Genomic DNA, 288,358 nt, shown 5'->3' on the forward strand with positions numbered 1-288,358 from the left:
ATAAATCTGGGTCTAATATTACTGCAATAGACGCACACTATTAACTGGGTGTCATTACTCAAGAAGTATTATTAATGTTTCCTATTAGATGTATGTGGAATTTGTGAAGAATGTATTCGTCTGTCGGTAGCAAACTGGAAGCTAATAATATTTGGACAATGACTTTAACGGTTTGGCACAGTATTGCTTTGTGAATAGTGGCATGTAGTTGAAACAACTGAGCATGTCCCCTGCTGTGGGTATGTGAAGGAAGTAGTCCTGAACAAAATGGTAAAAAAAAAAAAAAATCGTTTTAGGCAGCTAAATACCATTGTCTAAACCCCAGTAGAATTATTATTTGTTATAGATGCCTTCCCCCTTTTTTTAGGAATAAGCTAAATATGGTGCATACAGTAATTATCTTTTTTTGTGTGGCCCCACAGCAGAAACACTATACAACCATGTGTAAAGGATGCCCATTAAAAAAAACAACATGGTGGGCGCATCAGGTAATAATAAACAGTTACAGTTATAGGGCAACTGAAAAAAAAATGGAAATCAAAGTACACCGACCGCTGAAAGGATAGTCTTTTTTTTCTCCCCATTTGAATATTGTTGTGTGAAAGTACAGCCAAAATAAAGTGTTCCTGAGTAAGTGAGCAAGCGAAATTTGTTTCCTTTCATTTTTAAGTAATGTGAAAGCAGGGAACATCAGTGGCTTGCACCAATGGCCTGAAAAGTATTAGTCCAGTCAGTACATGCAGGACAATATGTTATGTCTCTCTCTCTCTCTCACACACACACACACACACACACACACAAAATAATTCAAGAAACTGTTCTTAGCTTCATACTTTTCCTTATATATAAAAAAAATCGACCATATCAAAAAGTAAGGCATATTAAAACAGTAAAGCAGAGTAAACTGTGGTAAATGCATAGTATAACCATAGCAAAAATGTTCAATGGGATGAATTGCCAGTCTGAAGTTTCAGTTTAACCTTTGCACTTTTGAAGGTCTTTGGATTTAGAAGCGCCTGACTGGTATCGTATGAAAAGCTGTGTCAGCACAGCATCATAGGAAACCCGAAGTAAGCAATACTAAAGTAGAAAGAAACACACCAGGCTATAATAAACACAACATCTATTTTTAATGCTGTGTAATCCAGTGCAGCCTTTACAAACTCACAGCCAAGAAAAGCACCCAAGGATTCTGCTGCTGTGAAGTTGAGGCATTGTTGTCCTTGAAGAAATAACTACCTCAAAACTGTGCTGCCTTTTTGCATTATTGCCATTATTCTAACATTTTCAGACCATAAAAGTTGTGACCATGCAGTGAAAAACACAGCTGAAAACCCCATTCTGATCGGAGACAGGCACTACAGGTGTAGTCAAGGACAATGCAGTTCTTGTTTGTTCTAACCTTACCCCAAAGCATTGCACTGAGGTGTGCTGCCTACTTCAGTGAGGGCTCAACCAGCACTGACTGCAAGTGTGACGTTCCTGAGACAGCCCTGGTACGTTATACACCTCCAGTCTCAATTGGCTGAGCAACACAAGGCTGCAGTTTTGAATGACAAATGATTGCTGTAGAAAACAACTGAAATATCCTATATTCAGTTCATACTGAAAGCAAGTACTACAAGTCTCTAGATCGTGTTTCAATTGTCAAATTCTTTCAATATCTGAATTCAAAAAGTAAACTTTTACAGTGGTTACAATAGTAAACACAAAATAAATAAAATACTGCGTAACAATAAGGCTGTTATTTGGATTTGAACTATACAGCATGTGCATCTCTCTCTCTCTCTAATATATATATGAACAAGTAGCTTTTGTGTTAAGGGCAATGAAAGCAATGAAGAGAACACAACTTGTAAGCATAATACAAAACAGTGTAAACTGTAACAGCTGGCAAATATGTAGAAATGGTGCTGAGGAATTTAATATCAAAATGGAGGAATAGCATTGTAACAGAAATAAACCAGTTTTCAGAAATGCCAAGTCAATCTCATCATAGACAATTGCAGCACTTCTTTTGTTGACTACAGCTGCTACTGTGCAATTTGATAGTAGGCTGTCTATACTGATTTTTCTAGGTAAAGCTGGTTGCTATTCAGAACCTTTCAAACCCTCATGCAATGGCAAAAAAAATAACTAAATGATACACTGTAAAACACAGGCTGTTCGTCCAACCTTTTAATTGTGTCTGTGAAACTGTCTGACATAAACCGAAACCTGAAGTAGAAATATTTCTTGAATTTGGTCAGTGACAGACTAGAGTTATTTGGTTTCTTATCCATAACTTCTAAACAATCATAAAATTAAAATGACAAACTGATTAGAAAAGTGGTTTTGCAAAAGCTTTATCTGAAAGGAAACTGTTTACTCGTGTTGTTCTGATCTTCCTGGGCTGCACTTCACTTAGACAGGATGTTTTTCTGCTTGACTCCAACCCAAAATAGACATTCAGAGACACATTATCAATGGAATGTTGCCGTGAGATATTCAAGCAGCATTTCGATACTGACTTGTTGGGTCACACACACACAACCTGCCTTTTCTCATTTCTAACACAAACTCATCCCTGCTGTTTATAAAGGCCTACTTCACCAGTGATTGTTTCAGAAGAATATACAAAAACAGCACAGCAGGACAAGAGCAATGGGTTTTCTGTTTTTTTTCTTCTAAAATTTCCCCATTTAAATTAGCATGCTTCTGGAATAACAGGCATACATGGACACCCCCAATTACGTATAGTAATTTTCATAATCTTGCATCCCGGTAATTTGCAAATGAAATATTATACAATACACATTATACTTCAAAACATACAAAAGTCACACACACAACACCACAAATTGTAAAAAAAGTTTATTGGTTTTTAAAACCATTTAAAAAACTTCAACATCTGCAAGCACTTTCAATTAAAAAAAAGAAAAAAAATGCTGAAATGCTATTGCAACATTATCAAACTACTGTACATCCAGCAGTACAACAAACAACAACAACACTAAGAAAAGTTTATTGTGCTACACTAAATGAAAGTCATTACAGGGAGATCATACTAGTGCAGTGAAGATATACAGCGAGGGGTACATGTGTCTACAGGATTAGCTTCTTGTGCATTCCAAGAAGAGAAACTAGTTCCTTCTTTATAAAAAGTCCAAAATTCAGTGCTTACTTGAATGGTTTTGAAAAAAAAAACAAAAACAAACAAAAAAAACCCATGAACAAAACTTGTTGCACAAAAAGATTATTATACTTCAAATAAAAATTAAAATAAAAACAGAACAAACACTTAAAAAACTGAACACTCAACAAGTACTAATTAGAATTAGTAAACATCAAACAATGTAAATAACTTGTTATGTGAATAACTAAGCCTGTCTGGTTAACGGAGAACCAGTCTTCTTTAGAGCAAAGAAAGTGGTTACAAAGAATACTGTACAATAGCGTTCAATACCCATGCACACTTGTGATCATGTATCAACACGGTGAAGCAAAACTTTTTTGTTTTGAAATCCTGCTGTATATTCTCGTGTAAGAGAATGAGTAAAAGAATGATCTCACTGAGATCAATGCACATTGCTACATAAGACAAATCTGTCATTTTTTTGGATGACATTTTACCTTTATTTTTCTTTTTTACTTCTCATATTGAAGTTCTTTATAATTGTTTTTTTTTGCAGGCTTTAACTGTTGCATTTGTCCCAAAAGAGGTGCCAAACCTTAGGTTCTTTAGAAGTTTAGTGCAATAGTATGAACCTCAGAAGCCTGCTGAACTTTGAACTAAACAATTTTCTTTCCAGTGTCTGCTGCAAACGTCTGGGGACACAAAACGTCTTATAATACCTCAGAATACTACACTTTTTTTTTATTTTTTTTATTTATTAAGCATGCTATTGTTCCAACTGCGAATTAAGAATACATCTTTAAACAACAAAGACATTTATAACGGTGAAAAAGTGAACACATTATTGTCTGTACAATATTAAGGGTTAAAAATAAACTAATTTGTTAGAATATTCAACTGGCTACAGATCCAAATGATCAGTATAATGTAGATGTTGCATATTAGCTAGTATGGCCAGTGTGTCTCAGTTTAGTAGAGATATTTCCTACATAGTTTATGAAAATCGATAATGAAATGAATGATAAAAATAGTCCCAAATCAGCACTCGCATCTAGCAATATCGATTTTCTCAACAGACCTTTTTATTCATCTTTCTATGTTTTTTAGTGAAAGATATGCGCTCCAGCTTTAAAAATGATTGCTTCCTTAACAGTTTTGCTATTTTAATACCATTTTATAGATATTTACTTTCATATTTCACATCAAAATCTCTCTTTAAAATCGGTCTCGTTGAATGGGCAAGCACTAGATAAGTCTGGATTCAAACAAGTTAGATATCAAGTCCAAATAGGATGGCTTCTCTTTGGTATGGGAGCAAAACAGACTCACTAAAAGAAAATATGTATTGCAATACAGAATTGTGTAATAAATATACAATATATTTAAATGGATCTGTTAAAGCAGTCAAGCTTTGCAACAATGCAGTAGTTGATACAGACACCTTCAGACAGAGGTAATGAGTTAAAATCCCCTGAATAATCAGCACCAGCCTCCAGTGAAATGCAGAGCTGGCTTGTTACCTGCCTGAAGGATAGGCTAAAAAATGTAACTGAGATCCAATTAGCTGTCCAGACCTATACACTCTGCTACACATTAGCATGCATCGCTAGCTCCTAAAATGCCATGAAGCACAGTCTATGAACAGATAGCAATGCCTACTGTTCCATACAAAGCCATGTCATTGTTTGGGGTGTTCTACTCTGTTTAATATTCACCCTCCCCTTATCTCAATCACTTAATTTCTTTAATATTTTTAACAAACAGAAAATAAGAGTCCTAAGTTTCAACTGAGCCTTTGGGTAGTACTTATGCAAAGACCTGAAATTCAGCTGCTTAATTTGGTCAAATGTATTGTTATGTTTACTTTTAATTTCTGACTAAAAATGGACAATAAATAACTTTCTTTGTTTTTAAACAAGGTATAGTTTGATCCTATCTAGCTTTTCCCAGCCAGCATTATAATAAAATGAAAATGTTTCAATTTCCCTTGCATTAAAATGTATGGTACATTAATTAATACATTTAGTCTTGTGTTAAATATGTCAAAATAGAGACCTATTTATCTTTAGAAAATCAAAGTCTTAGACCTATATTGGCATATATTTTTCGCCAGGATGTTTCTGTTGCACATAGAGAACTCTACTACACAAATCTGCTGTACAGGACAGCAACCACTTTAGGAGGAGATAGAAGACTTAGAAAAATGTTACAATAAATAAAAACACACCTCTTACTGTTCAAAGGCTGTGTTACCTTCCCCTACTTAAAATGTGATCTTAACAATTCAGGATTCTAGGATTCAAAAGCTGCCCTATAACTTTGTAATTCATAAAAGGCTGTATTGTATGTTACAATTAGAATGCTGGTCTTACAATTTCAAAATCATAATCATAAGGCTCAGAGAGATACCAACATTCTCTCCAATACATATAGTCTATTACTTGTCCCTCATTTCAAATGTTCCCAAAAATAAAGAATACAGATATTACTATTCCTCTTATTTCCCAGATAAATGCAAAAACCAGTACTTGTTTATAATCAAATTAATTATCACACTGCCATTATTTGTCTTTTATTTGTTTTTTGGTTTTGTTTTATCACTTGAAAGCAGTTTGAAAACAACTTAAGCCTACACACATGATACTACAGCTCATCCTGTATCTTACTTCAACTAAACAGCTTATTTGCTAAAGGGGTGTATGTATTTATCAGATCTGTTTAAATAGCAGGAGTTTATCACTACATTGAAATAGGTAACAACAATCATTTACACCTTGTTTTTTGTAACTGTTTTGCAGTTCAACATATTGTGGCGCAGCAAACCTTTTGATAAATAACGTATTTTAGGAGCAATTGTTTCTGTTTAGGCTGGCACTTCTCACTGGACAAATGTGATGTGTCCACATTCTGATACAGTGTGCTATACAACTTTCACATGAATAATTACCAAAAAAAAAAAAAACCCAAGAAAGAAAAACATTAACCCAACATTTCAACTGTAGGCTGGTCCTTGCTTTCCAACCAGTCAAAACCGGTCGAGTTCACTGACTCGCTGCAAATCTGTTGGAAAAGCGGATCATTTTTCAGTTCCTCCAGTGTAGAATCTTCATATTGTCCCTGCTGCTGATTCGGGTCAAACAGTAGATTTGTGTCCAAAGTGTTCAGATCGTTGATGCTGCTTGAAAGTTCAGAGTTCAATCTGATATCGCTGGGAAAATCTGATACCACGGCGTTGAGTTCTGACGCCACCTGGCCCACGAGCTGTGAGCTTGGGTTCAGGCCGTCATCTCCTAACAGGTCCTTAACGGTGCTGTTGAAATGTAGTTGCTGTTGATTCTGCTGCTGCTGCAGTTGCTGCTGCTGCTGCTGCTGCTGCTGCTGCAGTTGCTGCTGCTGCTGCTGCAGTTGCTGCTGCTGCTGCAGTTGCTGCTGCTGCTGCTGCAGCTGCTGCTGCTGCTGCTGCTGCTGCTGCTGTTGTTCTATAATATCTGACTGTGCTTGGGTTTCCCCAGAAGAAAAGCTGACCTGGTCAGTTCTGCTGTTTTTCAGGAGGTAACTTGGCTTCTGGAATTCATATACTGAAGGACTGGAATTGACCTGGATCTGGTGGTTGGCACTAGGGAAGCTGGGAGTGGTTTCCAGGATCTGTGTGAGATTCATCCTGGCCGTGTAATTGGAGGGCATGTTATTGATGCCCAGGCCCCTTACTGCGTCATCACTGTCCGAGTCCATCTTGCTCAGCAGCACGTTGGTGATCTTCTTGTTGTTGCTCTGTTTCTGCATGGGTGGGACCGCCGTCAGCATCATCACATTTAATGGAACCGATTGACTCCTCTGAGCCATGTTGTTGGCACTGCCATCCGAATGGCTGTTTGTGAGTATGCTGAGAACCTCTGGAGTCACAGGGCTGCTGAAAGGGTTGACGCTGGATCTGGGGAGATTGGAGACAGGGTAGGCGGTGCTGCCACTTAGGTTTCGCTGGCGATGGACAGCAGGGCTAACGCTGCGGCAGCGGAAGTTGTTGCTTGTAGAGGAGTTTGTCCCTTTGTTGTCCAGGGGAGCGGGAACTGCAAAACCTTCCTGTTTGCTGAGGTTAGACATGGAAGCCACCTGGGGCTGGACTGGAGAGATGGGCGTCAAGCGGCCAAAGTGTGCGTCATGATGCCTTGCCTGTGCCTGATATGATTGCCCAGGTATGGCGAAGGCGTGCGGCTTTCTGAATTGGTCATCCAGTAGATCCTGATAGCTAGGTAGAATTCCGATGCCATTGTTCGAAATGGCAGCGTTTCCCACCACACTGTTGTACCCGTTGCTCATCCATTCCAGCTTGGCCTTGTCTGGGTGGGTGGCCATGGGCCTCTGCATGGGCTTGACAGGGCTACTCGAAACGATGCTGGCATCCTGGTAGGCTATGCTGGAGTTTATGGGTGTGAAAGCAAAAGGGTTCCTGCATTCCACTGGGCTGGGGGGCACGCTGCTGCTGCAGCTGGAGTGTGGTGTGCCAATGGGGGTGTGCCGGCTGCTCCCCAAAGCGCTGTCCACAGGAGTCGTCTGGGCCATTCGCGAGCAGGGGCTTTCCCGGGATAACCCCTGACCTCCCATCATTTCTGAAGTGGGGGTCGGGTTCGGGGTAGGTGTGGGGGTGGGGGTAGGAGTAGGAGTGTGAACCGGAGTGCTGCTGCTGTGAGCTGAGTGGTAGAAGGGGTTGCCTGTTAGATGAGATGACATGACTGCCCCCTGGGGAACTGTCGACTGACTCTGCAGCGATATCCCCAAACAATTGTTGTAAGAATTATTGTTCAGATTCATTTGCTCTTCCATTAACACTAGCTCTTCAACAATACTGTCCTGTGTGATATCATCATCAAAAGCAAAATAGTTGTCATTCGGCTGTGATGCTACAAAATCAACCATATCTGGATGCAGGGATAACTGATTGGAAGGCTGTCCCTGGATCAGTGCTTGTTGTTGGTCTACCACTGAAACCTGAATGGGCTTGTGGCTCTGTAGCTGAGCAGTGTAATCCTGTTGTGGGACTCCAAGCTGCACCGACTCCCACATGGATTTCTGCAAGTCGTTAGCCCCCGAGTTTTTCAGCATGCCCGTGTTAACAGGGCCAACAGGAGGATTACCTGTGATATGCTGCAATAACGTCTGATCAGAACCAATCCCTGGGCCTGCACCTGTATCCATGCTGGATGGAGTTCCATCACATTTAACTTTGATGTCTTGTGAAGACTGAGATTTGACTACAGTCAGAAAGCTGCTGGAATATGCAGCTTGAGTGTCAGACGGCGTCTGAGCTAAGATTCGTGTTGGGACTGTTGAATTGAGTTTCACAGTAACTTTTCCAGGAGTAGGTGCTGGTGTGCAGTCAGGTTTGGCCGGCAGGGTTGCTTTTGTAACCTTCTTTACTGCAGCACTGAGGCCCACTTTTTGACTTTCCAAACTGATGGTAGATTGCTGGGACGTAAAGACTTTCTTGATAGGTGGGGCCTGGGATTCAGACGCCAAACTTGTGGAGCGCTTCCGTGGGCTCTTGGAACCGGCCAAGCTTTCCTTGGGAGAACTTGCAGCATTGCCATTGGATGATAAAGTCATGCTGGTGTTTGGATTGGAGATTGCAATAAAGAAAGTGTTTGGATTATTATTGCTTACAGTGGAGGCTACCACAGTGTTGTCCAAATGGGACTTTGCATCGCCTTTTGTCCTTGTCTCTTCAGGTCTAGCCTCACCACCTCCTCCTGGGGATCCCTTGGCCTGAGTGGCGGGGTCGCTGATGGCCCTCAGCTTCACGCAACCCCCTCCCTGACCACCAGAGGCCTCCTGAGTCCCAGCCAGCCTTTCTGTGCTGAGAGTTTGGCTTTCATCAGTTATGGCTTCAGGCTCCATTTTGATCTCAACGGTAGGTGTGGTCGTCACACTGTTGGACCTTGCTACAGGAGACTGGAGAGAGACCACAGAACCATGTCTGATCTGCAGGCCTGCCCTTGGCTCCTCAGCTGCCCCTGTCCCACTGTTGCCGGCAGAAGCAGGCCTGAGGGCCGTGCCGCTGTTGCTGGGTGTCAAGGATATTGCTGTCATTTTCACCACGTTCACCGAGCTCACATGAGGTGTAGGCACAACAGTCTTGATGGGGCTGTTGGTGATGAGGACAGTGGTGGGCGAACGCAAGGTGAGGGCGCTGGTGGCACAAGGTTTGGGCAGTATTTGCGGATAGCGATGCCGCGCTGATCGATCTATCGGGCTGGCGGGGATGTTTTGAGGGGTCTTGGGAGACTGCTTCATAGAATGCATGTGCTGAGCAACCACTTGAAAGTTTACAGGAAGGACTTTGCCTTCAGGTGTGCCAACGGGGCTGGGCGAGGTCACCAGCTGTCTGTTTCTTTGTACCTAAACACATAAATAAAGAAGGTGTTTAGAAACTAAAAGTCAGCACTGGCTATTCAAATTGTTATGCACAGTTTATAATGTTTACTAGATTGGATTTATTTTTACTGTTACTGGGAGGAAAAGGGCAGATTCATTTGAATCTTTAAATCCTCAAAAAGTATACACAACACTTTAAAAATATTTGAGCAAATTCAAAAAGTTTACAAAAAGGCCAACAACAATTTACTCACACTCATTCACAAAATACACAGCAGAACATGTTTATACAAAGAAAAGAATAGGGCCATTCCATTTCATTTTTCTTATACTACAGCCGAAGAATTCAAATGGTTTGTCAATTTTTTTCTTTCCTTCTTGTGTACAAAAATGCTATTTCAGAGTCACTGGCATGGATGAAATCAGAGGTTAGATAAAATAGAAAAACCACTATTCTGAATTCATTCAGATTTATGTTTGGTATGATCTGGCACAAATAGCAAGTCGCTCTAAAGCCAAATCCCATACATTTAACCAAATGCAGTAAGTGAATACAGTGCATGTCTACAGTACCGTAACAGGGCTGGAGACTGCTGCCACGACAATCCCGATGGTGGGCTGAGGGGACAGCAGTGCTGGGCTCCCCCGATGAATGCAGGGGACCGGCCCTGGCGTCCCTCCATCTACTCTCCTCCCATGGGCCTCTCCTGGAAGGGGGGAGTGCAGCTTCTGCTCCTGCTGCTTCTTCTGAATCTTGCGCTGCAGCTGCTGTTTGGCATCCACAGAGGGCGAGGGCAGAGTCTTTACTTGGGGCTGGAACGAATTGGTTTCAGTTGTTGGCACGAACGCTGATGTCTGCGTTGGTGTCTTCATACCTAAATGAATTGAATGTTACTGGTTAACAAAATGGAAAGTCCCCGGCTGGTGCAATGTTGTACTCAGAGGCACTAAAGCTGACCTGTAGTTTGGTGCACTGAAGCCGCACACTTCTGATGTAATACAATTTCCTGCAAGGAAATACTTGCAGTCAAGTATGTATGGTTGAAATGAAAACTAACCAGAACGGCAAACGAGTACAATAAAACACCACTAGATGGCAAGCTTTCCTTTTACTCATTACCATTCCCAGCTTTCCTTTTACTCACTGCCATTCCCAGTTTTATCAAGCAAACTGGTTTATTCCCTGCTGGACATAAAAGTACAGACATCCTTGTAAGTTTGCACCTTAATGGGAATGTTTACTTCAACATTTGCATCTTTGTTTATTTGAACTACCAACAATTCAAGCTGCCTCAATTTGCTTTTTAAAAGCCAAAGATTGACAAAGATAAGAACATGTCCCCTTGTTGTTGCTCAGTTGTCGAGAGCACTGCTTGTGATCTGAACACACTTCTTATGTAACCATAGAATGGATAGGCTGGGAACAGATTCACAAATTCCTTTTGCAGCCACTATCTTACCTTGCCAATTTAAAAGGGCAAGCTGGTTTCATTTGAGTCATTGCATGATGAGAGCAAGAATCATGTAAATAATAAATTATATTTTTAAGATTCACTTTTCATATTAGATTTTGTTAGTTAACTGCAGTCAATCCCGCAGAACTCTGGGGCCATTCCATTCCATGAAATCTTAATTTTTTAAAACACTAACAAAACCCATTGGGATGTAAGGGCTACAAGGTAATGCATTGGAAGAAAAGACTTCAAAAATATCACCAAAGACAATATCCTTTAATTGTTTGGAACACTGCACATTCAGGAATACCCACCCTGCTTGCAGATTGCTTCCATACATTAATAAAACAAAAGCATACCATCACCATCTCTTTAAAATCAGAAAACAAGATTGTACACATTAGACAACCATAAGGAGAGTAGTATTATAATGTGACTTACTAAACAAACCAAACAGAAGCTTGTTCATAGCCCAGGTATACAAAATTACCTTAATCCCTGTGGTACTGCATATTCACCCCAAATCAAGGACATCTATTGATATAAACATGCAACAGCTGTTGGCATTCAAGATCTATAATGACTTCAGGCTTAACAGGCTAATTTTCTAACATGTTTAGAGAGTGAAGCAAAACTTGTCCTATGGTACACAGATACAATGCAAATAGATTGAGATACGTACAGAAATGTGTGTGTGTACTCTGCAGGGTTGGGGTCCATTCCAATTTGGAATTGGAATTGATAAAGGGAATGGGGATTGGAAATTGATTTTAAAAAGGAATTTGAAATGGAATGGACTGAACCTTGGTGCTCTCTCATATACACTGCGCACATCTGTATAATCTGTCCAGTCTACGTCTTACCTGTAGGTGCGCCAGTCATTACAGTGAGTGCTGCCATCGATTTGGTACCAATGTAATGGCTGTTGAGAAGGAAGCGTGCCAGGTCCTCAACCGCATCGAACTGACGACTCAACACTTTCTGTGCCCACTCACAGACCAAGTCGCAGGCAGCTGACCGGACATCCTCCTCTGCATTCTGCAGCTGCCCCGAGGACTCCATCCCTTCAGGCTGCAAAACACAGCTCTTTACTCAACACCCACATGGACACAGCAACCACATCTTATCAGTAACCTCCTACCTGCAGGACACTACCATTTGATGTACATGCAGACTGAAATTCAGAGGGCAAGGTTTCTGTAATGGGATTGTTACCCAAACTTGCATATAAGACACTTTTGAAACAGACCTTAACTAGTCCTGATGGTTCTGAAGAACTGAATTAAACATAACATCCGTAGAGCTTTATTTTAACAGTATTATCAAAAAGGTAGTCGTATAAAGAAACATTTTTATTAAGATGATGACACTTGTTTTTCTCCTTACCATATATTTCAGGCTTTGGTCATTACAGGAGCGCTGGCAAAGGTATTACATTTCCATCGTATTAGTACAAGCAATATTATCACTAGTTTCCCTTTTTCTTCTGTGGAATATCTTTTGGTTCTTTTACAGAATTTTACAGCAATGGGTTGTAGTTAAAAAAAACCTGTACATTGTCCAACTGCAATGAGACCCATAGCAATGGTACCAGGAGGCAGCAGTTTATCTACTGTGTGTTCAAGATTCTTGAAAAGGGGGAGCAGTAATCATGTTATAAAAGCTAATACTGCATCAGTACATTATCTTTATATCAAACCTACTGCACTTCACTTACCCCATCTCCAGTTTTATGAAAGTCCAGATTGGGCAAAGAAGGCATGTGAACAAACGCCTTCTTCCTCAGTCCACTGTAGCAGTACGTGATAAATGAGTTAAGGTTCAGTACAATAAACAATTACATGAATTCATTTACCACCATAATTTTTAAACAAAGAAAAAAACATAACAGGTATAAAGCTGCCAGATTAAGCTGCAAGTATCTGACAGTCTGTCTCAAAAGTACTAGTGTCGTTGAAAATGAACAGCCCATGAAACACAGAGCCAAGGTTCAGTGACTGGGCATCGCTGGGATACCCCAGTGCCATGGACATCTGTGCTGGGCCAGGCTTCTAAAATAGGCTAAGGTCTTCAGTGCTGATTAGTATTCATTGATAATGTCTGAGAATGATAATGACTTGTGAATACTGCAACCTCTCGGAACCAATATTTATGCCAGTTTTATAAAACAGTGTAGTGATCATTAGTTAAGAATGTACTCAATGTGCAATATTGGATGTGAAGGCATCATCATCAGACACTAGTTCCAGCTACACTTTGATTTTTTGGTATGGTATCATGCCAAGTGAAATCCAACTTACTCATTCTTGATCCTGTGTTCAAGTCTCTTAACTCAGTAAATTAATGACTTAGTAAAATGTGTCCCTGTAATTCATGGTTGAAAACTCAAATCTAGCACCAGATATCTCAGTCCTCAATTCCACTACACTTCAGCACCTGCGACTCTAAAATTAATGGTTTTATCCAATTTCAGTTCACCACACTTTTTAGTCAAAATGCCACCTGTGTAATAAAGGAGAGGAGGTGTGACTTACTTGGTGTCATGAAGGGTCAGTCCTGACAAATAAGAGGCCCCTAAACGAATCCCGTCCTTGTACTTCATGATGACATGATCATACTCATTAACAGTTAATGTTGTATGTGTCTTCTCAAAAATAGACAGCAAGCTGAACATTAAAAGTGGGTTTGATTTACACTAGAAGTCATATTGGATTTCGGTTGCTATTGCAACCAGTTAAACAAACATGACCTATTTTAGTATGTTATGTATGTGAGCGTACGTGTGTGTCTATATATATATATATCAATCAATTTACATAGTATATCTTTCTCTATCTGTTTCTGGGAAAAAAAACGATTCATTTTCTCAGTTTTTGACAACAGAACCAACCTTTTACGTTTCAACTCATCCTACTCTATTCTGGTCATCTCAAGCTGTGTATATTAGCTTTTTTGTTTTTTAAAAAGGGGTCGGTGTGACTGAGCTAATGACAGGGTAAAGAGTTCAGGAGACCCCTACATCAAACTTGTGGCGTTCTCAACCATTTTAGTGGATACACAATGGCTAGATTTCCTAAATGCCACAATATTCCTCAGAGTTGTATCTTGGCTTTGGTACATTTCATTTCAGTTCTATATTTAGTGGCTGCTTGAACTACAACAACAGATGTTCTGCAACCAAGTACAGAAGGGAATTCTGAATCCCTTCCAGGGAAGGATATTTGGATTTGCCTCTCATGCCCAGACGACGTGCCTTCATGTTCGGAAAAACATTTTTCATGATCTTTCCAAAGTCAGCTGCACTCAATGGATGGTAGCCGAGATTGTCACAATAGCTCCTAAAAATGAAAAACAAAACACGCTGTTATTTTCCATAGAACCTCATAGCACAAGATTTCTTTAAAACTAAAATATAACCACAAACAGCCTAAAGGTAATCTTGGCACAGCTTGTGCAGAAGAAATGTACATAAAAGGATGACTGATGTTTTTAGTAGACACCAACGTCCAAGACTACAATTATAAAACAGTTTGTCATCACATTAAACTGTATTACAACTCTTTAACTAAAATGTGTCCTACAATAGTGAAACATACTATGTTACAAATGGTGCCATTACCAACTGCTTTTAAAGACTTTACTCATAAACAATTATACCTGCAAAGTAATGCAAGTTGTAGAAATTTAAACTGAATTATTCAGCAAACAAAGTCATATTCTCTATGTATCAAGATCGACCGACAGCGCTAAACTGGCAGAGTGTAAAGTAGCGCTCTGCTGCGGCACATATTTTATCCCATCCCGAATGTATTAAATGGCCTAAAATTAACGAGGCACGGCGTAAAAGGCTGCTCAAAATTGGTCTACTGGTAGCACAGATTAACAGACTAATCTGAAAAACAGTGCCTCCACTCCAAATAGCTCATCTGTAGAGGCAGCAATTAGCTGTGTTGACCAAGTGACTTTATATTATATTATTATTATTATACGACGGTCAAAACCAAATATACATAATGAAAAGGATAACTTAATGAATCAAGTTTATTATACGACGAATACAAACAATTGTACATAATGAAATAACCGGTATCGAGCTAGAATTTCATCCTCAGGCAGATCAAAAAGGGTAATGCAGACCCTAAATACTCTCCCTGTGTTCCTGGGTTGTTCAGGAAGGTTAGGAGCCTGCATTCTCCGTCGTAAGAAACACGTTATGGCATGCCATAACGCTCTTTACACCCAAATAAGACCAATTTGAAATCTGACTTATTTGTGCACCCTTTTACAGCCGGAGCAGCTGTTCTGCCACTTCATAAATCTCATTTTAACAGACTCACAGCCTTCATTTACAAATGAGCCCCACCTACAATTTGCCCAGGTATATAAATTAAGGCTTGAGACGCCTTAAAGCGCATGGCTAATGAGCGGTGGAGCATGTTGCACGTCTGGGTGCATTTTGACGGTACTAACACAGCCTTAACTTGCCAAGTGTCAATTTTAAGGCTGGCGTAAACTTGGCGCTATGGCCTTTATGCCATCGCAAACGGTTTATACACGACCCACTGTGTCTCCTAAATGTTTTCTCGGACACAGAAAACAATTTGAATTTAAAGAATCGGACACTGATGCTCCCAACGTAAGCCTGGGGTCTAAGGTTGATATCTCAGTGACGCCTTAATTAAAGAGTGGATTCCATTAGCAAATGAAACTGTTTGGACGCGGTTCTGAGTGGCTCATCCAGTTAAATCTGCCACTGGGAGCACAAGATGAGTCACACAGCTTGGATGGCGCCAGTTCACATCCAGGCTGTGCAAAAAGGCTGAACCGGCTGAACTGGTCTCTCTTCTCCGGGATCGGTAGCCCGCCCACCTCTGCTCTGGATTGCTCAGCGCAAAAGCGATTCTGGCTTTAGGTTTGTGAGATTGGAGGACGCTCACACGCCCTCTGAACGTCTGTGCTGTGTTGGGACTCGCTGCGGTGAGGAGAAAAAACATAACTGGGGGAAAATAAGAATTGGTCACTCAAAATTATTAATAAAATAAAAAAATTACGGTAAACTCTGTCCTGGGGGAGAGGGTCTGGTTTTTCTATGGCTGGTTATGACAGAACTAGAAGAACTGTAGTTATCTAGCTGCTACAGTGAATTAGTACAATAGATATAAAATCTATTAAGTGGTCCAAAAGTCCACTTGGACACACAACCAAGAGACACAAAAGTGAAACATGAAGCTATCTTTAAAAGGTAGAGACCATGTCGTCGTGTATTTGGTTATTGTATGTAGCAGCACTTACTTGTATTCATCATAGACTTCTTGCTTGGGGAGAGAAGTTTCTGGGTGTTCCTCTAGATGATTTCGGATCCAGTTAAACGCATGCATTTGCTGAGTGCGGCTGGATGACATGGAGCTCTGATCACTGGAGCCGGAAGAGAATTGGAAAGCATTAGCAAAGAATATATTTGAGACAGCCAGCAAAGGTGCCCTCAAAACAGGAGTCAAAATATTACCTTTTGTCATTGCCACTGTTGGGACCAGAAGGCAACTTAAGGTAGAGGTAGAGTTTTTCGATGTCTGTAAACTTCTCGACATCTTGCTGTAAAAAAGACAAGAGCAGTAATGAGCGTGAACAAAGTGAACAATGCAATTTCTAATCCAAGATTAACAGCCAACACTCATTAACAGGAAGGTTTGGTGTACAAGAAATGTGCCTCCTGTTTTCAGATATTAACTTTGCAGCCAGCTTGTCTACACTGGTTTATCACTGCTGCCCATATTCCATATACCACTGGCAAGCCTGCACATCTCTCCAAGAGAGTTGCAAAGCAGCAACAGAGATCCACACCATGGAAGCATGATTGCCATAAAAATCTGTTTCAACAAGTAAATGACTATTTGCTGATGCAATCACTCTGTCAAATAATTAAAACATGGCCATCAATTTCTACTCCAGACAAATCAAAACTAATTGAGAATGAGTGCGAGCGAGTGTGTGCGCGCCTGAAAAGGGGAGATTAAAAAATAGTGCTTTGTCATCTGCCCAACTTTGCAAGAAGTTTTTGGGATACCACTATGAGAAAATAACCAGCACACAGCAATTAGATCAATTCCTGGTTTTATTATGAGTTTAGTAAGACACATCTGAGCTTGTTACTTATACATGGTGGCTAATAAAGCTCATAATAAAATCAGGAATGGGTGAAACTGCTATGCAATAGGAGTCTTATTTCCATTCCTGATATGAAGCAGTGACTAAAAAAAACTCGGTATGGAAAATAACTTAATATTAAGAGTGAACAGCGAGAGCATCTAATGTAGCCCCACGACGCCAAAACTGATGCCAGCATACAAGCCACGCCAGTTCCAGATTGCAACACTCTATTTCTAAGGCACAGCAAGACAGGAAAGTCTCGCTGGCAAGACTTGCTGAAACAAACCACTATTCACAAGGACTGCAGAGAATAAATCAGCAGGAACGTTTGACAAATTAAAAACGCATTTTAGCAATTAGCACTTTGTGAGCCTTAATAAAAAAATGGATAAATAAATAAAATATCCTAGCACCTGACAAATTGAAAGGCCTGCAAGAGGCTGCAAGTCTACTAAAAGTCAGAGCAGTTACGGTGTTTGCAATGCACTGTACAGAGTGTAACAAACAGACAAGAACGGTTGGTGCATAAAGGCACAACAGACACAACATTCAAGCTGAACGAGGACTAAACACTAATATAGCACTGTGAGCTACACTGAATTTGTCACAAACAAATGTTTACGCAACACTGTCACCTACATGACATATTTAAAATATACCCTTTTTAAAGTAACAACTTATATATACACAGACACATGCTAGAAACACAGGTTACAGTACATCCAACACAATGTACCCTGAACTAATTGTCTTGTCTATGATGTACAATCTAAATGCATACTTTTTGCCTTATTTCTGTCTGTTAGATGAGAAATCTTTGCAACAGGATTTATAAAGAACAGCACAGAAATTATTTATGTAAAGTGTTACAACTTTTCTGTTACAAGCAAGGTCTGGCTTAGTAAAACTGATCTGACCAGACAAGTGCCCATTCTCCTCATGAATGCCTGTCTCGAGGGAGAGCAAAAGGAAGAGGAACCCAAGTTGCTTGCCAAGATGCTTGGCTCAATGCTGGACCAAAAAAAAACCCTGGCACAAACACACCCTGGGCAGCATAGATCCCTGAAGTCATTGTTGCAAAACAGGGATCATCTTGAAAATGGGATTAGGGATGTAAAACGGGAGATTATAAAGAACAAATAACAGCATGAGAGAAGAAACACCACTGGTAACACTGTTGCCATCTTGAGATTCACTTCCCATCTGTTCCGCACAAGTCCCTAACCGTGTCCAGATGCACAACGTTTTGGCAAGGAATGTCATTCACACACACACATAAGAGAGCTCAGCATGATGGCTCAACGCACCAATGCATTTCACTTCTTGCCTGGACTTCATCCCATAGTCACCAGTCAGACTGGGGATCCGAATTCACCTAAACAATGCAATGCATTGTGCTGATGCTTCCCTTAACAGCCAACTACCCTGCGCCAGTGTATCAGCTGTGGGGGTGGGGGTAGCTCTCCCCTGTAAAAAGTGGAAAGAAATACATACACAAGGGTGCATACCATACTAGTAAAGAAAAGACTTGATCATAAGCAATACCTTTATTAATTTAGTACAATCTCTTTGATAGCTTTGTGCACAAGTCTGGTGGACAGCCTTATCTTTTCTTCAACAGATCTGTTTCAGTTGCTCAATAGGACTGTCACCTTTTTACCAATGTAGCTTCAAATTGATTCACAATTTGCATGGATTCAGGGCTGGGCTATACACTAAGAAACACCAGTATTGGAATATTTACCAGTTATCAAAAACAACCTTTACAGCATATCCTGCTAAAACACGCAGTGTTTCACAGTACACAGTTACAAACTTGAAGTTCCTCCTGCCTGCACTAGTGGAAATGCTCTGTTGACCCACAAGGTCAACTCCCAGCTCCTTCGTGTTAGGGGACTGTTGTGGTGAAAGTCTGTATTTATGATAGTGTATTATACTGCTGCACCACTGACAGAGCTAACCAATGTCACTCAGGGTTCCACATAGATGCCTGTAGATCAGAGACTCATGTTCCAAGAAACAACCAAGACAAAGAAACTCTGAGGAAAGATGGCTGGTTAAACCTCAACATGCAGTTGGGCCCTGAGCTAGAATCACTAAAGAGCTTTCCAACACTGGGCATCAAACAGAATAAAGAAGATGATGGGGCGGAGCAGGAATAATTTACATTCTGCACGAGTAGAAGGGAATAGGAGACAGATTTTAGCTCCAGGCAGAACTCTGCTACACAGACTTGAGGAAAAAAAAATCTATCTGTGCAGTACCACCATTTCATGCACTGCTGCAGCTGTAAACACACCAAATACTGAATAACTTTTTAATTATATCAAGCACTTTATCTACAAACATAAATGACATTAAATAATAAAACCCCCAACATTAAGACAAATAATGGTTAGAAATTAAGTCAGATTTTAAAAAGGGTTAAAAAGGGCTGCTGTTTGCATCGTTAAAGCTCTTAAAGATGAACTGATCTATTGGCTCAGTCTTCAAATCTCCGAAGAAAAACAATCTCTCCATAACAAAGACTGACCCAAGGAGGGGTTAGCAAGAACAGACATATCATCTGAACCGAACGGAAAGCAAGTGATCTGTCAGTAAGCCAATTTTTAACAATAGAATAAATTAAAATAATAAAAACAGCCCTTCATCATCATACTAATAATAATAATAATAATAATATGTTCCAATACAAGATTTAGCATTTCACTGAAAGCCCTATTAATCCCAGCAATACTTAATCCGTAGGCAAACAGAATTAATGGTTAAGCCAACATAAACAAGCTTTGTTTTCATAGTACTTGCCCAAGGCAATAACTGCGGAGAGAGAGAGTGTACTATGGACAACAATGTGCTTGTGTGCCACAATTTAGAAGGACAAACAAAAGCTAGGATACCTCTTCACTGACCAAATATTTTGAATCACTATGGCAACAAAGACTTGACATACAGATTTCTGAAATAATGAATGCAATTGTGCACATGATAAAACCGTGTTTACTAGACTAAATACTTATTCCCAGCAAGCAAATCAGTCCGCACTACAGTTAACTGATGTCAAGCACTTCCAAAATCTTTATTACAATCCACCAATTAGCAGGCCTTGATGGTTTTAAATGTCTGTTGCTACATTAACAGTACACTTGCCTTAAAAAAACAACCAGGACAATAATCTAGACCAAAAAGTTTAACATTATCCAGGTTGCCAGTGCACAAACAGGTGTACCATTTAAGCAGGTTAGTTGGTGATATTTATTGGTAGAAGAAAACATCTATTAAAAACAGCGGTTTAGTTTCTACTGCAAAGGAGGTAATAATGCCCCCCACCTACCATTAATTATTCAGAAATCCAAGGCTAATTATATTTTTCAATCTTACTCTCATTAATTGCACAATAAAATGAAACTGCTTAACGCCAACTATTAAAAAATCTTGGGCTGAGCTAAAAAGTAGTAGGATCTCAAAATAAACGGATTGTGTCTTTCAAGGGCAAACAAAAAAAAAACTTTTGTTTTTATTTTAATCTGATACCTCTGTATGACAGCGATTTGACTGCACTGCATTTTGGCGGCGCAGTCACCACTGGTCTGGGAAGGGAATGCCCAAATTTAGCAAGGCGACTACAAGCCAGACGTACTAAAAACCAGAGGATCTGTTTTTGCACTTTGTGTGTCTCTCATCTGGAAATCCCCCATCGTTAACCCTTGGAGAGCTAGGCGTGGAGTAACACATCACCCACTGAGTGAAACTGACAAACTGCCAGCGTGCATTTTTGCCCTGGATATGGCACCAATTACAAGCGGTTTCTAAGAATACATGCGTCTTCCCCATCTTTTCTATTCGCTTGTTTGTTGCTAGGGGAACCGAAGCTCATGAATGGCTAAAGTTATCAGCCACTAAGCAGCAGTAGTGAGGCAAAAAAGGTAAATAAAAGTGATGTAATCCTCTCGTGCAGCCCACTGGCTGTCACCCGGGATTCAACGTCTGAGACAAACAAAGTGAGGACAGGGCTGGGAGAAGTTTAAAAAAAAAAAAAAAAAAAAGTAAACAAACACACAAAGGCATGCTACACAAGGACAGTGCTTTAGAAGAGAGGCTATAGAATGTTCAACCCCAACCACACAGGATCTTTATTTAAAAAACGGCTGAGGGTTATTTGCCAATTTCAAATGAGGAATTTATATATATATATATATATATATATATATATATATATTTTTAAAAAAAGAAATAAAATAATTAATTTCTCTCTCTCGCTGTCTTTATATTCATTAATTACACAAAAAGAATACTGACTTGTAAACATTTTTATACTTATATATATACATTTATAATATAAAAAGTTTATATTTTAATATATAATTAGATATTAATCTACACATTATATGTGTATTATAATAATTTTAAATACTGCCTTTCATGATTATTATTATTATTATTGATTGTGCCAAAATACCCCAGAATATTTGATTTAAAGGAACATTACAGCTACTATTTAAATGGCATTCTTCACAGCTTGTAGACATTCACAGAAAATGATTCTTCTATCTGCCTTTCCCCAGGGACATGGTAAAGCAGCTGCATTCATTCAGACAGATGGACAGAGATATTCCCTTGCCTTGCCCGGTACAGGTGCTCTTCAATACTCCCTTGCTACAAGTACAATGATGCATTGAAATCAGTTTGTGCACCTTGGTTTTGTTTCAGATTTTCTGGTCTTGTTTTACAATGTCATTGCATCTTTAGATTCCAGTAATGTCACTACATGAAAAAAGAAATCCAGCCATTTCCAAAAATGTCTTTAGGTGTGGAAATAAAATAAAACAAAATTGTATTTATTTTTTGATAAAATAATAGAAATTGATTTGGCTTTCAGAAAAGCAAAGTAAACACTCACAAAAACAGTAGTACCTGCTCTTTGTGTGGCCTCCAGAATTCTTTATGAAAAAAAGAACCCTGATGGAATACAGCTCTGAAATAAAACCTGAATGACTGATGGAAGAATTCCTGGAAGGCTACAACATCAAATGAGGTGATAAAGGCACTCAGGGCTAGTTGGAGCTGTCCACATTTCAAAACTTGCACTCATGAGATTTTCTTTTCTTTGGGGCTTTTAAACTGTACTGCAAAAAAAATGTGTGATTTTTTTTTTTTTTACCTTTTCAGTTTATTTTGTTTTTCTTTTCTTATGGTGGCCTGTATACAGGAAATGTTGCAACACATGAGTTCTGGATGGGGGGTATATTTACTGGTAAAGCTCAAGAATAACTAAGTGCTTTTACCACTAAGCTTTCAGTAAATGTCCGAAAAACAACATATTTCTCTATAATTCCGGACATTTACCACCTTACTTAGTAAATGTTGACAGTTGACGGTAAAACATAAGATTTACCAGATTCTGACTTACCTTAACATACATACATTGTTAATACAGTGTGTGCTTGTGTTTGACAGGGCCAGGGTTAACTTGGAGGAATGATAGTACAGCTCTGAGAATTACAAAGGGAATCTGAAGGAGGTATCTGCACAGCCATCCTGCATTAATGTTTCTTGCAGATTGGTGCATGAACACTGTGAGGTTCTGAAGCAGAATACACTGGATTTACATTTACATAAGTCAATACTGGTGTGCTGCAACACACTGTTTTACTTATGCTTTTTCTTCAGTCACTGTGTGCATAATTACACCAGGTTTCCTATCTATGTATCTATTTTATAACGCAAATACATTTTTTAGCAGGGCAACATCTCGAACTCCATAGAGAATACACAAGCGGTTTTAAAATGTCTAAAAATGTAAATAAAAAATTGTGACCGAAGGGGATATTGTTCTTCACTGAACTCTTCCCAGTGTGATTGACAAAAATAATATGCAGTAGAAGATGGTTATTACTAAATTACTCACCAATATGCTCTCCACTTTTGATTGTACTGATTTGCTGTAAGAAAAAAAAGAAAAAAAGATCAAAACATTAAGACATAAATTATAATGCTCTTGTACTGTTTACAATATTACAAAGACACGCACTGTACAGATAGGCACTTCTTTTTATTATCTTCATTAAGAATGAAGCAACTGGGACCAGTCCACTCGTATGTTAAAAGTATCACAGGTCGTTTTATGTGCAAATTCAAATAATTAAATAAAATGTGTGAAAGACAGATCATGACTGCAGATAGACAGAAAAATAGAAATGCATTCAAATACTGTAAAATGAAGGTAATGTCTTTAAAAAAAAAAAAAAAGTCCTTTGAACTTGAAAATTTGAACTTGATTCCAGACTACAACTCTTCAGGGCTGGGTTATTTCAGTGCTTTGCAACTTGAATCGGGAACGTTGCTAATCAGGAATTGTGATCAGGACGTATATTTACGTAATTCACATAATTACATCTAAAAGCCTGGAGCATGGCAGCCGACTCATTTCAGCAGACTTTCTACACAGCATGGGGTAATGGGGCAGATCTGTTACGAGAGGCCTCCGGGTGGACTTGATCAATTCTTAAGGCATGTGCCCAACACACCACCCATACAAGTACATTTCAGGCTGCAGGTGAAGTTCACTGCTGCGACAGTCCCTTTGCTAAATCAGTTCTTATATGTAATTTACTTTGGCTGTGTTTGTCCTCTATCTGACTCGCAGACTGATAGCTAATACACTAGCTAGAAAATGGGATGCTGTCCCTTTAAAAACTCGGAGCGCTTCTGTCAAGGGTGTATAGACTTACAGGGGTTAGAGCTTGGTGTACGTGATTAAAGGCTTAGCTGGCTAAGTAATTCCCAGTCAGGTGTCGTCTGTATGTGACCAGAAAGAGAATTCAACTGCAGGGGAGTGTTAATAAAACTGAAAGTAGGTGCATGCTGAGACCTGAGAGCCTCCAATGGAAGACAATCCAGTGGGCAGAATCCCATTACCTTCACATTTGTTTATGGGAACAACTAGAAATGTTGAGTTTGTCTGAACAAAAATAAAATAAAAAAAATAAAATGCATAAGTATATTGTTTTGTTCCCTTGACGTTTTGCAATTGCAAACTGAAGTTGCTTCCTATTATCAGACTGTACGCCGATGTTTGGGTTTAGGTGACAATCCGTAGTTTAAACCCAAATTGGGTCCTTCATTTGGGGTTGAAACAAGATTGATGTAAGCCAGGTAGAACTGAAGTATTACCATGTTCATTAAAACCGTTGGATATCAGGGGTCATTTTAAATAAAAAGGGCAAAAGGCTTTTTTTTTTTTTTTTTTAAATCAATTGTACACCCAGTGGCACAAGGTGTGCTCCTAACTTACATCAAGATACTGTACAGTGTGCAGGAAATAACCAGCCAAAAAGGGGCCTGTCATTATCCACTACCTCTTTCCATTAGTGGCAGGACAAACCCCCTAATACTGTGCAATTGGTACATTGTAAGACAGGACACTGTTTTTTTATGGCTTACAAACACTATACCACCATATAATTATACTGACAGTAAGGTTTCCGAATATTAAATAAGTGATGTAAAAAAAAAACAAAAAAACTCTGTTCCTATTTATATTCTGAGATTATATGTATTTATCTCTCTCCTAATAACCCTCTGGCTCTATTCTAATGATTTAAACAGTGGCAGATCCAGATAACACTGATCTTTAATTCCAACCCCAGGGGTGATTTACTGACCCACATATCAACATTACTACATACAATAAAAACACAGAGAAACGAGGAACTGTTGGCTTTATGAAAATGTGGGTGATGTTGTGTTTAGATGCCACAGCTATCCAGGGTGCAGCAGTAGGGTTTCAAGCAATTTAAGTCAATCTGAAGTGCTAATCTTGAGTGTTCAAGGCAGCTGCTGGGGTGTAGAATTAGGTTGATAAATGAACTTTTCTTTGTATTTCAATTATGTTTTTTTGGTTTAGTCCCTAATGAAAGACTTGGTTAGGATTGGTCATGGCTCTTGCTTATTAAGCTGCTAAGCGCAACATATCTCTCGGTCTCTGGATTGTTTGATAGCTGAGAACTTCACGCATTTTTCTAGCTAATCTCATCTGCAGTCCCAAAGGGTACCTGATGCTTAGAAAAAGATAGCTTTCAGCCACATAGATTCTCATAATTTATGCTGGCAGATAAGCGTGGACAACAAGAGGTCATACTCTACTTGACACGGACACAGCCTCTGTGTGCTGAGATAAGGTTTACGTGAGGGTATGATCATCCATTAAAGCTGATGGCTTCTAATTAACAACAAACATGAAGCACAAAGGACAAACTGACCTGCCCTGCGCTGTCGTGTCTTACGATCCGTGCTACACTGCAATGCAAACTTCTACAAAATGTTTCTGCTTGTTGATCTTTACATTTTTCTTGGTCAATGAGACTCAGAAAATTGTAAAATTCTTATTTCAACCTTTTTCGACTACAATTTTTTTTTTAATCCTAAACTGTGTAAAGTTTTTAAGCATATCCAAACCCACAGATTTAAAAAAAATATACAGCACTACTGGCTACATTAAGCATGCAGATGCATCCTAATTTGTACCTACTAAAAAAAAGCATCATTATCAATCCCAACAAAAACCTAAAAGAGAAGTCATATTTAATTCCATTCCTGCCAAAAAGTGAAGTTTTGAAATGTGTACACACAGATTTCTGTCTAGGGATTACAGAATAATAAAAACACTTTAAACAAAGCTGATAAATTCAAAACTTTTTTATTGTGACATTTTTATGATTTACACCAGTTTAAGAAGTTTTGGCTGAAATTTAAAATATGCATAAAAAATTAAAGATCACCAATTGAAAACTCGATTCCTCTTTCCCAAGATGTACACAGTGTGTATTGTCGTTGTGTGCAAGCCCCGACTGTTAATGCTATTGCTCACTGTTCATGAAGCCTATTTACAAAGTATGTAAACAACAAGAGAGCAGGATGGGACAGCCCAGGCTGCTCAGTATCTGTTTCCTCAGTATGGTTGCCTCGGGGAGAAAGAGGATTGCCTTTTCTGTCTCTCTAAACCCTAGCAACTGAGAACAGCAGCGCAGGCTCAGCAAACACGAGGATGGCTGGAACATCAAAGCCTGTTCTCAACGGACCACGTGAACGAGCCGCCAGCCCTATTTTTCCTGCTTTAAGAAATTTTACAGCATTTGGCTCAGAAAGGCTCTACCTCCCAAATCCATGTGCTACTGATGTGTTGCACCCTTCCGGCACACACTAAAGCCAGAGTTAGGTTAGTGAGTGGAAAGGATCCAGAGGCAACAGCCACAGAGTTCCACTTTATCCAGCAGGTGCTATTCATTCTCAATGGAGGGGAGAGAATGACAGATGGCTATTGATCATTTTTCATTATTATTATTTTAAGTCTCATGTGCTCCATTATGTATAAAATAAATGAATAATATCAGTTTCTCTTTGCTTTAGATTGAATTTAAAAGGCTAAACATGCAAACAATGAGAAATACATGTTGTATACATACAGAATATTGTACAAGGTGCTGTACAACACAAGTTAATATCCACTACATAAGAGGTCAAAGTAGGTACCCGTTGTGACCTTGTGTGGGTGAGAATAAGCTTGTGTCGTGCACAACACCAATCATTTTTATATTAAACAGTTAAATAAGATAAATTACAGAACATCTAATTTTAATAGGACACCATTTCCATCTGATACAAACTATGACAATCAATCTGGTACAAACACAAATTCAGAAGTCTATCATGGGCTACTGATAAAAAAGACCAAGGCTAATTCTTTTTTTTTGAAGCATGTACAATAAGGCAGATTTGGAATAAAACGACTATCACACAAGCAAGAAAATACTCAGAGCTCAAGTAGATTAGCACCATCCACCCTCCAGCACAAACTCTGGTATTGCAAAACCGTATGTGACAGACTGGAAATGATAAATAAAGGCTGTGTTGTTTACAAATCTTGTCCTTGACCAGCAACAGGTCATCTATTGCTAGAACAGTTCCCTTTCCTGAAATGAACTTTTTCTGTCTGGTGAATAAAACTGTACAGAACATCTTAATATACACCGACAAACTCAGCAAAGGCAGCACTGCCATCGTCTAGGACATTTCCATTGCTTTCATTATGATCAACTGGACTGAAGTTTAATGGCATCATTTGTTTAACCTGGCTTTAAAAATCACAGGCTGAAGTGGTGGAATATCATTGAAACTGACAATTAACATTACAGAACAGTACAAATGATTCATTAGACGCAAGCATGTAATCACGGAACATGTAATACTATTAAACCTAAATCTGGCATCCAGTCTACTGAAATCAAGTCATCATGCTGCTGGTTGTTTCCAAGCACTAATGATTGCAGAACTCAGGGTTAAAAAAAGGCTTAATTAAAACAGCAGTCACGTGTGTTTTGCAGTAAAAGGCCATACATCTGTTTTAGTGAATGCCATGTGTTCATATTTACAAATGTCATGCAGAAACCTAAAAAGTCACATTACTTCAATACGGTAGCCATACTGGTCAAGGTCACTGTGAAAAAAATACAGCTCTATTCACTGTAGAGAGGACATAAATAATAATTAAAGAAAATATACAATATGAATGGTTGCACCCACACTCACTGTGCTTGTGCTTGTATTTGTACTTATTGATACAGCATTTCTTTATGGAGACATCTAATATTACATCATTGTGTGTGTTACACAATGTACTGAAGGGTAAATAGATTTGCATGAATTCACTTCAAAGTTGCATGGTGCAGGACTGGTTCAACACTTCACACCTTGATCCATATTTACAATGTTGTCAAGTGATAATGAGCAGCTTTCTCACCTCACTCGTGACTGCTTTGAAGTCTCCAGTGTTGAAAAACAAAAGGTAAGAAAGTTTAACTGCAGCAATACAAAAGCAAAGCACATTTTGAAATGGATGGAGCTATTCAACATGATTTAGGGGGAAATTAGTTATTCAGGAAATTTCTAAAGTCGGCACACAACTTTGAAAAGCAATGGAATTTGGCTGGTAGAGCCACAACAGGATGGGCAACCAGGCAACTAGCCCTGCAGCTGATGCCCATTACGTGTATCGAATGAGCCTCTTAAAATGAGTGCACCTGGTCTGAGAGAAGGAAGACTGGGCACTTCTGCAGGGACTCACACACATCTTCAGATTGTTTAGGGTTTATGCTCTTCAATTTCTAACTACCAATTTTAACCAAGCCGTTATAGGAAAAGATTGTATAAAGTTATGCATGACCTAGGCTTTAACTGCATGGTGCTTATGCCAGAACATCCTGTTTGTTACAAACCTGACACAGTGTTTAAAAACAAAAAACACAACGACACTATAATAAAAAGGTTTAATACAATTTAAATACAGTGAAAATATGAGACCAATAGCTCTTCAGGCGATGCTGCCAAAATGAATAGGAAGCAGATGCTTTCTACCAGCTAGAGCAGAGATTAAGAAGCATTCCCCACGAGGAACTGCACAGTCCTAGTGACATCAGCAGCTGCAGCATACTGTACTAGTATATGGGGGGGGGGGGGGGGGGGGGGGAAAAAACACACTGTAGGAGTAGACAGGTCTGGGGGTAATGCATTATGTCTGGCTTAAATATTGAATGATTGTAACATGCATTTGGTCACATAACTTTAAAAGCCACCACAAGGGTTTTAAGGACAGCAGCAGTAATGGTAAAGGGCTGTTGAGTGCGGTGAAGTATAAAGTCAACTGGAAAACTAAATGCGCCTTTAAATAAACAGGCTACAAAAAAGTGTCCAATAAAGTAACTGCTCAAATTGTTTTTTTAAAACAAGCAGGAATAAAATCAGTGAAATCCACTGGCTTACGAATGGCAGTCATGCATTTTGTTATGCTCAACCCAGGTCTAGGTGGGTCGCTGGGACCCGGGTCATCGTGGGATTGTGACCCGGGTAACAAGAACCCAGGTAGGAGCGCCAGTGTGAAAGGGGCTCAAGTTCTATCCTAAGTAAAAACATTTCCGTTTCAATGCAGTAAATGTAGTATGATGGAGAGAAGCCCGAATTCTAATGTACTGTCGGACGTAAATGTTTTACTAATGATAGACCTTATTTGGAATTCTCTTTGAAGATATAATATCTATCTACTCTGTTCAGTGCACATGAATTTTAATGTTTTTTTAATATCCGATTTTCAAACTGGCAGTGTTAATACAGACATTCACAGCAGACTTTACTACAAGACAAAAAAACACAAGGATTTGTGGTTATAAATTAATCTTATTTTGTTCCTGGTTGAATCAAGTACAAACATCCAATTCCATACATATAGGAACAGAACCCTGTGTACTACTGTTAATGTATTTTATGCATCTATGCAAATAAATGGAGCTATATAAAGCCAATCATCACCAATTAAACCCGATTAACACTGCATAATAATGCAGCTTGGGTTTCTATGCGCAAGTAGAAAAAGTGTGCAGTTCAGCCTATACATTGGTGTGTTTACAGTTAAAGTACATAAGCTGCCATAGTTTCAGCCTAAAGGGAACAATTAGTGTTTTTGATCATATTTAGTTAACAGAACATCTTAACCGAAACGACAAGATACTTGAAATTACTGAAGGGCAATCTGCACAGCAACGAAACAAAGATCGAGGACGCTGAAGACCCACAAAGTCTCTCTGAAACTTCAACTACCAAGTAACTTCCTGAAATAAAAACAAAAAAAAAGGACAGGCCACCTGGAACACAGGCTAATTTCATTTTCAATGTCATGGGTTATAAAAAGCCGAGTGTGGAGCTAAAGGCTTCTACTTGTAATTCCGGTTTATGTTTCAAGTCTTCTTTTTTTAAATGTATGACTAAATGCTCTTATATCTCACTTGTACCACAATTTATTTCAAAGTACCTCTAGGGAGTACTGAATGGATTAGATTTATTGCTGTGGTATTAAGCCCCTGGGGTAAAACGGTACTTACAGTGCAACGGGGAGAGAGGGTTTTAGAGACTTTTTTAGACTGTGTTATTATTTTGGACGTAAGGTCTTGTAGAACTTGCTTAAAATAGAAAAGCTCACTGTTAATGTCACAGAATAACTCAGAAGAGTACAAGTTATCTTGCTTTCCCAGCTAAATACCGCACCCTTGATCTAGCCAATTATACATCGCAAAGGTGTTTCTACAAGACATTCAGGATTACACTGGCTATGCCAATGTAGCATCCAGGACATTTATCATGTGATGGTGTAAGAGATTATGCTTTTCACGCTTCATTTTCTTGTGGGAAGTTTACTATACTTTCATCAAAGCTCACTGTGATGATTTATTGATTCGGTATTCAAATTAGGGAAATGAGTGAACCTGATTGGCCTCTCCTGGACAGCATTCACTTAAACAAGAGGGGGAAAATCTGGACCAGAATAACTGTTCGAATTAATGGCATGAAGTATCACTTACATAATACACACAACGTCACACAGTAAAGTCAGCGCTAACAATAGCCATATTTGCTGCTCAGCCTCTGGAGACCTAGCTCATTTTCTAATTCTGATGCAAATCTCTAGCTAGCACAAACAGTCTGGGAGATAACCTGACTGGAACCTGCTTACCTCAATGTCCAGCTCTCATTCCTCACTGAGGTGTAGGGGTACAACGCTTTCAGAATGCACAGCGACTTAACAGCTCAGTCCCCATCTCAAAACTCCAAAGACACGGACTTACCAGACTGAGAACCATAAATTCTGAAAAGTACTATTAGGTTTCAAGTGGTTGAAATTCAGTTTGGAGAACAACTCAACACATCACCACTTAAACCAACTGCAGAATGACTGATTAACTGTCCTTTATGACAAGACGAAAAAAAAAAAAAGCAGACTGCTCAAAAGCATTTATGCAGGCAGGTGCACAGCAGATTCAAACAAATTGTAAACCCTGGACAGTACTGGTCACCGAAAGGTCACAGAAGTATGCAACTCTACTTGAAGTCACAGACGACAGTAAGGGTTTTAGCTACTGGTCAAACACCCTTCAAACTGAGAAAGAAAATAATATTGAACAGGTTCAAAACTGACAGAATGGCCTGGTACCAACAAGATTTTATAAGTACGCCTGCATCGCTCTATCAGATGAGAGTTTAAGAAACCAGTCGAAAAAACTGGCACAAGTGCTGTAGCATTATATGTTGCAGTTGTGATGACAATTTAAATTAGCATCTAGCTGCCACTGTACATTACTGATGTGGGCCATGAAAACCTTTATCAACAGTCCTCAATGCAAACCTGCTTAATTCTAAAAGGAAAAACTTGGGGATTATCTGGAGCATTTTATATGCTGACATTAAACGATCAACATGAAAACAGAGCCCTTTTTCTGTTTCCATGTGGTTTTATTTATCGAAATGCCATCTATTGATGTAGAAATCCATATTTACAGACGAGGTTCATAAGCTGCTTACTATACAGAGAATTGTGAAATTTGTATGAGAAGGAACTGTATAGGCCTACTTAATGAATCTCTGATACACTGCTATGTGTCTTATCTCCTTTAGCTGGACTAAGCAATAAAATGATTAAAGCTGTAAATCCCTGTTAATAGATTAAACATTTATGACTAAGGTTACAATTGTGTCACAGAGGCCACAGAAACCGTGAAAATCATGAATTTGAGCAAGTCTGTGAAATCCTGGAAATTAATGTAAAAACACATTTGATTAGGCACTGCCTTTATTTCCTTTAAAAATACAGTACATCATGCACTGAAATACAAATCTGCAAGTATTTGTAAATTGTTTGGTTGTGTAGCACACAGCATTTACATGCAGCTATGTAGGTCAGCGAATGAGATATGTATTTTGTAAACTGCAGATAAAACGAGAGGTTTATCTGTTGTGTAGTCTTTTTTTCTGATCTTTGTGATGCCCGCTTCTTGAACACGGCGCCTGCCTGTGTGATCTGACTAACTCGTTTTTTTGTTTGTTTTTATTTTTAAAAGGGGCGGGGCTCTGTAGGCTACTCAGAAACAACCAATTTACAGTCTGTTTTGCTACGCGGCTGATGTAGCTAAAACTACATTAAATGGTAGCTTTTGTTTTTTTTTTTTTTTCCCGAAACTCGCCTGTGAAATGTACTTAAAAATCAAGGTGCCAAAATTGTATCCTTATTTATGACCTTTTGTTTATACATTTTTAATTAAAAAAAACAAAAACTAAATACAGATGCAAAAACATCGCAACTACAAAATAAAAAATGGTAGTTACAATGTTCTTGACCTCGCTCATTAAGTTAGTCATATTTATATGTTCATTTTGTATTTCAAATATTTTCCCCATACACAGTATTCAGTTACAGCCATTCACAATGAATGGATACATTTTAAAAAAAAATGTAAAATATCAATACAAGTATAAATGTTTACACTTTTATAGCCTTAAAAGCTGCTCAGTCAAATCAGTCAATTTCTCACCTGAATGTGTACTTTCAGTCTATTGGCAAGCCAAGCTCAAAGTTTACAGCCATGGACAGGTTATTCTTAGCTCCCGGTAGAGAGACCAAGAGAATGTGGTGTCCAGTTTATCAGCGCTCTTGCCAAAAACAGATCACTTTCAAAGCTACGATTCGTGGTTATCCGCAACGCAAAGTACAGTAAGATGATGAACGGTATAAATTAAAAAAAGAAAACATACCATCAGGACTAACATTATACATAGCTAATGAGATCTTATCAGATCTACTGACCTAATAAACAGAATAAGGTATGACAATCAAAAATCAAACTTGAGGGTGATAAAAGGAATGATGTGATATAATTGTTTGCAGGCTACTGCATCCCATCTAACGTATACCTACATCTACCAGATTAATTTGTTTTGATGCAGTTAAAAACAATACACAGCATTTCAATGGTTCTGTCTTAGATGTAATTGTTCATTTATTGGTATACCTGATTCAATGTCTTCCGTGTGCCCAGACAGATCTACTGTATGTAAATTCATGGCACTACTAGTTACATTATTGTATAATCTACCAAAAATTGCAATTAGCTGCCGTACAGTTTATCATGTTTCATGCCTTTAACAATGTAGGCTGCACAAGAGCCGCTAATCTGTGCTGACTGGAACAACATCAAGGCTCGTTTTCCAGTTTCTACTCGTGTCCATTAGGCTCTTCCCAACCCTGCTCCCAGATCATCATCATAGGCATGGCAGGAGAAGTCTCAGGGGCCTAGAACATCCCAGTTCAAGTAAATCTGTCTGGATTAGGCTTTTAAATATTGATTTCTATCCCAGAACAAACCCTTAACTCCATTTTACTTGTCTGTAATTAAGTATTTTTCTGTTAACATAAAATGACGGTTCCCATCTAATTGCAGCTCCCAAGTAAGGAGATATTTTCCTAGATACTGCATATTTTCATGGAACATCTTAAGAGGCTGTGCCAGAGGATTCTCAGCTATTGCCAATATCTTGCATTCTTTGCCTATGCTTATTGTAACAAGTGCATTAGTAATATACTGTATATGCTCCACCACGACTGAAAGATCTACCATATTTAAAGCTTTAAAGTGTGACAAACAGACATGGCCACTGTATCACCAATACCAGGCTAACTGTTTAAAAACAGCATACTCCTGAAGTCTGAGATCATGGTTTCACACAGATCTGGTATGAAATACATAAACAGTACCTTAGAACACTGAAGACATGCTCGCATGGCACAGCATTAGTTTCTGTTTGATGCCGTGTGAAAGGTATCTGTCTCATTGGTATTACCAGTGGTTACAATGTGGCAGGGAAACGGTTAACTTTAAGAATACAGTACCTGTGCAAATTAATCCATTTACACATGTGGTGATCTTCCTGGGGATCCAGTAGAACATTTTAAAATAATAGGAGTGTGACTTTTCTTCTTGGACGCACTGCCCCAAAAGAACTCTATATTGTTAAAAAAATACACAGTACTGTAGCATACATAAAAAAATGTACTGTCCAGCACTTGACTGTTAGGAATAGGGTATGATTTAGATTAAATACACTTTAGCATATTTGCAAATGTGTACTGATATAATGAAGAACTAAAGTGAATTAGTACTTACTGGCACTTGGTGGGAGATTTGCTGCAGGGTCCACAGAATGATAAATAAATGAAAAGTACATATAGCCTACACATAGCAGATCCATGAAGTGTGTGTGTAAACAATAATGTTTTTAAAAAAAATAGGTCTAGAAAGGCAGGTCATGTGTGTGAGTTTCTTTTCCTGGTTAAACAATAGTGTTCCACTGGAAACTTGTCCTGCTTCTAACTGAAAAGCGTTGTCTGATTGAACGCAAGGGCTTACAGAATTCACTGGTATTCTGTCCCTAAAGGAATGACTACAAACTAAAAGACCTTTTAATAGTCCAACTGCCACTGCCCAAACACAAGCTGCCTAACTTGTGTCCAATATTTAGAAAAATATTACAAATCTGTAATAATCTCCAATAGTCTGCAATAGATTAATGTGCAGCAAGCCTTAAGGCAAGTGTTGTAATAGTATTTTAGACATATCATTTAGAACAGAAAAATGTTACAGGGTGCATTCCTAAAGCAAATATTTTCCTTTTTCAAACAGATTTACTGTAAAGTTTGAATTATGCACTGCAAAAGACTCATTCCGTTGAAATTGCTCAAGTCCAAACACAAATCACATTCTATTTTAGTAACATTTTGTAATACCCATTTGTTTATTATTACACACAAAAAGCTACTTTAAAATGATATGCTGCACTTTTACACCATGATGTATGTTTCACAGATGGCGAGAAGTATTACCATAGCTCTACCTAAAGTTACCTTAAAGTAAGGTAGTCCCTGAAATATATCCCATTTACAATTCATTGTCAAAAAGTCATCTTTAGCAAAATGAACCCATTCCATAATCACTTCGTGATTGGATTAATCATTGCTAGGCATCTCAGCCCTGGGGCAAATCACTGTTTTATGTTTCACCAGGAAGTACATAACAGAACCAATGGAGTAACGGGTTCATTGTAGACCTTGACATTTTGAAAATGTTCCTTAACTGCTAGTCTACCAGCAGATGCCACAATGCATAAATGCACTTGGTTTAAAAAACAGCAGTAGGTGGTCAACAGCACTATACATCAAGGGCTTAAGCAATCTCATTTGATGTATAGAGTCAAATTAAAATGATGAGTATATTAATCCCATTTCAACAATGTATTTTGTAATTGTATTTTTTAACTTCATCCGATATAGCATGAACAACACAGTGTCCACACTAAGGCATGCATCACACACACTATATTTATACCTGCCTGTACAGGGTGCGGACAAGCACAGGCATGTTCCTCATCCACAAGCCTTACATGACACTGCTGACTGATATTAGAAGTCCAAAATTATTGTACCATTTTTAACTTTACATTAAGTGACACAATGTACAGGTGTAAAAAATTCTACTGCATGTATTTAAAACAAATAGGTGCCTATAAAAGAAAATGTTTTAATTAATTAATTTATTTTTTTATATTATTGGAAATTTCTGAATTAGTTTTAAGTTGAACGCCTTTGCAACACAATTAAGCCACAGTAGGAAATACACTAACACAAATATTGGCTTACAATGTGATAATGATTACGTATGTATAAAGTGTAACAGATACAGTACTGCAAATGGCACCGGATTAATTAAATGTAAATTAGTTTCAGTGACTGTACTTATAGTTGTTAATTAATGGAATTCTGTCATTTCATTACGTCGTTTTTGAAGTGATCGCTGGTGACTCTTGCAAACTCCAGGCATACAGTAGTTCAAAAGCATACAACCGGTCACTACTTTCGTTCACACACACAAATCGTCTGTATTTTGTTCCCAAAACTCGCTTGCCTTGCAGACTAGAAGGTTGCTGTAAATTAGTGTGTTTTAGAATTCTGTTTGATGGCTCAGGAAAATTAAAAAAGCATATAGCAAACCGTAATTTACCAAAGTAAACCGTTACCTTTTTATTATGTATAGTTAGAAGTGCAGTATTACTAATATTGTAACAAAATGCAACGCATATTATTGATCTGTATTACTAATACAGATGTGTACCGTATTTAAACATAAGTGCATAAGATATAACAAAGAGCATTGAATAAAAAGCTACCAAACTGCAAAAACACATCAATTCAATAAATTCTTATTGACTGTCCTGCTGAACAGACTTAACGATCCCGAAGATTGCGTTCACAAAGACTTGTTTATGGAATACGGTGCTCATTCAGCCAGCGTACTATCCTCTCGGTATAGCAGTGTACTCATATTAATCCTTCCTGTTTGGAATAAGGATTTTTCTGCTTTAGTGCCAATACAGAATTATTCTTTTGTTGCAATGTTTTGATGATGTACTTCCTTGAGTAAATTGTTTTTACGACGTGATAATGACTATTAGTGAGGGCATTACTTGTCAAAACGTCCTATTTTTCACGGTGTTAAATTAACTCTTTTGAAAGATTGCATTACTGATTTATTAAATAGAAATATGAGAAGCTTTTTTTTCACTTTTTTTTATTTTTTTTTTTTATTTGCCGTGCGGAATGTACAAACGCCAGTGTGTGTGGCTTTCTGTCCTCTAATCTACACTCCGTGTCACGAATAAAATTGAGTCTCACACTCCCACCCCTTTAATGTTTTGCCATTTAACTTACCTTAAACAGGATCACACCATTGTTATCACCGGTTTTGAACTGCCAATCACAATTCTGACAGCAAGCTCAAAATCTTTTGTAAAATATACTTTTCATATATTTAAAAAAAAAGTACATTTACAAAGCAGAACTCCGTAAGTAAAGTCGATAATATATATATATATATATATATATATATATATATATATATATATATATATATTATTACACACATTATTATATATAATTTCTTACCAGTCGAGTTTTTTATTTTGTGCTGCAGAGCACTGGCCTCGGCCCCTTGCAGCCCCGGAACAAGGGCTGGCAAAGTCCCTGTCCCCGGGCTCGGCTTCTGATGTTGTTGATCCTCAGCCATCATGATGATAAGACTCAAGTGATGAGGAGGAGGAGGAGGGGGGGGATCTTTAACAAGTAGGCCTCAACCTGGACCTCGAGTAAACAACACTTCCCCGGCTATGGCACATCACGGACCGACCTGTTTACTATCGTTTTGGATCAGCCTCGAAACAAAATGCTGAAACGTTTGTAACCATGTCTATTGGGATGTTTTAAAAAAGGATAAAAACAGCGCTCGCTCCGGATTCCGCTGCAGCCGACAGCAAGTCGCACCACGGCTGCTACCGCTGTTGCTGCTGGCAGGCAGTACGCCGATAGCGCAGGCGCACTGCGTAACTGGAAACTGAGCAACAACATTACAAAGGGAAACAGAGTGGAGTGGGGAGCAGCGGTGGACACCTTCATTACCGTGCAGTCGCAGAGTCATTCGTGTTTACAGACAAAATGATGCACGATTCATCGATCACTACTGCCACATCTCCACCTCAAAAATGTAACGTTTATGTTGATTGCAGGTGTCAGTGTGATGGTGTCTATTATTAAAACCGCTACAGTATAAAAACAAAAATATAAATGACCACTTATAATAACAAAGGCATGCTTTTTATCAATATATCATGCATATACTGAATTTTGCTCGATGCATTTCGTTTGAGGACCTTTAAAATAAAAAGGTGGAGCAGGGTTGCTGTTTTTGAGGATGGAATGTTTGTCTCATGAATCCACGATGCACCTAAACTGTCCTGCAGGGACCTCTATTCACTATTCAGTCGAATTATAGGAAAACTTCCCTTTTATTAAATAGCCTTAACGATATCTGTAGTGGATTTAGAATTATGCTAAATGTTAATTATAATAAATCATAGACATTTGCCAAACAAGACTACAAGAACCATACAACTAGAGGTTGCATTTATATAATGTTCATGTAAATAATGCACCGTGGTATCTCACCCCAACCATATTCAGCACATATTCCGGGCATTTATTATTTAATTAAGTGATCAAACATGTAATAACATGTAACGCACAAGTAGCCACAGTATTGAACCAGTGCATGACTAATAAATTGATCAATTAAAATTCAATACCATTTGAAAATAGACATTAACCTCGGGTAGCACTTCTTTAATGAACCCTTGTGTGAGAACCTTTATAGCAAGTTGTTTTTGCGTAAAGCATTTCATGTTTTTGGAAGAAATGCAGGCCAGTTGCCATTTGCTTTGTCGCGAGAGTTTCTTGCAAAAAGAACGTGGGATTGGTGACGTCTACAGGCTGCGAGGCTACAGTTTTTGCGGTTTCCAAGCAACGCTGACGCTTTTTTTAATGCACTGAATAATGGCGGAAACAAACAGGAGATCGACCTTGCAAAAGGTAAACATTTTAAAAAAGCAATATTTAAATATATGCCGCTAAACTTCACCAGTAAGCTTGATTTACGTTAACGCCGCTATGTCTGTTAAATAGTCTTTTAGATAATGTTCAAACAAATCAATAATACGTTACTACATATTCTGCTTTATGTGGAAGCGTTGCTATTTAAAAAAAAAATAAAAAATCGGGTCTATTATTCTGCTTTATTTATGTTTAATCGGTTTTTAATATGTTGAAAACATAACTTGGAATAATTATTTTCATTTATGGATTAAATTAAGATTTAGATAGATAGAATAATATTAATATTCTGCATAATTGTTTATGTTCCTATTTCTCTTGAACACTAAACAAGACCAATGTATTTATTAATTTATACATGAATATACTGTATGTGTTACCTAGTAGTACATAAATGTACACATGCTTTGTACATGTTTATGTAGGCTGTATGCCATCAACTATCAGCTATAAAGGGGAAGGTATACTATTTTTATATTTAGGGAACATTACATTACATTACATTTGTTAATTTTTTTTTTCACCCTTTTCTGTGCCCTTGGATAAAGAAACCTTTGTCTGCCAGGACTGAAAACTCTGTGTCTACCAGACCTCTTAGTCGACCTACATCAGCGCCGGTAAAGAAACCACCACAAGCAGATTTGCTGGCCAAGGAAGAAGAATACAAGTAGGAAAATAGCATTTTGAACCAGTTTCAGTTGTGAAACATGTAATGTCGTTATAGTTTATTTTATCTCCATTGTATTAAGGTAATAACTATGTTCATTTTCCAGGCGTCTAAATGCAGAGCTGGAAGCGAGGACAGCTGAACTGGTTCGTCAGGCTGAAGAAGTCATGGTAAGAAGCGAAGGCGTGAATGAGATGGGTTTGTTACTTCTTCAAATTTAAAGGACGTTTACAGTGAAGATTATAATAATATGCTAATATCGGTTTCTTTGTCCTCCAGAGGGAACAAGAGGAAGTACTGTCAAGACCAATTTCTTCCCATCTTGATGTTGGCTTTGAAGATGACGATGAGGATTTCAGGTAATGATTCTGATATAATTTTCCAAAGCATAATGATTATGATAAGACATCTTAAGTATGTTGGATTAAACCAAGGTCACAAATCCTGTTGAAATTAGAAAAATAACATTAGTCACAACTAAAAAAAAAAAACTTTTTTTAGTGTGTGTGTGTATGTGTGTTTCTTCAGTTTTGAGGACCGACCACTCATTCTTGGGCGGACACTCAATCAGTATAGGAAACAGATGTGTGTCAACTACCTGCCTTTGAGGCTGTTTATCTGGCTGATTTTGAAGGGTCAGGCCTTCACATGCCAGGAAGGCCTGCATCATAGAGTTTAGAAAGGGTGTGGGATAAAGTGGAAAATCTAGTTCTCTCTCTCTCTCTCTCTCTCTCTCTCTCTCTCTCTCTCTCTCTCTCTCTCTCTCTCTCTCTCTCTCTCTCTCTCTCTCTATATATATATATATATATATATATATATATATATATATATATATATATATATATATAGAGCAAACATTTCAAAATGTTTCCTTTGATTTTTTTATAAATCTTGCCAGTGATTTTTTTCTAGTGAAACTATTTTTTCATAATTGTTTTATATCTCCATTTATGTTGTATTTGTGTTTACAGAACCCAAATTGAACGAGAATTATTTTAAGAGATGAAAATAAAATATGGTTTACGCAACCGATATCTATACAATTTGGATAATGTGTTTATCTAAGGCCATGTTTTTTTTTTAAGGCGGTATAGGATAATTTACACACATAATATTTCTGTAGTATTTTCATCTAAGCTTTGTGAAAGCTCTGTGTCCTGAAATTTTAAATGTGTTTTTTTTTTTTATCTAGAAATCTATTTCATTCTGATGGACCAAGCATAAAGTCTACAAAACAACCCAGTGCAAAGGTATAGGATATTTACTGTTTTTAATATACTTCTTAAGATACAGTAGTCTGCATGTGTAAGGAGAGATAAAAAACTATAAAGAATTGGTTGTCGTTCGCCAAGAGGGTAAAACATACCTGCTAGTGTGAAATCCCAGACAGACACGTGAGCCCATAACACACACAGCACTTATTAATAACAGTATTAACAGTGACTGGCATAGTTGCAAATGGCTGAAGAGTAAGTCTATGAAAGCAGGCCTTTGTTTTTAAAATAGAGCTCATTTAATTGCATTATTGTGAATTTAACATAAACCAAATTAAGAGTATTGAAAAAAGTCTTTGAATACATTAATATGCACAAATTAATTTTTAATATGTTTCTAATTCAGTATTTAAAATTGTACTACATTTCTATTTTTCACAGGTTATGGGTAAACAAGTTATGATATTTATCAGTGTTTTAGTTATAAGTGATTTATAAAAATATAAAATTTTATAAAGCTATCTTAGTAAAAATCTTAGTCATCCCGATTGCATGAAGGGCACTTGATGTTTGGAGAATCCTTGTTCCTTGTCCCTAGCAATAATAGTACAGTATGACAAATCTTTTTCCCATGGTCAGGCATTGAATAAGACCAGCTCAAAATCTACAGGTCAGAACAGACCACCATCAGGAAACAGAATCAAGAAAGTATCAAAGTGAGTTTTTTGTTGTTGTTTTTTTCCCCAGTATCTAATAAAGCAGGTGTTAAATGTATAGCTTATTGTTTTACCCAATCCAGGTAGTACAATGAGCTCGACTTGCTTTCCTTTTACATTTTTTTTTCATTCTACCTATTATTATTAAGAAGCACGAACTGTAAGTGAGATACAGTATTTCTCTACTGTAACGTAGTGCTATTCAACTATCTTTAAAAATGAACTAAACTACGTTTTGTGGAAATCTGATCATAGTATAATATATAATATTACAAATATGTTGTTAAAACAAAACAAAACTTACACTACAAAAAAAAAAACACAGAGCAATACATATGAATACAAATGTGACCCTTTAAAAATCAGAGGGCCATAACTGTTTCACCAAACTCCGAGACAAGGGGTCCTTATTAATGAAACCGCAGAGCAGTCTGAATATGGTCCTATTTGATAGGGGTATTTCCTGCTCTTATACTTAATTACGTGTCTCCTAAAGTTATCTTTTGTTGAAAATGTTAATATTTAAGATGTTGGCATTTCAGTATAACTGTACAATTCAAGTGATTGGCCTTTCTAGAGCAGACCTGGTGCATTTCTCGAGTTTGGTAAGATCGTAATTTGATTTTGAGCAAAAATATGTTATAAACTGAATTTACTGTATAAATGATAGACTGAGAGGAAATACTGAACTCAATAAGATGTAAAGTGTAGTTCTGACTGTGTTGTTGGTAATTGATTTATGCAAATAACAAACTATTTTTATGTGGTTCTTTTTGTCTTAACATTTTAGGATTTCCCTCTGCATCTAATAATAAATTTGAAAAAAAACATTTCTGAATTTTTAAAAAATCCCCAGATTTCTTACAGCTTCATACCAGTTGAGACAAGAGTCTACTTTAATTTTGTATGGCTTACGTTTAAATTTATTAGTTTTGATGCTAATAAACAATTTTTGAAATTATCAATGTGTTAAAAAAAGGCACAGCTAGATTAGCCAGTGTTACTAGATGGTGAATTTCATTTAAGGAACAGTTAACTTTCTTGGGCGCAAGAATGAATAAATAATACAAAAAATGATTTAGAAAAAAAGAGGTACTGTATGTATTGTGATTCACCACTACACTGCTTTGCCTAACTCCGTCCCACATAAAGTGAAGTATTTATTTGTACAAAATCCAGAACAGCAGAAATACATAATGCTGATGATGTAGCAGTCCTTGAGGACTTTGCTGATTTCTCCCTGGCAAAGACTATTAACAAAATTGAAGGACAACTAGAGGAAGATGCCATAGCTGACGATGCAGAGGATGATGTCATACCCAGTGTTGGCATTGAAATGGGCTCGGGTATGTATTCCTTGGCATGATTGCAGTATTCCCTTCATTTCATCCATTCACAATGCGGAAAGCTTTATGATTTATGAGAGTTTGCTTTAAGTAATTCCTTAGGACATAGAGTATATTCTTTATCAGAAAATTGCTCATCTAGTTTGAAAAAGTATACCATTTTTTTTGCATAAATTCCATTTAAATTTACAGAGGCTCAGATTCGATTTCTTAAAGCAAAGCTGCGAGTCATGCAAGAAGAACTCAACAGGCTTGCTAACGAGATTAACAAGAAGGTAAGACTGAACTTCCAATTTAAAGCCGTCTTCACATTTATTGCTTCCCTTTCATTTGTCCTATTTTTTATTCATTGGTTAGATCTAATTTTAAAACCAAAAACCTAATAATACCTAGAAGACATCTTCTTAAAGACATAATAACCAAAGTTTGAAGTCACAATTGGCAGGACAGTTTGGCTTTACCCTCCAAAGGGAAAATCCAAATGAATTTTAAAGAACTCTAACTGAAAAAAACTCTACTCAGTTCAGTGAACATACACAATGGGAGAGGACTTTGGTGCATAGCTTTAAAAAAAGTAAAAAAACGTGATATATATATTTTTTAGCTCAAAGAGCCAGCTGCCCAATGTTTCGATATGTTATACATATCTTTCTCAATGGAACATGTGTGAATAAAAGCATTTGAGGTATTTATAAGTTTTTTTTGACGGCATGACAACTACTTGTTATGGTTTATAGTCAAAGATTTATTCTTACTTGATGTAATAGTGTTTTATATATAGTAACATCATTTTTACTTCTATCTTTGAATCTGTATTAATTCTAATTAACATTATTTTATATAAACTTATATTTATATTATAATGGAGTGCTGGCTTGAGGATCAGCCAAGATTTGCCCTCCCCAGCGCATCAGCATGCACATCTTTTGAATGAGTTTTGTTTGTTTATTTATTTATTTAAATGTTATATATTTATTGGTGTTAATTAGTTAATTCTTTTCTGTTGATTCCCACTGGCATAATCGTGTTCAGTCTATTTATCCAATTGCTTTCTTTTATTCTTCTATATGTCGCATTGTCTAATTTTAGCTGTTATAATGCTACAAACTTTATATCGTTTATGTCATGTCCTTGACTGGTGAAGTGCTGTACTATTGGTTCATTCATTTTTTTTATTTTTAATTAATGAAAGGTGGTTCTGAATTATTTTATATAAAGTTGTTCCAGTATCTCCAACATATTTTATTTCATCACATTTTTCACAGGCTAGTCCATAAACAGCATTGCTATTTTTCTAGTAGGTATTAGTTTTTTGGTTGATATATGTTGGTCTTATGTACTAGTGCAATTATATATATATATATATATATAGAGAGAGAGAGAGAGAGAGAGAGAGAGAGAGAGAGAGAGAGAGAGAGAGAGAGAGAGAGAGACACACACACACACACACACACAGAAAAAGTATTTGCCCACTGTCTGATTGTCTGCATTTTTGCACATTTTTCACACTGAATTTGGTCAGATCTTTTTGTGGATTGTAGTAGTATATAGAGGGAGTCTGAGAGAAAAAATGACACCAAACTTTGGTGCTTCTTTCATTTGTTTGGTGTGCAAGGTAATCAAATATGCAATCTTTGGGTGTAAAAAAGTTATTGCCCTCCTGGTTAACTCAACCCAAATTAAAGGGCTAGTTAGGGTCAGCTGTTTGAATACTTTGGTTAACAATCAGGCCTGATTTGGGCCAGCCCTGCCCAATATAAATCTGACTAACTTTGGATATTACCATCAGAGTCAATTTGTCAGCACACAGATTCTAGAAGGACATCATGCCACGATCGAAAGAAATTCCTGAGACCTCCAGAAAAAAGTTGTTGATGCCTATCAGTCTGGAAAGGGTTACAAAGCCATTTCTAAGGCTCTGGGGCTCCACCAAACCACAGTCAGAGCCATATTTTCCAAATGGAGAAGGTTTGGGACAGTAGTGAATCTTCCCAGGAGTGGCCGTCCTGCCAAAATCTCTCCAAGAGCAAGGCGTAAAATCGTCCAGGAAGTCACAAAGAACCCTAGAACAACATCCAGAGATCTGCAGGCCTCTCTCACCTCAGCGAAGGCCAGTGTTCATGACTCCACCATCAGAAAGACTCTGGGCAAAAATGGGATTCATTGCAGAATAGCAAGGCAGAAACCACTGCTCACTAAGAACATCGTGAATTCTCGTCCCAAGTTTGCCAAAGCACCTGGATGATCCTCAAGAGTTCTGGAACAATGTCCTATGGACAGATGAGTCAAAAGTGGAACTTTTTGGCCAACATGGGCCCTGTTATGTGTGGCAAAAACCAAACACTGCATTCCACAGTAAGAACCTCATACCAACGGTCAAGCTTGGTGGTGGTAGTGTCATGATTTGGGTATGCTTTGCTGCATTAGGACGACATTCCCATCATTGAAGGAACCATGAATTCTGCTCTGTATCAGAGAATTCTACAGGAGAATGTCAGGCCACCCGTCCGTGAGCTGAAGCTGAAGAGAAGCTGGGTCATGCAGCAAGACAATGATCTGAAACACACAAGCAAGTCTACATCAGAATCAAATTTAAAGTTTTGCAACGGCCTAGTCAAAGTCCAGACCTAAACCCCATTGAGATGTTGTGGCAGGACCTGAAACAAGCAGTTTATGCTTGAAAACCTACAAATGTCACTGAGTTGAAGCAGTTCTGTATGAAGGAGTAGACCAAAGTTCCTCCACAGCGCTGTGAGAGACTGATCAATAAGGAAGCATTTGGTTGCAGTTATTGCTGCTAAAGGAGGCGTAACCAGTTATTGAGTCTAGGGGGCAATTTTTCACACGGTGGCCATAACTTTCTTTAATAAATAAATTAATTAAGTATCAAACACAAACTTGTGTGTGTGTGTGTGTAAAATTTATTTATTTGAAAGGTTGTAATTGTATCTTTTTTAGGATGACGAGAACAACAGTTTAAGCAGCAAAGTCAAAGAGCTGGAGGAAGACCGGTCCAGGTTGCAACGAACAACAAATATTCAGCAAACCCAGATTGACAAATACAAAACTTTAGCAGAGGACAGCAACAGAAAATGTGATGGATTACAGCAACAGCTCACTGCTTTGCAGAAGGTATACCATTTTAGAAAAGAGGTGTTCGTATGACAATATAAATATTTTAGATGAAAATTGTTGAATCACTGTGCAAGTTTGCTGTAGTTGCACATTGAGAATACACAAGAGAACCTCTTTTACTCAATGCCCTCTCTTACTTGGATTGTAAGTATAGCCCTCCCAAAAATCCCATTAGCTTAGGGCAGTTTGGATGAAAATGGTTGTACAGAGAGCACTTGTCAAGGTCCCCACTCTGTTTTTCTCATTCCCTGTGACTATCTGTGTTGCACACACCTCTGTCACTGACTTGGGTGCTTTTTACTAGGTCCCATCCCTGGTATTTGTTTTTATGTTCAGAGTGGTCATGTATCTTCTCATATGCCCTGTGTTTTAGAAGCTCTTCATTCTAGAAAGTATAGACAACTGTTGATGAGAGCTGAAATAAAACCCTTGAGAGAAGGGATGCCTGGCATGGCCTCGTTAATATGATTAGCTTGGCTCTGTAAACTGAACCCCGGCTGCAGCTGGTGATAACGCAGCACTTCTGCTTGTGACGGATATCTTTGGAATTCAGAGAAATCCCTGTCTGATGTTGCCCTGGCCTTGACATAGGGTGGGGCAATGGATCTAACAGCAGGTTCCGCTTGAAGGATTACCCTTGGAGTGAGGGGGTTGGGGGTGCATACTGTTTTTGCAGATTTGCATTGCACATGTCGCTGGTTATTTAATTATAAAGCTATTAATCTTTCTTCACAGTGGCATTATATAGTACCTTTACTTGCAGCGTCTTTGGGATGGGCATGGACAATGTTAAATCAATGTCATGTTTTACACCTTGCAATTTAAATTAAGTATGTGCCTTTGATTTAATAACTGTGTGCTACTTCCTATTATCTGTGCAGTTTAAGCAACACTGAATTAATACATGTTTTTTTGATATTGCACAATAGAAGATAATTAATTAAAAGCAGAAATAAATAAATAAAGCTTGAGCTACTATTTCAAGTACTAGTAAGAAAATATACATGTGTATTACTGAAGAATTAAAACTGTGCAATATTGTGGTATCAAACATATGCCAGCTTATTTTAGTTGTGTTCATCAGTCAGATTCATATTGTTTCAGCTTCACATCTTTTCCATGCAGGAATATTAACTTTAAAAGGCGTGGAAGAGTTGCTTTTATAAAATTGTTACCACATTTTTAATCTTGATGCACTTTGTTTACAGGCCCTTTTAAAAACGTACAGTGGGGTTTTAGATATGATATGCTTTTTACAATTGTGTTTTTTGATATTCTTATCAATGCAGACTTTACCAAACAAAAACATTTTATAATTGTGCAGTACTCTTTCTTTGATATGCATTTATCTTTAAGGAAGCAGACTAATGTATATATGCTAATCTATTAGTATCCGGATTAGAGGAAGGTTTTTAAAATTACTTGTTTTGGAGAGGGTAAAAAGAGATTCACTTCATGAAGTACAGTACACAACAGTGGGTGGAATTTGCACAAGTACAACATCCCCTTACAAAAACAAAACAAAAAAAAAGGTTTTAAACCACAAAACAACCAATATTTCAGAATGTAGGTGTTCTCCTTAAAAAAAAATAAAATAAAAACACAGTGAGCCTTGGCAGGTGGCAAGGTGACATCATTTTTTTCCTCTATCACGGCAAGGGGTAAGAGTACTTCAGGAAGTCGCTCCACTTAAAAGTGCAATGGAAACTAAGGTCGCCAATACCTAGATTATGAACAATAGATACTGAATTTGGTTTTTACTATGTAGCCATCAATTAATATTTTATTCAAGGTGCTACACAATTCAGCTGCTTACTTGTGTACTGTGAACTACTTCAAGGACAGGAGTGTGGCAAATGAATTTTCCTTATCTCTGAAAAACAGATTTTCAGATCTTTTACTTCAATTGGTAAATTATTCCTGTTTTTTTTTTTTTTTTTTTTTAATTCAGTTTCAGTATAATTTCTTAAATGCTTTTGGTAGGTCCTCTTTTTGTTTTTAGAAATAATTCAGTGAAAGTACCAATGGTCTTTTCCTCAATGTTCATACTTTTCTAACACTGCTGATGTAACCACTTTTACAATTGTTTTTGTGTTCTGTTTTTTGCATCAATAGGAACTGGAAGGACTGAAGAGAGTACAAAAGCAGACTGTGACCAATCACAGCGCCACTGAGGTCCGTCTGAACCGAGCAGCAGAGGAGGCAGAAAGATACAAAATGGAGCTGAACAGAATGAAGCAAAGCAGCAAGGTATTTCAGATGTAAATGTCACCTATACATCTTTTTTTTCCTAGTCTCACTTATCCTAAACTAGTTTCATTTCATACATTACTGAAATCAGAAATGTATCGTAATATACTGCAAGTTATCTGATTGGTAAGAAAGGTTGTGATGGTATATTGAGGCAAGCAAATATGCTATTGTGAAAAGGCTGCTTTGACACATTTAGACATGGGTACAGACAAGTAACCAACCACTACTAGTATAATCTTGATATTGTTTTTTATTAACACACACAAATGGTAGGGTTATGTTGGCTTCATATTGTATATCCGCAACAAAAGCCACTTTCTGAGGAGACACCCAGGCTTCAGTTGCTGGAGTGGTCCTTTAGGTCGAAGTTGAGGTACATTAGCAGAGATTTGTGGGTTTATCTTGCATAGCACGACACCTAGACAAAGAAGACTTATGTGTAACATGTATTACTAGATAAGTTACATATTTTAGTTAAATGTGGGAACACTGTTGATCTTGCATATGCCCAGTGCTGAAGGCCTTTTTGTATTAAAGTTCTATAATTGCAGGTTTTAAGCAGTTTCACTTTTTGTCACTGTCTGTATACACAGCATAGGACCGTTTCATGAAAATTAGTTGTTACACTGGTATGTCTGTATTAGACCAATGGCAAGACCTGAATTGTTTGGTGATGGGGTTATCTGAATACACACGTTTGATCATCAAAAAGTCCTGGACTGTCAGTAATTTGATGTTGGTGATTTAGTTAGGAGTCAACTGGATTGTATTGCAGTTTTTTTCATTAGAGTTACCTTTTAAACATAGATGCTTGATGAAATCAGGGGGATTCCTTAGCTCTGTAAATTACTCTTATAAAATCCAGGGGTAGCATTTCTTGAAGGGATAAACCCCTTATCCAATGTTACAAATGTTACATTTTCAGTTTATGAACCTCTGTTAGTCACTCGCACAACATTGTATACTCTTATCAAGACAATAATAATAATTTATTCAATTTTGTTTAAAGGATTCTGCCAGTCTGGAGCATCAGAAAATTGAACAGCTAAAGGCAGAAAATAAGAAGCTGGAGAAACAGAAAACAGAATTGATGACAGGATTTAAGAAACAACTTAAACTCATAGACATTTTAAAAAGACAAAAGGTAAGGCAGGCTAATGAGGAGTTTCACAGTCAGTGAAATCCTGAAAGATTTGTTAGGTGGGCCGAGTGCTAGTGCGTCAGCATACATTACTGACAGGCACGTCTGTTGTCCTCTCGAGGGCAATACAACAGTGGCAGAGTATAAATGAAGAGAGTTCATTTTGTAGTGCTAAATAAGGTTGACTTGCCCACTCTTTTCTCAAGTAAACCCAGTTTTCAAATATGGGTTATCATGAAAATAATGCTTTCAGTACAATCTTACTGCAATAGCATTACAGACTACAGGGACAACATTCCCAACCTTAATGTTTACACTTGAGCACTGGGTAAATGTAATACTTCAGATAACTTTTTTTAGTGAAATTTTAATACAGGATTTACTATATTGGGCACTATCCAGCTGCCCCAAGGGTGGAAGTACAGAAAAGGTCGAAGAATGTGATGTAAAATACATTTCACCTGTTTTTTGTTTTGTTTTTTGCAGATGCACATTGAAGCTGCCAAGATGCTCTCTTTTACTGAAGAGGAATTTATGAAAGCCCTGGAATGGGGAAAATCATAGTGTACAACATGACTACAGCTGGTTAAACATGATCTGACCAAAAATAAATAAACCTTGACTTTTAAATGGTGTATACTAGAATGCAGTCTGTACTGAAATAAACCACACATTTCAGACGTGTATTTCAGAAATGACACTGTGATGCGATTCCTGAAATTTTCAGTTGTCATTTTAAAACTAGAATGCAGCTTCTAAACTTTATATTTTGTATAGTAGAATATGTTGTCTGATAAGTGCTCTTTACATTCCATTACTAATTGTTTGTGCTCCTTTTTATTTTGTGCTTTGAATTATTAAAACATTTTAGAAACCTCACAATTTTTTTTTTCTTCTTTATAGTAATTAAAACAATCTCAATCAAAAATGTTAATTAAATATTCCTAGGTGAAGAAAAAAAAAAGAGCAACCAGGCAGGATAGCAACAGCGTGGGTATGGGCAGCTGTTTCAGCCATGCTGATTAACCTGGCTGCTATGAAACAGCTGATCACGGAGCCTGCAAATCATTCACCATCAAGTGCTTGCAACTGCATTATGTGGGTGTTGTGATCCTACTTTCAAATGCAGATTGACCTGATTTAAGCTCAGATACTGGCATTTCATGTGCTTTCGTGTTAAGCCTAAAGTTCCACTATATTGTTTTTGCACCAGGCCTCATCCTGAGACAAGCACTAGGTATAGGATAATAGGGAAATTCAACCCAATGGACAATATATTCATTTCAACTCCTCTGGATCCACTTGTGGGGTGTTAATATGGTGTGTTCAAAGTAATGTGCAGAGATGTTTGAACTCAGTTGGTCAATTGCAACAAACTAAAAGTAGCATACTAACTGGGGATGATCCTGTGGTTAGTATGGATGCAAGTACTAATGATTGTCTGCAGGATAAATTTCAATTGTAACAAATCAAACGTTTCAACATTGTCTGCAGATAGGTTTGAAGAGGTTCTCAATTTGTAAATTGTCTGCCCCCTAGAGGATTATAAAATTATTTAACTAAGCTGTAGTAATATGTTACTCTTATGAAAAGAATGCCTCTATTTTTAAAACATTAAAACAAAGCAAATATCCATTTTGTTTACCATAATTCTGAAAGGGATAGTCAAATAAAGTAATTTGATGTTAATTTACATTAATTTAAATTCCACCTGTTATCTACTGATACTTAGGCTTATCTGCCTATCTACTTAGCCTGTCCGCTGTAGTTCATTGACTAGTACTAAAAAGAAAGTTTTGCAACTGCAACTGCTCTCTCGAACTACTCCATTTCCCTAATTTCTAGCAAATTCTTTTCAACAGTCAAGTACTGAATGTCTTCACATTGAGTGTTATAAAAATTGGATCGACACATCTCTCACTGTCTTCAGTGCTGAAAGGGTAACTTAATATTATTTAAAATGTTTTATTTGAAAACATACTGTAAATGCAGCTATAAATTTTCACATGGAACTGTAAAATATTTAAAATCTCCAGTGCTCGAAGGCAGCACTCCTCTTTCTCCCCTGTCCCAACACTATTTGCAGGTACTTGCTGCCACCCCAAACCCCCCCTCCAACCACACACACACACAAACAAATTTAAATTATGAAATGATTACGTTAACCCTGAGGTCTGTACTTATATTTATGTTCCCTATATTTTTTCGTTGTAATTTGTACTAAGATAGTACAGAGCTGAAGATGATCTGCAGATTGCACCATACCAGCTAGCACTCAACAGTACAGACTACATTGTCAAGTTCACTGCAACTGACCAAATGGTAGGAAAGTCAAAATATCCCACATCATCATTTATCACTAGTAACAACAAACAAAATGTATATTACTTAAATGTTTTATTAATAACCTCACATAAAAAGGACACACAGTAAAGCGTTTTAAAATTACTACTATATGAAAACAGATTTAATAAGGAGAGTCAAGGTACACATTCAATATAATTAATATTTAGCTAATTATATAAACAAAAGAAAAACATAAGCTTTGTGAAATAACATTTTAATGTAAATCATCAAACTGTAAGAGAGATTATTGCACAAGACTGACATCTAGTGGCAAACCTAAAACAACGCTTGTTACAGGCATTATTTGTAATCCCAACCATCATCTGAAAAATCTACTTTGCTCTTTTGGAAATTTGTTCGAAAGTCTTCATCAAAAAGGTTAAGGTCTTCATCACCTTTGAATATACCCTGAAACAAGAACATTTGAAAGTGTAAATGCATCACTAGTCAGAAAATCTTAGTATTTCATTAGCTAACCTGTATCTAGATATAATGTACACAAACAATCACAATGCTTCACTGTACTTTGTGTTGCTGCAGCATGTCACAATAGCTGTGAACCTTTACTTTAGTCTTCATTTACAAGATTAAAGAAATGTTACTGTGGTCCAATATGCAAGCATTCAATTGGTAGGTACCTACTATATGTATGCATCAACAAAATCAATTAAGCACCTGGAGGTGCTGTCGATAATTCTCTATAAAATAAAAATTCTCACAGACTCATTATATACATCTAGATACTCATACTCTCCATAACCGAACAGAGGAATGTTCTTGGTAAATTTCTTCACATTTGAAATTGGAGCCGTCTCTGATCACAGGGGCCAGTCTGTGACATAGACAACATGGGCACCCACTTTGTCACAAATCATCCCCACTAATCATAGCCTGACCCATAAGTGGTCGTCTAGATATGTATAAAACTAGTGCATCATACATGCAGACAGATGTCCGTCTCCAATATATCCCCCATGGTCTCCCTAGCTAAGCACAATTCTGCTTTGCTGAGGGTGCTTATCTTCTCACCTTAGGTAGATAACCAAGCAATTTAGTAGCATGCTGTTTCAGGAGTTTCTGCCTTTCTTCCTCAATGATTTGATGGCGGATGGCATCCCTTCTTTGTTCCATTTCTCTTTCTTCGAGTTCACGCTCCTGTAGAGCAAGAAGAACCACTTATTAAAAACAAAAACATTAAATTTTTTAAAAAGTTAAATGCATCTGCTATAGTTGTCAAACAACACTATTGCACTTTATGCTGTAGACACACATTTCAATTATATGAAATGTTTTCAGCCTTAAAGTAATATAATTATTCTAAAATACCAGGTCCAGTTAAAAGATTCCCTACAGAAGACGATTATTCCTACTTTAAAACACAAGGACCCTTTCTTACCTTGTCTGCCAGGAATTGCTGGCGTCGATCTTCAAGGAGTTTCTCCACAGATCTGCGGTGTTCTAGTTGTTTCATTCGACGTTTTTGGGCATTCATCTGCTCAATGCGGTCATCCTCTGCAAACTTGGCCATCATCATCTGTCTAAATGCCTCCTCCTCTTCCTGCTCAACCTTCTGCCGCAATTGTTTGAAGGCTATTTGCTCATGGTAGGTCTGTTGCATCTCCAGGCGCTGACGGATTGTTTTCTCCATTTGTTGCTTAAAAAAAAAAAAAAAAAAAAAAAAAAGTTTACTCAGATTACATCAATCTGTTTAAAATACAGACCGCTAAATGTGTGTTGCATTAAAATATACAGAGGTTCACTTATAAAATAACACTCACACCCTAGCAAAAAGAATCTTCACTACCATTAGCCTTTTTGACTATTAAATATGTAATTTGTACAGTTTTTTATTCTTCTAACTAAACATCTGACAGGTCTATAGGACTAATAAACCTTAATCACAAACAATTATGGTTGAAGATGCAGAAAGAAACAGCAATTCACCCTCAGACAGTGAGGTTTTCTTGTGGGGTACTTACCATTTCCTTCTGTCTTTCAGCTTCTTCTTGTTCTTCCAGGTAAAGCTCTTCTCTGATCCGATCCATTTCATCACGCTGCTGCTGCTCTTTTGCCATGTTCTCTGCAAGCTGAGATTCAAGATATTTATCATCAGTTACGACTGCACGGAGTAGACACAGTTTTAGCAGGAGCATGGTATTTTTTATGAGCACATAAAACCACTTTGAACTCACTCCCAGTAGCAATATTAAAAAGGATTAAGGTAATAAAGTATTCAATATAAGTATAAGCGCTATTAACTTCATTTTGGACAATTCCATAATTATAAAACTCTCAACAGTGCTAGTTTATTTTAGTATTTCTTTAAGTTTAGAAAAGAGGGTTAGGAAAACAAAACGAAAAAAACTAAAACAGTCTTCTACAATAGTCGAAGTAGTAATTAAAACGGGTACCTTGCTTTGCAGGAATTGTTTTGTTTCTTCTCTCTCTCTGACTTTGGCCATTCTATCTTCTTCCCTGCGTTGCTGAAAAATGGCAAACTCCCTGATCCGTCTATTCTCCTCTTCCATTCTTTCACGCTCCAGACGCCTCCATTCAGCCTCCTGTTTCTTGAATTCATCTATATACCTCTGAGTGGCTGTCATCTTCTCTAGCTTTAATTGTCTTTCCCTGCAGAGTAAAGAGAGTTAGGAGATTAAATTACTAATTCTACATTTACAGTACATAATATAAGTGTACCTTCGTTATTATTTGTATTGGGATCATATTTGGGAATTAAAAACTTTTTTGTTGAACAAATATATGGCTATTAACATACTTTATATTAACTTATTGTTATACCCTCTTCTTAAACCAAAAAAAACATGTTTAACTTACATTTGATCTTCATCATAAATTTTCCTAACAATTTCATCAATCATCAGCTTCTCTTTCAAAAACTCTTCGTAAGCTTCTTGTTTCTTTCTCTCCTTCTCCTCAAGCTGCTGCTCCAGCTCCTGCTGATAGCGGACAGTCTCCTCATAGTGTCTCATCTCTTGCTTCGCCACCTCTTCTGAGGCTCTTTCATGCTCAAGCTTCATCTTGTGGGCAATTTCCGACTCTGATTTCTGAAAAATAAACAGGGTTTTCATTTAAACACCTTTAAGAGCTTTAATCACAATTGTTATTTTTTGGAAGCGGTCTTCAAGCAGAACTAAATGTGGAACAAACCACCAATGAGTAGTTTACTGTAGTGATTAGATCATTTCTTAACTGAATATTGCTGTAAAAATACTGATACAACTCTGTTTTGAATCTGATTATTTGCACATGTCCCAAATAGCCACTTACCAAATTCATTTGTAAACTAAACAGCTACAGTAAACATTTACACAAAAGCTTTTTAGTTGTTTTGTCCCAACATCTATTCTGAGGCACTGTTTAAGATACTTTGTAAGCTGCTTGTAATATACCAGGATATGTGCATGCAGAAATGTGTATAAACTTACCATTTTCTCATATCTCAAAACCTCTTTCTCAGCAATCTGTGCTGCTCGCTCTCTGTTCAGATAAGCAGATTTCAGCTTGCCTTCCAATTCACGCAGTTCTATGCTGTAAAAAAACATTTACAAAACTGCATTTGTGTAAAAAATAATAATACAAATAAAAAAATCCTAAAATAAATCAGTACACTAACATTATTATTAAAACCATAAAACTTATCAAGCACTGAATTACAATTAACAAAAAATCCCTCCCACTACCTTCTTAAATACTGTACTTACTCTTTATTCCTGTGTATATATCATATTTTGTATTTCTCTTATTTAAAAAACACATTTATTGAACTACACATGGTAATATATGGACATATAAAATGTAAAGTCAAGCCAAATTGCTCCACTACCACTTTTATTAGAATATGTTGGATTCCTGTACTGAGTAGTACATAGCAATATCGATTTGTAAATTAAATTAAATTAAATTAAACAATGTACTCTTATTTACCCCTTCTTAAGCATTTCTTTAAATACCTGTTCTCCCGCACTTGTTGTCTAATTTTTTCATCCTTCAGTTTTTCATAGCTTATCCTTGCCAATTCTTTGGCCATCCTCTCTTCTTGCTCAAGCTGCTTTTCTTTTAATATTCGGTCTTGCTCTGCCTAATTAAAACAGTAATAGTACATTGACACTGTTTAGGTAATAACTTTGCTCAATTGAGACAATCCAGCTATACTTACCTAACTCATTAAAACTGTGATGACCTATTTATAATAAAAAAAAGTACAGCAAGTATTATTATTATTATTATTATTATTATTATTATTATTATTATTATTAATAATAATAATACCTTATGAAGTGCTTCCTCTATTAGTGCCTCTCGCTGTTCCTCTTGGACCCTTCTAACGTATCGTTTCTTTTCAAGACGATCCTCACTCATCAGGTTGGCCTCGAACAATCTCTCCTTGGCAACGCGTTGAATCTGGTCTTCACGGAGGATCTCCTTTCGCCTTTCCTCGGCAATCAACTTCTTTTGCTGGTTAAGGGTCAAGTTACGTCGTAGACTCATTGAAGCCTGAAAATATTAATATATTTGGGTTGGGATAGTCTGTGTCACTGACAGGCTGCCATGATCGAAACACAAAGTAAAAAAAAAAAAAAAAAAAAAACATTCAGACTATTTTTTTTAGCGCATTGGAACTGTAGTCTTGAAAAAAAAAAAAAAAAAAAAAAAACTCCACTACAACCTGTCAATACGATTAAGTTATTTAACATAATGCAACTACAATGCTGTAACGCGTACACTTTCAATTACAAAAACAAGTCACGACAGCCGATCTTCATTATAACACTAAGTTAAATTATTGTGTGTATTTTTTTTAACTTACCATCACTGGTGCACAGTAAAATAACCAATGTATCCAAACCCGTTACAAGAAAAACTATTTGTCTCTGGTTTTTCTACGATCGTTTGTCAGTGTTGTCCGGGTAACCTGGCGCCATTACACATCCTAATAAGCTCTCTTCTGGTTGGTTACGTACCCTGAACCCTCCCGGTCACTTAGCAACAGTGTAAATAATCCTTGGCGCCGGGTTTTGGATGTCATTGCAAATAGAAACCTTGAGCAGTATTTTTTCCATTAAAAGTTGTTTTTAGTTCACTAATTATTTGTCCTTGTCTAAATATTGTCTACACTGTTTGTTTTGACAAGGTAATTCGAACAATCACTTGTGTACCAGTGTTATATTGAATGCATATTGTCCATTATACAAAATACAATGTACATGCTATTACAACACTACTTGTCTTAGCATTGAACCATTGTGCTGATACTAATAAGTTACTCGTGTTTACATTGGAAGTGACAAAGTGTCCATTCCCCTGCATATAAACACTCTGGAATCACCATGGACAAGCCATGCAGAATAACGTCACCTTCGGGTATATTGGATTTGACAGCGTGCCTACTGCACTGTGGGGGAAAAAACAGCGCTGTGTCACTCACATTTACATATGATGAGACAAGAGCCCATTGCACTGTGACACAGACTGGCCATGCACCAGGATCTAACTGTACAAGACTGGGCCATCTTCAGTGATGTTAGTTTAACGCCTTACTGATTTCATTTTTAAACTTTTAAACCAATCTAAGTTTTTTTTTTTTTTTTTTTTTATTCAATTAGACAAAGAAAGTTTTGGCAGTCTTGTGGGTTTAAAAGAGAAAACCTGTAGCTCTAGCTTTATTCTATCACTGTAAGTTGCTGCAGAACGTAGGGAATCTTATTTGAAGTGAATAGATCAGAAATAAAATAAGAAGACTATGACATAAGCCTAAGAAAGCAAACATCAAGTGCAAGTCATTTTGAATAGCTGTCCCTGGAGGGTAAATCATATAACATTTATGCATGGTTTAACTGCTTCCCCTTGCTCCCCCCTCCACTCCACTCCCCTCGCTTCCCCTCCCCTGTCTTCTCTTCCCCTCGCTTCCACTTGCTCCCCCTCCCCTCTCTGAGGTCAGCAGGTGCTTCTATTGCTTATCTAGACAGGGGATCTTAGTGCATTGCTCTGAGCTGCTGCTTGAAATCCGATTAGGTGACAATGATAATGGCAAAATATTAACTGCTCTGTTTCCACAACTTTAATGGCCGATATAAAATAACCTATTACATTAAAGACGAGTTAACTTTACCAATTAGTCAAATGTGCCTAATTTGCTGCAGCTGGACAGCACCTGCAGAACACTGTAAAATGAGGCTGGAAGATTTATTCTGTCTTTTAAATATTGATAATGCCATTTTTCATTTCGGTGACATGCAGCCCCATTGGGAATAATTATGGTAATAAGCCTTAATGATTTTTGCAAATAAATGATCAAACAAAGTTGCTGCTTTTGATTTATATTAATGAAGGCCTTAAGGAGAGAATTCATCAGGACCCACAACTGCCAGTGTCTCAATTTATCTTGTTTATACTAGTGTACATGCATATATATATATATATATATATATATATATATATATATATATATATATATATATATATATATATATATATATATATATGATATGAAAGATTAAGTATTCTTCATGCAATTTGCTCATGGCATTCTCCCATGTGCTTTTTTGTCATGTTATCATTGTAATGCGTCAAAATCTACATATCAGAGCTTTACTCATACAGATCTGTTGTTACTAATTATTGTAACATCTCTTGTTGGCTGTGCATTATAGTGTGTTTTGCAACACAACCATTAAAATTAATTACAATTATTCCCAGACATTAAATAAGCCAACTGTTTGTGATTAAAATCTTATACATCTATTTTTTAAACTTCAGAGGAATTGATAGCCGCGTGCAATGGACAATGCTCTGATCTTATGGATTGTGGAAGTCCAAAGCTAAGTGACCACACATGATATGGAGTAGTCCTATTACAAAGGGTTAGCTCACTGTATGGAGCATTATGAGTGAGCAGTTTTTCCTCTGGAGTCACACACCAAGGTGTTTATAACATATTTCAAGTTTTCTTTCCAAGCATTAACTGCAGAAGGAAGTTTGGATAAACACCCCAGTTCCAAGGGTGTGAAATCAGGTATATCAGCATTGACAACAGGAAGAGACACGTTACTAGCAGTGAAAGGTCCCATATGCAATCATTAGCGACAGGATGGTCAAAATGACCAGCCAACCCCTTTCATTCTCCCCTTGTTCAGAGAAAAAATGTATTTGGTATTTAATGGGTTAAAAACACTTTTTTCCTTCTAAAATAAAGTCCCAGCATAGTAGTCACAGCACTGCAATGAAGTCAGGGGAGTTAGGTGTCAATTGGTTCTCAATGTTTCTTTAATCACTGCAGTGTTCATTTTATAAAATCAAGATGGACTGTAGTGAACGTGTATGCAAGGTGGGTAGTTTTTCTCATTACAGTACAGAATACAGAAGCAAACACTAATCTAATTGTGTCAACATGGGTAAATAATTAATTATGAAAAGCATAATGTCCTGACATAAAGCATGAAGTCTTAACTGTGGAGGCAGAGGGTGACTCTCAGACCTTTCAAGTCTCCTACAATGTGCTTGTCTCACCTAGCGGTGCCACTGAACACACAGTCATCCACTATCAACCAGAAAAATATAGGGTATTTAAAACTTTACAGGATCTATTGAACAACTGAACTTTCTCCAATTACAGCCTGATCATTTGTATTGGCAGATTTACATATTATATGTGTTCCATGAATCTCTAATTAGTTATAATTATTTTTAATTTAATGTTATTGTTTGTTTTTCAGAAAAAAATACCTTTAATGTGTAACATTCCTTAAAACTTCACATCAATTTTCTTGACTTATAGGATTACCTCCTTAACTGGGATATTAGGGAGCATTATGACTGGAAAAAAAAGGTGGATGAATAAAAAAAAGTGTTATTGAGTGTTTCAGCTTCCTCTGCCTGTCGCAGTGGATCAAAAGCCTGTTGTTTCAGAAAGAGTTTATTTATCTGGGTGTCAGCAAGCTGTTTATTAGTACAGCTACACAATTGGTCAGCTGTGAAAATGTAAACAAATTTGCCTAGACTGGAGGCCTGTCCATGTCAACAAGCAGTCAGTTGGTTGTTATCTAAATGATAACGCAACCTCCCACTGTATCTTGGTATTTTTTTGTTTTTTTATTATACCTGTTCACAGATTATAATGAACCCTCTTTAATTAATTCTACTGAGACTTCTTTGAGGGAAACTGTCCACTTTTTTTCTATTTAGTTGTTAGAGCCCTCTTTCCAAGTTTGAACTCTGCTAACAGACTATTTATCAGGATGGCAGATGTTCTCAGGAGAGTGTCGACAGCCGGCCAGGCCCAAGCTGATTGACAGCCTGCCCAGTGGAGATTGATTTTAATGAAGCCCAGAATAAACAGGAAGATTAAGAAGTAGTGTAGAGCAGTGACACATTTTCCCTTCACCTTTCTCTAGAAAATTCGAGGCTGGCTGTGCAGCTGATGCCTGGCTTTCGGATATAAATGCATCTGGTTTCTCATCTGTTTTGTATCTGGAGGGTCTTCAGAACAATAAAATAACCAGGATATGTTTTTATATCTGCCATACCTGTGGTATCGCTAGGTTATCTTTTTTAAAGTACATGTATGGATGTGTTGTGAAACTAGTCAGCAATACTTTATTTCTTACGATTAGTGGGAAAAAAACTGATGCCCTTAATGACTGAAATTCAGAAATATTTGCTGAGTTCTGATAAAGTGGCTCTATATTTCCTGTATTTTTCATTCACCTTATCAAGTGACAGCAATCAAGGGTCACACCAGTAGCAGAGTGGCCTCTCAAGGATCTATTTTTAGTGTAAATGATGGATGAAAAACTCTTCCAATGTTCAGAAAAAAAGGAACCAATTTAGTCTCCTCAGGGTATCTCTGCAAGGATTTGACTGTTGCTCATGTGACGTGATTACAATCAGTGAGGAAGCATGTCCCACAGAGCATCATTAGACGCTGGCTTCATTTTCAAAGCTTGAGCAAACTTATTTCAGGAAAAGTCAGCCTGTCACGTACCTGTCCTGCAGTGATCATCAGGTGCTCTCCTATCAGCAATATTAGTCTGGGAGAGATTATTTTGCAGTTTCTTCAGTGATGTATACATGCAAGGATGCTAAGAGTTAGCCTAAGGGCTCAGTCGCTCCAAGACAGCATTTGCAATGACCTCTGCTGTCTTGGTTACTCAGGTGTAAACCTTAATGTTACTAGCAAGTACCGTCCATGTCTTCCCACAACATTCAGCATGTGCACCTTAATCCTGACCTGCACTTCTGGGGTTCAGTCTTGGACATTTACAAAGCAAACCTGGCCTCCTTTGCTTAACTGTGCTGTATTAAACTATGTGGTGGTGTCAAAATGCATTATGTGCTGGAAGCAACATTTTTACACTACTAGACCACTAAGACTTGAACCTTCACCTCCAGGTGTGAAAAGCATATTATCACCCCAATATTGCACAAGAGTAGTTTTGTGTACCATATGTACCTACAAGACTCTAATTGTTTGCAATATTCATTATTCACATCATGTGTGGTTTTCTTAACACACGATGCACTAATTTAGTTAATTACTGCTTCACAGCTCACAGCAGAGATGAATTACATTAAAGCTCAATGCCATTAAATTGGATGGACTGTGAAACACATGATCAGGTTTTCCCTGGGCCTATACAAAGCTTGGATATTTCCATGAAAAAAAAAAACATTTGGAAATGGCAGAAAGATGCTGTTGGTTACTTTTTTTTATGACGCGAACACTGGCAATGCTGGCAATAAAAAATGAAAAGTGAGAAATACAAATTACATTTAAATGAGCTCTGGGAGCGGTACAGAAAGCAGATGAATCACATTACAGGTGTCTCAGATGAAGACAATGTGGAACTGAAGCTCCACTTTGAGAATTTCCCCAGCTGTTAACTTTCAAACACCCAACTGGGAGCGAGTGAGACACGATCCTTTGACAAATCTCAGAGGTTACCAGTCTGAGGCCTGCGATTCCACTTGGAATTGAAATTAATGGAGCGTGGCTTAAATTTGTCTAATATTGTTTCAAAGCTAATTTTTCTGTCTGATGATTGCTTGTCTGAATGCATTTGTTTGTGCTTCCTTTCATACGTTAATACAGTCTAAGGAAATCTATTTAGAGATAAAACACAAGGCCCTGCCTTTTATCTTGTTAAGCAGCTGCTGCAGATAAAACGTTTAGTCTGATTAGCTTCTGTCCCCAGAAAAAGACTTAACTGTGACGATGGAAACGGGACACCATGATGTTATAATAGCTTTATGTAATTGATGCTTTTCATGATATGTAATTAATTAATGGGAACAGCCATTCTTTTTTAATCCTTTTCATGTCTTTGATTCATAAGCAGCATTATATACCTCAACACAAAGGCTTTACTGTGGTCCCCTATGCTTTTGAAAGGATTATTATTTTTTAATTCTAGGTGAGATATTTTTAAATTCTATAATAAATTGTAGTTTTATAGAACTCCATCTTATACTGAATGATGTACTGCTCTTATGATTGAAATACTGGCAGTGTCGATATCTTTATAAATGTCAGATGTGTCCTAGGTGTTTCTGAAGTCGTGACTGTCTGAAAGCGTTTCGCTCCCAAGACGAGGGATTGATTTCTCATTAAATAGGTTGGCATTGGGGGTGCTTGAGTAATCACAGGACATTCTTGATGTGTATTGTTGAGGGAGGGTTAGGTGAGTGGTGATCTGTTGCCAGGCAAGTGAAAACAAGTTTCACTGGTGGACTTTGTTTTAGATGCTTCAATAGTAAGAGTAAATAGGGACTTAGATAGAGCAGGGACTACGTTATTTAAAATACATTTAAAAAATGAATACAAATCTGAGACGACGGAAACCCATAACCGCAAAACACCCAGTACTGCAAAATTTAGAAATCCATCAAAGAACGAAATTCAAATGACAAACGTTTCCTTTGACGTCACAAAAAAAAACAACAGATTATTTAGTTTCCTTTGTATTTCTTAGACGAATGAGAGGAATGATAAAATTCTGTTTAATTAAAAACCTCGAGCATGTTTTCCCTGATATGTTTGGCTATTTTTAGAGGTGCCGGATATTCTCAAGCTCCTCTGTTATCCCTTCACTCAAGATGATTGCATGCACTGTGTCCAAGTGAGACGCCACCACTGGCACAGAATGAAATCCCTTTCAAGCTTGTTTACAGCTCAACTCTTGTCATACTCCTCCCCTGAGCTAGGTGGATTTTTTCCTCCTTCCTGCTTTGCATAAGAGGAGACATAACACACACACACTGTGGCCAGCTGTTTAGAGGTTGAACTGAAGCTACCAGGAGTACACTGAAGCCTCTAACCTCTCTACAAGCAAAACATTTTGGGACTTTACACACAAGGTATTCAGACTATTCCATTGAATGCTACATTGCTATTATGCTTATACACACACACACACATATACATATATATATATATATATATATATACATACACACACACACACGTATCTTTAGCTGACTTTGAGAATTATAACTGCCTTGCTCTCTCCATTCACCTTTGCACTCTGCCAGCATCATCTACTTTACATACCCAGAAACAGTGAGCAGGTGGTATCGCTGGTGCTGAAAAGTCCTTTGTCACATGAGTTGAATTAAAGGAGGGAGTCAGTATATCAGGTAGCTGGACTTTTCAGGCAAGCTGCCAGAAAGTTAAACAAAGAAAACATACTTGATCAACAGAATCCATAATCACACTGCAAACATTATAAAAAGACAAGGGAAGTTAAACTTTTCTTTTTAAGCTGCCTCATCATTAAAATCATGTTTGGATTCCCGCAGTCAGAGACTTTCCTCAGTCTACTGCAAGCCTTCTACATATTATTTTCCATTGCCCAGTTCCTTCGTCTCTTTTGGCTTCTTGACAAATGTGATTGGTAAAAGAGTATTTCTTTTTTTTAATGATCACATACATTGTTTCACAGTGACAAAACTGTCCAAAACCTCTAAAAAAACAAAAAGATTAAAGAAGACCAGGAGAATGTACGCAGCGTATAAGAGGATTTCAATGTCTAAATCACCCAATATTTGTCTACTGGCAGATTAGATCCAGATTTGGTGAATCAACTTTACTGAAGCTCTCTGGTGAGGCTGAGTCAGCAGTGCTAACAATCCTTGTCAAAAACATCGTCTCCCGTGAAGAAAGAACTAAACAAACAAGATTGGTGTGGACTTTTTCAACCAATTAAATATACGTGTGGCCGTAACCAGAATATATGTAAAATGCAAAAAGATTATATTATATTATTACCCACGTACTGTGGCAATTTTGCTAGTGTGTGTTGCTGGTATATTTTATGGAGCACATCAAACCACCTGAAATTCTACAATTACAGAAACGTTCTACTTAATTTAGCTAGATACTTTTAAAATGTAACTGTGGCCCCAAAATTATACACTCAGGTTTGAAGTCTCATCATATACCTCTATCCAAACGTACACCTGGCTAGCCCCTAATCCACAGTACTGGAAAGGGCTGTGTTAATGTATTATTATCAGTTTTATTACTACTAGGTTCACATTGCAAATGGAACTAATCACATGGAAAATTAAATTTGGAATGCTCTGCCCTGGAGTGTTTTACCCTCGAAATGAATTTCAATGAACTGGCCAGGAGACATCAAAATTCTTTCTCCTACAAGGTGTATTGCTCTGTGGACTCTTGAGATGCAAGGTTTAGGTCAGGTAGGACAGCAATTTTAAAGAAGTGAAAAGAATGAAGTCTTTTGCTGTAGGGGGCTCCCCAACACATGATGGCATTCTTTTCCACTTTATTTATCACTACTGAGAATTGCTGCTGGTCTGTTTCAGTGGACCCAGGGCTTATTGGCATGCATGATGTGTGCTCTGCATCTGCGGCTTAATTATTTACTCCTCATAGTATAAATAGAATGGAATAATAGAATAACATTGTGTTGGTGTTCTGAATTCTGAACTCCAAAAATGAATTCAGCCATGATTTTAAACAATGAAACAAGCAAAACAAAAACAGTGTTTCTAGCAGTATGGATTATTTATTATTTTAGTATTTTATTAAGTATAGCCTCCCCTTATTCACCAGACCAGTTTTAAATAACCTGCTTATTTTGTTCACCTGAAAGCATTATTTCAATGCGTAATATTACACATCAGTTTAACTTTTACATAATAAAACATGGGTGTTTTTTGGTCAGTAAGCTACTGTAGCTTGAAATAACACAGTAAGACCAGACAATTAGTGGTGCGTACATTTTGGCATGGAGTACTGTGCTAATGCTATTACTAGGGCAGCAGCATATGTTTACGTGTAGATAGTTTTGTGCAAGCTGTTTGTATTCTTTTGAATAATGAAATACATGTCCATTTTCTACAGTGCTTGTTGGAGTATTGTGTATACAAAACAAAAATGTCAGTTAAAGTAATGCCTTAATTTTGCATTCTGTCCTTCGCTCCCTCAACCGCTAAACCCTAATCGTCTCTCTGAAACACAATTATCAAGAGGGTTATTGTAAGTAGAAATCTTATTTGCTGATTCTGAATAGTGAATAGCATGGCATTATGCTTGGTAACCCACATCACTGATTACAAAGCTCCAGAATGCTTTACCTTTAAAATGAGTTCAGACCCCCTGGGTCAGCTGTTTTATTTTCTTCTATTCCCTTTGTGGATTGTGCTTAGTTTGAGCCTCAGACTTCTAGATTCAGTCACTTAATGACTTTCCTTAAGCTGCAGGTTACAGAAATGCCCGGCACAGATAAACATCTCCCCAGACAGGCTGCACCTCTCATAAATCTGCATGCATGTGTCAAATCAAGAAACACAACAGGTAGCGCTGTACTAAAAGCAATTATGTTCCAAAGCAAGCAAGAATTATCTGATGCAATATGTCGGCATTCATGCTTCATTCACGTATCAGTAATAACAGATACATGGAGGATTCCAGCAGTTGGGTTGTTTAAAATTGCATTTGATATTAATGATTATACAGTCTACACTGGAAGCAACACATGTATTACATTAATAACCATTCTGTACTGGATACCCCTTTGCACCTGACTGCAACATACATGATCAGCTTTCCAAAAACTAGAACGCAATTTCCTTTAGTATAAAGCTGTTCTATGGTTTGCCCTTCAAATTGCTAGAATTCATGGCATCTAAAGACTGAGGCTAGAAAAACAGTTGAGTACTTCAAAGATTACTATTACTGTCAGATAATCACTACCAGTTAATGTAGGTTTGCCATGATAACTATCTCTTAGATCATTTCAAAGCTCCAGTACTTCTTTATAAAAGCTGGACATCCAAAAACAATTACATTTAAGAAAAAAAAACAATAAAAAACCTTTAATTTATATGCGTTCCCCTTTCTAACACCTGATGGAGCTCTTTCATGAAAATCACCCCCAAGTTTGTGCTGCGATATACTGTACCCAAGTCTCTAACGATAAAGTGCAGTTACTCTCATCTTAAAACTGGCATCGATAGCAAAGTAAACAATATTGGCTATAACAAATCTTTGAGCTTGTTTGTAATGTAAATGCATTACAAAACCTACTCATTTCGCCCAAGCTTTATATTTGACTGTCATAGTTGTGTGGTAACAACAGCAAACGAACAGCTAATTCTTTAATTGAGAATGGAATTAAAAGCAGGCTACAGTGAAAAGTAAATGCATTTGTGCAATTATCCATCTTGTAGTTATTTAATTACTGAGCTTCTACAAAAATACCTATCTGAATAGCAAATAAACCGTGACAAAAAACAAAACAGAGGGTATGGATGCATTAGCTTTCTTGTAGCTTGCTGATTCTGAAATTAGATGGCTCTGCTCAAAGATGAAACATTTCAAAGTTGTTTGGTTGTTTGTTTGTTTTTTTTTAGACCTTTGACTCTGGCAAAGTATCTGTGCATTAATCAGTTCGGCATGAGAACACAGATAAGCATTTATTAAATGATGTGTCTGAAGATGTTTAATGTGTCATAACCTTGTTCTGTTAGTGCTGTTCATCAGTACTTAAAGCTGCTTCCTTTCAAGGCATTCTTTTAGCGTGAAGAGTATTTAGAAGGATGATGGTAGGCAATATCCCAGGCCAATAATAGAAAACATTACAGGTGTTAAGACTATGAAATAAATTTACCATCCATGCATAGGTGTTCTAAACATGGTGTCAAAAATCCACTTTCTTAGATCTTGTTAGCACAAAGAATATGATCATTTTTGTTCTTTGCTGGTATTTTATGTTTTAACCTGGAATAAGCAATACAACATAATTGATAAAGTTGCTACTACTTCCTGGAAACTAATCAAAGTATTGGGAAGCAGAAGTTTAATCAATAGCATTGTGTTTGCATATCCTGAGTTAATTAAAAAAATAAACCGGTGAAGAAGTAAAAGACCTTGCCACAACCGGAGAAGGACCTGTAAAAACATTAACACAGCTAAAAAAGGTATGATATTAAAGCATGTGCTTCATCTAAATAACTATGTCCATACTGTACTAACATAATAGTGTTAATCAGGTATTTATGTTAAATAGGATACAAAAAAGAAACTGCCAAGGTAACACCATTGAATATTTTGACAAAATCTAATTTGCCACAATCAACCAGGTTCTGTTTCACTTTAGGGTAAGTCAACTCATGTCATTGTCCCTCTGGCATGAAACAATTGCTTCCAAGAGAAACAAGACAAAAAAAAAGTGCCCACCTGTCCACATACTGGTTTGTTTTAGTAGCATTTCCAATTCCCATTGTATTGTGTAAGGGGCAGGGGGATGCAACTCTGGCTCTCAAGATCCAGCCCAGCAGGATTTTACTCCAAGCAGGTTCTGAGGTAGTTAACCGATGCTGCAAAGAGGCAATTAACTAAATGTAGGACCTGCTTGGAATAAAGACCGGGACTGGAATGGATATCCTAGGCCATTGTTGAGTACCAATGGTCTAGGGTAAAAAAAGACTCTTTTGTAATAAATCAACTTAACTAATTAAAAGGACTTCTAAAAATAAGGATCAGCAAGAAGGAACTCTGCTGTGTTCTCATTTGTTTTATCTAAAAGTTTTTTTTATTTACAGCACAATAAAAGGAACCATGCCTTGATTTCCTCATTGACTGAACATTCTTAAAAGAGCAAAACATATCAGACAAATACCAAGCACATAAAAAACGGGTTACTTTTAATTGGAACAGTTCAACAAATTTAAATGAGAACGAGCTACTGACTGTAAATCATCATCTACATTCCTAAAATCTACAGGCAGCTGTGTAGCAAAAATACCATGGATATGAATAGTCTTCCTCCTCACTTCCAGTGCATGACAGAACTCTACTAGTTTACACTTTGCTGCATGCCTAATAAGCCATTTACAGTAACATAATTTGCTAAAAGTAGCTGCCATATGGAAAAACATGCAGCGTGTTATAAGTTATGCAGAACTGTACTTTGGTTTTACCTTACAGCCCATTCTAACAGGTCCAGCGCAATTTGATTTCTAAAACCCTACAGACTTATTTAGCAAAGATTCTGAATGTGTAACTAGCTCTTGAGTTTTTTCATGACGGCATTATGGTCCAACTTTCATTGAAAGTTCACTTAGTAAAGCTTAAGAGCCTGGCAGCAGTACACCCACATACAGGTGCATGTTAAAAATGTAAATATGAATGTCATAGAACTTAAAATTCTGTGTTCACATGCTTTTTTATATTATATAAAGTGTGGAATAATTTAATAGCTTTTCCGACATTTACAAAATATAAAAAAAAAATGTAAAAGGTGTAATGCAAATAATGAAAAAAAAAAAAACCAAAACAACACATTTTAACTTTCTGATTTTTCTTCCGCTACATAGTTTTGTTTGTCCTTTGATTTGTCAAGATGCTTACAAGTCTTGCTGACATCGTCCCCGTTTTCACAAACAGGTGCCGCTTTCTTTTTTGAGGACGCACCTCCCTTCTGGAGGATCTCGGTGGCCTCGTGCTCAAGTACCTCGGAGGGAGTCAGAGGCTCCAGCTGAATGCTGCCTTGCTCACTTACATCAGAACTAACGGATTCCAGTTCATCCAGCTTCCTAAAAAACTGTTCAACAGAAACATTGTCTTCACGTTCCTCTTTCAGGTCCACCATCTCAGCATCGTTGGCTGAAGAGCTTTTAGGGGGCTCTTTTGTCTCCTTGGTTTTCTCAGTGTTTATAGGGCTTTTGCAATGGGTCGGTTTCTCACACGGCTGACTTTTGTCATTTTCCTCTATTTGCGCATGGTTGTCATCGGAAACCGTTTTTTCTGTTTTGCTGTCCATGGGGGTTTCAGACTTTATATCGCTTCCTTGTGGCGCTTCACGGAGGTCACTCTCCTTTTCCAAAGTCACTTCTGAATAGCTGCTATCAGGCCCTTCCGTCACAGCTTCTTGGCTTTCTGCAGCTTTCTCTCTTTTAGCTTCCTCCAAAGAATGATTACTGATAAGAAAAAAAATAGGGTAAATGGTATAAAAGATGACAATGATGCAAATGTAATTCCAAACAGCTAATTCTGACACTAATTCCAAAATTACCTTTCCATAAATGGGGAGCTTTCTTCATCAGGTATGTTTGGTGCTGCATCCTTCTGCAAGGTAGATGTATGCATTATTTATAATTATTAAAAAACAAAAACAATATCCAATCATATTCTTCTCTTTTCCAAACCTGGTGTATAGCTGTGGAACTGCATTGTCGCTCTAGGGGGAGGAGTCTTAAATGCACACTTTCATAAGATCACTTTAAAAAAGTAATTGTGAGCAAAAAGTGAAGAGTCTATATATATAAAAAAAAAAAAAAAAGAAATTACCTGAGAATTGCCTTTTTGTGATGTTTCATAAGCATTATCCTCTGGCCTAAAAAAAAAAAAAAAAAAACACCCCCCCCCCCCCCCCCACACATATTATTTCATAAATACTTCTTCAAAAGTTACCTTGGAAAAATATTTTAAAAAATTCCTTCCAAATCACCTCAATTAGTTAAAAAATAAACATGTTAAGATGCTTATCAAGGCATCCTCCTGATTAATGTACTGGGTTTACAGAAAAACATCCTACTGCTAAGACAGCACAGTCCATGCCTTCCATTAAACCTGCTAAAGTCATCAGTTTTAATACAAACATAACCTTTTGTTTATAAGTTGCAGGTAACTATCTTTGTTGATGCTGCACTAAAGCCAATTTTTATCTGCTGAAGTACCGCACAGGATCCTTCCACATCTGACTTGAAGTGTTATTAATCATGGAGTAAATGATTCATGACCTCAATGAGCCTTAATCCCTGCTACTACAAGGAACATTTAGCACAAGAAACAGATGCATCGATTCTTGCTTTGCTGGAATCTAGGGAGGCCAATGGCGTTAAAGAGATGCAAACGTTCTCAAAACAAAGGTTTTACATTTTTTCTTCAGATATGGGCTACAGCACTATGAAGATATGGTGAGATTGCCATTTAATTCAAAAAGATGATCCTGCTGATAAAGCTGCATAATCACTTCCCATTATCTCTTCCCCACAGCCTGATTAATTGTAATAATTTATTTGAATATAAGAAAACAGATGCCAGCAACTACTTATATAGTACTGTTCACTGGCAACTTGTAACAAATAACTAACATTAATATTTGCAAAAACTAAAAAAATTGTTCACAACAAATGATACTTTCAAACAATGTTTAGGTCAGGGGAATTGGATGTCTCCAAAGTATTTAATCATATGCAGTAATGCCACAAAGATGAAGTAGCACAATTCTGTTGATTCTGTTTCATTGATCTTTTGATCTTTACATATTAAGAAATGATATATCATTTATCAGAAAAGAGAAACAAAAAACAGGGCATCTGCACTTTAACATGCACAATGAAATTGTGCAAGGCAGCAACTAAATTACCAGCTCAGTCCTCCATATACATTGAAAATTATTATTATAACTACCAAGTCTATGGTCATTGTAGTACTTGTTATACTACACAAGGTTAAACATGTGTTATCCATCCAAATATCATATTATAAGCTAACAATACAATACAAGATTCAAGTTGTTTTTCATTGCAGTATTTAGTTAATTCACATTAGCAACTTCTCCTACTTTGCATAACATTTTACATATTGACCAGCCCCAGACAGCCACTATCTGAAACATGTCAGCATAATATCTACTTTGACTTTAGTTTATACAAACGTCAATAAATGCGGATATGAATTGCTTCAGAAAGCAAATACTTACTCAGTTTTTCTTGATTCAGCATTGCACACTTTAGGAGTATCTGAAAATGTTTTTTTAAAAACAAAAACAAATCAGATACATTCAAAGTGAGGAACATTTTCATTTTGCAACTGTTTACAGTTTAAATTTAAAATAAAGTAAGTACATTTAAACATTTTTATTACAGTAAAAGGTAAAATGCACCTACCACTCTCAACGATTACTTGACAGGTGTGGTTTGGTCTGTCAATCAGATGTTTGCTCATGTCGTTGGCACCAGATGCATCAGTTAGAAAATCACAGTTGAGACAAACTAGTGTTATACCCCTGAAACAGAGAATTACTCTTCAACACAAACACCACCATACTTAAAAGCGAAACACTGTACTTAAATAGGAGGACACTTATAACCCAAGTTATCGTCTATTAACATTATTTCCCAGAGCCATTTATAAATAATACATTAAAAAAGCATGTTTACTTATAGCAAATGTTTTATTTAATTTTTATAAATATATAATATTTTTGTAACACGACAAAACATATAAATTACTGGATTCTTTTAAAGAAGATGCATACCTTAGTTTATTTGAATGTTTCTTACATTTCCGGAACTTCTCTCTGGAGAATGCACTGTGAAATCTGAAAAGGACAAACGGACATGTGATATAGCATATGCGCATATATATATATATACACAGCTCTGGAAAAAATTAAGAGACCACTGCAAAATTATCAGTTTCTCTGGTTTTACTATTTATAGGTATGTGTTTGGGTAAAATGAACATTTTTGTTTTATTCTATAAACTACTGACAACATTTCTCCCAAATTCCAAATAAAAATATTGTCATTAGAGCATTTATTTGCAGAAAATGACAACGGGTCAAAATAAAAAAAAAGATGCAGTGTTGTCAGACCTCGAATAATGCAAAGAAAATAAGTTCATATTCATTTTTAAACAACACAATACTAATGTTTTAACTTAGGAAGAGTTCAGAAATCAATATTTGGTGGAATAACCCTGATTTTCAAGCACAGCTTTCATGCGTCTTGGCATGCTCTCCACCAGTCTTTCACATTGATGTTGGGTGACTTTATGCCACTCCTGGCGCAAAAATTCAAGCAGCTCGGCTTTGTTTGATGGCTTGTGACCATCCATCTTCCTCTTGATCACATTCCAGAGGTTTTCAGTGCGGTTCAGTTCTGGAGATTGAGCCGCCCATGACAGGGTCTTGATCTGGTGGTCCTCCACCCACACCTTGATTGACCTGGCTGTGTAGCATGGAGCACTGTCCTGCTGGAAAAACCAATCCTTAGAGTTGGGGAACATTGTCAGAGCAGAAGGAAGCAAGTTTTCTTCCAGGACAACCTTGTACTTGGCTTTTGAATTAACAAAAATGTTAATTTTACCCAAACACATACCTATAAATAGTAAAACCAGAGAAACTGATAATTTTGCAGTGGTCTCTTAATTTTTTCCAGAGCTGTGTGTGTGTGTGTGTGTGTGTGTGTGTGTGTGTGTGTATATATATATATATATATATATATATATATATATATATATATAGTGTAAAAATTTTCATACTACTTCTCTTATTGAAAACAGTGTCTAACCAAACTAATATATTTTAGTAAACAAAAAGGAACACACATCTGGAAAAGCGTATTTCCACCGTAATGCAAATGGTAAACAGAATAAAGCATGCCCTTCATTGCTAATCAGAAGCAAGAACTGAATGCTAAATGAATTGATACTTTAAATGAAAACGGCAATGTAAAGTGGTACCTGATCATGTGCTTTGCATAGGACTTATTGCAGCTGGTCTTGTACCTACATACGCCACAGGTATAAAGTGTCAGGTAGTGAGCAGCACAGTCTTCAATGTCAGTGGAACATTCCATGCACTTCTGGATTCCAAAGTGAACACTGTTTGAAACGGAAACATTTATAAAATACTTGTTTCTGTAATGCTTTAGTGTGAACCACTGCCATTACGTACACACATTTTAATTAGATATACATATCCCTAGCCAAGAACATTAACACTTACAATGAAATCTTAATCCACAGCACAAGTTCCCTGAAATTGGTTAAGTCTGTTCCCAATAGCATCCAATACAGGCTAAACCCAGTTTCACCACAGTTAGATGAGCTCAAGATAGTTCAAATGGAGGTATGCCTTGCATGAGAACTAGGTTACTCCAGGGGATTTAAAAAAAACAAAAGAACATAAAACAGAGTCAAGCATATTCTGAAATGTTCACCTTAATTTCTTTAAGGAACGCTCAAGCAGCCTTGAATTGCTTAGCTTTTCTTGCTTCTTGTGCTGGTTTGTAGATCTGGACCTCCCTTGATTTGATGGTGCTTTGGCTGACTGTTTTGCGGTGGGGCTGTTGGGAATGATGCTGACAATAGATCTGCTGCTTGCATTCGGAGACGATGGTGAGTCACCTGGAGATACTAAAGAAGCACGAATAGTAACCTAAAAAAAATAATTATTAAAAAAATTAATTACCTCATAAAACAACACTTTATGAAACAAGGATCAATAAATGTCAACTCACACATTAAGCATTTATTTATTTCGTTTTTCTTTATTCCATCCTCGCTCAATAGAACTAACAAACTTTTCTTCTTTCTTATTGTGCTAGAGAAGATAGTTCCGAGGTAATTACCATTTGCTGTGTCTCTCTCTCTCTCTCTCTATATATATATATATATATATATATATATATATATATATATATATATATATATATATATATATATATATACACACACACACATATATACATATAAATATATATATACACACACACACACACATATATATATATGTATATATATATAAATATAGATATAGATATAATAACAGTGTTAAACACAGGACTAGTACAATCACATGACTGAAATCAGTCCTGTTAAAAAGACTAACAGATCCAACCTTGGTCCCAGGAGGCAGCCCTTCTAATGACTTTGGTTTTCTGAATGTTCGGTGATGCTGGGTTTTGTGGTCCAATTTTTCCTTACAGGTCAAAAACTGGAGCCTGCATCTGGTACAACGGTGAACTCCTTTTTTCTATTAAAAAGAAGAACAAAAATAAAGCTCCTTATACTGTAGGTCGCATGGTCTTTTTCATGTTGCGCATACGGACTATTCAATTAATGCACTGGCTTTGTTCATGTTTATTGAGAACACACTTATAAACATTAAAACTCCTAAGTTTCATTTAAAATGATAAATATAAATCAGGTTAAAATGCAGGGGTAGACACTAAACAGTGGTAGTAGTTGACTTTATTTTTATATTTGGATAATATCCTCTTTGTGCACAATAAATGTTTTAATATGTTCTGCCATCAGGAGACAGCTAACAGCAATTGCCATACTGTACAAAAGAATACCAGCTGCACCACTCATTGACCTGGTGCCCTCAAACATACAACTAGGATTCAGATTTTTGTGCAAGAAGATAGGAATGCAAATAAGATGATTTGCATGGCAATTTATTATTATTAGTTTTTAAATTTTTATTAATATTTTTTTAATATTTATATGGACTTTTATTTACAAAAGCCAAATTAGTTTTTTAATGTAAAACATGGGGGTGCACTTCAAACAATAAACTCACAAGCTTTGCTTATTATCCAATTTACCAAGAAATATTACTTTTTTAGATGTTTCATAAACAAGAAAACAACCTGCCTTGTAAGCCAAACTGCAAAACACCACAAAAATACTTCTGTTGCAAATTTGTCAACCCATTGTGTACTGCAGCAAGGTGTTCAATGGAAGACTAATCAATCCATGTTCACAATATAACTGAACAAGGCAATTCGCCAGTGGCTTAGTGCTTATGCTGACTCCGTTCAAACTGTTGAGCTATAGGCACCCGAATCAAATTCCTTACAACAACGACAGATGAAGTGTTCAATACTTCCTATGAGCAGAAAACAATCAAAGGCTGTCCTATTTACTTCACAGCAAAACAACGTGAAGTACTGAATCTAGTGTTCACACAAGGGACACAGACTACATGCCATGGTTCAGGGCACTGAATTGGCAGAGTATTTATGTACTGTTAATTACACGACAGTTTGGGAAGAATGTCACTTCATTAATGAACAAGCTATTTTTGCTACTGCTTACCTGGTGTCTCATGTAATGCAGCATATACGGTGTTGCACATTTAATCACTTTGAGGCAGAATGGGCAGAGCAAATGTTTTGTATTCTCGTGAGTTACTCGGAAGTGATTTTCCACATCTGAAAACACAGACGACCTGTAGCTACAAACCTATTGGAAAAATAAGCGTTTTTGAATGGCCACTCCAATACTGAATAAGTTTATGTCCAAAAAATATTAAAATAAATATAGATATATATATACACATTTTACCTGGCAAACATAGGGCATTTCGCCAGGTTTATGATTGTCCTTCATGTGTTGCAATAGCACTTGCTCAGATTCAAAGGCCAATTCACAGATTTTACAACTGGCTGAAAAAAAAAAAAAAAAATACAATTATATATGACATTTTTATCATACAAGGAAAATTAATTTGAATCCATAGTATAAATTAAACAAATACTGTGGTTAATGGCAGTAGACACATGTTTCTGGCTAAAACGTTCGTCAGTTTAATGGTTTAAAAAAGTTAGAGATCGATTACACTATCTCCACAAAACAAAACTGCTGAAAAAAAACTACAGAAAAACTAAAGAGAAACACATACTAGTTGACTGGTATGGGCTGTGGGCACTTTCAATGTGGCACTGGAGCTGGAAGGGCGTGGAGAACTGGCGATAGCAGTGCTGGCAGGTGGTGTGGTTTTCCCAGCTCTCATTGCTCTGCTTCTCAAGCTCCAAATGATGTTTCATGTGGTTCATAAACCTGTGAAAGGCAGACATGCAGGTGCATGAACACCCTGGCTTTAAAATGTCATTAACAAAAGGGTTCCTATGTTATCAAACAAGACATTGTGAACTCAGTCACAGATGTGACGTGCACTCGTTTATGGAAATGTTATAAGCACTAAAAATACACACGCCCGTACACCCTGTAAAAAGAACCACATTTTAATTCACTGTTTTAAGTTAAACATTTTATATTCAGCTCATGTGCACCTGCACACAAGTCCAAATACATGAAATGTGTGCAAATGTTACCGAATTGCTGACAGTGATTTAGTGAAGGACAAGATTAGATTCTTTCAATCTTGTAGTGGACGATTCAAATGTATTTCATGTTATTTCTCTTTGTTAAATGAAATAAGGAACATTTTTAAAAACATAGTTTCTTTTTCAAGGCCTTGTAAAATACACACAGGGTTCTTACAGTTTGTTAAATAGCACTCGCCAGTCATACATGCATACCCCTTTCATGCCTTGAAAGTGTGCATTAGTTTCCAGTGCTTACAAGATAAAATACCAATGCTTCTGCTTGCAACTCACTTTCTAAGTGTGTTTAATAGCCATTATAATACCAGCAATTACAAGAACCTTTTGTTTTTCCTAATGATGTGTGCTTCCTCCATTGGTAGAAGTCTGCTGTTTTAACTTGCAGACTGTGCCTCGACTTGGCATGGCCCATTTTTCAGCTTTACTTTCTACTACTTCAGCTCCCCTAAAAGAGATTCTTATACGAAAGAACTGTGACCTTACCTGCCAAACAGCGACTACAATACAAACGGGTCTACCTATTAAAACAGCTTGCAGAAGCTTTTTGCTGCATTTGAGAGTAAAGTTGTTTAATCAAAAGAACAGTTCTTACACTGTGTAAACTACCAACTATTATTCATTTTTGGTCCCTAATGGGAATTTCACTGAAGTCTACTGATAACGTCATCAATCTGTATGAGGAAACTGTAATGAAGGTTGTATAATTTTGTATTCCTCTCTCTCTCTCTCCAGCCTAATCACTCTCTATGGAGTATGCCAGCACACTTTTAAAACCACACTGCTACATCGTTTTCTAAGAGAATAATGTATTTCCATTTGTTAATTGTGCATTACATGCTGTTCAATAACTTGTTAGAACACAGGAAATTGCTGTTTAACCAAAATCACTGTTGACATAAATTTATCTTTACATTTATCTTCCATCAATAAAGGTCAATATACTTTTACAAGAAGCTCTTGTTGTCAGAAAACTGTTGACAATTTAAGTTGAACATGCGTATATATATATATATATATATATATATATATATAGATATATATATATATATAGATACATATATATATATATACACAATATACATATGTATAATATATCTATATATTATATATATATATATATATATTATATATTATATATTATATATATAACACACACACACACACACACATATATATATATATATATATATATATATATATATATATATATATATATATATATTTATTTTTATAATAGAACAATTAGTATTACCATAGTGCTGAAAGAGTTACCTCCTTAACAGACATAACAAAACACCAAACACAGAAATCAGAGTCAAGTTTACTACACAGGGTTTGACCAAATTTCTCTGCGTAACACAACAGCCTGATTTTTGGTCCAGACTGGCTTATTCTTATCTTTTAGTTTTTCTATTATTTTTTTTTTCTGTGTAACAAATGAACTTTTCCGACATGCCATTTATGCCTTAACATCCGGCACTGATTTTGACAACACAGAAATCAGCCCGACTGCCACTTTCATCAAGTTTAATATTATTTCTGTATGACTACGTGGGTTTTTCTTCCAGTTTCTAGAAGTCAAACATTAGTAACTATCTTCACTGATACTGAGCAGTATTTCTTTTTGGCGAAAAAAAATAAATTACAGAAGCAAATGGCACCTTTTAAAAAAAATGAAACATTTTCAGCAATGTGCCAAACTGGACGGTTTCAGATAGACCAGCCTCAACAAGGTAACAAAAAGTGCCCCTTTGATTGTTACATTACAAAGACCATTAAAAGTGAAAATTCTTTACATTTCTTCATGCAAACGCATTATATTACAGAAGCAATTGTTAAAAAGAAGGTTGAAGAAGTTGCCTGTCATGGTCTTTGTGACGGAAAGATGAGTTCTGGTGATGAATCTTCCTCCCAACCTGTGAGGGCGCTAAAGAACGGGAGGAGAAGCATCTGGAAGGGCTGGCCTGACAGTTCGTTTCCGGGTCAGGGAAGTGGGTCAGCCTGGAGGGAAGCGCGACTCTGTTGTAAGACCGTATTGATTTGAGAGATAAACGAGAGGCAGCTGCAAGTAATAAGGCAGCTGCAACCGTTTATCTCGATATCATGCGGGATTACATATAGGGGCCAGGGTAACGCTGGTCTTTTCCTTCGTTTGGGTTAAACGCTTGGAGAGAGAAGGATCGAGAGAAGAGCTCTCGTTGTAAAGAGGAATTGCGTGTTGTGTTTGTTTTGTAATTGTCTGCGTTTTGTACCACCAGACAGTTAACTCACCTATCCGGAGCTGTCGACCAGGGTCAGCACAATCCGGATCACCACTGCACGGAACCGTCACGAAATACAGTGTCTTCACCCACCACAAGCACGTCTGCACTCACCCAGGACTGGTGACCGTGTGTTCGTTTTGTTCGGGACTGTGTCTGTGTTATTGCTATCCCCGTGCTTTACACATTGTTGTGTATAGCCGGGGATTTATTATTTAACGGTCACCAGACCTGGATTATAAATAAAAGCACCTTTTCACTGGAAACTGTTGTCTGCCTGTCACTCCTGCATCGCATCACCGTTATACCTGTTCCCCTCCACTAGCCACTTTGCCACAGTCTTTCATTCACTGCAGGTCTCAAATACGCAATTTTGAAAGAAACACATTTTACAGACACAGGTATTTTCACTTTAAAACATGACTAAGTGCTGAACTAAGCTAAAATAAAGTTCTCAATGTTCTTGCCATGTCTGCCAGGAAGCCTGTTACTGCTTCCCCTTAGTCATTTTACTCCAGCAGTGTCTTAGATGGTCAAAATATGTGTAATACCAGAGAGCATTTTTGTTTCTTTCAAAACTGCACATTTGAGACCTACATAGTGAATGGTTGCGCACTGCAGATAAAATGTATGCAACTATTTTATTTCTGAACAAAAACAAATGCAACTAGAAGTTTCTCCCTGGAAAATACCTTATATTGTTTTTGAGAAGTTTCAAACAACTGCAGCACTTGAAGGTAGTATTCGTCTTCTGTTCCTGTTGGAGGTCTCCTTCGTATTTTCCATAATAAAACTCACTGACCAGCATGACAAGCTTTCCTTCCTCAGCCCCAGACTCAGCACGCTTCACAGGCGTGGTTGGCCTCTCTTGTTTAGAGGTTGTGGGGAAGAAGTTATTAAACAGATCAGGACAACAGAACTGAAATGAAAAGAAAAGAAACAGAAAATTCCATAAGCATACTTTTGGAAAAAAACACCCAAAAAAACACTTTCTATACAAGACCTGCTGCAATGCACTGTACCCATTAGGTGTACACTGTAGTACATCTGCTTGTGAAGTGATCGTATCACAGCGCCTCTGAAACCTTTCTGTTACCCCTTACTTTTGACTGCGGTTCAGACAAAAAAAAAGTATGGTAGCCTCCAGTCTTTAATCTTGTCCATATTCTTAGCAGAGTGCAATTCCATCCCCATGCTTACTCAATGCAGTAAAACTTAGAAAACTAAAAGCTGCAACTGTTACAAAATACAGCCAGCTATGTCTGCAGAAACACATTTTCAACAAAGACTATTATTCTAGACTTAAACCAGAAAACAGCAATTACAAATCTGTGAAGGTGTTCTGTAACATTCAACTTTCAGCACAAACCTTAGCTGTAATTACTGCAACTTACAGCATTTTCAGAGAACAGTTTAAACACATTACTTACCTTCATATGATTCTTGAGAGGACCCATAACGTGGAAATGGATCTTACATTTTGGACAAGCATTAAGGATTTGTACTCCATTTGTAACATAGACAGATGAGTTTATCATTGAACCTGAAATGAGCAACATAGAATATATTATTCTTTTTCTCCTACTTACTTCTCCTACGAAAAAAAGTACTGAACAAAACATATATTGTTAAAAAAGCAATACCTTTTAAATTGAGGTCTTGTCCAGTGGAATTTACTGAAAGACAGGAAACGGGGGTACCAGGCTCAAGTTTGTACTTTTTAGGAGTGGTATTGTTAATCTCAGACGCAGCAGGACGCTTAGCCAAACCAAGACCTGGTGGCAAACCTCTTCGAACTGCAAAAACAATATATATGTAAGTTTCAGGTACTATTACTTTACATGAACATTTAAATGTCAATATCGCATCAGAAATCAAGATTAAGTAAAAAAAAAAAAAAAAAAAAAAAACACACACACACACATCATGCTTTCAAAGTTTACTATATACATGTGACGACACGTTTCAGCTGTTGTTGGCAGAAGGCACTGGTGTCCTTGTCCATCAAATCAACAGTTGAAAGGTCTCTCTTGAAATCTGGACTTAAAGGATGTGTTGCAGTAAGAATACCTCTTAAGAAAGGGGAACAAGACTAAATGGCTAAAATATGCACAACGCAGAAATTGGACAATGAAACAATGGTCAAAGGTGCTTTGGACTGTTGACTGATAGACAACGACACCTGTGCCTGCCTTCTGCCAGTTCTGTTGTCAATTCAACGCTTGTCTTATTTCAATTCCTTAACAATATTATCGAAGTCTTACTCATCCTTGTTATGCAGCTTTTTTGGGTCTTCTAGTCCTGGGTTTGTCAATTACAGATGATGTTTCTCTGTACTTGCCAATTATACTTCGGATACCACACCTTGAAAATCGAGTAATGCAAGCTATTTCACTCAATGTTTTTCTTTCTTTATGCAAGTCAAGGTTGTTACAATAGTAGAAACCACTAGTGGAGGCTTTGAGTAAATTGTTGATGCTCATAATGCATCAGAGTAGAAAAATACAACATGTCTAAGATTTTTGCACAGCAGTGTGTGTATCTATATATATATATATATATATATATATATATATATATATATATATATATATATATATAAACGTAGCTCTGCATACCTATTCTGTTCACAATTTGGGGTGTTGACTGTTGTTTTGGAGAGCTTATTGGTAGAGACTGTGGATTTGTTGAACTAATTTGCATTGACTGTACGTTGGTTGGGCTCAGTTGATTTGACTCAAGTCTTGAAGAGCTTATTTGTGCTGGCTGTGGTCTTGGAGAGCCAATTTGTGCTGAATTCTGTCCACTTGTGAGCCTGACAATATTATTCTGAACAGGGGAAGTAAGTTGTACTTGAAGAGGTCTATTGCCAACGTTTGATATTATTCTTGCAGGCATAAGTTGGCGCACTTGAGAAAACTGCTGAACAGGTCTGCACAATTGTGGTGAAACTCCTGCAACAGAAACAGCGAAACATAAAACTAAAACATACAAAGAATGTAAGACGTTACTGTTTTCGTGTTATGTCTTTCAAGAATTTTCCTATGCTTTTTGCCCCAAGGTATGCATTAGTCAGACACAATTAATAACGCATATTTAACAAACTAGCTACTGCAGTATTTTCCCACAAATAGTTTTTTCATTATTTTAAAGATGTTTACTAGATAACCACAGTAAAATCCTTCACTTGACAAATTAAACATTATTTTATTTGTTGTATTTATCAGCGACACATACAATTAGAACATAATCGTCACTTACATGACACAAGATGCATTGCATTTTCAATTTAGCCAGTAGGCTCATTATCATTGACAGTCCCCAGGCTGGCATTCAGTGCGTTTACATGAGCATAAGAATTCTGATATTTTTTCGGAAAACTAATTCCGATATCAAAAGTCACGTAAACACAGTTTTCGGAAAATGTACCGGAATATTCCGGATATCAGTTTTAGGAAAACAGCACCAATTTCCAATTAAATTCGGAAAACTAACAAAATGTATATTATGTAAACACACTTTTCGGAAAACTTATTGAAACAGCATACTGCGCATGTGCACACTTTGACCCTTTTCTCCTGCACGTGGTTTTAGAAAACAGAGAAAATAATAATCTGCAGTCAGTCTGCATGCATCCATTTGTCTAGTTAGGGATAAAGTAATACATTTGTAAAAGTCTGTATTTGTTAACAGCCCATAGTGAAGCAGGAAATGTTTTCCAGTTTTAAAATGACGTGATAATTTAAAATAATGTCTGTGCAAGGAACTGCTAACATAGAACAGGATGAGCTGTTGCAAAGGCTGGTTGCACATTGTGGGGAATCTGAATAGAGGTATAGGATAGTAATCTTTGAATTTAAGACCTGACACTTCGATAAAACACTTCGGATAGGTCTCCGTTCTGTCGCAGAAATGTCCGGTCTGTTCAAATCGTACTTAGGCTACAACAGTACTTTGCATGCGAAAATATCCTGCGTTTTCAAAAAACTTCAAACCATGTACAGTATATACAGTTGAATTCTAATTAGATTTTCTATCATTAATCATGTAAATACAGTAAAGTGACGTTTTAAGAAAATCAGTTTTCTGATTCGGTTTTCCGAAAACATTAGTTTTCGGGAAAACGCTGTCCTGTAAACGTATTGATTGATGACAACTGTAATAACTCTGCATATTGCTTCTACTCTAAACTATAACAGTAACCTCCTAGTGAATATCTGATAAAAAAAATACATACAAGTCATAAATTACCTATTTAAAAGTGCATACCAGTCAGCAGCTTACATAATCAAGTTACAGCACAATTTACATAATAAATATTCAATATACACAATTCAAATGAACCAACTACGTAACTAATTGCAACTGGGAATTATATACAAGTGTGACATTTAAATAAATTAATAAAAAACTGACCTTGAGGCACAGCAATAGATGGTCCACTTGTATACGATGTTATTCCGGTGTCTGGTCTGATACCCAATATCAAACCTGAATTATTTGTCATCTGTGGTGAGGTCATTATATAGCCCTAGATTAAAATATAAAAACATTTAAAAAAAAAAAAAAATGTTCTGCCTGTCATGATAATTATAATTAGGGCGTCTGATTTTCAGGATTTACCCAATTCCCCCCCCATGCTTTTTTCTGCATTCGGGTTAAACCCAACAACTCCACAAATAGGCACATACTGTATATGAATAAACACATGTGTAGTTGTCTGTGATTCAAATGCAACATGTGGCTTTTTAGTGTTTTATATATATATATATATATATATATATATATATATATATATATATATATATATATATATATATATATATATATATATTTTTTTTTTTTTTTAAAAATACAGCAATATAGCTTTAAAGTTTTTCATTTTTTTGCACACTATTCTTCCAGCTATTTGTTTTATGAGTATGTGTTTAAGCCAAGAGCATTTATTAGTAACAATCATTTCTCTTTGTAAAACAGCATGGAGTAAAGTTGTCTAGTTTTCCCATGTGCTCTGTGTGCAATTATACTTGCAACTCCACCACAAAATAAAACTTGATTGGAAACAGAGCCATGTCTTATACAGTGACATACTGTGACGAAGTGCCCGCCCCTGTGTGTATTTTCTGTTATATGTTGCGTGTGGTGTGTTAAATGTTGGTGTATAGGCATTGGTACACGGGATATAAACGGGTCCGTGTCTCAAGTGTGTTTAAAAATGTGTATTTGTATTTAGGCACAAGGATTGCACAGCACTTCATGTGCAATTACAAAATAATACTATGTGAGCACGGGGAATTGCACTTTACTAATTCACGTGAGACAGACACGTTTATATTCTGTGTACCAATGCCTATACACCAACATTTAACGCAACATATAAAACAGAAAATACACACAGGGACGGGCACTTCGTCACACATTTACAGTGTATGTGTCAGTGAGAGGTAGATGTCGACAAAAGTCTGCATACCCCACTGTGTGGAAATGTATGGGGATTTAAACTGTTGACGACAACTTTGTGCTTAAGTATTTGTTTATTTATTTCTAAATAAAACCGATTTCTACCAGAATCTTTATTTTTTCCTGATTATATATTAAAAATCCACACTTTTTCATTAAACAATTTATCCAAATTTTTTTTCATTCACCCGAATTTGGAAAAAAGTTTCACCCGAAAATCAGACACCCTAAGTATAATTTTTTAACACCATGCTTTTTTGTGTAGTTGGAAAAGTGAAATGGCTTTTTACTGAGCACATCATCTTTGTAAATGTGTAATTTAATGGAACAGAAGTATAGACTACCTGATTGTTTATTATTATTGACTGTGCAGTTACTGCAGTAAAAGTTTGCGGCATCTGCTGTGCTGTAGCTGGAATGGGCACAGGTCTGGATGCTGGCTGCGTAGTAATTGGAATGAGGAGAGATCTGGAAACTGGTTGCACTGATGACGGTCTGACTACAGCCTGGGGTACGATAGGATTAATCACGCCTTTGGACATAGGCTGCACACACAGTGAAGCTGGCGACGATCTCGGTGTAGACTGCAATGTCACAGATGCAGCCATTGGTCTTGAAACCGGCTGATAAACTGCAGAGGTCGTCATGATACTGGGGTTTGCAGGAGATGTGTAGTGTTGGTTTGTAGCTTTAAAGTTAGAACAGGAACCTAAACCAAGCACAAGAGTTAAAAGCAGAAGAAATCGATTTGTAATACCTTGGAACGTTTAAAATAACAAGCAGCAGCTCATACCAAGGTTTGCTGTAGTTCTGTTAAGAGTTCCATTCTGTACTGCTAATCGTTGCGGTGAAGAATACTTGGATCTAGGCAAGTTATCTGTTTAAAACAGAAGTATTTGCATATTATTTATCATGCCCAAGGTTAATGCAGTTTTCAAGTTTCAGGGCTGATTAAATGTAAAGTATAAAAATATAGTATGAACATTCCCTGGGCTGAACATTCCCTACGACTATTTCAACATGTCACAGAGCTTTCACATTTTTCAAATAATTCTGGCAATATCCTAATATGTAAAAAGATTTTTATTTTTTATTTTTTTAAACCGCGGCTAGTTTTACTATAGCACCACAACACACAATTACATGTGTTTCTGCATATTCAGCTTAAATAAACCTGAAGTGTCCTTATTTAATAAAACATTCATACTTTGAAGTGTGTTATTTGGTGGTTTTGAACAGGTGATCTCGCCAACAAAAATGGGCTCATCGTCATCATCATCCTCTGTGACTTCTGGAATTCGTTTCTGCCAAGGTTCCAGCTCTTCCTCCTCACATTCCATAAAAAGTCCAGCCATTATGATACTGAAAAGAAAAACAGGATACAAATAAATAAATAACAAAAAGACACAGGGCGATTTTGAAGTTGCTTTTACTAACATCATTTTTCAACCTCTTAAATGCACATCATGTGCTCAAAATGCAATTTGCCCAACATCCCTGACTATTCAATTCTATTCTGAGTTCATGTTAATGATTAGTATCCGGTCTATTTGTGTTCTTTATTGTATGTATGTTATTATTGGTATGATGTAGAGAACGCTGTTTGAATGAAGAATTCAATGACCATTTTAAATTTGACCAAAGGTTTCAGGTATTTCTTCATTATCTAACAGTTTGGTTAGTTTACTTTAGCAGGTGGACGTCCAATAATTTGAAACTGGTAAGGGCGAATTAACAGATATAGTAAAAACGTTATACTGTAGGAAAACCACACCTTTTTTTCGGAAGCAACAAAATTAATGCACGCCCCAAAAATGATCAAAATGATACCACTTGTTCATTCACAAGTAGTATATGGAGTCACTTTTATGATTATAGCGTTTCCTTTTTGTCTGAAGGTTACATAACAGTGTTGCAATTCCCGCGATAAACTTTCTTATTGCTTCTCTCTAGGTCACAGATTGTGTACAAAATAAATACATTTTATGGCAGAAACGCTTCTCTGGAGCAGTTTTGCATAAATTGCTGTTGCAACATCCACACAAGCTTCCGGTATTAAAACACAGTCAAAAGGCTATAGGGGTACACGCACAAACCAGGTTGTAAACAAGGAGATGACGCTACCATCAATAAGGATAAGCTGTTCCACCAGTTCTCACAGACAACAAGTGTGAATGTTTTCACCCACATGAAGAGGGTTACAACACGCACAACCCCAAACGCTACCACACATTCCGTTCAATTCGGGTTGTAACAAAGTCAACGCTCAGCCCTTTTACCTCCCAAACACAAAGGCAGGGTTCTTTCGCACCACCTTAAATAACGAATCCATACACGCGTTACAACACGGGTCAATTTAATTGCTGAGAACTACTGCCGTGAGAGGCTCTGTCAGTTTAACTTTGTATTTCTTCTTGTAGTAATATCGCCGTCTGATTTAAAAAAAAAAAAAAAAAAAAAAAAAAAATCAGCAAAGCAACAACACATCCAAGCAAACATGGCGCCCGGCACAACGACAGGCTGCAGGCAGGCTCCAGACAGTATTACATCCTGAACTGTGCCACTTTAGCCGCCGCAGGAACTGAAACCTGCAAAAGAAGGGACCTGAGGTCCACAAAAGGAGGTATGCAGAGGAAAGGCATGCTTACCGTCTGTTTTTAAGGAGTTATAAAGCGAATACTACAGTTGACACTGCATTTTCTAGGCAGAGCCGGGGATGCCTGTTCCCTGGGAGTCGCATGAACACACTCTGGTGGATGATGGGTAATTTCAGGTCAGACCGGGTTTATTTTTCATTCCCGGGAAGACGAACCCTGGCTGTGGAAAGCCCCCTCCCCCCCACTCAAACAGAACGGGATTTACATTTCTTAACACCACGTTGAGTCCAAAATATTTTATACGATGTTAGAAAAGAAAAATAGAAAAGCGTTGTTTCAGCGTGTTTGTCATTTGCGTGCTCCAAAGTGGAACAATTAGGGATTTTGCCCCCCCCCCCGATTTATCCTTCTGCTGATCGTTCCAACACAAACTTCCCATTTTTAATAAGCGCTTGTACAAACTTGATGGGCCAAACTGTGTATCTTAATTCGTAATTAGCAAAAAATAACACCTGCCTGTTAACTATTACTGCAACTGAATTGAAACACGGAGGACCGTTGTTTGAATGGGGCTTTTTCAGGTTTATTTTGGCACCCTGTTTGCGGTCACATGGGTTATATTTATTCCAAGGCTCTCGTTTATTGCAATACATGGATTGATTATTGTAACTACGTATACCGCGTAAAATACACCAAAAGCCACAGCGGCAAAGCAATTGCCTCCTGTTTTTGAACCAGGAGGCAGGAATTGAACCTGAAACACAGCAATGGGGTCAATTCAAGAACACTGTATTCAAACAACAGGGCGGATGCCCAAATGCAGTAGACAATAAAATTCATTGTTTGTAAAGCAATATTCCGTTAATAAAATGCAACGCTCATTTTCAGGTATGTACTGTAATTTATGAGTATACTGATGTGCTGTACAAGATCCCCCGAGTGTGACCGTTAATTAGTGTTTTAGTTGTATATTTATTTATTTATTGAGCCGATTCAACTTGAGAGAACGTTCCATGTTTAAAATGTGGTTGTCGGCTATGGGCCTCTAAATAGATAAAGGAGGGTGCAGCTTTTAAAATATGTGATTAACATTCTTAAAAATGCACTTAAGGTCTGGTCTCCTTACTACACGATGGATGTCAGTGGTTAGTGTGCGGGTAATACATGCAAATATAATATTAGCTATGCACATCTGTGCCAGTTTAATATGGAAAGAAACGCTGCTAATATATGTACAAGAAGTCAAGACCTACAGATACCGATCCATTACATTACTGTCAACCCCCGTCTTCCTCGATTTTTGTTAACTCAACCCACGTATTCCTCTATTTTTGTTAACTCAACCCCCGTCTTCCTCGATTTTTGTTAACTCGTAATCTAATACTGTTCCAGTAATTTTCCTCAGGTATCTAAAGCCTACAGCATTTACTAAGGAAAATCTAAAGAAATCGTGAATTACCCATAACAGTTTGATAGTGTTCCACGTCTCCCATATCTTCCGCAACTCTGCACGCCGTCATGGAATGGCTGCATAAAGCGACCGAAAAGGCGTTCCCAGCGTTATTGTGATTAATAAAACCGCTACTTGTAAGGAGCAGGGCTTTCGTGTGTGAACAATTTACTGTATTTGAGTTAAAGGTAAATTGTACAGCAGTAATAAACAACGTTTATAAAGTATATTTATAGTTGTATGCGTTTACCATTCTTTCAACATTTTTTTTTTTTACCGCCACAAAGTTCATAATACATAACACAAAACCCCAAATGCTATAATGACATTGACATGAATTTTAATTAGTAAAAAAAATAAAAATAATAATAATCATCTAGTACCACGCAGGCTAAAGAAGGCTCCATTTGCCTGGTGGACTTGCACTTCGGGAGTTTGAAATCTTTCTCAACGCTTCTTTTTTTGTCATTAACCAACCAGTTATTTCCCCTAATGATTGGCCTGCGTTGACACCCAAAGACACTACTGAGGTGAACTGACCACAGAAATCAAAGACATTGCAGACTAGTACCAGACAGAAAGTAAGGAATGCAGACTGAGCTTTTTAATCTACCATGGTTCCAGATTGCTTTTTTTTATTACTGAAATACACCTGAGACAGCGATTGGAAGATGCATGGAATTATTTAATCCAATCCCTCTTGAAAGCCGACTTCAGTGGCAAGCATATCATTATCAATGTCATTTACGCTGCTTGTTTTACAAAATGTGCATGCATGGGCATTATTATAAATGTGGGTGTCTATATCTGATTTCAAAGAACGTGTCAGATTGCTGGATATGCTATTTATGAATATTGCTCTGTGTTATTATTTTACAGTACATTCTGCAATTCAATATGACATGCAGTAGGACCTGAGCTCCCATCACAGCTCAAGGACCAGATGAAAATTGCAAGTAATAAGGGTAAGGAGTTAGATCTAGTTTTTGATCCTTGATTTATAATAGCTACACATCAACTTTTTAAGCAGTCGTCGTAAGTTTTCAAGTAAAAAGATTAAAAGTAGGTTCCAATTTATCTTTTTTGTTTGCTGTTTTAAAAAGTACACCCATATCAGACTTAAAAGGCTCTTATACCTTTAAGGTAGCCACTGGTTTCTAGCTTAAATATGCATTGATAAGACATGCAATCATTTCAAACAGATTATCCTCTTATACATATCCCACGAATACTCTTTGAATACTAATGAGACTCTTTTGGCTTGCTCAGTGTTATTTTTCATCATTTCTAGGTTGACATTGAATGGAGTTTATAAGTAATTAGTAACTTTTAAGGCTTAGACAGCCTTCTACATTACATTACATTAGATGATGATGTTGACATGGATGGACAGCAAGTCTAGATCAATGTCAAAACAGATACATCTTTTAGTGTATATTGCATTGTCATGTAGGAGAAGAATCAAACTCTACAGAAAGTAATATTTACAGTCAGCATTCTTAACCATTTATAGAGAACAGCAGGGAATCCAATATTTTCCATTTCCTTGTCAAACATGATATAGTATTGAAAACAGAATGAATGCACAATGAAACAAAAATTGTGTGAGACATGTAACCATTTCCAAGCATCGACTTCACTGACATATTCCTACTGGGAGTTTTTTTTTTTTTTAATATAACAAGCTAAACTTTTTCATTAAAAAAATAAATAAATAAAACAGAAATGCAAAACAACCCCTGTGTCTCTTGAGTCTGCTGAGTTATTTTACATATAAGTAATCACAAAATTTAGGAAGTTTAGGAATAAAAATGGATAACTGCAAATGTTACAAGGTGATGCGCTGGATAAGTACATGGTTTATACATCTAGATTCAAAGTCATCTTGGAATATTGCTGCAGATACTGCTCTGTGAACTTCTCCTGGCATGTCTCAGAGCTGTGGTCTTTGTGGCAAGGTTCTGAGGTTGTGGTGCCTGCAGCTATATTTTTCCTCAAAGGGTAGCCATGATACAGATCAGGCCCTTTGGTTTCTAATATAATACCAAGACTGGACTAGTTAGCCTCAGAAGGCACTGCTCTAGATGGCACCACAACATTTATCTTTTTTCTTATTGCTTCCCATTGAAACCCATGGAGATTTGACAACAGTTTTTTAAGTACGGAAGGCAAGGGAAATGTACATTCAGCTACGATAAGATACATTACACACAATGTTCAGTTTACTTCTGTTATTGCAATAGCATGAACATTGTCCTCGATAGAAAATAAACAGATAAATAAATCACATCAAAATGATTTGATGTTCTCTGTTACAACAGCTGGTTTAGATTTATTGTGCCGTTGATAATCCAGTTTCATCAAGGGCTGCCGCACATGTATAGTTCACAGGTGAGTGAACAAACAGAATCACTCTCATAAAATGCTGTTGTGAAATGATGTATTGCCTGTTGCTAGTAAAGCACAGTGGTGTGAATGGTACACAAGATATATGCAGTTATGCACAATATGGTATCTACACAAAGTGTTCATTACACTGATAAGGGATGGTTTATAAAAAGTCCAAAAATGATTATATGATCAAACTTTTTGCAATTACACCAGTTTTACATATATTTGTAAATTAAACTTGGATACAGTATTTAACTTAAATGAAGGGGCAATTCAATCACCCTGTTTGTAAATTTATTAGAGATTTATAAAGGAAAATCTCTTGTCTCTTTTTCGGGGGGGGGGAGAAATTATCATTGCACACTCCATTGGTCATTTTTATACTGGCCTCAAAAAAAATATATATATATATATATATATATATATATATATATATATATATATATATATATATGTGTGTGTGTGTGTGTGCTTGAACCAATCCATTGTTTAAAGGCTAACATTCCTTTGCAGAATCTTCAGAACGTCAAGGTGAAATGTGCTTCAATCGCGCCTCCAATTCCATTTTTCAAGGTAAGGGGTAATGATGAAGAATTGAAAAGCTGGCCTGGGTTTGAGAGCGCTTGGGGTTGTTTTTAGCCAGAGGCAAAGTGGAAAGATAAAAACATCTCCAGGGAGCTGAAGTCAAGGCGAGACCCCCATCGTCACTGCCTTTAGTGCTTTACCATTTCCATGAAGACAGCAAAAACAACCAGCAAATCAACTTTCTTAAAAAAATGTTTTAAGTAAAAACTGCTTTTGAAAGGCACTCTCATGAGCCGGCATGGCTTGGTGCACTCTATGCCTTGTTAAATCAACTCTCCCTGCAGATAATCTGGGTGAGGATGCAATGAAATTCCAGATCTTCATTGTGCTGACTTGGAGGACATAAAGCTGAACTTTAGCTATCCCAGCCAGAGAAAGCCAGAGATTGCTGCTGAGCCGGAAGTAAGCACTGATGGACAGTGTCAGTGGTCTTGCCTGCAGTCTCCCCTCTTCAAGCAGGTGTTGCTACAAGGCTGTGGTGCTGGAGGAGTCTTCCGGTGGAATGCACAAAACAAGCATAGAGGCGCAAGTTTCCTTATGAAATATAACACTGTGAAAACCTCTTGACGTGAGCATGCTGGTATTCAATGCAGAGGTAGGTTGTGTAGTGGTTGAACAGCAAAGGGAATACAATTGTTTCTTGCAACATGAATTTGATTGAGTTAACCAGTGATTCTTTCAGCAGTGTTCCCTACATGTATATCCTGTAGCACTGGTATACTCCACTGCTGATACAGTAAAGCAATCATGTTTCATACTAAAACATGATTTCTGTGGAGCTGTTTACTACATTCATGCATGGATTTATATATATATATATATATAGATATATATATATATATATATATATATATTGACAGTCGAATGATGTCACCACTTGTAACATTTGTTATCATACTGTTCATCTTATGTAATAATGATCGCTGAAGGTATGGTTGTGGGTTTAGATTTATACATGTATGGATGTTTAAGTTATATATTTGTGAATGTGTTTGTATTATAAGATTGCATGTGTGTTATTTAAAATGTTAATACAAATATTAAAAAAACAAAAACAAAACAGTCTTGGCCTAGTCTGGATGGCTAGTCCCACCAGCTGACCAGAGTCGGCTTGGACAGAACATATTATCTGCAGCAGAATCATTTAGCTTGTGTCATCTTTAAAGATAAAGCTTATAGGCGTTTTTTGCTAGCCTATCCGGGACAAACTCTGCAATGTAATGCAAGTTCATGCTTACACTATAGCCTTCGAAAACTGTTGTCTGAAAAAGTTTCCAGGGCCTCATTTCAAAATATACTGTATGTGTTGGCTGTCAGAAGCCTGCTGATTTTGCCATCTGCATGGTCAACACAGGGAGCGTCAGCAGCTGATGAATGCTGCTGAAATGAATCAGCCAGCAGAAGCTGTTTTAGTGAAAATGAATTATGGTACTAATCTAACTCAACATAATAGAAGTGACACCAAGTCGTTAGCAGGCAATTGATGCTCTTGTTAAAGCTGTCGGTGTCATAATTAGCAGAGGAGGCAGAAGGAAGGAGGGGGTTCCAGGGTCTTCTGTCCTGGGATATGAATTGAGGTTGCATGTTAGTGGGTATATTGAGAAGGACTTGACTGTGCATTGATAGTGCATTAGGGGTAGTGGTTTACACAAGAAAGAGAAGCCATTGGGAAGTATATCAGCAGTCAGAAAAATACCCAGCACATCAACATCAGTATTATGAAACATGCATGCAACAGCTAAGAACATTATAAAAGTTTGTCATTGTTTTGTTTTCCCATGGCTACACTATGCATTTACCATAGTTTACCATGGCTTGCCATGCTTTTTAATATGTGTTACCATTCCTCTAGGCTTTACCTACACCTACACTTTACTATACCTCTCTGGGCTTTACAATGCTTGCCTACACTTCACCAGCTTTCACTATGCTTGATTATACTGTGTTCAGCTTGTCTCCTGCTTTGCCTGAATGGTTTCCCTGTTTTGTAATTTAAAACAAAGAAAGGTATTATTTCTAAATAAGAAATACTAAAATAAACTTCATTGAAAGCACTGAGAAAGACTTGATGATAGCATGATTGAGTGTTTAGTAGTAGAAACAGGTGAGCCCCACTCTTTCCCACAAGTCTAGCCCACTCCCTGTTGGAAGCATGAAGAAATGAACCAAATGGAAGTTATTCTGTTACTTCAGCCAAACTACTGCAAAGCACTCAGAGGGTCAAACATGCTACTCAGATGTGATTGATTTGTCTTTGAATAGCAGCCTGACTTTGATTAATGAGATAATCACATGCATGTCTTACTTGTGCAGATCTTCTTGAGAACACTTCACAGCCTTGAGAAGAAACTCAAAAGAGAGAACTGTGGATAATTTGTTGGATTAACTGCATATGCATATATATATATATATATATATATATATATATATATATATATATATATATATATATATATATATATATATATATATATGTAAGGGATTGGTCGATTAAAAATGTAAAAGACAATGTAAACAAACTTGTTTGTAAACAAAGTATTTAATGTGAAGTGTTTAAGATTAAAACTAAAGATGGGTTTATTAATTGATAATACTGTGTGTGTGTGTGTGTGTGTGTGTGTGTGTGTGTGTGTGTGTTTGTAGGAGTTTGGTTGGGAGAGTTGGAGAGTAAGCTGGTTATTGTGAGTATTGTGGAAACGGGACAACGAACTATTTGAAAGGTATTTGGATTACGATTTGGTTTTGGTGACGAGGTAACGGGCTTAGTCTGCCTTGTTATTAGTTAGGGAAACACTTGTTTAGTTAGGGCCCGAGAACGGGTTAGGTTTCGTTTTGTATATTTTTCTTTTTGATATTGTAAACAATAAACACACTACGGCGTTCCTTGGCATCCTGTGTGTAAAGCGTTTATCTGAAGAAGGAAAACGTGTGACTGGAGGACAATATATATATATATATATATATATATATATATATATATATATATATATATATATATATATATATATATATATATATCAAAAGAGTAACAGCTTGGAATGCGACCTTAATTGAATGGAAATCATGCAGTCAAGAAAAGGAGATGCATTCACTAGTGTACAAATACAGAAAAGTACTTAAGCAGAGGCAATTTTAAGCCAAATGGCTTCTTCTATTTGTGAATGATCTTGCAATTTAAGAAAGCACAAAGAAGTAAATGTGAACTCCCAATTTGCAAACTATTGCAGCGATTGTTGTGTATAAGCAGAATCATAGAACTCGCCTTGTTTTTAAGAATTGTCTGAAATTTCAGCCATGTAGGATGTACAGGTTTACATAGAGTCCGGACAGTAAACATTCTGTTATGCAAAATGCAGAGAGAAATCATTTTGAATCTATTGCGGATTTTTTTGTTACACAAAAATACATTTGTAGGTTAAATCACTGAAAACATTACAAGAAGAAGAAAAAAAAAACAACGTTCAGATTAGGGAAGACGTACTGTTATGTAAATTGCAAATGAAGGCACTTGCAAGAGGAACAGTTGGAAAGCGATTTTAAATGTACTATCCACCAGGGGGCGCTGATAGAGAAGTCGTAATTTCTGCTTGTCTTGTAAACTGATGATCTCTGCTCTGGGCCAACAGGTGACATTAATAGAATGAATACGATCTCTCTCCTGAACAAACTAATTAAATTATGAAAAAGAGTCAGTAGCAAAAGTATTGTGTTGTCTGTCAACAGATATTATCAACGTTTTATTAGATGTCAGGGTATATAATGCAAAACATTAAAAGCGCAAAATTGCAGCCATTAAAAAAAATATGACAAGTGACTTTGTTGCATTCTTTAAAATATGTAATGAAATATTCCAATAAGTATAAAATGTAAACATTTTCCATACCACAGAGCTGAATGTTCTTCTGTTGTTACATTCTTGACAACAAATATTGTAAACAGATGCACAGTGTTAAAGCTATTCCATATATGGTTAAAGTTAAAAGTGTAACCAATTGCTTTCAAAATCACACACCAAGTTAAATGACCTTCACCTGTGTTAAATTGTAGCGATTCACATGATTTCAGTATAAATTCAGCAGTTCCTGTAGGTTTACTCTGCTGGGTAGTGCATTTCAAAGCAAAGACTCAACCACGAGCACCAAGGCACTTTCAAAAGAGCTCTGGGACAAAGTTGTTGAAAGGCGCAGATCGGGGGATGGGTATAAAAAATATATATCAAAGGCCTTGGAGCATGGTCAAAACAATTATTAAGAAGTGGAAGGTGTATGGCACCACCAAGATCCTGCCTAGATCAGGCCGTTCCTCCAAACTGGATGACCGAGCAAGAAGGAGACTGATCAGAGAGGCTACCAAGAGGCCAATGGCAACTTTGCAAGAGCTACAGAATTTTATGGTCAAGACTGGTCAAAGTGTACATGTGACAACAATATCCCAAGCACTTCACAAATCTGTCCTGAATGGTAGGGTGACGAGAAGGAAGCCCACCTTGAATCCCGTTTGAAGTATGAAAAAAAAACACTCAGGAGATTCTGTAGCCATGTGGCAAAAAAAGTTTTGTGATCTAATGAAACTAAAATTGAACTTTTTGGACTAAATGCAAAGCGTTATGTCTGGCGCAAACCCAACACAGCGCATCAGCCAAAGAACAACATCCTCACTGTTAAGCATGGTGATGGCATGACAATTCAGTCACTAATGTTTTATATACATTTTGAACAGAAACTTTCCTGAACAGTCTGCAATCTGTAGCCGTATTTATGAACATTTGTTCTGCTGTCATTTCATGCGGACCAACCTTCTGATTCCTATAAAAAAGATGCATGCATGTCTCATGTCATTTGAACCGTGTTGTCGGAGGAGCCTGTTTTGATTGGTCCCACTTGCACTACAGAGTCAGCAAATAATCCGCTGTCAGTCACTGACAGCAAAACATTAAACATAGCACACCCCTTTAGCTCAAAATTAGCGGAAGAAAAAATAGTTCCAGTTCTTTGTTAACAGTTACAAAACTTTAAAAAAAATTATAGCGTTTAGTACAGACTGAAATACACGTGTTCGTATTTTTGAAAAACAACATGCATCACAGAAATGATTATAACGTTATCAATGTCGGAATGCAAAATCAGTCTTGAAATGTTCTCTAACTTCGTTTTGAGCGCAAAGCAGACACGTTTGGAGCGCCATCACAAGTGTCGTTTTTGAATGCCCAGTTGTTGTATTTTCTTAGTATGCTGCCAGTAACGCAAAGCTAAAAACAGGAAAAGTTACACACGAAACACCAGGTTATTGAAAACAAAGGGTCTTCCTGTCTTTATTTTAACCAGGAACCGCTATCAGCAAATATATTGCCTTCCCCCGTGCACGCTACAATAAGACTGTATTTTCAGCAGTGAGTCTCGCTCTACGATCGATTCAACAGATGTGTATCTATTCAGAAAAAGAAACCGGTACATTTGCACTGTATCAATAAATCCAATTAAAGCTTTAGTGCGCTACAAGCATGGTTAATTGCGTCTTTTGTTATTATAACAAATGTAATTACGCGGTTTTTGCTTACTGCACAATTCCACTGTGTGTTTAGCCACACGGGCTTCCCCCTTTATCCAAAAACAGAGAAGGATAGATCCTTCCTTGAAATCTGTTTGCCACTATGCCAAAGAGAGACGTTCCTGTTTCCACTTGTAGCCGGAGGAGATTATACATTGATAGTTATTTGAGCTACATTCTAATGTTAAACCAATGACAGGCATTATTTTCTGACTTGTATTTTTTCCTGATAAATTGTAGTCAGACCGGGTATCTGCCTTTATCTGGTTGTTTCTTTATCTCTGTCAACTGGTATAGAATTTTTTTTTTCTTTTTAAATGCCAAACGTGAAACTTTGCAGCTTGTGTAAACATGAATTATTAGTTATAGCAGACTTTAAATATAAAACCAATACATTCAATCTATTACCAGTATATGTGGCAATAATAATAATAATAATAATAATAATAATAATAATAATAATAATAATAATAATAATAAACATTGATAGTTATCTTTGACTAACTCATACCAGGGTATCATAAGGAAGGACTTTTGAAACAATTAGGATATTACTAAACCCGAAGTATTTAGGTTGTCTCTCTTAATTTATGGTTTTACTATTTAATTTGCTCGACCAGAGGGCCGATTAAGCAGTTAATTAATGCCAAGTACAGTATTTAGTTTGTCTCGCTCAAATCCCTCATTGACGGCTACTGCCCAAAGTCCCTGCTTGACGGCTACTTGTCAGGGAAACGCATCCTTGGTAGATAAAGGGTTAAAGAGCAGCTTTGGCTTCGCATGGCGAAAGGATACACAACTGAACGTCAACGTGGTGATGAGGTTTGCTAAGCAAAAATGTCTGCCTAAGGGAAACTCGTAAGTTACATTCAGGGAATATTTTGCAAAATATTGCTGAAAACACCTTGATTCCAAACTCGAGCAGACGCGAAGAAGGAATACAAGGCTTCAGTTTTCACGCCAATTCGCCCTAGTCGGATATTTAAACGGGAAAAGGTAAAAAAAATTATAGTAGTGAGTTTGAAGAAAAGGGTTCGGACTGGGTGAGACAGAAGTTGGGATACAAGAAAAGACTATGGAGCTGGTTTAAGGGTCGACATTTGCTTTACTACATTTACTTGAAATCTTTTTTTTTTTGTTTTAATGAATTACAGCATTGAATGGAGAAAGCATGCCCTTTTCAAAATGTAGGTATTTATTACGAAATATCAGGCAAACGTCATTAGTACTAGGTTTAATCTAGAACCTACATCTACTTGATACAATTAATCAGTGGCTATTATCTAAATATAGCATTGTTTTACGAATGCATTCTGTAGATGCAGAAAGTTCCACCAAAGGTTTACCTGTCGCCATTCAATTTAAAACCACGTATACCGATGCTGTTGTGAATGTCAATCGTCGTTTTTTTTTTTTTTTTTTTTTTTTTTTTTTTTTTTTTTTAATGCACGTTTACTGTGTTTCATGCAGACTGGGCTTCAGCATTTTATCATATCGATTTGCAGTGCGAAATGTGTCTACAAAACTCCCTAGACGTTTAAGTGTTCTTGCAAGTCTGTTTTGGTATATCACGGGGTAAACACGTAATGCAATTGTACGACAAGTCGGATCCAGTGTTACAACTGTTTAGCAAGTGCTCGCAAGTTGTGCTTTTCCTTGAATAATTTAAGTGCGTTTAGATTTTTAGGGTGAATGCTTAATTATATATATTATAAATACATACTTGATTTTTTAAATAACTTGCAAATAGTAAAAAATAAATAAACATTGTGAAAAATATATTCTTTAAACTTGTGTAAAGAGTTTTAGTTTCATATAAAAGTGTGTTATGAAAAATAATAAATATCTATCTTGTTTTGTAGCAATTTTTTTATGTGCTACACGTTTAGATCAGACGATGTTGATTTAATTATAGTAACTATTACGTATACAAAAGGCAATGCAGAAAACCCGTTTCTCGTGCTCATTTCCTAGGTGTAGTTGCAGGAGCTCAAGATGAACCCCCAGCAGCGCACTGCCGCTATCGGAACAGATAAGGAGCTGAGTGATCTGCTGGATTTTAGTGCGGTAGGATATGCAGAACATTCTTTTTTTTGTTCTTCTCTTTCCATTGTATGTAAGCCGCGCTGCCAAAGCTGGAGTTGCACAGCTATGTGTTGTGCTAATGAACCATTGTGAGACGGCTGAACTTTGTTGTAATGACAATGTCTGGACCTTTAAGATTAAATACTTTGGGTCAGCTGACTTCGAGACGGGGAAAAATTAGCTGGTCCTGGTGTTTTTATTGTTATCATCTTAGCAAGTTTGTTAAACTTTGTTGATTGATTATAAATACACAACATGCCTGTATATTATATAAGTATGGCAGATTTTTAATAAACTACTTACAGAATACTTTGCAAAGTGTTGTAAGTTTTGAACGAAAAGCAAAAAATAAAATAAATGCACTTTTGGAAAAACTACTAATTCAGATCAACATAAGACAAATTACGTGATTTAAAAATAAAAAATAAAAACATACAGCATTGCAAATACGTGTTTTATTTGTTAAGCTGTCTCCTTATAGCTTGAATTCTCTGGTATATTTCTGTTTTTCACTTGGTAACATTGCTTTTTACGTTGTGGCTCGTTTATGTTTTCGGTTTCATTAAATGCTACAGTGAAACAAAACAAACAAACGTAATGTAACAGTAACGTCATGCTTGGATTGTGGAATGTCTTAAGTACTTGCATTTCTTGGAAGATTTTGGAACAAATTTGTAACATGTATTAAGACTAGTGACTTCCGCCTTTTTTCTTTTCTTAAATATATTTAATTTTTTTTTTTTTGCCGGCAATAATTTGTTAAATGATGTGAACTTGCTCGTCACAGATTTAGCTATCAAGCAAGAGAAGGAAATACAGATTCGTTTTTTAAAGTACTCGTCTCGATTTAAACATGTCAGTACAGTTACCATTAACACACTATTGTTTATTTTTAAATCCCCTTTTTAATTATTTTTTTTTTTTTATAGATGTTTTCTCCACCTGTAACCAGTGGAAAAAATAGACCAACTACATTGGGCAGCAGCCGATTCAGTGCATCAGGTAGGATATGAAATGATTTGAGTAGAATGTCACATTTGAATCATGAAGATTATTTCTGATGTGTTTTATTTTATTTACACACACACACACACACACACACACACACACACACACACACACACCAGAAGTAATTTCACAGGTATTCAATTGTGTGTGTGTATTAAAAACAGTTTCAGTTAATGGTTTGCATTTATATATTGGATATTTGGGAAAACCAGAGTCTACTAGAAACCTGGATTACCACAAATACTGTGGGTAGAGTAACTGTAGTTTCTCTATGCAGTGTACTTACAGTCAGCTCATCTGGTGTATAACAAAACCAACAGTCCATCATGATTAAGGTAGCATGCATGCTTTAGGCATGTGGAAATATTGCAAAACAGGTATTGCCTTTGAGGTGATGGAAAAATGTACACTTTACATTGACAAAAATAATACATAAACAGTGAATGAATTGTAAAGCTCTTGGGTAGAAATGCAGGCAGTACTGTGCACAGGCATGAGATGAGTTGACATCTGAAATAGTTAATTTAGGTGTTACAGTGTTCAAATGTTAGTGCTAGATAGGCTCTTGAGATCTGATAATATGAATCATGTTACCAGCTATCTTAATTCATGTTATGCATGCCCTTGTTAGTTAGAAACTTGGAAGTTAAGGATTTGTCGCAGATTTGTGAAATCTCATTGACCCGAGTAAACAGGAGAATAAAAAGTTTGATTTGCATTTCATTGCAGACGTAAAGTCAACAGACATTAATAAATATGAAAAAATTACTAATTTACACCATAAAGTGTTGTCACTGAATGTACTATTGATTTAATAATGAAGATGCCTTTTTCTTAAGCAAAAGTCATTAGAAATACTTGAACTCTGCAGTGTTGCTTGTGTATGTATTGTAGCAATTCAGTAATAATAACACATAATAATAATAATAATAATAATAATAATAATAATAATAATAATAATAATGGTAATATCAACTAAGTAGCTCGGCAATTATTGCTATTTTGTATAGAGATTTGCAGTAGAGGATTTTCACTTTTTTTTGGGGGGGGGTGAATAAAAAAACCTTTTTTGTGTTAACATTTATTAAAAAAAAAAAAAAAATGCATATTGCTTCCCTGGAGATCACCCTACCAGTACCATGACATAGCTTTCATTCAGTTTAGTGGCATTTCTATGTAGCTTCCTGTAAATGGCTTGATTTTGCTTTTCCCATTACAGCTCCCAGTAACTAGGGTGCATTTAGAATGGTATTTCTGAAGCTTCTTGACATCCTACAAGCAATGAATAAAAAGTGGACAAAGACTGGAAACCCTTGAATTTAAGACCCTGCACTGCATTGTGGGGCGTTTAGTTGGTATATGCTTATCGTTTTGTATTTATATTTTTTTGCCTTTTTTTTTTTCTTTTTTTTTTTTTTTAGATTCGGTAAAAAAAACAAACAAACAAAAAAAAACATTGAAGCATTTTTATTATTTTCACAAAAGTACAGACTTTTAAAAAACTGGTGTCTCTCGCTTTTACCCGGATCTTTCTTAAGGATTGTAGAAACTTAAACTAAAACATTTTTATCGTGTGATGCGATCATAGAAGAAGACAATTGGGTATTCTGTGAATTGAATACATGTGTTGTGTCCTGAAACAAAGCAGGGCTTGTAAATAGTTATCTAAAATATAAAGGACACACTTTCTGGTCGATGATAACTGAATACCAAGACAGTGCAGGAGAAAGAGGCTTTTGTGAGGGAAAGCTTTTTAACTGCAGTGATGTCTTCCAGTCCACTTTGAAAAAAAAGACAAACAGATTCAGGAGGGCAGTCCTCTTATATTCACCAACTGTAAGTACTTTAACGGAGATTCACAGTTTGCTAGTAAATCTTAAGGACACTGCAGCTTTAGTCACAAAGTTAGTTAATGTGAACATAATGTGCAACACAGAAGTGGAACTGTTTGACAGGAAGCAGTTGTCATATAACACACTTGGCAGATATTGGTTCCGAGGTTCATTTAACTGTTTTATTTTTTTATTTTTATAATTGCATCATATATTTCCAGTATTCCAGGCAGGAAATACTTTTTTTTTGAATTTTGCGAACCTCATTTGTTGATAAAATAAAATGTGGAACTCTTTTTTTGTATTTTTGTTGGGGGGGTGGGGGGGGGGGGGGGGGGGGGGGGCAACAGTTTTTTAACAAACAGTGTTATTCAATTGCCTGCTCTTGAGCGTTACCAAACCCAATTTCCTCTTGTACCATGCATTGGGGGTGGGGGTGTGGGATGGGGGGGGGGGGGGGGGGCAACAGTGGAAAAGGGGGGGGGCACACATTTAAACATTTAAAGTTTTATAAAGTGTCTGCTTTGAGTTACTCCAACACAATCGTGTAACCATGCAGAAACTCTAGGTATGATCAATGAAATAGGCCAGATGTTACCTAATATGTTGATTTAGTTTTACATTCTTAACATCTATAGTAATTCTGATAAGACCACCTACCATCTCTGTTTTGAACTGTTACAATAAAACTATTTAGCACCGGGTACATCAGGAAATATGAAGGATCAGTATTGTCTACTTTGTTTAGAAATTGATAGCTTGACAAATAGTAGCTAACTGACATGTTAATATGGGATTCTTAAAAACAAATAAACAAAAAAAAAAAAAACCCTGTGCTGCTTTTCAAAAGCATAGTTATTTAATTTTTTGCTGCATTTTGCTACTTTTATATGGTTTGAGTATAGATGCAGCGTTGGTGCTTTGAGGTCAATGATAGTGTATTGCTCAAGTTGTATTTTCTTGTTAATATTACGTTGGAACAAAGCTTGCAACAACAAGGAGCCTGCTCTGGTGTTGTGAAGTAATAGGCATGAGTTGCCAAAAGGAGTTCTCTTGAGCTGTAAAACAACATTCAAATTCCATACTTGTGTGTGTGTGTGTGTGTGTATGTGTGTGTGTGACGATTCTGCTGCTGCAAAGGTACGTCTTTTATCTTACCTTAAAAATGTAGGTCAGCTGTAATTGTATAGGTGGTTAATGGGAATTCAATTAGTTTCTTACTTTCACTTTAATATTGGATTTCAGGAATGTAAATTGGGACTTTAGTGATTATGCTAGAGCATGATTAATGAGGGGGTTTATTTAAAACTTAATGTTCCGTTATTGGCGCCATGCAACCAACAAGAGGAGGATAATGGATGTAACCTTGCACTGATCCAGTCAACACAAAAATGAAAATGGCACTTAATCTGCTCAGCAAATGCTGTATTTGAACAGTGTTTTGAGTTAATTTAGCCCTTAATGTCGTGACAAAAGAAAACACAGAAAGTACACTTTAAAACTGTAAAGAGCAATTGAGAATATGAAGCCCTTGAATATAAACTATTCCATTCCCCTCATTGCTGAAATTGTCACCTATGTTGCCACCTTAATGGCTTTATTGTTGGTTAGACATTTCAAGCTGTATTTTACTGGACAATTAACACATTAACAAAATGTCAGGGTCTCTGACAAAATACTGTTTGTTCAGTCAGTCCCTCCTGTTCTGTGAAGCTGGCCTGACTCTTCTGCAGTACAGAGGTAAATTGCTTGCAGGTGATGTGACCATGAAATTATTCGGGTATGCAGTTCTATCACCTAAACAGCAGAATTGCAACATACTCATCTTCTCTCTTCCCTCTCAAGCTTGAGCAGTGGATAATGCACTGAAAATGTATATAGTATTTATATATGTCTAATGACTAGTGTTTCGTGTTTATTCTGAATTTTTGCTGAAAAATTACAGGATTTTTTTTTTTTAACTGGGCGTTTTTACTGATTTATACCCTTTTTTTTGTCTGTTATTCAATATTATTCCAGTACTATTTTCTAGAAAATGCACAATAATTTTATTAAAATGCTGTTTTATTTTGACTCCGACATTGTAATAAGCAGCCCTACACTGTATCCTAGGACACAGCAGATGTTTAGATGTCAGAGGATCAAGTAACGTTCAACTGTGGTTCTCTGTCACTTCACAAACACGCTATCACCTGATTATGTTGGCCAATCAAAGTCTGATTATTGTGGCAATTGCTGGGCATAGTAACTACAAGCTTGATCAAAAACTAAATTGAAATGCTTACACGATAATGTAATAGTTTTAGTGGATGAGGAATGGGGAGAAAATGTAAATCAGTTTATGAATATTCAAAAGAAAATGTTTTGAAGTAAACAAAAACAAAAATAGCAGAAGTGGGTCAGATGTGGCAGAGGATTCATAGCGCTGCAGTTACTGCTGCATGAGCTACATGTTCGCGATGACAATAAAAGAACATACTGAAAAACTGGTGACTTTGTGCGACAGTACTGTCAGTCCATCAGCTAAAACACTGCCTAATGCCGACAATCTTAATCGTAAATATTTGACAGAAAATGATGATGCTTTAGTTACATGGAATGCATTGATGGAAATGTGCAGTGTGATTTTTGACGCGTCTTCCAATGGCTTGCACCACCCAGTTCTGTCAATTTTATTTTATTTTTATGATTTCAAGGCGAGTAAACCTGGCTTGTTTTGTGCTGATGTCACGTAAATACTGTTTCCGTCAGCACAGCGATTGCCCAAATGTTTGCAAAGTACCAGTTAACTTGGGGGAAAAGGTGGCTTTACTTGCACAGATTGTGCTTTATCATACATGCCAGGAACATTAAACCTAACAGAAACCAGAACCGCTACACATCATATTCCACATGTAGTGTGAGATCCCCCCCCCCCCCCCCCCCCCCCCCCCCAATTTTTCTTACAGATGTTGAATTAAAAACTATTTTCTACAGATTTTATCCCTATTTTAATATATGCAAAATAAACTGAAAAGTTCCCAGATTTTTTTAAACATAAAAACTGAAAACGCAGAGCACTACTAATTACATAACAAAGAACTGCGTTACACTCCACCCACAAAGCCCACTCCATGAGAAGATGACTCGCTGTATTGCTTGAAATTTGAACTTTAATCTAAGGTGCAGGTTGATAAAATGGGTGCAGTGGGGTTCATTGGGCGTATTGAAATGCTGCACTCATTTACTGTAAACCCTTAAAATAGGTTCTTCCCTTGTGTTCAGATACACCACAGTGCCTTGTGCTGTGTGTGCACTGTTGGAGGTGAATAACCAGAGACCAGTGAAATTTCATTTTATTACAGATGCACATTAACAAAACAACTCCAATAGATGCATATCAATAATAGCATAGTGTACATGTTTTAACTACATATGTATTATTTTATTAAACATTATCCACTTTTATATAACATTTTGACAAACAGACCTCGCACAGAAGAATGATTTAGTTATCATAATACAAAATATAAGCAAGTGCTAGTCAGAGCTTCCGTTTCCCTCCACACCGTGTCCATGGTAACGACTGAGCCTTGACAACTGCGGTTACAAGTTTTTAATTTAAGTATTTTTTTGTATAAACGTCCCAATTTATAAATGCCATTTTGTGGTTGCTTTACGACGATTCTTCCGTTGCATTTCGTTTTATTTCAGGCTATTTCGTTTTTGCGGAAAAAACAAAACAAAAACTGGTGCACAAAAGTTCCTCATTTCATGAAGGGTGATTAAGTCTACCACTGCTGTTTAGACCAGTTGAATAGATCTTAAAAGGGTGAGAAAGTTATTGAAACTTTTCCATTTCTTTCATCTCTTCTAAAATAATGGTGCATTTAAAGTGGTCTCTTAATAGCCACTGCACCCACTGCAGGCTAGAAGTAGTTTTCATTTTCTATTTTGTTTATTTCAGAGCTCTAAAGTTTTGATTATCAAGGATGCATTTATGCAAATCCATGTAGCATATAGCATATCAAAAACAGATCTGAGTTCCAGAACTTGCAGCCTCAGGATTCATGTGGAAGCGGCTGATAATCACTTGAAGATATAAGAATAGCAATAAAAAGGCAGTTCCAGAATCTTTTATATATATATATATATATATATATATATATATATATATATATATATATATATATATATATATATATATATATATATATATTTTATATCATATATATATAATATATATAAATATATAGATATAGTTTTTTTTTTTTCTTGCAGAATATGTGTATCCAGGCTACCCTCTGCCTGCAATATAATACAGTTCTTTCATTTTGTTAAGCTGTCCTGTGATGCCCAGGGTGCTTATTTCTCTGGAAGCAGCTGCTTATTCTTAGATAACCTGCAGTACCTTCTCTGTGAACAAGCGGCAACTGCCGTTTCTGATGCAGTGCAATCGCACTAGTGAAAATTGGTACGTTTTCATGACAGACTGTGTCTGCTGCTGCAGGGAGGATTCAGTCTGAGTTTGGACATCTTACATTTGTCATAGGTCACCTCAGACTTGGTTACTGAGAAACATGCTGTTGCCATAGCAATGAAGGTCCTTTGAAGGAAGGATACTTGGCAGAGCTTTGGCATCTTTTTACTGTACTAAAACGTTTCAACATGAAAATACAGTAGAGTAGTTATGCTGCCAGAACTATAAAAGTGTAAGTATATTTTCTGTTTCTGTATGTTATTGTAACTTAGTAAACTAAACACAGTTTCGTCAGTATTTAATGTATTTGTCTTACACCTGAAGAAGTGATAGAGAATTTGATGTGTCGTGCTAACTTGCTGGGCACACGTTTTTAAAGCTATTTTCAACTCTTACATTTGGATTACTAGCTTCACTAGACAAAGTTAAAAGCTTGGAAAACGCTGAGGTCACAGGTCAGGTTTTTGCGGGTGCTTGGGAGAAACCCCATGTGGTTTGTGTGTCTCTGTGATCCAGTTAGCTATAGGATGGGGTTCTAGGGCTTGGTTTATTTTAAAGGGGGGAAGTAGGAGAGCAGCACATAGTGTTGCATAAAAGTACTATTTCACAAAGCAGGAGGGGGTTGTAATGTAAACATAATTAGAATGCGAGTCTGAACTGTAGTTCGAAAATGCAATGAAACTTTTATTTATTGAGGAATAATGGAAAATTAGATCTTTTTTGCCCATTTTTAAATGAGTTTTCTTAAAATGGTAATAAAATTTGACATGAAACTGCAGAAATGTACAGTAGACCAACAGTGAGGTAAAATTGGATAAGGGAAGCATATTCTCGTATTGCTTAATGTGGTTGAAGTGTGCCTTTATGGTAAAAGCAGACAGTGTACCAGCTTAATTTTATATTGTCTCCTGTGTTAGCGAGGACATTTTATTTTTATTAGGTCAGCAATTTTGTAGTTTTGGACAGATTTGATTTATCTGTTATTTCCCATCGGAATTGACTACAGTTTTCCAAACAGGACTGAATTGTGTATTTTTTTTTTTTTTTTTTTTTTTTTTTTTACTTTACACCTTAGGGTAAAACATAAAAATAAAAGTACTTGTAAGGTTAATCTACTTTTATGAACACACAAGCTTAATCATAGAAGAATTTTAGTGGCATGATTTACAAAAAAAGTTTAGCTATCAAAAAGCGAATATTTAATTGATTTAAAAGGTGGCACATCTAAGGTGTTTAAATCATTACAGTAAAACCCTTTTTGGTGCGTTAACATATTTTTTTGATTTTCATATTATTAATAGTACTTAAATCTTGTGCTGTGTTATATCAATTGAAAATACCCCCCTAGTACATCTCAGTACATGGAGCCTTTTTTGTTTTTTTAACCCTACCCTCCAAATTATGGAGTCCTATCCCTTCAGAAAAAAAAAATAAAAAAATCAGCATCTTCAAAATCAATACTAACATGTCCATCTGGTCAAAATCTATATCAAAATCTATAAGCCAAATACTTGTCTTTGCAGCTAATAGACAGAAGTCACTTTGACAGGTGGATATCTGCACCAGCTATCTAACCCATGGCCATAACATAATTATTCTTGTTCTGTCTGTGAAGACTTAACGGTAAAATGCTTTTGACAAGAAAGCCTTTTGCCAAATACTTTGCAATTGGTTTATTTTTTAATGACTTGTTAAAATTCGCCAAGCAGGTATTTTCTGGTCAGTGTCATTCAAACGCCATTTTTAGTATGGAGAACTCTGTATTGCTACAGTATGTAAGTTACAGGCAAGTTACAAATAAAGGGCCCAACTTCTAGCAAGAAAATATATGTGGTTGAAAAGAAAGAAATGTTTAATAGTGAATTGGGAAAGTCTGGGTGGCAAAATTGGACACTTCCTTTTGAAGATCTACTTGGGGGGGGGGGGGGGGGGGGGGGGACCCATTAATATAGCATCAACAGTAACATTAATATAGCATCAACAGTAACAATATATTATGGTTGTTAATTGCAGAAATCAAGCAACTGCTGTTTAACATCACAATGAATGATGTTTCAGTTGAGTCACTGATGTTGTGCAGTAAACCAGCTAAAAAACCTGTCCCTACCCCCTTTTCTGACTAAGCTGCATTTTGTGGCGCTATGCAGTGACTTCCAGTTGGAGAGAGAGAGAGAGAGAGAGAGAGAGAGAGAGAGAGAGAGAGAGAGAGAGAGAGAGAGAGAGAGAAGAGACTGTTCATTATTGTCCAACCCTGAGAGGATGTTTCAGGGGACTGGGGTATAGTCTAAGTCTAATGATTTTTAAGCCTTTGGGTATTTTAGAATTCAGGCTTATCGTATGCTGTCAGTGGAGTTTTTTTTGTAGAAATGATTAGGTTTATAGTAAATAATATTACATGGACTCATGGCTAGTTAGAAAGAGATATGATGTACTGTAGTGTATGCAGTGCTTTCCAGGGCCTTTACACTACTAGGGTATATTGGGATGGCTATTTAGGCCTTTTCCATGAGTGTTGATTAAGTAGTTTCCATTTTGGTATTCAAGCATGCTCTGTTGTAAGTCTTTTAAGTTAAAAAAAATAAAATAAAAATAAATAAAAAGCTCATCTTAAACCTTGGTATTTATTATGACAGGGACCAGGAATAGAAACCCTACATGTGTGTATTTAGTGAATGGGAGTACAACTGTAAAGATTGTACTGTAAAAATAAAGTCCCTGTGTATGTATGGCATACGTTCGTTTTACATGCATCTTGAGACCCATGTGTTTTATTTGTTTTAATACACAAGTCAATCATATTTTTTTTGACAAGGTCTGTATTTATGGATAATGTTTGATATTGATAGAAACTTTCTAGATTGATGTTATATAAACCAAGGCACTTGAATATCAAACATTTGTATTAATAAAAACATACATTTAAAAAAAAAAAAAAAAAAAAAAAAAAAAATGTAGAAGTTGTTGTATAATCCAAATAGCAGTTGTTTCTAGCAGTCCTACGTGTACAGCTGTATTTGTTTGTATTGATGTGTGTTGTGATATGTTAGGTCTAAAACTATTTAAGAGCTCAATGTACCAATCGAATTGAACCAAAGTCTCTTCTTTAAGAAATGCTTTGAGTGTGTTCAGCTGCTTTTATTCACAGTTTTAATTTGTCTCTGGAAGGATTTAAAGCAGTACATTCCTGACTGTAGCCTTACTAAATCTTGGTCTTTTGTAAACTTACAGTACATCGTATTTTGGTGGACATCATCAAGTAAATAGTTAGTTATTGCAAGCGTAAGTTTTTGATGGATCATAATGGTGTTGCATTTAAGGTTTTTCAAAGAGCAAGGTCAATTCTTGTCTGTGGAAAAATAATCTGTTGTAGCTGAATTCGGTTTTATTGACACAAATTATTGTAATGAATAAGTCTGGAGAAGTCAATATCATTTGTATTCATGTTTTTGCCTTTGTACACATTAATGAGGAGGGGTCATTGAACTTGTGACCTGTGACCTGCACCTTTTTCCCTGGGATTTGCAACCATTGGAAAAATGTGCTGTTTGGGTTTATACATTTGTTTGTGTAATCGTTGCAATATGCTTGGTCTTTCGTAAACCTTTATAGCTTACAATAGGCAAACCCTCAATGCTTAAATCCTTTCAAGGTGTGTTTTATTCTTAGTTAATACAGATTGTAACTAGCATGATTCCATCAGATCTTGCTGTCAAACATTATGCTAAGCCAGTTACTTTACTGTATGTTTCTGTGTTAAAATGGCTTTTTGTGGTGCGGTCATTTTTACTTTCTCCTTGGCTTAATGAGCCAACAGTTTGAGGATGTGGGAGGGGGGTTTGACTGTTTTGGTGTTACATTCTAAGCTTCATTTAGGAAGGTGAATTGCATGTGATCACAGAAATCTGGTTTGAAACAGGAAAGGGTGATAATTAGTTTCTAATATGAAGAAAGTAGCTGTTATTAGCTTTGCCCTGCATGTTAACCGTTTCCCTGCGGCCCTCTTCAGATCTGAGCAGATGGGCGAGCTAAGGGCAGAGGTAACGTGTGCCATGATGATAGGCTGTTGGTTTTCCCTGAAGGCAATCTACGACTGCAAGGCATAGCTTCTCTCCTTCCTTTTTGAAACTTCAACTACGCAGGCTTAGAAGACTGTGAAAGAAACCGCTAAAATAAGCAATCAAGATGTTCATTTGACTGTTAGCGCTCTGCGAGCATTGTTCTGTGGCACTGTATTCAATTTGGTGACAGCTCCATGATTGGGTTAGAAGAAGAAAAAAAAAAAAAAAAGGACATTTAGCTCTATCACATTTTACCCTCCTGGTATTGTCTAGCAGTGACTTTAACAGGAGTGCAATACAGTCAGAAATTGAGTACTGTTACTGAGGTTAAAAATACATATGGCAGGGGAAAGAAGGTTCCTTTTGTGTTGTGGTGCAAAGACATACACTGGGATTATATATGTGAAGTGCTGCTGTTAATAAGCAACATTAACTGGTTGTAAGAAGCAGTTTCATTAATACAGTGCATAAATGAAAGGCAGGTATCTAATAGTAAATGTTACAGACTAAAGAGCGTATTATATTTTCATGTAATTTATACTGATGCTAGTGTATTATGGTCTGTTTTTTTTTTTTTTTATCTGTGCGTAGACTGATTGCATTTTTTAACCACAGATCGTTGACATTTTGGGAGAGAAGAGGAGGCAGTTGCTGATCAAAAAATGCACCTTTTCATTTAATAACCATGTTTGAACATGTGTCAGCGGGTACATGTTCAGTGCTGGAAGGAAGTGTGGTCATTGCAGGGAATAAGAGTTTTGGAGTGAAGTGTCTGAGCTCAAACATTCAGCAGTTACAGGGAGGCCTGTGCACAACACCAAAAAAATAACAACATAAAATCAAGCATGAAACGCACCAGTTGCAGCTTTGGACAAGAACGCCTCCAGTACATTAATCTCTACTTCCTTTGTTGGAATCCTGTGGCAGCTGTCAGGAGTCTGTTTACTTTTGTTCTGTCATTGTGAATAAAAATGTCTCATCTTTTGAATCGGGAAATTTAAATTGTGTGGTTTAGAATTGCAGAAACTGAAGCAAAGTTGGCAAATAAAAATGTTATTGGTGATAAACCGTTTCCTTGTTGTTTTTATTTTTACCAGCACTTTTATATGCATGCACATGTGAGCTATTCTACATTTTGCATTTTTACATTCAGAAATGTGGTTGTCTTGTAGGTCTGAAAAGCATCATTTTCTGGTGTTTTGGAACTGAATATCATTAGACACGAAACAGTTGCCCCACAGATGGAATTGTTGTGTCTGTCTTAGAAAAAATGTCCTTTTTGTTTACTCATTACTCCTGTGTGAGTATGAAATATATCAGGTTAGCTCTAATCCTGACTTGTTTCCAGTACATCTGTTAGAGTTTTAGTTATAGATTGCCTGTAACCAGTGATGTTACTCTTGCTAGAAGAGCTGATCACTTTGCAGTAATCCTGCTCTGATGCATTACTGATCTACTCCTTGCTGTAAGTTGGTCTGCAGTGACTATTATATTGAATCCTCTTTCTTCCAAGGATATGTTTCTATCTCTGAAGAGTCTGCAGTAACGAAAGCCTAATATCAGCAACACAATGCATATTTTATATTGTATTCTAATTATATAATGTATTTGTGTGCAATTATAATTAGATTGTTATTTTAGTTTTTATTTTTCCCAGCATGCATGAAAATATATGATTTTCATTAGAAGGGACCTCTGCCCTCGGTGGATTATTGTTTTATATTTTGCTGGAAAGCCCTTGAAACAAACTTTTAAAATGAGGCTAAATGGAGTGATGATGTTACTGTCATAGGCTTCGTAGTCTTGTCTACTCTAAAGCATACACAGTGCTGTAGCAGAGTCATGAAATTCAAATTGCAATATTTAGTACATTTTTTCAAAAAAAAATCTGCAGAGCTGGCTAAACTCTGCATACAGTATTGTTTAAGAAAGAGGATCACCTGTCCCCAGGGGTGAGAGAGAACAAAAATAAAAATAATAAGCGGCCAACAGTTTACCCAGCATTTAATCTGCCAGTTAGATGCTGTAAATCAATTGTCACGTTTTCAATCTAGTGAATATATAATTTCCCCCTCTAAACACAGAAACACCTATATTTTAATTTTTTAATTTTTTTTAAACAATCAAAAATGAAAATGAGGTAACAGAGATCACATCACATGTGATACCTGGCAGTACGTGTTTGTGTCACATCAGCATTCCCCAGGTGTTGGAACACACAGGATACTTGTTTATGCCTACAGCTCTGCGAGGGAGCAAGAGATTAATAAACATCCAATACAGTTAGAAAATGCATTCAGTGCCTTGTAAATCTGATGTTGCTTTGCACAATTGAGTTTGCTGTGAAGCTCGCATTGCTCACATCTCTTAACCTCCTGCTAGAACACCTGCATTTGAACAGCTAGCGGGGTTAGAAATCAAGCATTGAAATGGTCATTTATTATCTTTTTTGCATTGGATATCATTGCACAGATGAAACTAAGCAAACCAGAGACCCCTGAGTAGACTAGTAGTTTTAGGCATAGTAGTAGTAATGATGATATTAAGTATCGTAAAAAAACAGTGTATAAGTCGTCCCCCCGCCTTTTTGAGACAACAATTTCAGGAAAAAGCCTATAGGTCACACCGGTGTATAAGTCCCTTCCCCTTTTTAGGACCCCCCTAAAAATACCTAGAAAATAGACAAGTGTTTTTACAGTAAATGAAATCTTTACCACACTTATTCTGGTATTGCTGTAAAATACCAATCTGGATTAAAAAAAAAAAAAAAAAAAGTGAAACCTTTGAATAACATTGTCAATAGGGAATTCAGTATGGAACTGATTGGCTTACAATTGTTCTGAGGGACTATCTTCCATCAGCAATCCTACGCAGTCTTGAGTACAGAAGCATCTGCCAGCCAGGTGCTGCTTATGAACCCTCTATCAGCGTCAGTGTATCCTAAAGTTACTGTTAAAAAAATAAATAAATCGTTGAATATATTCAGTCCGAGTAATTGACAGTAATACAAGCACCATTTTTTTTTCTTTTTTCTTTTTAAACACGGTTATGCTGATTATTAATGATTTATAAAGAAATGGCTCATTATTTCTATTAATGAACTTCACGTGGCTTCATGTTTCTTGCAGCCTGAGTTTTTGATTTGAGCGCAGGATCAGTTTCTGACCTTTCCTCTGCTGGGCTTTTAAGATTTCACACGCAAGTAACACTAGATTTAGAAAGTGAATAACTTTAAAAATAACTTTTTCTCTCGGTAGCATCACACATGCAAATTTGTGTTCCACACCTATATATATATAGCACACCTTGTGAAGCTATCTAGGCCTACACTTTACCAGGATTGCTTAATCCCTTGGTAACTGAAACTGTTTCGTCCCTGAAGGCTGCAGCCTACATTCTTCTTGAGAGCACATCAGAGATGACAAAGTTCTGGGGCTCAGTCTCTTGTTTTTATGAAGACAACCTGGTAGTTCTCACAAAGTCTCTTTCCTCAACGCAGCTGTTGTGGAGAAATTGCACTGAATACCAAAGCACTGGCATAACGTGCATAACTTCACCAGACTTTTTATAAAGCTTTGAGCAACATTGTATTTACTTTTCTTTGCAACCTGTCACGTTTTACACAGTTAAACTGGTGCTGAAAAGGTATTTTTGCACCCGTGAAGCTTCTAATATCTGACATTTCAGATGTTTGTCTTTATTTTTTTTTCATATTTGGGATTTTAACTAGGGCTTTTCTCCACATCTTGTGCAGTCCATTGCTGTATTAATGTAATTTTTTTTAAATCAGATTTTTTTCTCTCTTCCTTGGCAAAATAAGTTCTTAAGATAAGTTCAAGGATCTGATCGATTTCTCATCTTTTTTAATACGGCTGTGAACTTTAATTGAATAGTTATATGGACTTCAGTAATTTCAAGTTGTTTTAATCTTTTTGTAAACAATTTAAAATAAGGTGTGATTTATTAATAACCCTCAGCAGGGTTTATGTTTAAATGTATGACATTTTATTGCAAATTAGATATTTATAGTCTACAGTTTTGGTATTACAGAATGCTCTGGTTATTACCGATTTTTTTTTGGGGGGGGGGAACACTGTGCAGGTAAATAATTCACAAGTTATAAGAGTCACAAGGTCTCACAAAAAAAAAAAAAAAATCCAAAATAGCAAGCAACATCCATACAAGAAACCCTTAAAAACACCATGAGCATATAGAGACAGAAAATGAATGCTTTTACAGATGTTTGTGGCAAAATAAAAAATAACCCCTAAATGTGTTTGTCAGCCTGTTCCACACTAGGATAGGTCCTTAATTATTCTGTCAAACTTTTTGCAGATGAATCATAATATATTATTTACCACAGAAATAATGCACTGTATTATCAAACTGATTCAAAACCTACTTGCAGTCTTATTAATTATCCACTAGTATTTTTATTACAAGGTAGAAAAAATGATTAACCGTTTGCGGTCATATGTCGGACCAGGTCCGACATTATAATTTTCCCTTTCCAGTCCGATGTCGGACCGACATCATCAAAAAGACATAAAGCACAGGTCTCTAGTCGTTTTTTTCTCCGGAAAAAGCAGAGAAAACCTTTCAATGGCCGAGTGAGACAGATAGATGCCGAATGAAACCGGAGGAAAAAAAGGGCATATCTCATAGCCCCATGTATTACAGAGATAACACGGACATAACAAACAACAGAAATAGCTGCTTCTGCATCCAGCGTTCAGAGAATATCACGGACATTTACAGAGCTTTTATTTTATGTTATAGTAATAAAATAATGACTTGGATCACCGAATTGAGGAATTTGGTGATAAAACAAGTGATCAGGAGAGGATTTATCAGTATGCACGTCTATAAAGAGGTATGTGAAAAATACAGCGAACAAGGGGCGGGGCTTGGCTGGAGATATAGTACTGTGTCCTTTTGCGACATTTTAAACAGCGCGTGTGAAAATAAATTGCGCCTGACAAGTGCATAAATGGACTGCAAAGGGTTAATGTAGAAAAAATAGTAGTCATTCGTTTATTTTGTACTGTCCTCCATTTCAAAAACATATAGGGGTAGATGTATTAGCGTTGCATCTGTCACAAACCAGTTGCAAATGAGTCGGAGGTCCGTTGTTGTTGTTGTTGTTATTATTATTTTTATTATTATTAATAATAATAAAAAAAATAAGTAAGAGACGGAACCAAATGCATAGTACAGATGACATTAACATTTAACAAAAGCAATGTTATTTTGATTCTTGCACCCTTGCTTGTATAGACGTTATCCTTCGGGCACCCTCTGCTGCAGCAAACCACAACTCAAGTCCCGCTATTTATTTGAACAATGTTGCACAACACTCACATTGTATGCTAGAGATCTCACTAAGAAGAGGCAACAAACATTTAAATTAGTATTTTGCGGCTCTCTTCATTAACATATTTTCTCTTAGTACATACGACAAAATGTATACTTTGCAAATTGTTGTAACGAAAATGCAAATTGCAGTATGTTTGCGCAGCGACTGGCCTATCTTAGTACATCTACCCCATAATCTGTATATTGTAGGTGTTTCAGAGCAAAGACCTCAACTATGACTGGAAAATACATTCATGGATTGCAAAAACTACTAGGAAAGTAACTGTAATGCTTAGTAGGTGTTTATCTTGAGTTATTGAGTGCTGTGCAGTCAGTGTGTTACTTGGTTGCATATCATTATCATACTAGTTTGGGTAATTTCACAAGTGTCACTCAGAACCCTTTAAAACTTGTTTTATTTTTTTATGTTTGCCTACAAAATTGACAAAATAAAAAATTCCAGGAAATTGGCTAAGAACATGCCTTATGATATCATGTCTGGCTGACTGTTTTCTCAACAGCAGCATAATAGTGATTTTGTTTTCAAAGTTTTTGCCAGCACTCTGTGAGTTTTTCCTGTTATAGTTTACAGGTTTACATTATGTTTCTGCCTAGATGGAGAGGGAGAGACAGGCATCTGCACTGTAGAACAATGAAACTACTGCCAAAAGAAATATTTGTCCTCCATTCAAGATTACATTTATTTGTTTAATTTGAGATGTTGTGGATATAACCTATTTGTTCATGGCTACCTGCGATGCCATCACCTCTGCCAGATAGATTGTTGGAGGTATTTCCATAAGCATCATGCTTCTGCAAAAATGTTGTAAATGATTGTCTATGTAAACATCTTGCTTATATAAGCAGTATAGATGTTTTCATTGCATAGCCACTGCAAATTTAGCAGTAGTTTAATAAAAATAGGAAACCTCTTAAAGTATCGTAGGGATTACAGAACAATTTGTTTAAAACCATCAAGTTTAGAGACAATTTTGCTTACACTTCATTGTGTCATTTGGCAGATTTATTATTGTTAAGATATTATTATCCACAACTTAAGGGAAATGATATATGTGGACAGAATTGTGCTTTTACAGTAATTGTAAATGTTTATTTTGTTCTTAATTATTGTGCTGCTTATGAAGCTGTGTTGACAGAACTAGAGACTGACATTCTCGCCATTCTTCCACAGAGCTGGGATGGCACAAGCAGTGCTAGTGAGGGCTTCCCCACACTTTTCTGCAGTTTTGAAATCCCCTCATCATACTCATCCAATTTTATGAGGCTGCCTGCAAAAGGCTTCCCAGTGCCAGCTGTGCAGATTCAAGCAGTGGTTTTGTAATGTGAACCTCAGATCACTGAAAGCAGAGTTCAGACCATCAAGCTCTTATGCTGCATTTTTAGTGTGGACTTTCAGACCTGAATTACTATTTATAAGGTAAATTAAAACCATTCATTCTTGTCATAAGGCTGCAGAGCTATACGCAAGAGCATTTGTACGCAGTTTTGCTAGTGATTTGTAATGCCTTGTCCCACACACACACACACAATACACACAGTAAACATGGCTTTCACATGGAGTACGTATTAAAATTAGACTAGTCTTCGTAAAAACCTTATTTTCTCCTGTTCTGAATTTTTCTTGACCACTCTCAGCCCTGTTTTGTTAAACAAGTAAACATGGCTGCAATTTTGAGGTCCTAGATACATTTTGTCTTTGGCCAATCAGTATAGATTTTTTAAGCATGTAACTGCGCAAGATTCCAACTCCCACTGAAGACAGCATGGTTTAGACAGCTGTTAAAATCAACAATGTTGTTGACATGTATGCAGACAGCGGCACCATTATTAATGGCTTTTTTTGACCTTGTAGCAGGAAACACTGGGAGGGAATGTAATTAAAGAACAAGGTTTCTTTCTGTAAAGTGGGATTAATATTCATGGATACAAAAAAAGTCGTCACAAATAAATGAACCATAGTGTTATTATACAGTGTATAGTTGTTCAAACCATTGCAGGTTTTTACTTTTGCAAATAGTTGCAAGCAAAGGCGTTTCAGGTAAAGATCACAGGGAAACCTGGCATAGCTCAAACTGCAAGGCAGATACCTTAAATGTTGAAGCACATACAATAGAAAATCTTGATGCTTTTTTTTTTTTTTAAATTGGCACACTTTTCATTAATTAAATTTTATTCTGGCACAGAAAAAAAAAATGAATGAATACCTGAATTGCAGTGCTGTGAAAATGATTTTAAAATCACTGTTGGTTTTGTAGTACCCTAAATTTAACTATTCAATGTAGTGTTCTTAAAATAGAGCATGTTTGAGTTGCCACTGTTTTTCTGTGTTTTGTGGCTGGGTTTGGACTGGCCACAAAAAACGACAAATTTGTACTTTGCTGACAGAAATCAAGCTTACAATTTACCGAAATTGCTGATCGCCAGAATGGATTGGAGTATTTTTGTTAAACCATCAAGAATGGCAGAAATCCAAATTGGCATTGTTTTTGTATTCAAGGTATTACTGTGTTTCCAGTAAGGCAAACAATATATAATTATTTGTGGAAATCATGGTCTAAATAAAAAAAAAGTAAATGCAGTTCATATATAAACAATCCAGGGATAAAGAAAACATGCTCAGTTAAACAAAGATCTCCAAGATGCTGCCAGGCATTCAAACAACAATGGGACAAAGATGAGAACAGAGCACAGGGTCAATGCCAAAAAATCCACGTCCTTTACTTGACAGCCATTGCATGTAAACAAACTTGTTTTGTTTTTTTTAATGTTGAAGACACAGAAAGAACACGTTCTTTACAAAGGAACAGGCAGCCCAGTATCTTTACCACAGAGCAGTAACGTGCAGGTTTCCTTTGGTCTCTGTATCCAAGAGATTTGGAGGAGGAGCTGATGTATGCCTGGCATTGAAGAATACGCTAGCCTCATATTAAAGTGTTTTAAAGTTATGGAATATCTGTTATAAATAAGTGTTCCTTTTAGTTTTTTCCATTATCGTACAGCATTTTTGACCCCCCCCCCCCCCTTAAAAATGATATATAATAGTTGAATTTGAAAAGAAAAACAATGCTTTTTTTGTAGCATATGCTTTTGTTTATTGGTTAGAGCTACAAAACTAAATAAGACTCCAGACAGTGTACAAGCTGGGGGAACAGGTGCAGGTATCAGTGCAAATCTGCATGCAATGGATCTTGCTATAGCAAAGGCACATGGCAGCATTTTATGTGGACGCAGTGGTGAAGGATGGCAAAAGCTGGAGTTGAACACAACGTTGCCTTGAATAACAAAGAACACAGATCTAACATGACATCATCAAACTGCATCCCGGCCCCACCAGTGCAGTCGAATCTACATGTTTCTGATGGATGATAAAGCAGGGCTGCAAGTGAGATTCAAAAGCAATCTCTGTATACACGGGTCCAGAACTGTGAATGCAACTAAGAACCAGATTTACAGAAATCGCAACCTTTTTTTTTTTGTGTGTGTGTTTTTAACATATAAATAGGTGCTGTTTTCATTAATTTATTCCTAACCATAAAAAAAATATTCAGAAACTTTAGCTCATGAAATAAAAATCAATCGGGGTTGCAGGTGAGGTGTTAAAAACATATTGTCATGCCATCACTTCATACACACACTTCAGACAGTCTCAACAATTATAACAGACAATGGTTTGAAGTGAGTTCACTTCGCCAAGGTACTTTATTTATTTTATTTATTTATATATGTATACAGTGCCTTGCAAAAGTATTCAGACCCCTGACCAATTCTCTCATATTACCGAATTACAAATGGTACATTGAAATTTCGTTGTGTTTGATATTTTATTTTTAAACACAAATTCAGAATCAATTATTGTAAGGTGACATTGGTTTTATGTTGGGAAATATTTTTAAGAAAAATAAAAAACTGAAATATCTTGCTTGCATAAGTATTCAACCCCCACACATTAATATTTAGTAGAGGCACCTTTCGCCACAATAACAGCTTCAAGTCTTTTGGGTAAGTATGTACCAGCTTTGCATACAGTGTTGGAGTGATTTTGGCCCATTCTTCTTGGCAGATTTGCTCCAGGTTGGTCAGGTTGGTTGGACGACGCTTGTGGACTGCAATTTTCAAATAGTGCCACAGATTCTCAATGAGATTGAGATCAGGACTTTGACTGGGCCACTGTAGGACATTCACCTTTTTGTCCTGAGCCACTCCAGTGTTGCTTTGGCCTTGTGCTTGGGATCATTGTCCTACTGAAAGGTGAATTTCCTCCTAAGCTTCAGTTTTTTAGTGGACTGAAGCAGATTCTCTTGCAGTATTTTCCTGTATTTTGCTCCATCCATTCTTCCTTCAATTGTAACAAGATACCCAGTCCCTGAAGCATCCCCACAGCATGATGCTGCCACCACCATACTTCACTGTAGGGATGGTGTGTCTTGAGGCGTGGGCAGTGTTAGGTTTGCGCCACACATAGCTCTTTGAGTTGTGGCCAAAAAGCTCTATCTTGGTCTCATCTGACCACAAAACCTTTTCCCACATCGCAGCTGGCTCACTCTCATGCTTTCTGGCAAACTCCAGACGTGCTTTCAGATGGTACTTTTTGAGTAACGGCTTCTTTCTTGCCACCCTCCTATACAGGCCAGTGTTATGCAAAGCTCTTGATATGGTTGACTGGTGCACCATTACACTACTCCCAGCCACCGAACTCTGCAGCTTCTTCAAAGTGATTGTTGGCCTCTCTGTGGCTTCTCTCACAAGTCTCGTTTGAGCACTGAGTTTTGAGGGATGGCCTTTTCTTGGCAGTGCCTGGGTGGTGTGATGCAGCTTCCACTTCCTGATTATTGATCCAACTGTGCTCGCTGGGATATCCAAACACTTGGATATTATTTTGTACCCTTTCCCTAATCTATGCATTTGTATTACTTTATCTCTAACTTCTGTGGAATGCTCTTTTTTCTTCATTTTCCTTCAGATTCACAGCCTTACCAATGTTCCTTCAACAGTGGGGTTTTTATCCAGAAAATGTGACAGCAACTTTAATGGTTCACAGGTGGAGGCCAATGGTAAGGTAATTGTGTCCTCGTTAGGGCAATTTCTTTCACCGGTGCAAACTGGGAGCTTCAACAGCACAGGGGTTGAATACTTATGCAAGCAAGATGTTTCAGTTTTTTTATTTTTCTTAAAAATATTTCCCAACATAAAACCAATGTCACCTTACAATAATTGATTTTGAGTTTCAGTGTTTTAAAAAAAAATATTGAACAGAACGAAATTTCAATGCACCATTTGTAATTCAGTAATATGAGAGAATTGGTCAGAATTGGTATAGAATATATATATTCTACTTGACAGTAAAAAAAATAAATAAAAAAAAACCCTGGTTATAAATAAAACCTAAGTATCTGTGTTGAAAGCGGGTTATAGTTCAGGTAGTGGTAATCTACACCCACTAAACTACAGTTTGTACATTTTTGGCCTCGACTGTGCAGTGTCTTATGACATTTGTCTTGAATGATTTAGTAGATGGTTAAATAAAGCAGCTGACTCATAACAGAAGAAACCACAGGAAAAGTGGTCTCTAAAACGGCAAAATAAGATTGTTTTTATTCAGCGTTCAGTGCTGTAGCGTTTTATTCAGCTTTTTTTATGTCTTTTTGTATGTTTTACTTTGAATCTGATCTCCATCATGCATGTTTTTTTCAAGAACAATTTCATTTTATAGACAAAATCCCCTTTGCAGTACTGTGTAGTCTGTGTCATTTACTGCTATTAAGGCAAGAACATTGACTCATTTGGCATGATGTAATTTCCTTTTTAACAATAATATAATATTATATCATATATATATATATATATATATATATATATATATATATATATATATATATATAATTAGTGTTCCCTCGCTGTAATGCGGGTCTCAGGACACACACACACACACAATATGAGCGTTATAACTGAAGAGTGTTATCAACTAAAATAACTCCCTCTCTATAATGCACATATAGTGAAGCAAAAATGTTACTTTCTATGAATTAACCATGCATAAAGATCCATGTAATCAGCGCTATATTTTTTACAAAAAAAAAAAAAAAAATGAATGTTCCCACTCGTGGATCATTTTAATTAGCAGTTTTTAAACTATAAATAATCTGGCTATACAGCAGTCAGGAGTTCAGTTAGAAGCGACAGACAAGGGGTCTGCCTCCATAGTTTAAATACTTTCCAAAGATTTACACACACTGTTAGAGACTTCCACAAAATCACCTCTTTTAATGATTTTAAATGATGACGATATTTCAATCTGATCAATTAAATAGACTCCCTTTATTTATTTATTTTTTTTTTTGGGGGGGGGAGCAACAGACAAACTGTTTCTTTTTTCAGGTATATATTTTACAACAAGAAAAAAAAGGGTAAGTAATATACAGTCACTGGCCACTTTATTTACATGCACTTCCTAATATCAACAGGGTATCTCACAAGTTCAGCCCACACATGACCACTTGGATTGAGATCTGGACAACGTGCTGATTGAGGTCTCCCTCGTGCAAATCGCAGACAATTCCAGAGGTGTCAAAGGACCCAGTGGTTAGCATATGCAAATCAGATGAGGGGGAGGGGCTGCGTTAATAAAGTGGCCAGGAAATGTATTTTGTTATACACTCACAGAAGTTGATGTAAACAATGTATCTCTCCAGGATAAGCTGCAGCTGGAATTTTTAAAAAAAATTTTTTAGAGCATTTTGCAGCTTTTAGGGGGTTACCCTGGATTGCCCCAATGGGTGCTGTGAAGTGCTCTAAGAAATCTAAGTGGCTTACCCTGACAGGGTAGATGATTATCAAATCGATGCCCAGGTCAAACAATTAAATAGCATTTCTCGTGAGATTTATTATTATTTTTACTTGCATGATGGCATCAATTAACCTGAAACTGAAGCTTTATTACTTTGTTCCTTCTTGACCCCTGGTGGATAAGGCTTAAATGACACAATTACAACCAGTGGCTAATATGACCACCTGTAAACAACCACAAATGTAATGTAGATCTGGACATGCCTTACCCGTATTTCTACACCCCTGTCCAAGAAATATTGTTAAAATCTGACTGGAAGTCTGTAGAATCAAATAGCTTGGTGACACTGGACTGGAAGACAATATTACATTGATTTACCATCAAGTAAGGCTTTCCTTTCTGCCAGTAAATTAAATTACACTCAAAAATTATATCTGTAGTGTACGCCAAGTGGACATTGGTGTTTCAGCTTTCCAGTCTCTGTTAAGTAGAAAGGATATTGGGTGTTTTCAAAACAACCACTCTTAACAGGAAAAAAAGTCTCTCATATTGAGAAAATGTTTATTTAAAAAGATTGGGGATAAAAAAACTTTTGAAGCGTATCTTGTATAAACATATACAAACACAGTATATACTGAAAGTCACTGTTGCAGAATGTTTATTTTGAACCTTCCAGACCAGGCAGTAAGGGATAAGGTGTTGTGTAAATGACAGGTACTAGGAAATAGCTGACAAGCAGTTCAGTAAAATCAGTGTTTTAGAGGTTGGCACATTTCAAAGCACAAGGGAGAAGCAAATATAGATTGAAGGGAAATCTGTCAGAAGTTAGTGTAAGAAAGAGACAACTGTGTTGTCATTACAGGAATTAATGGTCTCAGACTCTGGTGCCCTGGGGACCCAGGTCTCCTTACAGGAAATGAACTGAATTGTTTATGGAATAAAACGGAGTTCAGTGCCTGCAAATGCAGCTGGTTTTAAAACAGCAATATTTAAAAAGGCTATTAAAGACCTTTTAGACGGATACCCTGCTCAAAAATAAAATAATAATGAACTTGGCTTACTGTTTAAACTTTCAGTTCATGGTGTGAATTTAATAGCTTCAGTTTATGTAAAAAAATTTTGTGTCAATAGAAAGCTGCTGTTTTTTTTTTTTTTTAAACTGTAAAACTAACACATTACCCTCTTTTAATAACTGGTTTTGTTTTTTATTTGAGAAATAAATGCAATAAAATCTGTGTTATTTGGTTAAATGTTTGTTTGATGAAAACTCAGAATCCATAACGTATTTTCTGTGGTTTTCTGTTTCCAGATTGTTATACAGTATTACCTCGAAGGAACCTCATTACCTGCAAACAATATTGGATAAAATAACATTACTGGAGTGAAAACTCATATTTTTGTACTGAGTAAAGCCAACCTAAATGTAATTTGGCTGCAGATATTTTATTTGTTCAACATATAGCAGATGTTAAATCCCTCCAGTAGTCTTTTTTCTTCTGCACAAATGCAACATTTGAAAGTACAAGTTCTATTAAATTAAGAAGTTCAGATTTATTGTTTTATTATCAACATCACTTTTTTTATCATTTATTATCAGCATCACATTTTCTTCATATTTAATTATATTGAGTGCTTGGAAATGTTTGTGTGCTATTTTTATAAACACAAAATAAATGAGTGAATTGTTTTAAAAATGTGGTTAGTTATGGGATGGTTGGCATTTTTCTGAAGAATTACACAACTGCTTTCTGTTGCATCTTTTATTTGCATGGAGGGTATGGTTCTAAAAACTGTAGATGTTTAAATCCAATATGAGTTTCAGACTCGACTCCAGGTTGATTTCTGGAGGACCATCTTCAGTAGAGGCTGTTGTTGATAATGTGCTGTTATGGGGGAGTTATGATTATCAAAAGCTCTCGAATTGACCTGGTGAAGGGAAGTGTTACTTAGACATTTTGTAATAGTTACATTTTTAGGTAGTTTAGCATAAGATCATTTGGGCTTTGACAGCTATTTCGTGGTCTGCGGTTTGGTGTTGTCAAGGGGCAAGAGTAAATAAAAGGTTATTTTTATTTTACAGCAACAGAAAACTGCATAGAAATATAGGTGTACTTGCAGTATGTTTATGTGAAATGATTTACAGCTGCTAAATGTTAGAATAACTGAGCTTTATGTCTTTTTTAATGATAGGTATGGAGGAGAGAACAAGTACAGCCTCATGGGAAGCAGGAGGACAGCCAAGTCCCTCTTATCAGTCCTCCAGGGTAAGAAGACTGGGTTTGTTTTTATAGATTATTTATTTTTATTTTTATTATAAGCACAGAACAAGCTTGTACAAACTTCATAACAATAGTCTTGAACAAAAATTGAGTGTCAATCTTACAAATAGGTTTGGGCCCCTCTCATTATTTATTATTTTTATTTTTATTTTTTTAAATGAAAAACACTACTTTGATAAATGTTTTGTCTCCAACAGACCTGTGTGAATCTGCTTTAATTGAATGCTGTATCTTATACACACATTGGCACATTTTATATACTAGATATAATCACTAATGTAGTAGCTCAGTAGATATTAAAGTTATTTCAGAGTAAACAGTGCCAATTTACATTTTTAAGTCAATACCATTTTTTGTGCTGCTCAGGTAAAATCTAAGCAAGCTTCTTATAGATACAATTTTAAATAATCAGACAAATTAGATAGTCATTGTTAAGCATTTTTTTTATAAATAAATATTATCTTGCATTTTAATGAAAAAAAAAGTATTTACTGAATTAGATTACATTATAAAAATAGTATTATTTTTTATTTTATTTATTTATTTATTTTTTTAACTCTACACTTAAATGTTGTTTTTTTTTTAAATTCACCAATTCGCCTGCGTCTTGCTCTCTGGTCTTCAATATATCAAGTCTCTAGACATTTCTTGTGTGGGTTCTCTCTGCAGTTACTTCAATATTAATAGGAATTGTTATCGTTCCACTCTGATACTAAACAAAGAAAGAGGAACCGACAGTCATTTCAAAACCAACTCATTTAGCATAATGTTTATTTTAGGCTAGATGTAGTGACCATTTAAAAAAAAAAAAAATGTCCACATTTGCATGACTATTGACAATCGCATACTACATGTGCAAAAACAATCTAGCATTGATATTGTCCTTTGTAAGTCAAGTGAAATTTTCTGGATATGGAAAATATACAGCAGCATAACAGCACTTAAAATGTTGTTTAAAAAAACAACACATTTTGCTGCATCACTATGTACTGTGCAAAATTATTTCATTTTTATTATGTTTGTCTGTACATGATCGTTAAACAGTTGGGTTTTGGGTTCATTTTCCTGGTGTCTTATATAAATCTCATTTAATGTCAATCTCTTGTCACTTTTCATTAGAAATCAGTTAAATGTCAGATCTGTACAGCCTGCGTTACCTTGTTTATTTTCCATTGCCCTTCCCGAATGAACATCTACAGGCTATAGTTCCATAGACAGGCAGATTTGCATTACAAGATTGAGATGCATGATATGTGTGCTGCAGGTACATATAAATCATCATCTTTGACATTACTGGGATGGGGAAATGAGTAAACAGGCTGATGTTCCAGCCAGCATGGTACAAACGGGTCTCAGAAATTTCATGCAGATTTGCTGCAGTTCCTTCGGTACAAAATCTGCATTAGGTGTCACATTAAAAAAATCAGCAGAATCGGACACAAAAAAAAACATGTCCTTCAAGCTCTGGTATTGTGTTTAGAAAACACTCGCATTTGCCTCTTGTTTTTTGATTTAACACACTTCTTTATTTGTGGTTGCATTTGTAATTTTTGTACTTGTCCATGTATATTCAGTTGACAGAGTCATAAGTGTAAGTTTTGTAAGTAAAGACAGGTAACTAAATAATTAGTTAGGTAGTTGTTATGAAAGGAGTCATAAAAACAGAGACACACTGGCACACTCATACCAATGGGGAAATTAAGTCTTGTCAACGCTTCATGCTGACATTGCATAAAGGCTGCGTATGCGATGACTCAAAGGCTGGCATAGAGGCAAAGTGTGGCTGTAAACCACACATGGCTGTTTGGGAAAGGCGTGAGCGGTGAGATGCCAAGCTCTTTATCAACATGAACAGGTTTACGATTGAGAGGCCGGCACGGGGATAGAGAAGTGCCTGTTGGAGAGCCTTGTTTGGGTTTTTTATTTGTTGGTTGACCTATTGCTACTTCACTCTTACATGAATGCAAGGGTGTCCAACTGTAAAACAGTTTCCCCAGGTGCCTTGTTACCTTTGGCCTTTGTGTGACGGTTATTACTTCTGTTCTTGTCGTGTGTGTTTGCCTGTTGGTTTAGAGTTCACACTTGCCCTTTGCTTTTGAATTCAACAGAGAGAATTGAGAAAAAAATGCCTTGTTTAACCCTTTCTTTTAAAAAGAACACTCTACTTTACCTTATTTAATAGTTTCAGTGTCTTGTATAGAAATAAAGTCCTTTTGGTCCAATATCAAACCTGGCAAACTGCTCCGCTGTGTTTAGTGGAGTTCCATTTACTAGACCAGTTTGCAGGTCTGCAGTGCTGTAAGAGTAACAGAACAGGAAGTGGATTTACTGTTCTGGAAACACTGCAGTGTAAAAACAAAAATGAAGAGAATTTTGCATAAATAATACTGCTGATTACGACCAGTTCTGCTTTATATTGCAAATATGCTGTTATGAAACAAAGCAAAAATAAATCTAACATTTCATGACATTTAGAAGTATTGGTAGTTGTTCCAGCCTTTTTTTTTTTTTTAACAACATGTCATTTGAATAATAACGAATGCATTGCTTCTTATACCAAAGGTAGATTATTAAGCAGTCTTTCAAACATATCAGGAAATCCTGTTTTATGCATACCTTGAAATCCATACAGGCCACTTTTGTACAAGGTTAAATAAAAGTTGACTATAAAGAACATATGTTGCATTTAATATTTGTTTTAAAATAGTCAAGTAAGAAATTAACCCTGTAGAAACAACACTATCAAGTTTTATTGTTATTATTATTAATAATAATAATAATAATAATAATAATAATAATAATAATAATAATAATAATAGAACGACCAAAAATGCAAACTCAACATGCAAACTGTCTGGCCAAGGAAAGGGGTGTGTGTGTGTGTGTGTGTGTGTGTGTAATTTTTTATAAGCATTTATGTATCAAAAAGTAAAACTAATTTTTTTATAAGCATTTATGTATCAAAAAGTAAAACTAAAATCTATTGTACTAGTACTTTTTTTTCTTCTTCAAATTATGTCTAAACGTATTGTAAAGTAGTGAAGTGACATAGGCATTTGTTCCGTAAATTACTTTTTTCAGTGGTAATAATTATTGAGATACAGCCTACAGCAGTAACTGTCAGGCTGAACAGCTGTCTGAACACATGGTCGAAGCTGAGCACAGCTAACGAAAGGCACATTTCAGGACCAAGATTTCAATTTCATCAGGGCATCAATAGCCTATATTTAAAGAGCCTCTGAAGTTCTCAATTGCACTATGAAAACATTTTGATACTGTACTATACCAATTTAATTATAATATACTAGACTTAGGCTGATATTAAATGGGCAGATATTATTGACAAGCCTCTACATTGTCACTCCTGCCCAGCCACTAAGCATAGGCTACTGCAGTATGTCAACACTTCAGAATAATGCAGTTAATTATGTTGTAATTAATTACTTACAGTGTTACAAAAATATAGTTGCTGCAGTCTTCTAGTGATTTACTCTTGGTCCTGTTTTTTTAAACCCATTATTGTTAATTTTCTTTAGTCAATAAGCTTATGTTAATGCACAGCAAAGTTAATGTAAATATAATTTAAAAAGCTGGAGAAGCAGTTGATTTGCATGTGGCAACTCAGACTTTTTCAGATGAAACCGTTCATTTGAATATGGCAAAACTGGTGCTTTGCCAGTGAATTAATACAGAAGTAAACCTAGTCTCCTGCAGCTACCCCCTTACACTCCCTTTTCAGTTTTAGCTGACTGAAAATGTTTCTAAAAATCATTGACAGCTAAAATTTACAAGCATGGATTGGGACTTAGCTGAGTCTTGGATTTGTGTGTGTGTGTGTGTGTGTGTGTGTGTGTGTGTGTGTGTGTGTGTGTATATATATATATATATATATATATATATATATATATATATATATATATATATATATATATATATATATATTTGGAGAGGTTGTTGTTCAGATAATACAAAATGTCTTGCTTGGGCTTAGCATAAATTCATATGCACATTTTGTACAGCACATTGACAAGTATTTGCCTAAATTAAAATGCTTAGGTATGCTTATTTGGACCTGTGAAATGTTTGAAATGATAACATTTAAATGGAAAGGTGTTTTGTTAGTTAAATCTTGGTCCTGAAAATTCAGCAGTAAAGTTTTGAAACGTTCAAAATTGTATTTTTACAATGACATGTAGTGTTATTGCAAGGACAGAGTAGCTAAAATACAAGTAAATCACTTTCCCTCTTTGTGCCTATGTAGTGGGAAAAAAAAACTATTTACTGCTGAACAATGAAATTTGGCATTTGGAGATACCAAACGATGGTCAACAATATTCTCATTCTAGAGGGTGGCTGAGATGATGCCTAGAAGTGTTATAAGATTACACAGTTCCATCATCAACATTAAACACAGTGGGGGCAGAGAGACCACACTGCCACACTTATTAAAATATTCATTCATGTTCTGTTTGTTAGTTTTGGAAAATCAAACTCAGGAATGCTGATTTTCTCTATGCCTGCTTTCTCTTTACAACCTGCTCACATAACACAGCTGCTTTTTCTGCGTGCTTTTCCTTTCAATGTTTCCTGGTTAATAGTTTGTGGGAACAAGAGAACAGGAGACTTTCCAATAATTTATATTTATATACAGAGAGACGGACAATAACATTTCCCCTGAAATCGCTGCAGTCTTTCTTAGCTCTGCCATTTATAGAGGTGTGTGTGTGTGTGTGTGTGTGTGTGTGTGTGTGTGTGTTTTTTATTCCATTTTAATACGGAATGGGACCTTATGATGTTGACCTTGGCTGCAAGCCATTCTATTTCCTGGGCAGCTGCTGCTCCGAGCTGCCCATCTGACAGACGGGGCCATGGCCACGGTTACCGGAGGACACCCCTGTGGTCACAACCAAGCTGTAAATGTCATTGTGAGATTGCTTCTCTCATGTCTGTCACAGGCGTATCATTGATTCTGAAGTAGTTAAACTGAGGCAAAGATTCACCTGGGACGTGAGACTCAAAAGATTACTTTAAAGCAGTGTAGCGAAAAGAGCTGTGCCTTGCATCCTTAAGCAGTAGTGGTTGTTTGACAGTTATTTAGCCAGCAGTTACTAGCCCTTTGGTTGAACTGACAGCATGCAGCCAAGATAGCGGGGGCCTGTTTCAGCCCCTTTTATTGCCTTCTTGAATGTTGGCCTGCAGTCTGGGAAATGATGAGTGTTCTGTGATTAATGATCTAATTGTCCTAAAGGATTCCGCTTGGTAAACTGTTGCTGTAAACCTGACCACAATTCCACGGCTTTCCATTGCTTGTCTTTCAGCCCCTGCTTCAGCCTTTTCCAGCTTCCTGGCAGAAGCAGGACAAATGATGTAGCTGTAATGTTAAATTAATCTAAAATGTTGGTTCATTATAAATACTTGGATTTCCCTGAGGCATCTTCTTAATCAAAATGTAAAAACCATAACTAAAAAAAATAGGATTGAGGTTGTTCAACTACTTCTTTCTGGCAGTGTATGAAGTGCTGCTTGAACTCTACATATTACAGTTGTTATGTGTTTGCACTCATTTGGGTGGTGGTGGTTATTATTATTAGTTCATCTTGCAATTGACTAGATCGTTGGCCAAGCAGGCACAGTGGGAATTCTTAGCAGGCTGCTGAACACAGTCAACATTCTGCCAGCATAAAAATTATTCGATCACCTACAATGAAATTGTATATATAATACGATTTGGCGTATGTTGAGTTAGTACAATATGAGTTTTGAAAGTCTGTATAACATTAGACCCCATGACCAGAGCCAGTTGTACTGCTTCTCTTGTCAAAGTTAATGTAGTTTTAGGAAACTGATTTGTGCAGCACTGCACCGCATGTATATATTTTTTGAAGTATGGAGAGATTTTCGGAGTGGGCAGGATTAGCATTACTGCCGAGCATCTTTTTTTGCAGAAGTTTAAAAAAAAAAAAAAAAAAAACTGTGACCAATATTTAGACCAAAGCCACACAGCTGAGAGCCTTTCTAGAAAAGGACACTTATAAACCACAGTGGAAGAAGAGAGATTTAAATTGGCAGGCTCCTGGGTGTAATATGCGTGAGCACGGCCTATAAAAATACGCTCTGCTTAACAATCTCACTGTTTGAATTCTGATACTTTGACTATTATAAGACTAGTGACTCCTTCAATGGAACTGGTCCACCAGCCAGGCAAAGCCTGCCAAATATCGGAAGGTCAGAATGACTTCTGAAATCGGAAATGCACACATAAGTCACTTAAACTCAGGTATGTTAATTAATTGCTTTTCAGTATGTTAATATTCTTAGACAGCTTGAGCTTTCCAATAAACACTTGTTTAGTAAATTACAGCACATGTCCAGTTAAGGGGTACGATGAGTCTGGCTGAAATGAGTCTTATTTTTTTTTTGCATAACCCAGAAACCCTGAAGCATGTTTTCTATACTTATAACAGTGGTTTTAAAAATAAAAAGCACAGTGAAGTACATCTAAACAGTTCTAATGGACAACTTGTCAGTTGGATGGATTATTTCCAAACCTATTTAATCAATCTGAGCTATCGTATCTAATTTACAGAGGGGTTCTGCTTATACCTGGTTTAACAGTTGGATAGGGCTGTGGCATAAGGAGAAGAACACTATTGCCTTGCAGGGCGTGGCTTCTAGTTCTAACCCCTCAGCTCTCAGCAATACATCGCATTCGTTATGTCTTTCCATAGAGTCCACAAACAAGTTATACTGGAAGCACACAAGCATGTAGATCTGTATTCATTATTTGATAGCCAGGGGCGACTGGGAACTGTATCTCCTGACTGACAGGTCTGTTTACAAATTTATTAATTTGATAAAAACAAACAAACAAGTGTTGTGACTTAATCGTCAGTATTCTAATATCACTGAAAGGGTAAGATGTCAAAATGTAAGAGCAACCTAATTTAGTTGTCAGCGAGGGCAGTAGGAGAAATGCTTGTAATTTATTCCACAACAATATTGGTTGTTGCTGCTCTTCAAGTAGACCACTGTGTTTTCCAGTTGAAAACCAACCAGGTAGGAACAGGATACATTTTTTTTCTTTTTTTAAAGGTGATTTTGAATGCAAAAAAGAAAGCTAACAGTATAGTGACAGTTGACCAATTACAGTGTCACTGCACTCAATTAGCGGCACTGCCTAATAATCTGTTTAATACCCTTTCTCTCCCCCCCAGAGTTTTGCAGACAGCCCTCATTACGGTGATCACTTGAATGACAGTCGATTAGTGTCCCACGAAGGATTGTCTCCAACTCCTTTCATGAACTCCAGTCTGATGGGTAAGTAGGTAATTCTTTGCCAAGTAGCCCCTCAAAGCCTCTTCGGTCAGGAAAAGCCATTTTTCATCCCTCGTCTGGGCGGACAAGCCGTGCCACGCATCAGGAAGCGGCAGCAGTTTCTGTGGCGACAAAGTCCCCAGAAGCTGACCCTCCCCCAGACTGAAAGTCACACCATCAGTACAATTTTCCATCACAAAAGACTTGCTTCTAGCAATCAGAAAGTCACCAGGAACACACAGTAGCAGGGAGGATTTTTTGAAGAAAGGGTTTATAAATATAAACGGCCAGCCTCTGCAGAATAACTTTTGAATAATCTGAACAATTGTATTGAGGCTTTAAAAGGAGTTGTACTAGTCTCTTCTCATTTCTTATAAGGACCTTAATTAATTGATAAGCTGCTTTTTATTGGCACTAACCTTACTGATAATTTGGGTAGATCTTACACAGGCGCTGTCTTTGTGATTACCAGCATTGATAATATGACTAGCTGAACTTTCTGGGATGGATATAATTATTGTAAGCAGTGAAATATGAGAAAGATTTGGTATAGTGTTTTGTTTAGGATTATAACATCAGATTTGTGCTTCAATAACTGCTTATCAGACACATGGATTGATCAGGGGTTGAGCCTTTTTATTAAATTACATTTTGTTGTAATATATGGGATTTACATGGAATTATTTTTTTTCTGAGCACCCGTATTCATTCAAGTCTTTAAGGTAATTTCTTTTGGCATGAAAAGGGGTGAGCAGTTGTGTAAAGATGTTATAGAATGAAGCATTACAATCGTTTGAGCTGTATTTCTGGAACCTAAGATTCCGTTTGTGAACGTGACCTATTTTTTTTTGTGGTCTCAGCATTGCCAATTTAAGACAGCGCCCCGGTAATCCAAGTGGATTACTTCAATCCAAATCCTGGCGGTCTGCAATTTCTTTTGAAAATCTTCGTGTGATGCAGCGTCTTTGTTTACTTCTTTAATCGTGTTTGAAGAAAAAATTTGAACAGAAGCATAGACTGGAAAATTATTGCTACCAAAGGCACACATTAAAGACAGATTTAAACAATATTAAAAGGAACTAAAAGCTGTTGAAATTGCTTTTATTTGTTTATTTATTTTTTAACACGAAAGATGCATAGTTTGACGATTGTGCCAAAAAGAAACCTGCCACTTTTAGGTGTGTATATATATATATATATATATATATATATATACGTGTGTGTGTGTGTGTGTGTCGCATCATGGACAAATGGGTATTTAAACTGTGAATTTGTTTTAGTGGATCCTGTGTAGATACGCCATGGCTATTAAATGTTTATTTCAGTATAGGCACAAAAGTCTGACAGAACTCATTTTTGTAGTAAGTGGAATGTAGTTTGAAATGATTTTGAGAAGCACTTGAACAGCTTTAGGTTAGATCAGGAGTCTTGCTTCTTGGGGAATGTTTATTGGTTGCTCTTGCATGGTGGATTGTGTTTTGATTTGAATGTATTCTGATTCAGGCGATCACTAAAAAAAAGGAGTTGACGTCATGTAAGGGGTGTGAGAAGTTGAAAACACATTGAGATTATTGAAGGTCAGTTGGCGTTCATGGAAATGAACTTGTTTCAATATTTAAATATAGAACAGATGGTTGATTGTGAAAACAATTTATTTGGTTTACCAGCAATCTTTTGTTATTTCCACAAATACTGTTTAGTACTTCTATTTTTCTAGATTACTTTAAAGGAAAATAATTATTACGGTAACTCATATAAAAAATATCAAAAAAAAAAAAAAAGAGAACAAAAAGTCATTTAACAATCTCTCAAAACTTCAGATTGAATCTGTGTAAATACCAATAACTAGATCATGATTATGCTGACCCCCAGTAACATGAATAGCCATCAGACGTCAGATACATCATTTAGAGCTTCATGGGTCACTGCAATGCTTTCTGGGAGACAGTTCCAACTTCTGTTCAGTGCCATTGATTCATTCATCCCTGGCAAAATGTTCTTTAATGTCACAATCCCTGGATTGAAACATTTTAAAGCAATGTGTCTTTGTGCATAAAGTAACTATAGATGGCAAAATGCATTAACCATGTTGGCCATCTGTTAAAAATAGTAATGTTTTGCATCCTAGGCAAATAAGTTTAATTGTTTATCTTGAAATCAGTCTTGCCTTCTCTTCTGGGTAAGCATGCATTACTTTTTTACTGGGGTGCTCTTTTAAATAGACTTCTGTCTCTGAGTTTCTAAAATATATTTGTTGTTGGTATAACAATAGAAATCCTGGAATTTGAAGAGCATTCTTTTAAAGCTGTTTACTCCAGTGTGTCATCAGCTCAATTTTTGCAATAAAGAAAATGCAACTAATGCCAAACCAGAGAGAAACAACATTTACGCTAGAGGCTAAAGTTGTTTCTTATTAGTTTTAGAGTTGTGATTGGTATTGTTTGTTTTCAGAACTAAATTGTGAGAAAAAAAGATTTGGCAAGAATAGCTTTGAGAACGTAGCCCATTGTAACTTGTTGTTTTGAAAAGATTGTGAACATTACTGATAGGCACAGAAAATACCCCCACTTTTCCCAGGCTGTTTTCTCTGTGGAATTTCCCAAATGATCCCCTTGGTGTGTGTTCATGGGTTGAATGGCCTTTTGACTGGCAGAGTTTTTACTGAATACACCTTAGATAAAGTAGTTAGGATCATTTCAGTGTGTTATGTTCATCATTGTGTGAAATTTATAATGATTTTGAATTTTTTTTGTTTTTTTAAGGACCACAAAAAAAGTGGATTTATTTAATTGTACATGAATTACTGGAGTTAAAAACTGGGTATAAAAGGTTTTAATATGTGCTTTGTCTGCAGTGGATTGTAGCTCATACAGTTTTTTTGTTTTTATTTGTTCAATACCTAGTAGTAAAAAACTTTTAATTACATCAGAGGCTTAGTCATTCTGATGTAACAGTAAAGGCATCACTGTTTCACAAGTCATCATTTGCAGTATTTTTGGTGTTCAGAACGAATATTAGTTTTTTACATTGTTCGCCAAAACTTTTTTTTATTGTAGTGCAGAAACTGTGGAAGAGGTGTTGAGAAAATAATTATTTTAGTGTGAAAGTGTTGTTTTAATTTTTTTTTAATAGCATTTAAAACATCTTTAGATCACAGTGGGCACACAGATAATGAATCTTGCTTCTGCAGCACCAGGAGTACTTATTGGTCATTCAGATTACTCACCATGAAGGCAGATTGTGATTTAGTGTTCTTTATAATATCCACACCGAATATGAAGAGTTACTTTAGGTGGAAACAGTATGATGTTTGGGGAGGTCACTCGCCATATTTACATGTGGAGAGATAAATAATATTCCGAAAACTTGCATTGTTTAGGCATGTCAATTCCTATGGATATATATATATTATATATATATATATATATATATATATATATATATATTATATATTTTTTGGAACATTTTATTTAGATATAAATGAATGTTTGGTCTTTAGAATACAACTCACAGAATGGGTTATATTCTTACTTAGACAATAATTTGATAAAGATCTTTCTGGTCACTTTGTCCTTGCTAAGACAGGGCTGACCTCCAGACATTTTTAAATAGGTGTTGGCCTCTCCTTTGAGGTCCAGTTCTAACATGAAAGGCATTTGCCATTTAGGGTGGATCATTGTTTTTATGTTAAACATCTTTATAAACTAGAAGTTTTTCAGGTTTTCTTATGAAATTACAGTTGATTTTATGAGGGTTATAAAAACTGGATTGAACCAGCTGCCTTGAAGCTAGGGTTAGGACAGATGGGCAACCAAGTGATAAGAGTCTGTCTCTTTTTCTGATTGGTTTAAGGAAAAATCATGATGTCACTGAGAGACTGCATTTAAACTGAGAATACTGAAATGTTCTTTGGATTGCTCAGATCCGTGCTTGGAAAGAGAATACCTGCAACCTGTTGTCACCGTGTAACCTTTAAGATGTCTGGTTGTAACTTTCCAACTCAGAACTTTTATCTTCAATGAACTATACTTATCTGGACTAATGAAGTACTACATTTTGAATATTTTCTTGGAATACTAAGCAGATGAATTCAAAGTTCTTCTAGCCTGTAAATGTCCTATATTGCCAATACCCTTGCAGCTGCTTAATAAGCAAGCATGGTAACTGTGTGTTTAATTGAACTACTACAAGAAGTGTTTAATTGCCTCCCTCTTTTGTTTAAATTGCATTGACTCTTCAATATACACTTCTGTTCCAGACTGAAAGAAGCATACTTTTCAAACCACACACCTTATTTAAGCTCATTGAAGTTTCAAGTTCTGATATATAAGAAAGCATTTGACCCAAAGTCTTTCTGCTGCACAACTCAAGGTCTTTACGCTTTGTCTCAATGCATTTTGAGGAGTTCTGTCAGCGTATGGTGTGCAGCACCCTGTCTTTATTGATCCTTCTGTTCCCAGCTGTTTAGCAGAAGTGGTTTGTCTAATGTTGTAACCAAGTTCATTTTTAATACTGTGGAAGCAGACCTAACTTCACAGCTGAATCCTAGAGAAGGAGCTCCTTAACCAAGGATTTTTCATACCTATAAAGCAACTCTAAATATCTCTAAAATAGACTCTCAATACATGCTCTGCTTTGCGATGGCAAGTGGACTACGCGGCTTCACCCTCATTAAAAATATTGACATCTAATGTGGTTCAGTATTCAGACCAGTAAGTTTAAATGTTGTCTTATTCCTTTTTATGTTTCTTCCCAGTAGTGAATGCTTCCTAGTCATTATACTTGTAGTAAGCTTTGGGGTAGAAATCTGTATTTCAACTACCTTTTTAACCTAAAATATACAGTGTTCTTAAGATAACTCTTAAATTGTATCTGTGTCTTCTTTTCATTATTGGAGCCCTCATACAGTTCTTATGATAACTGTATTACATTACAATAATGGTCTTTGTATTGAACCGTTTACTGTAAGAAGCCTCTCCGTATCCCTTTAGATATTTCTGAAGTGTTTAACACAAGAAGGAAGGCTATTGTCTGAGAACAGAAAGTGCTTTTAAGGAATGATCCTGTTAGTGTAATGAGGAAGAGTCCCTGTAGTTCAGCTAGGGCTGCCTCTGCTGGTGTATCCTTTTGACTGGCAGAATATTTACTGTGCTCATTGTGTAACAGCAATTGGCTGCTGGATACTCTTGAGTCATAGCCGTTAGGGTAATTTCAGCGCACTGTTTTATCGTGCTTTTAATGTTTTTTATTGTGTGAAATCCAGGTTTGCATCCCTAGTCTAGTCGAAACAGTATAATTACCCCTGTTGTAATAATCTATGGTTTCAATCGTGTTAGAACATTTAGAAGGGAAAGATTAGAGAGCTTTGAATGCCAATGTGGAACACAGATTAAAAGACTATGTTGTAGAAAATGAAGTCATACAGTATATTCAATCATGTTTTTTTTTTTTTTTTTTTTTTTTTTTGTATTATATTATATGCATTTTAAGAATTTGGCAGACACTGCACGTTTGTCCTTAATGTACATTTCCGATTAACCTAATTTAATTTGGCAGATATATTTCTTTATATAGACACAGCTTGATGATTGACGATGTGTTCAACTTCATCAACTTTGCATGTGGTTGCAAACAATATGAACAAGAGAAGTAAACAGTCCATCTTTCTTACCCAGCGTTGTAGGGTTCTTTCAGATATTACAAGGTTTCCTAAATTGAAAACACCTGGCTTTCTTCTTTTTCTAATCGTCAGAGCTGTAACGAATCAGTCAGAGGCATTTCACGGAACTGTAAGGCAAGCAAATCGTTTGGCATTGATTAGGCACCCATTGTGTTTACGCTCATGGATACTGATGCTTTTCTCTCCTCTATTACGCTTGCACCAACAAGTTAGCTGTGGGAAATGACATAATAGTAAGACTGAATGCTTGTCCCGCACCTAGAACGTGGGCAATGTCGCAGACGCAGCTCTTGTGAGATGCTGAGTGGAGGGAAATGCAGGGTGAAGCCAGATATCTGAGAATGCCAGAAACTACACAAGCCATTGCTGCTATGTTAACCCCCCATTCTCTTGTACAGCTGTTTCTATATAGTGTGTGTGTGTGTGTGTGTGTGTGTGTGTGTGTGTGTGTGTGTGTGTGTATATATATATATATATATATATATATATATATATATATATATATATATATATATATATATATATATATATGTATGTATGTATGTTATGTTCCTGGTCCTTGAGTCACAGACTGAAACAAAAAAGCTGATACTAGCTTTCATTTTCTTCTTTTAACCCTTTTTATCTTGGGACCCCTGGTGGCTGTATTGGGTTATCGCAGATATAAGTGAATGAATGGCCAAAAGTTTTTGTTTTTTTTCTGTTTGTTTGCATCCAATAATTTATGTTTTCTTTCTTTTTTATATCTCGGTCGCATAAGTGCAAAATGTTATGGTAGTGGCATTTGGGTTTAATTATATTTCACAGGGCATATTTTATTAAAGAGCAAATACTGAATGGAAACTAATCATTCTAGCAAAAAATAAGCTCGAACTAAAAGACTTTCTGTCTTCCTTGTGAAACTATTGTACCCTAGTTAAGATTCAATTTTTTGCCTGAAGAATGCTTTTTTACCCCAGTCTGTCTATAGACACAGTATATCACAGGGCAAGACAAGAAGGCTGAGAACTTGATAAATGTGTTTGTTTTTTTCTCTCTCTCAACTCATGACTTATGTTTTTATCTCTGCTGAGCTAATGATTAAAACTGGATCGTAGTCTTCAAGTCTGTGTTGTAATCGTTTATTGTATTAACACAAGTCTGTAATCTGGTTTTGTGATATTAATATTGGTTCAGCTCTCATTTTAATGTGTATTTCAGTTTGAAGAGCATTTTAAAACCCCTGTTTATAATTTGTATAAAACTCTACATATGTTTTCTTTTCCACTAATTCAGCCCTTTTCATAAAGCTTTGAGTTATTTAAAGACTGCATTTTTAAAAGTATTGATATGATGAATTATTGATGACCATTTTCTATAAATAAGTCTATAAAAGTTGCATGAATATCAACTATATTTAATTCTTCAATGCAGACAGTTTGAAAAGACACCACACCTTAAATTTTCCACTTCAGAAAGTTAAAATTCTTAGTTGCAAAGTAAACATTACTGTACAGGACCACTGAGCATGGCTGGCTAAATTTGCCAGTAGAGCACAAGGTTACTTAGATACATTTTGACATCTATTATGATTTTACACCATTGTTCTAGCATTTACAAAGGACTTGCATTTCCTCATGCTGCTCTGTTAATTACCGTTTATCTGGGTCCTCAATTAAAAAAAACAAAAAAACCCCCAAAAAAACAACAATGTAATTCTCATGATATCTCAAGGGTGATTAAAATCAATTAAGTCACCTCTCTTATGCTGTAAGAAGCCAGCCCTGGCCTCCTGTGTGCTAACGGAAGGCAGGCCTCTAGACAGATTGATTAAAATACTCTTGTATGCGTCTGTAACCCCTGAAGGTTAGTTCTATTGTAAATTAAGACGACAGATGAAGTTAGATGAGGGAAACCGTTTATGCTCAATCACTTTTCAAGAGCTTATTTAGACTGGTAACCCTGAGTGTAGTGGATAAATAAAGGGATTTCAAATGGCATTACAAGGGAGAATCCGACCCTAAAGGCACCAGCAGAGTCAAGGGAACACCAGTTACGTCCTGTCTAGTAGGACATTGAGGGAATTGCTTGGTATTATGCTGACATACTGTAGAAATGAAATCAGTAAGATATATATTACCAGCATTTTTAGTTTAAATGCGAGATACAGAATTCCGTAATTTGAAGGACGGTGCTTGTACTTTTGTTTAATGGGACAGTTAGGAGCAGCTTATGGAAATGGTAATGCAGTGATTTTATATAGAAAAAAAATAAAACAGTGTAATTATTACTGTTTGCAGAATGTTAGGTTTGCCCCAGAGTTTTCTAAATCATAAGTAGATCACTGCATTAAGCTATATACAGTCATGTAGCTGAACATGGAACAGGGATTAAAAACCTGCTCATAAATGCTAGTGTTATATACCTTAGATTTTTACAAATCCTTCAATACATGCTTTTATGCATGATGTCTTTTCATAAGCTTGTGACTTGAGTATAAAATGACATGGTTTATAGACACTAGGGAATCTGGGGTGTTTTTTGTTCTTCTGGTTTTTAGACTTTCTTAAAACCAAAGAACTGGTCTTCGCACTAACCTGTTGGATTTGCTAACTGATATGAAGTATATATTTGATGCAATTAGCTCTCTTCTTGCTAGGTATTGTTCCAAATGAATTCTACCAGCACTGAAGAATACTTCTCATCTGTTTTTCATCTTCTTTTGATCAAACATAATGGGTTTGCCAGGAAATTAAATTATGTAGTCATTTAGTGACAATGCAAAGTGTGTGCCGAGCATTCATAGCCTAGGGTTTCTGCATACAGAAGCTGCAATGTAGCCACCGAACAGCATCTTCACTGCTTTTTATACAAGGCTAAAAAATTCAATGGCTTCTAATGTCCTGGTTTGCTATTTTGTAATTGTGCCTCGAGGCTCCATATCAAGTTATGTCCTTTTGTGCACTGTTGCTGCAGCAGGTGTCCTGCTTGTGGTTGTGTTTTTTTTTTTTTTTTTTTTTCCCACATTCCCTAGAGAGCCTCACCCCTCCTCCTCCAGTAAGAACACAGCTGTGGCAGTGACAATACCAGTGATTGTCATCAGGTGGTGACCAGGTGTAGAATCTGTTAGGTAGCACAGACACACAGGTCACAGGTGTTTCTGTGCTGCTCTGTCCAGTCCCCCTACTGCTTGGAAGGATCAGCCAGTTTCCTACCCTCCCCTACCTTGCCTTGTCATGCCAGGACAACACCCCTAGCCGTCACAGTCCCAGATGATATCCACATGAAAAGGGCATTAGTGGAGCTATTTGTAACATTTCCAGAGGCATGAGATTGTGGCTTTTTATTTTCTTTCTATTTGTGAGTTATGTGTTTTTTTGTTTTTTTTTTGTTACATATATTTACAGCAATCATATTATTGTATATCTTATTTTTAAGTTAAACACTTCAGGTTAATAGAGGAACGCACACATGTGGGAGTGAAAATGTGTGAAGTAAGATGAGTGATGAGGTGGCAGGATGCAGTTTTGTAGTTATAGCCTGTCGCTGTGCTTGGCTCCTGGGCATGTTTATCTGTTACTGGACTCTGCAAAGCTGCAGAGCTGAAAGGGCACACTTTCCCCTCTGGAGGTCCCTCTCCAGGTACATGTAGCTGTGCTGCAGGCCTGCCCAGCTGCACGGGATCAGCTGGATGGAGCTGTGCATTTTCACATTTGAATCTTGCCAGAGGGTGCCACTGGCTACTTCAGTGGTTATGGGGGAGGTCCAATAACTGATGTAACAGGTTTGTGAGGGCAGCTGCTGTGCAGCCTGCACAATAATTACAACTATCACCATTCCAAATAGCAGAGAGCACCAAACACTTGTATAATTAAATGCTAATGTTTTGTAATGACCTAAATGCGTGGTATTTTTATTTTTATGTTCTTAGCAACCATGACTGTCATTTAATTTGTTTTCTGAGTATAAACAGAGGACTACATGAACGTTCATTGACTATTGTAGTTATTCCACAAATGAGGGTGACCAAAGCCGAAATGTTGTTTACGGCCATGTTACCGAGTCAAGTAACCAAGGAAGAGTATTGTGTGTGTGTGTGTGTGTATGTCTGTTTGTTTGTATGTATGCATCTGTGTAACTGCTTATATCAAGCACTGTCTGATTTCCCATGCTGTCATTCTGTTGCTTGATTTGATTTTTAATCTCATAATAAAGGTATTCAACACTAGCTCTCTCAACAATTGTTTTATATACAGTATAAATCATTACAAAACTGTAGCCTATTATACAGGGAATAGCTGTGCAATACTGTGGTAAATATTGCTAGTTTAAGATACCAAATAACAACTTTTATTTTTTTATTTTTTTTAAACCTTAGTCAAGTATATTGTGTGACAAACAGTAAATATGGAATCCAAAGTAATAAAAAACACAGCATTTAATTGATCTTTGTTTTTAGAAAGTAAGAAAAACGAGAGCATTGTCAATTAAAAATAAATAATATTAATCTGTGAACATTTTATTAAATAAGACTGCAGATATAATTAGCAGGCAGCGATTCTGATGCCAGATCTCAATCAGGAAAAGATCAATTTATTGATTATTTAGCTGGTAGCTTGTAATCAATTACTGCAGTTTAAAGCCTTTTAAAATGTATTGACCAATTGAAGTGTTTCACAGCATCATTATGAGTGACATTATTTCAAATCTTATCAGAGAATATGTATGCAATAAGTCCCGACTGGGCGTCCATATACGTTGAATATCTGGACGCCTCAGGGTGTTATGAAGACCGTATATTCAATGTATATGGACACCCTGAATGGCTTTATTGCATTTATAATCCAGGTAAAACAGTGGATTTGAAGAAAAAGAAAAAGCATAAGGCAAATCTGTTAAAATGTTTTTCTATTAAATATCGTTACGACAAATAAAGTAGTCCCACGTATAACTTTGAACTACACAGTAAGTTAAGAGGAGTACATTAATTCAATTAAAACATGTCAAAGAAAGTACATTTTTTTTTTTTTTTTTTTTTTTTGATAGTGGGCACATTGCCAATTTTTTTTTCTTCCTGTTAGTGCAGACACACTGAGCAGAACAGATGTGCGGAATAAAAATAAATTCAGTGAAGTCTCGGATTTCAGTAATTTGTTTAAGATCTGTGTCAGAGAGAGGTGGATAATGTGCACGAGTGTATTTTTGTGTTTTTCTTTAGTGTTTTATAAACCGTTAAAAATACATTATTTGAAGTGGCAAAGTTGGGGTGAGTGAGCTTAAAGACATTTATTTATTTATTTATTTATTTATTTGGTATTTTTTTCTGTTTTGCTATCTTCCAGTTCATTTAAATTGTTCTTCATCCAAATCTGCATGCCTACTTACTACTTTGGGAATTTTTTGCAGGTAATTGGTCACTCAGTTTCATATTTGCAGCTGTACAACTGTAAGTGAGTGTAAGCAAGATGGCTAACGATACTTAGATTAAATTCTGTGAGGCAGCGGAGTGATTTAGAATATGTGACAAGACTCCAACTGTCCGTATCCATCCAACATAAGGACAGCTGGAACCTTGCTCGACCAGTCACATTGCTTGTTTTACATTCCGTTACGAGCCCTGGATTGTAAGAACTGCAGACGTTCATGAAGCAGAGCCTTGAGTATAACAGCATGCTCACTATCTCCAGTACATCAGTATCAGAACTGAGTCGCACTGTACAATATCAACAGTAAGAAAATAAGCAGAGTTCAACCCTTACAATAGAAATCCATTTGTGTGATTGAGGAAGTTACTTCATTTATGTTTTTATTCAAACAAGTTCAGCTTTCTTTGCTGTGCAAATTGTTCTTAGTTTGAGAAAACATTTTCCTCTTTGAATTCATTTCTACAATGTGTGCATCTCACAATGTAGCATGCGCTTATCATGTAAACATATTGCTCAGAGTTTCTAGTCAAAGTGGATTGCTGAGGAGACGATTGTTTTTTTTTTTTTTCGGCAATCCTCAGCTTCCACTCTATCAGTGGAAAATGTACCAGCAACTTGACCTTTTATATTTGAACAAACAGCCTCTAATGAGCGCCATACATGCTTTGTATGACATTGCAGATTTTCAAGGTTGATTATTAACCTTTATTAAATTTTTTTTTTTGGCTTTAAAGGCTTTAAATCTGCATTTTATATGCTAGTAAAGGTTTTTAATACACATCATTTTACAGTTTAGGCTGTTCTATCTTTACATATTCTATAATAGTAAATAAATACATAAATAAATAATGCGTTTATTTACACTGAGCTGCTGCAGACAGGCTTTCACTACTGGGGATGAAAGACAGCAGCCTATTTCTGAAAGCACAGAACACATCTGCTAGCATTTTTTGTCTGAGATGTGAACACTGATTTTTTGGAATACTGAAAGGGTAAGATCAAGCCAAAACAATGATGTCTACATCCCAGCTCATTGTTGCCATGGGATCAATTATATCCTTCGGGTAGCTCAGACAGGACATTGCTGATGGAACTAATATTACAAACCTTTATTTTTTCCTGTCCCTCGTGCTCTGTGCGTGTGTTCACTTGCATTGCTTCATGGCTTCAACTAAGAAAATATTACATTGTTAGACGGCACGTCCCCTTGACTTGCACATTCCCCCATTTGGTATCTTAGCATTGAAGATACATTTCAAATCTTTGTCACGTACATCATTCGCTGTGATTTGTTGGTTAATTTTGTACAATGGATGTAGGTTTTTTTACTCAAGAAGTGGTATTAATTACCGTTCCATCTTTTTAGGTCTAGAACGTTTTATGTTTGTCTGTTTGTCATGGGTAAATGCTCGTGCTTTTTGAAGTGGGTGACATTTGGGAACTTTAGCAAGCCTAACCCCAATGAAAATCGCAGCTCCTCCCTCTCTCCATTGTGTTCTCCTTGGCCTTAGAAACAGCTTTGTCCCCTGGCACAACCGTGCAGTTAAAGCCAATAAAAATCTTTGTGAATGTTGAATAAAAGAGCAAATTGAAGGGCAGTGATTCATTAGGAAGGAATTCTTTGTCAGCACAAATGAAGTCTCTTATTTCTATTAACCTGTGTAATAGCTGCCCTGACTTCTGTGTCTCTGGGTTCTTATATATAAGGCAGCTATTGGACTTTGAATCATCAGGGGTGTTTTCAGATTAAACTGCTTATGTTGTGCTCTCTGTCATAGCTGCCTTACATCAATTTTGCTCCAAATACAATCTGAATGATTTAACTGGAAATTATGCAGATGGAGTGGGGAATGTGATGTGAACCGCAGTGCTTAAGGAAACTGCCAAACAGAACAGCTGGGGCTTGAACATTTGGGAATATCACATTAACACAAGCAGTATCGTCATGGCAGTGGTTAAACTTTTATCATAGCAGATTTTTGGAGGTTTGAAGACAAATGCAAATGCTGCTCTTTGAATTGTGCTAAAAAGGAAAGCCCAAAGATCACTGTGTTTTAATTATTTTTCCTTTAGTTTTTATTCTGTTCAAGTGAATTGTTCATTGATACTTTGATGTAATTTTATTTAATCTTTCGAATCTTTCTCGTTGAATAATAGACATAGGACAAGTCACACTCTTCACATTCTCTCTTGTGACAGGCTGGCAAGTGGCTAGAGGCCCAGAGACAAACTGCAGTTCAAAAAAAAAAAAAAAAAAAAACTTTTATTATAAATTAACACAAAATAAAAGGGCACAGGGGCCAAAACAAAGGGATTTAAACACAAAGAAAGACAAAAAGCAAAACTTACAAAATTAAGGTTTCCAGGCTGGGCGATGCCTTCAGTAGCTTTGAAAATCACAAACAAAAACCCCACCAACCTGCTTCCTCAGCTCCCTCCTCCCAATGGGAAGCAGAGGCCTCCTTTTATGTCAGGTGGCTGGGTGCTGATTGATAGTTAATTAACCTAATCAACTAATCAACCCCAGCCACCTGAACATAATAAACCCAGGCAGGTAGGGGAAATTAACCCCATCCCCGCCAATTTAAAAAGGGCAGAGCTTACTGTTACAATCCTACTGTTAACTTGTATATTAATATGAGTCCCGTGGTTCCGAGGGAGACCAGTGCATGCGAAAGGCTGTTCTAATAAACAGTTATTTTTATTTATTCTCACAAAAGCCATATAAATGTAATTTAATCGGATTAGTGGAGAAAAGGTGTAAACAATAGCCCTTTTCGTATATTTAAAAAAAACGCTGTTAAGAAATCAAAAGATTATTAAGTTATATTAGAAATCTAGTCCCTTTTATTTGGTAGCTTCAAAAATACCTCTGGCCACCGACTTTAAATTCTGCCCCCAGTAGTTAATAAGCCTAGTACTGATCTAACCAGAAGCAGCAAAGTAGAATGATTGAGGACCCACATGATAGGTTGTTAAACAGGTCAATTAAATATAAGGAAAATGTAGATGGTTCAGGGGGCAAAGCATGTTGGAAGAGTCATCTGTAAAAGTAATTTCTGACCTGTTTACACTAATACTTACAGCTTACGTCCAGTCACGTAGCGTGGTGCGGTGTTGTATTTTCGTGGATGGCAGTGGTGTCAGTGTAGAAACATGTACAAATTTTATAAGAAAAAAAAGTGTTACTGCATTTTAAATTAATTTGGAACAAGTCATTTTTTTTCATTGCCAGAAATTTTTTGTACTGCCAACTGCCAAACAGACCTACAGATAATCTGGCTTTGAACACAAGCACTTTGAATACAAATTTCCACTTATGAACAAAAAAAAAGGATTACTATTAATAAAATATCAGAACTGAATAATCCTTTCTTTTGTTTTCTTTTAAGTTTTAAAAGGTTGGTGTTTAAACCTTCTAAAAAGCTAATGCTATTTTATAATGTACGCTCGCACACACAAACACACACACAAAAACCCATGAATTTGGTTAAAAGCAGTTTAAAAGAAGCTTTAATCATGATTACTGTGCGTCTGTATATTACTCATTATAAAATATTACACAGTAATTTGATGTACCTCGGCAGCAGTGGAAGGATAATTAGATGTTATCTTTAGTTCTGACAGGATGTGAACGGTCTGCCTGGAAGCAGCAACGCTGTGTATGATGCCCTCCTGCAGAGGAGGTTCACAGTGAGGTTCAGAGTGACAGCAAAGATATTCCACAGATGAAAGCGTGTCATGACAGTTCTATCGACTTCCTCCTACTGGTCTAGTTTTTAAGAGCTCCAGTAAAAACAAGAATTCCAGGTCTCATTTTCAGGTGTTCTTCCAGTTTATGCAGATAAATGCACACCTGAATAAATAATAATTAGGGCTGTCACTCAAAATTTTGATTGGTTAATTTACGGCCATTAGTTGTTTAATCGGTATATTAATCCGTTCACATTTTTCATAAAGGTATTGATCTTATAGAGATTGTCCTGCATTGTAACGAATACTTAAAAAATCAATAATAAAAAAAAAAAAGCCCAATGGGAATTTGGTCTTTTTAAAATCATTTTTATTATTATTTTTATTTTGGTAAATGTAACAAATGTTACCTTTCCATCCTCTTACCCCAATAAAACAGATTTAGCGACCTGATAACTCGGTCTCACACACCCCAAGAGCCAGAGCAGCACAGTTAGGGCTACTGTTTAACCACTCTGGGGTAATCCTTAAACAGCAAAATTATTAGCAATGCACAAACACGGAAACAACAAACACCCCAAGGTTTATAACTAAATCAGCAGTTTGTTGTGTTGGTTAGGATAAATGCGCCACACTGGATTTTACCTCGGTGTTCAGCACAGCTGGCTACAATACACACAAGTAACTTTGCAGACGCCTGTTTGGCAGTCATTTAAATCAACATAGATAAACATTCCAGTTCTAAATATGTACGTACATCCATAGCGCACTATCAGCAATCCTGTACAAAACAAGACAACAATTATGATTTTTACACGCTTTAAACCCTTTTTATACAAACTTAAAACCAGTGTCCTGCCACTTTCAAATCAGCACTTAAATAGCAGCACACATTTCTTGCTCTACCCAGAATGCACTTTTAACGCACGATTTAATTGTTAAAAAAAAAAAAAAAAAATTTGATTTAATCGGTCAAATTTAATCTGTTAATCGGAACAGCCCTAATAATAGTATGTATTTTTTTACACAGTCACACAAGCAACATTAAAACTGTAAATGTTAAATTTGACACAAGCTGAAGGGCTCAATATTAAACATGACTCCAGAGTTTTATTCATATTAAATCTTTTATTTTTTGTTTTCTAATGGCTCACCCGCTGTGACTTTGTCAGGGTGGTTTAATTGGATATGGTGTTTAGTGACCTACATTTATACACACAGTTAGCCACCTTTTTCATTGGTCTGCCCTTTCCATTTACATACACATGCAGCCATCCTCTAGTTTACTCTCCTAAGCTGCTTATTGTGAAAGTGCTTGACCCCTTGTGCCTTCCAGGGTTTCTTCTCTTAATTAACTTAGTGCTTTTTACCATAACAGTATTGGGTGTACTGGCAAAGCACATACATGCAATACTACAGCAAGAATGCAAAAAATCAACCGTGAGAGAAGCTGCCTGTAAATGCATACTGGTTTGGGAGCAAGTCTGACCAGACGTCAGGCACCAGGTTTGCCTGGAGGCATTTGCCACTCCAGCTGCTTGGCTCCAAACTGGCCCTGTAGTGACTTGAGCTGGTCCTCTCCTGTGCTGCTCTCTTCTGTGTTTGGTTCTGTGGAGCAGAGGAAGTAGCAGGAAAAGGGATGAATAAAATGAAATCGGTAACTGAAAGGATATTCGATTTTTTTTTTTTTTTACTGCTTTCCCCACAAGCTAGAAAAGCTTCTGCACAGGCGGCCAGCTTGCTTAGATGAACTCTTTTGCTGCTTTTCTGCTTTTCTCATCTGTTTTTTAGGGTAGCCTGTGATTTATGTGTAATATAGTATGCTTGTGGAGGTACATGACTAAGAGCTAGATCAAATTTCCTGGCCTTTCTCATCCTTCCTCTTCCTTCATCTCGGCTAGCTAGTATCTGATTGTTTAACAGTTGCCGTGTTTAGATACAAGCAGTGTACACAAACTTTGATGTGGCACAATGAATAATGTTGTGATTGATCTTGGGACCGAATGGAATAGCCTTCCTGAGACATAAAATACTTTTTTTTTTTTTTTTTTTTTTTTTTTTTTTAAGCCTTCACTTTAGGCTGTTTCTTGATCTGCACGCCATGCATGCGCCTGCATTGTGAGGCCGATCACTCTGTGTTCAATACCATTGCTTTATTAATATGCACACCATGATCATTTTCAGTGGAAGGTTATTAGATTGTTAGTTTGTATCCTCCAGTGAATGAAATGATGTGTGATTATGAAGTCATCAGGCATGAACCAGTAAGACTCCAGAGGGCCCCCCCCCCACCTCCCCCCTTGAAGGTCCTTAGGGTGCCATTGATTGGTGACCATGTGTTTGTGCCCGGTAGACTGTGAAATGGTGTGTTGCTGCACGGCTGTGTGCACCTGCGCCCCACCGAGGTGATTGATTGGTTTGGTCATGTGGAATGTTCCCATCTGGTCTGCAGTAATGTGTTTTTTTTATTTCACATGTGAAAAGCAAGTACTGGCTGGAGGATAGTTAAAGCTAGCAACTGCAAAGGCCAAATTAGCCTTTATTCCCTTAAAACAATGTGAAAATGAAAGGGCCAGATCCTCATTTATTTGAATAAGCTGTAAGCAAACTTCACATGGTAAGCTGATATCCTAGGCCAGGACCCAAGAATAGAATTCAATGTAAAATAAAAGGGGTTGTCAGTGTAGAGGGTGTCTGGGGAAAATTTCAACAGATGCATTACAGTATTTATTTTAAAAAAATAAAAAAAATACTGTAGTGGAAAGTTTAAACATAATATAACACATGCTTTTGGATTTTTTTATTTTTTATTATGAAACCTTCTTATCTAGTTACTGTTTTAACTGTAGTATTATTTTTATACTGGATTGAAGTAGAGTAGAGAAGCACTCCTGTAAAATGCTCTTTTTTTTTGCCTGTCATTTCTTGTTTGATTTCTCTTAATTCTAGTCTCTCTCTTTATAATTGATCTATTCATTCCACCTAATGACTAATTACATATCAGAGCGCATCAACGGCACCATTCATCATGGTAGAATATAATAATCAATGACATTTCAACAAAGCAAAAAATAAATATGCAAATAAGGACTTATTAACATTTGCATGAGCTGTTTGAATAATCACGTTTCTGACAAGGCTGTAATTAACAGAAATTGATGCTTAGTTCAGGATTTGATAGTGTGTTTTCTCAGCGCTTTATTGTTGTCGCTGCGGGAGCTGAAGTGAAGTGAAGTTCTGCTCTGCCTGTACTCTAACATGGGCTTGATGCGGTGGGCACTGCCAGGTACAGGGGGCTTCTGGGAGCTTTTATATCTCTGACCTGCACCAAATTCACATCGAGATGAGCTTTTAATAGCTTTGAAAGAGAACTTGTCACAAAAGCTCTGGGATACCACTGAAGAACAATATATAAAATGGGTGTAAAGTATCCACTGTGTGATTATAACTGCTCTTAGTCTATTTTGTTTTCTGCCTTTTTAGTTCCCAACTCCCCCACATTCCTTCTCCTTTTCCTGCCCTGTTTCCTGTTTTTGTCATGGATATCAACAGAAATGCACCAAACACACTAAAGCTGTTTGTCAGTTTTTTGGACGGCTGAAAAGTGCTGATTATAACAAGTTTAAGGAATTTCCTTTGTTGAATGTGTACTCGTGCCATATGGCTCAACATGGAACATTAACTTGACAGGGATAATGGATTGTGGTATATGGAGATGCAGCTTTTTACAATGTAGCTCAAACTGCGGTCGGGGTCACAGGTTCACTGTAAAGGATGCAGGAAATATAACGATTTGGGTTCTGCTTTACATAATTTACTTCTTATTCCCTGGCATCAAATTAAGAAGAGCTGCTTTTTATTTAGAATGTTTATCAGTAAGTATAAACAAAGATGGCCGTGGAGTGAGTTTTGAGAAGCAGCGTTATAGGGTTACTAATTGGCTGTTTGCTGCTTGGTTTCAAAATTGTTCCCATGGGAATTGTGATAACTACCTAGCGGTATATCAGAACACTGGGCCGTACAGTGCTAGCTATAGTTCAATATGAGTGAATTTGTTTGGCCAGTAGAAACGCACGTTTTAATTAGACAGCTTTTATATTACTAATCCTTTTATTTTTGAAGGTGAATAACAACAATTTATTTTCCCCCTGAATTAATTCTTGTCAAAGCTGTCCTTTTGAATGTGTAGCACTGAAAGAGACACCCATTTAATGTTACACAAGTAGAAACAACAAAGAAATGCTTGAATTTAGATCCTGTGTGCTTAGTTTTCTAACTTCAGTGAGTGCTTTTTGTCTCTAATTACCTCAGTAACAGTATAAACTAACATATTTATGGATTGAGTTTGCAGCTTATTTTGTTTGGCATCATAGAGGGATACGCTGAAAATAGCAGCATCTTAAAAACGAAAATGCTTTTATTTATATGTTTATTACTCCACATCTCCTAGCCACTGAACCCTTCTCATTAAGTATTATATTGTAAATTCCTGTCAGCTACAGGCGGCAATTGATATATGCTTGGCTAGTAGGCCAACACATCCCTTTTCCACCCTGTCATACATAGAGGCGATTTAGGTCCTTGCAAACGAAATCAAGACCACAGCATTATAAACTGTGGGACTATATAAACTTCGATCATAAAATGTAAAGCTGCCGTTTCCTTTTTTTTTTTTATTATTCTAGCATTTATTTGAAAATCGTTCGACTGCTAAATCTTAATCACGTTACTTTAAGATCTAGAAGGCCAAGTTTTAATGTTTATTTTATTTTATGTTTGTAATATTTCTGAAACTGGTTACCTTGCTTTGATCGATGGAGGCATCATGCAGACAGGATTGTAAGATACAGTAATTAAGGTTATTTGGCATTTCTTTGGTGCCTGATGTGTGGTGTATTGTTGGAACCTTAATATTCTGGGGTCAAATGCATTGTGTTGAGGGGGGGGAGCGGGGTCCACAGCTGTATAAAGCACCAAATGCATTCTCTACTGCATTTTACTGTTTCGATTTTACTGTCACAGAATGGATTTTGGTATAGTGTTCGTACGGGCAAAGGGCAGTTTGTGCTTTAAAAAAAAAGCCTTGGCAGCTTCTGAAGTATTTAGAGATAGTGACATTTGTTTTTTTTGGTTATGAAATAAATAATAAGCTACATCCGTATTATGCAGAGTTAATAATGTAATATTGTAATTGGATTTATTACTACTTTTATAGTACTACTTGTAGTACTTTTTTTTTATTTCAGAGTTTTCTTACGTTAGTTTTAGCACCCTGCTAATTGTTTTAATTAGTGTAATTTTGGAAGGTGACAGCTTTTTACTGAACTCCATTTGCGCGCCACTGCCCTTGAGAAGAAGGCACCTAATGCAGATTACAATGAGCAGCATGTTCAAATTCAATTAATTAGCCTTTTAATGTAGAAGTAGTCAAGGTTTAGTGCTGAAGTAGTAGGTTCATGAAAGAACGTGTGTAATAAAGAAAGCATTTAACATGGGGACAGTGTAATTTTCTAATTTTTTTTCCTGGGGCATGGTTAAATTATTAGAAATAAATCACTCCCACCAGGATTGCTTTTTTAGTAACACTTGTTATTAACATGCAGTATTCACATCCAATTAATAATGAATCATAACATGTTGAGTTACACAACCGACTATACGACATATTTCACATAAAAAAAAGATTAGGTATTTTGGGTGATTTTGACCATTACAAAGATAACTCTGCTTTCAGTTGTGTTTTTGTATTTAACCAAACAAGGATTACAGGCATCATCACAACTGTGTTCTTGGATTCTCTTGGTCAAGTTTGCATGTGGGTATTGTCCTATAAGCCAACAATGACATGTGCATCTTATATAGATCTTCCACTTTACAACCACTGTTAATTCACGTTTGCAAGGTGCCATTTCTGATACCCGCCTCCCTCTGCACACACACTCTGAGGATGCTTTGTTTTTGCCTCATATCATTAATGCATTATACAGTCAAAATGTAATACAGTATTACTTAAACTATAGTATGCTGAAGAAAAACAGTCCACCCTATACTACATGTTAACACAGACTAACTAAACAGCTCAGATAACTAAACCGCTAGGATGTGGGACATTGCAAATAATTGACTCTGCATTTTATTTTGTAGGTGGTGTGTTTGCTCACATTAATCAGTTTGTCACCATTTAGCTATAATATACGATGCTCACTATTATCAAGAGTAAGAAGCTGCTGGCTCTGTAAAGAGGAGACCAGAGTTAGGGTTATTGATTGGGAGGCTGCTCAGAGGCTGGAATGCCTGTCACTCTGAGACAGTGCCGAGTTAAGATGGAGCATATGATGAGATAAAGGAATAGTGATTACAACAGGGGACCCGCTAATCACTAACCTCTATCGGGGATCCTTCGCTTTATCACCAGGCTCGCTCACACTTGCCGTTTTTCATACAGCGCGGTCTCATCATTCATAACGGGCTGAGGAATTTGGCAGGCAGTGAACGGGAGGAGGACGCAGTGGCTCAGCAGCTGTGCTTATTGGCATTGAATCCTGAAACCTCTTCAGTGTGGCCACCAACATGCTTGGCATAAGCACTAGCCAATAGCACTTGAACAAATTGCAGTGAGAGTGGAAAGACTGTCTTACTTTAACATTTAGAAATGTAACTTTATGTATGCATGCTTGCAATACGTAGAACAGTGTTATTTATCGGTTTATCAAACGTGCGACAACAAATATTTTACAATGCTGTTTGTGCTTATTTAAGGACCTCGAAATAAGCGACTCCAGCGTTAAAAATCAATTGCTTATAAATAATCTATAGTACCAAAAAAGAATAATCAAACAATCCCTTAATAATGTGCACAAAATTATGAATGCGTTGGTAGAAAACAAATATTATGTTAATGGTTCAATAACAAGCTTTTTAGGGAACTACAGTCAAGCTTTCTTCTTTATCACCAAAGGACAAATAGCTCAAAACTGTTCATGCAAAAAGAGGAAGGTTACACTGCACAACGATCACATTGAAATGCTGCTCGTCTTTATTTAATGGAGCATCACCCTTTGCACGGTTTGCTCATGCATGTAAATACACTAAAACAGTTAAATGTCTGTTTGCAGTTGGACTCCTAGGGGACTTTTCCGTTGCATTGTAGATTAGCACAAGGTCCCTCGGCACATTTATACTGCTTCAGTTAGCTCCAGTACTCTGGAGGCTAAATGTAATGCGAAGCTACCTTGAACATGTTCTGCATTAACTACGTTACTGGTGTGCACAGTTAAGAGATTTACACTGCGCTGGTGTCTCTACTACTTGTACACTAGATTATGTATGAAGTATGCCAGTTTGAGTGGGAATACACTAGATAATCATTTGTAAGTACTTGCCATTTTTAAAGTCCAGAGAGAAAGACTTGGCTAAAGTCTCTATCAACTTAAAAAAAAACGTAGTGTTTAGAGGTTTTTGGTTTTCTGCTCTTTCTTTCCAGGTGACTATCAGTGTTGTAAAACAGATGTAACCTTGCATTGTGGGCACCTGATTTGCCTTGTTGCTAACCCACAACTCATTGTAGGTTCCCTTATAGAAACGGGTAACCTAGAAATGTTAGATGGAGGTCTGCAAACACTGAAAAGGAAATACAAATGTCAGTTAAACCGCTTTCCTGAATTTTTACCTGGAGTAAGTGTCTACATTTTGGTACACAAAGTGTTTCTTTTTCTCTCCAGATCTTGCAAAAAGCATCTGATGTTTTTAAGTTCTTTACATTTCCTTTACAAATGTACAACATGTTCAGTCACTTCCCATACCAAGTGAAATATTTACCTTTCCCAAGAGTAAACAGAATTCAGTTTTAATGATACATTTGCTGTTGTATTTGTTTTTAAAACCTGCATGCTTTAGTCAAAGTTGTTCATCATTTTGTCTAGAATTCCTGCTGATTCTAGATAATGTGAGCAGCATGATTTCATGTTAGTTCAAATAATTTTGCATACTATGTATTTTATTTATTGTGTGCCTGATGGCTGTTTCACGGCACATTACTTCAGCAGAAAATACTGAATCGGTTGACATTGATGTAAGCATTCTATAAGATCACCTTTAGTAAGATCTTTCATAGTAATCAGTATTTTAGTGGTGACTGTCCTTGACCAGACTCAAGGTAGATTTAAAGCAGCTGTTCAACAAAAATGTCAATATTTAAATATGTCTTCTATTGTTAGATTGAAAACATGGGTTCAAATCCCTACACTACTTCTAGTTCATTTTATACTTTTTTAATTCCTTTGTGGGCATCTTGCAGAAAGCACAAACTTAAAAAGTCTGGTCATATAGTAAAGATTGCATATTTTGTTCTGACATGGTTTTGAATCTGTGTTTGAACCATACAAAAAAAGTCTTTGATTTTTAGAGTAATTTTTATGATGTTTGTTTGTGTTTTTTAAGGTAAATCTTCAGAGAGAGGTCAGTTTTCAGTTTTCGCCAGAGAGCCAGCAGTTTCTGGATGCCAAGTAAGTTTTTTGCCTTTGTGCTCTTGTACTGTGCTATGAACTACATAGACGCATTTGCTATTTGAAAGAAACAACTGTCAACACACACATTCAGTTTTGTTTTCTTGCTTGTGTAGTATTGCACAGCTGCAGCATGTTCTAACTTGTATCATTATTAATTACATTTAGTTTATAGGGTAATCATTTTGTTCTGGTGTCTGGTTGCATTAGCCTTCACTTCTACGTAACTGTCTACGTTTTTTTATGTGTGTGTGTTTTTTTTTTCTTCCCCCCACTGTTTTTCTGAAATTATTTTGTTAATATAGATTTTAGGAAGTTGTTCATGGTTTATACCTGAAATGTTAAACTTCAGATTTTGCACATTTATTTTCTTCACAGGAATCCATTGATGTCGTGCTATAAAATATAAAAAGGGACAGTGGCATCTTCAGGGCATATATTTGAAAAGCATTATTGTGGTAGTAAACTCATTGCAGTCCTATAAAATGACTAGCATGCAATCCTCATTATATTCTCTTTCACTAGGTAGCTAGATGAGCTTTATAAGACTGTATAAATCCTAATATGACTTAGTAGTTTCAGCATCTTAAGCCATGTCTGTGTGCTTAAGAGTTAAGAATGCATTCAGGATATGTGCTTTAAAGATGATTACAAAATAATTAGCTGGTGTAACAGAGACATGCTAAGATATTTTTCCACAGGAAAGTTGCAGTCATTTTGTAAGCTGTTAAGTTGTGTTTACAGGAACCCATAAGTAGCTAGAAAAGCCCGGCACGCAAGCTCATTGGTGAATTGAAATGTGAGAAGCAGAGTCCATGCAGAAATGTTAATAGCAGTCTCTGTGGCCTGCACAGTCATGCACAGGCAGGCAGCTCAGTGCGATTAGTGAGAACACCTCTCTGCCGAGATACCATTAAATAAGGGTCATCTCAAATCTCTTCCCCTCTCCACACAGATGTCATAAACAAAAGCTCAACTGTATCTGCACTGCTCTCATTAATACAAGCTTCCTGTGGTGTCTCTCTGGCTCATATCGGACTTCCAAGTCAAGTTTATTAGCACAGAAATTGGCATCTTTATCTTTTCTTGGTTTTGATGGTTCACACGCACCCTACACACAAACACACGTGGAATATAAGGAGCTTTGTGACGTGTATGATCATCTTTGAAGGATTTTCTGATGAGTTAATTATATCCTATATGCTTTTACATTGTACACTTTATGGATCTTTTTATGATATTTAACTACTGTTAATATTAGTTATTTAAAATTAAAAACCATACCTGGAATAAGTTTCTACAATTTGGTACACAGAAAGTGTTCCTTGTTTTTCAGTCATTGCAAAAAGCATCTGATGTTTAAGTTCTTTACCCTTTCTGATACATACATTCATCATGTTAAACGACTTCAGGTACCAACTGAAATATTTACCTTTCCCAAGAGTAAACATAATTGAGTTTTAATGCTGGTGAGAAACATGTCGAATCAGGGTTACTGGATTACAACAGTGCAGTTTGAACCATTTTGTATAAAAGCAAAGTGTTACAAAACATGTAAGGAACCATTTTTCCACTGTTTTGTGTCAGCCTTCTCTGTAAAATGTTTATGGTTGGTGCTTATTTTGTAGCAATAAGTGACCAGGATTGGGATACAACACTTTCCCATGGTAAAAACAAAACAGCAGAGCCTGAAGATAGCCCAAAAGATTTAAATGTTAAAACAAACAATCCTTTTTAAAAGTATAAACATTTTACAAAATTTCTAAACTCAGGTGTCAAGTTAAGCCCGGCACCACCCAGTTCTTTGTGAGCAAATTCCCAAAATTGTTTGTTATATTAAGAATGCATTAAAATCTTTTTTCAACTCATATTCTCTCTCTTTGCCATCAACTAATCACAACATTAAATACACATAAAGAAAAGCTGGGCGATGTTTCGATTTCTTGCTGCCATGATGCTTTTATTTTTAGCATTTTACCTATTCTAGCCCCTAACCACCTCTTGTTTCCTTGGTGGTTTTCTGGCCCATTTCCTTTATGATGTAGTCATTTGAATATGATTTGTTTTGTGTGAGCATGTAAAGTGCAGAGGACAGAGGGAGGAGGCCATCGAAGCTGTGTCACCTGTTACTGATGCTTGGTGTCAGAGCATTAGTGATGATTAATTGAAGTAGTGTGGAAATGTGATGGTATGCCTCAGTTGTGATACTAATGGAGAGCTTCAGTTCAAATTGAGCAAAGTTGTAAAGTGTTCTGTGTAACCTCCATGCTCAGTATTCAAATCATGTCACGTTATGAAGGTATATGGAAAACCCCTTTCAAAGCTTCAGTATCCTAAAGTCATGTTGGGGTTTATTCCACTATAAAATACATTGCTGTTTGTTTTCTATATTCTTCTATAGTTCACTCTTCGTGGCACTTTATTGTTGAGCAGTTTGTTTGCATTTGCCATGTTATCATGTAGTTGTCTTTCTAGTGCATAATAAAAGTCTTTTACATGTACAACTTGAAAGTTACTTGTTACAAGTTTTTAAAAGTACCGTGTTGAAGTCTTTAGCAATCTTTCATTGAGCTAGAAAATGTGTGGCACTTGACGTGTGCTTTTGCGGCATTAATTCAATTCCTCAAGTGAAGAATATGCTTTTTTTTAAACCTACTTATGTTACTGCTGGAGTACTCCTGTGTACTATTGTTAATAAAGCTGTCTCCCTCCGAAGCTTCCTGTGGTGGATCAATAAGGAAATCCAATTCTAAAATAATCTGTCAATGTTCCCAGCAATATTATTACATCGGTCTCTTTGTAATGGCCCATCCATTATGCTATGGTCATGAAGCTAATGCAAGGTGACTCATTTAACAGCTTGTTATTACAGCATCTGAACATGATGCAAGACACATCAGGTGTTATTGAGTTAGAAATTCTAAATGTTCCAACGCTGTCAAACAGGAAGGCACTGTCCCTTCTATAACAGTGTTAACGATCCTTCAGATGACTTGCTTGCCAAAATAGAACAATACATATATTATAATTTCAGCTTTTGGATTTTTTCCAAACAGGTCCACTGCTGTATTTTCATGTTACAACATGGGCCATTACAACTGAAGTGGACCAATTGGGATTGCTCAAACCCATATTTAAATGAACGAAAGCTTTAAAAATGATACGATCGTTATTTGTTATAGTCTTGGTCATCCCCCACATGAAGTGAGGTGAAAGGTCATCAAAACGATTATTGTATCCAGTTTGTCTATAATGCACTGTAAATTGAGTAAAATGAGGAAATGTTCTTCTGTGTTAAGCAGTGCTAGTGCTGACGAGGACAGTTTGGATGTCAGGAATGTGTTATTTGAAATCACTTTATTATGTTGCATTGTTTCGGAGCTTGGTACTCCAGGTATCTGCCTCTCTGTTCTCTCTATAGCTCTATTCCAGTGACACAGATTAGCCTGATTATTCTGGCAGGATGCAGTTGATGGATGACTGGCATTATCTTCTCAAACCTGCGTGACATTTCAGCATAGATGATGATATTTAAAATTTGGAGAAGCTATTCTGTATTGAAATCTTCCCATATCGAGAGGTTTTTAACATAATAAACCCTTGAGATAGAATTTGGGATAACTGCAGTGTCTACTATAGATGCAATGTTCCGCATAGCACAGATTTGGTGAATGCATGTCAAAAAGATAAGCACTAAAGCTTTACAAGCTCAAAACAAAGTGTTTTAATGGAACCTTGTTTACAACAAAACACGAAAGAAGGTCACAATCAAAGACTCATTTTCATCTGGTTCACGTTGATTACTTATTCATGCTACCTTTGTTCATGGAAACATAATAATTGTGTTTCCCATAATCTTCACTTGAGATTCTTTTAGATACAAATCTGTACAAGCTACACTAATAATGTGTACAGGCCCCAGAATTTAAAACACTAGGTACGTCTTTAGATTATTATACGATTATTTGTGTTTTACCGCTGACTTTGTGTCTTTTCACTCCTACCATTTCCATGGAAAGCCCATCTTGTTTACAGTACATGTGACATGAATCTGCACACCTTAATTTTGCTAGCCTGTGATCTGGAGTGTTAAGGTTTGATAATTATTATTTTATCAGCCTTATTCATTATCGCCTTCAATAAAACAAGTGTTTATATTGTATACCATGTCAACATGCTGTGATTGTGAACAACGCACTTAATACCCAATCACACTCAGTGTGGCTGACAATAGGAATCAATCACAACTGTGTACAGTCTTGCCTGATATTTAGTATAATGTCAGTAACAAAGTTCTTCAGTATTCTCATAGGCTGATTGCATGCTGATGGTGCTAGGGAAGCCTTCCACTGTCTTTCAACAAATCTCTGTCTTAATTCTGCAAACAGATAACTGACAAACACCTAGCCAGGTCACTGCAGAGGCAAAGTCAGGCAGTATTTCTAGAGGAATACAGAAAGCCTTGAGATGTGTAATGTTTCTACTGTTGAGCTCAGGAAAGAGTTTGCATCAGTGAGCCTGATAAGTGATGATAAGCTTGGTTCTGGAAGGTGGTAATGCTTTACAGTAGCTTGTGACAAACCGTGAAATGTCTCACTGTTTCCAAGAAAACCTTCATAAATTGTTGTGAATTGCGCTATGACCTACATCATGAGATCTTGGTTTGATATTGCTTTTTTTGTTTGTTTTCTTGTTTCAACTCGCAATACGCAAACGCAAAGTGTGTCATTCTCATAACTATTTCTTTGTTAATCAGTCCCCTAAAACTGTTCCCCTGGTCTCTTTATTTTTATTTATTTTTTATTATTTTAATTTAGAGTGACCAATTATTATTCTTATTTATTTTCCTCCAATTTGGAATGTCCAATTATGTTTTTTTTCCTCACCGCAGCAAGTCCCCACACAGCACAGACACTCTGAGGGCGTGTAAGGCTCCTCCAATCTCACCAGCCTAAAGCCAGATTCGCTTTTACACCGAGCGATCCAGAGCAGAGGAGGGCGGGGCTACCGATCCCAGAGAGCAGAAACCACCTCTGCCTCTTATCCACTCTGAATGTGCTCGGTGTCTGGCCAATAGGGTTCGCTGCTGCGCGATGAGGAGAAGGAATACCTGCCGGTTTCCCATCCCACATCCTAGGGGCGTCGGAGCCAAATGTGACGCCCCCTTCGGAGCCTCCAGCAAAGTTCGGCCTCTTTGCACAGCCTGGACACGAACTGCTGCCGTCCAAGCTGTGTGACATCCTGCGCTCCCAGTGGCACTGCTTTAACTGGTCTCATTCTATAGCTTCAGTGGAAATCATTGCTTATCTTAACGCTATCCTTCACTACACTTGCACATGTGTACCCATTTATTTCTGAAATAAAAGCACTTTTCAGTAGCGGATTTGAACCCTGTCCAAAGTGCCTGTGTTATCCATTAATATAGACTAATTCTAAATGCTTACTTGGTTTAGCTTTCATGAGTATGCAAATAGGAGCTATAGTTTAGTTTAAAAGAATGTCGTTTAGACATCTGTGTTTGTAAGTATGCTAATCCAAGGTCTATTGGCTGGAGTTTTAGGAGGATAACCCTCTGTTGATTATTCCCTTGTAATTGAGTCTAGCTGACTGCAGGCTCAGACATTCTATATTAGGTCTGTGGTTAAGCTGGGTCTTCTCGATGGTTTTGTGAGTCACCGGCTCAGAGACAGATGGCTGAGAGTGAACCCTGTCCTGGTAGCACTAACCACTAACCTCCTTCCTTGTCATTGTGTCCTGAGGGGGATTTAGAATGAGTATATCTCTCTTGTGTGTTTGTCATAAGATGCCCTAAGGTCATGATCAGTGCTAATCAATAATTTTTTATCCTAGACTTAACAAGACAGTAAAATCAATAGGTTGGACTAATGACATTGATTTTTTTTAAACTGCAATTCAGTGTTTTTTTTAACCAAAGTTGTTTACATGCATGCTTGCACCATTCTTGACAGTTCATGCCTTAAGCTAGTTACTGATACGGTAAGATAAAAAGAGGTTAAGACATTTGTATGCTGTGTACCTAATATAAAAAAGTGACTTTTACTATATCCTTTTTGTTACAGTGGAAGTTTTTTTTGTTTGATACCTCGTTGAAACCCATTGGCAAAAAACACTGAACATTAGTATTACCATGTATTGCTTCGTACAAATGACATATTTTGCATTCATGCAACAGGCGTGTTAATTCTGGACTTTTACATATGTGAAAATAGCATGTTCTAATATTTTTTCTTATGATAGTCTAATAACACATTCATTACCATTTCAGACACTTTTTTTGTTAGGGATCCATTTGTCCACATTTCAGTTAAGACCAAAAAACAACCTTAGGTTTTATTGCTTCTTTAAGGCTGCATGGCACAGTATGCATGTGATGTATTCATGCTTCAGAGTTCAAAATAAGGGAATGAATACATTGAAAAAATAAACATGTGATTCAAATCAGGAAAAAAAAGTAAATATTGCATTTTAACCCCTAGGAATACAATTATTACCATCAGCCATAATATTAAAGAGAGAAAGAAAAATATTGACATTAAACCATTTTAAAGTTCCACACAATCTGCATTGTTGAACACACAGTAAAAGCTGAATTTGGGTTCATTTTTGTTGGAGTTTCAAAACTATTACTAAGTTGTAACCTTACTTACTAGAAATGAAAGAATCTGTCAGGCTAGTTAACACACCTGTTTGGCTAGTTGCCCATCTACCAGCCTGTAGTGCCGGGACATGTGGTTCAAGTATCAGTACATGTTCAATATTCCACTACATGGCCTTGTGTTGCCATGTAGTGGAATATTGATAACATATGTTGTGTTGTGTGTTGTCGGATAATACTTTTTTGGAATTACATTTCTTAATGATAGGATCCTTTGCCACTCTACAATACACTGAACGTACTCCTTTTCTAATTCATTTGAAATGCATGCTTCAGGTCTGAAACTTTTTTTTTTTTTTTTTAAATCTGTTTTGAAGCATTAATATTTTCCTTGAATTGATGGGAATTTTATTTTTTATTTTTTTATTTCTCCAGAAGGTAAAAAAAAAGGCCTAGGGGCGAGTCGTGGTTGAAAATCCAGTAAATTACAGCAACTGTCTTGAACATATGGTATAATGATTGGTATTATCAGCTGCTTCAGGCAGTATTTGTAGCGTGAAGTGATGACAGGGTGTTATCGCATTGTTTTACAGTCCAGTCTTCGATCAGACATGGGGCTTGGAAGTCCAGGACCGCTGTCATCGTCGGCAAAGCCTGGAACCCCGTTTTATTCGTTCTCTTCCGCAAACCCACGACGAAGGACACTTCATGACACTGCGCCACCTGGTCAGTATCATATGCTACAGAAATCTTCACTTGCCTGTAGGAAATGGGGTACCATCTTTTAATGAACTTTTTGTAAAGAGAATAACGCTTAATTTTACAAAAATAAAACGAAACAATGGATTAATATCATTCAGGGTCTAAAAGTGCTACTCAATATATAATAATAATAATAATAATAATAATAAGAATTACGCTTTTCAAAATACGCCCCCTAGCATCTTAGAAAGTGAATGTTCAGAACCTGTGCACATGTAACGGCAGGGATGGAAATAAGACTCCTACTGCAGAGCAGTATTACCCATTCCAGATTTTACTACATTACTGTACAAAACCATCCTTGTACTACCATTAGCACCAAACCACAGAGAGAGAGAAATTTCTTCCCATTTACAAATACCGCTACTTAAGTTATATAATCACTCATTTAAAATCTTTAGCACTAGATGCCTTTTTAAAAATCAAGAGGCCTGTTGAATCAGAATGCTGTCCAGATACTAATGATTAAAACCAGCTGCACATTTAATTCTAATCATCCTGAGATACTTTTACAGTTTCTTGTGCCTCAGGGGACAAAACCTATTTCTGTACCATTTTGTACTTGCTTGTTCAGGCATCCCGCTTCAAGCACGCAAATGGTGGTTCTGCTTTTCTCTGTCTGAAACGCAGACGACACAGATCTGCAATGCACTGCCTGTTTGTTGACTGACAGTAATGGCCAGGAATTACTTGAAATAAACTCATACTGCATGTGTCACTGGATATTAGTATACAGAGTGATTATGCATTTTTTATGTGACTTAATAGCACCATTATAAACACCAGAACTACTGTAAAGCATTCCATATCATTGTGGACTTCAATTTCCATATCCTGATGTTTTATTGCTATTATGAGGTATGCCCAAGGAAGTCTCTAGTTTCGGTCTGTGCGTATTCAAATTAGATTTTTGATGCAAAACAAACACACACACACACACACACACACACACACACACACACACACAAAGCATCACACCACTGCTGTTGTGTTTTTTTCTTTTTATTTTTTTGGACTTTTTTTATAGCAAAAAGTTGTACAACTAATTCATTTTTAATAACCCCCTGTGTGATCTAAGCATGTGAATATTTCTGCTTTACTGGAAACCCTTTGGCTTCTCAGTGGTTTAATTTGATGTTCATTATACAAAGTGTCATACGCACACACACACAATACAGAATCTATGTAATATTGCAAACCTTGCAAACAGGCTTCTTTTTCTCTTTTTGCAGATCCCTTACAAGCAAAGAAAGTGAGAAAGGTTCCTCCTGGACTGCCTTCGTCTGTGAGTTTCAGATTATCTCTGCCTGCATTTTCGAAACAGATCTGGGTAACAGACGATTCGTATTGCTGCCACTGAGTTCATAGCAGTTTTCCCTGTTCAATGACATTACAGAGAGCACATCATGTGTTTGTCTCCAGCCCACAAACACTGCACTGCTAGCTGCCGGACGCCCCTAATTTGATAATAAACATTTTAGGTTTTCTTATGTTAGTGCGAGTGATATGCGGCTTGCCAGTGCACTCCAGCCTCCTTGTCCGAACCACTGAATACCTCTCTTGGGAGGATTGCTGGGACATAAACTGTCAAAGAAGATCTCCAGTGCAGGTCTTTTGATGTTTAATTAGTCATTATGTTGCTGAACAGGAGGACAGACAGAGATTAATAGCTGTGAATTTCAGAAATTTACATTTGTAATAATCCCAGTGGAGCTGAAGACATTAAGATTCGGGGGGAGTCTACAGCTCAGCGTGCCTCGGTAGGGCTGGTCTTATTAATATACATAAATCACTAGTCAGATGCTTATTGTAAAGCCCTGGTGGATTTTTTATTTTGTTAAAGCCTTCATTAAGCCTTTCTAACTTCAGTCCAGCATCAGAAAGGATTTAAAGCAACTAGTTTGTTGATCCCTCTTTGCTTGGAAATGTATCCTTGGAGAATAAAGGGCTTCGAATGGAAAAGGTTGGACTGGCTTCGGTTTGGGGGGGGGGGGGGGGGGGGGGTGTGTAATCTTATGTGATGCAATTATGCTTTTGCAATGTTCATTTGGTATTAAATATGCTTCACTCTTTAAAGACGGGAAATTATTTATAAATGAACCAAGGTTTAGAAAGTAGTGCAAAAGAAAAAAAGAAAATCCCTGGGGCAATGAGGGAAAGTGCTTTTTTTTCCCAGAACAAACAAGTGAGGAGGGAGAGCGAGCGAGTGTGTGTGTGTGATAGAGAGAGAAAGAGGGAGGGAGGGAGAGAGAGAGTGTGTGTGTGTGACAGAGAGAGAGAGGTTGAGCGAGTGCGAGTTTGGCTGCTTGCGGGGTACATGTCTTTGTTGTGTAAATGGATGTAGGGCTTTTATTTGTCAGTACTTAACACATGGGCGCAGGTGCACTTGGATGAGTCATAACTCAAAGCAGTATTTGCTGAATGGAACAAAGTGCATAGACAGCAGCGACAGAGGGAATAAAATGCATCTTTTTGTAAATTCCATTTTAACTCTGGGCTATACAGAGGTCTCTCTCTCTCTCTCTCTCTCTCTCTCTCTCTCTCTCTCTCTCTCTCTCTCTCTCTCTCTCTCTCTCTCTCTCTCTCTCTCTCTCTCTCTCTCTCTTCTCTCTCTCTCTCTCTCTCTCAGTAGCGCTGTGAATCTTGAGATAGAACATATCTGATAGCCTTCTATTCCAGATGGAGATGAGGCTGTTCTTGTTCCCGGGGACAGCTGTGTTCAGAACCTGCAGCCTACCTGGAAGCCAGTATTGCAGCTGCAGGCACTCTTGAAAGCTTTTGCTTGCATAAGCACCAGGGCCCCACTAGAGGCTGAATAGCTGCTTGATAAAAAACATGAACACAATGCTTCCAATCATTTTTCCCCAGGCCAGGAATATTTTTCAGTAGCTAAAAATAGTTTGTTAGTTTACATTTGAACAGTCGTGCATTATGCAGTGGTGACTTTAAACTTGGCTGTAGGTGACTTGGGCTGGATTACCAAAATGATTTGGTTGAAAATAAAAAGGACCATCATAGTCTGCATTTCCCTTATAGTGGAGGTTTTTAAGCCTGTGACAAAGTAAAGCCCTGTGTGTAAATAGGGGGCAAGGAAAGCCCTGCTGGTTAATGTATTTTGTTTTTATTTAAAAAAAAAAAAAAAAAAAAAGTGTGGTTTTGAAAACAAATGTGTTATTGTGCAGAATGTGGCCATCTCCTGAATTGATTAATTTGTTGTTAAATTGGAAATGGCCACGTGTGTATAAACATATGTGCTTGTGTGTTTTGTGGTGGGTATTTAAAGAGGGTGTGAGAGAGAGAGAGAGAGAGAGAGAGAGAGAGAAAGGGAGAGGAATAAATGAAAAACAGTCAAAATAATTTGTTGATTTGCTGGTGGAGGTTTTTTTTTTGTGTGTTTTTGTTTAAATTTGTATTTTGCTCGATGAGCTGTTTTGTGTAAAAAAATTATTTACACAAAACATAATCCACACCGCTATAATCCACACTGGTGTCCAGTGTGGATTATAGCGGCACCACAGACCCAGGCCAGAATAGGTACTTCGGGTACACTTTTTTTGAAGATAATTTTTTTTGTTGATAGTGAAGGGAGACATGGAGGTAGCCGGGATATGGCTTTTGGACCCCAGCACCCTCCAGTGTCTAAAAACGAAGGGTTAAAAACACCTCACTTGGGGACCAAGCACCGTGAAATGCTGCAGGACTTTGTCCAGTTGAGGTCTGAGTTACAGCTTAAGGGGATCCGAGGGTCCGAGAGTACCTGCTGCTCCCTCCCACCGCAAGAGGGAGAGTACCCGCTGCTCCCGCCTCCACCACTAGGGGGCAAACGGCCATGCCAACCTCAGCAGCCGCTCCATGAGCTGCTGAGGGGAGTGTGGCTAAAGCCAGGGGCTTAACGGTTGCCGTCGCCTCCTAAGGGTCTGCTCATGCTGTCACCTGCTGAGGGTACACACCTGCCGTCGCCTCCCAAGGGACTTCTTTTGCCCTGTCCTGCAACACCTGGGGCTGCCAAGCCTGCAGTGCTTAGGGCTGCAAAGCCTGCAACACCCAGGGCTGCAAACCTGTATCACCCGGGGATGCCAGCTTGCCATCGCCCGGGGATGCCAGCATATCGCCGCCCAGGGATTTGTTGTTTCTACATGTGGCAGTTTCACTGCCAGAAATTCTGTGGCCAGAGCCCAAGAGGAGGGAGCTGCCGGCTACAGAGAAGACGGGAGAGGTCAAGAGACCACCTCCACCAGCAGCCCCTACCACCACTCCTGTGCCACAGAGCATTCAGTACCCAGAATGGAGGAGCCCAAGCGTTCAGTGCCCAGAAGGGAGGAGCTGGAGCATCCAGCACCCAAGAGGGGTAAGCCCACATCTCCAACGCCCAAGAGAGGGGAGGCCAAACATCCAAAGCCCAAGAATGGGAAGCCCCAGCCTCCACCTGCTGCTCCCTCCTCCACCACCAGAGGGAGAGTACCTGCTGCTCCCTCCTCCACCCTCTACCGGGCCTCCTAGACACCTGACCTTCATGTCTGGACGTGTGGTTGCTGGGCCTGACTCCCAGGTCGCGGCACCACCAGGCAGATATTTGTGTGTTTTTGTTTTTTGTTTAAATTTTTATTTTGCTTGGTGTGCTATTTTGCTGCAAAAGTGTTTTGTTTTTTTATTTGAATAATAAATAGGCGCACTAGTGCTTTCAATCAGCAGAACCCGTGTCCCTGTCAACTTCCTGGTCTGGGTATGTCACCACTCCAGCCATCATTTACTGGTCCCCAGTGTCAGTTGAGACAAATTAACACAAACAGAATTTTATCTGTCATTCATTTTTAGAACACTTTTTTCAATATAGTATTTTCCCTATATAAAATTACGATGAGGAAAAAAAAAAAAAAAACGAATGTGGGTAAACTCATTTTCCCTTTTAAAGCTCCCTGATGATTTTAAGGTTTTTTTTGCTTGTTTTCTAAAAAAAAAAAAAAAAAAAAAAAAGAAGATCTTTGAACTTGACATGTGTGATTATAGGAAAGATCCTTACTTGTACACACACTTGCAAACCAATTTACAGCTGGTCTTTTTTAAGGATATTCTGACTGGCAAATTTTCTGAACCTCTGCTGAAGTAGCATTTACCAGCAGTTCGGAGTAAGCTGCAGCAATCTGGGGCTTCAAACGTCTGTTCCTGGAAAACCATGTTTTAAAATAACTTGTATTAAGGATAGGGTTTGGGTTTTGAAGGTGCAGACATAATCACAATGCTTGATGTGACATTTGCTCTGTTAGCTGTGGTAGGCTAGGAAAAAAATTCCGCTCTCTTAAGGGAGTATAGCCAGCTAGAACCCTGGCTGTGAATGACAAAAAGATTGTCATTTGCTTTTGACAGATCATTCAAACAACAATCTCGCTTTGTTGAGAGTCATGCTAAGCAGAGGGCTGGGAAACAAAATGAAGAGGCTGCATGGGAGCACCCTGTCTGGTGAAGTACCTGAAGAGAGGATCTACTTAGTCTGCAATTTACACTGTGTTTATAAAATGTTCCCTAAAGGCTGTTTTATTCAGATGCTGAAAGGACTGTGGTATATGGTAGGGGGCTGCCCTGCAGTTGTGTAAAATCCATGCAGTATCAGGATTTTGCTTACAGAGCCATCTACAGGATAAATCAAGAATTGTTTTCTACATGGTTTGGCAGTACAGTACCTACAATAACAAGGTCAGGAACGTCTTTCGGGTGAGACATTTTTGTAAGTGACTCTGCAGCTGATGCATGGTTCACACACCCTTGTCTCGTATCTTGTAAAGCGCTTTGTGATGGTGGTCCACTATGAAATGCTCTATATAAAAAATAAAGATTATTAATGTGACTTAGTTTTGGGTTTCCTGAGATCATAGTTTCTTCCTTAATCTTTCCACTTAAAATGATTTAGTGTTGCTCTTATCTCTTTGTTGATAGTCCAGCTTGGTTACATTGCCCACAGTGGGTTTATCTGTAGAGACACAAGCTTCCCTCCTTGAAACCTGCAGGCCTCATTGTCATTATGTGTATGTGTACAGAGAAGTAGGCGTGCCCTTGCTACAGTTTGCATCAGTAGAAGGTACATTCATGTTCACACTCTATAGTATCTCGGGAAGAAAAAAAATCAATTTTTTTCTAAACAGTGTGTTTTCTATACTGATAACACATACAGAGCTGACATTCTTTTATGGCTTTTTAGTATAGGAAGGGTTTGAATGCTGTTACAAAATTGTTGGAACAGTGATTGTGAAGCGGTGTCTAGCAGCAGCACTCATGGTTTACCACCAGGGGGTGATGCTGGGTTTCCCAGAATCCTGCTGTTCAGTTAATTGTCCTCGGTGGAACTCTGATGATCAGATATGCTCTGTAATCTGTAACTGGAATGATAGAACCTTCAAAAATTATTCTCAGCAGAGTTCTTTACATTTGCCAGTGGCTTTCCGAAATGCTTCATTGTCTGCAGACGTAAAAATTCCACATCTCTGCATATTTGCAGTTTTTAGCAGTTTTAATTTAAATGTATAATTTAAAATTTTTGGACTAAACGAGTGCACATGTATAATTATTTGGGACTATAATCAGTTGAAAGAGCTATATTAATTATAGTGTAGTAAGGTTTCCCTGGTAGTGTAAATTATTGTATAGTCATCATTACAGTACATTTTTATTAAGAATTTAGGAGCCTCATTTTATAAAAAGCAAACAAAAAATATAAAAAGCAAAATTATTTCTATAATGGGAGACTCAGCGGCACATACACACACCGTATATATATATATATATATCTTATATATATATCTAATATATATATATATATATATATATATATCAAAATTACTTTTACCATACAATAATTTTTACTGAAACAGGAAAATCTTACACTAAGTGACTATTGTACTGACACGGCACTTAAAACATGTAAAGAGATTTGTGTAACTTAGTGAGACCTGACTAGCTTCAAAAGGTATCAAGTAATTTGTGTAAATAAAGGGTTTAGTTGTCTAGCAAACAGGTGGCACTAATTCGTATCGCTGCTGTATTTTTAAAAGCTGTCTTTCTGCAAAATGAGTGTATTATGTTTTATTATCCAGACTGAGATGGTAGATCTTCAGCGTCTCAGTCCTTAGTCGTGTGAGACAGGCGCAATAAAGAGGTCAAGTGACTTGTCCAAGGTCACACAGGCAGCCAGTGGCTAAACTGGGATTAAGTCTAGAAACAAGAATGCAGGATATACAGGGTTAAATTGTGGAAGAAACTTCATAAGCACACAATGTAAAGGATGCATTATACCAAGCCAATATATACAATATACATCAGAGAATATAATACTGTAAAATATAATTGATTTATAGTTCTTTGGGGACCTGATAATTATTTGTATTTTATTTACTGGCATTGTGGTTTTTAATTACACTTGAAACACAAAATTCATAAAGTTGCTTTGTGATCTTTAAAACTGGAAATACAAGTGATGGTCTCGTTAATGTAATACATGCATTTTGAAGCAGTTATTTGTATTGCCATTTTATTTCCATTGAGCTGCATATGGTATTTGGTATACTTTCCAGCAGTTTTAAAAGTTAAGTGTGCAAATATAGTTGTGGCACTGGAAAGCATTAATGGACTAAAACAGTGTAGAGTGGATAAAAAGTTATATGTATGTATGTATGTATGTATCAGCCCCATCTCCAGCTGGCTCACTTTGTCAGGCTGAGCAGTGGATTAACCCTTCACACGTGACTCGGTAAACGGGTACAAACAAGAGCATTGACCAGGGCGCTGTTGACCAGAATGTGATCCATTTTCAGTGTAATAGGATTCTCCCTTGAGGGGAAATAATATAGTGCAGCTGTGACATGTTCTGTGTTTCAAGAGGTTGTTATTGTTAGAAGTGAGTGGGGGCACCACTATATTAAAAAAAATCAATTTCTGTCTAGTTCTGTGCAAACCTGCATTACCTATATATATATATATATATATATATATATATATATATATATATATATATATATAATATATACACACACACACACACACACACACACACACACACACACACACACACACACACACACACACACACACACACACACAATTTTTTTTTTTTTTTTTTTTTTTTTTTTTTTTTTTTTTACAAACACTAGTTAAAAACACACAAAGAAGTTACAAATTATTGATTTTGCATTGTGTTGTTTTTTGTTAGGACAGTTTGTGAAATGCTTAATGGTAGCTCTTTGGGACTTTATCATGTTGTTTTTAAGCAAGAGCTAGGTGACCTTTTAAAGATGTTATAAAAGCAATTTCCTTTAAAAAAGAAATCTATTTGTATTTAATCACGGATCAAAAGCATTCATAAATAAGTGCTTTAGAAATATAAAACAGAATTAATCGACAGAACACGAACAAGACACAGAAACTGAACCACTGTTTTGTCTGTCTGCCGAAGCAGTGCCTTTCATTTCATTACAATAAAGCTATTGAAGCACTTCATTTCTCCCAGCAGAAATGCCTTTTAACACTGAGGGCACGGTACAGTCGGGATTGCTTTTTTAATCTCTTACTGTACCAAAGTCAACAGAATCTGGGAGTTCTGAGAGATTTTACTTCTCCCTGTCTGGAGAAGACAAAACATTGGCAGAGAGGTTCAGGGCATGGCATTGTTTTGTAAATCAAAGGGTTTTCACTGCTCTCCATAGTGCTGAAACAAGTCTTTGTGGTCCTCAGGGAGGGAGGATGTTGCACGTCATTCTTCTGCCTGGCATTTCAATAGCCTGACGTAACATAGTCTCCTTTTGCAGCAGCTGCCTGTTTTCAATATTTTTTTTGTTTACTGGTTAATGGTATAGCGGTATGCCATTCATTAAAACTCTGGAAAACACTACAGGTATTGGCTTTCCCATGTACTGTTTTGCACACAATAGCTTTGATACACTGTTGTGTAGTTTGTTGCTGGTGCATCTGTGTTACAAAAATGTAATTTTTCCAAACTGAACGCTTGGTTTAAAAAACATTTTGGTAGTTAAACATATTACATGTTAGAGCTGGGGTCAGTGTTAAGTCCTAGTGAACCATGGATTGTAAAATAATTCTAAATAAAGGTATTATTTTTAAACATAAAAACAGTAAGCTAACTCCTCCTATATTGTGGTTTTCTTATGACTGAATGTGGATCTGGCATTGGTTTTCTAACAAGCTTTAAAAAAGCAGTTTCCTCCTGCTCATTTTAGAAAGATAGTGAATTTCTGGAGTGGGGAGCAGCTTAAGACAGAGCCAGATGGACAGAGTGGCTGGAGGTGCCTGAACCTGGCCTGTCATCCACAAGTGCTTTCATTTAATTAGAGCAAAAACAGACGATTAACCCTCTGTGGATAAAGCAACTCTATGTGTTTATTGCTCTGCAGCTTTCTGTGCTTTTAAATAAAGCTAATAAATAATAGCCTACTTATTTATGAATCTGATTTGGGTTAAAGCTCCAACTTTTGTATTTTTAAAAGCTGCTTTGTTTTGTTTTGTTTTGAAGCCGACAGACACTGAGGTTGTTTTTTTCTTTTCCTTGGTATCAGCACTTCTGAAGCTTAGGCTAAAGCTGGCAGACACACACCCCTCGACTGCTTTGCAGAATGGTTCAGCCCTAATTTCCATAAGTTACTCCTGAGACTATCCATATGTGGAGGCATAGAACTGAAGGAATTAGTCTTTTTTGAACAGAGTGGATGTATGTCTTGGGGAAAAGGTAGTGCACTGTTGCTGTACCCTGAAACAGTCTAATTATAAAAACCAACATGTATTGCGCATACCCTGTGCCTGGAATGGGTAGCAACTCTTTGATGTTTTACTACAATGGGAAAACGGTAAGCACTTTTTTTTTGTTTGTTTCTTTGTTTTTTTGTTTACAGCTTAGTAGTTGGTTGACTGATCAAAAGGAGAAGCACGATACTACTTTCATGCTGTTGTGTATTTGTAGTATATTTCTGTTCAAGTCTCATTTGCTCTTAGCAGGAAAATACATTTTGTCTTTTATTAGCTTCTTATTTTAATCCACGCTTTGCTTTAGACCAGTTGTAGAAGTATTGCATTGAAACTGAATGTATAGGTTTAGCAGGAGAATTTCTAAGCTTCACTCTTACCAGATGGTTGGAGGAGTATTCTAAACAGCATTTTCCAAAGTGGAAGCAATCAGTTCTGATATGTGCACAACAGTGTTTTGGAATGGTAGCTGCAGTTGTACTACAGGATACAATATTTCTTTTAAATGATTTTGAAATGACAGTTTTAATTCTTCTGTTGTTGTTGAATCTTTTATTTGTGCTTTGAATAGTATGTTATATTATAGAATACTCGTTCTTGTATTTAGCTTCTTACGTCCAGTATTTTGTGATTATGATTTAATTGACTAAACTAGACAATCTATGGAAACTTATTTTTTTAATTGGCAGATCTGTACAGTAAGGAGACAGATGAAAACCCCCCTTTTTTTTATAGTTAGCTATAAGAATAACAAACATGAGTCTGGTAATGATTAGGGAACAGTCAGCCTGCTAAGGTTAGGGTTTCCTGTTTGGAGTTTGAGTTCCAAGTCTTGGCTTTTCTGTTATTCCATCTGTTTCTAATCAAATCTGCATTCTTGACCCTACGGGAAGCTAATCCAGGTTCTGGCCATGTCAGTAAAAGTCTCTCTTTGATAGCAGCTTTTTCTAAAAACTTTTATCTTCTACCTTGCCCTGTAAAGTGTGCATTAGTGGGAAGTCATCCATGAAAGATCAGTTTCACTGTTGGTTTTGTGAACTGTTCTGTCAGATTTAAGCAAAGCAATATGTAAAACTGAAAATGCTTCCAGTTTGTTCTCAAGGGGGTGAAAGACAAACATTTCATACTAATCATACTTGGTAAAAACATTTTCCTGTGTGTGTGTGTGTGTGTGTGTATTATATATATATATATATATATATATATATAAAATATATATTCTAAGTCTCTCTCATATATATATATAGAGAGAGAGAGAGAGAAATATTTATATATATATAATATATCTCATATCTCTAAAAACTTATATATCTTTTAGAGTAGAGAGAGAAAGAGATTATATATATATCGCTATCTCTTTCTCTATAAAATATATATTATTTTAGGATAGAGTAGAGGTCCCGATCTATGTCTTATATAATAAAATCTCTCCTCTCCCTCTCCTATATATATATATATATATATATATATATCTGGACTATATCTCTCCCTTAATCTGGTTGCGATAAGTATTAAAGCGGAAATTTTTTTTTTTTATAGTACATTTATGTAACTTTGAAAATCACTATTTTTTTCACCTTTCAGTCAAGTGGTGCTTTTTGAAATATTTAACGACCATTTATGTACATAGGGAAAGACAGTTTGTGATCGCCATTATATTACTATGCGATTGGCTGTTTGGTCTGGCTGCACAAAAAAAGGATTCTTGCAATAGCTGAAATGGAAATGCATGTTAACTTATTACTGTATTTGAATAGTTTATTCAATTAATACCTTTGAAGGTGATACTAACATTTAATATGCACCTGAAAAGTCAGAAATGTTTGATGTCAATACAGTAAAATGTGTACAATATAACATTTGCCATGAAAATTTGACTTCCATCAAGGTTTTTTTTTTTTTTTTTTTAGCCATACACGTTCTCCATGAAAACGTTTCTCTTTGTTCCTGCAGCACTAAAGAAACACTTTGATCTCTCTTTTTTCTTTCTTTTTTAAAAGTATTTCCAGGCTTGCGTTGGATAGAGGAGCTGAGAGCTAGAGAGGGGCAGGGGCTGAATTAATAGCGTGTGTGCCAAGTACAGGTGACAGGTGACCCATATGATCTAGAGCAGTAGGTAAACACATGACACATTGTGTTTGGGTCTAGGGATGAGCTCTGGCAATTTATAATTCCCCAGGATAGTTTCATGAAATATTCATGGACTCTTACAGGGAGGGCTAGGAATTTGGATTATCTGCACTGAGTTTTTTAACACCTGCGGATATTTCTTTAGAAGCCTATGATTTGGTAAACTGTTACCTGTGCATATCTTCCCTTGGTGCCTTGCTTTAAATTGTACAAATAGTTTTAGTAAATCCACCTGTTTTGGCAGATGTGTGAGTGGTGTGGTGTCTATTTTTTAAAGGTGTTGTCCTTCCTGTTCAATATCCATCAAGTAAAAACAGGAAGGTATAAACGGGCGATTGTAAAGCTGGAATGGTTCATGAAAATGTCTGGCGTTATCCTTTGATATGCGTTGGCTTTCTCGCAGCCCTTTTCCTGTCAAGGTTAGGAGCGCTAAAACAAAGTCCTGTTTTGAAGCAAGTGCAGAACTGTTTGAGAGGAATACAGTTTTGTTAACCATAAAAACAACAAAAGGTTAAAAGCTCCTTCGTGTGATTTTAGTTTTCTGCAACCTTTAGATTGAATTTGTTTCTTTTAATCTACCTGTAACAGACCGGAAAATCCAACATGCCTTATCAAGAGAAGACAAGATTGAGAAACGAAGGTCTTTTATGTTTAGTCAGAGTGTCGGTGCCTTTTATTGTTATGTTACATTTTAAAAAAAAAATAAATCCCCTAAGGCTATATACAATAATAATGGCTTGTACAAACAGGATATTTCATAGTCACTTACATCTAAACTCACAGCTTGCAGTTACTCTGTTCGAGGCAGTGTTTTGGAAGCCGTTTTCCGAGAATGTAAATGTGTTGGCAGTGTTTGACTTTTCCTTTTATGTATTTTTCAAGGGTTTAAAAAAAAAAAATGGCAATGTAAACAAGTTGTCTTCCTCATTACATTTTACAGTAAAGAAATGTGGCCATTTTAAAACCCTACACCAAGTGTATGAAGTTAGGGCTTTTGAGAGGAGTACAGTACATAAACTCTACTAAACCTGAAAGTATTGATTACCAACAACAAAACACTAATTATCTTAACTGTGGTCTTTCCTTCCACCAATGCAACAGGCAGTAAAATAACAACACCAATTCACACACTACAGTTTAAATATCAGCAGAGGCTGATGCTTTTAAGTATTTACTCACAAAGTGTGATGAAGGCTCTCTTCATTCCCTAGTGGCCCTAGTAATTTTAGGCCTTTATTAATGTTCGACCAGTTAGCTGAGGGAAATTAGGGCAATTAACTTGATCCTGTGCCATATGCTGTCCATAGCAGCCCAGACAAGTGTGTCAGCCCAAAAGAGTTTTGCTGGTTGACTTTGTAGGGCTTTATTGAGTCAAGCTCCCCCGCCAGGCTGGCCTGTTGTCTACATCAGACTTTATTGATATTTCAAAGTGAAGGTAATGTTCATTTCCATGGGCACATCAAAGCAGCAGGAGCGGGGATCAGGTGTGATGCAGACTGGATCTGTATTTTTTTTCAAATAGCGTACAGCACTCGAGTGACATGCTCATTTGTCCACTGTAAGCACAACAATAAACCAATGAATTTTGTAAAGATTATTTTTTTTTTAACCTTGTATTTTAATACCATTTGATAAATCAACCTTTTAATCATTTATTTATTTATATTAATGTGATAGTCATATATTAAATGTATGTCAATTAACCACCAAATACTGTAAATGCAGCATTAGGTAAAAACAGGATTTTGTATTTTGGCTATTAAATATTTCTCGCTTGTTCTATAAAACTTTTGCATTGACGATCAATGGCTATTTTTCTTTATTAAAAAAACCTTTAAACAGCCTTTATATTTATTTTGTTAATAGGACTTTATTAGCATTGAACTTTTTGTTATTGTAGAAAAGTGCCATATTTCTTCCTTTTGATCATTATGTGCTATTACAAAATAAAAAGTATGATTAAGTCATTAAAGCAGGATTTGGCACTCATATGCAGCTGATCGGATGACATGAGGACTGGTTTTAATTTGCTCTGCTCTGATTGTAACTGAGAGAGACTTGCCTTTTAGTGGCGTTGGGTTACTATTCCACTTCCATCTGGAGTTAATGAACTCTTAGACCACATCAGTAGAGCTTTGCCACAGGAACCCTTTGATGCTCTACTTTAGACTAGCATAGGTGCAGCTACATGACGTTACGCTTATATAATTGCACTGGACTTAAAAGGTAAAAAAACAAGTACTTGCAGTGTGTTTAGTGTCTAGACCAAAGTTTTGGAAAAACCCATTTTCAAATGAGTAAATATGACTATGCTGCTTGTGCAGAGGTGGCTAGTATAAATGTAAAGTTATACAGTGCATCTGGCCAGTTGAAATGATTTATTCTATTTGCTGCAAGTCAGAAGTTGAAAACTCTAACTAAAGTAACGCCTTTCTCACTTTCTCACATTAATCAAAGCACGTCTTTATACCTCTGCCACTATGTAGTGTTGCTTGGCTTATATTTCACTGGTTTGTGTTCTGACAGTGATGGATTATCCATCAGCTTCAGCATATGCTACATTAGTTTGTGCAAACAAAAGAGTGCCAGTTATTAAAGGTGATTTTAGTTAATGAGCTGATGCATGATGGGGTGCATTTCAAAGCTGACACGTTACATTTTTGTCTGGAAGATTTTGATATGTTCAGTCTATCACTCATTATGGCGGATGCAGATAAAAACCTTTTTTTTTTTCATCGCACAGCATATGAAGCTTCCCATGTATTGCTCAAAGTAATGAGAGAGTTGGTCACTTGCCAGTGTAAAATGTTCCTGCAGAGAATCTCTGCAACAAAGATTTAAGCATGGAAACTAGTGCTCCCATAAAGAGACTTTTTCAAAACCCATGCCAGACTTGAAAGGTGCACTGATATCCAAGCTTTAAGATCACACAGTGGGCTGAATCTTTATAAACTGAAGGAAGTCTGGATTAGGCACTGCATTGGTTCTCGGCACGTACCTCTTTACAGTAGAATCTAATCATGCTCTAGATAACAACGTAGTCGCAACGTATAATACAAAAATGCTCAAGAAAACACTTTGTTCTTCCTACAGAAAAGTCTATTGAATTTGATGAAGCTGTTGAACTGCATTCTTTGCGCAATGCTCAAAGGAAAACTTTGTTGGCTTAGTCATTACCCTGAGAGGCGTTGTTGATAAATAATGCCTAATACTGGAACACCATGTGCTTTGAAATAAAAAAAAATACTAAATGCATAGTTTGCATTTTGAAAATTACATTAGCAAGTTTCATCATTTTTATTTTATTTTTTTTAGGTGTATGCACCCTCTCCAAGCTCAGATGACTATAACAGAGATTCTCCCAGTTACCCCTCTCCTAAACCTCCCAACAGTATGTTTGCAAGCACTTTCTTTGGTAAGTTAATCAGCAGAATTGCAAATAAACTTTTAAGCTGTTCTATTCAGCTTGTGTTTTAAAAATTGAATTATTCCACTAGATGTGCTGCTTGAATGTACTTTTTTGTTTTTGTGCAGGTCAGTACTAGTGTGCCAGTCAAAGTTAACCAGCTGTTCATATTTTCATGTGACTTTATCTCTAGGTTTCTTCTTGTTAGTGCTGCCGTGTAATTGTTTGAATAAGGTGTCTGTTTTGGTGGCATGTGACTGCTCTTCCTTTTCTCCTGTTTCTTCCAAGATCCTGCTTGCTGTGGTCTGTCTTTGATTCATTTTACACATTTATGTGAATTAGATTTTTGGCTGGTGAAAGGAATTAGAATGACAATTTTGCTTCAAAAGACTATTTTGAACACTGAGTAATGACTTGTTCCTCGGGCTCTTTTGCTCCTTTGAATTTCATTCTATCATTACACCTGTTGCTAATTTCCTATTTTCAATATCAAAAGGCAGCCAGATGAGGCCATTTAGCTGCATTACTTAACCCCTAGTGGAAGGTATGCTGGTGTTAAATAGGCAGAAAGCTCTACCCATTTGTTTTCAGTGTAACATTGAGTGTGGGCTATGCCGCTGTGTAAGCCGACAGTGCTTTTCATCTGCTATGCATGAAAAAAGATTAGCTTTTTACTGTAATCCCATTTCTTAAATCTATGTTATGTAAATTGAGTTTATCCAGTTGACTCAGATAATATATAGTAGAAGACACAGAACTGGGGAAAGTTTTACAGAAAACTTTGATGCTAAAAACTGTTCTGTTGAAATCCACTGTCCATGAAAATATGAACTAAATTCTAATTATATAGATATATAACAAAAACTGGCAGATACCGAGTGACAATAATATTTTGCTTGAGAGAGAGTGAGCAGGGAAAATATTGATGTAATGAAAATGGATCAGGGTAAAATCTTTTAAAATCTGCCTGTTTGTGGCTACAAAACCAGCATTTCCGAAGATGCTTTGAAAAGTTCCACAGTCATTTTCTTACAAAGCCCAGACTAATTTCCAGGCTATATGAAATGTTTGCCCTTTTGCTCCACATAAATGAAATGAATCTCAGAGTGTTTGTAATTAGCAGAGGGGAGCTTTGTGTTTTCTCAGCTGTGGTCAAGAACAGGTTTTTATTTGAGTACAGTAATGAAACCAACGTTTTAAGTGCTCTGCTGTTGTGTGCTGCTGTCTGCAAGTGTTTTGTAAAAAAAGGTTTGAGCTTTTCAGGTTGTTTTAAATGTAACCAAATTATGTGCTTTAATATTACAATATTTAATCCAGAACCACCATTTTCATAATATAAACCTAAAGGGGTAATAGGTCTGTTTAAAAAAAACAAAAAAACCCAGCTCTCTCAATTATCAGGGAAGCAATGCTACAGGTTCTCTTTTTGTGGGACCCCACCTCTTTGCCAGTAGTCAGTGGGGTTTTGTTGCCCGTGGCACGCTGTGGCACGATAAAGGTGCTTCACAGGAGTCAGAATTACAATTAAATAGAAAGAACAGCAGCAAAACCTTCAAGGGATTATTGCTGAATAAAAGGGTTTTAAGGCCTTGGTTATTACCCCTCTAAAGACAATTAAGGAATTGTTTGCGAGTTGATAATAGCAACCAAATGGTAAAAGGTGTTTCTTTTACTATTTCAAACAACAACCTCACCTTTTGGGTTAGTTGAGTTAAGCTGAAGGGGGAAATAAACAAACAAATTAAAAAAAAAATACAGAATAATTAGTTGGGAACTGAAGTCTTGTCCTTTTTACAGATGGGACCCATAATTCTTCTGACCTTTGGAGTTCATCCAATGGGATTAGCCAACCAGGCTATGGAGGAATGCTGGGAAGCTCCTCTTCTCACGTATCACAGCCCAGCAGCTATGGCAACCTACAAACACATGATCGCTTGGTAAGGCATAAGTGCAGTGTTTACGCTGTATGTTTTCTTTCAAAACAGAATACTTGTGTATAATAAATTATAATTACACATACACAAACAATCACACAAATATGATATTAAATATGTGAAACTCCAGGAATGTGTGTGTTGCCCTCTCCTGGGCTGGGTTGCAATGGCCCTGCTGTAAATTCTCAATGGGCCTGATATCGGAGGACTGTGCTGACTAGGGCAAGCACTGAACATTTCCTGCCCAAGAGCCCTTTTGTCAGAGTTGGCTTTCCCAGTGTTTTATGTTGTTTTTTTTATTTTACACCTGCTAGCTCAACTCTCATTCACACTCACTGAGGTCCTTCCTTTTCCCCATCTTCAATTTCTTTGGCTGAAATTCAGCTCTTTTTGTATGGCTTTTGTACAGAACTTTTTGATTCACTACAGTCTGCACAGTGATGCCTGACACAGTGTAGCATGTGCTTGATTTAATGGCCAATCTAGTGATAATACTAATAATAATAATGCTTATAATAATAAATGATGATAGTACAGTAATGCTAATGAGGAGGATGATGATAGTAATGAACCGGCATATCAGTTCAAATACACACGGTGTTTAATCTGGATTGTAGCTGTCGCTTCAGTCTCCTTCATGTTGTATCGTGTTTAACTAATCACCCCTGTGTGTTTCCTTCATCAGAACTACCCACCCCATTCAGTTTCACCAGCAGACATCAGCGCCAGTCTTCCTCCCATGTCCAGCTTCCACAGAAGCAGCACCAGCACTTCCCCCTACACTGCAGCTTCTCGCAGTCCTCCTGTGAACGGCTCCGAGACCATCCTGGGTATGTTGAAACCAGTGCTTTTGAATTGTAATTAAACTACCCAGTAAACCAAGAAAGTAGTGTAATGTAACTTATTAGCACTACACAGTAGCTTGAACTGTGTGTCTTGTTTCTGATTGTGAAACAGGAAGCCGGGGGAATGCGTCTGGAAGCTCCCAGACAGGAGATGCTCTTGGGAAAGCCTTGGCTTCTGTGAGTACCATGTCTTTGCTTCAGGTCACTTCTTAGTTTCTGATATTGTGTCATTCTGCCAACAACATTATGTATAATATTGGAGCTTTGATATATAAAAAGATAATTAATAAAAAAAAAAAATCTATATACTTCTGACAGGCAACAAAACAAATCGGTTATTTTTTCTCTTACAAAATTGTTATTTTTGGTCCACCTCTGTCCAAGCCTTTTGTTCGTTAAATATCAAGGGATAAACTGTTGGAGTAAGCTAATGAGATGAGATTGTGAATACAAGTAGAATTACATGTACCTGTTCAACTCATGTATGCAGTAAACTGCCTTTGCTTTATCCTATTCGTTAAAGAATTAAAATGCAGTACAAAAGGCGAAAATCCCAAATTGAAGCTTTTGTTCAAAATCAGTCTGACATGAATCGTTTCAAAGTGCACCAAATCTTAATCCAACAAGCAAGAATCCCAAACCGAGCTTTTATTCCAAATCAAGCCGACGTGAAAAGTTAATGAGATCCTTATGTTTTTTTTTCTTTATTCAATTTTGCTTTGCCACATGGCTGCTCAACAAGCCCAAAAACAGAGTGCTTTTTGACAACCTGTACTCACGACAGAGATGCCAGCGTTACTCCTTTTTTCAAATTATCAATAGTTTCTGGCTTTTTTGCAACATAAAATGATATTCGTTTCGAATGCACAGTTATATAGCGCGCTTTTTATTAAACAAAAGCGCTGACTTCAATGCAGTGGTGGCATCCCGTGCGTACAGACCAGGATGTTGACAGTGTGTGCTTATAGCGAGGGTGTTCTGTATTGGCAATATTTGATTTGGTTGCATTTGAAATGTAAAATCAATTGAACTTGATCTCTGAGACTTTAAGAGATGCAGGAAGCTGTATGCTTATATAAACACCTTAGCAATAGTTATCCCAGGCTCAGTTAGATTTTTTTAAAACATTTTTTCGGTCACTTATATTTTTTCCAGGTAAACAAAGGATTGCTGGACTGCTGGGAAAATATGAATTTACTTTATTGTATTTTATCCTTGGTGCAGTTGCAGTATCAAAAAATACTCTGCTTCAGTATTAGTTAGAATAAAATAGGACAAATATGAAAAAAAAAGGCCAAGTTAGTTGTCAATGTGAGAAAAACAGGTTTTAAAGCTTTCCAAATCTATGTTCTGCTGGGAAAACCAGGACAGAAATGTTTAATCTGACTGGTGGGTGGGCACTAGTTGCCACGGTAACTTGGTTCTGTCATCCTGTGTTGTTGCTTGGCAGGAGCAAGCAGGTCATTCCATAAATCATTTCTGTCATAGCTGATGGTGAGGCGTTCCATCTGCTCTATCAGTGCAAGGCACAGTCGCTGCAGTTCAAATCCCTCGCCTCACTTCTTCACAGTTTTATTTCATACAGTCGTTTCAACAGTACGGTGATCAGTTGAAAAATATATGAAGCCAGTTCTGAATATTGGTTGCCTTTATATATGGCATCTAATTAAAAAAGAAAAATAAAGGAATCTGCTAGTAATATTTTAAATACCATTAGAAAATAATAATAATAATAATAACAACAGTCCAGACTACAAGTATATTTAAAGCTGTTTTTTTTTCTTTAGTAAATATTTCACCCTGTTAAAGCATATAACATTTAGTACTAGGTCTTGTGTTATCTATAACCAAAAAAAGAGACGGTATTTCAAATCATCTTCTGATTTTCAGAATTATTAACCCCTGATTCCAAACATATCCATGTCATGGTTGTGAAATACGGTGGGTGTTTACTAGACATGTTGCATTTAAAGTCATGCTGTTTGTTTGTTTGTTTGTTTTTGTTACTGCACTAAAATAATGCCCTACTTGAAATTTCAAACTACGGTATGTAAAGCAACCTTTGTTGTCATGACCGGGTATCAACTTCTGTACAGAATACTATGTGATTAAACATGCAAGGCCAGATAATACATTTGCAAATGTTTTTTGGGGCCTAATCCTGGATAATTGTGGTCTTAATCTCAGTATGCAAGAAAGCGAATTGCACATGAAAGTATTTACTCGCAACTTATGCATCAGTTAGGATAATGAACCAGTCTAGATAGAAGGGAAAGAAAATCTGGGTATTTGTGCCATTTTGTGCCAAACAAATAACCCTTGAAGATTGCGCCCATGGAAGGCTTCTGGCTGCAGACGAATCTGGTTTATTGCAGTGTCTAATATAAAAGCAAAATACTCGGGGCTTTAGAATAGATCATGCAGTGAGATGGTTTAACCAACACTTTTTTTTTGTACTGTATCAGAACTCCTTGTGTTTAAAAAAAAAAAAGTTAGCTCTTGATTCTCACCTCAGAAGTCTTTGAATCGCCTTGGATGTTTAAAATACCGAAATGTATAGTAGCTTTTACACAAAAGAAAGAGCAAAACATTGGGAAATTTGAAAGAAAATCACAAATTAAGTCTTTTTGTATTCACAGACTCAATGTCATTTGCATAACAAAGCTGATCTGAAATGTATACTGTAGTGTGTGTGTGTAGTGTGTGTGTGTGTGTGTGTGTGTGAAGGGGGTGTGGGGGGGAGCGGGGCTATTAGCTTTGGGTTTTAACGCTGCAGGCTGTCCATTGTGTGGCTTTTGTCCGTGGTCCCATTCATTAGGCACTAGCATATTGGTACCCTGCTGACTGGAATGGACCGTGACTCATGGTGGGTGGGGCCTCATTTGTTGTTTGTAAAATAAGCCGTGTTACAATTCAAATCCAGCAGAAGGTGTAGCAGTCGTTAGGCATTGGTCAATTAACAAGACGGGAGTCGGACAGTTACAGAAGATGAATTTGGAATGACCTGTGAGGGCATTGCATAATTGGCATGTCAAACGCATTGTTCTTTTACAATGTCTGCGTGCTGATTTTAAAATGTTTAATAAGAAAAAGATGTATGGCTCACAGTTATTGCAAGTATTAATACAACCAAACATTTAGGGGTGAAAAAAACATGTTAAGTTTTAGGTAGCATGGTCACTTTATTTATTTTTTTACTGCCAGTTTTTTTTTTTTTTTTTTTCATCAAACCTTTTTTACAGGTTCATTTCAATTTGTTTTTTTATTCCTTTATACTTGCTTAGAAGGATCTGACCTGACTGTTTTTTACTTTAATACCAGCTGGTAATCTGAAAAGGCAGATTCCATCACTATATTGCAGATGTAGCAGATTAGTTGAATACAACATTTAGGCCGTACAGATTAAAGGATTAATGATATATATTTGAGAAAGTTTTGTCTCAAATTTTTCCTGTGGTCTAGGGACATTAACTCAGCATTCAGTCCCAAAGGGAGTTTATCATCCAGGTGCTGTTTTTCTATGCCCTACCTTATTTGGAACAGCATAATTATATATTGTATATTAATAATGGGAGTTCATTACACTGTTGAAAGGCAGAATTTTATATTAAAGTGTAGTTTCATATGGCTTGATTGAGTTGTTGTCTGTAATAAGTTCTGCCAGCTATGAGATTGGAAGGAAGTGTAATTACATAGATAGCAATACAATACCCTGGGCTTCCATAAAATGTGTTTCATTGTGTGCTGAATTAGCCTCTTGTGAACTAAAGACATCATGAAGCTTTTTAATCCATCTTTTGTTTAAATAACTCTTGAAATGTAGTTATCTTAGATGATATGATATGATGAAGTATTTTTAATTTTTTTCTAAACCTAAAAAAGTTTTGAATTCTATTCTTTTCTTTTCTTAAAGTTGCAGAAACAGAAGCCTATATCGTAAGTTAATGTTGGCTTTGACGGGTCATTTATCCAAGGGAAAAACAGAGCCTGTCATTATATGGCCAAATGGCTCTGTTGCTTCTACACGGATCAAATGACTGTCATTTTATTAGATCACATCAATAACCAGATCTCGCATCATCTCTCAGTCCTGAATTGGTGTGCCAAGGAAACCATTACAATGGAATAAGCACAGGGGTGGCTGACATAACAACAGGGCTCATTCACACTAGTGAGTAGAGCATAGAGATTAATGACACTGGATGTTCTCATTTTTGTTGCTGGCATTCCCATTACACTCCACCTTCTTTAAGAGCATATCCCTTTGAGTCAGGCAGAGCGAGTGCCTGCATGCGCTCGCGTGTGTATGTGTGTCATATTGAGCTGCGTGTTAGATTGATATTAATAGGATTTAATGGAGATTTGAGTCATGTTACAGAATCCATCTATTAAAGACACTATTTACTTTTCAGAGAGGGTTGAAAATATATTCCTTTAGCCATGATTAAGAATAATGAGTTTTTGTATTTACACATCTTTAAGAAGGTAATGTTTACCAGAGAAAAGCTGCATGATTTGCGAATCCTTCTTGATTTAGGAAGAAGAAAGAAAGAGGATGAAATAAATGATCTATATTCGTGTCACAGTGAATTATGGACGCTGTGGGTTTCCAAAGACACTATTTGAGAACAAGCCTCCCAGTGCTATTAGGGGTCCATATGTATGCCGAGAGCATTTTTACTACCCGAGAGGCTGTAAAACAGCTCAAGGATTGATGAGCCAATTTTGCCTACAAGCTGGCTGAAGGGTGACAATATGGGCTATAAAAAGTATCAGATAGGATGGATTTTGCTCTTGCTATTATGCATGCAATGTATTGACAAATGCTTGTCTTCCTGTTTTTGTCAGATTTATTCACCTGACCACACCAGCAGTAGCTTTCCATCAAACCCATCAACACCAGTCGGATCCCCATCTCCTCTAGCAGGTAAGACACTTTTTGGCTGTAACTTCAGGGCACTGGTCTGAGGATCTTGTGTCCTGAAACAGATGGAGAAATAATTCCTATCCAGACCCACCTATAGATGTATCCCTGAATTACAGTTATATGTGGTGCTGTGCACATTATAATGTTAAAATGAATTGTTTCTTATTCATTCAACAGAACCATTTTGAATTAGATGGTATGTGACATGTTGCAAACAGCATAAGAAAAACATCCATGGCGACACACAGATGTTGCAGTGGTTAATATATATCTGCTCTAAATATTAACATTAAGGCCACCCATCGGAAAGGTTTATTCTGGAACATAATGCTGTGTCTATGGGTTCGTTATTTCAACCTCAGTTAAGTTAAATGAAGGGTACAGTTTTATTATGGATTTTATGGTCTGAAGATAATTTCAGTTAAATTGGTATTAACTATAGAAGGTGGCATTTGTAGGTTAGAAAATTGAGGTGTTTCTTTATTTCAACATCCCAGCATTGATTCTCAGCTGCAGTAATGTTATATATATATATATATATATATATATATATATATATATATATATATATATATATATATATATATATATATAAAATCCTCTGTTAATAGGCCATTATTGTTACTTGTGGGTTGCAATCCGTATCTTGCATGATAGCAGCTATACAGAATCTTAAAGCTGGTGACCTGAGGTTATAATATTCCTGTGGCCACAAGAACCTCAGCGATTGTTCCACTGTAACAATGCTTCGAATGACTCCAGCGCTATGATGATGTGTTGCAAGCAGCTGCAGAGAGCTGTCACTTCCTACTGCTACTTTCTCAGACATTCTGGCCTCAGCTGTCGAGTGGAGGCTGAACAGCTGTTCCACCCAGAAAAGGGGGCTGTAAAGGACTCACTGATTTAAACTTGTTTAAGAGAGCTGGAATTACACTGTGTGGGTGCAACTTCATCCCTGTCATTGATAATAACAGAATATTCTGAGTGTAACACTGGAGTTTAATACCACCTTACCATCAGGAGTGTGATGCATGCAGTCATCTACATGCAAAGGATTTTTACTTCTAAAAAGCACAATTCTAAATGAATAGTACAGTGTAAAAGCCTGAAAACAGGACAGAATAGCAGCTGGTTAAGGCATTTTGTGTTTGAATGTAAAGGGGCCTTATTTGACTTTTTTGTTGGCTGTAGCGCTTTATTTTGTAATATAATGGTAGCATATACTAAAGGGTTAACCTTTTCTGACCATGTAGTCTTCATGACATACCTAATGAGAGGCTTTCCAGTTATTTTCTTACTAATTTGGCTGATTAATGGATATCTCCAAGCAGGCACTTAGTACCTGAACATCTGCTTAAGACAGTTTTTTTGCTGTATTAACAATACAAAAATAAATTAAAAAATCCTAGTTGAATTGTACAATAAAGAGATTAATAGGATTCTCCTTTGCGTTAACAGATCAGAGAATTTGTGTTTAAAGGGGTGCATTTTCTTTGTCAGAGAAGCAGATAATTTTCTGTAAAACATATATATATTATATATATAATATATATATATATATATATATATAATATATATATATATATATATATATATATATATATATATAGATAACTTATATATATATATAATATATATAATATAAAGGAATAGTAGATTGTTACATCACCATTAACTGTGTAGTAAATTACATCACTAACGCATTCATAGATTTGAATAGAAATAAGTGAATGTAGTTGCCATGACAGCAAATGCTAACCTCCACAATTTGTTTTTAAACATGCCGAAATGTGGCTCTTCTGAGCAGCTTTATATATATATATATATATATAAAGTAGTACAATGTTTTTTATTGTTGTTATTGTTACTTGAAATCCTGGTTTAGGTTGAGGCTTGTAGCATCAAGCACTGCTGTTTGTTTTGTATGAAATGTGAGCGCGCTCTTTTTATTGTGAGACATGCAGCCTCTCAGATCCCCTACAGTTGTGCCTGCCATGGCCTCTTCCTCAATGGAAGCCTTGTTGTTGGAGGGCATTGATTTGTGGCTGAGCATCACAGGGTGAGGCCCTCTGGGCCAGCCTTTAATAAACCTATTTCACAGTCAGAGCTTCCATTCTGATTGAAGAAGATCCTTCAATACACAGGGCTTGTACTGGGTTGAATCAGAAACATGAATAATGCAAACCAGATAGAACATGCCAGTGTACATACTGTATGCATGTTATTGGATGTAATTTTATTTTTCTTTTACATATTTATGAATATAGAAGTCAATTTTAAAAGTATCAACTGTTGTGAAGCTAATTGCAAGGCAAAGATTATATATTAATGGAACATTTAACAATATTGTTAAAATGTTTTTAAGTTATCAGTGGATTGCTGTTACGTGTAAACAGAATGGTATTGAATTTATGTCCTAATATTATATTACTTTACTTTTTTTGGTTTGTTTTTAATACCAAAGATATGTTTAGAGTGCCATACGTAATTTGTCTTGCTCTGCCGATTAACCTTGACTGCATCCATCTAAATGTTCATTAAGATTGGGTTTTAATTGAACTATAATTACACATCTCCAACGGGGGTGCAATTAATGCAAATCCCTGCTAAAAATAGCCCTGAGAAAGCCCAACTTCATTTTGACATTGAATTAAAGAAAGAAATGTCCACAGCAAAAAAGAAGTTAAAACACAATGTTGTGTGACAACCTCATTTCCTGTCTTGTCGTAATTTAATACAATGTTAATTGGTGTTCGCGTTTTTAGCTTTGTAAATTAAAATCTCACAGCGGAGCCCTAGACTTGTAATAGTGAAAATGAGGTGTTTAAGCTAAATACAGTACAGTGTTTTTGCGAAGACAGCTGAGTTGTGTCCTTGTATCTATCAGGAACATCCTAAAACTCTCTGGTTGAATCCTTACAGAATCATTTCATCTGAGATAGAAAATAATAAAATTATATGTACAGTGCCATAACTGTAACCCTGCAGAAGGAAATGCCATGATACACTGCGCTAGCGTTTTCAACCTTGTGTAATCTAGAGCCAGATGAAGGAACAGCAGGATTCCTGTCAAACTGGTATTGGAATAAAATGTGACCTATGAGAATAGAAAAATACTGTGACTTATACAGGAACAAACCTTACTGTCACAAATATTTACATTATTGAAATTCCTGTCTGGCTAAAAAGTGTGGAAAAGGGTCTTCATCTCCTTGTTGCAGAAACAAAATATTGCAAATGAAAGCTTACTGTTCCAAGCGTTTGAATAACTGTGTGGTGTGAGCTTGGGAAGGCACTATGAGCACGTATTACAACATTGTATTTGTGGTATTCTTATGCAGTACAAATTAACTGTGCAGAGTCAAAGAGGCTTTTGTCTTATTTCCTGTGGTGGGTGTCTGATTGCCTGTTGAATTATACTGGTTACATACGGAAAATCAATTCCAATCGGACTGCATTATGAAATGCGTTCCACTCTTTACCTCCAAATGTCTCACACAGATGTACATTCCTTTCTCATTATTAATCACGTTATGGCAAAACATTGGAATACTCAATAATAACTATATCATAATTATGGTTCAGACTATTTCTATACACAGATTTTTTTTTTCTTAGTACTTTGCCCATGTCGTCCGTTTGTGGAACCTGATATATATTTAAAACATGTCATTTTTTTTGTAGGTGCAAACCACTGGCCAAGGGCAGGAGGACAGACACCATCCTCTCCCAGCTATGAGAATTCTCTTCATTCATTGGTAAGGCTTGTCTTTTTTAAATGTTTTTTAATTGACCGTTTTGGAGTTAGTGGGTTTTGTGTAAGTATCATTGCAGAATATAGTAGGATAGCATTACAAGTAAATTCCTTGCTAACAAATGGCCAGGGTGGACTGAACAATACGCAGCATACAGGGCGTGTCTCTCGCCATCTGTTCCTCAGACATTAGGCTTGTGTTTTGAGGACAGCTGTTGCTTAACTACTGTTATAGGATTCCTGTGCTGCTTTCACAAAGCCGGCATAGCTGGGGCTTGGCTATCGTTTACACCCCCACTCACGCCAGGGCACAACAGTTGTCAGTTGCACAGCAATACTCATAAGCCTGCTTCCCCCACCCCCAGAAAACAAAAAAGAAAATGAACGCCCAGTATGAAATGATAAAAAGCACCAATTTTCACTTCCCCTCTTGTGGGGGCTCTTTTGGTTCATACATTCACTGCTAACATTATCACCTCTGTGAATCATATTTATTATAATTTTTTTTTTTTTAAGGCAAGGCTTACTCATCCTGTCTTTTTTTTCTTTTTAACTAGACTAACATGTTGATGCAGACATGCCTGTTGGCTCTCTCTTGTCTCTCTTTTAATAATCTAAATGTGTGCTTTTGCTTCCTGTTCTGTCGTGACTGCCAGAAAAATCGAGTTCAGCAGCAACTTCATGAGCATTTGCAAGATGCAATGTCATTCTTAAAGGATGTCTGTGAGGTACTAGTTCTTTCAAGATGGCGCCTTGACCCTCGTCCATCCACTGCTTGCTCAAAATACTCACATTTTTATTTTGTTGCACTTTTTTTAAATTTAGCTTTCTTTTTTTTGTTGTTTTTCAAATAGTTTTTTTTTTTTTTTTTTTGCCATTTCAGTTTGCAGTAAATTCATAGTAATCTAACATGGAATTCAAGAGTAAATTCTAGAATGCGGCTAAATTAAGAAAATAAAGCCATGCTGTGGTGTTTATCACAAAGCGTGACATTGCAAGGGCAAATTCATGTCTCCAGGCTGAAATGGCTTTCTTACTATTTTCCAGACCTTTTTCTAGAGTTAATTTTCAAATGCAGGTCGCCGCTAATAACCCCATCTGTGTTTTGTTCTCGTCCCATGTTGTCAAGAACACCATTGCACTGTTTGAAAACGTTTGAAGTGCTTTGTTTCTGTTTTCACTTAGCACTTGTGTTTGTTGTTTTTCCTTTTTGTTTTTTTTCGTAATCCAATCAGCAGTCTCGAATGGAAGATCGATTGGACAGGTTGGATGATGCCATCCATGTACTACGAAACCATGCAGTGGGGCCTTCGACGAGTATGTCTGGTGGCCATGGCAACCTGCATAGCTTACTGGGGCCATCGCACAATGGGCCAATTGGAGGAATCGATTCAAACTACGCAGCATCGGCGCTGGTGACATCCAATCGGACAGCTTCCATGGTAATTGCCTTGAAATAATTGAAGTAACTGGTTAGAAGAGTAATACAACAGTGTTCATACAGAGTTATTGCAAAGTAAAGTCCGGTTTGCAATGCTCTTTGTTCAGTTAATCAACTGTCTTTGGTGTGTACACATAATTTATATTAAAAGTTTAGATAGGCAATTTCATAAAAGATTTATCGACAGAGAATATATTATATCCCCATTTCTATTTATATTTTTTCATATGGCTTATTTTACGTAGTTTGGAAGTAAACAAAAGCAAACCATGGCCATCTGCTCTAGATACAGTACTTTGTTTGTTAATTAGAGATGTTGTTTTTTTTTTGTTTTTTTTTTTAAGAAAACCTGCAGGCTTTGCCCTGGTTGCTGGCCCATGAAATCCAGCCATGACCATGTACAGAAAACTGAAACTTTCCACAGAGAGCAGTTTAGCTTATACTTGCATTTTTTCCAGATGTGTAATAGCTGGCAAAGGGTTCTTCTCTTTGAAACAGAATATACAGAGTGAATTGGGAAACCAGGCAAGATAAAGTGTGATCTGGTCTGGAAAAGCTACTTCCCATAAACTAGAGCTAGGGAACGGAGAACAGATGCTAGCAGAAAGCTGAAGGGAGTGTTTGCTGGAATGTAGTGCATAATGTTTGTGGTCCTAAATTTCAACTGTTCAAATGAAAAGGGATTTGAGCACAGCTGTAGTGGAAGTAACAACAGAGAGGAAACAATTTTTAGATTAATCCCCAGGCAGAAGAAAATAATTCAATCCATCTTTTTCACAAAATAAGGGAATCGTTCTTAGAAAGGATAGGGGGTTTCTATCTTCACAGGTCAAAATGCATTTTGCAAGCAACATTATCCATTAAAGGATGGAGGTATTGCTGAACCTGGAATTTGTTGTTAGTAGAGAAGCCTCTAAATATATGTGTTTGACATTTCCTGCATGCTTGCATGTTTTATGGTATAATTCACGCTGTGAAATGTACCCTTATAAAACTGGAAATCAGCAGGGGAGCTTTGTGATCAAGGTCAAATCTCAGCTGACATGAAAATAATTAGGTAGCGCAATTTGGTGTGTGGTCATTGTGTTTGTAAAAGGATTGGTTCCAGGTTCAACTATACACACAGCACACAAACATTTACTTTCTTCCATAGGTGTGGTAGAACTTATTAAAAGAGTTTTAATTAATTGCTTAACAAAAGTATAAAAAAAACACATCTATGTACCTGATTACAGTTACTGGTTCTAATTATTTACTTTATGAAACACTGACAGCTAAAAGCTAAGAAGGCAAGTTTTAATTGCATAAATCAAGCCCACTGCAATTTTATCATTGTGCAAGTCTACTCAGCTTTTAAAGACTTTTAAAAACAAGTCTTGTCTGAATCAACTCAAAGCAATTTGAACTTTGTTTTATGTGATTTAAAGTAAACAGATGTAGATTCATTTTAAACTTTTGTTTTATTTTCAAGCCGCCTCCTCAATATCCTTCTGTTTCCTGCCGTATTGAATCTGTTCATTTTGTTGTCTTGTACAGCAAAACACCTTTCTCCATATAGTCAAATCATTCATACAAGCAGGTCTGTTCTCTAGTGAATGTGGCATCTTTGAGCTTGTAGTTCAGATATTCAAGGGTAGTAAACTCCCTTAGACGTGATTTGAAACATTCTGAAATGCAAAAAAAAAAAAAAAAAAGCAAAACCTGCAAAACGAACGTCATGCCTACGCCTAACTATGGGTAACTAAAACTTTGCACATGGCCAGAAGCATAGCTATAATGAACGGGGGCTTTAAAATGACTGGTCTAAGACTTGAATACATTTGCTATATGCATACTAAGTGGAGTCAGCTTCTTTGATGTGTATATTTGTTATATATTGCTCTGTGAATCAGATCATTATTATTTACACTGTGTGGTATCAACCGGTCTGCTTAAATCAGGCAGTATATAGTAACCAGTTCTAATGGTCCATTTGATTAAAAGCATTCCTACCAGTTATTTATAGTGGTGGAAGAGTTTTGGCAAAGAGATACTTTTCAGCCCTAGCAATTTTATTGGGCTTGGCCTTGAATCCAAGCTTTTATTTTGACAGGACTGTTTTACAACTTTTGAAATCTAGACAAGTATTATCCCCGGTGGGCGGTGGCCACCCGCCCCCCGACCTCCCCCCCCAAAAAAAAAAAAACACGACGACGGTGACAGATTACTCGTTTGTTAATTTTTGCCAAACAATTACTGACGTGACTTGTCTGGGTGACGCTGCACTTTCAGTCGAGATGTGGAGCAGTTGCTGCACACGTCGCACGCGTGCTTGCGGCGCGGGGCATTGCTAATCGTGGCGGCCGGGGGGGGGGGGGGGGGGGGTTTAAGGGAGGGAGTCGACACTGAGAGTGTCACAGTCAGGGGTAAAGCCACGGTGTTTTTTCTTGTTGCTGGCGACCGTTCAGTTAACCTTATTTAACGGCAAGAATACGAGTCTTTGGGTATGCAGTATGTGCATTCTGTGAGAGTTTGCAGCTAAACACACACAAGTTTTTATTTTTTACAAATGTCCTTCAGTTTACAGTAATTATTGTATTAAAAATAAAATAATAATACTTTCAGTTGTAGAGACAAGTGTGTTTATTTGTATTCGCTGCATGCCACTAGATGGTTGGGTTTGCATTACTATCAACAGGTTATATAGCAAGGGTTAGATAACTGCTGTAACTCAGTGTTATTGACACATTTCTTTAGTCAAATGTCTTATATCGGTATAAAGATCCCTGAGCAAATTCTATGCATGTTTTGTTTTCTTGTTGCTGTGCATTGCTTCAGTGGCTCAGCATTTGGAAACAGTATATGACGAAGTGCAAAAGCACCCCCCAGTGTTTAGTTATAGCATATGCAGCTAAACGGTTCGTCTCACTAAATTACTTGATAAATGGATTATGTTATTCTGTGATTTTTTTAATATATATTAATCATCTCATTGTGATTTTCCACACTGGAAATAATATGGGGGGGAGATCCAAGATTTTGCTGAAATAGCCTGTACTATTGTATCTAGTCTTAAGACCCTTATCATACACATGCCAATTAGTTTCTAAAGGGGGAGTTCAAAGCTTTGTAATTTAGTTGAATTAAAGGATTTACTGTATAACTCTGGTTGTGATATGTGGCTTCAGGCAACAAACCCATTTAATTAAAGGTTTTAAGCAGTAGTTAGTGTTTGCTACTGTTCAAATAAAAGACTTAATCTTTGTCCAAAACATCTTTAAAGGCATTTGATAATCCTTTGAAAGCACTGCGAGTATTGTCTTTCTTACTTGACTCTGTGCTTTCTTGGATGGGTTTCAAGAAGACTAAATGAAATATTAGCTCTTGGACAGAATACATTACCAATGTAACTGTACTATGAAAATAATGATGGGTCTTTGCAGAGTAACCAATGGCTGTACAGGTGTTTGATTACCCCTGTGGGACTGAGAGATTTGTTGAAGCGTTTTATTTTGGAATATCTGAAACAGACAGTTCATCCAAGGTGTGACCAATTTCAATTTCAGGTTGGTGCTCATCGTGATGAAGCTGCCAGTCTTAACAGCAGCCATTCAGCACTGCCCAATTCGGTGTCAACTCCAAGCACAGAATTAAGCCACCAGGAGAACTACAGAGGTTAGTCAGCTGGCTCAAGCAACTTCATTGCTTTATTTTTTTGTACCTCTTTGAAATATATAAAAAATGAGACTTTCCCTATAAGAAAAACATTAAAATATTTTTTTAAATCAATCTTTACAATAATTAGACACAGGGAGATATTCGGAACTAAAAATAGTTGAGAACAATAATGCCTAACAGGGGAGTTGATTTAAACATTTTTTCTATTAAGTGTGGAACTGAACAGTGTGCTGCCTATACGCCTGTATGTAAATATCTGTTGAATATTCGTATTGGTCTATCAGGTGGTGTATCCAGCCAGCCAGCAGGCACAAGTCCAGTGGAATTAAAACTAGAGAAAAAAGAAAAAGACGAGAACGTACATGAAACAAATTCACCAGATGGCTTCAAATCAGACTATGAGAGCGACAGAAAGGACCTCAAGATAACACCTAGAGGAGGAAACAGGACAAGGTACCTAACCATGCATGTCAAGAGAGCATGCATCAGCTGTTTGTTACACTGTTTCTTATTAAGATGTTTATCATATTAAGCAGCCTTTTAGATAACAAAAAGACAGTTGCTAATAATATTCATTATGATGTGTGTGTGTGTGTGTGTGTGTGTGTGTGTGTGTGTGTATATATATATATATGTATATATATAAATTTGACAGTCAGTAACTCCTGTCTTTAATTAATTGAAAGGAGACTGAACACAATAAAAAGATATTAAACAATGTGAGAGTGCTTAAGAGACATTACGTTTGTAATATTTACATTAGATGCTTGGCTGTAATTCTATAAAACTGACGGATCTTTTACTTCTTTCAAAATAAGAGTGAAAATGTGGCTCAGTATTTATTATCTCGTTAAAAAGTGGGCTTCCCAGGGGTTTATGTATTGTAGTCTGTGTTCACCTCTCAGCAGTATTAACGAGGATGAGGACTTGAACCCGGAACAGAAGGCAGAGAGAGAGCGCGAGAGGAGGATGGCCAACAACTCCAGGGAGCGATTGCGGGTTCGAGACATCAACGAAGCATTCAAAGAGCTGGGCCGCATGTGTCAGCTGCACCTGAAGAGTGAGAAGCCTCAGACGAAGCTGCTTATTCTTCACCAGGCTGTCGCTGTGATCCTTAATCTTGAGCAACAAGTCAGAGGTAAGTAGATCACTGTTTGCCAGCACTGCCATTGTAGGCAGTATAACCGGCTAGCAGAGACATGCACAGCTAATTATTGCCTGGATGTCTGCAGTTTTCTTGTGTTGAAACAGCAGTGTTTCCTATGAAGCAGTCAAAGTGTGAGATTGTGGAATTGTTCACTTGTCTCTCTTTGCTGTTGAGCTATTGCCCTGTTGTTGTATGTAATTTGTTCTTTCAAGTGGTTTATTTGCAAATTTACTGGCTATTGAGGAAGAAATCTTCTGTGCTAGGGCAGCAAAATTATACGTTGTACTTGCCTGCCTGACTAAGAGTTGCACAGGCCTATTTTTTCAGAGGAAAGCCTTCCCAGGTTTATTATGTTCTTCACATGTGTCCGCAATTTAGTTTCCGGCCCTTTTGATCTCAAATCCTTCCCAAATGTTTCAATTTAAACAGAATCTGTTTGATCAGTACAGATGGTGTGACCTGATTTTAAACAATCTGGTTGTATTGGATATGTTATTGCTTATTGTTTCAATGTAAGTGCTGCTTTTTTTTCTGCTTCTACTGTACTTATTGGCAGTTGTTTCTGGCCAAAGATATCACCCCCTCAAAGTGAGCAATCAGAGAAATGGTTTTAAATAAGACAACATGGGCTGTAAAGCATCACTGAACAAGTTGATTAAAATCCGGTTGCAATCAAAATCTCCTTACAGTCATGTTATTTTGAAAAAGATTTAGCAGGGCATGCATACAGTGTAGGGATACGGCCATCTACAGTTTTCAGTATTAACAGCCATAAGCCATACTGTGCAGCGTATTTGCTGTGCCTGTGTTGCCATCAGTGTGGTATATGTGTTACAGCGTATAAACAAAGACTTGGTTAGTTTAGTTAAGTCAAGGCTGTAATTGTTACCAGCAATTTTTAATCATGTGCAGTGATTGTGTTTCCTTTTTTTCTTCTGAATTTCTAGAGAGGAACCTAAATCCCAAAGCAGCCTGCCTTAAGAGGAGGGAAGAGGAGAAAGTTTCTGCCGTATCGGCAGAGCCTCCTGCAGCTCACCAAGGAGTGCACCCTGGACTGTGCGACACTACAAACCCTATGGGTCACATGTGAACACCTGACAGGTATCATGTTTATTTTGTAAATATATAAAATTTGTAAAGACAGAAAGTTAATACAGTAGTGCGTTTATGGGGGGTGGGAAAAGAACTTGCAAAACTTAGAAAATGTTTTTGTCCGTGTTAAGCTTTTGGAAGAACAGGCAATTCTATAAGAATAACTTTCAGTACAATTACACAGCTATGGCCAAACATTTTGCATCACCTACAATTTTACTACTATATGAACATAATTTAGATCTTTAATTTAACATCATGTAATCAAAGAAACAACAAATGATATTGCAAAAGTCTACTGGAAGCCATAATATTAGTAGAGTATTTCATGTTAGATTTTGAAATGTCAGTTTTGAATTTGTCAGTTTTTCGTTAAGTATATATAATTCAATATGTTAACATAACATTATTCAGCAGGTTTCATTCGACTTTATGAAGCAGAATTTGTTATTTCTATAGGGTGATGCAAAACTTTTGGCCATAGCTTTAGATTACATCTATAGAATAACAGTTACATTGTATTGAAGGACAGAATCACATGTTTTTAGTTTATGGATGGCATTATTACAATGTATTTTTTGCTGTTTTGCTAACTGAGACCGCTTTTATTGTCTTCAGATCAGAATCAAGATCAAGTTTATAATATAACGAGTGGGTGACCTTTCAACACAAGGACAGACAATACTAACTCTTTGTGACACAAATTTGAAAAGACAAACCACCTGAAGCAAAAACCCAGAAAAGCAATCTTGTGACTGAAGAAACTGGCCTACGTCCATATATCCCTGTGAAGACATGAAACGTTGAATCGGAAATTTCAGCCCGCGAGTGAACTTCATCTCCCGTCATTCTGTTGCAGGCAGCGTTTGTCGCATCTAAAACAGTTGCGATCTCTCCACTCCTCGTGCAAGTTGCCTTGTGCCTAAACTGAATTGCCGAATGCATTGTAACCACAACATGTTATTTATTGTGTCACTGAGCTCCAGGGTCTACGTCTAAAGGGAAGATTATGATGTCAGTTGGAACATCTGATGAAGTTTCAGCTGACGCCAGCATTTGTTAAAGCTGTTCATATACAGAGAGCAAAAACACAATCTTATCAATATTATTTTGGAGCCCTAGCATTCCCTGCATACCTCTTAGTGTCTTAAGAAAGGGAGGGAAGAGTATTACTGTCCTTTCCATTCCTTTTGCCATATAGTGTTTTCAGTGTAACACAATGTTCCTTTATAGAGCAGTTGTTTCTTAGATGTTATTTTTTTGGTCTCTGGTTATCTGAACAGTTCAGTTATGGTCATATTTTAACCTTCAGCACCCGACTCCAAGGTTAACGTCAACTTGCAAACCGCTGTGATATCAGGAATTGCTTGAATATCACTGCTGTGACCATAGTATCATTTGGCCTGCATTTAATTGTAACTCCTTTTTTTTGGTCAAAAAAACAAACAAAAAACAAACAAAAAAATCTTTATACAAAGTAAACACATTTTAATTTGTTTTATTTGTAATTATATACAAAAACTTTTCTAGGCTTTATAGTAAAGCTTGTAACGTGAAGTGTGATATAGAAGAAAAGAAAATATCTAATTTGTTAAAATTGCTTTGTTTTCCAAGCAGCAGCGGAAACAGCAGTATCGTGCTTTAATATTGTGCGTGTAAAGTGTTAGCTGTGAGTGTGCACTAACTCTTTACTAAACGACCATGCTCAGAGGAGTGGGTAAGAACCTTGGTCCACCTGGGCAGGTAGTGAAACAAGAACAATGCAGGGGAAGACAAGGGCCACAGCTTTCTCTTATCATTTGTGTGTGTGTGTGTTTATTATTGTTTTCTTGTTACCCAGAGCTAGTTGAGAGGTCGTAAGTATCAATAACTATCCATAAAAGCTGTTTGTGGTATTGACAGATGAAACTTTCAAAGCATTAGCACTACACAGTACAATTCTGTAATGATATTTATCCATATCCTTTAACTTCCATGTAGGCTGTCTTCCACTCATAGCCATCTTACGAGGAGACTGTCACAACGTTTGTGTTCATCTTTCCTATTAACTGTTGGTTGACAGCAACATTTTAAACATTAATTTAAGTCATTTTAAGAACAAATAGTGGCATTTAAGATAGATATAACATATGCTAACTGGGGGGGCTGGGGGGACATTACCAGTTTACTCTTTCTTAAAGAAAACAAATCCGTGGTTGGTTGGACTGACTATATATGTGAACATGTTCTTCATTTCAGTGTTTTATGATAAAAAAACAAAACGTTTTGCTTAAAAAGCGTGCACATTATCACGTGTTACTGCCTGGCATTTTCATTTCTTTTTTTTTTTCTTTTTGTTTTTTGTTTTGTTTTTTCTAAGCCTGTTTCTGCGCTTGTCCTTTTGGCTATAGTAGACTTTGCATTATGCCCAGAAGCTTTCCTTCATTAAAAAAAAATAATAATAATAATAATAAAAAAATTTAATAAAAAAAAGAAAGAAAAAAAAACATTTGGCTTATTTTTCACTGTAGTTAGTCTTTTATACAATAATCTTTTAAAAACAAAAAATTCTTGAATTCTAAATATTACTCTTTCTAGATTTTTGAAATCGAAAAAGTTTTCAGTAAAAAGTTTCATACTTTATTTTACTATATTAGGTAGTAAAAATGTACAGTTATTTACCATAACCTGTCCACTTAAGATCAGAAATTTAAAAATAGCATCCTAAGAACATAGTAGGGTTCTAGCACACTGTGTAGTATGTATGGAGTATTGTACAAGCTAAATGTTCAAGATGAATAGGTTCTCATCTTGTTCTCCAGTTTTCATTGTTGGTTAATGCAGATTTGTACCTGTGTCAAATTTCAAGGTATTGTTGACAAACATTTAAAACCAGCAGCAAGAGGTTCCATTTTTTTCTGTCAATGTAACAGAAAACACAATATGTATATAACATTTATTTAGCAATAAATGTGCCATCTTTTTTTAACAACTCTTGTGTGTGTGTGTGTGTGTGTTTCTTTCTCTTCTAATCTGTGGGATTCCTTATTTAAAACAAAAAAAAAGGTCTCTGTGTGCTGTAACGGTGTGCAGGAAAATGCTGGACAGCACCCATTCTTATGTAGAACAAGACAGAACATACTGCATTGATTGGGCGATACATGTTATGAATGGAAGTCTGAATAAGCTTTTAAGATACTCTCCCCATTTAGCCACTGGGTGAGGCTGTGGGCTCTATTTTAATCTAACCAGCGGCAAATTATAGTTCCACCGACTTAAATTCCTAAAGCTCTTTTCACAGCATTTTATTGTACTGGTTTTACTGGTGATAAAAAAAAGCAGAAAACCAAATTATTCCGGTTGGAGAAAACACCTGCAGGATTAAAGGTCTCCACACACTGGATGCGATGCGATTTGTCATGGGATAAAATTGTACTTTACGCTGCGATACCACCTTTCACACCAGTGGCAACTCTCCTCCGAAAAAAAAAAAAAAATCACACCTATGATAGTCCTGTTATACAGCTAATTAAAATGTAGACTACATAATAGCTTTTCATAATATTTATTTCAGTAAAAGGTAATCACACACACCAGCTATATCCAGTTCCCTGGAAATTGACTGCCAGATGTTCTCATTGCCATGTCTTTATCATTTTTGTGTCCTTTGTTGTACAGCTCGGGGTATTTTGATACTGCAGGAATTAGCTTTTGTTCCGCCATTGTTTACCGCAGGCGCTCAAGGGAAGCTGTTCCTCGTTGGTCGGTTCCCAAGCTGTTGCGAGACAAAATTGCAAAAATAGACCCCAATCCTTTTTTTTTCCTTCCCACCTATTTCGTGACAGTTCAGTGTTGCCCGTCGAATCGCGGAAAGTGTGAACGGCTTGCATCAAAAATACATGTTTTTTTTTTCTTTTTTTTTTTTTTTGTCGTGGTACGTTGTGTCGTATGACGCTTTCGCTTGTCGCATTGCGTACGGTGTGAAGCGGTATTAATACAGAGCTAATGGGGGTCGGTATTTTGATACCATACTGTGTTTAATTTGCAGTATTGGATTATTTCGCTAATATGATGGATTGCCTGACTATTTTAAAATATAACAGTTTGTCATACAAGAGCTGTAGAAAGCGATATGGAATTGTATAAGAATATATATATTTTTTTAATACAGCTGTGTCTGTTCCCAGAATCATAGCAATATGCTCTGTTGTATGTCATAACATCTTACAGTGTTCAATATTTATTGTTTACAACACTATTTGTGGATACATTGTCACGTTATGACAAAACCCTCAGTTTTACGACACGTATTATTTACACAGTGACTTTGATTATGATGTACAGTGTGCTGTTTAATTAAAACATTTTATTTATTTATTTATTTATTTAGCCTACCCCTGAACTGAGATGTCATACAGAGACAAATGCATGGAACATTCCAGAATTAAACTCTGTCTTGCAGCATTCCCCTGGAAGATTAGTTTTAGATTAATGTTTTCAGTGGAATTAGATTGTTTCCTCACAGGAAAGGACTTGAGTATTAAACACTGACATACATTAAACAAATTGTTTTCTGGAGACAAGCACTACATATTATCACACCGTAATTTGTGGACATAAATAGGTTGATGCCGTCTTAGAATATCTCTGTAGATACTGTTATTACAAGGATTTGTCACTCATTCACAGTTTGATGATTATATACATAGGAATGCGCCTGATTCTGAGGCAAATCTGATAGACTCTTGTGTGTCCTGTGCATGTCTCTATGAATTTCATTACATGGGCAGCAATTTCCATTTGTAGCTAATGCATAAGGGATGTCTTCATTTCTTTGATCCAAACAAAATTCCATCACTTTTAATAAATACGTTGGCAGATACATTTTATGTATTTTGTATCAACTTACACGATCATGGAAAATAAATACCTGTACGATAACTACACACAAAAAAATTCTGGTCTACTTTAAAATATAACCAGACGGTATCTTGGCTATTTTTAAGACAAATGCAGAAAATTCAGCAAGTAACTGCAATTTTGTAATGGTGATGTATTGACACTCTTAAACAATTTTATTTTGAGATTGGAAACATGGTTTAAATACTGCCAGCATTTTTAGCGGCAGTGTTTAGGTCCACAATATTGATTAAAAGGGGCCACGATGATAACATATTATGAGCCACCGCTGTGTGTAAATATATATTGATTCTAGTTCTCCACATTTCTCAATATAATAACCCTCAAAAATCAAGTCTGCCTGATGAATCTGACTTTTGAAGCAAGTAATCCGAAATGAATAACTGTCATATTATTGTTCATTGTCTTATAAAGCCACAGTTTTACAGTGACTTGTGAATCAATTAATTACAAATAATTGCATTCCTGTAGAATTGCTTATTTTTTATGCAGATACACTTTGTGAAATGCACAGCGAGCTGACGGTGTTTTCATCAGGCTAATAACACTGTTACGATAACCAGCTGGTGACAGTTGAACGTATTGTTTTGAGATAAGAGGGATGGAATGATTTTCATGTTCTATCCAGTTCTATTGAGCAAAAATCAAGGCTCACCCTGTAATTACCACCAGGGACTTGCTTCACAAAATGTCAATATCTTGCGACACGTGCAAAAAAAGCATGTCAGACTCGAAACTTTGTAAGTTACGGTAGGGTCACAGTCAGGAGTTTTTCAGTTTATTTGATTTTGGTAGTCAACTATTGAACGTTTAGTGTAGATATATACTTTAGGTCACAGGATGGCTAACAAACGTCCTGGGAGAGTGTCGATACCCTAGGTTTATGTTTGAACCAATTACAAACTTGCACACCTTAATTATTATATTCCACTAATTTATTATTATTATTATTATTATTATTATTATTATTATTTGACAGCCAAAAAGATCTAGGGACTTTGTCTGTATTCTCTGGACTCCTGGTGTCTTTTTGTACTCTATTGTTTTTAGTTGGCATTTGTTTTTAGGGTGTGGCAGGCTGGTGTATGTGTGGCGACATCACAGACCCGGAAGAAAACAGACACAGACAGCAGTGGGGTACGAAATGCGCATATGTATTAAATTAAATTAAATAAAATGTTTTTAAAAATACTTTCACAAAACACAAAACAAAACTGCATGTTGGCCAAAAGAAACAAACAGGGGAGTCAAACTCCAGTCGTCGAAGGCGGCAGGGTCTTTTGGTTTTCATGCCAACTTAAACTCTCAATTAACATATTTGATCTAATTATTTGTTGAATTTGACCGATTTCATATTTTACAGTTGATGGTTTTAAAAATGCACTTGATTCAAAGCACGCTACATATGGAACATTTTGAGGCCTGAAGAGAAGTGTTAAATGTGTCCCTAGTTAATCAAATAATTAGACCAATTAAGTAATTGAGTGAACGAAAGCCAGAAGACACTGTGGCCCTCCAGGAACTGAGTCTGAGACCCCTGCACCAGACCATGCTTGAAAGTAAAGTGCCATTTTAACAGAATGTTTTGCGTGATCATTATTACCAAAGGTTGGGAATAACATTACCTTGAGTCTACTGTACTATAACAGTTCTGTCCTATTCATTTGCTAAAGAATAATAGTGCTTTATTACTGAAATGTACTAGTTTACGTTGTTAACTGATGTGCATGTTTCAAACTGGGTCATGTTATATTGGCAACTCTGAATTTAATGTAAATGTGTGTTTTTTTGTAATGTTTGTTTTTTTCAATCACCATCAGAAATGTGCAATTTTAAGGTAATAGAGGTGATTAAGACAAAAAAAAACATTACAAAGTACAGAAGAGAGCAGGCTTAAAATTGATGTTTTTAGGATAGAAATAAAGCTTTACTTGCAGGCTCCCTTCCAGTCGACTCTTTCTGGTAGATACACTTCTTGTCAGCATTTTAATCTCCAGTAAACAAGCTGATTGTGTCTGCAAATCAATGTGATTTTTTTTTTAACAGTGAGATTCTTCTGCGAGTTCAGACATCCAGGACACAGCACTGAAATGTAATCAATTCTAATCGAAGAGGCAAAACATCAAAGGAAGAATTAGGCACGAATGGCGCATTCATTTGCACCGTTGTCCAGATGCTTTTTAGGACTAGTCCTTTCAAAATGCTCACTAAGACAGAGCCATAAATTTGCAGGCAAAAGGAGCTGAGATTTTTTATCTCATTAGATCTGAGAAATTTGTCTGATCAGTGCTTTGATGGGTGCTGTATTGGTCGCACAGTAGGGGGCACTATTCCCACTCAGCAGTAGCTCAAACTCTTATGATACGGAGTGTTGTGCTTTCTGAGGCTGTGTCTATTCTGTATATTACTACCAGTGGATAGCATATGTGAGTTCACAAAATGTGATGTTCACCAGATTAGTTTTTCAGCTGCAGAAGAAAGATTATGTTTTCCTTTGACATTGGGCTAAATTCTCAAAGCTGTTTAGTATTTGTTTTTTCAGAAGGGAGAACATCAACCAATACAATTACCAAACCAGAAATAAACAAGTAAGACTTTGAATTCAGGGGCATAATTCAGTATTACGTTGTTTCGTTTTCGGTTTAGAAATAAATTGCTCTTATGACGATTTAAAATAGCTTTGAGAATCTAGCCTATATTGTATACTTATTTTTCTGTATGCTAACCAAAATATTAGTGTTGTTTATAGAACCGCAACTACCCACCTCCTTATATCTCCAGTCTTGTGCAATGTCATTAAATATTTACTTGAGTAGCCTGAAAAGTCTCAATTGTGTTCTTAAAAATAGAACCGGTGTGTGTGAATCCCGATCTCATAAATGCCACCGTGTCTTTGGCACACACAATGTCCAAGTGTGGGGTTTCCCCGAGGGTGGTCCCTTGGCAGACTAGGGTTGGGTTTTACTGCTCCTTGTTTATTTTGAGGCAAACTACAGGCTGGTTTGTGATGTGGATAGCAAGGAATTTTAGTTGTTGTGGCACATTAAACCCACCTCTTCTGTCTGAGCACAACGCCTTTTATGTCCCAATACATTTTGGGTCGGGCTGAGGAGATGCGTGACTATGGAATCAGCAAAGATGGTCAGTTTTGCCAAGCAGGGATTCATCGATTCTGCAATTGTGTTTTTTTTCAAAAGTAATCGCCACTAATTTCTTATTTTGCTTTTTATTTCAAGACTTTAAAAGGAGTGCTAACCAAGATTTTAAAATCCATGTATAGCTCTATACGCATCAACAGGCTTATCACTGGCTGCTCTGTTAGTCTGTTGGTTTATACATTAATGTGGAATTTGTAGATATTTAAAAGACAACCCTGCAGAACTCCTTTAAGCAGGATAGAGCCACTAAGAAACATCTTCTCCACATTGTCCAGGGGCTAGTGAATTGAAAACCTTTTGAATTCGGTTTGCCAGTACACCTAACACCCCTGCTTTTCCCGTAAGAGAGTCATGGAATCATTCAAGTTCATAAAGCTGAACACCATGCTATAAAAGTTGAGGAAGCAGCTCTACTGAGCCATCAGCACCACTTTGCAGCATCTGATCTTCCCTAAGCCGAGGGGACACTAGTCTACATGTGTAATATTGTGCCCTTTCAACTATGTTGGCTTCAGCGATACTATGAAGCAGATGGCGTCAACTGTTAAAATATCACATCAATTCTGAAGAACCATTAAGCACAAAGAAACATGGGAAAACAACAGAGGTCTTCCAGAATTATGACAGCCAGAATTTAGTTTTAATTCTTGTTATTAGAGTAACTTTGGCACCATTCGGAATAATGGCAAACGATTTGTATTTGTAACTATAGGACTTTTGTTTGAAGGAGTCTTTAAAAAACCCCAGTGCCTCACCTGCAGTTCAAAGCAATTCGATGAAATACAGCTGGAGCAAAGATGAAAGGAGTTAAGCAGCAGACATAAGCTATCTTGTCACACACATAGATAAAAGTTTGATAAGAAATCTTATACATAATGCAGATGCTCTCCTCTTTCTGATCGTTCTGATATCCCTATGCCTTTATATACGAGTGAGTAAGTTTACAGGGTGGATGCTGTTACATTGCTGCATTTAAATATTGTTTTTGTTCAGATAATATGACATAAAGTGGCATATTCACAAATCCGAGGCATATTCCATTATTAAAACATAGGAAACAGGTCTCAATTAAATCACAGCCTGTTACACCCGAACCGACAACCCTCTTGAATCAATAACAATGCGCTTCTTTAACTGGTGAACATGTTGGCATTCAACAGATTCCAAAAAGAATGCTGTTTTCTTTCTTTTTTTTTTAATCATATTTTATTCCACAATTGTAGTATCTCGTGATTAGTGTAAACGTGCAAATGAGCGCTAGGTGGTGCTATTCGTTTGCAAATACTTCTGCAAAATTAAAGGATACTTTGTAACATTAAATATAACACTAACCCTAAAATGTGTTAATTCGGGTTTATTTCACTAAAATCGAACAAGAACACGTTGTTCAACTGTTCAATATTTGACTAATGCACGAGTCATATACCTGGATTCTGTTGTTTTAGCAGACTTCTCAACCCAGTAGCGGTATAACAAGAAAGTCTTGCCAAAAAGTAAAATATCCTTATTAAACAAATACCTGGAATATAATGATATGTCTTTTTAACATTATTTATTTTTATTTTTTGTATTTAGGATTTAATCCAACGACCTAAAGGCTACAGTGCCCCCACTGTGCTAAACCTATACCGCAAATCCTTTCTCAAATTAAACGACGATGCGATTTACAGTTAAACTCTTGTGAAAACAATACCAGTCTACAAAAATATGGTGTAAGGTTAATATTATTTCCTCAGGTCCAATTAAAATCTTGATTATTAAACTGCAAACCACTTTGGCACTAAATCCTACCTATGAAGTTATAATTGTAGTTGTGTTTTATAATCAGACACCTTAGTCAGAAATATTCACCCATTAAATTACTCATAGTGTTAATTAACAGAACTGATGCTTCTAAGACAGCAGGGTGTGATCACTGGGGGAGGGAATTCAGTTAAGAAGGCTGTTCTTCAGGTCTCCAGTACAAGGTATTGAGAGAAGACAGTCTACTACAAACGTACTATAATTTATTGTAAATGCTGCACACATTATGGAAATATTCCATACCTGTGTCACTCTTTAGACAGTTAGGTAAAACAAAACTATATATATATATATATATATATATATATATATATATATATATATATATATATATATATATATAGCATAGTCAAATATAACAAAGTTCAGAGCTTCAGAACGTGACATTCGATAAAAACAGGAGTGTTTTTGCATGCATTGTGTATTCCTTTTATGATGGAGACAGGTCGAGGATTTGCAGCTGTGTTTATGTATAACACTTCTTACTGTAATTACTGTGTTGATCCAATGCTACGACTGCAAGTCTGAATGGTACGAGCGCCTGACCGCAATCTCAGTTAGCTAGAGCTAGGGAGCTAGGGATACACAATGCAGCTAGGGATACACATTTGATAACTTGTGCCATTTATTCATTACAGAAAAAGCCCTGGTGTAACACGTTGTTAAAATATGCAGTATGTTTAACCTTTATACTACTTTAAGTGTGTTTGTTTGTAACCTGTGTAAACAATTATTTGAATGATTACTAACAGCACTAGGAGTTGCAATAATAACAATATGTTTTTTTTTATTTATTTAACTTATTAACACAAACAATTTAGCTGGATTTGTATTTGTATTTATTTTTTATACAGGGGAAACTCTACTGAAGCTCTACTGAAGCTCTTAAATATATATATATATATATATATATTTATACATATACTATATATATATACTATATGTGTGTGTGTGTGTGTGTGTGTGTGTGTGTGTGTGTGTGTGTGTGTCCTGTATTTTCCCCTTTTAAATTGCATTACAACTGTGACCATTTTTTTTTCTCGTGAAGTCTGCTTTAGAGTCCCGTTGCTAGGGTTACCCTAGTCACTTTTTACCTGTGCGTTTGCTGGCACCAGTCGGGAAGTGGGAGGGTATAAATCTCTACCAGTCAAAGTAGGGCGGGGTTTATTCTGCACAGTTTCCAAGCGGTGAGATTACAACTTGGAACTTCTTAAAAAAAAAACTAAAGAAAAAAAAAAAAAAAAAAAACTTGACTTTAATAAAGACAGTCACGACAGCATGGGATTTTCTATGCAGCTAAAATTCAAGATTTGAGGTAGAAACGAACAGCAAGATTTAAATAAAGGTACGTAGAGAGCATTCTCTTTGTATATATGTGCGACACTACAGAAAGTTCGTGTGATTTAAGTAAATTACACTGTTGGAAAGCGACTGCTGTTTATAAAATAGTTTTTGTGCACTGAACGCTTTTGAAATTTGATTCCGTCTCAGAACATTGTATTTTTTGTTTTATTTTTAAACATGGAAAATGACATGTATTCAATGTTTTATTGTTGATTAGTAGTCGTCTGTTTTATAAAACGCTGTTAGAGTTGTTTTTGTATGAATCGGCTCAGTCACTTTTTATTGATAATAGTAGGACTTGGTATTTTAGTTATGTTTTGTCTAGAAATAGTTTTACTAATAAGTTGAAAGCTTTTGAATTTGCCTTTTATTTGATCATGTCCTTCTGCAAGCTTCCCGTCAGAAGACCACCTACTCTAAGTGCACCAAAGTAAGTTAAACGTATCATAAACATTTTGTTCAGACAAGTATCGGATTACTTTTATACAAACTGGAAAGCAAAACGAACCTTGATGTCCAAAATCTCCGTCAACTGTACAACACGGACAATTTTCAAAACATTGTTTGTTTATATTTTTTATGTAATGCATTTAGTTGCGCTGATTTAAAACACATTATGTCTTACTGTCACAAACGCATAAGGTTACAGACACGTCTCATTTGTATTCTCAAAGTGAACAAGTTTAAAACAAGGCTTGTCCAGCAATTTCGTTAAGGCCACTGACGGTTAAGATGGGTAGGCATGACAATAATCGCAGGGAAATTGTAACGGCAGTACTACCGATTCATACTAGAGATTCCTACAGGCGTAGGTTACAGATTGTTTACAAAATGTTTGAGCAATACTCAGTGTAACCTGTTTCCGTTGATTCTCGATAGAACCTGACAAACTGGCAGTGCACACTGGGTGTTTTTCAAACAATAGTACGATACAACATACAGCACAGGCTTGTGAAGAACGTAAAGAAGATTTGCAGTGTACTGCATTTGTTCAAAAAGTGTTTGAGTCGTGTTAAACTGGAGTTGCAAGTTATGTTTAATTTGGCTTTGAGGGTTTTCATCACAAAGCAGTGCGCTGGTGTAAACTCATTTCTGTTTTTGTATGTGAAGTGCTGGTTATTCATGAACTTGGTTAAGTCATTGTCTAGAATTGAACACCTAGGACTTTCATTACCAGTTATTTGAACGCTTGTGTAAACCAGTAATCTGTTAAGATTAGTCATGCATAAACATTACTGTTTAAATGTACTGTTGTCGGTGATTCAGATTCGGTGTGAATAATGTACTGCAGTAAACTTTCGGACAAATTTGCCCGTGCAGTGAATAATCGTCATACTTCTGAACAGACAATTATTTTAAAGTGGAGGACGGGGGTCCAATGTTTCTTCTGGTCTCCAGACCACGTGTGCTGCAAGTATGCAGATACATTACAACATCATTGTACTCTTATCTTCCCCGAACAATTTAAACACAATTATCTCTGTACTGCCACATGCTATGTTTACAATGTGTATAGGAGCCTGCTACTGACTGACTGTGTTAAGAATAAAGATTGACCTATGCTGATATATAATTCCAAAGCGTTTCCTAAAAAAAAAAAAAAACACAAAAAAACCCAAGAAACTTTTAGTTTAAAAAACAAACAAAACAAAAAAACCTTGTAGTCTTTTAGTCCACCACTGCTATCCATGTCCACCCCACTGAAGCCCTTCAAAACATTTACAGTAACATTCTGTACTTAGGGGTGGCCTTGGGGCTCAGTAAACTCGTTCCAGTCTCCTTATACAGCAGCTTGTCTGAGCCATTGTTTTAGATGTAGAACTCTGATTTAGAAGACAGTCTGGTAATTCTGCAGGTGACTTTGTTTGCTGAACAGACAAGGTCAGCTTGCAAGGCCATGTGGGATAATCAAGGTTTTGTGAAGTTCAGACTACACACTAAACTATTTCAACTTTTTAAAACATAGAACTGTAAATAGGCGTAAGAGAAAAGCAGCACGTAATAAATAGAAATCAACAGCAAGCGCTTCCAAAGCAAAATCTGAGCAACCAAGTCTAACAGTGTTGCTCTCTGCAGGGTCCAAAATCTATGCTTTCCATAATGGAAATGGGTATTGGTAGCAGGTAATATAAAGGAAAAACAAATATTGTCAATATTTGGTCCAGTTGAGGTAGAACTTGGTTTGTTTTTCTTTTACTGAATATTGGACGATTCATTTTTTTTAAAATATATAAATAACTAGTATATATATTTTAATTTAATTACATTTTTGGGTTCCAATGCATCTGTGTTACTTGGCCAAATTAAGTGGTCCATGGAATGGAACCTTTCTGTAGCATTCATTGACTCACCCCCAGGTTTCTACCAGTGTTTATCCCTAACTAAGAAAGTAAAGACATTAAAGATCCAGTCCTCACCAAGGCTGCAAAGGCCCCCATGTGATTTTAAAAACCAATTCAATTATTCCACAACCAGCTGGATACAGTTATGTAACATCTTTGTTAAGTGCACATATAAATAGGGTCAGTTTTTCATCCTTGCACTTACCTTAGAGGACAGCTTTCTCATGTGCCTGCAAAAACTTGATTGAGTTGCTCAAGTGGTATTCGGCACACTCCTTTATTAAGCTATTGCTAACTATTGCTCAGATTTAGCCAATTCTTGAGTCCAGCATGCAACACAATGCTCACCTATCTGTTTGTATAGTGTGGAGATCTTCATGAAAGCTGGCATTCACTGTTAAAATGTATTGCTGTTATTTCATTTTTCTAATGAGATTTGCCAAAAGTAACATTATCTTACTTGGACACCAGTGAATAGAAATATAAGGTTTTTCTCTTTTTGCTAATGAATAGAATCTGCTTGCTAACTGTATTTCTGGCTTAAGTATAGCGTCTCTTGGCTCATTTGTAAGGAAGGTTGTATTTCAGTGTATTTTAAGGTAAAGTGAGTATTTTTTGTTTAAAGCTCAGTTTGTAATGTATCGGGCTCATGTGTGCTGCACTAGGTATAGTAAAAGGGTTACTGGCACGGAACGAAAACCTTATTTTACACTTTAGTTTACATAGATTTGATAACGGTTTTTAAAATAAAACCATCCAGAAGTTACACAATGTTCCAGGTTAATGCAGCCAGCTTTGTTATTATTATTATTATTATTATTATTATTATTATTATTATTATTATTATTATTAATCATTTTAAACTGCTTCATTATCCCTATACTCTCTTCATAGCGTGATACTTCTGCTAGTTGTTTATGGAGAATGGGGTGTGTACTATTCTGGTACACAAGAGCACATTTATTGTCTCTTTTGGGAATTCAGAGTGGGATATTTTTGAATGGATCCATGAAGATTCATTAACAAAAGAACCTTTCCTTTTTTGAGTTACAGAAAAAACACAAACAAAACTAGCCTCTGTTTTTCATGAGGGCAGGGGCAGGGGCAGGGGCAGGGGCAGGGGCAGGGGCAGGGGCAGGGGCAGGACAGGACAGGACAGGACAGGAGGGCAGGACAGGACAGGACAGGACAGGACACAGGACAGGACAGGACAGGACAGTGCCCTGTTGCTTCTCCAAAGGGTTGTGATGGATTGTCTTCTAATGTTAAATGAGATTTTGTACCCAGGAAGATCAAAGATATATAGTATTTGACATGTGATCTTCAACCAGCTGTTCACCTTTGCAATCTTCCAAATGAGCTACACAGGATACAGTTTAAAATATATATATATATATATATATATATATATATATATATATATATATATATATATATATATGGCTTGGAACAAAACTCTAATTTCCTCTCTCTCTGAAAACCAGCCAGCCAGGGAGCACAATGCAAGGAACACCTCAGAAAATGCAGCTATTGTGTTTCCAAGTCTAAATTGTTCTCCAGAGTATACAGGCCCCTGTATTACTCACTCGTATTGTTCTCCTTCCCCCCTCCTGGAAAGCATTACAATATATTTATATATTCATATTTAATCGGGAAACCTCTGCTGTAATACTGTAGTTATCTGTGTTGTTCTAAACTTTGTATAGAATTCTGTCTGATTCCTCCTCATATTTTCCAGCTTGCAGTTGTACAGTAAGTGATTGTGTCTTGGGCTGTGTACGAGACACGTTACTGCTCACGTTTTGTTTTTCAGCCAGTGCAGCTGTGAGGTGGAGTGCGTGCAGAAACAAAAACAAAATATCAGCCCAGTTAAGCAGCACCTTTGATCCCTTTGCAGTAGAAAGTCCGGGTTTGGACTTACCAGCTGGGGTCTGTTTTGTTCTGTTTGAAAGAAGTCTAAGGGAACAGGAAGAGACTCAACGACTTGAGTTTTGCCTTGTAACATCTATAAGCTATGACTTTAATATTGTAGTTACATTTTATCGTGCCCCCAACAATTGTCAGTTTTTCGTACAGTGTCAAAATTGTGTTGCATTCATTGTCTCTCCTGTTAAGTTGTTCCACCATGCTACTAGAATGCTTTAAGCTTACTCTGCTTTCTTTTTTTATTAATTTATGGCCTCATAATGTCTGCTAATGCACTCCACCCTCACACAATAACTCTATCCTTTCTATTTGTTAAAAAAAACTGCCTTTATAATGAAGGTGAATTTATGGTCCTACCTTCGTATTTGAGGCAGGAAAGTATTTAAACTGATGTAGGTGGGAGTGATACAAGTTTAACTGGTTTATGTTGTACATTTATTGTGTGTTGTTTTTCCAGGACATTCTCCCTGGAAGCAAATAAAACATTTTTGGACCAGTTGGAGCATCAAAAGGAGTTGCTGTATAGCCCACACAAATAAACGTTTGCTTTTGATTGGCACTGTAAACATACTGATTCTCCAGGGTAGCTATTATAAAAATAGACGGGATGTGAAAAACACACACACAAAGTTTATGATGAAATCTTATAAAAATACAGTTTTGTGAAGAAAGAAAGGGGTATAGTATAGTTGCCTTAAACCCCAAGTATACTGTATTCTGTATGCGCATTGCATTATAAAAACCGAGGAGCAATGTGACAATGTGCTGGGTGACTGGCTACTGTACATGGTGCACGTTTCCTGCTCCTAAGGTTCTGTGGCTTGGCAGTGATCTTTGAGCAATGGATTTGGGGTAACACACATGCCAAGGACATTCTCCCCTTGAAAACATCGGGGTCTATATAGTTCATCTAAACAGCGGCTCATTTCAGTACTGCCATAATTTAAAACAATTCATAAAGGACCAATGGTTACAAAAAATCTTAAAATCCAGCAATGTGTGTTAGTCTCTTTTTAGTTTATTTCGGTAAAACTCTAAATACAATTTTATATTTTAAAATGCTAAATGAAGGTGGCATTTGAACTCACTCCATGGTGCATTAAATACATACATACTGTATGTGTAGCTTTATTACAATTTAGCCATACAGGAATGACGGGTTCTGAGGAAAAGGGGACAGATATGTCTGGGACGTTGCTATGTTGTGACATCCATTTTAACCAACTCTGATCTGAAAAGAGAAATGGTTCTACTGTAGCTTTGACACATCAGGTTTCTTAGCATATGTATTTATATTTAAACAAAAGACCTACCATAACCATTGAAGAGCATTGCCTTGGTTCCCATGGTGTACAATTACAAGATATATCGAGGGGTCGTTTCTTGTGGTTTTTGTTATTTGTAGTCTTATTTATACAGGATCGATATGCTGTGACCCTTTCCATTGAGGTCATAACATTTGCTTTTCTAACCAAGCTTGCACCGTGCATGGGCTGGAAACACAAGGTCAAAAGGATTTTTTTTTTTTTTGGTTTTCTTTACATAGATTTTGTAGTGCTTCAATTGTATTGGGCTTGGTGTTTTTAATGCATCATACAGCAAATTATACATTTATCTATTACTAAAACTATTAATAGTTTGAAGAAAGATTTAGGTGATAATTGTTCATGGTCAACCATATGCTGACTTTACTGATCCTCAACACTTTACTGAAGTACACTGTCTTTAGTTCCCTTGCTATGCAGTACTGTATTATAAAGCTAACACTGTATGTAGCATTACATTGAAAAATAACTCCCTAATATCTTTTTCAGTATCCATTTTCATCACTTACCCGAGGGTGGAAATAAATACCAACTTTGATTGTAAACACGTCTTAAGCAATTCGTTTCTTGGACAAGTTGTTCAGAAGGTTTGTGTTTTTGTCATTCAAATAATAGCAAACTGGTAAATGTTTCTTACCAGCAGTACTGCTGTACAAAACATCAGTGTCTCTAAGTTTGTTAAACGCTTGCCAGACTTGGTTTTGTTGGGGAGTTAGATGGTTGATTGTTAGCGATTCCCTAAGGTTAAGAACATAAGAACATAAGAAAGTTTACAAACGAGAGGAGGCCATTCGGCCCATCTTGCTCGTATGGTTGTTAGTAGCTTATTGATCCCAGAATCTCATCAAGCAACTTCTTGAAGGATCCCAGGGTGTCAGCTTCAACAACATTACTGAGGAGTTGATTCCAGACCCTCACAAAAGTAAAAAAGTGCCTCCTATTTTCTGTTCTGAATGCCCCTTTGTCTAATCTCCATTTGTGACCCCTGGTCCTTGTTTCTTTTTTCAGGCTGAAAAAGTCCCTTGGGTCAACACTGTCAATACCTTTTAGAATTTTGAATGCTTGAATTAGGTCGTCACGTAGTCTTCTTTGTGCAAGACTGAACAGATTCAATTCTTTTAGCCTGTCTGCATATGACATGTCTTTTAAGCCTGGAATAATTCTGGTCGCTCATCTTTGCACTCTTTCTAAAGCAGCAATATGTTTTTTATAGCGAGGTGACCAGAACTGCACACAATATTCAAGATGAGGTCTTACTAGTGCATTGTACAGTTTTAACATTACTTCCCTTGATTTAAATTCAACACTTTTCACAATAAGTGAAAAAAAGTTCCTGTGGTTTTACTGGGTTATATATAACCCAAGTGGTGCTCTATCTTGGCATGACCCATTCCATCAGTGGCTTTAAAAACAATTACATGGGTCCTAGTCCCAAGACAAACAAATCTGTATCTTCTTCAAACATTTGAACTTTGTAGCTGCATAAGAAAACATTTCATTTCCAGACAACTGAAGTCTATTAATTAATTAATTGAGCAGAATAAAGATACTTTCAATTGATTGTGTGATAAGCAAACAAGTGGTTGACTTTTACCAAAACACTTCACAGGAATGGAACTAGATTTCGTTTTTTTACTTTTTATATAAATTCAACGGAGTTGGGTATACCAGTATTTAAATGATTGCATTGCTTCTCTGCTCTTCAGCATAGTCCAAGCTGTAGTGTTAAACTCAAAGGAATAAATGGCTTTCTGCTGATCTATGCAGTGTGTTAAACAGATCCATTCTTTTTTTCTATGAAGAAGCGTATCATCAAAGCCAATCTTGCTAAAGCATGTCTTGAAGTAAAGGTTCTGTGCAGTGTTGCAGTACCCAGTTTCACATTGATGTGGACAGACTGCTGCACAGTTTGAAATGATCTGTATGACAGGCTAAACAAGTGAAACATTCAGGGTTTAAAAAAAGAAAAATAGTATTAAAATGACATAATCAAAGTACTGCACCAAGCCTTAATGGTTGCTTTAGTGTATAGAATTACTAAACATTTAGTTAAGTTATTAAATCTGATCATTCTTTTTTCTCTAATTCTGACTGTTAATTGGATTATGTGCTTGTTTTCAGAATTGAAACTTATCCAGTGAACCAGGTTTTAAAATGGAGTCTTATGGAGTTGGTGACGTTCCAAATAACAGAATGCAACAGGATTATTTGCACTTTGACCATACTGGGAGATCCCAAATCGACAGAGCTGGGACTTACGGAGTCAGTATCAGGGTTCAGGGAATTGATGGACATCCTTACGTTGTACTTAATAACCGGAATGAACAGTCGGCACCAAACGATTCTTCATCTGAAAATGTATATTGTGATAGTTCTAAAGACAGGCCGTTTTTGGAAAATTACGATGAGCATGACTTTAAAGGGAGAAATACTGATGAGATTCCACGTCCAGCGAACCCTTTTGTGGAATACAGATCCCAAAAGCAGATGCAGTTGAGTGGTTCACAGAATGGTGTCCCAGAATTTAAAGAATCATCAAGAAAGTCATCTGCCTTGTTGAATTTTCAGAGGCACCCTGAACTCTTAGAACCTTATGATCCTCAAAAGAACACTTTGAATTTGGGTGGCCATCATGCGCTTCCAGCGAAAACATCTGCAGTTACTGAAATGGAAAACAAGGAGAACAAGCATTGGAGTTCCTTGTCTAAGTCCTCCTCCTTGGTAAATGTCCAGGTTCGATCTAGAACTGCAGACAAATCTAAGCCGGAGAAAAATGGTGTACTCAACTCTACACCTCCTCCATACCAAGAGAAGCCTGCATCAAGGCCTCCCAGTGTTGCTAATGAGCCAGTTAAGCTCCCTAGTGGATCTTTGAGTAGTGTCGGCAGCACTAATTCCAGCCTAGAACACAGAAGGCTGAGACCTGACATTGTTCCTCTTCGTAGACAGGACTCAAGTGGACCAGTGTTGGAGACTTCAAGGTCGAGAAGGTCGTCTGCTTCATCAACCTCTATCGGTTCCTTACAAAATAAATTGTGTCTGGATGACCAGGAAGATGCTCTCTATGCGGAAAACGTGAACCGCCATGGGAACAGAAGATACATTCCATTTCTGCCTGGCACAGGACGTGACATTGACACAGGGTCCATCCCTGCTGTTGATGATCTCATAGACAGATTTGATGGGAAGGAAAGTCCACAAAGAAGAGGGAGGTCAGGAAGGAGGAACAGGATCAACGCAGAAGATCGCAAGAGGTCCAGAAGTGTGGATAGTGCTTTGCCTTTTGGTCTTCGTGGAGATTCAGATTACATGGATGACTTTAGTAGAAATCAGGGCAGGTCAACTGAACGCTTACTTAAACCTTCCCAGTTACGTAAACAGAAGTCTTCTCCTGAAGACTCCAGCATTCCCTCCAAGGAGAGGCAGTCTGGTAATCCTGCAAATTCATCTGGCAGCCTTGGTGGGTTTAATGACAAAAACCAGGAAGAGTGGCACAGCAGTCCTAGGTCATTAAATGGCCAGGAGAGAATAAGTTTAAACGGAAGCTCAACATATGGTGGCAATAAGACTTTTTTAAGTCGATCTTCTACTTTGCTAATGCCCTGTATTGGCAAGGGAACTGAAGAAAAAACTGAGAGGTCTGGAAAAATACTGACCAGCACAAACGCCGCATCTCTTTCCAAATCTAGCTGGAGCTCGGTTAAAAAAACATCTTCAGAGCAGGATATACAGGTATATGTTAGAGCTGTATTGAGCACAGTGTTTAGAAATACATATTCAAATCTGCTGCTTTTTAAAAATGTTTTGACCAAAAGTCCATTTAGGAAATATTGTAGAATTCAAATGAATTTGGGAACATGGGCATTTGTTGTTTTTATTAATTGCGCTTTTTTTAAATGTACCCTGAAAAGATATTTGCCAAGGTTAGTTGGAACCAAGGAATGTTGCCATTTTCATTGAACTTTTGTTTGTCTGCACAGTTGTTTTCCTTGATTTGAATATTGAGACAGGTGTCACTGAAATGCTCTTTGTTGAAAGATTGTATGGGTAACTTCACTTGATTTCTTCTTGTTTTGTTTTCCTCTTTAAATTTAGGCAACCCCTGATCTTCTTCTGAAAGGTCAGCAGGCGCTTTCACAACAAACTAATGAAGAGACTGCGAAACAGATCTTGTTTAATTACCTCAAAGATGGGTTAGTATGTAACGTTTCGCATAGTGATGATGAATATGAACCCCAAAGTTATCATCTTCAGCATGTCGTTGAAGCCAGTTGTATAAAAGCAACCACCCTGAAGGAATACACAATACACCCTGAGAACAGCTGAAGGTCACTTGGGTGAAATAGGTGGTGGCTTCCAAGTGAAACATCCATTTCACTAGCTTTGATTCTTTCCTCTGTGCCCAAAAGATATTTTGTGGAGAAGGTTATTTGGGTGTCTAGTTCTGTATTTGCCAATAGCAACTTTGCAGTGTTTAAGAAATTCTGTTTCCCATACTCCAAGATGAACCTTTTGGCTGTTTTCAGTGATCTGTGCACCATTCAGCTTGCTCAGCTTGACACCGAATATTGTATAACTATACAAGCAAAACCCCACTCCTCATCGGCATTTTGAACAGCTGTCTCTAATCACGAATCAGTGAGTGGAATGCTGGGGTTAGTTTGTTTCAGCTTCAAAAATTTTGCTGTCTATTTTTGGACACTTAAAAAAAAGATTTTAAAAGCACACATTTCGATCAAATTCTAGATAATTTGATCACCTGCCTGATAAACTGGCTTGCACTGCAACCTTTAGTTAACTTCCAGGCTACCAAGTGAGGAAGAGTTAACCACTCACTACCACTACTACTGTAGTTCAAACCTGCTTTTCTTGGTTTCAAGAAAGTGTATTGTCAAGTATGTGTTCAGATGGCTTCATATTGTATTGTTTGCTATGTAATGGAATGTGATTGCATGGCACTGCAGCTTTATAATATGGTTGAAGTATATTGGACAATTTCCTGTGCAATGCAGAGAGAGAATAAAAAATGATATCAGAATTGGAATCTGATGCTCCCCCCACCAAGCGAAGCAATTTGTGTTTTTAAACCGCTGAATTGTTAAATCTGCTTGATCCTGTGTTTCAGGAGTACTGATAATGATGACACCACCAAGAAGAAGGTCAACCTAGTTTTTGAGAAAATCCAGACTTTAAAGTCTAGGGCTGCAGGAAGTGTGCAAGCGGACAACAAAGTAAGTTATTGATCCAGGTCCCTTAATTAGTTCAAGGAACTGAATAGGCAGATGGAGCTTTTACCATTGTATTTTTTTTGACTGGTGGACCATGTAGACCAAGGGCAAAGCTATGCTTTAGATAGTTTGTGGGGTAATGTCATATACTGATTTTGTGAGCTAGAATTGTGTTAAAAGGGTTTAAATGTATAACATTAACACAAAAAAGTGAATTCAAATTATTATCTTTTTTTTTTTTCTTGTGGAAGATTGGTACCTGAAACAAATAAAATTTATGAACTTTTTAAAAGTTTATGACCAATAGCTATATAATTAGTAATGTTAGCAGGGGGTCCAACAATTATTTGGTTTAATTCAGGCTAGGGTGTAGTGTTCAGCTGAATAATGGCTTTGTCAGGTTTTTATTTGAATGAACTCATTCTCCTTTGCAGTCCCCTGATTCCTCGGCTGAAATGAAAGCACTGCAGGAAAAGCAAACGGAGCTGGAGAAAAAGGTCACTGAGCTGAAAAGAGAACTAGAGCAAGAAACAAAGGTATTTGAAATGCTTTAAGTGGAACCATGCCTCATAAAATCAACAAATACTCTACCTGACTAGGGGTACCATACACCTAAAATCATGTTTGCTTAATAAAATGTTACAAACAATTTAACTTTCTTTTATCTTTAAGAATCAGCAGAGCCTTACAGAGTCCAATGCGATGACCAAAGAAAACATGAAGGAACTTCATAAGAATCTAGAGGAAAGTTTGCAAGAAGGCAGTCGACTTCGAGAACAGTTAGCGAAGGCAGAAAAAGAGCTTCAAGCAACCCTTGAAGAGTGAGTGATGGATCTGTTTTATAATATGAGGGGTGCCACTGGAATAAAGTTACCCAGAAGATTTCTGGTTGTAGTACTGACTGGTTTAAACCTCAAACTGCTGAAAAAAGTTTGTCTTGGTTTCATATTACAGATGGGAATTGTATTTGTGCACCATTTGAAGTAGATCTTTAGTTGCAGAGTCAGTCTTCCAGAATCCATAAAGTAGGTCCAGTACCGAATTTTAAAATATCGCCCTTTGCTCTAGACTTGCTTTAAAATCACATGCAAGTATAGCTCGGAACAGCTCAAGATAGTTTTTTAAATGAAAGCAGGTTCTTTGGGACCCATTGGCATGTTTCTTTTTATAAGATAAATGTTATAAACAAACTTTCCACTATCTGTGGGTATTCATTCCCTGACTCCAGGCAGTCCAGACTCCCTGTCTCTCTCTTTGTTTGTTTGTTTGTTTTTTCCACTCGTAATAATTATATGTTTTTCAAATCGGTCTTGCCATTGCTAAAGAGTTGTTTTTTTTACTGTTAATTATTTCTCTTGTACTGAAGTCTGTGTAATCACATTTCCTCTTTCTAACTCCTATTCATCAGTTACTTCCAGAACAATACATGTGTCTCCTTTCTTGTGTTGATTTTAGGTAGACAAAGTGATTGTTTGCTGTTTGTGTTTCAGTTCTTTTTAATTTAATGAGCCGTTAGTGTGGCTTGTGCCTATCATGAAGTAGTACAGGGTGATGAAATTCCAATTAACTCTTATCCCCTTAACTCCTCAATCTGTCTTCAATGCTCTAAAGCTGTGCATTTTCTAATCTGTTTGTTTTGAGTGTCTAAGGACCCCCAGGTAGGCTTGTACCATTCAGTATGGTTAACTGATTCTTCCAAGGGGAGAACAATAGTCTACACCCTTATTAAAACCGAGACCGACACTATAGAAATCACAAGTACAGTCAACCCTCTTTATACCGCCTGGTAAGGGCCATGGGGAAAAAACGGGCAATAAGCGAGGGTGGCGTATAGTGAGGGTCCAAAAAAAAAACCACACAACCTTCTATATTTGCAATAAATTCAAACATTTTATTTTTTTAGTTATACAATTATTGTCTGCAGGCCATTTTAATAAAACATTAATCTCTTACAAAAACTACAGTACTAGTTCTTAACACAACAGTAGATCTACTAGTGACATTTTATCATCTTTTCCCATCTGTATGAAACATTTTATACTTAATATTAGTAATAATAATAATAATAATAATAATAATAATAATAATAATAATAATAATAATAATAAACTCATTTAGAGTCAAATCACCCAAACAACAATTCCATAAAAACAAAGAGTAACTTTCTTTTTTTTTTTTTTAACTCTACTGTCATTTGAACTTCGCTGTTTGTGGCACGACTATAAGCCTGCTCAATTTCAATTGCTTTATTTCACAAAGCAATTTAAGCTCAACTGCATTCTTTTTTAAGCAGTTAAAAAAAAAAAAAAAAGAAAAATTAAATCTTTGAATATGTACAGGCAAACCGTTTTTTTAAAAGTAAAAAAAAAAAAATTCTGCTGTTTACAAAACTGATGCTTTAGTTTAGAGTCAGCCTTCATTTGTGCAAAACTTGCACGTAAACAAACCTCTTGCTGTACTTTTTTAAAAAAAATTTTTAATGATGGTTTATAAAAGTCACTTATTTTAACTGCATCAAGACTTTTTCAGGTTAAACAAATCGACCCATTCTATCAAGGTAAGCCATTTGTTTTTATCCATTACAATGTCTCCAATTGCCCTTCGATTAACAGTATATGCCTCACTTAGACGAGAAAACATTTGCGATGTCTTGCTTTCTTATTTTCAGATGCATACATGCAGATTTGTTTCTTTTGCTCTGGTGTTAAATGTAGGGTCGACTCGCCATGTTGTGCTTTCTGTTTTGCTTTGGGAGTGGGATTGTTGATGACATTGGTATGACTGTTCAGTTAACAACTAATTAGTAAATCGAGTCAAAGGTTAACAACTTAACTTTGTTGTTTTAATTGGCCATGATTATTTTGCTGGCGCTACAATGAGGGAAACTACAATGCTTATATTTATGTTTGCTTGGCTTGGGAAGATGGTGGACAGCGGGGTGGCAACATAACGGGTACAAATAGCACTGTTTTTATATTGGTGACGTTTGTTCAGAGAGAATAGCTGGCGGTATGCGAGGGTGGCGTTATAAAGGGGGGTGGTATAACGCGGGACCACCGTAGTTGAATTTTTTTAAAGGGTGTTCTAATATGTTTAAAAAAATCCTCTACATTTTTATATTTGTTGTCTGGTTTTAATGCCTTTATCATTCTCTGTTTCTATTGTATAGGTGTTGTGGTGGATCCTAGATGCTTGATTGCAGAGTGGATGGTTGCTGTTTTCTAATGTGATTGTTTGGGTCTCCTTCAGATTGTATCAGGTAAAAATGGAGCGGGAGCAGCATCAGAATGAAATCCGGGACCTGCAGGATCAGCTCTCTGAAATGCACGATGAGCTGGATGGTGCAAAGCGAGCTGGGGCTGAGGACGAAGAGAAGGATGCTCTTACCGAGGTGAGGAGCTCAGTAAAGATCTGCAGCCTGAGAACAGTGGTGGGCACTCTCTTCCATCCAGCGATTTTTATCTTGTCTAAAGCTTTGAGGCTTTTCTTACTCTAATTTCCTTGTTGTATGGAATTTCACACTGTATGACAAAGTTGAATGCATTCTAATTTTAAGGAAGCATCAGCCGTTTTCTGTGAATTTCTCCAGGATTTGAAAAGGTATGTTCAGTGGGTTTTATGCTGATACGAGTGATCACATAGACTCAACTGGAAGTTTTACCTGTGAATCTGAAATGGGTATTTTTATTTGAGTGTTTGCTCAAATTTTCTATTCAAATTTTCAGATAGTACAGTAGTGCCCTTTCTTTGAAACCTTTAAATGCATAATTGTATTTCCAAGAAACCGTACCACATAATCATTCCAAGCATATCTTGTTTGTGATTGGTTGACTCGCCCAATTAAGGCTAGGCTTTAGCTGCAGCCGGTGGATCCCTGCCGGCAGACAGCAGTAGTGTGTTAAATCAATATCTATATCTATACCCATAGCATATTACAAGGTAAAACCTCTTGGAAAGCAATGGGTCAACCTGTACCCCATTGGGATAAGCCACAACTTGGTTATTTAAGAAAATTTGATATAATTTGCCTTCTGCGTTTGGAGAACCAATATATTTGCTTTGTGCTCTTCAGGACCTGTTGCAGTTGAAACAAGATTTCCAGGAGATCATGCTGTTTAAAGAAGAGCAGGAGGATATGTTGAGGAGAAGAGAGCGTGAGCTGACGGCCCTCAAAGGAGCCTTGAAGGAAGAGGTGTCCACTCATGACCAGGAGGTGGACAAACTCAAAGAGCAATATGACAAGGAGCTACAGAAACTAAGGACCTCGCTGGCAGAAGCAATGCAGGTAAGCATGGAGGACCCTTATTGGGAGCTGTATATGGAATATGAGCATTTCAGTGCTATGAGTTTGGAGGGTGCAAGGTATGTTCTTTTGATGAGCTTTCTCCAGTGCTGCCCAGTGTTTTGTGTTTACAACCAGTGTTTATTTCACAGTATTTACGTGTACAATAGAAATTCTTGTGGGAAAAGAGGAAGTTGTGATGTGTTCCTGTTTTGAGTAACTCAGTTGAGATTAAACTAATGAAATTTGACCATTTAAGGTGACCCGAGTTTGTTTGAATCTTGTTCTCTCTAAACTGTTTACACTGTTTTTTAGCATTGTCTAGTACCTCGCAGTCTAAAAATGGAAATTAATTCCCAGGTGTAAGTTTATCATTTTTAAATCGCGTGTGTGATAGTTGGATCTTTTATTACCTCCTTCTGATGAAAGGACAGTAAGTGGACACAGTGTGACCTGGTGGTATTTTAATGTGACCTTTTTAAAGGAGTTTCCTCTTCCCAACTCCCAGGTGTTTCATGTTCTCTGCCGTTTCCTTCCTGTTACAGCAGTGGCAGGAGTCATCTGTCTGAGGTCATTTCCTTTTTACTGAAGTCATTTCCTTTGACTAAGGCAAACCATGTTATATGGTACTATCTCTTTCATGAAAGACCAAGGGGTTCAGCAGTCTTTGCAAATTATTAAAAACATCTGTGCAAATTTTAGGGTTGTCCAAATTTAGATTTCCACTTGTAAAAATAAAGTAACATTTTTTTTTAAAGTTCATAAAGAAAGTACGTTTTATATAGGTTTTGTAGGAGGAATAGCTAGATCCTCATCTGCAAATAGTTAAACTTTTTTGTGTGTGTGTGAAATTTCAGTTCTGCACAAAAGAAGGTGAATTAACAGCAGTGAAACAGGTGTTCCTTAAATGCATGACCAATATAGTGGTTGATAAGATTAGTAGTCATACAGTTTATCAAATCCTGTAAAGGAGTCTCACTGTGTGTAAAGTTAATATGTAACAAGTGTGTGATCACTAGTCCGCTATTAAGAATTCTTAACTTCTATTACATTTCAGAACAATTCTTTTGGACTGAAATCATTGGACTTGAAAAATTCTCTCTTCCCTCCTATAAATATGAAGACGATTCCAATTTTCTTTTCTTATTTTTTTCCAAAATAATGTTTGCAAGCATTTTCCCTTTCACAATTATGCCAGGTTACCAGTATTGTTGCTGAGATTGCCCCACTGTGATTTGCTGTCCTGCTTTGTCATAAAATGTCGCTCTGCTCTTTCTGCCTCCTTTGCATTGACACCGGATCCCCATGCAGAGTTGGCTGGTGGAAGCTAGAGCACTCAATGGTTCCTATTGCCCATTAATTGTAGTGGCAATGCGTCTCTAATGAGCGCTAGCTCAGCTTTGCCATAGTCTTTCCTTGAAAGAACTATAATTGTAGATGACAGTTAATGAAATATGTATTTGTTTCACACCATAATTACAGGTCTGATACATTTTACACAAGTAGGTCAACCAAGTGATTAATAGAGTTCTTATGCTAAAGAGGATATTGGATTTACGTTTAAACTTCTGTTACAGTTTTTTTTTTTTGTGTTTTGTTTAGTTTCTATGGAAGGGGGAGGGGGTTATTCCATTGCGGAAAATACAGTTACTTTGCTAATGTTCAAAGATTGGGCATAGTTTTAGGGCTGTGTACTGAAAGATATATAAATTATAAGATATATCATTTTTTAAAAGCTCCTAAACTTGTACATTCTGCCAGCAGTAGAAAAAACTTTATCCTGTCTCATTGTTGCTGTGTAAACTGAGAGCTTTTTCAGCACGTTGGCAACTTCTTCTTGTATATAGCTTGCTTTAATCAGAATAGTGCACCATTTAAAAAAAATAATAATAATTTGGATCCCAGTGCAAGGACACATTGTACTTCCTACCTTTTTCTTATATTACAAAGATATTTATATTTTTTTTACGGTTTTATACAAATTGCCTATCAATAAATTTGGATACTGTAATACATTTGGCTTAAGAGTGACTCAGTGGCAAGGATATTGTGGTGTTTAAATGTATAATAAGTATTGTGTACAGTATTTGATAAATAGTGTATTTTTGGTGTGTGCATATGCACTGCAGGGGAGCTAACACTCCAGTGGGTTGAGTAATGGCAGGTATGATGTTTTGTTATCTTCTGATTCTACTGGGGTGGGGGGGTTCTGGTCCAACTTCTGATTCAAATTAAAAAAAAAAAAAAAATTCCATAATAGACATTAGTGATATAACATCTCAAATGTATTCCTTTTGATTAAATTTAGACATCATCAATAAGGCATTAAAATCAGTTTATTTCTGTTTTCCTAAAAGTCTTATTTTCCCAGCTAAGGCTTGATTTAATTGGTCCCTTAAGGTTTAAATACATTGGATATCTGAATGCCAAACCATGTATTGACCTGGCCTTTATTACATTATGTATTGAGCAACTGTATTTCTTGATCATATGACAAGGGTTTACTGTCTGACTTGAAATGAAGAACTTAAAAGGGGGGTGGGAAAATACATGGAAAATAGATGGATTATCTTTCTGTGAAAAATGACTATTTACCACTGTGACAGGAATTTGAGACAGAAACCAGAAGCACACATTTACTAAACAAAACAGCAAAACACAGGAACGAGGCCCAAAACAAAAGGTTGAAACAAAACAATACTGTACTCAAACGCTTTTGTCAGGCTGGGCATTCACCTTCACTGAACAGTTACCAACAGCATGCTGTTTCACACGTTCCACTCCCCTAACTCCCTTCTCCCAAACAAAGGATTTTCTGACCCCTTTATACAGGTGGCCATTCCTCAATTAGCACCAATTAGATAATTGGAAAATGTCAGGGACAGAATGAACCCCATCCTTGACATCCTTACATTCCCGCACACACTTAATACAAACTTTTGCCCCGTTGCAACCACCATCTATAGCAGGATTTCCCAACCCTGGTCCTGGGGTCCCCCTGTGTTTGCTGGTTTTCATTCCAACTGAGCTCTCAATTGCTGAACTAGACCCTTTTTATAATAATGGGCTTAATTAGACGTTTTTGACTTTTGAATATAGAACGGGGCCTAGAGGAATGTGTCAAAGTGAACTTACAATGAATTTCTGGAATGTGTTTAGTCTCGATATTAAAAAGGTGGGTGTGTTTAGTGTGACTTGTTTTTAAGGTACTGGAGTCGTTGAATGAATATGGCTAGATCGGTATAAACCAGTCTGCATTTGGACTATTATGAATATCCTTTGAGATTGCCTGCCTCCTTTTTTATTGTTAAAATAGCATTTGATTTCCTTGTTTAGTTGGAATGGAAAAAAAAAAAAAACACCCGTAGAACTAGGAAGTTCGAAAGAGTTTGGGATTGTTGCATAAGATTCACTTGGGCTCTAGACTTTTGATGGTGATTGGACTCTCTCCAGTACCTCTCAAGCATCACTTTTTAATTTAGACTGCAAGCTCTTTTCTATGGCCATTAATAATCCCTCCCTGTACGAAACAATTTCAGTGCTAGGCAGAACACTACTTGTTATACTGTGTGTGTGTGTGTGTGTGTGTGTGTGTGTGTGTGTGTATATATATACATGCTACCTTTATGGCTGTGGCAAATTGATTTAGATGCTGTATTTTACAAGAGCTTTGGATACGAATGGCTGTTCTTAAGTGTACATTTCTTCTTTGCCTTTCCTTAAGAGAATCCACTTAGGAATCCATCTTGACAGATATTAAACATGTGCTCTCTCCCTGAAATAATAAAATATGAAGTACCATTACTCACCATTATTTGTGCTGTTCTGGTAGAAAGATACATTTCTAACTGGTGTTTTTATTCTCCTCCTCCTCCTGTTTTTTTGTGTTGGAATGAGCAGTGAGGGATTTGTGGCGTTGTGCTATTGGTGACGCCACATCTTGGCAAGCGGCGTTGCCATGGACACCTGCCTGCAAGCTGCGGGTCAGCTGCCGCTCTCTCTGACAATGTGAATCTGCCTAAAAATGTTTGTGGAGAGTGCCTTCACTCCCACTTGTACATGTCACCAAATTTGTTTCCGTTCACCAACATTGGCAGTGACAACATTGGGCAACCTACAATACAGCCTGTCACTGGCAACTTTGATGGCATTTTTAGAAAAGTACAAAGAAAACATTGCTGTTCCTGCAGTAGTTACCATGCCTGCACATCAAATGAATGGCCCAAATCATTTGAGACTTCCATTCTCTCACACCCACATAAAATGCAGTACCTGTCTCTCCCTCTTAAAGTAAACCCCGTACACTTGACCCTCATTCATTCCTTCCCAGAGAAGAAGTAACTTGTTAAACTGGCTATGGAGCGCTTGAGTTTGTTTGAGGTTAATGATTTACGTTCCTGTTTTTCAAAGGACTGTAACCTTGACTGAGTTCAAGGACAAAAGTCCTAATGCTACTGGACAACCAGGTTCAACAATCTCATTCGTGAGGGAAAAAAAACTTTTGACCTCCTCCCATGTGAATATTTATCAGTCATCTGACTGCTGATTTGTAAAACCTTAAGACACACTAAGCACTTTATAGTTGTGATTAGTTATATGAACCCCAGTACTGACATGCCTTCAGTACTGTTAGGAATACTATAACCTTCCAAAACATTGCCAATAATTAGTAGCTAGCATTGGAATTTAGAGTACTCCAGAAGAACTGGGGGGGGGTGGGGGGAGGAGTCATGATATGCTACAGTACATACCATTTCTCAGGTTCTTATCCTTGTACATACAGGGAGTATATTTAACTTCTTTTTATGGTTACATTTAATGCCTAGTTTTTATAATGTAGTAACACTGTACGGGCAGTTGTTACCATAATGTGTATGAAAATATCACCAGTGCTGATTGTAAGGGTTTTGTCCAGTACAGTACATGCTGCTTCAGATTCTCTGTGTTCAAATATATCGGTCTAGACAAATATGAGAATGTTGGCAAACTTTTTGAAATCTAAAGTGGTAGGCTAACTCCGCACTTTTTAAAAAAAAAAAAATTCAATTATATGCTTTTATGCTAGACCCTGTAGTTTTCAGGTAGTAAAAAATAAACCGTTTTTTTTTTTTTTTTTTTTGTTATGACAAAATAAATGTAATTTTAACATACTTGTAGGTACTATAAAAACAGATTTACCTTTAGTGACAAACCAGATGGTTTATTTCTTTTAGCTTTTAACTGAGATTTGTCTTTAGCTACTTGCAGTTGCAATGCTTCAATTCTATGAAAAGTTTGTGGATGCGAAAAAAGTGAAGCACGAGTTAAATGATATGGGTAACAAAGCCGGGTATTTAGTAAACATTGAAGTTCCAGTGTACATTCTGTTCATGCAGAAGAGACTGGAAAAACTGGCTAAGACATCATTCCATTCACTGAGCTCCCCAGAGAAGACGAGGCCCCTTTTCATGCTACACCCCGTGAAAAGCAGCCTAAGTGAAACAAAAAGGCCAACAACAGAGTCTTGTCTAATTGGTAAAACTTTAGGCTGTATTAAGTGAAAGCAACTTTTTAAATGCAGGAGAACATAAGACCTTCCTTAAGTAAACTGTATTAAACAGACGTTAGAGTGCAGTTAAAGAGAGTTATGGTGCATTTCCCACCATTGTGGTGGTATTTTAACATGCACCTTGTATTGAAGTACTTGAACCCTTAACCTAAGTGAGTGGTTGTGTATAATCAAACCAGGTTCAAATCCCTATATTATCTGCTGTGACATAATGTTTGAATACTAACAGCAATGTCAAAACCAACATTCCCTTTAAAGAACTGGCTGTAAAATAGATGAGGGAAGTTTTCTAAAATGCACATTCTTCATCACACACAGAACAGTGTTTCCCTGTCGAGTGAAAAGGTTGCTTCAGATGAGTTGAAGAACGCTGCTCAGAACCAGGCTAAGCAGCTGATGGATGAGAACGAGAGGCTGAGGAGAAAGATTCTCACGCTGGAGGCAGAAGTTGCAGAGCTCAACAAAATCATTGACAAGACGAAGAGGGAAGAAAGCTGTGCAAAGGAAAAGATGGGCAGATTCGAGGTGATTTGTAGTGAGTAAATGTGCATGGGTGAGCCAGGTGGAAAGTATGCCTAATGCACTGCAAATTAAATCTTCTCATATACGCCAAAAATAATATAACTGACTGAATAATTCAGAACAGTTTTTCCACCATCCAAATGGGTTGCCTAAAAAAGATTACTTGTTGTCTATTAACCCTCTGTTACAAAAGCTTGATTGTGTAAGACACAAGTGAACCGCATGTATTGATGAAAGAATGTTGTTGTTCCCGAGTGGGGCATCTGGTAAAGGTACACATTGTGCAGTGCAGGATGCACCCTATAGACCTGGACATTGCCAGTTCGAGTCCAGGCTATTCCACTGCCAACCGTGGACTGGAGTTCTCGGGGCGACAAACAATTGGCCGGGCGGGGGGGTGCTTAGGTTGGCCAGGGTGTCCTCGGCTCACTACGCACCAGCAATCCTGGTAGTCTGGCCTAGCGCCTGTGGGCTTGCTTTTAAACTGCCCATAGCTGCGTTGTCCTCCGACGCTGTAGCTGCGTGTTGGGCCTGCAGTGTGAAAAAGAAGTGGTTGGCTGATGGCACACGCTTGTGAGGACAACTTGTGTTTGTCTTACATCCCCCCCAGAGTCAGTGTGGGGGTGGTAGCGGGAATCTGAGCTGAAAAATGATTGGCTATTCCAGATTGGGAGAAAAACTTCTAAAAACAATTGGTGACTACTAAAAAATAAAAAGTAGTACAGGGAGTAAATATGTCGTTTTCGTAACAGGGGGTGTATTTGTTTTTGTAGAAAGAGAAGAAACAGTTGGAAGAAGCACTGGAAGAGGTTAAAGACCAAGAGGAGGAGTTGTCCGTGGCCAATAGAGTATTGGAGAGCCGCTTGGAGGACGTGCAGGTAGAAGAATGGCGTCTCTTGAACGTTTTCTAATTGCTTGATAAGTACAAGATTAGTGCTCTATACTTTGAATATTGTGTTCCCATACAGCATTTCAAATACATTGTTGTGTTCACATATTAAGGTGTGAACTGTAGGCAGATGGTGTATAGTGTATCAAAAATCTATTTTGTATCAAATATTTTCTTTTGCTTTTCCTTCTGCAGAGAAGCCTTAGCAAAATGACTCGCGAGCACCAAGAACTAAGTGAGAGATTAAAGGAGGAGAAGAGTCAGAAGGAGCAGTTTAAGAGAACCAAGAATGAGGTAGAGGATGAGAGGAGGCATCTGGACAGAACTATTGAGAAACTTCAGATGGAGGTGAGGGCCTTTTTACTTTAGATGCAGTGCAGTGGGAGGGGAGGGGGGGGGATCTACTTCAGAGCTGACGTGTAATCCAATCACACAGAAAACTTATCTGAATTTCAGGGGAGCTGAAGCTTACTAATAAAGAATAGAGATAAGGGTAAAACAAGATCCCAGATTGTCATATTTATCTCGCATGAATGAATCTTGTTCTGAAAGGTACGTTTGTAACCCTTGAGTTTCCCTGGGCCCACAATTGCTTTTTTGAGGAAAGGGGCAGAAAAAATGCCTGTTTTGTTTTTTCATATTATTCTTAAACTAGAGAATTCTGCTGTATTAAATTGTAACGGACAGTGCCAGTCTAACTACCAAGATGAATTATTTTAACTGTCATAGGCCTATCTTCATGATTAGTGGACATGAACAAATGAAACACTAACTGATAAATTCAGCTTGGCATTCATTAAAAGCGTTTTTAGACCTTGCCACAACCTATAGTTGAGATATGATACTGTGTTGGTAATTATAGGATTTTTAAAGCATTGATGTTCATTAAATTTAATTTTGAACACCAGCCCTTTTTAGCATTGTTAATGTTACCGAACTCTGTTTTTGTACAGAATGATGGTTTGAATTAGTTTTAGACCTTTTAACCAATTCAATCAGAGACTCTTCACTCCTGATCCAGGTGGACACTGGAGGCTGTGGTAATACTGGGGTTGAAAGGTTTCCTTTTAGTTAAGTTGTTCTCATGGTAAGTCCCTTGAGTTATTTTGAAATCCTCTTTGTTCACGTTTCAGATGAATGAGATAGTAGAGGCTTCACAGAGGTCCACACTCAATCTGCAGGTCCAAATCGATGAGTATAAGGAAAAGAACCGAAAGGAGATGACTGACTTGCAAAGACAGCTGAGAGACAAAAGTGCAGAGCTGGAGAAGTCTCGCCTGGCAACCAAGAAGCTGCAGGATGAGGTAGGGGTGCATGCTTCTGACCAGCTATTTAACCTCCAACCCGAAGGAATGAAGGCATGCTTAACACAATGGATCTGTGACGAAATCCCTATTGTGTGAAACTGTTCTTCTGTAAGAAATACCGCACTTGACAGTGATGTAATTGCTGTGGAATTCCAAACTTGCATATTGATGCAGCTTCACAATACATGGGGGTTAATGAGCTGATTGACACATTTGTATCAATCATTTTATATTGTCAAATGAGGCACCATGTGGCATGGATGTGGAAGCTATTGTGAAGTTTGCACAAGGTTTTAATAAATAGGAAAAGTTTCTCAAGGGCTTATTCAAGTCCCAGATCTTTTGTCTTGCACTGATTTGCATAAATGATTGCATACCCTGTTGGACTACCTCACCAGTCGCAGAGGCAACAGTAGTCCTTTAATACCTCCTATACAGCAATGAGTGCAAAACGTCATAAAGTGCATGGTTTCTCATTCATGGAGGTGCACTTAAATACAATCGGATGACAATCCTGTATAGGATATGTACTACAATAACACAATACTACATTACAAAGCCCTCCTATGAAAAGTAATGCCTTGTTTTATCTCATGCTACCCCTATTTCAACCCATGTGTTTAACCTCACACACCTACTGTGTGGTATGCCCATGCTCTTAAACCCTGGCTCTGCTAAAAAAAAAAATTGTGGAATTTCTATTGTTGCTAATGAGAATATTTGTGAGATGGGTTGATATAGAGTAGGGTTATACTCCTTGTTCTGAGAGTTGAATTACACTGACACTTTTGTTCAGGTAATGAATCCAAGTGTGTCATTCAACACTGTTGCTTTGTCCATGGCTGTGTACCACTCTGCAATTTTAAACCGCCAGACTCCTTACTTTTTATTAGACTTTACATTTTTTAATGGCACTTCAGTGCACCTTTTGTGGAAAGATGTTAGACAAACGCATAGCGTGCAATGACCACATTTTGAACTTCTCACCAGTGCACCATCACCATTTATGAAACGATTGGACCAGTGTGAAAATACATTTCTACAGAAGTTTCTATTTATCTGCTGACACATTTAACGGCATTTCATCTGGGGCTGGTATTCCTGTTGTAGAAGTGTAGTGGTTTGCACTGGTTTTTCTTCTGTTTTAACATCTGCTTGCAGTCACTTTTAGTACAACTGAAAACTGATGTCTTGGGAGAAACTGGCTGTGGTGTTCTTGTTTTGAAAGAATTCGCTAAAGGAAGTCTGCTTTCCATCAACTAGTCCTATCTGACAGTGCTACCCTGAGCTCAACCATGCAGTACCTTTTTCCCCCAGTGTTCCTAATGAATGTTGTCATTGTTTCCAGTCTTTATCAGAGGGATAGTCAGAATTAGTCCATTTCTTTTTGGCTTTATGAATAGGTTATTATTTTGTATTCTTTAAGGTTATATTCTGTATTCTTTAAGGTTATCTGTGAAAGCATGAGATTCCTCTGTTTTAAGTGTTAAAACAGAATAAGGATTTCAAAAGAAATACTCACCAAAGATGTTTAGGTTTATATAAGGCGCCATCTTGTGGTCAAATATGAAAATAGCACTTTGGTATTAAAGTGATTTTACCCTCTCTTAATGTAATGAATTATTTATTTAGTTTGGAAAAATATTCCAAACAAATGCCCTGTGTTGTGTTTTTTTTTAAATATCCATTTAGTTCTCCACCTGATTTTTTATTTTTTTTTAGATGACTATCCTGGCAGAAGATTTAAAACAGTGCAAGACAGAGAGAGATGATGCGGTTTTCAGAGGACAGCACTTGGAACAAAAGGTTTACGACCTGGAAGTCGAAATGGAGAACAAATCCCATGTCAAAGATGATCGATCGCGACAAATCAAACTAATGGAGGTACTGCATCTGCACACCACTGCTTTTTAAACACGCAAGACGCTGCAGAATGTTTGGCAAGATAGATACCTGTGGGTTTTGGAGAATTCCTTTTCACATTTTAGAGAAATGGGTCTTAAAACCATATAAAATTAAAAATGTTGGATCATGGTGTTGAGGAGAAGCATGTCAGATAAGATACTTGATAAAGGTCATGATTTGGACTGTTTTTTCTTTTTCTATTTTAGATCAATTCAATATTAAAATATGTACTGTGAAATATATCAAATTTTTACTTCTGAAAGTAAAGAAATTATACTTCAATAATAAATAGTCATATTAAGTAACCTTTTAATTTCTCATGTTAGTAAAGGCTTATATACCAGTAAGCACCATGTTTTAAATAGAACTGTGTTTACGTTTACACTGCACTTGACTTTGTTGTAGGTAATATGCAAGAGAAATGTTTGTTTTTTTTTCCCATACAAGCACAAATCTTTCCATGTACCTAATTCCTGTCTAGAACATCAAATGTCAACTCCACAGGAGAGTTTTAATTTTTTTTTTTCATTTCAATTTTATATTGCAAGCTGGCCCCTATCTTAAAGGGTCAGTCGTTTTTCATGTTAAACAAGGTGCACATATGGTAATCCATTTTGAAAATATTTATGTGCTCCGTGTACAAGAATTATTATTCTCAAACCTTTTCTCCTGCAGGACAAAATATCCCAGTTAGAAACTTACCTGGAAGAGGAGAGGAACAGTGGGGATCTGCTGATGGACAGAGTAGACCGGGGAAGAGAACAGGTTGGCATTGCGAGATGCAGTTGCCTGTAACCCACATAGGGGCATCAATTTAGCTGATCTGTACAGTTACAGTTCTTGCTTACGGCTATTGGTTTACAATGCTTTAATAGTGTGCTGATCTTGGTGTTTGTGTGTGTGTTCTGTTTGTTGGAAATTTTACTGGAGAATGAAAGGAGACTTGCAAAGCACCACACTGCCATATGTGTATGACCTTGGCTCTGAAAACTGTTGAACTGAAGCCACATTTACAGTATGATTGGAGCTAGACATTTAATGGCCTGCAGTACTTCTAACATATAGCAAGGTTTCTGGGATTGCCATGAATGAATCTGTACCCCATCTTATTTATGAATGCCACATGAGAGCCATACTGTAATACAGAGGACCTTCTTTTAAAGTACAGTTAATACTTCCTTCCTAAGCTTTACATATTTTAGTAACAAATGAGCCATCATTTGTAGTAAACTTTATTTTGCTAAAGAACCCTTACTGGCATTACTGATTCACTCTCAAGCAGATGTGTTTTCCTCTGTCTACTCCCTGTATTACTGGGCAGTGGTACAACTGGAGTTTTAGTTCATACTTTAAGGAAACTGGTGAGTTGTTGCCATGTAAGAGGATCTTGCATAGTGGAAGAAAGTGTTTTGAATCTGATCCAGAGCCCTGTTAGTGTTAACGCTGCCCTTTCAATTTTCATGCATCAATTACAAAAACTTCTTTATCCTGAGATCCTGCCAAAGTTGTCACCAATTATACATTTACTGAGCCATTTAGAGACTTTGGAAAAGTCTCTCAAAAAATGATCAGTGTTCCGACAGCAGACAAGGCAAAGTGCATGTAGTACAGTATTTACAAGCATGATTCTGTAGGGCTGGAAAAAGAGAATGCATTTCCTTCAGTACAGACAGTTTGTTAATTGCGAGTTTACTATGAATCTGTTATTGCAGGGAAGGATACGTTTCTCCATTTTGAAGGAAAGAAGGTACTAGATTAATAAAACTACCACACGTTGAAGGTAGTGAGAGAGAAGAAGATTGCTTTCAGCATGTCCTTGGCAAACAGAAAGAAAAGGCTGTGCTTGCCCAACTGCTAGTGTTTTACTAGGAGGCCTCTGGATTACTGTGCACCTGCTCCTCTGCTAGCACCAGGTGTATAGTGCTGCTAAATGAGTCTGGGAATAAGCTTCCTTTTCCCTGAATATAGGATAAAAATGTGATTAACTTCGCTGAGTCTAAGCCTGTTCCGTTCCACACTGCTGACTCTGCTCCCTGGAGCATTTAACTGTATGAACCAGTATGCAGGCCATCCTTCAATAGCACTTTCCCCATTCAGCTTCTAATTGGCATAAAATATTGTCTATAGTAAGTTCCTGTTTGAAAAAGAGCCCATTCTACATCACATGAATGTGCTGCTTTTATTTTATTCAATATCAGTGGAAAGTGGCAGAAAGATGCTTTCAGATAATTCGAGGGTCATTCTGTCCCACAGCCAGAGGGTGGGGGCTGATTTATTTATTTATTTAAGTGTATTTTTATTTTAATTCTCTCCAAGCTAGAAGTTGGCTGGAAGAGCTCATTTAATAACCACTTGCAGCTGCACAGTATGTCAAGAGCATGACTATTTGGATCAGGAATTTAAACAAACTGGAATACCCAAAAAGGTTTTTCTGAAGGCAAAACTATGAAAATTAATGTTTTTATTTGTCACAGTCTGGGACATTTTCCAGAGTCTTAAGAATAAGCACCAATAGTATCCTTGCACCATGGTGTATTGTGAACTCTTAGGCCTGCTAATCTGTTTATGCAAGATGCAAGCTAAATGCTAACAGTTTCAATTCTAATAGCTATTACGACCTTCACGTTGTGTAACATGTTCTTGCTGTTTAGAAATGAGACCACTTTAATGCATTCATGCAAATGCTTTATTGCAATGTTCTTGTTTTTAAAAGGGCATTTTACAGTGACTTATGCTCCAGTTTAAAATGCACATATTGACCTCTTGTGTTGAAAGAACAAGACCCAAGTCACAACATTATGCACTTAAATGTAAATGAAAGTGTTTAGTGGACATACTGTAATGTTAAATCTTTTTGCTTGCTGTACCATGTCAGGCTTGCTATTGTGGCTAATGGAGATTTTTTAAATATTTTGCTACTGTAATAAGTAATGCAAAAAATTTTTATACCGTACTTTTTGTACACGGACAATGCATTAGACAAAGGTTTGACGAGAAGTTTGATTTCTTTTTGGAACTACCAAGGGAAAAGTTTGTTGTACAAATATAATGGAAGAAAAAGCAGCTGTGTTGAGACATCTCAATCTTGTGAAGGGTATCTGGATAATGACGCCACTTTTTGTTTTCACTGACAGTTGGAGCAGATGAGGAATGAACTTCTGCAAGAGAGAGCTGCGAGACAGGACCTGGAGTGTGACAAGACCTCATTGGAGAGACAGGTAAAGTACTTGTCAGGGACCCTATTAATCTCATTACAGCCTGGGGAAAATAAAGAATGAAATGGAACATTGTTTTTAAAAAATAATATATATATATATATATATATATATATATATATATATATATATATATATATATATATATATATATATATATATACACACTCCATTAAACTGAAATCCAGGGCACTTCCTCTCCATCCTTTTTCTTTGCCTTTTTTGTAAAGGCTATATCGTTACACTAGGTACCCATATAAAACCGGGTTGACTGGAGGCTTGCATTGAGCTTAAATTTGCTTAAACTAGACTGTGAGAAATCTCAGATACCCATTCCCAGTTACCAAGGGAGAGTTGAGGCAATGGTCCCTAAAGAATTGCCAAACCAGCAAGGCGATCATACTAAACACACACTTTATCAGTCTGTCGTTGAGGTTTCCCTCCCTGAGCATCCGGAAACAGCCTGAGATGTTAATGAATTCAGTTAAAATACCCCGAGGAAATAATTTTATTTATTTGTTTTCTGTGCAGAACAAAGATCTGAGGAGCAGAGTGACACATCTTGAAGGTTTCCAGAGATCCAACAAGGGTGGAGTTGTGTCTCAGCTGGAGTCCAGAGTTCATGAACTGGAAGACCGGTTAGAAGGGGAAGAAAGGTAAAGCTCACCTCCTCCTGCCAAGCACAGGAGCATTGGGAGATTTGAGTTTTTTCCCTTCTAAACAAACTTTAACCCTTATAAAGTTGGATGAATCAATTACCCATCCTGCTTTAGTTTACTGTTGGCACTAATCTGTTTTTTTGGAATCTGATTTAAATGTTATCATGTATCATATTCACAAAGGTTTTTTTCAACATAGAGTGGGATTCTCTTCATTACAAGCTCTGTTTAACCAAAGAGTTTATAAGCACTCCTTGAAACGGTACTTGAAGTTTTTTTTTTTTTTAATAGCGTAATTGTCAATTTTAAACCGGAAAGGACAGTGAGGATTTGGGATCCAAGGTTCGTTTAGTGCTGCTCTTTTTCCTCCAGGGAAAGGGCTAATCTCCAGTTAACCAATCGAAGGCTGGAACGGAGAGTCAAGGAGTTGATGATGCAAGTGGATGATCAGCACACCTCGCTGACTGACCAGAAAGATCAGGTAGGAAAGCATCTGTCCTAAGAATCTGCTTATTATTCAAAATTAGAAACGGCACATATTTTTGACTAGATTAAATTGTACAACAATGTACATGTTTAAAAAAATTACATATTGAAGTTGTAAAAGTGATCTGCCTTTATGTATTGTATGATGAATCTGAAAATTTTCAGCTGCAACTGCGTTTGAAAGCTATGAAACGGCAGATGGATGAGGCAGAGGAGGAAATCGAGAGACTGGAACATGGCAAGAAGAAGCTGCAGAGGGATCTAGACGAGCAAATTGAACTCCACGATCAGTTACAGGGGCAGCTCAATACACTTCGGAACAACATGAGGTGAGCTTGTTTCACGGGATTCAACGTTCCTCCTGCAAGCAGCAGCTCGGACCAGAATCGGCTGTCCTGTAGCTTTGTACATTTCTAGTGTTTCAGTTTAGCGCACGCCAATTAAAACACATGGGAATTAAAAGGTGGATTCCAAATTGCCTGGTAGGTAGTTACTATAGAGCATTTACTGTGTATCCTTTCTACTTAGTAGAAGGAGACAAATATAATTGCACCAGATATTGTATAACAGATTTTTAAATTTTTATTTATTTATTTATTTATTTTAAACCAGGCGAAAAAACGCATCCGCAAATGTTCTAGATGACCTTGACGATGACGAGGATGATGATTTAAGCGTTGATGGAGAGAGTTTCCGTGGCGTTTCTACGGGATACGTTGCCTTATGAAGACCTGCTGTTCTAAATGTTTTCTTTAGCTGTAGAATATCGCTCTACAGCGATACACAATCTAGATGAAAATACTGAGCAGTTACCATTTAAACACCTGCCCTCCCCCCCTCTCCCACACACACACAGGGATGCTTAGAAGCACTTTGACAACTTGTAATTGATTGTCATTGTAACTTTCTTTAACTAGTGTTCTTTACAAAAAAATGTTGGCAAAAGTCTGGTCTCTTTCTTCCCCTCTCGGACAGTAGGCATTGTTCACGCAATAACCCTATAGTTCCCTATATTTCGTTATGTCATTTTCTATGGGATTTTTTTTTTTAAAGTTAATATTACCCCTAACTTGTATGCTGCCGGTGTTCTTTTAGCCTTAAACTGATTTGTAAGGAACCTGTTTTTATTTATGTATCACTATAGAAGAACAACATATATTGTGCATCAATGTCTGCAAATGAAGGGAAATTGGCTTGTGGGATCACATGTAATAGACGTTTTTCTTAAGTTGGATATGATTTAAATATAAAGCTTTGTTTTAAATGATGAACTGCACAGACACTTGTGTAAAAGGTAGTTTTTTTTGTTTGTTTTTTTTAAGTTTGTATTTACATTTGTAAATCACTGGCTAACTGGAGCAATTTGAGAATTGCGGCACCAAACAGACGTTTTTGTTTATTTCAGCAAATCCCTCTAAACTATATTGTGTATGCCATTTTAATGCAGCATTTATTTTATGTTTACTGCAATTGTGGCTTTATAAAGTTGAATGTAGCTAATGATATAAGTTCTATATGTGTTACGCTTCAATTTCATGACTATTACTTTGCAGCTTTTTATGGGCTCATAATATTGCTGCTACACTAGCAGCTGTGTGTTCTTTTAATGATTTATCTGATACTGAATATTCATCATTGCAGCATCTCTCTTTCTTATTCAACCCACATATATATTTAAAATTTGTAGAGTTTTGCATTGTCTTGTAGATTATCTAAAATCACAGGATTGACTGGTGTTTGAGGGAGAATCAGTTTTGCTTAGAAAACATAGTGTTGGCAAATACAACAACAACATCATCTTAAAAATGCATCGACTGCACAGCATTGTGTTGACAATCGCTAAACTGTGCCATGCTGTGACGCAATGCACGGTTTTGTATATTCTGCTCCTATTTAGCACGGATGGTATTCCAGTTGCAAAGGTGACTGTGCTTTGCCTGTTGCTGCCCCTTAAGCCATTAGGGATGGGTCAAAATAATTCTACTGCTACCTCTCCCTGTTCTGTAAAGCAGCAAGTCATTTTAAATAAAGGATTATTAGCCTAACCTTCACATCGACTGGCTATTTTTTCTTTCTTTTATAGATGTTTGAAATTAGGAAATTCTTTATGAACTAAAAAAAAACAAAAAACATTACCAGTCATTACTGGATTCAATATAGCGTGTCGGGCAAGCACAAATCTACTGTGTTTGATATGAATTGAGGGAAGAGTGGGACTGATTTTAGCTTGGTGATCAGAACTGGGGTTGTAGAAGCTTATACATGTGTCAGTAGAATCGCACCTCTTCATTTGCAGCCAATTTCAAAATCCTCTTCTAAAGAATTCCTTTGTTTTCTTTTGCTCTACTCCAAGCTGCCTGCATATCGCATTTCTGAATTGGGATAATGGTCAGTGCCTTTTGTCTTGTTTTAAAATGAACCCGTTCTTGTTACAACAGTGTCAGTTGTTTTATTTGAACGCCACAATCTTGAATAAAGGAAGTGGTTTTGATGCACACATGCTCTGTGTTACTGCATCCTTTAAGAAGCTCCTGAGAAAAAGTCCGACCTCACCGAGGCCTTGTCCTACGTCTCTTCAGCTTGGAGCACAGTAAATGCAACCTTTTTATTATTTAGTCTTTGTGTGCTTTCTTCTGTTGGGACCAACATTTCTTTTTCTCCAAAGCTCAGCGCACCAATGAAGAATTGAAACCACTCAGTGGGTATAAGTGAAGGAGTATACATTCTTTGAATTCCAGCAGGACAGTGAGTCAATAAATGAGTAATCTTGCTATTAAAGATGCGTGGGGTGCTGCTGAGAAGGGAGTTTTTGTCTTTTCATACAGATTTTTTACATTTTAATTTTAAACTTTTTCAATTACTATTTCCATTTTTTATTTTCAGTAGATTTTTAGTTAAAGGAATTTGGCGCTTGTGAATATTGTGTTGCTGTTCACCCTAACCTAATCTATAGCATCCAATGTCATTTTTTATTATATTAAAAGGATGTTGAAATTGTATATCTATAACCCAAGACACCAATATTACATTAAGTTTTAGTGTTGTTGCATGATTAAGACCAAGGTCTACACAATAACCAGGCACAGAAAAGGAGCGCTACGTACTTCAGCTGCCCACTACAGCATTACAAGTCATTATGGGAGATGCCAAAATGCTTGTCTTTAAATATTTGTGCCATGTCTCAGAAAAAGTTTGTTCTTAAGGGTGGACATGTGGCTGGTACCACCTTGAACAAGCAGCAGTCTTGAGTAAATAACAGATTTTAATCTTAAGTATGTGGGGATTGTTAGTTGATATTATTCCTTTCAACTAGTTTTGGGAACATTTCAGTAAAATGTTGGCTCTTAAGCGGTCTTCATACCAGTAATTGTGTTTTTATTTGATATACGGCTCAGTAGTTCATTTTCTATCTAGTGTTTGCAGCTGTCTCTGAAAAGAACATTTTTTCAGTCTCTGCTGCCCCCTAGCTGTGGCTAACAAAATAGGATGCCTGATAATGAAGTAATGGCCTATTTATAGTGTTTTGAAGATGACCTGTATTGGTGTCATGTATTGTTCTATTCAGTTAATCTTGGTTGTCTTTTAATGTATTCATTAATTAGAATGTATTTAAGTACCGGTAATTTGAATTACAATATAATGTATACAAACACATTAATCATCTGTTAATGTAGTTTCTGGTTTGCTTTGCTGTGTTCATCTCAGAAGGTACAATTCAGTGACATAAAAAGGAAATTTTTTTTTGAAGGGCTCATTTTGCAAGCTTTTATGACCAAGTCATTTATTTTTTGGTGCATTTCCACAGTATTTAGGCAGTTTTAGTCTTGCATTTTAATTACTAGTACAGGACTATTCATAATGTGCTGTACAGTTGAACTAGAACTGAGTTATTAATAACAACGATCAATGGACTAGTGTCTCTCAAATGGACATTTTGCCTTCAAGTGGCAGCCAAAAGTGAAATACCGTTTATCGTTAATGAAACCGCCATATTTTCAGAAATTAACTTGTCTACTTTGGCGTCAATTATTATTTTTTTTTTTATGTGGGTGCCATATTTTAGTTTTTGTAGCATCTCGTAATGCCAGTGCTAAACAACATCACTTTAAACTTCAGCTATAAACTACTGTGTATCCAGCGTTTCCGCAAGATGCTGCTGCTACCTTTCACTCTTCAATTAACACTGTGACAGGGCCGTCTGGCTCTGGAATTGGAATAACCAAAGGAAAAAAAACAACAAGAATACTGATATCTTAATTCAAGCAGTAGAGGGCAGCACATTGCAAATTCTCTAACTGTGTTTTTATTTTTATTTGTTTGTGTTTTTGTGAACCCACTGGGCTTCATCATATGTTCCAGAACTTGGTCCAATCAGATACAATAAACACCTAAATTATTCCAAGGAGCAACATCAGGGAATTTCTAATGAATGAAAGGCGAAGTCAGATACAAATCTTTCATTGGCATGCAATTCAAAAACGCCAGTATTGAACAGAAAACGGTTCTGTGGGATAAATGTAACGATGAGAGGTTGTGGTTTTAGGCAGATTTAAAAAGGTTTGGTCTGTTTTTTTTTTTTTTTTTTTTTTTTTTTTTTTTTTTTAAAAACTAGTTTGCAGTTATGTGTGTCTAACTGTTTGAAAAGGAGACATCCTCACACAGCCACACACTTTTAAACTGGATGACCTACAGTATTAGTTTGTGTGCCATTTTGAAGTAGTTTGTAAGCATTACCGGTATTATAAACTGTTAAAGGAATGTGTCCAGAATGATGTTGTCTGCAGGTAATGCAATCTATTTAAGATCATCAGATCCAGTTTGTTTTATGAACACAATGTGTAAAAAGGTTTTTCAGGTCAAACCGCTTTTAAGAATAATTCTGAAGTGTACATACAGCCTTCTGCTATTGTACCCTTATTGTATTGCTGGGATGGGGTATAATGCAAAAAATAATGAGGAATCACATGTTTAAGTTTACCTGTTTAATTTGAATAAGAGTTTAGGTGCACAGTGGCACATAATGGTCAATCTGGACATATCTTTTAGCACTTGCAATACACTGATCATGTCGTTCTTGCTAGTGATGATATCAAATATCAGATGCCAGTTTTTGTCAATGCTCTCTTTGTAATAGATAGCAGATAGCCAGAACCTTGGATTGATAATAGTAATACCATTTTATTAATCACTGCAAAATGCAGAATTCAGCGTTTAGCGCTTCATCAGAAGTCATCCTGAACAAATGTGTCTTTTAATGTGGGTTTGAATGTGGTCAGGATCTGAACTCACAGAGCTGGCACATGTTCCAGATATGTGCCTATTCATAATACAGGTGTGGAATTAGATAGTGTACAGTAAGTTCAGATATGATTCAAATCATTCTACTCTCAGAAAACAAAATTGTCAACCAGTGACTCGCCAAACACCTATTAAGTTGGTTCTTTTTTATAAAAATAATCTGATTTAATTTGAAAGAGCAGTTAAGCAACTTCAAAGAAGAAAAAGTCTCTGGTATCTACTATATGGGTACAGGGCATTTCTGTTTACGCAAGATGGCATTGCCACTGGCAGATGGGTTTGGATTGGTTTCAGCCCCCTGTTAATCTCCTGAACAGGACCTGAAGTAATGAGACCGGCAGGGAAACAATTCTGTTGCAGCCATTATCTTGTGCTTTTGCACTGCAAAAGGCTATTCATTCTTAAAATGGGAAATTTGAAACACATTTCAAGTCATGGGGAACTGTGCCTCCAGTCAGCTCAGCTCTTCTCCTTTGAAGCAGCTAAATCTGTGTAAATATTTCTTCTGGGCACCTCCTCAGGCTCTGTTCAGTTGTTGACTTTGGTGGGAAGCAGTAAGTGAACTGCAGCCCATGGAAGACTTCTTAAAGTTGCCTGTCCTGCATATAAAGAGACCTCTCCAAAGTGTTTACATAGTCAAACACAGGCTTGATGCAGAGCTTTACAAAAAGTTTTAAAAGTTTTATATTTACAGTACATACCCCTTAATGTTCATTAGTCATCAAATGTCATTAAGTCTTTTAGCTAATTGAAAAGCCCTTAATGCTGCACAAGGTAGAGTATGCTATTATTAGTTGACTAGTAAATCATATACTGTACGACAGACGCTTCACGATTTTACCAGTTTTCCCTATTGCATAATGATTTGATGTACTCTCAAGCTGCTGCACCAAATATGAATCCTATTTTCCCATTCATAAAAATATCTTTTTGCATTCTTTTATATTTTGCTTTCCTACAATTCATTTTAAATGTCAAAATATCTAGCTGGAATACAGTTTGAATACAAATTGAAAGCACTGTTGTTTCAAATGAATGCTTTCTGAGTCTAACCCTTTTTGATTCTGGAGTTCCATACAGCCTTGGAAGCAAAGACAGCCCTGGCTTCTGCACTGGTTTTTGGGATGCGGTGAATTTAAAGGGATCTGCACCCTGGGGACCAATGCACTTTGTGCACTGAGTAGTACTGTGGGTAGCTCCCTAATGTAGTCTCAGTTAAGTCAATAGCGAAAACCCCTTTCTGCCTATTGAAGTTCCACAGTACTCAAGCCCAGTCTGTGGTCTTTACTAACTAGCTTACAAGCATTTGAAATTCACTTACAAGTTCAAAATATTAAGACTTGTCTAGAAGTTTTAACACTGTGTGATAGTTTGACTTTCTAATAGTGTTAACATTCTAATTTATGTTACCAGTAGGAATACTAACACTTACGTCAGTCATGCTAAGAAAACTGGAAATGTCAATGCATGCTGGTGTAACAAATAACGCTCCTGTTGAAAAACCGCTGTTTTTGTATTTATTATTCCCTAAAGACAGTAACAGCAGTACCTGCTATTATCAAAGTGTGACAGACACTCCCTTCTGAGTATTGGTTACTGCAAGGCATATAAAATCATTCCATTAAATGCCACAGTCAAGGGTCTGGCTTTGTGACATTTTTATTAATAATGAGTTATGTTTAGTAATTTAGTAGTCATTTAAAACTTGTGCTGCCTTTGGGGCAAAAAGCTATCTAGTTTTTTTCAAACCCCTTGAAGCTATCGTCTGTAGAATATTCATGTTACAAAACAGCTTGGTAAATGTGTGCATACAGTGGTAAACCTGTCTGTCCAAATCATATGGGCAACCTTACATAAGAGTGCACGTAAATATGAAATATTGTGTGTGTGTGTAAAAATGTACAGAAGAAAAACTCAGACCTGTTTAACTGAATGTCCTAAAACTGGGTACAGTAAGAAGGGCCTTTTTTTGTGTCTGTGCACAATGCATTTTAGCTGTTCCTAAAAACAATACATCATATTAGTGTTCAAACACTCAAGCAACCAGGTATAGGCTAAAAGAATAGAGATCTGTGGTTATTACAATACTTGGCTTGCACAAAAAAAGCAACAGTGAAATAACTGAGTACAGCGAATTAATTAGTACATTGAAAAGTACTGCATAATATAGTTTTGTGAACTGACTTTGTGCATTATTGAACCAGGAATGCTCTTTGTTTGTTTCCTGGTAGAACATTTCCAAAGAGCACATGCCTAGGGAGGAGCGTACGGATGGAACCGCTCCTCTTGAATAAAGAGAGCCGCATCACCTAACTAAATAATATACAATGAGAGGAACATCAAGCTCTGAATATCAAGGCATGGACAGGAGCCAAGGGCTGGGATTCCTCTCCCTTAAATGGGCCCTTATTGCACTACACTGTGCAAATGAATACAACTACTGTACCTGCTCTACTTTACAACCACACCCATATCTCTTTCAACATGAGGCTGTCCAGTTTGTGAAGAGTTTTGGCTCCACTGTCATGGTCTTTATAACCACAAGTTTCAAGTCTTAATATAAGAGATTTTTTTTTACATGACTGGTAATACTGGAACAGGGAATTTAGGGTAATTCTCTGCCTGGCAATTTCAGGAATAATGGTCATGACAGTTCCTTTTATATATACCATTTCATAGTATAGCTATGGTGAAAAGTTTTGCATTACCCTATACAATGAATTACTTTTGCTTCACAAAGTCAGACGAAACCTGTTGAATTATGCTATGTTAACATATTGAATTACATACTGCTTTTATAGTTTGCCATATACTTAACAAAAAAATGACAAAATTTTAAAAATGTGACATTCCAAAATCTAACATGAATTACTGTACTGCTATTATGGTTTCTGGCAGATTTTTGTGATATTATTTCGTAGTTTCTTTGATGACATGATTAAATAAAAGGTTAAAATTTTGTTCATATAGTTTTTTGTTTTTTTAATTATGTCTCAATCTTAAAAATCTAGGTGATGCAATACTTTTGGCCATAGCTGTATATTTATTTTAATTAAGTATTTTGATGTGTTCTGCAATAAATTCATTAAACATGTTATCAAAAAGAAGTAATGTCAGGTGTGTGTATATATATATATCAGCAGTATGGTATGCTAATTGTATTATTTCTATATTATTTTCATATTATGAGTCCAGCAAATAGTGGTTAAAATCCAGTCCACTTTTTGAAATAAGCCTTGCAGCTGTAACCTGAACCTTCTGAACCTATACGGTCATTTTAAAACCTGCTCTGGATTTCTCTTCTATGTACGTGAGTTCTAAAGCCAGCCTTAAAAAGACTCCATTAGACATTGTTATTTCTTCGAACATTCCTGTGTTATCAAATCTAGGACACTATCTTTGATTCTCTGATGTTGTTTTTTCAGTGGTGTTTTGCACATTAGGTTACTGTATGTGTCTGCATGTTGAACCTCTCATCTAATTTAAACATGCAAGGGGGGAAAAATAGCTTCTGCTAAAACTTAACCTTGAGTTAGAATGTAATCTGAGATGCGCTAATATAAAGTTCACGACTGTCTTATGTGGGATTCAGAAGTGTTTGTTTTAAACTCAATGAAATGAGAACAGGTTGTTTTTAATGAAAGAAAGTGTGTGTTTCTGATAATGGTTTTCTGTCTACCCCACAGAAAGCTTGGACTTTGTGGTTTGTGTACCAGGTTGATTCATACAGTGCATATAGTGACGCCCTACTATAAAAAGAAAAAGGGTGGGACTGTGGAAGAAAAGATTCATCACATTAGCAATTACATTACAAATATGCATAATATGATGATTTGTAATTTACAGCTACTAAATTTACCTAACCAGATCTGGCACTATGTTACATAATGCATGACGACTGTTATAAGTGTAAACACAAAACAGCCTCCTAATGTTTGAAGTTGTTTGTTATGAATTATTACTATCAGAGGAAAAATTGTAATTAAAATAAAAGGGCTCTCAAAACAAGGCCACTGAGGATTTCTCTCTGTTTTTAAACCTACTTTCTTTTGGCTGTGCAAAAGAAAATATAAGCATGAGAAACACCCTCAGAAAACATTCTAAAAAACCACAGACAGGTAAAATGTAGCCTGACAGGTCAGGTGAGAAGCCAGGCCTAGAGGTTCATTTTAGTTGCCGAGCAACTAGAGGCACTATCTTTCGGAGCTGGGATGTACCCATTTGCTGTCTCTCGGTACAACATTTGAGCGCTGCAAAGACATATTATAGCAATACATTTCTACAGCTCTGCTATTTGGCTCTGATAAAGCATCATGGTTTCTCTTATCCTATAGACATTTTTTTCCCCTTATCTAGCCGAACAGGAATTTAATACAATTGTGAAACACATGAAGCTTACTTTCGGGGTGGAACCTTTCTTGCCTCAGGAAAAGCTGCAGCAGCAAGTGACAGAAGGCAATCCAGCCATTGTTTTTCTGTAGGTTGCAGGTCAAATTTACTTATCAAAATGATAAGGTACAGTTCTGCGTCTGGCACTACAGTCACCACCACTGATAGCCTGGACCAAGCCAGAAGAGTAAGTATGAAAAACAGAGCCATTTACAGGAATGGAAGGTGTTAATGTTGACAGCATTGTATCACTGGAAACTTTAAAGGTAGAGTAAAAGTATGCACTTGTATGTTGCATATTACTAAAACCAATAGGCACTTGTGTTACAATAGTTTTATTTAAGTTGTTGTTCTATTTGTATTTCCACTGTTGGCATAAATTCAATAATTGTTTGAAATGTATTAATCAAATCAAACAAAATTGATCACGGTCTGTTTTGGAAACTAACATTTTTGTTTGGGACTTGAATATTCTTTGATTCTTTAATGATTAGTATTTTGAATGTGTCGGGTTTAGCTTTTAAATGAATGTGTTAATAATCACGCTCTCTATTTGCATCTCTATAATAAAAAGCATGCCCATATTGATGGTTATAATGAGTATGTTAATTAATCCATCTTTAGTGTATCAGATGTGTTGGTGTTTCCTGTAAAATGTTAACAAAAATAGCATGTGGGTGGACAGGACCATGCTGCTCACCATCTGGGAGTCATCATTACTGTAAGATATTATCTACAGAATACCAATTCAGAAGAATTCAATAAACCTTTTTTTTTTTTTTTTTTTTGCTAGTACTTTTACAACCATGTTCAATGCAGATACATTCTATTTCCTGCATGCAGTCGTTCTATGTGTTTGGGGTAATTCACAGGCATCAGGGGGTGCTTTGTTAAGATAGCAGGATCATACGTGTTTTGTTTATAAAGTTACAGAGTACCAAGACAGCTTCTGGGATACAGCACACGGGTCTACCTGCGGCTGAAACTACTTGTGTTTCTGATCAATCAGTGTGTACAGGACTGTGGAGAGATCTAGCAAACACAAACCAGGAATTATGTTTTAGCATAAAATTGAATAACATTGTGACTGAACAAAACAAAAAAAGATTTTAGACATGTTTGAGTACAACAAATACTTGCTTATATCCAAGTTTAAAACCTGTGAATTGAGAGCCCAATAATACGTTGTGTGTAGGGTCGCTCTTATTGTATTGTCATCTCGGGTCGTTAATGTTTGCATAGATCTGTACATGATAAAATGAACTGCAATTTTCATTAATCTTTAACAATTACTTGTTGACCATCTTGCAACAACTGAAAATAAGTAAAAACCCTTGTAGTTTTTGCACATGTAAATTATCACTACTAGATCTAATGGAATAATGTAACTATGGGGAACAGCATTTTACCAGTGTTTTCCTAATGTCTTCTAGAGGGCTGTCCGCACCATGCGACTGACTCTCCAGACTCACGACTCTTCCCCGGTAAAGGATGGGGCCACGAAGAAAGGAAAAGCAGACAATGTAAGTAATCTAAGCAAAAGCAAAGGCTTTATCAAGGTGTATTTCTGGGAAACAACTTACAGTCAACTTGCTTAGTCACATGATCAGCGGGTCACATATTCAAAGTATCCTAATTGGTCAAAAAGCATTTTCTCAAAGGTTGAAGCCATATACTCTGGGGAACCTACTTCTTTGTGCTGAACTGGACTCCAATCAGTGTAAATATACCCTACAATTGAGTGTTATCCAGATCCTTCAACCATCAATTGTGTAAGGGGCAGTGTTGTGTGATACACAGCCATTACAGAGTCTGCCCCCTGTTGGTGAGATGAGATGTGGTTAAAAGCTCTAAAACTCTGAATGCAGACAAGCCCATCTCTTTAGCGCTGTGCGGGTCTCCGGTTTTTACCCAGCCTCCACCCTGCTACTGTTGCATATTTAAACCAGTAGCAGATGAAAACTTGCTATACAGGTTTTGAATTACTAGTGACATTCAAAGCACTTTGATAAAAAACAGAGCAGCAGTAGTCAGAGGAGAAAAATGTTCTGAGGCTGAAGCAGTAATGATGAGAATTGAACATTTACAGCTGATAAAATCTTGGGCATCGGCAGTCAATTTGAACCTAATTGGTCTCCAGTTGTTGCCAGCCAGCTGTTTACATTAATTTCTTGTATCATGCTGAAAGGATGAAGTTAGGGAGAGGATGTCAATTAATGAGGCATGCATACCAGAGCAAAGAGGACATATTGCTCATGACATTTATTATTACAACCCATTAACTTCATAAACTTCTGCGGATGTGCTTAGAGAATTAATATGCACGCAGGGTAGGGTTTCACTCTGTCTGGCCTGGGTGTGATCAAATACAATTGATCTTTATGCAATAGTTACGTCTGATGATAACTTTCCCTTGCTGTAGTGTATCAGCTCTTCATGACCAGGATTTTCTGGTTCCCAGTCTTAAATCCACACCTTGTTGGATTAATTCCTCTTTTAAAGGGGAAGTCTAATTATCTTGGGTTAATCATTTTAGTTATGTTTCAATGTGACTTTAACAGTTCTAAATGGCTACTTGTGTTTTAATGTGTATTTATCCTATAATCAGACTGTCACATGAATTTGATGAAAGGCTTTTTGTTCATAATCTGCTGCATGCATTGGGGAGGGCACATAGCTAATGATCCTATGGGGTATCATTTTGTAGAATGCTTCCCTATGCTGTTCTGTTTGTAAACCAAATTTGGATATGTTGACAATAAACCACAGTAAGAACAGAAAATAGGAGACACTTTTTTACACAGAGAATTGTGAGGGTCTGGAATCAACTCCCCAGTAATGTTGTTGAAGCTGACACCCTGGGATCCTTCAAGAAGCTGCTTGATGAGATTTTGGGATCAATAAGCTACTAACAACCAAACGAGCAAGATGGGCCGAATGGCCTCCTCTCGTTTGTAAACTTTCTTATGTTCTTATGTTCTTATGTTCTTATGTAACATTTTATTAAGGAAGATGGGATCAAATGCATTGTTTGGTGATTATGGTAAAGTGTGCTGTCTTCAAGCATTTGTAGCAGTTAGAACAAAATGAAAGTTTATTCTTTACACTGGCATTGGAAGATATGTCTGTATTTCGTAGTTAAGGTTTAGAGATAAACAAGCAGACTGCTGGCTGTAGATACCATCCCATCCCTAAAGGATTTATCCCATTGTGAATTATGCAGCCGTCCAAGTTATCTTTGTGCTGATTTCTTTCCTTCCTAATGACAATACTCACCGTTGCCAAGGTTGTGATGTTAGCTAGCAGACGTAATGTCAAGTTACCAGTAGGACTGCAAAGCAGCAGCATGTGTGCGCAGGTTGATTCTGCTCCCATTCAGCTATAAGCAGGTACCACTCAAATGGGTATTGTGTTTTTATCTAAACTGTCTCCTTTAAGAAAAGGTTTAGGCTTGTATTCCTGCTCAGCTTCTAAAAGAAAGATACTTGCCTTACACACGTCAAGGAAACACTTGATTACGGAAACCATTGCGAAATACATTCTGACTAAGCTCATGACACAAGAAATGTTTGGAATAGTTTTTGGATAAGGTATTTCATGCAAATCATTTCTGGTGCATAGTTTAAAACAACTAAAGAGCAGAGAATGAAGGAAATCAGTTATTACAGTATAGTATGACTAAATCTAAACTGACAACATGAACATTTAGATTTAAATAAAATAAAAAAAGTGGATGAATAGATAAACTGGAATAAAAATTATCTGTACCTTTTTAATTATAAACAGTTTACCACTAGCTTACCAACACAAATGCTTTAGCAATATAACAAGAACAAAAGTTTCTTATTTTGTTAATGGCTAGTTAGTATATACTGTGATTGTATCTTATAAACTAATATCATTTACAGGCACTTCGAAAGGTATAACTGTAGCATATAATAGTTTATAAATAGCTTGCTGTATACCAATAATGAAGCTTCGTGCGTTAACGCATGTTAATAAGCTAGCTGTTAACAGTTAGAAAATAAAAAAATTGCTGCTTAAAAGAATTGGAATGTACTGTACGTAACAAAGTTTCAGTGAAGTGAAGTCTTGTGTGGGAAAGAAGCAGAGCATTACACACATGACAGGATATAGGGGCACAACCAAACAGAAGAACAGTTCAAATATATAAGCTGGTGTAGGCAAGGTTTTGGCAAGGGGAGAAACCATGGCTGCTGGCCCATAAACTATGTTATACAGTGGGCTTCACCTTTTTATTGGTTGTACAAATGTTTGCCAGGGAAGCCACCCTCCCACACCCTCTTATAAAAAACAATGAGATGCTCTTTCATAAACAATAAAGCGTTTTGTTTGTGTGCTGTCCTAGTGAACTTGGATCAATTGCATTTTAAACAAGTTACCCTCGGTACTGTATAAATTAATTTGTATAAATTAGAATAAAACAGCAGGTTACAGTATATAGTAGACATATAGTGCATGTTAACATTTATGAACAGTATATGTATTTATTAATGATTTTGAATATAGTGCTTTCAGTCCTATGCTTTATACAACATCTCCAATGTTCTTCATAATTATATTTTACCGCTGCAGAAACCTACGCTTTTTTTTTTTTTTTTTGCAGCTGAATGAAACAAAAGGACTTTATTGTTAGGATGACAAGAGAACAAGAAAAACCTCGTGGGCTTGTTGACACTTGGGAGATTTCTGAGCAAAGCCGGGCGAGCAGTATTAGCTTGTGTTGAGTTGGGTATTACATTACATGAGTGACAATAGCAGAAATAGAAAATGCAGGTTAGAGAGGGTGGCTTGTAACTGAACACTCAAGAGTAGGTGGTTGCAGATCGCATTTATTTACATGTAACTAATAAACAAGAGTGTGCAGGGTCTCTTGGGAACAGGAATACTAGTGTGGTCTTTATTGGTCCTTTCAAGGAAATTACAGCTCCAAGAAAAGTACAGCCTCTAGTTCAGTTGAGGCAAGGCATCTCATAATGACTCTGGAGAATGTGAGATGGCCATGTCACCCTGGATTCTGATCAGATCTCAGCAGTTGCAAAGGGTTAGTTCTGGACAGATTTAGACTGCAGATCTCCAGTCAAGTCTCAACTGCTTCTCAACCAGGTACAAAAGTGGAACTGGTGGCTCAGTAGATTGAGCCAGCACTGTAACTCAGAAGCCTTATGAAATAGAGAGTATTGTGAATGAGCTTAGCAAGCAAGAGACACCAAAGTCATCACATGAATGTTTAGGAGCAAGACCTGTTTTTGGTTTTAGTGTGTGATTTGATCATATAATAAAAGAGTTATCGGAATACATGGGAACAGTGCCTGGGGGTAAGAGGCTGTGGCCTGTCACAGGTATTCTGTCATAGAGAGATGTGTGCTTGATGTGCCTCATTGTTGTTGCTGTATTTCTACAATAGTGAATATGAGCTTCTGACCTTTTAAATAGCTGTGAGATAATTAATCTTTTACAATACAATACAGTAAAGAGATATGTGTGACAGAACATTCTGATGTTTTTTTTGTTTTTTTTTTAAATCATGTGTTTCCAGTTTCGAATAAATCCCAATAAAAGGGTAATCATTAACTTTGCAAGACTTTTTATTTTGTACATTTTTAGAAGGCTGCCTGCAACTTATGCATCTGAGAACACACCAGTGTGTTAAATGACAATGTTATTAGAAACAATAAACATCTGCTTGCACATAGCATGTGGAACAGACACTATATCCAGTCTTTGTTATACTGTCATGTAGCTTTACATTTGAGTGTTACACAGTTCAAGATTTTGTGCCAGCTCCTCCTACTGGACTCATAGGATCTATTACGAGGCTATTTAAATATCAATGCAAATATAGAACTAATTACCAGTCAGACAGACACTGAGGCAGTGAGGGTGATCTTGGGAACTTAAATATCTTTAATAAAATGTAACAGAATGTTTTACATTTAATAATGAATTGCTCATATGGAGAAATTTAAAAAAAAAAGACATACACTTGTATTAAATTGAAATTATTGAAAGACATTATATTAAGTGTGGCTGAGTGACTGCTCATTTAAATACACAGGCAGTCCTTTATATCACAGCATTGGTTATATATATGGTAGCATGTTCATGGCTTCCATTGTCCTCAATGGCGTTTCACTATCAATTGCATTCTTGTTATTTGGAGAAACACACTCCGGACTACAGGACTACTATTGATATACTAGTACAATACCCATACTAGTAAAGTTCAAATGTAAAATATACTGAAAAACAGGATCTTCAACCTGCATTCCAACCGAGTAGGATTTCAATTCTGCTAAGTATTGTATTCATTTTGTAGCTTAAATCAGTCTGTAGTGTCTTTTTTTGTACTATTTTTTTTTTAATCAAGTATCAAAAAAATGAAACAATAATAGTTCTGTGCGACTAAGATAGCGTTTATTTTCCTTTGCTTGAAACGTTTCGAACACTGGTGCTATTGTCCTGCTGGTTTTATCTTTCCTTTGCTATACTCTGATTAATCCTCTAGAGCAAAACATGTCCCCGAGCCAGAGATACCATTGTCTAAACATTTGTTCAGCTGAAACGGTATCCTCTTTTAATATGAGAAAAAAGATAATTATTTAAATTCTTTTTTTTTTTACTTTATTGTTTAGAATCTGTGCCATGTCCTTTGCACTTAACATCCGTTAGTTTGGCTGTTCTTCTTTAAGTTAGGAAGGATGTTTTAGCAGTGTAGCATCCTGGGATTTCACAGATATGAAGTTGCCAGTAAGGAATTATCTAGTTAGAAAGCATATTGTGCCATATTGCATGCAGATTAATTTAAACAATGTATATCAGTCATTATCTACATGACGGCCATTAACTATTAACTACATATTTAAAATCAGTAATTTGCTTACTTGAAAAAACTGTATTTAGGTACCTTTTTAAGAACCGACGTATTCTTTTTGAGAATTACGTCTCACTGTGATCCTAAAAGTTAAAGGATTTTTCTTCTTTCTAGACTAATCCTATGGTTATTTTCAGGAAGAGAAGCCAGTCACCCCAACCAGGAGAAGGAAGAATGGACATGTCCATAGTGAGAGAACAACCATCATTGAGAAGCCTGCACTGGTAGAACTATTTCTCATTATACCTGGTATTGTTTGTTTGGCAAAATTCTGTTTTTTATATATTTTATTTTAAAGATTGATTGCACATCCATATAATCACCAATAAAATGCTCTAACTGTTGTTCCAAATATGATATTATTACATTTACCAGTCCTACTTTCTAAGCTGTTTGGATGTTATTCCCACAGTTTGGCATTCTATTTGGGTATGAATTTTCTGCCTTTATTATACAACATTAACAACAGCTTCCATATTCTTTTTTATAGAACACAAGAAAATGGAAAAGGGCAGCTGGGGTGTTTGTTTGGCTGTAGTCTTGACTGTGATATTTGTGGTTGGTACATTTGAAATAGCGAAAGGGAAGCTTGATTCTCTTACCAAGTTTGATGCTAAACCAGTGTTTCAAGAAATATTTTAATATTCAACTTGCATGCTTGTGGTAAGAAATTATTCAAATCAGCTTGAATAAATTATATTTAAATTCATAATGCAAAAGGATGCAAACACTAGTTTTTATTACCACCCACAGCATGACTGCCATCCACCACCATGGTGGTGTTTGTAATGCTACCTGAAGCATTATCTTTTAAAATATTGATACAGTTCTTTTATGTGAAGCCAGTACAATCCAACATTGTAAAGGAGAGTAGAAAATGTGCGTCTGAAACCTGAGACCACCGGGTACTGGCGTCCTGTCTTTCTTAGTCAGCAGCACTTCACATGCACCACATATTCGGCAGTCCGGTGACAACATGACCCTGCCTTTCAGCATCTCTCCAGTGTGTCGAATGGAGCCCCGTCAGAGCCAAACAAGAGGGGCATGGTCTATGGGGTGGTACACAGGCCCGACGCAGACAGCCAGAGGGAAGTAGTGGTCTGTGAGTGGTCAGCCAATCAGATGAAGGATGAGATGAACTACATCAAAGAGGTGAGAGCCTGCTCTGTGCTCAGTTATACTATAGCTGCATAATAAACTATTGTATTGTATTAACATGTGCTCCGCTCTTGAAAACAGCCTACACATTGCTGTACTTAATTTTCAGTGACAGCATACTGTAGTACTTACTGTATGTTCCCATGTTTCATTTGCTCTCCTTTGCTCAATACAGGTCAGAGTTTCCTTGGAGAAGGTTAGAGAGAGAATGTACGGAGAATTTGGAGGAATACAGCAAAAAATGCAACAGCTTTCACAGGATATAAGAGTAAGTCAAGTTTCTAGTTGCATCTTTTGTGATGCCACAATGTGACAAAATATCAACAGCTTTCTAATGATAATATGTCCTTCCAGTCAGTGCTGTACTTTTGGAGACTATTTTTTGTCCAAAAAAGCCCTCAAAGCACAGAAAAGCACCAGTAGCTTTTTTTTTGTTATTTTATTAACATTAAAAGGGCATTTATAGATATTTAAAGGATGGGGCATAGGTGCTGAAGATGTTAGGCGCGCCTTTCACTTTTCCCTCTGTCCTTCACAGTTGCTCCTCCATTCAAGTCCACACGCGCTCTCCCGCTCACGGCGATCCTCTCTCCTAAGTACAACCTCCGGGGGATCCACCCACTACACGCACACACACTCCTAACGCACACGCACACACACACTAAAGTGTGCCCTGTACCTGTACAGTACACAGAACAATAAGCGAGACATAACAAACACAATGGCCTGGGTGCTGCCATCGCCAGGGTCATTACAATACAGAGAATCAATGATCTTCCTTCTGCCTGCAGCATTCATACTTCTAGGATGATGAGTGGTTAGAGCTGTCAATTGGCAGACTCAGACTTCTGATTTAATTTAGAATGCCATCGTACTTTCATCTTTTTTTCGCAGTAGTAAATTTAGCTTGCAGTGTTGCAAAATTATTGACTTTCAGAATTGTTTTATAAGCCTCTGGCACCAGTTTCCACCTGACAACCTATAACAGTACAGAATGTCAAACACAGGAATTACTCTAGTGTGGCTGAAAAACTTGACTTGACTTTGATGCTGAAAACTATTACGCAGCTACCTTGTGTGTTGTCGTTGCTTGAAGCTGGATGGTGTAATTTGGTATAGCGCTGGGTTCAATCTGTTTAGGTTGCGAATTCACAGCGGCAGTCCTTGCAGTCTGAACTGAAGGTGAAGACAGCAGCACTTGAAAGCTACGACCAGATGAGCAGCTCCCTCACGTCGGTGACAATTGATTTGCAGGTTCAGTACATGATTAATAACTCTGTCATATTCCACTGTCAGAGCCCTCGGGAACAACACAAAATCAGTTTTGTTTCCTGCATAAATTAGAAACTTGTTGGCATGTGTAATTTGTTCTTCCAAACTAAAGAAGTTTCGAGCTAAAGCAGTTTTTTGTTAAAATTTTTTAAAAAGACCAATTAAACCACAATAGTATGAATAAGTTCTGTGCCGGTAATCTTTTGCAGTACCAGTCTGAGTCTGTAATCTGTTAGCACTAAACGGCTGTTGTTGGTTTCTTTCATAACAATTTAGAAAACGTACATGCATCTGAAACTTAATTTAATCTATCAAAACAGCCTTTAAAAAAAGTATGACTACCTGAGTTAGATCTTTTTGAACAGTTCCAGTTTTGATTTTATATGCATCATTGTTACCACATCATTGCTATCATTTTATCATTGCTATCACTTTTTATCATTGCTATCAAGTACTTTTTAAAAAGTATCCAGCGGGATACGCCTAATTAAACATTTGGAATGTTTTTAATGAATTTTGCTCCCCTTGTCATTAATCTTTATGTAGAAGAATGTTAATAAGATTTTGGCTAAGCCAGAAATCTGAAAGCAGACTTGAGATTGTGTTTATTGTTTCACAAGCTGAGATAAAACGGGCCACTGGATTTGACAGAATTATGGTTATGGTTTGTAGAGTGCAATAAATTATCCTTATATCTTTAAAAAAAATACATTCAAAGTATAAAGGCTCACTGTATCTCAATAGTTTACCAACTAAGAGAAAACAGTCCAAAAAGGGTCAAACACCTGCCACAGTCAACACCATTAGAAAAACATCAGGAACGTGACACTTGCTTGGCAGACACTTGTGGTCCAGAAAGCTGGTCATGCAGCGATTCATACCAATTTGTTTGCCGATTCTAGAAGTCCCTCCTGGACAGCAGCTTGGAGAGGAACGACATGAGACAGGAGATGAAGAGTCTGAAGGAGTCCTATGACAATGCTGTGGAGAAACTGAAAGAAAAGGAGAGACAGCTGGAAGCAGCCCAGGGAGAAAACAAGACCCTGAAACTCAAGGTACAAAAGAATAGAACATCCACAATCCTATCTGCAAGACCAAGCAACACACACACACACAAAGTTTGTTTTAATAAAAAAGCATAAGGTCATTTTATGTTAATATGTCCCAATGTATCTGATAATATATTGGACAATCACACACTTAGTTCACCCCTTGACCGCCCTGCACTGCAGAGGGACTACACAGCAGGCAGCCAGTTCAGCTCTGTTACAGTGTTGGAGGGAATGGGAGAAATGAGAGAATTCCTACCTGCTTGGCTTCGGGATCCACTTCTTCAGCATACTTTGCAGAGTTTATTCTTAGGGGTCTTTTGGTTGTGACTTTGAACCTCCAGTCCAACTGAGTATTCAGTGAAACCACCTCTGCCAGTTCAAGGGACCTTCATCCATAGGGTCAACTCAGTGGCAGTCCCATCAGCAGATAGAGCCAGCAGGCTTGGTCAGTGAGAAAGACTGTCTGACTGTTTATCTGAGTAGTGTATATACAGTATTATAGAGGGAGGTTGGTACCAGGATGATGGTATTGTTGTTGATGCTCTTTAGGATGACATGAGCTTGTTGATGGAACACCCTCATATCATGCATTTCACAGTATCAGAAGCAGCCTTGGAGGTATTTTTTTAAATAGCTCTATATAGTACAATTGCAAACAATGCAGAACAATGTCTTTGTGCTTTGTGTGTAACTGTGTTTTTACTGCATGCATTAGGTAGAATCCTCCCAAGAAGCAAATTCTCAGGTGCTCCAAGATATGACCAGAAAACTTTATAATGAATATGAAGACAAACTGGGGGAGGAGCAGCGCATGCACAGGAGAGAACTGGAAGCTCTTCAGGTATCGTATCGTTGTTTCCAGCATGTAATTATGAGACTGACTTTGATGTTGTTTTGCCATCTGTCTTGATCATTGGCTTTGTTCAGCCAGACCTGCTATTAATTGAATTCACCCCCTCCTGTGGCAGACAATAGGAAGTTCAATTCAATAACAAGCACATTTTACCAAAATTTGATAGATTCAAAATATACCATGTGTATTTACAAAAGTATTTGAACTTCCTTAGACTGTCAGCTTGTAAATAAACTTGATGATCATTTGTGTAATTATTATTATTATTTATTATTATTATTATTATTATTATTATTTATTATTATTATTATTTTAACATAAACGCATTGTTTTCCCTGCAAAGGCCCAAGCCAATGAATACATTAGGCAGATTCAAGAGGCCAATGAGAAGGTGAGACTAGCAGAGGAGAAGATTAATGAGAAAGACCAAAGGATTGGTGAACTAGATCGACTCATCCTCTGCATGGGAGAGGTAAATACAGACCGCCGTCAACCCATATTCAACACTGTAAAACCTACACAGGCACTGTGCACAAATATCTGGAAAAAATCTCTGTAAGCAGGGGAGTGGGAGTGGAAAATGCACAGGGACACTCCGCCAGTAACCAAGACTTCTTGGATAGAAGATTCCGCTGTGTATATATAATAATAGCTTACTATTTATATACACACATAGATATAGAGGCTAGTCAGTGCATGCATCCAAACTTGAAGTGCGAGATTTCTGGAAAATGTAATTGAATGTGAATGATACAGTATTATTACTAAACACAAAGTCTGACAGTACGAGGAATAACACATCTCATAATTTGATAGCCTTACAGTACAAAAACAGTATTAGTATTTTATGATGACCTGCTTTTTTTTATTGTCATAACTAATGAATGTGTTAAGAAATATTTGTGTACAATAAAACTTCTATTATCCAAACTAATTGGGACCAGGAGGTTTTCGGATAATTGAATTATGACAGTGACATTTTTTTACATGCCTTTCCCAATCAAAAAAAGACTTAATTCACCCCTGTACTTGTAAATTTATATCCTACAGCACTACACTGTTCTGTAAATACCACAGATTGAGGGCTGAACAGTGCAATTTATAAAAACAGGGCAGAAGATCACAGCACACAAGAAGACAGGTTCATAACGGGCTGTTCGGATACTCGAGGTGTTTGGATAATCGAGGTTCAGATAATCAAAGTGTTACTGTGCCTTCTCAGGCTCTCAGTTTAATGCAGTGTCCGTCCAGTTAATAGATTTCTCGATGTTGCAGGAACAAAGCCAGCTTCAGAGGCGCTTACAAGAAAATGAGCAGCAGAGAGAGAGACTGAGACAGACAGATGAGATTGACGGGTCAGAGAAAAGCAGGAGGTAATTATTATTTTTTTATACTAAAGAGGTTTCTTTTTTTAAAATGTTATTTTAAATCATGCATTCCTTTGTGAATAAATCAGTTTATACTGTATATACTCCTCTTTACACACACACACACACACACACACACACACACACACACACACACACATATATATATATATATATATATATATATATATATATATATATATATATATATATATATATATAACAGTCTGCTTGTAATTTATAAATATAATATACGCGCGTAATGTCTCGGTCCCATTAACTTGGAAATGATGATAATCTCACACAACTGAAAGAAAGCCAATAATGACGACCACATAGAAACAACCCTTCGGAGATCATCTCCAGACCCTCCTGCTCTTTCTGCTTCTCTTTTTAAATCCTCCTTGCAAAACCATGTCTGGCGTGATAGGGCGTTTATCACAGAACATAATTGAATCATCATGTTTCTATAAAGGTTCCAGTGTAGAAATGGGAAAATAAAATTCCAGAGACTGAGACTAGTAACATGTTATGAGTCTGACCCAGCTGATTGGCACTGATAGGTACAAGAACTAAATAATTACTTGTGATATCTCTTAACCCTTTCAGTCCTGGCGGGAGCTCAGGGTCCCACCTTATCTTAAAGTACTGACACGACCTGAAAGTACCATTTGCCAAAATATGTGTAAAAAGAAATGTTGTTCTGTTCTCTTGTATACTCAATAAAGGAGATCCTTCGTTTCGCATTCTTCAGCTTGATAAAAATATTTCAGGGTTGAAAGGTTTAAAAAAGCCAGCCATCAGGACCTGTTTCCGGAACATCAAACTTTACAGAGATCTGAAACTTGAGGTTGTTATAGATCACCTATGGTACTGTTACAACAGAATACACAATGGGCAAACATGAAATGTCTTGTGTCTCTTAGCAACGCTGGAGGCTGTAGCGGTTCAACACTCACGTCAGACTCATGTTGCTCAGAATCTGACTTAGTAGTTGTTACAGCGCTAAACAAAAAGAGCCAATAAAACAACCTATCTACAACAGGAAATGACCCTCAAGGGTCTCTGTTGTAAAAAAAACGCATGACTAATGACATTCAATCTTCTAGCAATAAACCCAAACATCATATGGCCTTTTCCCATGCTCTGCAGCCATACCACATCACCTCATCATTTTGACAGCAAGCCTATCAAATAAAAGCTGTGCAGCATTTTACTGTGACTTCATTATCATATTACCAGACTTGACCAGGTTATTTGTTCCTGTTTGTGCGTGTAACACCCTCCCTAGCTGCCATACCGTAAGGACCCTCAGCTCTAATTAAATACTAGCTCAAGATGTACAAACAATTATTAAACAATATTACAAATGCTCAGACCACCTACAGGTAAACTGGAAGTGGTTTTTCGAGTGAAAGTCTAATATTATTAAACCTTACATAGGATTTTATTTTGCGGTTTGAAAGGTGCCGGTATGCATGCTGCTCAAAGTGTTATCTTTGATTTGGGGGTAACCTACATTTCAATATACAAAATATACAGACTTGCCAGCTTAGTGCTGCTTTATGTGGGTGAGTAGGTAGAGGTGCAGCTGTTGACTGAAGTCTCTTTTATTCAGGTCCCAGCTGCTGGAGGAGGAGGCTTCTAGTCTGAGGGAACGAATCAAACACCTGGACGACTTGGTGCACAACCAGCAGAGGAAAGTCAAGCAAATGATTGGGGAGGTGAGGAGCAGTTCAACTGGGGCTGATTGTGGGGAAGTGAGGTGGGGAAGCATATTAGTGATGCTCTCTACATTGAAACCTGTAAGTGCAGCATTGTGCACTGAAGCCTGAGCAACACTGATATGCTTCCCCACCTCACTCTCTCACAATAACCCATCTTCAGAATATTGTGGAATAGGTAGAAAGTGTGGCAAACAATCCAGTCTAATCAAACACAACAGTAGGGAATCATTGAGAACTGTCAGTTTGAGTGTGAGTCTCTACTGTTGGAAATGCTTAGATTGGATTGGTTGCCACACTTTCTTATTCCAGCAAACAATGATCCCCATGATAGGATATTCCACATAATATATATTTTTTTCCAAATGTGTCTTTCAACGTAACAAGCTTTTTTTTATCATTCTCCATGTAGATTGAAAATTTGAAGAGACAGATTGAGCAAAAAGACATGTGTATAGAACAACTACTGGAAAGAGTATCAGTTGTGGACTGTGAGGTAAGGTCTGCCTGCTTGTTTTTTTTTCAGCTGCTTCTGTCTGTTTACTGTAATCTCCACAGGCCCTGTTCTGAAGTAGGGAAAATTGAAAAACGGACCTGCTTGATAACAGGGCCCCATGACCTGGAAACATGAGGCTCCACTTGTTGTTTTCTCTAACCAGGTGTGGCTGTGAAAGTAGTTGAAGGTGTGCTCATTGATCTGGTTCCAATTTCTTCCTTTTGATTTCCATCTTTCTTCACATTACTGCTCAGAATTTAGCCTTCTAATGACACCTGCTGGATAAAATTTATAGCAATTTCACATTCACCCCTGCCCATTCTCTGCAAATGTACAGGAGGAAAGCTGCAGCCTGCTTAAAATTGTTTTAATTTGTAATTCTTACACAGGGAACTATCAGCTCATGTCTTTGAGTACCAGAATGGAACATTTTTGCTAACATTACATTAAGATGTTGTAAAAGTCATTCACAATTCATGTTTGCGTCAGGTTTGAAAAAATGAAAAACAAAATATGTGAGTTAATAGGGTAAAAATATATTTGCCACAGGCATGTTCCAATGATGTTATTATTTTGCTGTGTTTCTTAGAATAAGGAGTTGCAAGACAAACTGAATTATTTGATGTCTCTTAATAATACACCAAGAGGTCATGTGGAAACTAGGGAAACTGGAGTTGAATGCAATCTCCCTTACAGGTATGGAAATACTGTACCTGCTGTTGCCAGATTTATATATTATTAAGCAGAGAGGTATAATAATTTTAACTAAGGTAGATAGTGGTGCATAACATGTAGTGTTATGTATAGGTTTTGTGTTGATCTGTGGCTGTACTGTGTGTGGCATTAGCTTTTAATTTCCATTATAAATACCAGTGCTGTACAGTATTTAAAATTTTTATGTATTTATAAAACAGAGTAAACATTCAAGCTTTCTTTAACATTTTCTTTTACTGAATGTAATGGGAGTAATTTAATATGAAGTGGCAACAAAAAAATGTAATTAAGTGTTTTAATACATATGTTTAATGAATTACCATTTATATCCACTGTGCTAAACAAAACAGTCTCATGATTATCTATTTTATTTTTCAGCACACAAACACAAGCAAAGGTACAAGCCCAGGCACAAGAACCAACACAAAGAGCACTAAAGTACCCAGCAAGGACGTACACACCGTACATGAGACTCATGGAACTCACAGGAAAGACTCCACAGCAATGAACATGTGGTTCTTCCAAAACTGTTATCCTCAACTGCACTGAACTATTGCTTTAAATATTATATATGAATGTGTTTACTAACAGTTAGATAATACCGACTTTTTGATAAATAAAACACACCTATCTTGCTGCAGGGCAAGACACTTTGATTATATATCTTTAAAAAGTTGATTGCATTTAAATGGAATGCCATCAAAATATAAGCAAAGTGAAACTGTCTTAGAGCTGTTTTAATGATCTAAATCACATCAGCTGTTGATATACTGCCTCCTTTTGGGTTATTAAAATAGTACCCTTTGTGCACCAAGGTATCTATAACAGGTCACTAAAACGGGGCCTTGTCAGAGAATGTATGTGTTTATCATTATTTATATGGGGAATTAAACTAAATGTGTCAATTACCTTCATATTTGGCTTTCCAAAAGACAGCCTGTACAGAAATGATCTTGCCAGATTGATTGCATAGATCAGTAAACACTGCCTTTGATGTGATTTGATTGCTGCCCTGAGGTCTGGCTAAAGTACCTCTAAGTTGCCTTTGGAGTATTAGTTCAGTGGAGCTCATCATATTTTAATTGTAGTTTGCTGCTTCAAATGGTTTCCAGGTTCATGTTTCACACGACCCTGATCTTCATCCAGCTTGACAGTGTAAACCTAGGAGTTTTTCAGAAATTACTTTTTTAACCATAAAAAAAAAAATAAAAATACTATAGTCCCTGTTTGAAGCCCTCTGTATTTAATAAAGCATGTGACTCTGGTATGGAATTTGCAATAGTATAATAATTATTTAATTAGTATCTATACAGAAAAGGCAGATGGAAACAGCAATGGAATCATGTTTTAAATAGTGTAGCTACAGTATTCAATCAGAAGTCAAAATACTAATTAATGTACTTTAAAGGGAAAACTATTTTAGCCTTAATACTGGTATCTGATACTGGTATTGTTTCAGTAATATGATATCCATGTTTTCAATTTGAAGCAGAAAATGTTTAATTGATGCTTTCCAAAACAGCATTAAGTATAACCTTTTAAGTATAAGTATAATTTTAATATAATATTGAATGACATCTTCATTTTTGTACAGTAACAGTTATGCTGGCATTGATAACAATATTTATATTTAATACAGTATACCCCTCACGATTCAGTTTAAACCAGTATCTTTACTTTACAATTGACAAAGCATGTAAATAATGTGTATTTCAATCTTGTGCTTAATATATAATTATAGGTACACCATGCATCATCTTGATAAATTGTTTTCTTATGTTGTACAGCAATGTTATCATTGCATGTGTATCTACAAACTATATAGTAAACATACTTTTTTTTTTTTTTTATAAAAACGTGTGTTATATTTTATTATTTTATTCAAAACATACAACTATCTTAAGAAAATGTTTTAGCAGTGTCTGCTGTTTTTCTCTTTTTAATTACAATAAATCACTAAATAAAACACAAACACCTGGACCATCTTTTAAAGACATTTTAAAAAGCAATTTCTGGGAAACATAAAGTACTGTTTTTAGAGGACATACATTTAATTTTCATATAGTTATAATGTTTATTTTTATACATTTACCGGTATGTTTTTTTAAGCTGCTTCCCTGTATTTATATTATGTTAAAGTATTATTATTTCTATATTTATTCATTACTGTATCTGTCCATATTCAATTCCTATTCTTTAAAACATAACGAAGACACACACACCACAGCCTACAAACAAATTAGCCCTTCGGAAAAAAACGAACTCTTTGCTTCTTGAGCTGAACGGAGTTTGTCAATAAAGTTTGATGAAATTAACATCTGCGACAAAGTTCCTGTAAAATGGCGACCTTGGTCTGTGTTGATAGACGTTGAGACTCCGAGTCAGAAACAAGATTATTATTCATTGTTTTCTGTTTTTAATATCCATTAAAGAAAAAAAAGAGTAGGATGGCAGCTTCGTGGACTGAGCGGCAGGATCATCTGGTCGATCTGCACAATAAAAGCAAAGAGGAACTTCTTGATATTTTCAGTCGCCAAGAGAAACTGCTGTCAAACAGGTAAGTGCGTGAGGGACACAGACACGCGAGTTTTAATTCCTTTCACCGTACCTACCATTTATTTGTAAGAAAGGTATATGTTGATGATTTAGATGTGTTTATCATATATCAATTGCGAATTATATCAAGTTATTGTACAATATAATATATATATACTTATGCATATTATATATGTGTCTATACACAAGATATAACACACAGTCTTTGTACTTTTTTTTTTTGTACAAAAATACCTGACCACAGTAAAAGCTGTAAATTATAAGCGTTAGGTTACAGGCAACTGTCCAGCAATGTCGTTGTGCCACATTTGATGTACTGTACTAACATGCTCCGGCTTGAGAGTACATCATAAAAGCAGGAGTGGATCAGACTGCTGTGTAATAGCAGTCATAGCTGTGATTTAAAAAAAAAAAGTTTTAAACACACGTGCTTTATTGTTCTAATGCTACATCTCTTTACTGTGTAGGTGAAGTGTATTTATCACAGTGCAATGGTCAACTAAAGAAGCACTGAAAAGTGCTTGAGGTGTAGCAGTATGGTATCACAACGAACTGAATTCAAGGTATTTATGCAACCTTTCACGATGAGAAATGTCATGGTCCATGAATACAGCAAAGATATTGTAGTGTACGTTTCTTGACTTGGATTGTGTGCAGTTTATATAGGAAACTGGTAATTCTCAAGTAAAATGTAACATGAAGCAATGCTTTAAATTCAGTTGTATGTGGTGCCTTTTCTAGACATAATCAAGGTGGTTCTGTAAAATATGTGTGTGTGTGTTAAAATATATATATATATCATCTATATATATATATATATATATATATATATATATATATATATATATATACATACACACATATACATATATATATATATATATATATATATATATATATATATATATATATATATATATATATATATATATGTGTGTGTGTAGATGCCAGTTTTTTGTTTTTTCTTCCCCCATAGCTAAATATCAGACAACTGAGAGGGCATGTACAAAATTCTTGTCTTTTTGCCGCCATCATTTTTTAAAAGGTCTTCTGTAACGCATATTAAAAAAATAGAATCAAAGAGGCAAAGGCAAGTGTATTTAAATTAATATGTAAACCGTCCCTTAAATGCCTTAAATCTTTGTTCATGGTTTATTTCGTTTAGGAGATTTGTTCAGACTCTCCCTGATAAAGGGAAGAGGATTTCAGACTTTGTTGAAAAAGTTCGGTCAGCCCTTGCTCACATTGAAGATGTGGAGAGGACAGATGCTATGCTGTCTACAGCGAAAATGGAGTTTGAATCTAGATTTCAGCCAAGGAGTACCATAATGGAGAAAGAATGTGGACACAATACTGAAGACATCAGTACCTCACAAACACAGCTTTTAAAAACATTTATTAATAGCAATAACGCCAAAAGCAAATATACAAAAGAAAATGGATATACAATGGCAACAGCAGAAACTATATCGGAATGTATCGATGTTCACATGCCTCAAAACAATTGTGATACACCAGCAGATAGCCTGGCTCGGGTGAGTGTGGAGACTGCAACTACTGCTCTTCTAGGTCAACCAGTTTATGATGTGAAAATAAACTCTGCCCTCAAAAACGATGAGGAACTTGCGCAAGTATTTGAAAAGGTCACGCTGGCAGATGAAACTGAAGTCATGGCTGGCCTTGGTGATACACGGCAGGAAACGGTTTCCATTGGTGACAACAGACAGAATAGCAATCCCTTTGGAATCAATCAGCCACAGAAAAAGCCTCATTATATTGAAGTGTTTGAGAAGGCAGAGAAGAATCCAGCTGTTAGGAAATCTAAATTTAAACCAAATCAGTAAGTATTGTCCTGTGTCAAAACTGGTATTGTGTTGCTGTAGATTAAGTAATAATAAATAATTAAAAAGGTCTGGCACGTAGAAAGACATCTTTTGGAAATACAGCCAAGGGTATCTTCTATTTAGTGCCTATTTTATAGATACTTTTTTTATAGATTGCTGTGACTGCTTTCCAAAAAAGCTTAGCTTAATATTACTTAGCTTTGCTTATTTCTTTATTTAACAGGTTGCCCTCTGGATCTCATGGGTCTTCTTCAGCTGGCTCCTCATCACCCAGCCACTCTCCAAGAAGACCTGAGTCTCAGCTTTCTCCAGCAGAGAGACTCCTCCGAGACAAGAAACACCTTGATGATATCACAGCAGCCAGACTACCTCCACTTCACCATCTGCCAACCCAGCTACTGTCCATGGAGGAGTCTGCAGCACTGCAGCAGGGACAGAAAAAGAAATACGAGGTATGGTGACCTCTTTACAAATCTACTTGAATGATCTTCTTAGTTTAACTCAACTATTAATGTGTGTTTTTCTGTTTTCACAATTTTGATTTAAAAAAAAAAAAAGCTGTTTTATTTATTTATTTATTTATTAATTATAAGCCACTACTTCCTCAAATAGTGAAGTGTCTCCTTTATTGCCTGTCGAATAAAGAGTATTCTGCTTTGTTCTATGTTAATGAGATAATTGTATCAGTAACACTGTAAATGATGTAAGACTTGGATTTCTTCATAGCGCTGAGAGAAATATTCAGACAAACTTGTTTGCTTGAAATGTATTCAGTGGAACAAGGCATATTCTTTCATAGAGCAGAATTTATGAAGATATCCTGCAATGGAAAGTAATGCTTAAATTACATCCTGAACTAAATAACACACATTCTACATTCTCGCCTGTCATTTAAAGTTTTTTTTTTTTAATTGCTTATTTATTTTATACTTGAATTATTTATCAGAATAGAATAGACGTATTTTTCACTAAGTGTGCTTTTTTTAAAAGAGGTGACAGCTGCTTTTTCTTGCAGGAAGTGCAAGCCAAGGTTGCTGCACAGAAACTTGCAGAAAAGCTGAATGTCCGAATGGTGCCCTTCAACCCTGAAGGGGAAGCGATGGTGAAATACAGAGAGGTTCATGATGATGGAGACATTCACTCTTCAGAAGATGATTAGCTCAGAGGAATGCACATGCTTTGTTTTTGGCACACTGAAATTTGAGAGATTCTCTGACACTTATGGAAATGAACTTTAAACATTATTTAAAATACATATTTCATTATGTGAAGTATTCTGATTTCAGCAATAAAAACATTACCTGTGTTGATTCGCTCAGTATAAAACAAGGAATTAGGTAAAACTACAGCTGGGTAGTTTAAAACTACAAAAGCATTTGAGTTTAATGCTGCAACTCAGAAAAGTCCATATATGTTTTAACCTGAAATTATTTAATATGATTGAAAATATTATATAAATAAAACACAAAAACTTTTGTATTGCCTTTTTGCAAGAATATTTAAATAAAAGAACATTCATCATGTATTTTATGTTTCCTTTGTAATGTGTTTGCCATCCTGTCACCCTTGATTTGTGTTCAGAACCCTGGATACATGCCAGTTAATAGAAATTAGGGCACCTAGAAAAATTGGATCACAAACTTTTGTTTAACATCTGGAATGCATTTTGCTTATGTTCCTAATTCACTTCGATTGCATGGTTTCCAGTTATATCCCTGACATTGATACAAATGACAAGAATCATTGACCTTTTCTGATAATTCTGTGTGTTGTTTTGATTTGGATATGAGGACATTTCTTTTAATTTTAATGAAGGAAGAAAACAGTGAATATGGAATTCAGAAGAGATAGCCAGTGATGCTCTTTGATAACCCCTGATAATTGACATAAGAACTGTGGGAGCAGCTTAAATAAACATCTGGACACTGTTTAGACATTTCTGGTGACGGAACCCAGATATATCTTTCAGACTTGCAATAATAAATATTTCAGCAAGGCCTAAAACGATCTCCCTCCAATACTGGTCTTAATTATCGTGTTTATAGTAATATGGTGACTGATACAAATTTAAGTATTGTATATCTTTTGAAGCTTTCAGCATCTGACCTATGTGATCATGCTTAAGTAATATTGCTGCTTTTATATCAGGAGGTAAGTTATAGGTGAAGATCCTAACTAGTCATAATTCAGACTAATTTCACGCTAGCCTTTAACATTTCTATCTTCATTTATGGAGGCTTATCAGGGCTGTTGGTTTCTTAGCATTGGTTAATTAAATTAACAACTGGAAGATCCTGTACTTTAATGTTACTGCCTTGCTACTTTATTGCAAGTTATATTTTGAAATTAATTAAAATTTGAATTTGACAGAATTTAAAGACAGTAGACTAATGGAAATGTCTAAACAGATGTCTTATCTGTCCATAAAAATCATTAAGCTCTGCGAAATAAAACTGCCTGAAATCCTAACAGCGGGTGGTTAAGTGACATATTATATAAACACTGAATTATAAAATGAAATAAAGATTAGCATTTTGTTTTTGTCGTTCATAATGTCTTCAGTATGGAGGTCACATAGTTCATGGTCATGTGAAAGTGAAATCATTAAACAGCTGTATCTTTATCAGCTCCATATGCTCTGTTCATACGTGGGACTGTTTTAGGGCATGTTGTATTTTCTTTGCCCAACCTTGAAATAAATTGTGACCTACATGCAACTTTACAAGTTAAAAACACAGAAAGAACTCAACAATAGTGGACACACAAAGCACAGTGTTCGACTTTTCTCACATAAACAAAATAGGAAAAGGAAACCATTAAACACGTAAAAGTATTTTTGTTTTTATAATTACTGGATTTTGTAAGAACTGCAGTGTTGTGCAGTTACCTTCTTACTCAGCAGATGGCGGTAATGTTCCTGAAATCAATGCTTTCTGAACCACGTGATGATACCTATATTTTTTAGAATGTACCTATGCAAGTATATTCCCTGTTTAGTTTCTACTTGATTAGAACTGCATGTATAGCTATATAATGGGCAAAACACAAAACAACAATAACTGCAGAACAATTTGCTATCTTTGGTTTTGTCTTGGATATGCAACATGCTGCACGCTATATTAGGTTTTGGTTGTTGGTTGGTATCACACAATATTAACACTCTTCAACATTTGATTGACTCATTCAAATACTATATGCTCACACCTTTCATGTGGAATTCATTATGGTATATATTCCAGAAAAGCATGTTATGCTGCGACCTTTTAACTCAGACTTTTCTACTATTATGACAATTATAAACAGGTTAAACCAGCAGAGATTTTCAATCTTTAAAAGCCAAAAGGCTGCCAACCCCCCCAGCAGTCCTCTGTCTCTGCTGGCACAGCTTCAAGCAGCGTATTTTCATGCCTGTCAACACCTCATCACTTGAAGGAAGCCGGTATCGCGGGGACCACTGAGACTCTGCCAGGACATGGCAGGGGATAGAAACTAAAGATTTACCATATTTTGTATTATTTTATAATAGTATGTTTCCAACAGGAAAATGTAAGTGTTGAACTTGGTTTATTGCAACAGAATACATCCTGCATTGATTATAGTCCAGTACAGCATTGACATAACAGTATGTTTAACTTCCCATTTCTAATTTTGTATAAAATAGCAGCAATATCTGTTGTTGTAGTTTGCATTTTTTTCCCTTTGTTTTCATTGTCAGTCATAATTGAATTGCACAAATTGGGTTTATGTGGTTCTTTGCTGTGACACAAAATCATACTAGAATACACTAAATGTGCAACTATTGTATTCACTGTACAATACGGAATTGAATACAGACAATAAAATGTACGTGGGAAATTGTTAAATCAAACAATTGACAGTTATTTTTTGTGGGTTTTTGAAAAAGCTGCCTTTTTTTTTTTTGTAAACACCTGATACTGAAATGCTGCATTTACCTGCAAACACCCCCCAAGACAGTGCGCTAGACAGCCTCCATAGTCATGCCTCTCCTGAAACATAGACACTGTACCTGGAAAATAAAATGCACAATAGACACACATGTTCAAATAAAATAAAATAATTCCAGGTGTCATCTAGTCTATTAAGAGCTACCTCCCAGGATTGATAGGTTAGGACAGTTTCATCTTCCTTATGATTATACTGTAATTCCCTTTTTGATAAAGTGATTGTTTTGTAATTTAAACCACTGTTAAAATTGCAGGGCAAACCAAAACCTCACCCAGGCCTCCAAACAGATGGAAATGTCTTTCAGCCGCAACACTCTTGATCTGGCAGAGACCTTAGAGATGACATGCTTCATATGACATTGCCAATGTCACCAAGATCCTGATCACTTATTATCTGTTCTGTCTCTCCTGCCAAAAGCTGAATATGTTTATTAAACAAGTTTTAGATAGTCTTATGTGTTTACATAAACATGGGGTTCTATGTTAATGATCCAAAGTAACCCATCTTTATCCCCTAAAAATTTGAATTCTTTTGTGAAATCCATTCCACCTTGTTTTATTGTCTTGAGTAATTTTAATGAGAGTAAAATAAATCACTACTGTGATAAAAAAAAAAAAAAAAAAAAAACTGTAGAATGAATACTGACTTACAGGCAGGCAGGATCTGATCTGCTAATGCTATATATTGATGATTCAATAACATGATATATACGGTAATATTTAACCAATTAACCAAATCATTTTACAGGCTTATAATAGAGGACCGAAATATTCGTGCCTCCTACATACATTGTTTTGAAAACATTCCGTTTTTTTGTTCTTGTTTAAAATATAAGTATGCATTCTTCAATCAGATTAAGAAAATAATGTGTAAATATTGGCATTCAGCCGAAATGAAATCATGTTCAGTACCCTGTTTTGTTATACGTGATTTGAGACGTACCACAAGTGTACATTTACAGCTCCTCAGGGAATCAAGCCAGACATTACAAATTTAAAGCACTCAATTAATTTAACTGCCCATGTAATATAATAGGCAAAGCGTCCAATACTATTATCGGTTACATTTTCTATGACTTTGCATGTATGCATATTTACCATATCTGTGAGAATGTTACTGGGAAGTTTGCCAGCTCAATTCAAAACCTCATTTAGAATCAACATATCCCCTGCGCAACACTCTTTAAAGACACCTGCAGTCAAATAGGAGCGCTTATTTGTTTTATATTTATTATTCTTATTCCAGATGACCATTGCCATATATTTCCTCAAAGCAGTTACAGACATAGCTACAACATTACTATATGGAGTGCTGTAATCCTGGCCCAGACGAAACCCTAATAAATATTAAATATCTCAATGCTGTTAGCTGGATGAAAAAGCTAAATCTGAAATGCCAGTCAGTTAGAAAAGTCAGTGACAATTACTATAGTGAGGTTACCTTTAAACAGATTAAAAATGGGGAGACAATGGTGACGCAGAGAAGTTCTCTGCTAATTAAACTGGAGCTAGCACTAAATCAAATGAGTACTTTCTCCCTTTTGAAGCCTACAAATTATTAAGTGATGTCAAAAAGTGGGACAATAAATCATCCCTGTGGGAAAACACTTGTGGGATTTATACAGAATTAAAAGGCAGCACTATTTAGATCTGCTACTCTGTAAAGCAGGGCTTCTCAAACTCAGTTCTGGGGACCCCCTGTGGCTGCTGGTTTTCATTCCAACAGAACTCTTAATTACTTAACTAGACCCTTAATTGAACGGATAATTTGCTTAATTAGACTGTTTTACTTGTTTTCAGCTCTTGAACAGTTGCAGATTTCAAGCTAGCTGTAACATTTGATAAGTAACTTTAACTGCAACTGTTTAAGAGCTGAAAACAAGTAAAAATGTCTAATTAAGCAAATTATTAGTTCAACTAAGGGTCTAGTTAAGTAATTAAGAGTTCGGTTGGAATGATAACCAGCAGCCACAGGGGGTCCCCAGAATCGAGTTTGAGAAGCCCTGTTGTATAGCATTAGAATAGAGCCCCTTCATAAATTGGACACATACACATGTCTGGATATATATAGATCTGTCTTATTGGCCCGAGTAGTTGTTTTGCATAGTTAAAATACTATTCAGACAAAGGAAGTCCTAAAGTCTTTGGCATTCATAATGCATTTTTTTTTATTAATAAGCTACTTTATTAATAAGTAATTTGCTCATTGTGCCATAGCAAACTTCCTGTCTTTGTAAATGTCTTTACAGGGGACAAGAAATCAGCTGCTAACTACAAATATTCCTGCTTTGTACTGTAATCAGACAATAGGGAAATGTAGATTCCTATGTGCTGTGCAATAGATCAACTGTATTATAGCATGCCTCTCCCTGGTTGACTACTGTAAGAGATAAGCTGCTTTTCGTTCTGTAAAGGGTTCTGTATTCTAATGTGTCAAGACCCTTACTGTATAACTATTGCAGAGATGTACTACAAACATCACAATATATATTAAATATATTTTATCTATACATTTGTATTAAATGTATATATACACAATTGTATAAAGCAGGGTCTGTAGGTTTGAGTAGATAGTGTAAAGGGGTGTGTCTTGTTTGTTTGTTCAAATAATCTCTGCCAAAACTACTGGCAAGCAAATACTAATTTTGTAGGCTTTCCTACAGCACATTGCCAAAAACCTAGAACATATTTTTGCAATTATAACATTTGCTAATGTTAAAAAAAGTGTCTGAGACTGGCAGCAATAAACACACATATTCATATGTATTTTTTAAAATGTTTATTATGCTTTAAGAGTAATGAGTACACAAAATGGGTCATTTTTACCGCACAATGACTCAGTGGGTCTGATTGGTCCTTGCTGGCATGCACTCTAATGATTTAGCCTCAGTGACTTAAAGAAGTGATGGCCGTTCGCTGAAATGATGGGTGGATGACAGGAGCTTTCAACACAAAACTACATTAGCAAGCAAAGTTGTGAATCCTTAAAAGCACTTAGTGTCAACCCAGGTCACACAGCGAGTAAATTATGTCCAGAGGCCACCTGAATAATATTCAGATCAATATTTGAAATTTGTGTGCCACTTTGGGTTGAAGTTCACTGACACCACTTACCAGAGATCAATTAATTATCAGGGGGAATAATCCTTTCCTTATTATTGTGGGCTAATGAATGGGCTGGTTTTATTCTTGACTGAGATACAAAGATACAGGACTGTTCTATCTTGAAAGACAAGATTGTGTAATTCTAACACATCTTGAGAAAATATTTACGGTTATTTGAAAAAGAAAAAAAAAACTATATTTAGTGCCCAACTGCTTAAATTGATTATTAATTATTATTAATCACATTCCCCTTGCTATTCATCCAATGCATCTATCTCTATAAAATACACATTTTAACTGTACAAAATAAGGTTTTTATATTAAAACATTTTTTTTACAGGTGTCATAAAGTATAGTTCTAGGAAACAGAGCACTTATACGAAAAACTTCTGCAGCAATGGGGAATAGCAGTGGAGCCCCCAGACACTCAACACATCCTGTGCTCCAGTCCTGAAGTCTCTGGTTTAGTTTTCCATAGGCAGCTGGTAATATGAACTCATCCATTGAAATGCTCTGCTGAAATCACATTGAGAATGAAATTCCGACAGCAGAGGACCCATAAGATGTATATGAGTGCAGCCAGCTCATTCCTATAACCACCTTGCCTTCCAAACGCAAACCGTCTTTCCACATTAAATCTCAATCTCTCTGGTTTCCGTGCAAAAGGGAAATTTTAACTTATGTGCCCGTCCTTTTTCTTGTCAGGTGGTAAATAAAATACTCACAGAAAGGCAATGGCAGCCTCTTAAAGGTTTTTGGTTTTTCAGGAAGAGAAATATGTCAATGTTGACAGTTACTGAAGTGCTTTTAACGGCACAACATAATCTTCAGGCTCCGCTGGATTAATGTTACCACAGGGAACGATTCATTTTGAACTTACATCTGTTCATGATATAAATCTAAAAAATGTCAAACATTTATGCACACAAGACAACCTGAGTGGCTATCTCTTTCAGTCTGGCACTTCCCAGTTCGTGGTGGAAAGGATTTCACATCTCAGTTGATCCTGACTCTGGCAGCCCCTAACAATACTCCAGAGGGTTCTTAGGTTTCCCTGACGTCGATCAGCTTGTTCTGGGAACAATATGGTCTTTATCAAATCAGCCACAGGAGAGCTTTACCGTCTTTTCAATCTACCTGAATTAGCGCTTTAGATAAAAGGAGGGTCAAGTAGTATTAGAGATTATGTTCTGTTAAATATTGCCGGCTGTATAATGCTTACACTGTGGTGTCCCCTTTCACCCCTTACTAGTAAAGTGAACACAAATTGTATAATTAGGCTGTGCTTGCCTAGATTGGTATTTTGAAAGTACTACTTGTAAGTTTTAATTAGGGTAAGAAATTATCTCAGTGGCTTCTCAGACCTTAATCTATTCCTCACAGCCATAGAAACTTCTAACAAACATGAGCGTCCCTTTTTTTGAAGAAACTGCATAAAGGGTAATTTTTCAGACAGTGATAAAACAATGTATCAGCAAAAATCTAGCAGGAATACTACTCAGAACAACATGTACAGTTTGCAGTTATTATATCATTACATTCCATTCTGCACATCCCTAAGTGTGACTCAGTTGCATACAATGAAGCTGTCACTGTTTTCCATGGTGGCAGACAGTTGAAGTTAAGTTATTCTAGCCTGAATTTAATGAAATCATCTGTGGAACACATTGATGCCACACCATCATCGAGAAGTTTTCTGTTGACTGTAGAGCCTGTTTAAGACATTATGGTTCACTGGACTACATCTTATTGTAGTCCTGGTTGTTTAAAGAGATGGTGACATCTCTTTTTACTTGCATATTTATCCCATTTCCTGCAGAAAGCTAGGAGGTGCTGGAAGAAGGACTCAAAGCCAGCAAGGAGAAACATCTTTAGAAATAAATGTTCTGGAAATACAAAAAAATCCTCCTGTGTACTGTGAATTGTGGAAAGTTCCCATAGAAAGCAGGATATCCCATAGGTTGAGGAGCACAGTAGTGAGTTGAAAATTTTGACTAAGATTGAGTTGGTTGGAAGAGGTTCCTCTAGTCTCCACAGATACACAATGGGCACCTCTAGTATAGCCTAATGTAAATAACAGGTCTGTCCAAATGTTATACAGGAGGTCAGAAATCAGTATTTAATATGCTTTTCAATGTTTTTCTTTAAGGCCACAAACCTGTCCGAAATCTAAATAGATTTCACTGTCTATGTTGCAACTTTGGCACGAAAACGTGCCAGAAGTTAAACAACAAGCACTTCATGACGGTTATGTTGTGTAACTCAAGAAGGCAGGTATGTTAAACACCATGAGAGAGAAGGCTACATCTGTTCTCTTACTCGTCCTGTTTGCTATGTTACTTGGGCCAGGCCCAGAGGAATATTTTCAGTGATACTAAAGCAAAGAGAACTGGCGAACGAGGGAGCCAGCTGGGACTGTGCTTTGGTTCTCAAAGAATATTATTTAACTCTGACACCTGTAAGCTATTTAATATTATTTAACCCTGACACCTGTAAGCTTTTACAATGGGACATGAAGGATGAAGGGCTGGAGGGCCACACTCTCAAATGTTTTCATTGTAAACGACAGAGAAATCACTGTGCTTTCGGATGTTGTAGTTATTTGAAGTTTTGTACCCTCTAGCTCACTGGGGGACCTCACATCGTCCATCACTTTCTCAGCTATTTTGTATGCCTTTTGTGTGTTTCAGTGTAAACATGGGCCAGGTTCATGAAAAATGAAAACTCTCTGATCTTGGGAAATTCATGAGAGAGAACAGCAGATTTGAAGGTGAAATTAAAATAATTTGTCCCCTTTAATCTCTCAAAATGCTGCTTTTTATTGAATCAACTATTTAAGTACCTTAAAGCATCTGTGCTTCGCGGATGTTGGTTCAGCACTCCTCTGGCGCTGGAGCAGACCTTTTACTCCATATTACATTCAAGCTGTTAACACGCCACACAAAATAGGATGAAGCTGTCAGCCCATTGAGTTTAATGGGCAGTCACTAATCAGTTCCACATGACACAAAGGGAATGTATGGTGGGCGAGATTCAGGAAGACTGTGGAAAAATAACTTAATAAATAAACTGATGAAATGGAACCCTTTTACCCCATTTCTTCATAAGTTGTTCTTTGAGGGCAAGGCTTGCCAAAACAAGAAACTGAAACTTGTAGAAATCCAGAGATCGGATTAAACAGAGAGTGAGATCAATAACAAAGAGTGAGATCAATGTTAGCCTTTTTGCAACACTATTTCTGCCAGTCTATTACAAGACTGACCTAAAAGGACCACCCCCCCCCCCCCAACATCTTCCTTTGGGGGGATTGAAATTCGCCAGTGTTAATGTTGATTAATTCCAGCATATATAATGGATGCCAATGTTTCTGGATTTAAATAACTTTCTATAGGCTGGTTAGTTACTGCAGCTTTGGCTTTAAGATACACTGTTAGTGGTATGCATAACTGTAAGCACATAGCTGTGTGAAATACCAGGCTTTTAATGTTTGGGTATCTACTGCACATATTTGTGTTGATATTCTGCATTTGTATTGTCTATTGTGGCTTCTACAAAAGTGTATACTGATATTACTTGCCCTGCCTACATTCTACGTAGTAGGCTTCTGTTAAGTTTCATATGAAGTACATGCCCTGTCCAGAATAAATTAGAGTGAAGAAAACAAAACCACATTTCAAAATAAAATTAGCTCGCAGTCTATTAAAACATAATCTTGTTAAAACAAACTCGGATTAAAAACAACAACAACAAAAAAACAAAAAAAACAAAAACAAATATCAGCTCTAATAGAAAAATAAATACAAGCAACCAAGCCAGTTCATTTAAGGGATTATAAAAGAAATGCCAAAGTTGCTTGTTTCTTGTTTTGTAACATTTCTTAGTTTTACTTTCCACTTTAAATCCTTAAGAAATGTGTCCGTGTCTGATGTTGAAATGCAATTGGTTCTGGCATAGAGATGCAACAACATGTACTGTCTGGGATCCCCTGTAACATGCAGTCTAATTTTACAGTCATATACCAACTCATTTAGGACAGGAACCCAGAGACCAGTTGAGCTAATGTAGTGCTGATGGTGCAATCGTGCATATGAATTAATATATTCCACGGAAATAAAACATGTATCTGCCTATTCCCACAGAAAGACAATCATGTATAGCCAAAAACATCCTTGTAAATATATTGTGACTGTAATGTCACCAGGCTGCTATCTCCTAATTAGCTCCATATGCCCTGCCAGATCTGGTTACCTCTGCTTTTAAATGTGTTCTTGTGGTATCTTTACCCTTTTCAATATACTTTTCATACCCTGCTTTTTTGTGAGAACAGTCGTGAATTGAGCAATGGATTGCACGCAACTAGCCACACAGGAGTTGAAACGGCACAGCTTCAATATATATAGTATGTGTTTGTCACTGTGTGAACAGCTGTATTTTTGGCATTGTTGCTATAAGAAACTAATCAAATTCTCACACTGAGCGGACAATACAAAAACATATCATCAGCAGGATAGAGCTAACCTCACTCTGGCCTTAGGTAAATATTTAAGACCATTTTGAGGTTAGTTTTAACCTTCAGGTAAATACGTGTGTCTTTTTCACTTAGTATGTTGTGTTTTTTTATGATATTTTGAGGTCAGTCCTGCTCATCACCATTCAGAGATTGTAGTCCATTTGTTTGCTCATTCTCAGGCCCAGCCTCAGGATGCAAGCTTAGACATCGCTGCTGTTTTGTGCAGGTCTTTGGGGGCTTTCATTCTCCCATGGTATGGTTCTGTACAGCTGTTTTCATAGCAACCCTGGGACAGCAATGTTTATGTTTTTTTATTTATTTATCTCACCATCCAGCTGTTGTGCTTTTCAAATTGTATTTCATGCAAAGCCAAACCCTTTTTGTTTTTCAATAAGGACGGTGTTTTGAAGACACAGGGGTTGCATAAAAATGAGAAACACTTGCCATGACACTGTCGATAGTGAGGAAGGCCAATGTATGTACTGATTCCGCATAATTAGTCTGCAAATTGCTCTATTTGAATAATTTACTCTGGAGGGATACTTGGCCAACTCTCGATGATTACGGTCTATATTTCCTTCTGGGAAACTGGAGATGGAAATCAGCAATCCATTCAGACCTGGTTCACTGTCTTATCATTTTTGACTTGCAAATCTGAGGTGTGCTTTATATAAGTACAGAATACATGGACGGAGCCCAGTAGAGCAAAATAACCATGTGAAGACCATTCCTTTACTGCAAAAGTATGGCAACATGTTACAGATGTGAGTTATTTAAAAAATCTTTATTCAAAGTCTGTTTTGTATTAAATAGAAAGTTTTGTTGTATATTCATGAAAAAATCCTTGACTGTTTGTAAATAAGACAACGGTAGTCTTGAACAGTTTGATGAATATCAAATTTCTGATTCATTTATTAAACAAATTTTGAAAAAAAACCTTGAACCATTAATCATTTTATTTGGCAAAATCTTTCCTTTATTATGGCTTGTGTGAGGAATGAGCTTTAGGAAAAGGGAGTACACATGATTATTTTAAATATGTCCAATTAAGGAATTTGCTCTGGAAATGCACAATTCATCAATCATCATACAAAGAGTAGCACAATTGTGAAGACTCTTCTAGAACTGGGTACACATGCCTAAAGAATTAATAGTTTTAAAAATAAAAGCAGTATATAAAAACATTCTGCTGGCTGTAATTGCATCAAAGTTTTATCAGCATCAGCACAGATGTTACGCAGCTGATCCTACCCTCTGAACTCAGCTCTCTCACCTTTTAGTCTTGATTTACTTTCATCTCCCTCCTTCTAAAACCTTTCTAACTTTACTCAAATACAACATTTATGCTCTTCTTATTTTGTATATATATTTTCCTGCAATACATCTTTATTAGTATGCATTAGCCTATAGCTATTATCTGTCCATAGATAATAATATCTTTATATAGTAGACCACCATCACAAAGAGCTTTAGAGAGATAGGCTGTGAACTGTGCATTATATGCAGAGTCACTTACAATAGGACATTGATTTAACATCTCATCCGCAGATGAAGCACAAGGAGGTTAAGTGGCTTGCTCAGGGTCACACAGTGAGTCAGTTGCAGAGGTGGGATTTGAACCAGTAACCTTCCAGTTACAAGCACTGGATTTTAACCACTGGACTACACTAGCTTGTTTGAGTTTATAATATCTACAGACTGAACAAGTGTTAAGAAAAAATATACATGACAATTTCAGACGAGTGGGTTTTATCAGATTTACCATTTATATTTGATTTTTGTAAGTACAGACAGCAGATTTGTTGCTAGGAATCATGGGAATCAAATTAATCGTGACTCATGTAAGATACTAGATAGGGAGTTTAAAATGTAATGGTACATTTAACTAAATTGATGTATTAGCTTTATGTCATTATAACAAACAGTGTTTGAAGGCATTAAAAGCATTAAATAAAAACACCAATGGCTCAAGAAACGTGGTTACCATAGAGACCAGGGGGTACTGTAAAAGAATATAAACATGAATCCTGTGCAACAGATTTTAAACACATTTTAGTATTTATTTACACTGTGATGCTTATTTAGGTGTTTTCTGTGTGTCTGAAAGTATTCTCAAACAATTACAAATAAACACCAAGATGTGTTGAAAACCTGTTAGATCTTGAATGCTATAAACATTTGGTTTTACACTCTAGGTGCAATAGCAGAAAACTGAAGCAGGTGAAAAAATATCAACAGCTAAAAAGTCTGCAGTCAAGTTCAGATGTTTTGTTTTTTTTAACAGCTGCAGATCAGAAGCTTGTAGGCCCAAAATGCTTTCTGCTCAAAGTGTTCCACTTACCCAGTCTGGCCTGGAACACAGTGTACTGCAGTTCCTTATCTATCAGTGGTCTGATCTAGTGATTAATCATTGAAATACTGCAGTGCTTATAGCTGTTTGCCTATTTATTATGAATTAATCCCAGATGCATTAGTTTTAGTAACACAAACCACCCTCAGGCAACTTGTTCCCCATATATCCTGGATTAGTTTCTTATAACCCCACAAAAAAAAAAAAACCTTTTATAAACAGATGTTTTTACCTCTTCATTATGCTAATATTAGTGTTGTAATGCCCATGCACAAAATGCTATGATAAAACAAATCTGGCATTTCCAATGATGCCTTTCTATTCATAACCACAGGCTTACTTACAGAGTTCTCAGAATGCCATACAGGTGATTTCAATCCCAGCCGCTATTCATTCAGTTTGATGCTCAGCATTTTGTTGAACGCTGAAGCACGTGTCAATCTTTACAAATTTGTAATGCCTGCATTTCAACTGCAATCCACATGCAATCTGCATGGACCCTGTACTGTAACCATGGAGTGCTTGGGATCTGTCAGGGAGTTTACAGGTACCAGGCAACAGTACATTGCTTCCCCACTGTTCCACTAACATACAGTACAGCTGCTTGGTTCTACACTTGGATCTGTGCTGGTGCAGGACGTTCATTTAGTAAATGACTGTAACACTGAGCCTGTCCATCACATATAGTTGGCTATATTACGTTTTCTGGGCTTTAACACAAATGTTCAATTAACATGTGTAGCCTCTTGAATGCTCTTAATGATACGGCATACCTTGATACGGCATAGATCTTCCATTGAGATCTAGCAGAAACAACCCAGGGAACAACCTTAAAATAAAACTGAATAGAAAAGCACACAGCATCCTTCCTTTTGAACATTTTTATTGTCTGCCTCCGTGATTGACTGCTGAGAAGATTAAATATTATGTAATCTGGCAGGCTGTTTTCATTGGAACCAAATGGCATTAATTTATAATAAAGGAACCCAGCATGGAAATGAAAGCAGGCTACTCAAAGCATGGATATATTATATCTCATTATATGTCTTTATGTGTATCATTTGAGACAGAATTAGAAACAAAATGAAAATGTCACTTAAACTATAGTTCAATGGATGCAGAGTTTAAACCTAGCAACTAGCAAGAAACAGGAATCGAAAAGCTCCTACCAGCAAATAAGTTGGTCGGTTCTTGCTAGTTTATACCATTGATGTAATTTGCATCTTATAATTTGGGTTAAAATTGTAGTGATAACCAAACCTTTAAAATCATCTTTCTTACTTCTTGTTAGCATAGCAACAAACACCTATAGAATGCTTTTTTAAAAGTAAAAACAAACACGATAAAAAGATAATATAGCCGCCAGTGCAATAAGAGGTATAAAAAATTGCATTTAAACTGTTTATTGAAATATTTACTAGGGTGTTCAAGAACAAGAGTCCTGCAACTTTGTGATGTACAAGTAACCTAATGAATAAAAAAAAATCTGATATTTTACTAAAAGAGAAACATAATATTACAACAGAATGTTGATTATTCCCATTGGAAAAATAATTGTTTCCTAGTCAAAAAGCATGTAATTTATTCAACAGAAATAATATGCACTCTGGGAAATTAACTTTCAGTTAATTATAGCGGTTACCAGTAAATACTGTGCATAGGTCATTTTCAAATAATGTGCTTGCACAGGAATTAGAAAGGCAATGTGGTATGGATACAGGCCCAGAGCAAAGAACAGATGTGTCATATTACCTAATATTACCTGGGGCCATTTCAGCTACAATTTTTCAGATAATACTTCATATTTTATTTTCATGTGGATTAATTTTAGGCTGGTTCGCAAATGTGCTAGATTTTAAAAAGAGTAAGCTATAGGCCTCTAGGGGTGATGTTTAAAAATGGGTTTGTAATTATATATTTGCTATAGTAGCGTGTATACAGTACGATTGATTTTTTTTTCTTCATTTGGTTTAAGTTTAAATGTCAACTCATTAGCCGTGTTTCTTTGTATGTCACATCCCTGTGCTTTGTAACCCATTACAGGTGTCTAATTACTGTATTCACTCGTTGAATTGAGTGATACCTTGTCATTTAGAGCCACGTAGGTCTGTATCCGAACCTATAACCCCGACATCCTATGAGTTAATTCCCTTGGTGGATTGGAAGGCCCTCGAGTAACAATAAATTCCGTCCATGGCCATATCGAAACCTGGAATGTATAAAATATGCCTATATGATGTTAGAAGTGTGATTAGTTTACTTCCACCTGCCTTTGCAACCTAGGTCTCCCAGGTCAATATGGCTTGCACTGGTCAGCATAACACTTTGCTGATGAATTCCCCTCTCCCCAACCTACGTTTTTACATTCGTCCCCACCTAATGCTCTCACAGCACTAGGCGTTGTTGTTTCAGAACAGGTTTTTAGAATTATTATAATGTTTAAAGGCTGGTAGTATTTACCATAGATCCGCTGAGAGATCATTAAAACAGAACTGTGACGTCATGCTTCCAATAATGTCCTGTGTTAGCCTGATATATGTATTTGACACTAATATCCATACAGAAATAAACAAAAGAAGTAATTATACATATGTATTTGAATATCATGTTTTAACAACCCAACGTTTGTTAAACAGCCCAGCAAACCCACACAAAATCTTTTCACATGACATCACACATCAAACATCCATAAATACACTCATAATGTCATTATGAAATCAGGATAGTCTCTGTGAGATTCGAGTCCTCATTTCCAAGTAGGACCCAGGGAGACAGCAGCCATTTCACACGTCCATGTTGACATCTCGTACAGCAGCTCAACACAATATCAATACAGCGCTCCCCCTTTGGGACAGCTGGTAATGTCAATTTTTAAAAAAAGGGTGATAAAGGGGTTACAGCAGCATACAAAACTTCTCCAGTGTGTCTGATTATAAAGTACTGTAGTTCCTTCTTCTCTGACCAGGTTTACTCAATACTGTATATGTATTTGAGATCATGGGCATTCTTATTTTGGTGATGTTTGTAGATCAGGTAGTTATGGACAGACAAACAGACTCACATGCATTTTTGGTTAAAAAAAAAGTCTCTATTTCGATACACTTCAAAATGCAAGTAGTTAAACTACCCTGCAAATACATGTTAAATCCATTTTGTTTTTAATGTATGGAGTTCCATCTTCACAGAATTGTGTGCTAAGTACATGTAATATATATATTAGTAAATAGTGGAGTTAATGTACCTCTTTTTTGAAGTGTATCCCTTATTTTAATTATTTATAACACCGTTTAGAACATTAGTGTCCCGTGTTTGTTAGCATTGGTTTAAGACTGAAACCCCAATACACAACTTTGGGCTCCCTCCCCAAAATGGAAATGAACTTGGCTCTGCCTTTGATATACTGAAGGGCGCCTTCAGAAGTTCAAGGCGGACGGTCCCTGTGTTTATCCGGGAGAGCTGTGAGGCAGCTAGATTATCACTTTGAAACATTCACAGATAGTTAACAATACAAATGGCTCCGAGCAGTAACGCGTGTGCCCAGGCTGGTGATGTCTTCACAACAGGGACTTATCAAGTGTTTAACTAACAAGGGGAGATGGGTTTCACCACTCTGACAGTGTCGGTGCTGAAACGCCACCACATTCCAGCCGCTGCTTTGGAATGGACAGGCTGAGGAAGGATGCATATTGATGGGGTGCTGGTGGCTTCCAAAAGTTGCAGAGACCAAAAGTGTTATAAATATCCCATCGGTGGTAGAATGTATTTTATAATTGTTTTAACATTATTTCCATGAGATATAATTCAACCAATTTGATCATAGCAGATCCTGATTTCCATAGCAGATTTCTTTTAAACAGTTAAAATCCCCAACATATATTTCAGTAAATCTTAAAGTAATTTCTCTCTTTATAATAATTTTTAACTAGGTATGTCTGTTGTGTTATTAAAGTGCTATACATTTCTCATGGGACAACAAGGTGAAATATGTTTTTTCTTTCTGCTTAATGAAAGGTATTTTAAACACATTGTGCACATGATTTCAATGATCAATTTAGGTCTACTTAACCTACATACAAGTATTTAACATTTACTTTAGAAAATCATGCAACTATAACAAACATAAATAGATGTTTGGCCACCAGCTACTGAGTCTTATAAATCAAACAAGAATAAGACGAACAGCCTATTCATTTTATTCAAGTAAAAACAGATAAAAATATATGAGACCCTGCAGCTGGTTAATTCATATGAATGGAGGTGGTCTTTTTCTAGTCCCAGGAGTCCAAGCATACACGTCACAACACTGTTTTCAATTGGAACTATTTTGACTCACTTTACAGTCTTAATGGTTTAAAAGGGTGCTTGATTGAAAATAACAAAGAACGCACAAAAAAAAACAATGGCGTTTCATTCACATACATATCAAAAAACTGACAAAAATTGAAAACTATGCTTTTTCAAAATCTAAATTGACTATTATGGCTTCTGGTAGACTTTTACAATATCATTTTGTAGCTTCTTTGATTACATGATGTTAAATAAAAGATCTAAATGATATATATATATATATATATATATATATATATATATATATATATATATATATATATATAATCCTAAAATTGTTTTTAAATCCTGCCTTTTAAATAACATTTTTGTTGAACATTTATTCATTATATACTGTAACCATTCAGAGACAGTTACAGCTATGGATGAGCCAGGTCATCCTGCTGCCGTTTCTGATTTTAGCACTCTGACGTACATTGTCATTTTAGTCCACTGGTCTAATTAGCTGTAAACAGGATACAATTAGGACCTTACCGTAATCTGCAATAGTGACTCATTTGCACCGTTATCTCAAATATCTATACTTAATAAGTATGATTTTAATATATTTTCCAGTCCACTTATTTTTGAAAAGTGTTTTTAACCATTGCAAACACATTCCTACAATTGCTTGCTGTAAAGCTTGGAGGTGCAAAAACAAGTCCATAGGTTGCTGTGTGCTGTAAATACAATGTTAATATTTATTGATTATTGTCCAGGTTTTTGTTCAAACTAGATCTTACAACATCAAATTTACATGCATCACTGCAGAACCCAGACCACCCACATTTTCAGATGTATAGCAGCATTGTAGATTAAAAACTAACCCTATTAACAGCGCCTGCGTATCTATCTTTGTTTGATGTCCGAATGTCACTCAAGGACAACACCCCTATTGTTTCTGACATCGTATTGGATTCCATGTCCAAACACTTTTACAATCTTTTTAAATTCTATTTATAATTTGATGTGTAAACATTGTCTGTTATTGATTCTATTTTTCCGGTATTTGATTCTCGCATGAATGCAAGTTGTTTTGGTAAGCTTTCGTTACCATCTGAACAGAATAATGATTCTGATTAGTATCACTGCATTTCAATCTCCTTAGCGCAGTTTTGTCTAAAACAAATATCAACACGCCAGGTTATTTTTAAAGCATGGAAGTATTTAGATTGAATTGCTAGCCCCCCTTTAATAGGTTGCTATTTGATTGGTTTTAGTTTTAAAATGAAGAGGCATTGTACACAGTTTCAAAATATGCCCCTTTCTTTAGTATACAAATAAAGTGTACTTTTTTTAAATTCTGGTTAGAAAACAGTAAACTAAAATTGATCAGAATATCATTTTTCTTTTTTTTTTTAAACAGAGGCTGGTCTTTTTGTTGCATCAGACCTGTTAAACCCTCACCGATCCTTCTACAAACAGCGTCCCTGGGTGAGCCGAGTGCTAGGGAAGCCAGCTCCTTGCTGTGCCTGGTACTCCGAGGCACAGCTGGTCGTGCTCCTGCCAGACTCGGCCTCACACCTCCATCCCCCCAGGAGCCCAGGTGACGGATTGCTGAGCTGCCTGCTGGGGAAAAGCACAGATCAGCAGCTTCTTTACACGTCAGCATGGCCCCTGCAGCATGCCCATGCATATGCAAAGAGCAGCTTGCCAGCAGAATGCACCGGACCAGGCATTCCAAATGGAGCTCGGATTGGGGGATCACCATTTGTTGGACGTGGAAAAGTAATCGTGTATTACGCTTTGAGCAAACATTTGGGTGTCAGAATGGTGCAATGTAAAAGAATTGAGTGAGGATCACCGGGTCAATTATCTGCTGCTAATGGTCACTGCAGAGGATTTCAGTGCTATAATAAACCAAAATTGCATATGGAGACATTTGCAAAATGTGTTTTTAGTTTAACTTTTAGGCTGCTTGAAACATGACCTTTTAAAGTGATTTAAAGTCCTGTTAGCTTCTACGTCTGCAGTAGGATAATGACTAGTCTACAATACTTGGAACCTGAGCAGAAGTATACAGACAACTAAAAATATGTTCACTGTGTCTGGTTCTTTATATTGTACAAAGGTTTGAACGCTTTACTGGAAATGCAAGTAATGTAATCCTTTTTCTAGATTACGGCTTTAATAGATTTCATTAATACATTACACACAGACACACATTTTCACTTGATCTTTGATCATTATTTCAGGTATTTCCAGTGGACCTACATGAATGATCCAATTTGTGGTAAAGAAAAAAAATACAAATTTCCCCTTAAGTCTAAAGAAGACCTTGTGTTGACCTGTTGATCTTCAAGGACTTAATAAGCTGTATCCAAATAAATGATTGGTTTTGCTGGGCTAAGATTTCAGTGAGGGAAACAGGCCTACGGCTGAAGAGATTTACATGACTTAAAGGGTTTAACCAGCTAATACACGTAAAAATAGTTCAGAAACGCAAAGTGTATTTATGACCTCAACAGTAAGACTGGAGCCCATTCAGCCCGTTTAGCATCATGTGCAATACCAGTATAATGCTGTCATCATCTGCATCTAGAGAGCTGATAAACATCTGGGTTCTATTAAAATCTTACAAGGTGCAATTTCTGTGGGTGTGTTTTAGCATTTGGCTCCTATTTAAATAAATAGACTGGAACAACAAATTATAATGTGAGACTTGATGAATAACATTGATTTCAAACAGCAATTTGTCGATACTCAGAGACTTTCATACATTAGACATTGGAGTTAATTAATAGGTTCTAAGTTATTCATCATGTTAGCAAATAATGTGATAGGCAATAGTTACCTGCTATAAGATGCTTTTAGTTTCTGTTTTAAATTTGTTTTGTGTAAAGACAATGTGATATGAACAGTGTTATCTAAAAGCAATTCATTTTGTAGAAATGTTGCTTCTATAATACTGTTAAACTTGGTGCAAAATCCACTGGTCTCCCCCATTCAGCTAGCAGATCATTAATAATATACCCAACAGAGCTGTGCAAACACTGAAGAGACAGAAATGTTTGTTGCACTAAATTTTTACCCATGTTCCACTGTAGATATTTTTTGGCAAGAAACGCTTGCATTTTGTTTTTGTGCAAATAAATAAAAACAGCAAAAATGACCTGCCAACATTTCTTGTTTTCCAGTAGAGTAGTGCAACTTAACTATGAAAGCACTCATTAACATTAAGGAGAAGGTTTATAATCTGTAAATCCTAAGGGTTGCATTCAGCTACATGCTACCTTTATTGTAAAAAGCCTCTAAATACCTTTGTGATTTGTGTATATTGGCTTGATTTAGGCACTCAAAGCATTAGCCTATACAATACACAATCCTATAGTACTATCCAATACGAACAAGGCTCTGTAGTGCACGTTTCCTAAAGCAGTCTGTCCTTGGCAATACAAACACAAGTTAAATGAAAAAAGATGCATGAGTTCACCAACCCATCTCACTCCCTTATCAATAGCAGTTGTGCAGCTGTTGGTTTACTGAGCTGGTGTAGTTATTTGGTTCTAAAGGGTTTTTAACAGTATCCTCCCATGTGCATTTAAGGAAGCTGTAATGTCATGCAATTGGAGCCATATTATTTTTGTCTGAATCCCTAAGAGTGATGTAAGAGGAAAGAGGAAACTAGCTAACTCCCAACCAACAGACCAAAGGTTAAATTAGTGTTGGCCGCAGACCAGATTGACTTAAGCGTTCCCTCTCTTTGCTTAAAAACCTGTTCCACCCACAGCAGAAAATATAAACTTCC

General features: G+C 36.8%; 8 protein-coding genes across 20 annotated transcripts in view; 4 read left to right on the forward strand and 4 right to left on the reverse strand.

Moving 5' to 3' along the window:
* Positions 1–3,186: 3,186 nt before the first annotated feature.
* On the reverse strand, positions 3,187–37,383 carry LOC121298924 (DNA-binding protein RFX7-like). 2 transcript variants are annotated; one of them, XM_041226250.1, is made up of 9 exons: positions 36,931–37,383; positions 22,991–23,024; positions 16,445–16,530; positions 16,231–16,353; positions 14,160–14,276; positions 12,656–12,740; positions 11,802–12,009; positions 10,058–10,359; positions 3,187–9,508 (listed from the first exon to the last, which is right to left on the reverse strand). In XM_041226250.1, exons 1-9 carry the CDS (start codon positions 37,074–37,076, stop codon positions 6,095–6,097), a joined length of 4,515 nt encoding a protein of 1,504 aa, XP_041082184.1. In that variant the 5' UTR covers positions 37,077–37,383; the 3' UTR covers positions 3,187–6,094. The 2 variants fall into 2 exon arrangements, with proteins under 2 accessions (XP_041082184.1, XP_041082182.1); XM_041226248.1 differs by having other exon boundaries at positions 36,953–37,063.
* Positions 37,384–37,579: 196 nt separating this feature from the next.
* LOC121298925 (testis-expressed protein 9-like) lies at positions 37,580–49,794 on the forward strand. The gene is made up of 12 exons (XM_041226251.1): positions 37,580–38,428; positions 38,998–39,116; positions 39,223–39,286; positions 39,396–39,475; positions 40,309–40,366; positions 40,970–41,046; positions 42,226–42,392; positions 42,585–42,667; positions 45,351–45,524; positions 47,643–47,777; positions 48,790–48,924; positions 49,408–49,794. The coding sequence occupies exons 1-12, from the start codon at positions 38,393–38,395 to the stop codon at positions 49,483–49,485; spliced, it is 1,206 nt and encodes a 401-aa protein (XP_041082185.1). The 5' UTR covers positions 37,580–38,392; the 3' UTR covers positions 49,486–49,794.
* Positions 49,795–51,370: 1,576 nt separating this feature from the next.
* Positions 51,371–56,204, reverse strand: LOC121299222 (meiosis-specific nuclear structural protein 1-like). The gene is made up of 10 exons (XM_041226868.1): positions 56,096–56,204; positions 55,558–55,782; positions 55,239–55,366; positions 54,714–54,816; positions 54,103–54,332; positions 53,679–53,895; positions 53,247–53,354; positions 52,664–52,921; positions 52,297–52,422; positions 51,371–51,675 (listed from the first exon to the last, which is right to left on the reverse strand). The coding sequence occupies exons 1-10, from the start codon at positions 56,096–56,098 to the stop codon at positions 51,568–51,570; spliced, it is 1,506 nt and encodes a 501-aa protein (XP_041082802.1). The 5' UTR covers positions 56,099–56,204; the 3' UTR covers positions 51,371–51,567.
* An 11,235-nt stretch (positions 56,205–67,439) lies between these two features.
* LOC121299070 (zinc finger protein 280D-like) lies at positions 67,440–86,146 on the reverse strand. Its single transcript, XM_041226577.1, has 21 exons — positions 86,048–86,146; positions 84,607–84,761; positions 84,193–84,276; positions 83,744–84,108; positions 82,356–82,470; positions 80,558–80,893; positions 79,583–79,735; positions 79,370–79,482; positions 78,632–78,858; positions 75,234–75,391; positions 74,897–74,997; positions 74,648–74,794; positions 73,443–73,577; positions 72,763–72,980; positions 72,284–72,424; positions 71,076–71,138; positions 70,705–70,823; positions 70,518–70,557; positions 69,101–69,146; positions 68,826–68,878; positions 67,440–68,730 (listed from the first exon to the last, which is right to left on the reverse strand). The coding sequence occupies exons 2-21, from the start codon at positions 84,752–84,754 to the stop codon at positions 68,097–68,099; spliced, it is 3,396 nt and encodes a 1,131-aa protein (XP_041082511.1). The 5' UTR covers positions 84,755–84,761; positions 86,048–86,146; the 3' UTR covers positions 67,440–68,096.
* A 10,636-nt stretch (positions 86,147–96,782) lies between these two features.
* Positions 96,783–198,858, forward strand: LOC121298944 (transcription factor 12-like). 10 transcript variants are annotated; one of them, XM_041226289.1, is made up of 21 exons: positions 96,783–96,965; positions 97,124–97,156; positions 97,944–98,036; positions 98,984–99,056; positions 123,762–123,835; positions 131,065–131,167; positions 154,382–154,446; positions 161,656–161,788; positions 163,057–163,109; positions 177,011–177,110; positions 178,899–179,038; positions 179,721–179,865; positions 179,993–180,057; positions 184,729–184,807; positions 188,492–188,565; positions 189,797–190,003; positions 193,548–193,656; positions 193,944–194,112; positions 194,547–194,797; positions 195,754–195,907; positions 196,517–198,858. In XM_041226289.1, the coding sequence occupies exons 3-20, from the start codon at positions 97,965–97,967 to the stop codon at positions 195,894–195,896; spliced, it is 2,055 nt and encodes a 684-aa protein (XP_041082223.1). In that variant the 5' UTR covers positions 96,783–96,965; positions 97,124–97,156; positions 97,944–97,964; the 3' UTR covers positions 195,897–195,907; positions 196,517–198,858. The 10 variants fall into 10 exon arrangements, with proteins under 10 accessions (XP_041082223.1, XP_041082227.1, XP_041082222.1 ...); XM_041226293.1 differs by lacking the exon at positions 97,944–98,036; XM_041226288.1 differs by lacking the exon at positions 97,124–97,156.
* An 8,050-nt stretch (positions 198,859–206,908) lies between these two features.
* On the forward strand, positions 206,909–238,787 carry LOC121298967 (cingulin-like protein 1). 3 transcript variants are annotated; one of them, XM_041226367.1, is made up of 20 exons: positions 206,909–207,103; positions 207,495–207,532; positions 214,817–216,427; positions 216,791–216,888; positions 217,821–217,926; positions 218,358–218,459; positions 218,596–218,744; positions 221,173–221,314; positions 221,996–222,208; positions 228,072–228,278; positions 229,049–229,153; positions 229,360–229,512; positions 230,298–230,468; positions 232,194–232,355; positions 233,052–233,141; positions 235,511–235,594; positions 236,123–236,247; positions 236,623–236,731; positions 236,902–237,065; positions 237,349–238,787. In XM_041226367.1, the coding sequence occupies exons 3-20, from the start codon at positions 214,850–214,852 to the stop codon at positions 237,461–237,463; spliced, it is 3,873 nt and encodes a 1,290-aa protein (XP_041082301.1). In that variant the 5' UTR covers positions 206,909–207,103; positions 207,495–207,532; positions 214,817–214,849; the 3' UTR covers positions 237,464–238,787. The 3 variants fall into 3 exon arrangements, with proteins under 3 accessions (XP_041082301.1, XP_041082300.1, XP_041082299.1); XM_041226366.1 differs by lacking the exon at positions 207,495–207,532 and adding an exon at positions 213,185–213,282; XM_041226365.1 differs by lacking the exon at positions 207,495–207,532.
* Positions 238,788–246,193: 7,406 nt separating this feature from the next.
* LOC121299029 (myocardial zonula adherens protein-like) lies at positions 246,194–267,841 on the forward strand. The gene is made up of 16 exons (XM_041226482.1): positions 246,194–246,610; positions 247,857–247,946; positions 253,456–253,542; positions 254,312–254,470; positions 254,652–254,744; positions 255,617–255,730; positions 256,651–256,803; positions 257,516–257,641; positions 257,997–258,125; positions 258,929–259,026; positions 260,639–260,744; positions 261,157–261,240; positions 261,830–261,936; positions 265,676–266,350; positions 266,578–266,806; positions 267,370–267,841. The coding sequence occupies exons 1-16, from the start codon at positions 246,542–246,544 to the stop codon at positions 267,511–267,513; spliced, it is 2,463 nt and encodes an 820-aa protein (XP_041082416.1). The 5' UTR covers positions 246,194–246,541; the 3' UTR covers positions 267,514–267,841.
* The window catches only part of LOC121299028 (retinal dehydrogenase 2), a 53,587-nt gene continuing 31,926 nt past the window's right edge, over positions 266,698–288,358 (reverse strand). Inside the window, exons 12-13 of the mRNA XM_041226481.1 lie at positions 270,308–270,381; positions 266,698–266,776 (exon numbers count right to left, since the gene is read on the reverse strand). Of these exons, the coding sequence (XP_041082415.1) occupies positions 270,351–270,381 (31 nt within the window). The 3' untranslated portion in view covers positions 266,698–266,776; positions 270,308–270,350. The remainder of the gene's footprint in view (positions 266,777–270,307; positions 270,382–288,358) is intronic.

Source organism: Polyodon spathula, chromosome 24 (assembly GCF_017654505.1).
Source record: "Polyodon spathula isolate WHYD16114869_AA chromosome 24, ASM1765450v1, whole genome shotgun sequence".
Lineage (NCBI taxonomy): Eukaryota > Metazoa > Chordata > Actinopteri > Acipenseriformes > Polyodontidae > Polyodon > Polyodon spathula.

Coding starts and splice junctions, on each gene's coding strand:
- LOC121299222 (XM_041226868.1), bottom strand. Junction 55,367..55,557: donor TAGAGGAAGCACTTCATAAG/GTATTATTATTA, acceptor TGTTTTAATTAG/GCAGAGCAAGACCGAATATT. Junction 54,817..55,238: donor CAACAAGTGCGGGAGAACAG/GTATTTAAAGAA, acceptor GTTTTTTTACAG/CATAGAACTGCGTGAATTGG.
- LOC121298925 (XM_041226251.1), top strand. CDS start 38,393: ATGGCGGAAACAAACAGGAGATCGACCTTGCAAAAG. Junction 39,287..39,395: donor GTCAGGCTGAAGAAGTCATG/GTAAGAAGCGAA, acceptor TTTGTCCTCCAG/AGGGAACAAGAGGAAGTACT. Junction 42,393..42,584: donor TGGCATTGAAATGGGCTCGG/GTATGTATTCCT, acceptor TTAAATTTACAG/AGGCTCAGATTCGATTTCTT.
- LOC121299029 (XM_041226482.1), top strand. CDS start 246,542: ATGATAAGGTACAGTTCTGCGTCTGGCACTACAGTCACCACCACTGAT. Junction 254,745..255,616: donor AGCTTTCACAGGATATAAGA/GTAAGTCAAGTT, acceptor CAATCTGTTTAG/GTTGCGAATTCACAGCGGCA. Junction 257,642..257,996: donor GAGAACTGGAAGCTCTTCAG/GTATCGTATCGT, acceptor TTCCCTGCAAAG/GCCCAAGCCAATGAATACAT.
- LOC121298924 (XM_041226250.1), bottom strand. CDS start 37,076: ATGATGGCTGAGGATCAACAACATCAGAAGCCGAGCCCGGGGACAGGG. Junction 14,277..16,230: donor GAAGTCTATGATGAATACAA/GTAAGTGCTGCT, acceptor TTTCATTTTTAG/GAGCTATTGTGACAATCTCG. Junction 9,509..10,057: donor CAGTCTCCAGCCCTGTTACG/GTACTGTAGACA, acceptor TTATGTGTTTAG/GTACAAAGAAACAGACAGCT.
- LOC121298944 (XM_041226289.1), top strand. CDS start 97,965: ATGAACCCCCAGCAGCGCACTGCCGCTATCGGAACAGATAAGGAGCTG. Junction 179,039..179,720: donor TACAAACACATGATCGCTTG/GTAAGGCATAAG, acceptor TTCCTTCATCAG/AACTACCCACCCCATTCAGT. Junction 179,866..179,992: donor CGGCTCCGAGACCATCCTGG/GTATGTTGAAAC, acceptor ATTGTGAAACAG/GAAGCCGGGGGAATGCGTCT.
- LOC121299070 (XM_041226577.1), bottom strand. CDS start 84,754: ATGGCTGGACTTTTTATGGAATGTGAGGAGGAAGAGCTGGAACCTTGG. Junction 74,795..74,896: donor AAATGCCCTATGTTTGCCAG/GTAAAATGTGTA, acceptor TTTTTCCAATAG/GTTTGTAGCTACAGGTCGTC. Junction 68,879..69,100: donor CACAAAAAGGCAATTCTCAG/GTAATTTCTTTT, acceptor TCTACCTTGCAG/AAGGATGCAGCACCAAACAT.
- LOC121298967 (XM_041226367.1), top strand. CDS start 214,850: ATGGAGTCTTATGGAGTTGGTGACGTTCCAAATAACAGAATGCAACAG. Junction 216,889..217,820: donor TTTAATTACCTCAAAGATGG/GTTAGTATGTAA, acceptor CCTGTGTTTCAG/GAGTACTGATAATGATGACA. Junction 218,745..221,172: donor CTTCAAGCAACCCTTGAAGA/GTGAGTGATGGA, acceptor GGTCTCCTTCAG/ATTGTATCAGGTAAAAATGG.